The 266,884-nt window shown below is 40.7% G+C and overlaps 1 protein-coding gene across 8 annotated transcripts; it reads left to right on the top strand.

Moving 5' to 3' along the window:
* Positions 1–37,908: 37,908 nt before the first annotated feature.
* fbrsl1 (fibrosin-like 1) lies at positions 37,909–266,301 on the top strand. 8 transcript variants are annotated; one of them, XM_049763970.2, is made up of 20 exons: positions 37,909–39,073; positions 89,650–89,868; positions 120,751–120,852; positions 125,744–125,779; positions 167,904–167,933; positions 182,167–182,196; positions 235,380–235,428; positions 249,871–250,285; positions 250,878–251,134; positions 254,022–254,251; positions 257,099–257,152; positions 257,248–257,343; positions 258,496–258,567; positions 259,046–259,075; positions 259,376–259,447; positions 259,813–259,945; positions 261,240–261,323; positions 261,949–262,032; positions 262,752–262,998; positions 263,867–266,301. In XM_049763970.2, the coding sequence occupies exons 1-20, from the start codon at positions 38,786–38,788 to the stop codon at positions 265,161–265,163; spliced, it is 3,825 nt and encodes a 1,274-aa protein (XP_049619927.1). In that variant the 5' UTR covers positions 37,909–38,785; the 3' UTR covers positions 265,164–266,301. The 8 variants fall into 8 exon arrangements, with proteins under 8 accessions (XP_049619927.1, XP_049619926.1, XP_049619925.1 ...); XM_049763969.2 differs by having other exon boundaries at positions 254,022–254,272; positions 261,240–261,317; XM_049763968.2 differs by having other exon boundaries at positions 254,022–254,272.
* Positions 266,302–266,884: the final 583 nt, after the last annotated feature.

The raw sequence follows: 266,884 nt of genomic DNA, 5'->3' as shown, positions 1-266,884 counted from the left end.
AACATTTTTACGCTTTAAAATTGGCATTGGTCTAGAGTCACCTCGTTTGAGAGATCACATAACATTCCAACTTTCACATAATTGTACCATCCAACAATGTCAAACACAACTAACACGAGCAACACCTTGCCCTAAGGGCCCCTGAAATAGACCTGCAGCTGTATTTTTAGACAGCTATTAATACACTCAGCTAATTCATTTCATCTCTCTGGGCACCTCACATGGCCTCTCAATAATGGATGAGGCGAAAGTCATTTGATGCTCTGTGCTCTGTGAGGATGCTGACTTAAGCGACAGTGTCAGGGCACTCAACAGATTGCACAAAGCTTACAGATGGCAGAGACAAGACTGGATGGGTAAAGGCAATCACAGTTTTGAAATGTAATATAACCTGAGTAGGACTTATTTGAAGATCTGTGTAGAAAAGCAATGGGGCTGCACTAATGCCAGGAAATTCCCAGCTCATAGCACATGTTGGACTTTGTATTTACGTGATCCCTGTACAGCCTGTTATATTTTTAGGATATCTTCAGATTGCTATGACATCCATCCACCATCTATATTGCTCATCCAGGTCATGGTCAAAGCAAGGGGGCGTGAGTCTATTCCGACTGATTTACAGCAGAGTGGGTCCGCACTTGGACTTGTCACCATTCAATCAAACAGCATTTATGGTTAGAGCACCGGGTGAAACTTGATCCCATTCTACTACGCCAGATCCATTGTTTGGTCACACTTACTTAACTTACGTTACTTAATTGCTTACTTACATACAGAATTACAGAGTGAAATGAGGGATGATGGATGAGAAGATAGCAAGAAATTCCCTGCTTTGTTTCCAACTTGAACCATTCCAAACACCAAATTTGAGGACCTTTCTGTTCAGAGTTTGCATATTCTGTCAATTTCTCTATTGGTTCAATCCTAGTGCTAGAGTTTCCCCTACAAAAACATGTTTGTTTTCTGGTCAATTCCACTGAACAAGAGGTTGAAACAAGCTCTGGATTTGGTCTATGCTTCCCACTCCTCACTCTTAACAATAGTCAATGTATACTTATACCGTATTTTCCGGACTATAAGGGGCACCGGACTTTAAGGCGCACCTTCAATGAATGGCCCATTTTAAAACTGCCCTTATATAAGGCGCACCAGACTATAAGGCGCACCATTAATGCATCATGTCGGATTTTTAATCCAAATCAAATCATTCTCCATTTTATCTTTATTTCAACTTCAGACACAACAAATTACTTTATAATCACAAAATAATGATCCATAGTCTTTTTGATTCATGATTCATGGTCTTCAGTGGGCCACTTATGATTGATTTCATGACACAATGCTTCGGGCCAGTTTAAATTTAGGAATTTGGTCCATATATAACGCGCACCGGACTATAAGGCGCACTGTCAGCTTTTGAGAAAATTTTAGGGTACTTGAAAAGGACATTTAACTGTTGTATACATGGTACAGACATATATAATAAAGTCAAGAATACGTACAAACCTATTTGGATGTTATCTTATATTCCTTTTGATTCATATTTGTGCCTCTCTAAACAGAGCAGATTTGTTTTCTCAGACTTCAAACTAGATCAGATGAGTTTGTTTGCCTTACAAACATCTTCTTCTTCATGTAGGGATACAAAGTCTAAAGCAAAGAGAAATGCTAACTACAAAACAAAGTCTATACTTCCATGAGAATGAATCAGTCCAAGGAACACTGTTACATTCATCACCAAGAAGAAATCCCTGCGAACTGCTTCTCAGACGGGGCTCTCCTGGTCTGCTATCAACGTGTTCATTACTCTTCTGGGCAACAAGGAGAGCATGTGGGTGAATTGGGTTTAGCTCCTGACCTTTTGGGTTTGATTAATGGCCATAGCACTCGGTAGCTCCAGCACAGGTCCGGGAAGCTTCTGTGTATTGAGAGGAAGAAGTGACAGGCGAAGGAACAATACACAAAACAATGCACCCTCATTTTGGTTATTCATCTTAAAGTGAAAAGGCCGGATTTTTTCAAGAACTGATCTGAAGGATTGGGTCCATCTGCAGATTTCTTCAATCACCCATAAGTCTTTGGCATAGTTTTTATATTCCCATCTCATCTTGCAATCTACATTATGACAAGCTGGTTGACTATGATTATTTCTAAGTTTATGCCATCTCTGACAAATTGAACAGTGTGAGAGCGACAAGGATGATTTTTGAATGTCAGTGTCGCTCGGTGTTTATGATTTGCTTGTAGTTTTTATTCTAAGGGTGTTCAGGGACACAAACACTTGAGAGCCTGACTAGCGTAAAACTGATTAGCAGCGGTTCAAATTCCAAATCGAATCCAGCTGACATAAAAGAAGAAGGCGGCAGGCCTCCTTAAGTAACCTCGCTTGGCTTAAAATTGTCACACAGTAGGAATCGGAGACCGAAAGCAAGATAATTATGTTTGCTTCCCCTGTCTCACTATTATGACAAATTAAGAACGCCTGGAAGCCACTTTTTTTTTTTTAAAAAAAAGAGTCCACAGTTTTTTATCTGTTAGCAGACTGACAAATTGATTACTATTGATCTTAACCACAGCTTTGCTGCTGGCTGTCTTGACTATAAATAACTATTATACACATACTTAACATGTGTTTGTTTATTTTTTTTCAATGAAATCCACCCAGGTCCTTAATTAAACTCATAGCAACGTGCTTAACAACGAAAATGCATATGTTCTACAATCTCCGTCTCCTATTTCCCATGTCTTAGGCATCTGAAAAATACATCCAGACTGAAGCCTAGCATCCTCCAAGCAGACAAGGAGAACCTTATCCATGCTTTGTCACCAGTAGACTTTATTGTATACTTTATTATTGCTATGGCCTTCTGACTGGACCCCCTATAAAAAGCTGCAAATCACAGAATGCCGCAGCTCAGGTTCTGACAAGAACAAGGGGAGGAGAACATTATTTCAGTCTTTAAGGGTTTACACTTGCTCCCTGTCAGTTGTTGAATCGATTTTAAGATTCTGCGACATGTCTTTAAATCACTCAATTGTTCTGAATACATTAGGGAAATGCTAATTGAATATACATAAACCCCATAGGGTCTTCTAACAGGTCAATTAGTGGAGCCCAGGTTTCAAGGCAAACATGGACAAGTGGCATTTAGCTGTTATCCTGCACGCAAATACAATACAACACAATACATCTTGATTTATATAGTGCTTTTACAATGTCTTTTGCCGTAACAAAAGTGCTTTACAAAAATATAAAATAACAATACAACAATACAGCAGAAAATTGCACGTAAAATCGTGGCACTAATACAAATATAACTGTGCTTCCATGTGCCTGGTTGTTTGAAGCAGTTATACATGAAAGACGAGCAATTCAAAGTCCCATTTGACAAGTGGATCAAAGATGTCTGCTCCAGCTAAGTTTGAAAAGTAAACGATTAGCCGTAGCGTCCGTTGATGAATAGAGAGAGTAAGAGAGCATGGTTCGGGTCTCCTGTCTCACATATTCAATTTCAAGTGCCCATTCAAAGTCGAGGCAGAACTCTGCGCTCCACGCCATTCCTTTATCTATCTAAACCTATTTTATACAAACATGCAGAAAATATAAATTTAAACGTGTTGCACTTCAAAAAAAACACCTGTTATATTTTATTAAAATTGGTATGTGATAAAGACTACAGTGTTAAACCTACAGTGGATTTTAACGTAAAGTGCAATTTACAACATTGTGGCTTTCTCATTTATCTTGAACTAAAGTAAGTGTCAGGGTTGTGCGTTATTGTTGTTCAGATAATGTCACATTGAAAAGCAGATTAATAGCTTTGCCTTCTAATGATATAAAAATGCTTCAGGCAGAGATTCCTTTTTAGTTGAACAATACCATGAAGGTGCTCGACGGAAAACATCATGACTATCACTGCTCGCTCTCTGCAGGTGCAGCTAATGATTATGTTCACGAGACAAGTTTGGGAAAAAGAGTGGAGGGTAATTTAGGACCAGACATTCCTCTGGTTGTCATGGTAACAGCAGCAACAGCAGCAGGCCATTTCAGGACACTGCAAAACATCCCGGTGACTCAATATAAAATCCACAACAAATTTATTTAGGTACATAACAGACAAAGTGAAGCAGAGTGTAACTGCGCTGAGTAAATAATCTGGTTTGGTTTGACCATTTTATGCAATTCATGCACTTTCCCTTTCAGTAATGGGTTTAGAGCCGTGTATCAACCATTTTCCTTCCTCCTTCCTCTCATTAGTTAGTGCATTCAATTGTAATGATCAGTCATTTAGTCATCACAACACATCATTTCATAGTGCCACAATTCCATTGCGATTTCTTTTTCTTCCGTTACATATTTCTGGTGTCTGTTCAAGGCAAATTGAAATTTCTGGCTACCGTCAATATTGACACAATTGTTTTTGTGCTTGGACTGTTGATGTGTTTATTTCAAGTTATTATGCCACAGGCCGCCTCATTTCCTCAAATGACAGTACTTCAACTGCAATTTTGTGGCATTACAGGTCTCCAGACTAACTTTTTTTTTTCCAGGAGCACAGTGGCCCCTAATTTAAAATTTTAGGGGTGCAAGCAGGATATTTAGGAATGTACATCAAAATCCATTTAGTGTTTTCATATCATATATATTGTATTACTGATAACTACTTTGACAATTAATGCAGAAGCTACAAGCTTATACACGCTAAAACAGCTAAATTGGACAATATGATATTTTGGCCATGAAGACGGTGACCATCTCACAGGTCACATCATGTACCAGCAAAGTGGACACATAAGAATGAGTGGGTTTTTCTTTTAATTATGTGTGCATATAGTATTTTTGTGTCTAAGTCTTTAATGATGTCCATGTATATCATTCACTCACCATAAGACTAATTATCAATGCTGTTATGATGTTTCTTTTTGACAGTAATTTGAATTTACACTGTTCATCTGTAATTTGTTAATATCATAGAAATTTGGATCAGTACAAATACAGTTTTTTGAAATAATACCCTTACCGTAGCAGCTCTTGCGCAATGCATCTGGTGCTTCTTTCAACTCCACTGAGGCACAGAAAGAGATAGAGTGAAATGCTGCTGACACAGCTGGAGTAGAGAATACATGCTGGGTTCCTGTCAATGTTATCATTTTATGATGGACATCCGCATTGCCTGCTCACACAGTGACATTCTCTCAGGTATAAGTTGTTTTTAAAAAAGTATTTACAAGATATACCAGCTTGTACTGTAGAAATGGGGGTATGAATCAATTGACATATTTTAGTAATTTAACAGGTTAATAAATCATACCTATTTTTTTTCCGAGGTTGAAGTGGGCTAAAAATAACTACATAGCTATGATATTACTATTGTTTTACCCCTCCCTCTGAGATTAATTGAACTGCTATTTGGAAATATTTCCCTTTCAAAAAAATGCCAGAAGTTTAGAAATATGAGGGAATTAGAAAGGACTGTGGACATTTTAAGCTGTTTTAAGATAGTACCATGTTTTCACATGACGAAATATTTAGCATTTTGTCACACTCCATTGAAATACTTTAATAAAAATCAATTCTTTGATTGCATGGATTCATGCTGCCATCTCATATCTTAACTTTTCAATATACAACACTCTTATAAATTCCCTAAGGCAGGTTTCAAAATGAGGAGAAACGTCAGATTTTTGTAATTTTAAGATGCACCTTTTGGCTATCAGCATAACATTGCCTACCACAAAAGTCACACTATACATACAGTACTTAAAATGCATCTGAAAAATATGTTGTGGAGTTGGGGGACAATGTTTATCCTGAATGCCTGGGAGTACCACATAAATATTAATGACCAAAAGACTTGGATGTGGTGACTCATTTCTAATGAAAACTGTCCTGGATAAAAAACCTCACACAATTATTTAGGGCTATACAAATAAACTTGACTTGACTTGACTTGACTTGACTTGACTTGACTTGACTTGACTTGACTTGACTTGACATTTTCCTCTTAATGCCTCATAAGTCCTGCAATTGGGTGGTGACTAGATCAGGGTGTACCTCACCTAACACGCTGCTAAGACTGCTGGGATAGGCTCAAGCATCCCCGTGACCCTCGTGCGCACAAGCAGTTTGGAAGATGAATGAATGAATCCTTGTATTTTAATTGCGTGTGGTGAATTCTGCAGCCAATACTGTTCACCTTTGTCTGCCAAGGGAACAGCATGTGTTCCAAGGCTGTCATCAGGATTCTCATCCCCTCGATTACACTCTGCAGCAGCAGCGTTCCTAAATCTTCAACAGACTCATTCCACTCTGCTGCCATAAAGAACATTCCAGGTCACTTTGTTCTCCACACTCTACATTTATTTTACTTGGTGCCGGGTTAATGTATTTCGTTATATTTGCTGTAACAAAATAATCGAAGCAAGGACATTTAGGCTGGCTACTCATGAGCACTGTTGAATTGCTGTTGAGTAACAGATTAAAAATTCAAAACAGCTCAGGGGTGTAACATCATTAAACTCCCCCAATCCCACACCCCAATGTGAAATTGTTCTTTGCTTGTAGCATAATTTGTATGCATTCCATACAAATACATTATAGTCTTGAGGGTGCAGAATAGAATAGAATAGAATAGAATAGAATAGAATAGAATAGAATAGAATAGAATAGAATAGAATAGATCAAGATGCAACACAAGGAAACAGAACAAAACAGAACAGTTATGGACATGACTGTCCACATTAGAGCAAGCCTGGTTACAGGTGGTTAGCAAGCTTGTAAGGATGAAGTAGTACTTCACAGAAGAAGTACTTCACATCCAAAAATCCCCTGCAGGCTTTCACATTGATATATTACATAACAGGGGCCATCAGCAGAAATGACGTGCCAAAAATATAGGCAATTATTATATTTTTTCATCTTTTTTTTTTACCAGATTGAGTAATGTGACCTATGATTCTTTTATCTGTAACACCAGGTTGTGTTCAGAGATTTCTGTAACAAAATATGGAAAATCAGTCACAGTTGGCAGTTTTGTGTTTGTGTTAACTATTGTTAGTATTCTAAGAGGATTGCGATTGTAACGGAAGTAATTCAAATACAATGCCATATATTAGTTCTCTCTTTTACTGATCTGCAGCAGTGATCTACACTACATCACCACCAATGCAACGGAGCAAGTACTATGTATGTTTGCACACAAACACACTTCTCATCTGACAAGGGTCTGCATCTCTATTTTGCGATACTAAGCTCTATGAAGCACTACACATACTGTGTCAAGTTTAATACAAAACCCAAAATGGCCATGTTTTTGTTTCCCTGCGGCCCTCTTTAATGTTAACGTCCCTGTGAATTATTTATCTGTGTATGCTCTTCGCCTCTCAAGTTCTCTGAGGGAATAAATCACAAGAGCGAGGTACACAGAAAGGAATAGACAGGGGAGATTTATCATGGAGAGTATTGTTTACCATGGTGACCTCCAGGCCTTGCTATATCCACATATCTGTGCCATGCATTCAGACAACCATTTTTCCTCACTGAACTTGGGGAGAAACACACACTTGCACATGTACACACATAGTATATGATTAAAATCAATATATTTAGTTGAGTGTGGCTATTATTTCTGTATTCATCGTCCTATTGAGTACAGAAGAAATATTGAAGACCTCAATTGATTTATTATACTTATATTGTGGCAGAAGTGAGGAACACATCTTTATTCCATGTCTGACTGCCAACCAGTGATAGAAGTCAAGTCTTCAAAGCAACAAAGACAAAATGATGTAACAAGAGACAAACATATCACCACACCCCTAACTGCAGGGTTGCTGGGTGAGTGGCCTGGTCCTTAGGTAGGTAGGTAGGTAGGTAGGTAGGTAGGTAGGTAGGTAGGTAGGTAGGTAGGTAGGTAGGTAGGTAGGTAGGTAGGTAGGTAGGTAGGTAGGTAGGTCGGTCGGTCGGTCGGTCGGTCGGTCGGTCGGTCGGTCGGCAGTATTCATGAACAATAAATACATACATAAACAGTAACGCGACAAAAAAATAGAGAGGAAAATAGATCTGCAGTAGATGCAATAGATACCTGTGATTAAATAAATAAACAAAAGCAGAAGAAAGTGTCAGTATATAAATAAGCAAGATTAAATAAATAAACATTAAACAGCAGACGAAAGTGTGTATAAATAAACAAGATTAAATAAATAAACAAACAGTAGATGAAACTGTCGATGTATAAATAAACAAGATCACGACCATGATCACGCACCCCTAACCCCTGCGATGAGTTAAAAAGTCTCACGGCACGGCCTTAGCCTTTCCGTGTTGCAAGATGGTTTCAACAGCCTGTCATTGAAGCCACTCCTCCGCCCGGTGACGGTGCTGTACAGTGGGTGGACGGGGCTGTCCATGATGGACAGCGGCCTGGCCAACACCCGCTGATCTACCACAGACATCAGATCTGGCAGTTCTGCACCCACAACAGAACTCGCCTTCCTCACCAGTTTGTCCAGGCAGGAGGCATCCCTCTTCTTGATGCTGCCCCCTAACACACCACCACTTTAAACTGTAGCATTAGTTTCAAAATCTGTACCCTCAGTTTACAAATCGGAATCCACAGTTATGTAAATTTACTAATCTGTACCCTTAATTAACTAATTTGTGCCAAACTAAGTCTGAAACCAAATGCACGATTCAATCACAGGGGTGACAAAGTCCAGAATTGTTCAATGAATAAAGTTCCACATCAAATCACTTGAAAGAGGAAAAAACTGTGACACCACTAAGATCTTTATACAACTATCTAGCTGCCTTTCTATCAATTACACAATACACACACAGTATGACCCTTTACATTTCAACAATTATACAAAGTTATATCTTGGGAAGAGAGCCTAGACTAGATGAGAAAAATTAGTATGCAGAACTTCTTTGTTTAACTGAAGAATTCAAATGTAAGGAGCACACACTTGTAAATGTCGGGATATTGTCAAAGACTAGATTTTTTTTTGTCTAGCAAATCATGCTACGTCCCCATGAGCTCTGTAAATTGGCTTCCCTCTATCTGCTGACATTGTGGCACATTTGTACCAGTCATGTTGAACAAGTGTAAGAGTAGAGTTGAGAGTGCAGGAGAATAAAAAGTTGAGAATGAGTGAGTGTTGGACTGAACTCAGGGGGAAAAACACATTTACACAAAGTATCATTCTGAGTTCTTGCAAAAAGAAAACTAGCACGTAATTTTTGCCTCTCAAAACACACTTTGGTGCTTAACATGCTTTTTACTGTAACCTCTGCCTGAATGCTTTGTGATTCAGGTTTTCTTCCTGGTATTTTTTTCTATCAAACATTCTACCAGACATATTTTTTATTGATCTTGTATATTGCGTCTATTGCGTACATGCTGATATGTATGACTTCCGGAAGGGTCACACCCAACACCTGCCGCTGACCATCGACGGTGCAGTGTTGGAGAGGGTGAGCAGCACCAGATTCCTGGGGGTGCACATCAGTGAGGACCTCTCTTGGTCCGCCAACACCGCGTCACTGGCGAAGAAAGCTCAGCGCCGCCTGTACTTCCTGCGGAAACTCAGGCGAGCAAGTGCTCCTCCGGCCGTCAGGACCACATTCTACCATGGCACCATTGAGAGCGCTCCCGCACCGCCAGACTCACCAACAGCTTCCTTCTCCAGGCTGTTAGGATCCTGAACTCTCTTCCCCCTTCTGCGTAGCGTCCTGTACTTATTTATTGTGTTATTTGTTTATTTATTATTTATTCATCACTCTTATTTATTCATTGTTTGTGCCTTCTTGTTTTATTTTCTTGTGTTGTTTACTTGTATGTACATTGTGAACTATGTCTTGTCACCGTGGGATAGTGGGAACGTAATTTCGATCTCTTTGTGTGTCTTGGCATGTGAAGAAATTGACAATAAAGCAGACTTTGACTTTATTGATTTATTGCCCAGCCCTAGATTATTTACTTTGTACAAAAATTTTTTAAAGCCTTGACATTACTGATTAGATGTCTCATCTCCAGGCAGGCACTTCACATTCTGGGAACTAACTATTACATTAGAAGGGGCCTTTTAGGCACTACACATTATTTAATGACAGATCTAGAGCAGGACTCTGTGGGGCGGTGAAACTTCCAGGTCTGACGTTCTGATGTTACAGATCTGCCAGGCAGGCTTTGCCAGCAGAGTGGAAGAGAATAGCTGCTCATCATCACATGTACTGGCCTCTTTTCCACTCCAGCTCAGACCAGCCAATCCCAAAAGTCTGATTGGCCTACTTTAACAATTACCTTCCTGTGGTAGCCACTCTATTGGAGTGTGCACAGTTCAGCTGCCATAGAGCTTCACAAAAGTGGGGTGCAGATATAGGCCACTGATTTCTAACAACAGGATTTTCTAAATATAAGAGACCACACATGATTAAGGGGGAAAAAAAGCATGTATTTACTACACTTGTAGTTTATAGTGTACTTGATATGACCGACAGCATATCACACATATTTCACTGACAACGGTGAGGCTCTAACCTTCCACCAAACCAAATAGGCATGTAGGCACAGGGAGAACCTGCAAACTGCACAAATGAAGGCTGGGGCCATTGTTCTGCGTGCAATTAAATATATATATATATATATGTATATTTGTGTGCGTGGGAGGGGGGTGCGTGTGTGTGGGGGCGTGCATGTGTGTGTTTCCTAAAATTTCCAGATAATTAAAGGGATTATGAACTATGTATTTGACCTTTAAACAACACAAACATTGCCGATGTGTGTGTGTATACGTCTCTTCGTAGTCCCAACCCGATTCAAGATGGTTTGCAGCACAATAAAAAAATGTTGGTAAATAATACGGTATTTATAGTAACAAGTACAGTATGTTACTGGAAGTATAAATAAATCAATGTTGTTAATATCATAGCATCATATGGTCAATAGTCGTGTTACAGAAAATGTATACAAGTACAAATTCTTCAACAATGAAATCTGACATTCATGATCATTCATTTTACTGCTGACTGAAGATACTTATAAAATCTGAGCGGTTCTAAATCATAGGGGGAACTTTTCGCTTCAAGTTTTCTACTATTTATTCTTAGTGTGACTCGGAGGCTCAGAAATTCTAGTCATAAAATATTACTGATCTTACATATTCACACAGGAGCAGCTAAGCTAATAAAAATACTCCTACGGCAATCAAAATTAACTTCTTCCAGGGTTTGGTGGGAGTTAAGTCTCCTGCTTCTTTCCTTCACTGTATTGTTTTTTTCTCTTTTTGTCTCCTTGTCTATTGATTCGACTGAAGGAGCAAATACTGCTGGCTCGTTTTATTAGTTTGGTTGAAGACAAATGTAGCAGTATTCTTGGCGCAGAGAAGGCTTCCTCTTCACCTTCTGATTCACTTTCTTTTTTTTATGTTGAATACCGTCCCTGTTCAGCTTATTGCTATTGATGCGAAAAAGCTTCTCTCTCTGCTGTGCAATGGAGACAAGTTTGAATACACATAAAAAAGTAAACGTACTTCTATATATTTAAGGGATAAGTTTTACAAAAGGATTTGTTTTATTGGCATTTCTTCTCAGTTACTTTTAAAGCAAATATTAGACTGATACTCAAAATGACCAGTTTGACCTTTTTTATATGATGTGTGCATACTGACTACAAGAGGTTCAGGCCCCAATGATGATTCTTTTCTTCTTCTATTCTTTTATTTATTTGGGTTTTTGTTTTTTGCTGTACTGACATTAAATAGAAATCAAGTTTTGCACCTTTCCTCCCTCTCTAAATTATAGGAAAAAAATGAAAGCAATTTTTCTCATCATTAGTATTGTAAATAAAGGGCTTTCAAACTCTACAAATTTAATTGCACTTGCCCTGGAGAGATTTTTTCTCATATCAAGTCAATTACGGTACTCCCAGTAAAATGTTCCACGATTCGTTTTGCAAGAGACAGGCACGCAAATTTACAATCCTGGAAGCAGCCTGAAGTAAATTAAGATAAATACACAAAAGAGAAATTAACTGAGAAACTCACAGTTGAGACATTCAATTCAGTGCTGAAATATTCTGGAGGATGGCTGCTTTCCGTAAGGAATTTGGTGGATGTGGCATTTTTGGGGAATTTGGCAGACATTGAATAACAGACATTATAATCCTGCTAATGCACTAACCCACTATCATGGAAGAAAGCAAGCCACGCCATAAAGGCTGATTACGTACAGTAGTTTACCCACCTTCTGCTGACATTTTAATCAATGTGATATTCATTGCTATCCTTAATTCAGTGTCCCTTGTCATCAGGGTGTTCTTAACAAGAAGAATCGTCAGCCGCAAGAAGCTTTATCCTCAGTTTAATTGAGTATATAGTCAGTTGCTGTAGTTTGAAGCGAACTACACTTTCTCTGAATAAAGTTTTGATGAGCTGTGATCAATGTTGAGTGTTGCATGTAGTGCTCATTAATTCAATCTTCATTTCCCAGAGCGTTGACTAAGATAAGATGGGGAAAAAAATTATATTGATCCTTCTCTGGTATTAGGCCTGAAAGCACACTGAGTGCACTCATATGACCAGAAAGCAAAACAAAAGCACACAATAATGACCCTTCTTAAATGTTCCTTGAAAGCATAATAAAACATTTTTTTTTTTATTTGCAGACTTGGCTTGCTCTAAATACTCTAAATGTGGCATGAAATGCATTTCATACTTATGATCATTTAGATCTTCATTCATTCTCAATAGCGGTGTTCCAAATAGCCTGCAAATGACAAGACAGAACTAAATGGAAAAGGCAGAAAATGCATCATGTTAGACATACAGTAACTTAGATCTATTTTATCTTATGTTCAGTTATACAAAAGAGGACACTTGGAGATGTGAGGAATCGACTATAATATAATACTATAATATATTGACTATAAATTGTAGTAATAGTAGTAATGTTATCACTACAAAAATTAACTATGCTTATAATATCCTGGCCAGTACTGGCTCTATTTGGAGCTGTAAACACAATCACAAAAGGAATGATGTGCACATAAAGATTAAGAGACAGCAAGCATCAGCCCACTTACCATTTTAAGAGGATATGTTACTGGGTGTATTGAGGCACATCAAAGCATGATTCAGCTTTGAATGAAGTGATATAGAAAATGGATGGATATTCTCAGCAATGGGATGTGACAGCATAGATATAGACGGTTGCTGACATGCCTTCCATCATGGATTATCAGTGAGTAAGGCTGTGCGGAGTTTGTTTTTTTGGAAGTGACTCTGGAAGTGAGCCAAGGTAAAATAACTTCATCAGCCCACACACACACCTCTCCTTTCCTGAATGTAGAGCTTCAGAAATGTGAAGCAGTTATATCCTGAGAGCTCAGGCTTCATACAGGCATTTTTCTTTGTAGGGTGTGAAAGTGACAGCCAGAGCCACTTAAAAAGATGGCTCACGTATTGTGTCTTGGATACAAATAGCCTTTAATCTGACAAGATATCTGAAACAGAACCAATGACATAACAAGCCTGCACAAACATATGTAACCTTTGTATTTTCACTTGTCATTGTCTAAAAAAAAAAACATGCAGACTTTCAATATAGATGACAATTACAATACAACTTGCGCAGAACAACGAAATATAGAATTTTACAGCACTTCATAGACATTTTGATCTTTCAAGAGCATCAATATTAGAGCTTGTCTTCTTCTTTACCACCTTATTCTTCTTTCTTCATGTTGTTTTTCTTCTGTATGCAAGCTGCGAGGAGCATTTATCTCTATTTTGTAACACAAATGTGTGTATTACTAACCGACCCAGGTAAGCCATTTAGAACCAAAAAAGAAAAAACAAACATAGTTATAACAGAAACACAGCAATTGGTCTGCTGATTAGATTATTACGTTTTCAATATATGAATATGTTTTCAAATAATTGAATGTCTGGCTATTTAAAATGTTTTGGGCAAAGTATGGCATAGTTTGACTGTCTCAAACTCCACACTTGATTCAAATGATTAGGATCATGACCAAGCTTTTGAATAATGAAGGTGACAAGGGTACAGTATAGTCTTTTTGTAATTTTTTTAATAATTGTCTGGAGATAACTTATCATTTTTGTGACTGCTGGAACTTTGATACTTTCAGATCCAGTAAATGACAACAATTTGTTCTAAACAGTTAATGGGGTACTCAATTTGAGCAACTCTGAAACCCTGGAGAGACCTCAGTAACAGGAATAATTCACATCTACAGCAAATTCAAAGTCTTGTAATATTCTTATAATAATCGTATAAATAATATTGCAATCTCTTTGAGGATGGACGAGGAAGAAAGAGTTCCTACAAAGCAGAAACAAGCACATTCCACAAAACATTCAGACTCTTCCTGTGTTAACATTTCAACCCAAAATGTGCTGCCAAAGATTAATAAAGCATCAGTATGGGAAACGTTTTTTTTATTTTATTATTCCATGGCTGTCAAGACTTGCTTATACAAAAGGAATGAAATCACTTTATTGGGCAGTCCCCCCCAAAAATAGCTTTTTTGGTCATAGCAGTGTTCTGAATAACCTTTAATGTCCAGTGGTGCCCATTACGTCGATCACGATTGACCAGTCGCTCACCAAGGGAGCGCGGGTCGATGTCATGGGATTAACTCAATGGGGCTCAGTTTTATGGTATTGATGTAACTGTCCATCAACCCCACTGAATGAGTTTTTCAAAAAAACTAAACATCACCTAGCATCCATTGTAAATGTTCACTTGATTGATTTACAGGGCAGTCAGTCAAATACCTGTTGTATGCATCGCCATGGCATCTGGGTCTACACTGAAATTGTAATACTGCAAAATAATCCTAATTTTTAATCAATATAACTGTAATCTGATTGCATGCTTTTTATTGTAACTGTAAAATAATCATTAAATGTTTTGTAGCATGAATACAGAATACTAGTACATGTATTGCGTTACTCCCCAAGCCTGCAAGCCGCCATTGTGTTTAGATTGTAAAGTCGTCTTTGGTGCCTGCACATAAACCTCTGTGTTTTTATGAAAACAATAACATTGAGTTCAGTGAGAGCAGCCTCTCACTGAAGAAAATTCAATCAAGCAGACATTAATAAATATGCTAATGTTGTTTTGCTTTTCATTCTTTGCAATGAAAAACATATTTTAAAGCAACTAAGTCAAAAACGTCACTACTAACAATTTACACGGCACACTAATTAGACAGCCTCCGAAACAGAAGTTAAAATGCATTTTTAATCAAATAGGCAGTCTGACATATTATAGTAACTTTCAACCTTGAAACCTTGTCGTTTCTTAGAGTAACAATCAAATATGGGGAACCTTTAAAGTCTACCTTCGGAGAATCCACATTGAAGTCTTGGTGGAGAAAGGGAGCAATGTTGTAGGTGTCGTAAATCTGATAAATATCTGGTGTTCCCATTTTTTGTGTCCAGTCAAAATACTCCCCCTGGTTACCGTTTAATGCACGGCGACATGTTGGGAACAGATGATATGTTGTTTCGCTTGCTATTTAGTGATATACCAGATCTCTTGCCTATAGATGGAACTTTTTTTATAGGGCAGTTTATTAAGTTCACCTTGAAAAAAAGTAACCCCCTTATTCTGTAATTCTTACGGATCTGAGTCAGTCTTGCATTTTTGCAGCTGATGGAAGGTTTGTCTGTAATTGAAAAGCTGCCGTACAAATGGGGGTAAAAAAAAGGCCACTGCCTGCCACAAGGGTCAGCGCCGCCGTCGCCTGCTTCCTCATTCCACATGAGATATCCCCGGCCAGTGGACAATACATTCTTCTAGCGTATCTGAATTATTCTCGCAATTTTGCAGCGTCAATATTGACGCAAGGTCCGTTAATCTGTCACTGATGTGCTCTCTCAGTCACTCTGTCAGTATCAGACAAACGGGTGTGCCGCATAAATATTCAGCCCCACATGAGTAATAAGCAAGCTCGTCGCCGCTGCCACAACTTCTGTTTGCTTCCTCATTCATGGGCAATCTGTTGAATCTTCATGGCTGGAATTAGTCCATACTTTTTTTTTCCCACTACACTGCAGTCAAGGTCCAGAAGAGTACCCAAATATCCCAAATCAAACATGAGCATGAAATCCACTCCACTAAAAAGAAAATACGTACAAGGATATCTGCTGTGGTCATATCTTGGAATAAAAGATGTGCTAAGTTCCTTCCAGTCATTTTAAGCTGTTGAAGAGCTCAGATATCGTATCATGACTCATCATTATCACTTTTATCACCGCGGTCCCCCGCGAGGGACTCACAGAGAATTGCCCAGGCTGCCTTCCCTTCTCTTTTAGTATTGAAGAAAAGAGAAGGCTGCCATTCTCAAAGGCTGCAAGTGGAAATCGAAATACGTACCTACAGTAGGTACGGGCAATGATATTCAAAATAATTTTGATGTTTGATGTAGACGGATGGCTGGACGGACGGATTACACAATACATATATATGTACATATTGTGTCCTTTTATTGGAGGGGATTGCCTCTTGCCTCTGCTGCTGCTGCTGCTGCTGCTGCTGGTAAAAAAGAGGCACATATAGCAAGAAACTCATAAGGTAAAAGTGTATCGTGTCAGCATTTTATCCCAGCCGAGGAGTTGGAGGTTCAAAGGTCAAACCCATTGCGTTTGGAGACAATCACTACATTGTAGTGACAGGGCTATCTAAAGCAACATTCTCTGGATCAGCCATCAGCCAACACTCTTAGATGGCTAATGGAGCTGCCACAGCCAATGGGAATACAAACTGATGGATTTATTGAGCATCCCGTTTATAGCACTGCCAGCAATACAGATTTAGAAATGCAGTCGAAGGGTGTTTTCACTGTGCGCCTCTTTGCATTTTGGAATATATCACCAAATGTTCTGTTGGTGTAATGGATATTTTTATGTTACATTTTATTACCTTTGGAAATGAGAAGCTAAAAACGACAAAGATGGCTATTTTGAGTGTACATAATGTACAAGAATCTAAATAGCTTTATTAGAGCTTTTAATGTGTTGATTGGGTTACACAATTTAGTTTATTTTTGCACTAAACAAATCCTGGTCATCCATAGGTATAGTGTCATCAAATTTTGCCATTCGTTAAATTTTCTCATGCGTATATCAGTAACAATACCAGCAACATTTTCTTTTCTTATTTCTCTCTGCTGCATGGTTATGCAATCCTGTAGACCAGGGACAGGATTAGAGGCCTAATTCCTCTTCACAAATGAAAGATTGCTCTTGATCATTGTGCGAGGAAGTTGCCAATTTTACATAGCCTACCACCATTATTGGGGATCCATCATCTTTCTAATTGGTGGGCTTATCATTAACAGTGTTTATGCCAAACATTTAATATACACAAGACAGACACAAGTGGTGATTGTAGATTTGAATATGATGTTTGATTAAAGCATTAGACAGTAAGAACATGAATACATTACAGATGATCATCCAGCAAATCCCATATTGTAGAAAGACACTTTACAGACTAGAGTGAAATTTCACTTCAGGTTTAAACAAAAGTGAACCTCTGCAGCACTCTACAAATAACATTTGGCGCATTCAACTTGATGTAACGCGTGGGGAAAAATTGCACAATGTGAATTCCATTACAGCAGTAGTCCCTGATGCATCAATAGCCTTTCTCTCTGATTGAAGTGTCTGTGTCGTTCTTTGCTGAATAGGATGTCCTTTGAAAGTGCCTGCAATGCCATGATCGTGCGTGATCGAGGGACACCTCGGGGCTGTCACAGCAGTTTCACTCCAGATGGGCAGAGGGAAACATGTAAAGATTTCTCTTTGAGGTTAATTTAATACCACTATTTTGTATAATTGTGTTCATACACTTGTTATACACACACACACACACGCACGCGCACACAATTGCTGGTACCTCTGTTACAAAAGACCAGAACACCAGATATCATGAATAAATAAATGAAACTGGCCTTGTCTGCTCAAAAGTGATGGCGCCCTACACTTACCTCATTGGTGGCTATAAATGCCAAATATGCTTTGTAACTGGGAGAGTTGGCTGTGTATTTTGTGCGTGCTTGTCACTGCAAATTGCTGCTAGAGTAGCAAACAACATAACCAAGCTTCCTCTGCTCTGTGTTTACACAGAGCAGAAGTGAAAGCTCCACTTTTGTCTCATCAGTCTGAAGCACATTTTCCCACAGGCTTGTCAATATACATTTTGGCAAATTCCACTACCACTGGTTGCAACTTATTTTCGTGACCTTTGAGGGTTTTTGTTTCTTTAACAGAAGGGTACCAACTATTTCATCCACATGTAAATGGGGTGGCCCATTGCAAATAGTCCCATCCATCTAGTATCAAGGGATTTTGTGCTGAATCATTTACTGGCGCAGCAGAGACTGAAGAAAGAAATCACTAAACTAGAAAAAAAACTGTTGAGATTTTCTTTAATCTAAATGTGTGCCTAAACTACCCTGTGAGCTTCATGAAATAAGGTCAAAATATCGTCGAGTCAGTGTTTGCCGATTGTTTACAAAGATTCAACATTCAGTCTTCATATGTCACCTGTCTGTTGTCCCTCACGTGTCTGTCCTGTTAACTTGATTCCTCCTTGTCAGTGTCAGCAAAGCAAAACCTGTTCTAGATCTCAATCAATCATCCTTGTCCTCTGCAGCTTCAGTCTTCCAGAATCGTCTGACAGCACTGAGCATAATTTTTTTTTAATGTTAGTTTGATGAGCATAAAATATAATCTGTTAATTCATGATGTTTCTTTACTAAACATTGAAATGATTGATTGAAAAATATTTAACATATTTATTATTTTAGACCCACGGCGGCTCGGTGGCGCACTGGGTAGCACGTCCGCCTCACAGTTAGGCGGGTGCGGGTTCGATTCCACCTCCGGCCCTCCCTGTGTGGAGTTTGCATGTTCTCCCCGGGCCCGCGTGGGTTTTCTCCGGGTACTCCGGTTTCCTCCCACATTCCAAAAACATGCTTGGTAGGCCGATTGAAGACTCCAAATTGTCCCTAGGTGTGAGTGTGAGTGCGATTGGTTGTCTGTCTCTGTGTGCCCTGCGATTGGCTGGCAACCAGTTCAGGGTGTCCCCCGCCTACTGCCCGATGACGGCTGGGATAGGCTCCAGCACGCCCGCGACCCCCGTGGGGACTAAGCGGTTCAGAAAATGGATGGATGGATGGATGGATTATTTTAGACCCAATTCATAGATCATGACCTCACTATAGTTAACTAACAATTTAAGAATGCACATGACACATTGTAAATAGAGGTTACTGGTGTTTAAATCATTTGTGTTCTATGGATTTGGTCAGTGATTAAAATTAAGATAGTGGTTTATCATTTGTGGTTTCATTTCTAGGAATTTTTTGAAGACCTATAGCTTTGGCATATACATTTAAGCTATGATGTTTTATGCCAGTTGTTCATTTCCCCATGTTCACTGTACAGTAAATAATTCAGTGCAACATTTATTTTAATCTTGAGAAAACACTGAGGGCAAGCTCTAAATTACAATTACTCTATTGAGAGGACTTAGGGGAGACACAAAATAACAAGAAAACAATATTCTCAAAACAGTTTTATTTGAAATCAAAACAGTGCTTGATTATATTACGGTACACTATAAAAAAAATTATATGAGTGTTCCGGAAAGATGCAGGAGAAAAACTAAAAGCATTTTTTTTATAACCAAATTCACTCTTTGTCCAAGTCGCTTTGAGCATTAAATGGTGACTTGACCCTATTGAGGTGTTTTATATGGAGGCTTTAAGTTTAATTAAATGCTGATGTATGGTGCCATATTGCCATTCATGATTTAGAATACTTTTTTAAATGAAAATGAGCAAGTGTATCTTGTTGTACAGATCAAGGTGACCATCCCACCTTCTACTATAAAGTGCAATGAGTGAGTAGAGCTATAGTTTATGTTTTATGCGTTTTGCTAACAGGGAATTGTACTATAGCCTTCCTTCAGGTGGAGCGGCTGTTATAGTTTTAGTGTGATGGCATTTCTACAAATAATCTTGCAATATTCCAACGATGATAAAAATAATGCCATTTCCAACACACGAGGCAAACATTTATTTTGTGTTTGTGTATAACCTGTTTTTAGCTTTACCTTACTTCTGAGTGTATTGATAAGACTTTAAAATGTGAATTTGGGGTCTGCCCGAATGCCCAAATATTTGTGTTCTGTTAGCGAGGTGATAGGTACATTTTTTTTTTTAATAATCCTTGCGCTTGAGAATACCATGGATTTGGTCTTATCTTCATCAACAACCAATTTCTGGTCAGCAGTGATTTTTACAGTGTGCCAATGGCTTGCTCAAGGATGTAATGACAGAGTTTGTGTTTGTGCAGAACTACTTCTTCTGAGCAGAGACGAGTGTGGCAGCCCGTTATGGAGAATGTGATATTACTGAATTTGTCAGGTTTTTTCGGAAATCCACTGATAGTTGTTGAAGTTTGATTTATGTTTGTTTTTATGAAGTGGCACGACTGAAGAAGTACAACATAACGATGTGTTTTACTCTCACCAGTTGATTTTTAACAGAAGATGACATCAGTAAAGAGTAAACAGGACAGGTGATGCAGTGATTGACAGTGATTAAAAAAAAAAAAATGGACCAGAATATACCACAACTGGTTTCCAATTGCAACCAATGTGTATTGAGAATCATCAAAAAGGCATAAAAAAATCTCTGAGGGATTTTTTATTTTAAAATGATTGTAATTTAGGCCTGCCTCAATTACAAAGAACCAAAAGATGTTTTTTTTTTTCTAATTTATATTTACCGCCATAAAAGATGTGGTGTTTTGTAAGAGAGCTAGGTTTTCATTTGATGTGATAATTTGTAATGTGGTAATTAGCCCTGGCCACCTAGTGTGCATTGCACGCCACTAAAGAATCTAGATTTCATGTTCATTCTGTGTGATTGCGCGCGCTGTTGGTGGACGCGATTTACTAAAATTACAATTTACACGCCCATTAATGGGTGCTCTAATGGATTTTATTCACTTCCTTTCCCCCCTTAAAGCGCTATAGAAATAAAGTTGGGTTAATTTGAGTTCACATATACAGTACGCCCACATTATGTTTCCCTTGTCAAACACTGTCAGTTTTCCCTCCAGGACCTTTGTTACACGCCTCTGTTTTCCTGTTCAGCCCCGAACATGCCATCCTGTCTGGCCGCTTAAGCCACTGTGACAGATCAACACTGCAGGATTTGTACCTCTTATTTAACCAGACTGCTGTTGGGGCTCAACTTTCTCACCGGGTTCTGATCTATATCACTAACTTGAAGAGTTGACACATTTTCCTTATCATTTTGATCAATAGTGTCATTAGGTTCTTATTGTTTGACCATATTTTTCTGATGAAACAGAAGGTAAATTGTTTGAGCATGCAGTGGGCTTTCCAGGAGTTGAAGTCTCTTGAAAATATGCATTCATTCATTAATAGTACAGATTTGCTCAGCTATCTTAGTTTCAGCATTAGTTTACAACAGTCTGTATTAAGCCAAGGCACCCATTTTCTATTTGAATATTTTCATGGCACATTGCCAACCAAAAATGGTGCGAAAGTAATAAATAAATGATTTCAATTTACTCACAAATTGATATTTTTCTGTGAAATAAAGAAATATTTGTACTTGATTAATATAGGTTACATTTTTTGACAAGTGGACTCCGATAATTAACACCTTTTGATGATCTCTACAGTAGCATGTTGATCAAGTTGATTGATTCTTATGTTGATTGATTCTTAAGTAGCCAGATCCATGTGAGAGCTGTTTGCAAATTGTACATATTTACTGCTTGTTTCAGTATTACATATATATTCCTGTGGCGTGTTGCCTCATTGTTCACCACATTTTGCTTTTGAATTATTGTTCACCATCATTTCTTTATACTTGCATGAGACACACTTGCATATGGATTGGCTGAATGAGATGTACTGTAATGCACTGTAAATAAACATAATGGTCCTACTCTCACTCGCGCTCTCAAATCAAGTACCAATGGACACATTATCCCCGCTGGTGGCTCTGTAATTAATTACCTTTAGCACCATACAAATTTCATTATAAACTCCTCTTAGAGCACTAGCGTAGAGGATCAATAGAATGGCAGAGGCCACAGAAAAAGTCTCATTTAGCTCTCTGTAAATTAAGCATGCAGAAAAGCTGACCCTGGGTGAAAATGTGAGTCATGGAGAGCAATAAAAAGTGATTCTGCCAATAACAACCCCATTTCAATGGGTCATTACTCTCCCATTGTTATCGTGTTGCTAATCTTAATATGAGATATGGGTACAATCATCGGCTTATGTTTTGTGTAATTGGTCTCATACAAGCTCTAGTTTATTGCCTATGCAGGTTTCCGTTCTGCTTTCAGTCCCAGGAGTCCGCGGCTATATTTATGTGATAAAGTCACAGCCCTGAAACCACCCTTATGAAAAAGCAAAGAAAGACAGCAGGAAAAGAGAGAGTGACCGGTGTCAGTTGTTACTGTTGGCCACTTCAATATAGATGTGCCTTTTGCACTGATGGCCGTTGTTGCCATTCTTATGAGCAAAAACAAATGTTCTGCTGGTAAAGCTTGGAGGTGAATGTCCACAGCAGACAATGTAAACGTTACATAATTTATTTGATGCCTGACAACACCATTGAATGAAGGAGACAAGCATTGTGGCATTCCTGATTTATCTTCTGTTTTCACCTAGAGTTGGAAATCATTGACCAATCGCCACCAAATTTTATATACACAACTCTACTTAAGTCCACTTCAAAGAAAATATTTAGTATATTATTGACTGTCACTTTAGTGTTTGTCTTGGCCATTTAAAGATTGCATGTATTAATGGGGAATGGCATGGCGGACGACTGGTTAGCACGTCTGCCTCACAGCGTGGAGGTTGCGAGTTTGATCCCGACTACGTTTTTTCTATTTGCATTTTCGCCCCGTGGCCTGCATGGTCCTCCGGGTACTCCGGTTTCCTCCCACATCATAAAGCATGCATGGTAGGCCGATTGAGCACTCCAGATTGCCCTGAGGTGTGTGTGAATAGTTGTTCGTCTCCGCGTGCCCTGCAATTAGCAGGCAACCGATCCAGGGTGTCCCCTGCCTACTGCACAAAGTCAGCTAGGATAGGCTCCAGCACGCCGCCGACCCTCTTGAGGATAAGCGGTTCAGATAATAGATGGATAAAATGCAAACAAAAACAGGTATCTTTTTCATTTACACCAGTCGCAGTCGAATTGGTATCAGTAGTAGACTGCGATCGATCGGTTGGGCACCACTGGCCATTGGCAGTAATAGATAAGATTTGTCAACCTCCTGTGACACAAAAGCACAAGCGACCCGGTTCACTGTCTTCAATTTGCTTGAAAACGAATAGACGAGAACAAAACGAGCGGGTTCACTTCCTCATTTGTGGTTGAACTGAAAGCCAATCTTACTTTCTGCCTGCAGGGCTGCCAGTAATTATAATGACAAACCCATTCACCTTCTGCCATGTAGTGTAAAACAGAAAGGGCTTATAGTGGAATGAAATTCTCAATGAATGAAGCATGGATACAATTTGAGTGAGGTGAGGTTGTGAAAGGAGCAAACCAAGAGATTAATTTACCTGGTCGTATCGACAGACAACAGACAGAAGCAGAGGCTGATAGTGACTGAAATATCAAAGCTAGTAGTTTGCTGGGTAGGCTGGGAAGCGGCTCCAGCTGCTGTTTGATCCATCACACTAAAAGCTTTGCAAGAAACCTCTGGGTCCTAGGCAGAAGTGAAGTGAGGTGGAGAATTCATCCAGTTTCTCTCCCTCACTCTGTCACTTTATCTCTTCCTCTGCTTTTCAGCGTGTACAAATTGTGAGAACTGCTTTAAGCACAGCTGGAAACTAAGCATATCTGAGACAGCACTCGCAAGTATATTCCTAACAGAACGCCATGTTCTCTAACACTGTTTTGGCTTGCGTTTATAAAAGTTTGAAACCAGCAGAATGCCTAAGAGAGCAGATAGACTCATCTTTTTCTGGTATAGAACTTTCGTACACGGAGGTGAAGTGGATCCCAAAAGACAGGCTATCAGTGAGCGGAGCGCGCACCAGAACCACCAAAGGAAGACATCAACAAACCTGCTCTCTATTTGCACTTTTTTTTTAATATATATATATATCCGAGTGGCCAGAAATCAAGTATTTCAAGGGATCTGACTCATAATGGATGTTTGTGCTTAAAGGTTCATTTTACTATAGTGGCAAGTCTAGAGGGATAAGTGGACATACATTTTGTTGACTTTTCTATGCTTTAAATTAGTCAAATGTAATGAAATATACTATTAACACCCAGAAGCTCCGTGGTACAGGAAGAGTAGAAAACCCTCACTCAAGTGCTTTATAGTTCAAGAGTAAAGACTGAACATGCATACACACACATATGCAACACAGACACACTATAAGCATAATCACTTGAGTCAAGGAAGTCCCGTGAAAGGTTTTGGACATAAAAAAGCTCCCCAGAGAGCCTTAGCTCTGAAAAGCTCGTCAGGCTGCAGCGGAAAGTAATTCTATTTCTGTTTCTATCCTTGTCATTTCCTCCCACAAGGGACATCGATGAGATTAACTACAGATCAGATGAGAAGCAGCAAACTCACTGAACATAAACAGAGACATATTGTAGAAGCGTGTCTGTCAACAACTCGGCTTCACACTTTAATCACGCTTTATTTACTTGCACTGTGTGGACAATATGTGCATCTTTCTGCCTAAATTATTGGGCCATATTTGTCTGGGTGTCTCTTAGTGGTGGGGTTTTATTTATTGGACATACCAATGCATGTATATCAAAAACTGTATCTCAAGAACAGAAAATATAGCAATTGCTGATTAAAATGATGATACACACATTAGCTTGACACATTAGCTTGCAAATGACAATCAGCAAAATAAAACTGTATTCATCTTACGTAGTGTTTGTTTTGGTCTCTTTGGTAAACCCCAATCACATGAAAGAAAACCAGTGAGCCTTGTGCGCTCATTGCTCTCAAGCTCATTACCTTCTCAATTCAGATAATTTCCCTCACGGATGCCAGAGCCACAATGCCGAGCTGCTGTTTTCATCCTTATCTAGACCATTTTGTTGGAAGTAATGAGGCAAGCACCAAAAACATAGAAATCGTGCTGGATAATTTAAGTATTGAGGAACACAGTGCTATAGTAGTGCAACACAATGAAAGATTCCGCCTCCAGGCAAATGAACTTGTAGTACATTAATAGGTTTCACTTAAGAAATTTCATAATCAAGTCAATCCGTTCCCCTCTCCCTCCCTCCCTCCTTCTTGAGCCTATCCCAGCAGTCTTAGAGCAATAGGGGGGTACACCCAGAACTGGTTGCCTAATCACAGAGCACACATAGATAAACCGGTTACAATCACACATATTGGCAATTTGGACAAGTCAATCAGCCTATCATGCATGTTTTTGGAACGTGGACGTAAATAGCTCATTATAGCAAGTAAAGCGAGCAACTCAGTCAAAATACAGCAGTCAGGTGATTGACAGGTCACGTCACCTTGAATGGTACGGGATTGCTGGAAATACTACAAGAAAGAAAAAAAACATCTTCCAAGTGAGTGACACATATCCAGTGCCAGCTAACGTTGTGAAACCGTACACTAAAGTTAGCCTAAGGATAGCAAGCTTTAGACAATGTTGGGAAATTGTTGAATTTTAGTGTATAATTTACACAATTTGTAAAGTGTGCAAATTGTTCTCTTCATAATATTATTGCTTGGTGCTGTAAACGGTGAATATCCCTGCTGTGCCGTCACAAGTCTTCTTCTTCATCAATATAAATATTTTGGATTAATTAGTTGACTCATCAGGAAAAATGAAACAATTAAGGAGCATTGAAAAAGTGGCATTGAAAACATAATGTTTCTTTATTTGCCTGGAGTAGATAGCTTACAGTGTGTGAAAAGCCGAGTCTCTTTACATGCAAATCCAGCCGTGCCTATGAGTGTGTTTTATCTCTGGGCTGCTGTTTGCTCATCAAAAGCCTTGTGAAAGCCAGGGGAGCTTTCTAAGAAGCTCAGCATAATGGTCCTTCTCATTGCCTCTCGCTCTATTACAATACACACTCATGTTTATAGCATTTTAACTTTCAATCTGCGCATTGTTGATTCTCTACTCGTTTGTTATTCTCAAAGCCTCTCTCATTTGTTTGCCCAGACTCAATGAGATCATGTGTACTATAGCAATGGACAAAGGGAAAGAGCAGAGTGAGGTGCATTGTAGCAAGTGTTTTTTCTTTGCAAAGCAACTGTGACACACATTCTGTTGAAAACTTTCAACATGCCTGACAGTAAGAATTAATGACTTGAAAAGGTGGCATGGTAGCTGAGTTTTTAGTGCAGCTACCTTCACTTTTCAGGTTGGAGATCTGGGCTCCTTCCAATGTAGTTTACATATTCTCCATGTGCTAGCATGGGTCTTCTCCAGATGCTCTGGCCTGATCCCAAACTCCAAAAAATGCTTTTTGGGTAAATTGAAGACGTAATTAGTTCAATTAAATCCACCCTGAGCCCTCACATTATCGCGGTAAAGGGGTTTGTGTGTCCCAGTGATTTGCTCGGGGCTTTAGTGTCTGGCAGGGCAACCCAAGGCAAGCAGCTTCTTGGTGAGGGACCATACAAAGACCTCTTATAAATAAAAACTGTGTACTGCGTTTTCCCTTGCCTGGATGCAGGCCACTGGGGTTTCCATCTGGAGTCACCTCGATGGGGGGTGGTGGCTGGTGCCCAGGTCTGCACTAGTGTACCTCCTACCAGGGGTGTCAAACTCATTTTAGTTGCACGCCGCATCTTAGTAATAGTTTTCGTTGGAAGGAAATTATGACCGTCAATCCAAAGAAATGTATGAATGCCTCATATTATATACAGTATAAGCTACAAAACAAACTGACAAATAACTCATTTTCAAATCAGACGAGTAAAAACTGTTCAAATATTTTAAAAAGATGATTTTTAAAAGTGAAGACAATTTTCAATTTTAATAATGACATGAATTTGATAGACAATTTGTCTTCGCCGGCCACATAAATTGATCTGGCCCCCGGGCCTTGAGTTTGACACCAGTGTCCTAAACCATCTTCACTCTTTAGCGGTGGAAGTCTATCCTCACAACATTCAAAATGTCATGTGGGAGAAACGGTAGTTTGTTTTATACAGCCTTAAACTCAGTTTTAAATTACCAGAAACACACAGTCATTAAAACTCCAGCAGGGGATGGCACTGGAAGAATTTATTTCAAAAGATGTGGATTTTTTTTCCCTCAATATCCTGTCAGCTCTTCATTGATCGGTTCCTTCGCTGTCTGTTTGCTCAGGTTTACTCTCCATGGGGTCGCTCACGGTTCTCACATTCTGCTCAAGGGCTCACACATTTTTTTTGATTCTCTTGAGGTTTTCAACAGATGAAACATGAACACAATGCATTTTGATAGCACATTTGTGGCCGTGTCAGATTCAACCAAAGCTCCCATGCCTGCGCCCAGATTTATATCACAGAGCACACCTAACTGGAGGAAATATATCATTATTATTATCTTCAAAAGCGCCAAATTATATCGCTGATATATTATCAATTAATAATTATTTAATAATGACTTCACAATCTTTACAATAAATTACATGTATGAGAGCACCAGATTAGAAAAATGAATGGAACCTCAAGATATTTCCTAGGCAATGACAGTGACGGACGAAGAAGGATCTTAAGAATGAAAAGAGCCGAGTGGTGAACACAATTCTAAGAAACAACTTCTTTATTAACGTGACATTTAACATGACATTCAGCCACATCAATTTCTGCGCTCAAGTTATTTCGCTAAAATAGCAGGTCACACTGCTAATTTCACTCTGAATGATGCCTGCAATAAAAAGCCCGCAGCTTCTTCGATGGCTTCTAATAAATTCAACTCTAGCATCCTCACAGCTCAGGAGCTGATCGTTCTGTTTGATTAAACTTTCCACCCAAGCGGTTCGAAATATCTAAAGGCACTTAGATTTACAACCTATGTCTTCAATTATTGACACCTTGCTACTTTGCAGTTGCCAGTTTCCTTACTCGCTTTTTCTTGCTTCCTGACTTCTTTGAATTGATCACTGTCAACTGATTTAGTCCTCAGTGGCAACAGACATCTTCACATTACTCAAGTTAAGTCAATCTTATTTATGGAGCGCTAGTTCACAACAGAAGTTATCTGAAGGCACTTTATATATTGAGCAGGCCAAGAACCACACAGATATACAACACCAGGAATGGGCAACTTAAACAATGGAGGGTTGGGTGGGGGACAAACTTTGTCTGCCAGCACTACTACTACACTTCCTAATCAGATATATGACAGAAATGCCATTTTTAATTAGCACAAAATATGTACACATCTGTTTTATTGAATCACTGTACAGAAGGGTGTTTTAATATATATTAATTTTCAAAATCATAATATATGAAAGATGGACTGCTCAACAATAACAAAAAACATACTTTTATTATCGTCTCACTCGAAGATGGCACAACACATCTGAACAGCAAACCCAAAGTTGTTGGAAGAACTCATTTTCCATGTTTTTACAAATGTCAAGTCACTGAGAAATTGACGTGAAAATGAGATGAGCCAGGACAAGTCAAGCCACCCCTGACTGTAAGCTTTATTATTAAGCAAAGTTATAAGTTTATTTTGAATAGAGTGTCTCTACCCTCCAGACTGAATCAGAAAGATGGTTCCCTAGAGAAGAGCGTGATAGCTGAACGCTTTACCTCTCATTCTTGACAAAACAAAAATGCATGGAGAATTAATTGTAAGCTCTTTGAGTGTGGCATTCTACTAGGTTGATAAGGCACCATGAGCTCTTGAAGGTACAATGGTGCTTGTGTATGTAGTGCTTTTTATGTAAATTCAAAATTTTATATGAGGTCAGTGCAGAGACACTACAATAGGAGTAATATCATCCCTCCTCTTGATTCAGTTTAGAACTCTTGCAGTAGCGTTTTGGATCAGCTGGACGGTCTTAACAGACTCAGTAGTTAGACAAGTTATTAGCAAAGAGTTGCAATAAATCAGCACAGCAGGGTCACAAATGTATGAAAATAGTTTTTGAGCATCAGCCAGTAAGAGGAAATATACGTATATATACGGATGTATATATATTTTTTAACAATTGCTGTATGCGGAGCCAAGATTCCTTACGGAGCTCCAGGGGATTATTACAAAGCATTCTAGACTAATTATATCATTAGAGATTTTGCCTCTGACTTGCTGTGAGTCAAGGACTGTGATTTCAAGTTGAGCTTGGTTTAGTTCTAAGATATATTCGCAGTCGTCCAGTTTCTGGTTTCTTTGAAACAGACCTGGAACTTGGGTAGCTGAGAGTGTTAATTTTGTTTCATTGTTGATGTCTGTGAAAAATCAAAAGGTAACATAGTACCGTATTTTCCGGACTATAAGGCGCACCTAAAAACCTACAATTTTCTCAAAAACCGACAGTGCGCCTTATATATGGACCAAATTCCTAAATTTAAACTGGCCCGAAGCATTGTGTCATGAAATCAATCATAAGTGACCCGCTGAAGACTATGAATCAAAGAGACTATGGATCATTATTTTGTGATTATAAAGTAATTTGTTGCGTCTGAAGTTGAAATAAAAAAGATAAAATGGAGAATGATTTGATTTGGATTGAAAATCTGACATGATGCATTAATGGTGCGCCTTATAGTCTGGTGCGCCTTATATAAGGACAAAGTTTTAAAATGGGCTATTCATTGAAGGTGCGCCTTAAAGTCCGGAAAATACGGTACTTTCTAATACGTAATACGTCCTCAAGGAAGCATTTTTAGTCTGAATAGTAGTGGTTCATATATGAATCCCTGCGTAATGCAATGGGTGACATCTACACACACAAATTCTTTATTACCATCTATCCATCCATTTTCCGTACCGCTTAGTCCCCACGGGGGTCGCGGGCGTGCTGGAGCCTATCCCAGCCGTCATCGGGCAGTAGGCCGGGAACACCCTGAACCGGTTGCCAGCCAATCACAGGGCACACAGAGACAAACAACCATTCGCACTCGCACCTAGGGACAATTTGGAGTGCTCAATCGGCCTACCAAGCATGTTTTTGGGATGTGGGAGGAAACCGGAGTGCCCGGAGAAAACCCACGCCCGGGGAGAACATGCAAACTCCACACAGGGAGGGCTGGAGGTGGAATCGAACCCGCACCCTCCTAACTGTGAGGCGGACGTGCTACCCAGTGCGCCACCGAGCCGCCTTCTTTATTACCAATAGATACAATTTAATGGCAAGCACGTGTAATGATCTTTGTTTTTGTTGACTTTGTTTTGATTGGATTTAATTTTGATTCATGTGTCATATCATGTCAACTGACAACAGTTCTTCTCGGTCCAGCTTCTTGTGTCGACTAATCGGCTTCCATTATTCATGTTTCGTTCAGGTGTGCCTTGTTTTAAGCGGTGTTTAGAAATCCAAGATGCCGACTTGCATTTTCAGAGGATTTGTACGAAAAGACGTGGGTCCCAAAGTGACAACAGTTGAGAATCACCGATTTAGCAGCACGCGCACAAAAAACATAACAATGACTGTAATTCAAACCATCCATTATCTGAACCTCTTATCCTCACGGGGGTTGCGGGTGTGCTGGAGCCTCCTCCAGCAGTCATTGGGCGGTAGGCTGGGTACACCCTAAACTGCTGACTGAAAGTCTTTAAATAAATTATTTATTTTGTAGAAAGTCATTTAACTGTTTGCTAACTATTTTTTACACTCTTGGACACAAAAGGAAGGTTGGATATTGGTCTGTAATTACCCATCACATGCATTTTTTTTAAGAAGTGGTTTGAGTGTACAGAAGATAAATGACTGTAGTATATTGCCTAATAAATGACTATTAATCATGTTGAGTTCAACAGTACCAACTGGCAGAGCATCTTTGAGTGAGAATGCATTCGCTCTGTTACACACAAAATATATGATCAGCTCATCGTCAGTCAGCCCATCTGTAAATGACTGCCAGCATTCAACATTTGACAAACTGCTGTTGGTTTTGAACCAAAGATCTGTAGCACAGACAAAAAAAAGTCAACATAACACTGGACAGGCTGTATTGACAGTAAGAACACAAGATAGAAAAAGGAAAAAAAGCCTGATAAAAGGAGAAAGCAGAAGAGAACAAGAGAGGTATGGAGGATATGTAAGGTCGGCTCTGTGGAGTGAGCAGGTTAATTTTTCATGCTGTGGTTTGCAGTGTCCAGACCAGACCAGGCCAAATGTATGGCTTGCTGCAGTTTCTCGAGAGAGCACTTGTTGTTTGAGGCCCCCCGGGCAGGTTTCTTGTTGGGTCTCTCCATAAATTGCTACCATACAAGTGAATTACTCCATGATGTGTCAAGGAGACAGCCAACAGCCCTATAGGCATTAAGCCACACACTTATTTTCTTTCCCCCTCATAGTAATTCTTCAATGACAGCTAGTTCAACAAACTGAGATATCCAAGTCCAACAGTATGCTGAGCTAAACTGGAGTGTTTTTTTTTTTTTTGGTGCTTAAATTTAACACAGCACTGAGATGTGTGTATTCAGAATAATGAAGCCAATCTCAAATGCTCAAAGTAACACTCTTAAAGCATTGGAGCAGTGAGGCTAATTCTACTACTACAGATGAAAGAAAAAAAATTGCAGTACTTGCAGTTTATTTATTATCTGACACTGAAAAATATTTCATTTTGAAAAGTGACCGGATTCTCTCCCTTACATCCGTCTATAACTTACTCTTGACATATGGGGTGGCTCAGTGGCCATCTCCAAGGTTGTGGGTTCAATCCTCAACCCTGATGACCCTGTCCAAGTGTCCTTGAGCAAGACACTCAACCCTAATTTACTCACAGTGGGCCTGCAGCCTCCCCTTGGTGTATGAATGTCTGTGTGAATGGATGAATGTGAGTGAAGCGCTTTGGGCATCGTACGGTGTAGATAAAGCACTACCGTATTTTCCGGACTATAAGAAACTACTTAAACTACTATAAGGCATACCTTCAATGAATGGCCCATTTTAAAACTTTGTCCTTATATAAGGCGCACCATTAATGCAACCTGTCAGATTTTTAATCCAAATCAAATCATTCTCCATTGTATTTTTTTTATTTCAACTTCAGATGCAACAAATTACCTTATAATCACAAAATAATGATCCATAGTCTTTTTGATTCATGATTCATAGTCTTCAGCGGGCCACTTATGATTGATTTCAAACCACACAATGCTTCGGGCCAGTTTAAATTTAGGAATTTGGTCCATATATAAGGCGCACCGGACTATAAGGCGCACTGTCGGCTTTTGAGAAAATTTTAGATTTTTAGGTGGGGCTTATAGTCCGGAAAATACAGTACATAGTAAGTGCAGTCCATTTACCATTAACCATATGTCATTTGTCATAGGGAAAACAATGTGAACATTAGAAACAGAATCCAACTCTCAGCCACTCATTTGCTCATGATTTACTTTTAAACGGTTGCCTATGATCAGTATTTGTGCAATGACTTCTCATCTTAGTTTAGCAATTTGGAAGTGGAATTTTTCACCCATAGACAGTTTTCTGGTTTTCATGATGGTTACACCTCTAACTGTATCCTGTGGATGCAAAGGTCAAAAGTCCTAAACTGAGTGTAGACATTCAGCACTGTGTATGGTTGGAACAATCAATAAGATATAGGACCAACCAGAACAACAAAAGACACCCACCCGTCTGTCTCGGTGCTTTTGCTCAAACGGTACTTCCAAGTTGTCTTATCAGATGCAGTATCAAAAAAATGAAATGCTGATTCATCTATTGATACTCAATCTGCAGTATAAATAAATAAATAAATAAATAAATAAATAAATAAAGTATAAATAAAGTATAAATAAATAAATAAATAAATAAATAAATAAATAAATAAATAAATAAATACATAAATACATAAATACATAAATAAATAAATACATAAATAAAGGGATTTTCTTTACTCAGAGTTGGGAAATGTGTTTCGGTTGCAGAAACCCATAGATTTATTTTAATGTCACTTAAGCACTCGTTTCTTGAAAAATCTTTTCAAACATTGCACATGGCAAGTTGGCTGACCATCCACTATTCCAGTGTTTCCTCACCTTTATTGAGCCAAGGCACCCATTTTATAGTGGTAAAATCTTACAGCACACCATCAAACATGTCATAAAAGTACTTAAACTTGAAATCCAACTGCAAAGGACAGTCAGGACTGCCGAGATGATAATTGGAATCCCCGACCCACCTACTCTCGAAGACTTGCACTCTGTAAGAACTAAGACAACGGCTATCAAAATTCTATTGGACATCTTGGTCACTACATTTTCCAGCTTCTTCCCTCAGATAGGTGCCATCGAACCTGCAAACTAAAAACAGCAGACATTCCAAAAGCTTCTTCCCTTTTCCCATTAACTTCTTAAATAACAGACTTAGAATTCTTTTGTGAATTTCCCAATTTTTGCCCATTATGCACATCTCTGGTGTGATATTATTCGTATGACCACACCACTGGACAATTATCTGCATTATTTGCACAATTGTATTAGCATTACCGTTCAACTGGTCCCCTTATATTGTTCGCTGACTCTATTTATATAAAAGTATATTTTTCATTTAGTGGTCTGTTTGCTGTTCAACTACCAGAAATAGATTTCTTGCGTGTTTAATATAATTGGCCAATAAAGACGATTCTGATTCAGGTAAAAAAAATCAATTCACTCACTAAGTGACTTTGTGTGAAATCTGGGATTTTTTTGAGGCTGCTACATATATTTGCAGAAAGACACGTGTTGTTGTCTGAATGACATAAGCATAAGCTTGTTTTTTTTTTTTTTTTAACCAGACCTAAATACGTGGTTCAACAGTGAAAATGTGTTGGTATGTAATCTGGTGTGGAACATTTGACTTTAACGCAGCATTGCAGAGTTCATGTACGGTGATATTTTTCTAAACTGCAATTTTTTATAGTCTTGCGGAAGATTTTTGGTTGACGAACCTTATCATTTATTTCCCGTAGCCATGCTGTAGTTGGCAGACGATACTTAAGCTCAGTTGACCAAAATCCACAATTTTACACAATACTTGAAATGAAACATGGATTTTTGGCCTCGATCTGTTACATTCCGGGTGTGGACAAATTGCTGTATATGTTATCCAACTAGATGATTTATGTCAACATTAACTTGCTTTGGCTTATTTGTAATTTCTTGACGAATTGTGTGCAGTGTGTAAAAGCCTGGCTTCTAGTATATTTTGGTGTGTACTTGAAACAATTTTCTCATCTGCTTCAGATTCCCGCCCCTCAATCCAGAATCAACACGTTATGCAGTATTTTTCTAACCAATTTGGCATGCTAACTGTATTAACTGCATTAAATACTGTGATTATGGGAACATATTGAACCCATACCATAGAGGAAGAAGCAACGAAAAGCTGTTCTTGTACACGAATATCATACAGCACGAGCATGACAGGCTTCCTCTTCTCAGTTTGCAGCACAGCTGAGACTAAGCTTTTGAAAGAGACTAGTGTTTGAATGGCTGCAATGTGGGGAGCTCTGAGTCTCTAGCTATGGATTAAGCTCAAAGCAAATAGTAGCATTGAAGAAAACTGAGGTAATCTCCTCTCTTCCATGGCTTGCTCTCCATACCTGTTCCCCTGTTGTTGTTTTTTTTTAATCTCCTTACTGAATTAGTTTTTACAAAGCTGTTCAGAGAAGGGTTTGAGTTGCAGAGGTTATCTTAACATGAGAATGATCTCGTGTCTGTTTCTCTTAAAGTCCATTTGCCAAAAGACATGACCAAAAGTCATGTAGCGATTGTCCTTTAAAAGTAACATCATGGAAGATTACAGCGTGTTTTTGATAAATATGGCAGGTTTTGAACAGAAGCTAGCAGACATGAACATCAAAGTACGGACAAGTAGCATTTGGAGATGTGCACTCTGCGACCTGACTCAGCGGTGTATCAGAACCTCTTCATCATACTCACTCACTAACTGTCAAATCCAGTTTAATCACCTACAGTGCTCGAGATGATTTACCCCACAGCGCTCTGTATTAGCATAAAAGTACTTTCGTTTTGCATCTTGATGCGTTTCGTTCCTGTTTCACGGAAGATTCAAGGCATAAAAGAAAGTTCCCTCCCAGGAATCAGCATACTAACTGCCTATATATTGCTTCTCTCCTTGTAGTACTGTGATGATCAAATAATAATTAAATTCACTGAAAACAATCTATTTCCTGTTGCTTGCAACTCTTTTAATGAGATGATTAACAGTAAAAGCGTTTGATGTGAACGCTTCATGATTCACAAGCCACACAACTAATGATGACTCAGAAGCAGAGGTGGGAAGAGTAGCAACACATTCAACTCGAGAGGACTGTTATTTCAGAATAATCGGACTCAAGCAAAAGTATTCCTCTTGAGTAAGATTAAATAAGTATTCTGTAAAAAAAAAAACAACTCAAGTACTAACAGGTAAGTATCTGCAGGCGTTTATTTTTATCAGACTGAAAAATACAAATATAATATTCATGTGTAAATTCACCCAATGTCTAACAATGACTAAACAAATGAAATCTTGAATGAAAAGGAACAATGGCATTTGTTATATTTCCATTCATCATCAAAGAAGGGGAACTTCTGTGGGATTCTTTTAAGTCAGTGTACTTCTTCAGATTGTCGGGTTGGATAATCTGTTGACAGAAAAAATATCAAGGAGGCTACAGGGGAATTTATTCATTGAAATAAATTCAGCACCACATCAAGATTGTGAAAAATTCTGTAGCATAGATACTTGAGTGCCTCAAGTTATACATGGAGCTTTTGTAAAATGACATTTCCCCTTTTAAAACAACACAGATGACAGTTCATTGTGAAACTGTTACTTTTTGTGCACTTAAATGTAAACAGGAACCTTATTTCAAGCCAGAAGTATTTTTCCTGAAAATAAGTCAGATGCTGGTGCAGGAGTCTCCAACGTGGTTCCCCCAAGGACCACATGAGTAGCTTGTTTAAAAAAAAAAAAGCTACCAGTGATTTCTCAAGAGTGTAGTAAAAGTGATCGTTTGAAAATATAAACAAGGACATTTATAGAAACAAAGTGGTATTAAAATGTTATTTCCTGATCAAGCATATCCTAATACAGTCCCTGACAAAAGGTCTGTCGCTAGAAACAAAAGCCTATATCCTGACTTTGCATCCATTACCTTTAGAAATGACTCATGAAAGCTGAAACTTTCCCAAATGAGGTGTAATGTATGAAAATAAATTTGTTTCACTGCAGAAATATTGATCATTTAATGAAAACAGAAGGGTCAGATTTCGGCAAGACAAAGGTTGTGTGGCCTTGTCAAACAATGCACCCGTAGTTTACAGCCTCACCTGTGCTCACTAATTGATCGGTTAATTAGTGGGTGTGTATAAAAAACAAATTATAACTGTGTCAGTTTGAATACTTTTTTGTCTATTTGTGTCCTGTGATTGGATGGCAACCACTTAATTAATTAATTAGGGGTGTTCAGTTCTTTCACCCAAAATCAAATGGGATAAGCTCAAGTGTCAGTTTGAATGTTTTTTTTTTGTCTTTTTGTGCCCTGTGATTGGATGGCAACCACCTAATTAAATTAGGGGTGTACACTTCTTTCAACCAAAATTAAATGGGATATGCTCTAGCACACCTGCAACCCTAGTGAGGACGGACAGATGGACGGATGGATGGACAGATGGATGGACGGATGGTCACACTAACTGTCACGCTTCCCACATTTACCGCTTCATGCTCCCGGATGAGGTAAACAGAACTAGGGACGAATAAGAGCATGAAGTGATTCTGTACAGGAAATGCACTCAAACTCATTTGAACGAGTCGATTGCACCAGACTCAAGCCCCATTTTCCGCTCCCCTTCAAAAATGTTTATATTATTACATAAAATGGAACAGAACTAAATAAATCAGTCATTGATACATCAAACTTGCTTTAGCCCAACATTTGTGCACTACACTATATTTTTTAAAATGTTCCCATCACTTAAATTTTGATACACGTTATACAGATCAGCAAAATGTTTGATGGTATTAATTTACAATATGCCCGATGACTGCTGGGATAGGCTCCAGGACGCCTGTGACCCCCGTGGGGACAAGCGGTGTAGATAATGAATGGATGGATCTCAAAGGTAACTAAACTGTTGCATTAGTGACTTAACACTGCAGAACTCTGTCCTGACACTGCCCCCTTCCCCCAACAGGTAAATAAATCTTATTCACATGGGAGGACAGAGTATCATGTTGACTTTTTTACTTCCAGAAAACCAGACAATAAAATGCCACTTTTTGTTTTCGGGTGGGGAACCAGCTCCGAGGATAGGATAATAGCTAACCATTTAAAAATGAGCTTGAAAGGTTTGTGCGTGTGCGTGCAGGCGTGCCACCACATCTGACAGTTTAAAATAATGACATGTGTTAACTCGGGGGCGAGAGTTCTCGATTATGTTGTTTTTAATGACGTTGTATTCAACATCAGCAACCTTCTGGTAAACTGCAATCCATAAAAGTGCTGGAATTGTGGCTGGTTTCTGTTAAGATTGACTGTCTCTTCATTTTGGATGAAAGGATGCGATGGGAGGCGAGAGAGAGAGAGATCGAGAGAGAGAGAGGGAGAGCGAGCGAGCGAGAGAGAGAAAGCGAAAGAGAGAGAGAAAGAGAGAGAGCGAGCGAGCGAGAGAGAGATTTTAATCACTCCTGTCGCTTTAAGGACTCTTATCAAACGCTTATTATGCGAATAGAGAGCAACGTGAGCCACTGAGCAACCAAGGGAAGGACTGGAGTGGATTTGTGGGGGAAGCCAACATTATCCGAGCTGGAATGGACCGCTACTCTGCCGTATGGAGTTTGATTTCACACTGGACCGCTGTCTGATTCGGACGCTTCGGATCGGTTCGGCTATATTGCGCACAAGTATCACGCAACACTTGAAGTACAGCGAGGAATAATATCTTCCAACTCAACACGCGGGGATTATTGAAGGACCACATCAGACCTCGGTTGACCACCAGGGGTTCGGTCTCGACCGGATAGTACCCCGAGCTCTTTTTGACATTGGATCATGGATCGGGGAGGTGGGGAAACAACAACGGCCAGAGACATGATTTCTCTGCACTGTTTGCGCCCTGCAGCGAGGTTCGGCGTTGGCGCTCTGTCAATGTTCCGATGCAACAAAAGTTACAAAGCGAGTCTAATTCGTGGATTTTGAACTGGATCTGCCATTTTGCACCTGCTTTAGCAGATAGCGCCTCGACACGGTGCAGATTCGTGACCAAAAGCGTGTGGCTTTTGCCTTCCCCTCCTCACGCTTATGTTTATACTTGCGCGTTTGCTTGTCGTAATGGAGATCGCCGAGGTTTTTTACCCAAGGTCATTGAGCGTCCAAGGCTTGAGTTACACACACGATCATTTATAGTCGTTGCAGCGTAGCCAAGGATCGTTCACTGTGTTTTGTTTGTGATTCCACGGCGCAGACAGACAGCGTCTCCCGTGGAGTTCTGTTTGCATTGGTTTTGACACTCCAAGACCCCCCCACCCCACCCCGCCCCCCTTTCCTCCGCCCCCCTTTCCCTCCTCATAACATGGATGGGAAATTGAAGAAGGGTCGGAGATGCCGACCCAAGAAGGAAACGGTGAGAAGGTTGCGAGAAACGGGGAGCAAAGACCCCTGCAGCCCCGATCTCAACTCCACGTACTCTGACAGGGAGGAACACAGTCCAAATAGGGACGCTAAAAGGGCGTCGCACCCCGCAGCGGCCGCCAGATCACCGCGCACTCCCCGGCGGAAGAGACGGGAGTCCAGCTCACAGGAAGAAGATATCATTGATGGATTTGCTATCGCCAGTTTCATCAGTCTGGACAGTCTGGAGGTAAGCAGGATGCACATTATTACCTCCGGTCTGCTCACACAAAAGTACATTTCTCCTTTGGGGGTACAGTGGCTCTCCACTGAGGTATATTACCTTGCTAGACCACGGAAGGCCAAACTTTTTCCACAGAGAGCCTTAGGAAAATGCAAAGAAAAGGATAGTCACTTCATCTTATGTTGTGTAACATTCTAAAATCATTCTAAAATCAACCCATTATAGCCCACTTGCTATCAGTGACAATGCAAAGGTAATCATTTGGGTCATACCTAAAGTTAATGTGCAAAAGTTGTGTGGAGTAGCATGGTGACCAATGTTCCTCACAATTCTGAGGTTGGGTGTTCGAATTCAGGCTCTTGAAGTTTTCAAGTTTTTCTTGTGCTTGGGAGAGTTTTATTTAGCTTCTGTGTGTGTGTGTGTGTCTGTACACACAGACATACACACACACACACACACCACACACTTTATTGTGAGACTACACAGCTGTCCAACAAAAATGGGCAAATGGTCCCTGGGCTGGACTTTGGACACCCCTGATCTAGAGAGATTCCACTTAAAATTTATTGGAGTATATTGGATAAAATTGTCTTTCCCCCTATCCATCCTTATGTCACAGTTGTCTCTGGTTTTGTTCAAAGTACAATATTCTCAAAAAGTCATTTATGGTGTATTTTTATCAACAGACATGTTTTGATTTACGATGACGATGTGCTTACCATTCATTAGTTTTTAAATATGTCTTTTATATAAAGTGACTTTCAGTGCACCCTGCAGTTCAGTTTTTATGTATCAGTGTGAATGGTAGTTGAGTTTGGCTGCCACTGCACCAGTGAATTTTACAAGTTTGCTGCCTTCTGAATGAGACGTTTTGTACTGGCAGCGCACATGCCATTAAAGAAAACAAACAAGTGGTGTCGCTTCTCAAATGGCTTGGATAGTATTGTATCCACATTCACTCAGAGCTGGAAATGCATTCCTGACATTTTGCTTGGTGATGAACACCCTTTTGCAACAGTTAGTTGTGACAGGTTGATTGGCAGGTTACTGATATCTGCTTCTGCCATTACTTCTTCGTCTTTCTAAATGTTAGCAAAATGCTTTCAGGATTGAAAGACATTCTCCTGTGACATTCTCTTATTATCTCATTAAGTGGCAAATGAAAAATAAATCTTTAGTCCCAGTGGGATATCAGTCTTCCCGACAAGGCTGAAGTGTGCCTGTTTTGATTTTCCATGGCATTAAAGGTTGCCTCATTTGAGCTGAGAGTTTTTTTGGGGGGGATCTTTAATAAAGACAGCATGTCCTTAGAGATCTATATTTTAAGATGATGACCTAATTTACAAGCCCAATGATGATACCACAAGGCACCTAATTCCAGCAACTGCCACCCATGAAGGCTCAGCAAAAGAATTAATCAGTCATGTCTCTTTACTCCCACTTAGTTTGATATGGTTAATCGCAGGGTTGCTGCAGAATAAGCTCAGGAGTGCACCACCAGAAAAAAAAAACAGATCAGTAGAATTTACCTGATGATGATCATCAGCTGGTTATCTGTTAACAAGTTTAACCTGCTCAGGTCACGGGTAATTGAATTGTTTTTGCATTTAACTGAACCATTCCACTATGCTTGGAGTGGCATAAAGGAAGTGAGGTGAAAGTGCTTGAATTCTAACCACCAACAACTACTGAGGCACTTTTGAAGTCCTGGAAGAAAGCATCTACTCTAGATCAAATATATTACACCTCATTAAATTTGAGCGTGAGATTACCATTAAGCAGGATGAGCTTACTATTTAGTGTCACGCATGTCATAGCCGTGCTTACATTGTGACATGTTTATGAAGATGTGTGAAGATTCCCTCGTGTGCCATATCTGTGATTATTTCTGCCCTCTTCAGCTTCTCACAGCTGCTGTGTACTTTGAGGATGTCAGAGCAGCTAAGTGCTTTTTACTGGCTTCTCCTCTGCTCCATGCGATTGATTTCTAGGATTCTCTAGCATGGTGCAGTTTTATATTCACATTTGCCATTCTAGTTCAGCTTGTCTTAAATCAAACTGTGTATTATTTTGGCTGTACCATTATTATTATTGCAAGATTCCTGGGAAATAACGTTGGGATAATTTATTCTCACTGAACTGCCTAATGCATATTGAATGAGAACAGAAATCAGTGCACTCTCCAAACAAGCTTTCATTTCAAGGCTAAGTAAATGAAGCAAGATATGGCTGACTACTTGTGGGTAATTGTTCTGATTTTCATACGAACAGCTCTGGTTTATTAAACGATGTAAGTGGACTCGGAGCTGTAATTTTTGCTTTTCCCGGATTTCCTCTGAAATAACTTATTATAATATCTATGCTTTAATAAACAGCAATCATTATTTGTTTACAGCTATAAACATCAGTATTGTTAGCGTATGCACTTTAAATGTGTTGATCATTAAATGTATGTTGAGCTCACCTTCAAAGTAGATGCCTAAAATGAGTGCGTGACCTACGCCACCGGTGCTAATTGCTCATCAGGCTGCCACTTGCAGCATTTTAGCATGGAGCAGTGCTGACCTATTGCATCATGCGCCAAAAAGCTTGCACCTCGCCGGTAGTAAGAGTGTGTGGTTCCTTTTGACCCAGTCAATGTGATTGACGGCCAGCATGATTGTGTTAGTGTAAGACTTCTGTCCCATTAGTATTCTGGAGCATTTATTGAGGCATGGCATAAATATTTCCTTTAATTTTCTTTTTAAAGCACCTCAGTTTAACCTGTTTCATGTTCTTCTTAAGGCCATCATCACCTCATTGTTCTGTTTTAGCCTGGGACCCGGGCACAGTTGTTACCGAACGTTCAGTAATGTAATTTCTTATTGCACTCTTTGGTGTTTAAAAACTGATAGTTTCCAGCTCCCGAGATACTGGCTTAGACTCGAGCATGGCCTGCCTTGATCCTGTATCCCAATTCATTACATCTGAAAGCCATTTTCCGTCATGCCTACAAAGCCATTTTCCGCTATGCCTACATATGATATTAAGGCCATGTTTATATTTTTGTGAATTTCCCGTCTCTGAACCTGGAAAAAATGATGACACAAAAACAACTGTCATGATTTGACATTGAATTGAATTGAAGAATCAGCTCCCTTTGAGACTGTGATGTTTCAATCTGTGTTGCCTCTAAACAAACTCAAATAATTGTGCCATTACCTTTGCTGAGGAAGTTTTCCAAATGCTGAGCAGTTAATTCCCATGGATAGATGAATTTCACCTGAAAGCAGTGTTCTGAAACAATTACTCTAAGCTTCTGCTGCTTTGCTGTTGATATTGAACAAGTGAGTAGATGATAAATAATGTCACAGCATTAAAGATTTTTGATTTGCTCTGTTTGCTCTCTGAGTAATGTTGGAGTCACTAATCCCTTCTCGTTAATCCCAAATCCCGCTGTCCATCTGCTTTCAACATAAATTTATAGTGTAGATTATCTTGTGGTGTTTTTTTTTTTTGTTCTGCAGAATAAATTGTTAAACCAAATCTAATGAGGTTTTAGGTTTATTTAATTGCATTTGAGTAGTGGTGTCAAGGTAAGACTTCTGAGAGTGAGGCAGACCATTTTATTATAGTGTCATTTCTTTTTTTGCTTGAAAACCTGCCCTTTTATAAAGCTTTCTTTTTATTACTTCCGATAAGAGTAGTTAAGTGTGATTGCTCTTTTTTCCTTAAGGTTCTGTTTTACACAGATCATCTATTGTTGGCCACAATGCAGCTCTATAGAGTATCATGGGTAAATTAAGTTTTCTGCCCACAGGGATCTTGACAGTAATGGTTAGGAAAGCTGAGAATTGCTGCTTCACTTTCTGCAGCCATAGTTTCCCATCTGGTCCTCGAATTTAAGCTAGCAGCATTGCAGTTATAATTGTTTGTCTTTGAATGTAATTAGAACTGCCACTATTCAATATTTTATTCCAGACATTACTGGTAGTCATGATATGGTGGACATAATGAATTTGACCACAGGTATATTGGACTCATTCAAAGCACTGTGACAAATGCTGGGTGGGGGAATAGGCATGCCATGTAAAAAAGTCCCAGAATAAATAGAAACGAAATGAGGTACATTCAATTTAATAATTTATGAAACAATCTGTTTTTATTTATACTCTTCATATAACATAATTTTCAGTAGTACATGACATTCATTTAATTGGTGGCAAAAATCTCATAAGCCCACAGCAGCATTAAAATTCCTTATATTTTATATTATTTATATTATAAAAATCTATTGTATTTAAAAGCCTATTGCATTGAGTGACGAACACTTGCGAGTGTTTGCAAATGTTGCATTCTCGTCTGGGTTTGTTCAAGGTCGCAAACGCTAGGCAAACAGTTGCCAGACGTTCCCAGACAATACAATACATCATTACTCTTTGTAATTTTCTCAAGACTGCATCGCACATCATTTGTGCTTGTGTTATCTGACCTACGTTTAGTAACAGAGGAGGTTGGACTGCTTGCTGAATAAATAAATCAAGTCAATGAGTTTACCAACTTGATGTAATGCGTGCTTCCTTAGGCTTGAATGGATAAATAGGATGTTTTTTTGTTTTTTTATGAATGCCATGATCTTCCATGCGCTACAGTGCAGATAAATGGTGTACTGTACTTACACTCCAAGCTACGTGAGTCACTGTTGATGTTCATGATCAGGCAGCACATTAGTGCCACCGGTCTTGTTTGATGTTGTCACTTTTCCCATTGGTGATAACGCTGATAAACAACTGGGCTTTAATTAAATGGGTAAGACCCCCCCCCCCCCACCCCCCCTTCCCCTACAGATGCTCTTTTTCACTGGGTCAGAAAGTAGAAAGTGCTAGTGGGATGTCCCCCAGCTGTCCGACAATCTTGCTGATAAATGCGCCATCATATACGCAGGATTTTTTTGTGTAACAGCGCTTAGCCATTAAACAGTGGCCTAAATACACACCACAAAGATTCCAGTGCACTACAGATGCTCAACAGGAGTTAAATCACATGCATGACCACTTGTACTACATCTGTGTGCAGTTCAGAGGTAGTGTAATTGCATTCGTTTATATTAATTATTTCCAAAACTGTGATCAGTCATTACAGTATGTAAGAGTACCCTCAAACTCATTTGGTTATGTCTGGGCAAAAGAAAAAACCTAAAGTCCCCCCTTTTTAATGTGTTTAATTAATCAATATTTTTAGTTCAATAAATACAGAGCCTGGAGTGTCTCTGAAAGTTAACCAGTAAATACATGTTGAAGTATTTCATAAAAACAACTTTCAAAACATTTAAAATCAATCATAAGGTGAAAGCACATTAAATGGGCAACATGAAAAGATGATATTGCCCAGATGCTGATAACATCATAATATGTTAATTTGTGTGTGTGTGTGTGTGTGTGTGTGTGTGTGTGTGTGTGTGTGTGTGTGTGTGCGTGTGTGTGTGTGTGTGTGTGTATTTTCAATTTCATACATTCATTTCATACACAAAGCAACTCAGTGTGCTTCACACAAGAAAGGGAAACATGTCCAACCATTTCCAAACCCAACAGTTAATGACATCCAGAAGCAAATAATTAACACATAAACAGACTAAACAGATAAACACATGAACAGAAAACCATTAAAACATTTAGAGGTAAATTAAAAAAAACTGCTTGGTCATATGGAAATCTAATCACACAATAGAACCCACATTTTGTTTTTATCTATTTAATGTTTTTCTTGATACAATATGGATTTATTTATTAATGATATCTATTTGTAGGTAGTTCTCACATTTTTTTTTCCAAGTAGTGGCGTTTGTTTAGGAGGCAGTGGAACAAATATATTCGATTTAAGAGTTCTATTTTAAGCCATTCTATTTGTCTATTTTGAGGTTTATTTACATGGGACGACAAGCCCTCCAAATAAGAATCTGTTTTCAACCAGCTTAGCATATGAGGAATTTCTAAAGAGTACAAAATCGACAACATAACAGACACATATTAAGTGGTACATAAAAGCATGTGGGCAGCTTGTTGCAAGCATGTATATTTATATCCATTTCCTTCTTGTCCTCCCGGGTTGCCTTACATCTTCCTGCTTGTGTTTTCATTGCGGTGAATGGCAGGATGTAATTACGCTGTGATTAAGATGCTCTCTCCGAGCCCAGCTTTGGCGCTGCGCTGTTTGAGGGTTGCCTGGTAATTGTTCACTGCTGATTTGCCCCTCTTGTTTTGCTCTTTATGACTCTTAAACTGCTTGATAAATCTTATTAAAGAATTTTGACAATAGACATTTCATCTGCTCATTTGTAGAACTGTAGATTAATTGCATGTTTTTTTTATTTATTTTACTTTATTTGTCGCTTAGCTGTTGTAATTTACAGCTTTATGATGTACTGACTTAATATTCGTCAAAGTATTTATGATGACCGAGCACATAAGTGAGTGGAGAATTTGTAGTAGAAAATAATTCTTCATGTGAAAGGCCACTCTGTATGTTGTTCATGAAGGAATGACTGGTTTCCTATTCAGCAAAGGCTTTCATTGACATAGCAAGAGAGATGTTTAACCATCACCATTATTTAAGTTCCTTTTTGACATTTAGCGTACTTTCAAGCGTGGGCGTTGCAGACCTGTCGTTTGGATTAATTGTGGCGTGTGCTTTTGAAGTGGGTGTTAAATTTGAGAGTTTTGAAAACTAGCCACTTTTATCAATGAAGAATGTTTTTCCACTTTTCCAACACAAGAGGAGCAACAATATATTTTCCTTTCTGTCTGTCATAATAGATCCAAAATATCATCATAGTATCAAAAGATGCGTTATGCATCAGATTTACTGTACTTCTAAAGCAGGGGTGTCAAACTTTTTTTTTTCGCTGGCCGCATTGTAGTCATAGCTTCTTTCGGAAGGCTGTTATGACTGTCAACCCAAATAAATGTATGAGCACCTCATATTATATACAGTAAAAGCTACAAAACAAACAAACAAACAAACAAACAAACAAACAAACAAACAAACAAACAAACAAATAGCTCGTTTTCAAATCAGACGAGTAAAAACTGGTCAGATAAAAAAAAAAAAGGATATTAAAAGTGAAGACAACTTGCAATTCTAGTAATGACACAAATTTGATGCACAATTTGTCTTCGCATAAAATGATTTGGCGGGCTGTATCTGGCCCCCCGGGCCTTGAGTTTGACACCTGTGTTCTAAAGGGTAGAATAATAAAACTAGACACACAGTGTGAAAAGCAAAATCTAGCCCACGTTTTTTTTTTTTCCTGCAATTTGGTAACAAGCTGTAAATGAGCCTCTATTAGATATAATCACTTGTTTTAACAATTATTCCAATGTTATTAGCATGACTCACACAGTCAGGACTCTTGTCTGGTTAGTCATGGTTTAGTTGAGCATCTTCCTTGTTAAAACAATTAGTGTTAACAGTTGTCGCCTTTTGCTTCTACCACTTGCCACCAACACTGGGTTGTTTTTTTCAAACACAATTCCCCGTCTCCTATTGTATCTACCTCACTCCTTGTCACATTTTTACGAGTTGTTTTGTTAAGTGTTCGTTGAAGCTGAATGTGCATTTGGACCCGGAAGCTGCGAACAAATTGCCTACATAGGGATCAATAAAGCTGTCTGAATCTGAATCTTTATCTCTTCATAGCGATGCCAGTTTGTCAGTCAGTAGCTAATTACAGCTCATAGTTAATTGATGTTGTGATTACATTTAAAGAGATGTCTGTCACTCTTTCTGAGTGTATGTGCCATCATAGCCAAGTAAGGATTATTGCTTCAGTGTTTTGCGTGACAGCTTTGGCAGCTGTATAATACACTGTGGCCAAGATAATAGAGCACAGAGGGTAGTTATGCAATGCAGATTTTCTTCCTTTGCCATTGCCACTTCCATTTGCTGTCTCAATGACATTTGCTTGACAACTCAAGGAGAAGCTGCCACATTCACTTTTCTTGCTGAATTGAAGTCCTTTGTCACCATTCCTAGCTTTACTCATCAAAACTAAATGGATGTTGGGAAAGGGGACTTTAAGGCAATATAAGATCAATTCCATTTGTCTGACATCCTGCTATCTGCCTTACAACCACTATAACCTCATAATTCGAGATTTTTTGGATTGGAAGTTTTAATTTTTTCAAACTAGTTTAGATTTGGTGGCGCTGTATTCAGTCCATTGCAATACCTAAAGGATAAATATATACAGTTTTCAGTACCCTTTTAAAAATGTCAAATGTGTTGGGTTCAGTTCTTTTATTTAAATTATTTAAAGAAGGTTCAAAATGTGTTTTTGTTTGATAAAGTGTATTCTAATTAATAGCTATCCTTATATTTGTTTTAATTTATACAAATAAAAAGTACTCAAATTTCTTTATCTGTCAATTATTACTCCACTGCCTATTATTGAAACTTTAGCAGTTGGGTAACGCTTTATTGATTTTAGACCAGTTATTTTATTAAGACAATGTCAAAAGGAATTTCAGGGTCATGCAATAAAGAATTATTCACATCTCAATTCACATTGACATCATACAGAAACAGAAGACAGATGGACTGACAATAGAGGTGTCAGATGTTTCATTTTACCTTTCCCAATGTGCTTGTAAGTTGGAGGCAAATTCTGTTGTTGCAACTTAATGATTTGACACCTCTGTGTAACCGCTAAAGGCGTATTTTCCAATATCTTCTTATTACACCGCACCCAGAGGGGTAGTACAGTTGTGGGAAGAGGAGCACCTTGTTATTAAGTGCTTACAGAATAAACAATGCTTCAGGCCATGGTACATGAAGCAAACATCCACTAAACTGACAAGTCTATATTATTTTTAATCATTATAAAAATAGTGGCAATACACATTTGTAGCAGCTTAATTATTGTTTAAAGTGTTTTAAAATGATATTCAGTATTGCATGTTTCTGAAATGCTGCAGGGAACTCCAGCTTTAGGTGTTATGTTTTTGACAGGCTTGAGCGCTTGCCAGCTCTAATAGTGAATCATGAATCATTCAATCATCTTTAAAAGTCAATGTTGCATCTGTGTGCTCACCAGGAGTGTGTGCTAGAAATACAATGGACTATACAGTATATAGTGATGCGACATATATGTCAGATACCCTTTGCAAGAAAATCTGCAAAAACATGACAAGCTCTGTCATCCATGGTTAAATCTACCATGTAAAATCATGCATTCTTTGGGAATGTCAATCCTTTTACTCACTGCATTGCTTATCCTCTCCAGTCAGCAATGACTGTTTTTAATCTGCTGGTTGCTCATGCATATATCAAAGAGAGTAAACTACATCTGCTTCCCTCCTGCAAACAGGCCACAGCTTATTTCAGAGCGGCCACTTTGTCAGTGTGTCTGAAATGAGGGCACACATCCCGGCACCAGCAGTATTTAAACCAAGCTGTGGAATGAGATCAAAATTACACACACACACACACGCACGCACGCACGCACGCACACACACAATGCCGGTCGCTGAGTCAATAAAGAAAACAGCCAGTGAATGAGAGAACAAACAGTATTCTGTGCCAAGATACTGTTATCAATCCCAATTCCAAGGCCTACTATATAATCCCTGCATTACCGACATGCACTGTAGGTATGACTTGTGTTGCAGGTCTTCATTTGACAAGATCACAGGTTACGGAATTGAGTGAGTTAATACTGCAGGCACTGTCGGTATTTGTATGACTTGTGTTGCAGGTCTTCATTAATGTTACAAGATCACAGTTTATGGAATTGAGTGAGTTAATAACAAGGAAAGCCCTCAAATAAGATTGCTTTAAAGAGATTTGATTCTATGACTTGGTGGAAATGTAGTCTTTACTCTTCTTTTCTGGCTTTAGGTGTTGGAATGTAATAAAGAAAGAAATTGATTCTTTGTTGAGCATTTATTGTTTATTTTAAGAACAACCTACTTATAGTCGTGGCGGGACTCTGCAACGTTAACATAATTTGCAAAATGAATATTTCACTGCCATTTGCCATAAACCTTAATAAAAGCACTAATATTTTGTACATTGTTGTGTTGAACTGCTCAATGTGGCATCAGAATAGTGAAGGCTTGCTAACACCGGGCCTGGAGCCAAAGGAAGATTCAATAGAGGTTCAGGTGGAGGACATTCATTGGATGTCTAATTGTCCCTTAGTATTTACATTTGGACATTCAAAATCCCGTAATAGCTACTTTGTTTTCAAGCCCCACAGTAGCAGCATCATATGAGACATAATTGTCTGAAACATCCATTACTAGACAATCAGCTCAATAAATACTTTGTAGAAAGATAAACAGCTGAGCTGCCAGTGTCTCTTGCTTAGGTCAGTCAAGAGAAAATATTTTCCATCATTTTTACGCCGCTTAACCCTTCTCCTTGCCCAGTTCTGATAAAGCTACTATATTTTTACATCTATTAGCTTCGCTGAGCGAATGGCCTGGTGATTAATGTACCGTATTTTCTGCACTATAAGGCGCACCTAAAAACCTTGGATTTTCTCAAAAGCCGAAAGTGCGCCTTATAATCAGGTGCACCTTATATATGGACCAATATTGAGCCACTACAGCAGGCGTGTCCAAAGTCCGGCCCGCGGGCCAGATGTATATATCTTATATATGGACAAAGTTTTAAAATGGGCCATTCATTGAAGGTGCTCCTTATAATCCGGTGCGCTTTATACGTATATGGACAAAGTTTTAATATGGGCCATTCATCGAAGGTGCGCCTTATGATCCGGTGCGCCTTATACTGCGGAAAATACGGTAATAGACTCTCAACCCATGGGATTTCAGATGCATTTGGTCTGTTCATTAATAACTTTCATCTTTTCTTATTTTATTCAAAGGTAAGGTGTTTGTTGTGTTCCGAGAAATTAGGGTATAATTAAGAGATTTCACTTGGAGAGGAAATTGATAAACTCTTCCGTTTTTTTACAAGAGGATCCAAAAAAAAAGTAAAATTTATTTGATAAAGGTGGTTTTTTGTCATCTCTGTTACTGAAGATGCTAGTGATGTCCACTCAAAACCTTCAAATCACACAATCCAGAATCACTGCAGTGCACTCACAATTCCCATGGCATGACTTCAAATCACATGGCATTTGAACTTTGGGGCACACTATTTAATAAAATGCAAAATTATACAGTGCAACTTTGGGGGGTTTTGAACTTAAAATACCACTGTAATATTTCTCAGGTCTCTTTTGTCTAGTACCACATTATGAGTCGAGCACATCTTTTGAGCACATAGACAGCAACTGGAATACCATTTTAGTTATGGTGAATCAAAGAGGATAGTATCCCAGCTTGCTTGTTAATTGCTTCCTGGCAGCAGAGGAAAGCTTGTGCTCCGTACATAAATCCTCCTGTTTTCATTCATTTGCTTCAGGAGTTGATAAAACAATTCCCCTCCTGGAACTCCCCCCTTCTCCCGGCTCATCATAGACTCTGCTAAGTTGTGTGTGTGTGAGTGTGTGTGAGTGTGTGTGTGTGTGTGTTGTGAACTGGCGTTGCAATTTGCACAATAATGCAATGGTGTAAAACGGCTCCACATGCTGGCAGGCTACACTGAATCAGTGACCATGTTTTTATGTTTGCGTGTGATTTGTGCAATGTCCCTCATGGGTCAAGCACATTAGCCTACGCATCACTTCACATTTCTTTCAAATGTAAAGTAAACAAATATCAACTACATTAATCGTTCTGTGTAATAAGAATGTCAAAAATGTGCGGCATTTAATGATATAGTTTTTCTTTTAACAAAACTACTTGAAAAATGATATTTGATAATTATTAAATGCAATTGTGTCTCTTGACATCTATTCAGTTAAAAGCACAAGCACTTTCACAATAGAAGAAAAACTGTCAAGTGAAAAAAGCTTGAACATAACCATGACTCAGCCGTGTATTGTAACTGTCAGTTTCCTTTCTTGTGTTGACTGATGAAATGAAATGTTTTATGACCGTTAGAACAAGCTTTTTTAGTAGCTGACAGTCATTATATAGCCTTTGGCATTGCCTTTATTGGCTCTATCGTCCATAAATGTAACTCAGGGTCATATACCTCTGAAAGCTTTCCTAAGCCACTATATCTGTCAGAAGGTTGGTTAAAACGTGTTATAGTTTAGGTCTACCAAATATGTCAATCACAATCAACCACTTGACCGCAAAAGTGGTTTTGGTAGATTGCACAGAAATGAAACAAATTTGACCAACCATTCTGACTATTGCCTTTACTACCTGATTGATGTAGTGCAGGGCTCCAGACTAAGATTTATTTACTAGGTGCACACCAGCCCCTCATTTTTTAGGAGGAAGCAAATGTAGTGGTCCTCATGATGAAATGACAATGACACTGATACTGATAAATACTACAATGTTTTTAACATTTTTAACCTCGACTCGGGATGTCGTGAGTCGGTGGGGAGAATACTTCGAAGACCTCCTCAATTCCACCTACACGCCTTCCATTGTGGAAGCAGGGCCTGGGGACTCCGAGGCGGACTCTCCAATCTCTGGGGTCGAAGTCACTGAGGTAGTTAAAAAACTCCTCGGTGGCAAGGCCCCGGGGGTGGATGAGATCCGCCCGGAGTTCTTAAGGGCTCTGGATGTTGTGGGGCTGTCATGGTTGACACGCCTCTACAACATTGTGTGGACATCGGGGACAGTACCTCTGGATTGGCAGACTGGGGTGGTGGTTCCCCTCTTTAAGAAGGGGGACCGGAGGGTGTGTTCCAATTACAGGGGAATCACACTCCTCAGCCTCCCTGGTAAGGTCTATTCAGGGGTGCTGGAGAGGAGGGTCCGTCGGGAGGTCGAACCTCGGATTCAGGAGGAGCAGTGTGGCTTTCGTCCTGGCCGTGGAACAGTGGACCAGCTCTACACCCTCAGCAGGATCCTCGAGGGTGCATGGGAATTCGCCCAACCAGTCCACATGTGTTTTGTGGATTTGGAGAAGGCGTTCGAGCGTGTCCCTCGGGAGGTTCTGTGGAGGGTGCTTCGGGAGTACGGGGTGCCGAGCCAACTGATAAGGGCGGTTCGGTCCCTGTATCACCGATGTCAGAGTTTGGTCCGCATTTCCGGCAGTAAGTCGGATTCGTTCCCAGTGAGGGTTGGACTCCGCCAAGGCTGCCCTTTGTCACCGATTCTGTTCATAATTTTTATGGACAGAATTTCTAGGCGCAGCCGAGGCGAGGGGGTTCGGTTTGGGGACCTCAGCATCGCGTCTCTGCTTTTTGCAGACGATGTGGTGCTGTTGGCTTCTTCAGGCCGTGATCTCCAGCTCTCATTGGAGCGGTTCGCAGCCGAGTGTGAAGCGGTCGGGATGAGGGTCAGCACCTCCAAATCCGAGTCCATGGTCCTCGATCGGAAAAGGGTGGAATGCCCTCTCCGGATCGGGGATGAGATCCTGCCCCAAGTGGAGGAGTTTAAGTATCTTGGGGTCTTGTTCACGAGTGAGGGGAGGATGGAGCGCGAGATCGACAGGCAGATCGGTGCAGCGTCGGCAGTAATGCGGACTATGTACCGGTCCGTCGTGGTAAAGAGAGAGCTGAGACAAAAGGCAAAGCTCTCGATTTACCGGTCGATTTACGCTCCTACCCTCACCTATGGTCACGAGCTATGGGTCGTGACCGAAAGATCGAGATCCCGGATAAAAGCGGCCGAAATGAGTTTTCTCCGCAGGATGTCCGGGTTCTCCCTTAGAGATAGGGTGAGAAGCTCGGTCATCCGGGAGCGACTCGGAGTAGAGTCGCTACTCCTCCACGTTGAGAGGAGCCAGATGAGGTGGCTCAGCCTCCTGGACGCCTCCCTGGGGAGGTGTTCCAGGCATGTCCCACCGGTAGGAGACCCCGGGGATGACCCAGGACGCGCTGGAGAGACTATGTCTCTCAGCTGGCCTGGGAACGCCTTGGGATCCCCCGGGATGAGCTAGATGAAGTGGCTGGGGAGAGAGAAGTCTAGGAGTCCCTCCTGAAGCTGCTGCCCTCGCGACCCGACCCCGGATAAGCGGAAGAAGATGGATGGATGGATGGATGGATGGATGGATGGATGGATGGATGGATGGATGGATGGATGGATGTTTTTAACGATTCAACACCATGTAAACCCCAAGTATAAATTATACAGCTTAAATGCTAAAAATATAAAGTCAACGATTTGGCCGACAAATATCAGCAAATTGTATAGCAATTTGAATACAGTTTGTTCACATGACTTGGGTGCAGGCAATGAGGGTTCACCCTATCAATCTGTCTGTCCATCCCCCCACCCCGCCCGCCTGTCTTACAAAATTAATAAAGTATTTACTTTGTCAGTTTTATCTAGCACATTTAAACACCAGCAGTTGCGACTAGAATAATTCAATGTAATATAACAGCAAGATGTCTGTGCTGCTCAATATCAAAATCTTTGTCACCTACATAACATGTCTGGATGTTTTGCCTGAATGCTATGAATAATATTTTAGCTCACAACAAAATTGAGCGCTAAACAACATCCTCATGTTTCATTCATTTATGTATATTGTGCATACCGTATACAGGCAATTATAGTTGGAAATGTATTTCCACAAGTACTTTACCTTTGGAACAATGACAATATGAAAACAAAGTATGTTCATTAGCGACTATATGAAATAAAATGTACACCTAAATCTCGATTTTACACGGACTTAGGGGTCCAGAATTTGGGAATCCTGTGAACCCTGAAAGCGTGTTGTATAGAAAGTTGTCTTTTAGAATGGCATGTTTTTAGGCATCCGAAGGGGTCCTTTGTTACGTTAATTTAGGTCAAGCATGTTGGGCAGCCAAAGGTCTGTTTGGTGTCTGTCACCGTGATTTCTCCATGCACATCAAAGTCTCTTAACATTTTATTAAAAGAGAAGTAATACGCAGATGACAATATCAGGTGGATGGAGTAAGTCATGTTGTGAATTGGATGGAAGAGAAAATTAAGCAGCCACTTATTCTACTACTGTCTACTTTGACCTGTGAGTGACTTTGTGGATGAGGTGCTTGCGTGAATTTCCCCCTTTCCGAATCAAAAGCAATCCTAGCGATTACGCCTTTAAATTGCTCACGGAAATTCATCAAATCACCAGCGCTAAGGCTTACGCGCTAGTCATTTAGCTTCATACAGTCCTCATATCATCCACTTAAAGTACTACTTTTTTGGGATCGATGACCAAACCAAATTAGACAGAAAGCCGCGTGGAATCGAAGTGTGTATAATCGAGGTTCAGTTGTATTTTGCCTGAAATGCTTTGGTAATAGCATTATTCATATTGTAATGTTATTTTATTGAATCGCCCTGGAAGTAAGCTTGTATGGGCAGACTGTTCTGCGGTTGAAATGCTGGTTTTTCTGCTGCTTGTGTTGTGGTGGGTCTGAGAGGCAGCCTGTCAAAGTCAATCAGCCCATGACTGTTGGCTAAAAGCAGACATCCTGACTGCATTGCAGTTCTTTTTCATGCATGCACGCACGCACGCACGCACGCACGCACGCACGCACGCACGCACGCACGCACGCACGCAATCCTGCACACACGCACACACACGCACACACGCGCACACACACACACGATAACATGCAGATGCTCATATACTACATGCACAAAGTCATGAAAAAAAGAGCTGCGTGAACAGATTAACACTCTCCTGGCTAGTCATTAGCATATGGTTGATTACATTGACTGAACCTGCAAAGATACAATGATAGTCCTTAAGCTGTTTGACAGTGTAGAAAACCATTCAAATACACCGCACCATTAAGCAAAACTCATTGTAACTAATGGGAGGATTTGACCAGAAGTCTCTTACCGGAAGTTCTTCCCACATTCATTACAGGGTTGGGAAACACTGCTGTAAGACATAAAAAGGTGTACTCACAAACCTAATATGCTAGGAGAAAAAAAATAAAGACTTGGAAAAAAATGATTGTATAGTATGTTTTTAAGGGTGCATAAAGCCATCACTGGTGAAAATTTGTATCAGTGAAGTTAAACAAACTTTTGAGTGCGTCTTATGGTGTGGAAAATACGATAAATATACTATATATACATAAATACAGTGGAACCCTGGAAGTCAACTGCCTCAGAACTCTACATATTCGGTTTTTAACGCAAAATGTCAGGAAATCTTTGTCCTGGTTCTCGGACAAAGATTTGGAAACCTACCAGACTCACGTGGCTATTGTAAACAAAATAGAGTTTGTTCCACCTGTCTCTTAGTTGGCGTTGTTGTTTGGTGGGTTGAAGACCCCTGTAAGGCTGCACTGTACTAGAGAAAAGACATGGGTCCCAAGCAAGATGCAGAAAAAAAGCACAAGAGGAAAATGTCGAGAACGATAGAGCTGAAAAAGGCGATCATAGACAAGTATGAAAGAGGCGTTTGTGGGATGAACTTGGCAAGTGCTGAGATTGACCATAAATTCATTTTTGAGGAATAAAAACCGCTAGTGTTGCTAAGGGGGTTATGAGGGGTTACCAACCAGGTCCCAGTGGAAGAAACAAAGAAAGGAAAGCACAGACAAAATTCAGCCACCAGATTTTTCTTATTGGAGGAGAACCCCCCCCTTCGTGTTTATAGATTCAGCGCCAAATCAAAGTAGATCAAGAAATGTAATTCAAGACATGTAGATGTCAGATTTACTGTTTTACTGATGTGCTTCTTATTTATTATATACGTACGTATATAATGCGCATTTTCGCTCCGCAGTTGTGTAATAAAAAAGTGACCATTAGGGTAAAAACTTGGTGGCTGAGAACGGAGCATTTCATTTTCAGTTATTTCTAATGGAGAAAATTGCACAAATTAGCATTGACATTCGATGTTCTACTGTCTAGAAAATGATGTGGTGGACAGATCTGGCGTTTGACACCTCTGATATCTTTTCTGACTGTAAATGCAAGTATATGTACAAACTTTCAAATACCTCACAAGAAATAGTAACATGAATGTCATTGCTGCTCATAAGTTGAACAATGATGCAAATTAATTTAGACTGGAAGCTTAATTCAATAATATGATGATAAATTATGCAGTGAGATCAGAACAGTGCCAATTATGACCACAATTAATCACGCATGCACCGTGAATTGGTAAAGCAGCGCACTTAATTGTTGAATTTACACTGTGGTTCAGTTGACACAATTCCGATTTTATGCTCCCAAGTTGCAGAACGGGTCAGATAGGTCTCATGGCACCGTGTCAAAAAAGAACCAACCAACCACACGTATATAGCATTTCTGTAATGCAGGTACACTTTGATTGAATTCCAGCCTCTTTCAAATCTGTAACAAATCTGATATGCATTGGATATCTTGTTAGACATCTGGAGTGTAAACAGACATATTGAATGTACATCATCAATGTGAGCCCAACGTCATCCAAATATGCTGATGCTGCATTGAATTGTAATAAATCGCTAGAATAACACAGACATGGACTATTAATTATGATGTCATTGTGGTACATCAGAAGTGCACACACCATTAAATACAGTAAACAATCACTGAGTGTGGGCAGTAGGGTAATGCCACATTAGGGAGTCCATCATCTTCATATGTAATGAACATTGTGCCGTTGCATGATGAGCAGTAAGAGTGGCTAGTTCTCCTGTTTGTACATGCATTTTGCGTGAAATGGAAACGAGTGACTTTAACCTGAGGCAGAATGTGCATGTGAATCTGCATGTAGTGCACGCACTCCATCAGGTCACCCTCTGCTCCAGAGGAAAAGAAAAACATCCCCCAGTGTCCTTCCAAAACATCTTGTTGTGTTGCCGTTAGTCAGCTACTAATTAGAATGCAAGTCAGGGAACACTAGCATCAGGGGAGATAACTCCTCTATCTAAATATCACCACAAGAAGTGGGGTGAGCAAGTTTATGCAGATCTACTGACAGTAATTATGAAAGTGAAATTAAGTGGCATATGAATAATGTTATTAATTACATTATCCATTACCAAACTTTGGCCAATTCTAGACAATTATTCTTTCGAATCTGGGGTTCATGTCAGTTAGCATGATTTATACATGTTCCCCTTTGTCAAAAGATTGGACTTTTTTCATCTGCTTAAATATCTCATACTAATAACAAGATTCTGGTAAAACACTGATTAGTTGGTTATCGTAACTTCTTTTTGCCGAATGTCAGAATCAACATCGGCCTCAAAAAATCCAAACCAGTCGGGCACTAGTACTTTAATAAATAGCCACTTGGTGATAGTTCACCTGTTATCAATTTTGTCCATTGTGATTGGGAAATTTTTACCAAGCCTCTGTGTCCAAAGTTGGGCCTGGGGGCCAATTGCGGCCCATGTTCAAATTTCCATTGACCTGCAGCCTCTGGTATAAAATCCATAGGGTAGCTTGTCATCTTTTGTTGACCACAGTTTAAAATACACATGTATAAAAAAGCTATTCTAATTTTTATCGGAAGGTGGCAGTAAACCTGTGTCTGTGCTTTCGCATACTTTCGGAAATACGTGCTAAAAATGCACTGCCTCTCCGAATATGCTACTCAGTCAGGTGAGGCGTGAGAGTGATTTTCTGAACGCACCCTTCAGTGTATGTATGTCCTTGTGTGGCCTTTTTCAGCCTAGTTTGAAAATGGAGACTGTAGCAAAGGAAAGGGAAGTTGACACATGGATGCTTTCAAGACAAGTGGAAATTGGCACGTTTTTTTTTTTTTTTTACTGAAAGAAGAAACAACTGTCTGCTGCCCAATTTGCTGAGAGATTGTGATTGTTTTCAAGGAATTTAATATTAAGAAGCACGCCCAGATAAACCTACGACAAGGTGGAGTGACCACTTATCTATTCAACATAATTACAACATGTTGTCAAACAGTATGCCAACAATTGGCTGTCATATTATATAGTCACATTGTGAAGCACAGGGAATTAAATGAAAATAAAAGTCCATTAGACGAAATGCATTTTTAATGATCCTTGCGGTGAAACTGGGTCATCACTGCTGCAGGAAAGAGGATAATGTTGTAGACAGGAACAAGACGAGTATTTATTTAACATGAAGGTAAATGCACAGTTTGAAGAGTAAACTGCATCATTCTCCAAAGAATGCAAATGTCAGGGGAGGTCTAGTAAAAACTAAATAAATAAATAAAACAAAAGAGACCGGTAATAGAAGTGTAACTGGTCTTATATTGCTTTGTGCTACCGTGATTGCTTTTCTCAGATATGTGAAAGATAGAGTGCAGTGCTGATAGTGCAGAACAGCTTGCAGTAAATCCTTATCATCCCTGAAGGGACATTTGCTTTATAGCAACCAAGCTGTACACACAGCTGAAATAAGTAACGGGTACAAAGTTGCACAAAATGAGCTCATTTTTTGTATTTGTGCGTATGTCTTCATTAGTTAGACCATGAGTAAATTTGTCATTTGAACTTGTTAATGCTAGAATCAACTTAATTGCACTCTCTCTCTCTCTCTCTCTCTCTCTCTCTCTCTCTCTCTCTCTCTCTCTCTCTCTCTCTCTCTCTCTCTCTCTCTCTCTCTCTCTCTCTCTCTCTCTCTCTCTCTCTCTCTCTCTCTCTCTCTCTCTCTCTCTCTCTCTCTCTCTCTCTCTCTCTCTCTCTCTCTCTCTCTCTCTCTCTCTCTCTCTCTCTCTCTCTCTCTCTCTCTCTCTCTAACCATGCACACACTTCATAAACGCACTTCTGCCACGCTTTTGGTTGAAAATGTATAATTGTGAGAAGTAGAGTTTATTGACATGTTTCTGTATGTGTTGTGTGAAAGTGGATATATTTGTTAACACTTCAGTAGAGGTGTCAAAATTGAAACTGCTGAATAGACAAGTCAATTATGAAATTAATCGCCTCGTGTTTTAATAATAACCGTGTAACCGTTTAAAGCGTTTGTTTAAAGATTTTGCGCTCTGAAAAGTAATAACTCCCAGATTTCTCTTGTCCTTCATGAAAGCAGACTGATTTATCCATTGCGTTTAATCAAAACAAAACATTTGCAAACATCCGTTTTTACTTTGGAAAACAATGACCATCAATGAGACAGCATTTTCATTTACTCACAAAGAGTGCTATATTCATGTGTTCCCTACTTTTTGGAACTTGTTTGTATATTAGCGGCTATGAAAGACATATAGTGTGATAAACTATATTTTACATCTAAACAGATAAAGCTGTAATATTTACAGTACAATTTATTATGAAGAAAACCTAAAACTAAGGGAGTAGTCAGCTTCATTTTGCACTTTTGTTAATTTATTACAAACTAATCCAAGATCAGGGTGAGTTTATTGTGTTTTATTAATTTATATTCCAAAGTGACTCCCCTGCTTTTTGTTAGAAAATTATCTGTCAGCGGTTTAATGGAAATTTTATGTCTCGAATCTTCGAGTGGTATCTGTTACTTGGTATCGATAGGTATTGGGCCGTATTCAAATTCAAGAATTGAGTAATCATACTGGTATTTGTCTGAAAAAAAGTGCTATAGAACATCCCACACGCACGCACGCACGCAAGCACGCACGCACGCACGCACGCACGCACGCACGCACGCACGCACGCACGCACGCACTCACTCACTCACTCACTCACTCACTCACTCACTCACTCACTCACTCACTCACTCACTCACTCACTCACTCACTCACTCACTCACTCACTCACTCACTCACTCACTCACTCACTCACTCACTCACTCACACGCTCCCTCCCTCCCTCCTTTTCTCTTGGTACCATCTTGTATTCTATCCTTGAGTGTCCTTGTCAGTGTCAGAGTCAGCTGGTGCTATGGAGAAATGAAGCAAGGTCAACAGTTTATCTACCCTCTTTATAAATAATGTGACTGACTCACAAGCTGACACAATCGTGGTTGGAGGGGTAAAAGTACTAGAATAGCGTATTTTGCTGAAACTCAATCTTAGCTTTATTTTGTTTAATTCAGTCTTGTATGATGTAGTATGTAGTTCCAATCCATTATTTTGCAATTTTTTAAAGCTATTTAATGTAATTATACTTCCCTACGTCTGAACCTCCCACCTATGTCAATGTGCCAATTGGGATCTTGTGTTTGAGACTTTCATACAATATTGCATTGCATTGCATGGAGACCTATATTCAAATTAACAAGGAGATATATAGAAAGATGCACATTGCTACAGAAACAGGACATGAACAATAATCTTGTAGAAATTGTGGAAGGCAAGACTTGCTTGAATGAACAGGCATAGCTCATATATTTTTACTGGCCACAAGCTTTGCAGTTCATCCACTACTACATGTAAAATTATAAATATAGTCACCTTCTGTTGTAAAACACAATATATGAGCACCGTACTATGTACTTTACTTTATGGCTTGAATGTAAACAGCTGTCTCGCAACCACTCCCTGAATCACAAGCGGATTTCTTGTGTGTATGGTCTTCAGCTGCAGCTGCATGTGTCCATCGCTGACTTCCTCTCTGAGAGATAATCGTCATTGGCTGGCTTTAGCGAAAGCGGTTCGGATGGATGGATGGATTGATGGATGGATGGATGGATGGGTGGATGGATGGATGGATGGGTGGATGGATGGATGGATGGATGGATGGATGGATGGATGGATGGATGGATGGATGGATGGATGGATGGATGGATGGATGACTTTAGCTGTCCATCAATACCAAACCTAAAAGGGCATAAGTTGGTTGGGCTGAGCTTTACATGTAACACAAGCATAGAAAGTTCACGTGACTAATATCCCAATTTTGAGTATTAAGTTCAATTCTCAATTTTTAACATGATAACAATATATTGCCCAACCCTACTACAGGTTACATACTATATGTTCCTTTTTGAGTTTTGCAGAGCACTGCTTGGTGCTATGGAGAGAAAGCCCAGGATACGTCAACTGTGATACTGAGCAGCTCGTGTGAGTGGTGCGGTGTGAGGTTGGGGGCAGGTGATTTCCTGTGGAGGCCAGTCAGCTCGGGGTGAACACTATAGTGTTGTGTTACAACGCAATGCAGCACTGCACTTTTATCCGCAGCAGTGATTCTGTCAGGAAATCACATGCAAGTGTAATTACTAATGGTGTGTATGATGTAGGTAGTAATTAGTCACAGTACATGCACATATATACTGGAAACAGAATTGTCCCAAGATTTTCTTTATTCTTCCTGTTTCTAAACAAGCTATAAAACATTTTTCTCAAACAATAATAGAAATACAGACTTTTATTTTTTTTTTTTAATTTTTTTTTTTTTTTACACTGTAAAAACATGTGCTTCCTCTTGGAAAATGACCATCTGCACTCCATTATCCCCTCACAGGCAAGGTAAGTTTGGGTAAACGTTAACATTTTTCAAACAGTTGCTGACTTTTAAAAAAATACATATATACAATAATTTTGTACTGTATTGGATGGTTTTAGGCCACAAAAAAAAATTCGAGCGGACATTAGGGTCTAACAGACAACCCGGACACCCATTAAGTTTGTGAAATCCCTGTGCCACTGTAGTTCTCCCAAAATTCTCTGATACTGTGAAGGATGATGGTTACTTGTCTTACTTCCGCCCAAATGTGCTTACAATGCGTACTCACACCCCCACAAATACAGTACAAGTCAAAACAGGCATCAAACACAAGTGTCACCTTTGTCTCTATGTCTCATCATCTGCAGATTTTAGTCACCACATGTATTTATTTATTTTTTTAAACTAAAATTACCTGCTTTGTGCTCCCCAAAAGTGCTCCCTCAGACAGATTCTACATGCTGTCTAGTTTGTGTATTCACTTGAGACTGAGTAGCATGCTTTTTTTAGTCCTTGGCTCCATTTCCTGCTACATTTGAAGTTATGCACTTGAGATGATGTTTGCTTGCAGATTTATCCAAACCAGTGGCTTTTGAGGTGCTTTTCAGTGGCTAGCATTAACTGTGTCATGTATTCACAGCAGGTTTGGTGTAACACATCCCTCAATTTGTCATTGTGAGTTTGCAGCAGCTCAGTCAAAGCTGCTGGATGCAATTTGTCTCATCTAATGCACATGACGAAGAAACATATTCAAAAGCTTGATGAATCAAGCTTGCTTGATTTTGTGTGTTGGTAATGCACAAACAAGTATTTGAATAAGACCATCTACTTTGAACTCTTTGTGGAATGGTGAATTATGTGCCACTACAATTTTTGCAACATTAGCTCAGCAATATTACAAAACTATGCTGTGGTAGCTGAAACAAGTCGTGGAAGCAGAACACGAAACTCATGATTCTATTGATTGGGTAGAAAATGGTTGTGTGCTCGGGTTAAATCCATAATTGGCAAACCCAAATTAGTCATCTTACCATTCTGAGAGTTAGGACTTTTTTTATTACTCACTGACAATCAATAGGGTGTATTGAATTACAATTTGTAACTACGTACACATTTAATGGTTGCAATAAATCAGTGTAAATAATATTTTTTGTTGTTGTCAAATACATTATGCATGAATAAGATTCATCTTTAAATCAGAGCGGACCACCCTGGTAGAGAAACAGGTCAGTCAAAGCCAAGTTGTGATCTGTGAATGGTTTCAGGGAGCCCTGCTGCTCGGTTGCTTGCCCTGCAGCCCAACATCTGCTCAGCACAGGAAGCATTTGGAGAATAATTAAGAGGACCAGCTTCAAACTCATTGTCAGACTCCTATTGCGAAGCAGGAACATGCTGCTCAACAACTGCAATTATTAATAGAGCGCATGAATATCAATTTCAAATGTGAACAAGTTGATGGTTAATCATCTTGTTCAACACTGAAAGGCGTCTGATTGTTTTCTTTTTAATTGGGTTTCATTTGTGAAGAAAGTATTATTAGTTCAATGTCAGTGGGTTGTGCCTCACACTGAGAAACTGAGTCATCCAAGCTTTTTCCGCTAACATTTGTGGTCAAAGGAAGAATAAAACTTTTATTTTGAGGATATTGTCACTTCCTCTAACACCTAAAAGCTGAAACCATTCATTGGCTTTATGAATTTCCTGTAGAAATTCACTGAAGTAAGATGGTGGTTTTTCACTCTGTATTGGTCTTGGCCTAACTGCAGAAATGTGTGAAGGTTGTGCTAAGATTGTCCAATTGCTGCAGTGCTTATGTTTGAATAAAGTCCGGCCAGCAAGCATCGCTTCAGCTTTCCTCCTTTGTGGGACACCAATGACGGAATAGAGGGCCAGCTGTTCTCTTCCTGCCAAGTCATGTGCAAGTCACAAAGCTGCAGCAGCACTTGAAAGAGAGAGCAATAATCAATTTTATAGTTTCCCTCTGAAAGCGTTGTTTTGTTTTCTCGGCCTGAAAATTTAGGACCGAGGGGCCAGCAGTTGTGTTTGCTGTTTAAATGGAATACACTGCGCTTTATTGTCCTAAACCCCATGCTGTCTAGTATAAAAGTCAATGGCGGGATTTCTGTATTATGCCAACTCTTTTTAAGAGCCCCAAATTTGGAGTCACATTATGTTTGCTGCTGTTTTGGCAAGTCAATGAAGTTTTATTTAACAGCTGTTATTCAAGGGTAAGACGCCATCCTGAATTTGAATTTTCCACACTATAATTGATCCAGCAGGGTACTAAACAGAATCTAGATCTAGTATTTTCTGTAGGTGATAGCTGCAAGTGTTTATGGCTTCCACAATTGCCTTTTGTTGGAGAACACGGGTTGATTTGTTCTCAAACTTCAAAGTCTTTTGTTCAAGCCAGGAAGCTCAAAGGACTGCTCCATTTGTGAGCAAGACTAGCTGTAACACTGCTCGTCTACTTTACAGGGAAATGGTCTGCCTGCTCCATACCAAAAATAAGCCTTTGCTTATTTAACCTCCTACATATCCGCCTCTAGTAATTTGTCATTTAGAGAATTGTTTTGGCGTGATGCATACTGTCTTTTCCTGCGGTGATTGTGCAACCAATCTCTACTTGACAAAATTAATGAACCCTAAAATTACTCCTCTCCCTTGTAGTCTTTAAATACATGCCTATTATATTAACATTGTTTTACTAAGAAACAAATGCATCTACCATGCAAAAATGAATGCTTCTTTCCAGGGCTACAATCACAACACAGTCATCGACAAATTGAGAGCTATTAAACATATTTACCATGGCAAAACCTTGTGTGCACGATGTGCTCAGTGACCTTTGACCAATTGCCTTCATTTAATTACTGTGATCACTCATGCATTGTCTAGGGTATGATGACACAGTGTTCCCTAGGGAGCTGGTTCTGGATCATGTAGGTCACTGTCTCAATGATGCTCGTCCTCAACCTTTCCACTCTGCCAGTCATACTCAATTGGTGGCCCTGGGATGCATCTGGTGGCCCACCAGATGCTTATTTGTAGGCCCTGGTCAGACCTTTCAAGTCCTAAGGGAGATTTTATATGGCACCCTCTTCCATGGACAATTGACTTTATGTATGCTTATGAAAGAAGTTGAATATTTAACATTGGAAAGATGTAACGCCATTTCAAATATTACATGGATGATTTTATGTGTTTTTTTTGTTATTGTCAAACAAATCATGCAAGCGACTTGCCTACTGCAATTGGGAAAACTGAAAGGAGCTGTAAGAAAAATTACTTTAGCAACATCATACAAAGGCTTGCTTTTCAATTTCCAATTTTTGAAAGACTAGTGTAGGATTGCTTGTCCCCATTCACTAGAGACAGCAACGCTGCCTCGTCACAGATAGAGGAGGGATGACTTTTCATCGGGGTGCGAGTGGAAATCTTGAAATGGCATGACAATTGTGCCAAAAATAAATGCACATGGCTGCCGATCAACAACTACACGTTCGACAATTCACCTGCAGAATTGAATATTTGGAAATGATAGATGTACACTTAACAATCAAAACACATGAAAATCAGGCTATTTGTGGATCTGAAAAAACATGAAAAATATTTGGGGATTTGAAAATCATGGGAAAATTGCAAATGTATCTGCGTGAATAATTTTGACACAAATCTCATCTTAGTTTACAGCTAACGTTAGTAAACCGTAAACCAATGCAAAACCAGGGAAGCCTTCAACAGTGGAGCATAAAATATTATATATAGACCTGGTTGTTGAAATATTGTGTATTCCTCTCCATTGCTTTTTGTCAATAGTTTAAAATGGAAAGGAAAAAAAGGACGTTATGTCCTAGTTCTGCACAGTAAAGATGAATAACAATGAGGCATACATTGAGACAGAGCCAAAAAGATGAAGAAATAAAAGTTGAGAGCACCACAGAGAGACAGCCAGAGGACTTGGAAGACACTGTTTTTTGTCGTTGCATTTTTTTTTAATTTTTTTTTTAGACAGGACACAGAATAGAAAAGAGAAACGGAGATTCTGAGCGTGAAGAGGATGAGTGTGAGATACAAGGAGTGTGTGAGAGAGACGGAAAACACACAGGTATGTGCTGGATAGCATAATATTTCATTCATACAAATGCCAACAGCGTGCATTTCTAAACACTTGCAGATATCACCTAGAGAAAATTTCTTCTAAATCATTGCAAGAAGAAATTCCTTGAATGTGTCAATATTACTTTCATTTTTTTTTATACTCTTTTAAAATCACCCCACTGGCTGTGGCAAAGCTGTGGAGGGTGGGAGTGTAGCTCACACAAGACACGTAAAATCCATGTGGAAGGCGGCCTCCAAGTGTCCACCTCACAGATCTCTGATGAATTGCACCAACCACAAAAATACAGTCCATAAACTTTTGGCAGACAGGTGTGTGCAGCTCTTCTTCAAAGCTCCTTTAACTTCAATAAATATATTAAGTCAGTCCATCATGTCTTCAAGCAATGGATAATCGCTCATTTGCAACATGCTTCGGTCGCTCTACATTTTTACACTAAGCTTGTGTGTGCAATTGACTCTACTCACTATTCTACGTTCAGAGGGAACCTAATCTCTGGACAAGCATCCAAGACAGCCAAAAGGCAATACTACATTCATGCCAGACCGCAGGACACAAGTTGGATTAGCTTTAAAAATTGAGAATGGAATGGTCATGGTTTAGGAAGCTCTGCAGACTACTCTACATACTTTGCTCTCCTACGATAGCTATCAGGGTTCATGATTTATGTGTCGTCTACACTACAATTTGAATTGCTATCTCACATTTATTTTAAAATCTGCATACAACAACTCAGAGTTTCCCCCAAGAGTGTTTTTTGTAAATTATTCACCATGTTTGTGTAGAACATACACAGCTTTCAGGCATCCACCATCTTTATTAATGAGGCGTCAGAGCTGTATATTGGACTGACAAATGTTGGCTGAAAAAAGGTTGTTGTGGGGAGTCAACACATGGAGAGATTGTTTTTGAGAATTTTCCCAATATTTTATTCAGTACAACAATTTTAAAGTTTTTATTTACATATTAGCTACTGCCTTTTTTTTTTCCTGCATTGCAGGCTATTGTTTTCTTAATTGCATCATACAAGTGCGGATGGAGAAAGATCCTGCAACTGTTGGAAGCTCAAAAAGGTCAACAAGAGACAACAAATGCCATCACTGTTGTTGCACAGCAAAACCTCAGTTTTGACAGCGGTTGGAAATTAATATAATTTCTTTGTGTTTAGCTCTCAGACATACAAAAGCCAACAATACTTTCAAATTTTCTCGAAGGTGAGTAATACATGACCCTCTCACACAGTCGTAAGAAATACACTAACATTGTGTTACGATAAAATCTTGTTTTCAGTTTCGTTTCAGATGATAACAATCAGGACTGACAGTTTACTGCCACCATACAGCTATGCAAGTGCTAAAATAGGTGGTTCAACAAGTTTGAGGGGTAATTTTATTGTTAAAAATGGGGGTAAAATCTGTGCCACTCATTTATTTGATACCTTAGGAAACTTATGAAAACCTCTCTTAGGCGCAAGGGCATCACTGTAAAAAAATGTAAAAACAAACACCTTTTAATCATGTTATAGTGTAAAAGTTAGACGCAATCGACTTGACGCTCTGCTTCATATCGGTTTGATGTGTAGTCAGAGATGGTTTCCTCACTGTTCACTATATCTTTAAAAACACCACATTAAATTTCATCCTTGACTGCCTACATCTGGAGGGCTTTCATCTCCTTTAGCAAAGATGCATTAGCTGGGCTGTTATGAGCTTGAGCGTGAATAGGATATGATTTTGGAATGGCTTGTGGAAATGAAGGCGGCGGATGTGGATTAGATGGTTGGGTTCAACTCAGTTTATTATAATAAATCTATCACGTGAGAAATGTATAATTTGATGTACTGATGATATAATTTAAACCAGATCTGGATGATATGGGTGTATTTTTTTTATGTCAAGTCACACAAGTACGTGAGGTTGCTGCTTATATTCTTTTTCCTAATGTGCACTTTTTAGCCATATACGTAACTATTCCATTTCCGGTTAAGAATCTCTTCAGCAGACTTTTTAGTTTTGTAGCACACATCTCTCTCACAGTTGGTGCCTTTTCCTTTGGATCACAGCTACATGCTTCTGTACTCCAGTGAATGATTTTGGAAGTGACTAATAATACACCCATCATTTCCTCTGTTCTGATTGTTGGCTCTTGGTTTTGAGCTGTAGTCTTCCGAGCTGCAAGCCATCAAAATGCCTAAATGAGAGGAATGAGCATGGAACCAAATGACATTTGGAAGCGCAACATGACGCGTGTTTGTTTATGCATCGTGGCTTGCTGCTATGACAGAAGCTTCACTCTGCACAGATTAGGACCAGATTGAATTAGCTGTGGGCGGAATGGAGAGAAGCTTTCAGCAGTTTGTTAGACACAAGGGTACATGTGGTAAGTGTTAGACATTTGAACGGCGAATGATAAAGAACCACGTACATTGTGTTAAAGAGGCTTCAGTATGTTCTGCAAAGCGCATTTTTCCATCATCACCCCGTTGTCCTGTCTACAACAAAAACAGGAAATGCTAGACAATGTCTGGTATTTGGATACTGACTCCTTTTTGTCTCTATAGTATAAAAGCAACAAGAGCTGCAGTGATTATTGATTATTAAATAGAGTTATCTTTTTCAAATTTACTGCTCTGTATCTTTTATTACTGCTTCCAAATAGTTCAAAGGTTGACAGGGAACATGTAGCAGCTGGAATTGATTTCTCCTGCATTATCCATGTTCTCTCCTCCAGTATGTTCTCATGCTTGGGAGTTACAGTCTTTCTGGCACTGAACCACTCTGGCTCCCTCCTGTAATAAATATTGCAGTCTCTTGCCAGCTTAAGCAAGACCTAGTCATGATATTGCATGACTTTTAGCACAAGAAGACCTTCCGCCTTCTGACTCATTGGTGGTGTAGTAAAGTGACAAAGGTGTAACTGCTATGTGCAATAGAAGATTCCTTTGACAGAAGAACCTTGTTTGGGGAGAAATAACTTTTGGTAACCATTGTACCTTCCTGACTGAGGTCTCTTTTTAGAAAGGGAAGTAAACCTTGTTGAAACATTAAGATAAACGATGTGCATTGTACACAAACAGCTCAAGTTCCTGCAAGATTTATGGTACGATCAAAAGAATGCTCCTGGTCCATCACTCCATCTTAATCATGTCATCCAAGTTGGTCAGTCTTGTTTTGATATTCCTTAGTGTGCCTCAGAGAATGTAGTATGCCCGATGTGCACAGTACACCACACAGCTATTTGTTTTTAGTATGTATATCTCTAAAAGGTGGTACAGTCTAAAGTGTAAGAAAAGAAGAACTGCGGGGATGGGTCTGAAAATAAATATATCCTACAATCCTTGACACATAATCCATAGTTGATGGTACAATATGTTAGCATAACACAACAGGACATCGAATGTGACATTCCATCCAACGCACATGGTAGCCTATACGTCCGACTGTCGGCATCACACTCAAGTCACAATCAGGCAAATAAAACAATGAATATAACATGGCAATAATGAGCCAGATTAGGTAGTCCTAAGTACTGTCCTAAGGCATTAACTCCAAGAGAGTATTTATTCGTGAGGGTTTTATTTGCGATGAGATTGTATGAACAACAAATGAGGTTAATGCACAGATATATGCGTATCAGCGACACTGCTCGGGGTAGGGTTAAGGGTTAGAAATAAGCATTTATGGTGCACTGCTGTAGAAGCATGGCAACATTCCATCCATCCATCCATTTTCTGAACCGCTTAGTCCCCACGGGGGTCGCGGGCGTGCTGGAGCCTATCCCAGCCGTCATCGGGCAGTAGGCGGGGGACACCCTGAACTGGTTGCCAGCCAATCGCAGGGCACACAGAGACAGACAACCAATCGCACTCACACTCACACCTAGGGACAATTTGGAGTCTTCAATCGGCCTACCAAGCATGTTTTTGGAATGTGGGAAGAAACCGGAGTGCCCGGAGAAAACCCACGCGGGCCCGGGGAGAACATGCAAACTCCACACAGGGAGGGCCGGAGGTGGAATCGAACCCGCACCCTCCTAACTGTGAGGCGGACGTGCTACCCAGTGCGCCACCGAGCCGCTGGCAACATTCCACATTTCACTATATAATAATGTGTGCACAAAAATAATGTACATGACACGAAAATGACCAAATTCTTTGAATGGATATGCTTCCTTGATAGTTGTTTCACTGAATTTATATCTTCAATTAATCAAATAATGTTTAACTTTATCTTTAGTCGATTGAATTATTTTTCTCATTTTAAATAGGTTAAGAAATACTCATTGTTATGTGTAGTCTATAATTAATGTTGCTGTAAAATGCATAATCTCAATAGGCTTGTGTGATCTCAGTAAAATTGTGCTTTTATTGCTTATGAAGAACAGTTCTCGTCTCAATCCCTTTGCGCTACAATTTCTGTTTTCAGCTAACGCAGTCTTGAGTAGTTACTTAAGCCCCATTGTGCTATGCTTTTGTTCATTTAAAGTATATCGACTGTCCGGTGTATTTATTGTATGCTGTCAGGGTGAAGCACTGATTAGGTCACTACAAAGAATCACCTCTATCTTAAAAGAGAAAACGATTAACAGGCGTCTGCTGTGCAAGCTTGTCACCCCAATGTAAAATATTTTTCCCATCAGTCCACATATGGCCCCCACTACTGCAATTAAGTTCCTGATATAAAGTGTGCTGTTAGCTGTTGAAACATATAAGCAGTTGGCTGAATGAGAAGAGCAACAGACTGCGTTATTGGATACACAGCTGGAAGCGCTGAGAGTCTCTCATTTGTAGTGCAATGATGGGAACATAAACAACATTGTAATCTCTCCAACTGCAGTGATGTAATCAGCGGTAAAAACAAGGATTAAGCCTACATTGCTGATGCAATATGGCTAGTTTCAATGATAGCACTTTGTTGTCAAGATCCCTTGCAGTAGCCTACGTAAATGCGGGATGTCATCATCTGTGTCACGAGGGGTGTCCAAAGTTTTCCAGCAAGGGCTGCAGGCTGAAAAATCAAAGGCTTCTGCTTAGACTGTCTTCATGATTAGTTTATTAAGCATGATAATTCTAATAAAACTGTGTCGATTTCAGCCACAACATCTAATAATGTAATAATGTGTCATTCAAAAGCTAAAAGGGGTATCAATTTAATGTTGGGTTTATTATTGAGGTTAAAACGTAGGGGCGACTTTAGTGTCACCACCAAAAACCAAACGTTTTTGGGAGTGACTATAAATCTTCATTTTAGTAATGCGGTGTGCCCAGAGTTCTTTGGTAAACAAAACAACAACAAAAACATTGAAATAAAATATTTGCAATGGTGTTGCATCTGTGGGTACTTGTAACCCTTGGGACTGGTGTGTTTGAAACAGCACTGAAGATTAGAATTAGACCTCCATTCTGAGTTGAAGCCTTAACATAAAATTTTCTTCTTCTTCCTCGTTTGACACAGGCAATTTTTTTAGCCACAAATCCCTATCTAATATTTCAAAGTCTCCGAGCACATTGTCAATAATGCATCACTTATTTTGAAATTCTCACGTCTGTCATGCTCGAAAAAAAAATCCCGGTAATTCCACATACCAATGACAAAACCTAAAGGAGACACATCAACTGCGCAACAGCCCTTCCGGCTCTAGTGGTTGAAACGTGGTAATGCGCCCTTATCTTAAATGGGTTAAAGCAGTGGTTCCCAAAGTGGGCGGTACCGCCCCCCTGGGGGCGGTGGAAAGATCTAGGGGGGGCGGTGAGGACGAAGGGGGCGGTAGGGGGGCGGTGAGGATGAAGGGGGCGGTAGGGGGCGGCAGTCCGAAGTCAGAAGTTGAAGGGGCGGGGGGGCTAGGAATTCATTGGGGAGCCAAGGGGGCGCTAGTCTGAAAAAGTTTGGGAACCACTGGGTTAAAGTATCCTATTTACACTGATCGATTATTGTGAGGATGTTGATCGGAGAGGTTGGCTGCATGACCAATTTGTGAATTGGTTGTGCAAGGGTCCATTTAGCAGTGTGGACAAATCGCCAAGCCCTTCGTTAATATTACTATTATGCCCAATGGTGGCCCCTGAAGCAGTTCTTGTTGAGTGAAAAGGCCCCCAACCTTAATGTGCTTGTATATTTCTGATGGTGGATTGCAAAGGTTGGGAAGATCACAGAAAAGATAAGTGCTACTTACCAGTCATTCCAACAAGATAATTAAATTCACCCAGAGACATACTCTATAAATAATCTCTTTCTGTTTCTTCACGGCTGGTTTAAGCGCCGGTGCTGAGCTTTAACAAGGCCGCTTTTGTCCTAGATAAAGCTTTCAGACAGTAACCATCAGTGCGATGTAAGATCGCTGCCTGCCTGAGCATAGAACGCTGCCGCAGGGGCATTTTATCAGTCCACCAGCAATCACACATACCCACAGAGATAGATGGGCTTCTCAGTGCTCTCTGTGGGATGTCCCTCACCCGAGATAGATGCTGTCTCTCTTCTGACTGGCAGCTTGGCAGAAAAATAAAAGGAACAATAAGCAAAACAAAACGGCTACTGACAGACACTTGCCTGCAATATATTGTCATCTTGAAACCTGCCCCTCAAAATTGCAAAGATTGATACAATCAAGGAAAAGGCTCAAAGAATACTGGCATGCACACAACGCACACATAAACATTTACACGATTCTGCACATGTGCACACGTGTAATATTTATTTTTCTAAGACAATGGCCGTTTGAACAAAGTCAGGGTGATAGATTAACACAATATCATGTTGCCTTTAACCAGCCTGTGGAAGAAATGTGTTTTAAAGACTTATTTCTTCCATTCTAGCTCGTGACAGTGGTCCTTATAGACATGACATTTGTAAACCGATACATATAATGGAGTTTGGGAATTGGTCCATTGAGTTGTCATTTTCATTAGGGTTCAGGATAAAACTGATGTAATGAAGTGTGGTTTTTGAAATGCACTCTTAACTTTAATGTTGTTACACATAACAATCATCCACATCTGTCAAAACATTACGTATTATTACTGGGCGCGTGTATCAAATGGGAAGTCCTGACTTAAACTGTGACGCCGTACAGCACAGGTATCAAACTCAAGGCCCGGGGGCCAGATACGGCCCGCCACATCATTTTATGTGGCCCGCGAAGACAAATTGTGCATCAAATTCGTGTGTCATTACTAGAATTGCAAATTGTCTTCACTTTTAATAATATATATATATATATATATATATATATATATATATATATATATATATATATATATATATATATATATATATATATATTTTAAATATTTGACCAGTTTTTACTCGTGTGATTTGAAAACGAGTTATTTGCCAGTTTGTTTTGTAGCTTTTACTGTATATAATATGAGGTGCTCATACATTTATTTGGGTTGACAGTCATAATGGCCCTCCGAAAGAAGCTATGACTACAATGCGGCCCACGAAAAAAATGAGTTTGACACCCCTGCCTTACAGTAATGACGCCTTACAGTAATTTCATCATTTCGTTTGAATGTTAAAAATACATGACATTTTACTGGTTCATAAGTTCAGGATGCTACATATTTGTCCCATTTAAGGCTTGATGATTCTGGCACATTAAACAAGCAATTCTGTTGAGACTTGATGTTTTGAAAGAGGGTAGAAAATACCAAACATCTTAACCATTCATGGGAAGTGAATGCTCCAACACACCCACACCGTTTCCACAAATTCACATGAAGGTATCTGGGCTCATATTAAACTGTAACTTTCTTTTACACCACCACTTGGTGAATTTCCGTTACCCTCAGAAATGTGCAAAATGCAAATCACAAACTGGTTACATGGAAACAGAAATTTGAGAAATATCGAAAAAAGCTTTTTACGCTCGGGTGAGGTAATTTTTTTAGACGTGTAAAGATAGAAAAAGTGTAATGGAAGAACATGTTTTTGTTTGTTGTTATCATAGTTTGCAGTGGTATGGAACTGCAGATCATGTTGAGTTGTTTCAGTAATTTTATTTATTTGCTATTTTACTGCTGCATTGGAGGAGTAGCATATTAGCAACCCCTCTCACCACTGCTTTGCTATTCTAGAAATTGCATCTACAGGACTTTAGGATGCTGCCATCATTAGAAATGTTTCATCATTTTACCACAATTCATTTGAACTGTTGATTGTGATTGGCAGATGAATCAAGGTTTTATTTCTTCAATGTTAGTTTTTAGTTTGTGTCTATCCATCTATAAGGCAATAGCTCTCTCACAAACTCAGTGAGTCTTGTTGGCATCTGACTGGATTTATTGTGTGTTTTGTTGGGCCATTACTCAGGCCACGGCAATCACAGACACACCAGATTCCAGTGATTCGGGTTTTTTTTAAGGAAAAGACAAAAAGCTATGATGTATATATCACTTACCCAGCAGAAATAAGATAACATTTAAAGAGAATGAGTCTGGAGACTAGAGGACTGTTTGCTTAAAGGACAGTCAAGATGTTGCGGTGTTATGATTTGAGGTAAATGCCACACTAATGTCAACTCTATCTGAACTTATAAACTGAGTCAGCTCGTAAAAGAGCAGACATTATTATAGGGCTCTCAAAGCGGACAAGACTATCTGTTTTGATTGTCATTTGTTAACACCATTAAGCATAGACATAAAGTACAGGTACCCAGTAATGAAATCATACTGGCCAAGAGAGTAGGTACACCCACACAATCTCATGACACTCGGTATAATAACAGGACAATGAATTATGCCTAAATGAAGCTAAACACATGCACGCAACACGCACAAACACTGGTTAAAAATGACATAATGACCTGTGGCACAGAAAAGGATGAGGAAAAGCCATCTCAAATAGCCATCTACACAAGGAGCAAATCACAGACCGTAGCCACAGGACACGGGCGCAAAGCCCCTCATGACCACTGAGGCAGAACCATGTCCACGGCCCATTACAGCTCCCAATCCAGAGCGCACCCTCTGAGGAAACATTCAAAGCTAATTCAATAATATGCCAAAAAAGCATTTAGAAAAAAAAGCAAAGAAAGCAGATGGTTTAAAACATACATAATAGACTTAAAAGTATAAAATGAGCAAACAACTAAATTCAAAAGATAAGTCTTGACACTGACTCTGGAGCGAGGCCATGCAGGTTTTTTTTTTTTTTTTTTCCCTCCACGGTAGCTAATGTGAACCCAACCAGGACACAATCAGAATGTGGCAGGTCGAGAGGCAAGGTACTGCCATCTGTGATCTGAGCCTTGGGTACTTAGTAGTCCCCACTGCCTGACATCAGATACCATGATAGAGTGTGAGAAATTTGACAACGCCACACTATGTTTTGGCAAACGGAAGCATTAAGAATGTGTCGACAGAAGTCAACAAAGATCTACGTACCTACCTACAGTGCCTAAAATAAAGTTGTTTGTTCCTGCTCTTTCTTTCTCCTTGTGTGGCAAAACCCACCCAGGCTGTGCTCAAAATATTGCTATGGAAAGTGTAATGTGGAAAAAGGAGTCTTTCCAATGTTGCTCAGTCGGATTTATTTCCAGCTGTACTTCATTGATTTGTGGCTTGACTCTCCAGGAGCCAGTCTTTTGACTGTCAGTTATATAGATATTAATAATGTAAGAAGCAGATTGCCATGAATGGAATTGACTTCTCTCACTTCGATCTGGGCTTTGGTTTGGAAGGTGTGCTTAAATTGCTCTGGTGGAAAACAAAATGGGAAAACAGAGAGATACTACTTGGCTGAAAATTGGGACAGAATTGTCTGCTCCAGGTTTATATAGTGTTTGAAAGGGAGTGGACCTTTTAACGTCCACATACTGATTTTTTATTAAGGACTCCAGGGGACGCCTGGTCGCGTCAGAATGGATGAGGTTCAGTGCAGTCCCCAGGAGAGCCAGTCAAGATGTGTGCTTCACCTCATTTTATGCTCATTGAATGTGATTGTTTGTGTGTTTTTATCGTGGCTTTAAAAAACACAATATATTGAGTCAAGAGACACAAAACCAATTGAGCTGTGACCTGGGCTTGTTTTAGCTGGCTATGACACATGGCAGCTCAACACTCGCTGTGCATACATTAACACTCGCTCCAACTATGACTCAGTGTGCTGATTTAGTGCTCTGTACAATATTTTGGAGCGTGTCCGTGGAAATGTGTGTGCCATGTTCCAGAAGAATATTTGTTGGATCTGAAGTCATTAGTGTTTGATCTCAAATTCTTCCACACCAAAGTCATCCAGCCTTTCCTTTATGGATCTTGGACTGGAACTCAATCATGATGGAACAGAAAATGACCTTCTCCAAAGTTGGAAGCAATGAGTTGTCCAATATAGCGCTTTATAAAAAAAAAAAATCATTCCATCCATCCTTCCAGATTTTTTTTCTTAGTTAAATTGTTGTTTTCTGTTTACCGTATTTTCCGCGCTATAAGGCGCACCGGATTACAAGGCGTACCTTCAATGAATGGCCCATTTTAAAACTTTGTCCATATATAAAGCACACCAGATTATAAGGCGCATAGAATAAATAACTCAACGTTGCTCAAACCTTAATGTAGTCACAATATAGTAACACTCGAAATAGTGAAAACAATAACAATATATCAATAACTCAACATTGCTCAAATGTTAATATCACACAACACACAAAATAAACACGTAAAGCTTACTTTAATAAATTAGTTCTTGTCCACAAATCCATATTGGTCCATATATAAGGCGCACTGTCGGTTTTTGAGAAATTTGGAGGGTTTTAGGTGCGCCTTATAGTGTGGAAAATATGGTACTTGCCTTCTTATGATTTTTGTTACTGTACATTCGAGATGTGTTCTCTTTTTCTAACCTTCTATGAGTCATCAAAATATTTATTTTTCCTGTGTCGATTGACTCAAATATTCTTTTGTGTGTGCTCCCCTTGGAGCTGCGGGGAAGACTCAGCTGTCAATTTCAGATTACAGCATCCCGTTGTTGAGGAGAGAAGGCATTGTGTTTATCTGCAGTGACAGCTGGCTGCAGGCAGCAGGGGAAATAGATCTGTCACTGCGCCTAGTTTGTCCGTGATCTGGCATCCGATCACACCGGCTATAGTTGGGCTGACTCCTGCAAACCTCGACACTGCCATGCTTCTCTTGTCCCCATACCTCTCTTTCTTTTCCTCTTTGGATGTCAGCAGGATTTCTTGAAACATTAGATGTAGCTTGTATTGACTGAAGTAGTATTTGTCTGTCCAAACAATGATCCCTTTGCTATCTCAAATCGTATCATTTCCAAATACTGTATGAGTGCAATGTGGACAACATTGTTTGGACATTTGTACTCAATAGCTACAGCTATGTTTGGCTGTGACTAAGGCTTTATACATTGGAGCTGATGCTGAAACATTATTTGCCACTTCCATCAAAGCCTTTTGTGTTAGATTTGGTATAAAAATCAAGCGAGCTAGTGTTCAACAGCCCCAGCCTGTCTACCCCAAAAAAACATCACTATTGTACTGAATGCCTGTTGTTACTTCTCCACATATGAAAGACTTGGCAATCATGCAATGGGAAAAATTATTATGCAATTAATTGGTTAATTATTTTTCATTGACTGGCCTTACTGGCCCACTGTCTGTAAATATTATTTTCCGCTTTGCTGTGAATTGGGATTAGTGCCTCTGTGTCACAGTTAAAAATATAGTTTGTAACTCAACCAGAACAAAAGCTAAATCAAGTACATACATTTTATCCAGTTAAGCAGGTGGTCTAAATCTCCAGTATGCCTCGAGCATAAAATGTAGGTCCAAGGAGTGTTGATTAGCTGCTATTATTATTCTCACCCTGAAATGATTGGACTTAACAGAATTTTATTTTATGCGCTGCTTTTTTTATTGTAATGCTCCATTGGTGAAAACTATTATTTATAAAATGTTCAACTTGAGATTTTTCCAGACGTTTTTAGAATATAGGCCACCTTTATACAACTCAAGTCCGAGAGTGTTTATTCATTGTTTTTTTCATGTCAGATGTTTGAATTTCTGCATACATGTTAAAGCAATCCCCGTTTATTGTAATTATTGCGACACCAACGACTAAATGACACTGTCACTTGCAGATGCACATCAGCTTTTAAGTGTATTTGTAATATTCCACACTATATTTGGGTTGAAAATATGAGGGACTAATGTGTCTACACTGATTACAGTAAATGCACACTTGACTGATGTTATCAACCTCATTACTTTGAGAGGCACGCAAAAAAAAAAAAAAAAAAAACAGCCCTGAGTTCCGCTGTTGAACAAGGATGACAATAAAAATTGAAAAAAAAATCCTTATTTATTTCCTTTTGACAACTTAGAGGATTCTTTGTGAAGATGTTTTTTTTTCAATCCAGGATGTTTGATGTAGCTCTCGCATAAAAAATAATTATGGTTTTGTTAGGGACAATTTGCAATTTTCAGACAGTCCTCCTCACGACCTCGCAGTTAAGGCTTCACAGGGACTGCACATTGCTGTCTGTGCTTGTTTTCTGCCTGTTCAGCAAGATGAATCACAGTTAGCCCCCCTGCTCTTAATTTTCTCAGATAGGGGGGCTCTTGTAATGAATTGCTGTCCCTGCAACAACCATGCTGCCCTCTTGTTCAGGGCTTCATCAGGCAGCCACATGGAGATTTGACACACGGTTCATTTTTTTTTACTTCTTGCGGTCCATTTTTCGGTGCTTTGTCATGATACAAGTTAATTTAGCTCAGCCCTGTGCATGTACCACAGTAAAACACACACGGTCCTCTGGGGGTCTTGCAAGGTCCACAACAGAGGAAATTCCTCTATTTGTAAACTCCAAGGTTTGTTTGCTTTTAGCTGTTTCACTAAGCACTAGCCGTCTATTCGCACTCTTACTGCAGCGTTTGATGTGTGTCTCTACTTGTGCAGCGTTGTGTTGACATTTGACCAGAGTGCCTCTGTAATCAGTTTTTCTCCTCTTGCTGCCTGTGAGCAGGAGCTGTATAAACATGTCTTTCCTCCACGGGAGGGAAATGGATCACTCCTCATTACGGGGAAGGCTAGGAGACGGGAGGCGCGCAGCTGGGTGATTCTGAGAGGAAGCAGGCGTATATGTAGCATGTGAAACATATCAAGATGCGGCAACATTTTGTGCAGAAAATTGCTGTCAGCAAAAATGCACCTCATATTCACTACTTGAAATCCTTATTTCAGATTGGTAATAGCAACCAGAAGTGCTACAGTACATTAAAGGCTGTAATCTGCTATCAGACACATTATTCAGACCTACTTGGTTTCTGAGACAGAGATACTGGTGCATTGAAGGAACTTGAACCTGAAATGCCTGAACACCTATTTGGTTTTTACATGCTTTGTCTCTACTGTCGATGCTACAAGATTGCACCTAACCTGGCTAATTGGAAAGTAGTAATTGGTGTCAAGGAAGTGTACGGAAAGACTAAATCCTTGTGTATGTCAGATAGTTTGGCCTAGGTTGTTAGTCAAAGTTAAAGAGAGTCTTTCCCATAAGTCCATGGACATACATTTTTGATTTATTAATAAATAAAAATGTATCAGCCATTTAATTATATGGTTTTGTTGCAATATGAATAATATCTGCGGAGCCTTGGGGGAGGGAGGGGGGGGGTTCTGATTTTGAGAAAGTTTCTCGCCCGAATGAGAAATGTATTTCATATTTCATTTTTTTCGTCTCATGCCACTTTAAGGGCTTCGTAGAAATCAGCTGAGGAGAGCAGCTAGATGGAATATGAACATGTTATCAATGTAGTATATATAAGAACTTTAAACTTGCCACTTTCCCCACAGGCTATATTTTGTCGTAAATGCAGTTACTGGAACATATCCATCAATCCAAATGATTTAACTAGAGTGCATCTATTTAATGAGTTACTCAAATCACAAATTAAGAAAACTTCATTAATCATTCAGTATATACAAATGTGATGTGTGGGCTTGCTGTCCTGGAGGTGTTTTAAATGTTCATTAAGTCATTCACTTTGTATATGTAAATGAGGAGAATATGCAGCTTTGTAAAAGTGCCTTGCCAGCTGTTCATTTAATATAGATGAGAATGAAAATGTGGCATTATGCAATGTAAATAGGTGGCTACTTAACGTAAATGATCCTTTGCTTGCAGTGAATTATACATTAACAACATTAAGGAAGCAACTTGTTAGATTTACATAGTCAATTTATTTTCTGTAACATTGCTAATTCCTTGTGACAATTTCACCAATTAATTGTCCTGGTACTGCACGCCATACAAACATTTGTGATTTACTAGTATAGGTTCAATATTTTACAAAGATCCAAAAAGGGCAGCCCGGTGGAGCACTAGTTAGCACGTCCGCCTCACAGTTCGGAGAGTTTGATTCCACCTCCGGCCCTGCCTGTGTGGAGTTTGCATGTTCTTCCCGTGCCTGCGTGGGTTTTCTCCGGGCACTCACACTTTTCTCCCACATCCCCAAAACATGCACGGTATGCTGATTGAGCACTCCAAATTGCCCGTATGTGTGAGCGCAAGTGCGGATGTTTCTTTTTTTATCTCTGTGTGCCCTGCGATGGGCTGGTAACCAGTTCAGGGTGTCCCCCGCCTACTGCCCAATGACTGCTGGGATAGGCTCCCGCACACCCGCGACCCCTGTGGGAACAAGCGGTACAGAAGATGGATGGATGGATGGATGGATGGATGGATGGATGGATGGATGGATGGATGGATGGATGGATGGATGGATGGATGGATGGATGGATGGATGGATGGGCAAAGATCCAAAAATGCTAAATTGATTACCGTATTTTCCGCACTGTAAGGCACACCTAAAAACCTCCAATTTGCTCAAAAGCCGACAGTGCGCCTTATAATCAGGTGCGCCTTATACATGGACCAATATTGAGCCACTACAGCAGGTGTGTTCAAACTCCGGCCCGCGGGCCAAATGTATATATCTTATGTATGGACAAAGTTTTAAAATGGGCCATTCATTGAAGGTGCGCCTTATAATCCGGTGTGCCTTATATATGGACAAAGTTTTAAAATGGGCCATTCAATGAAGGTGCGCCTTATAATCCGGTGTGGCTTATAGTGCGGAAAATACGGTAACTAACTGTAACAAACTGCACGTGCGGCCTGCTCAAGATCCAGTTTGTGACAGAATCAGGCTCTTAGTCTCTGCCTATCCCTCTAGAATGAGTTGTCAGGTGGTTGCATTGCCAGCCTTGACTGCAGACATCTCTTTCCTCTTGACACCCTTTGAATGTTTCTCTCTCTCCCGCCTGATGAAATGGCTCCATTTTGAGGCCTTTGGCAATACCTTTCTCTTTTTTCCCCCCACTCTCTCATCCCATCCGCTACTGTACCTGTTAAACACAGGATTAGAGTGCACTCGGCAGGGCACAATTATACTGCAAGCAGTGTTACATGCAGAGCCAAACACTCTGTTCACTTGTATGTCACTACCTGGCGGTAATTGTATTGCTGTTGGCCTCTGGTTGATGAGTTGCCAGGGTAATTGTTTTACTGTTTGACCTGTTGTTTTCCAAAAAGCACTCTGGTCAAGGAGCATAACCAGCCAGATGATATTTGCGATGATGTCTACTATAATCTTCTTCCTGTTTGTGTTTTGTAAATACTGGATGAATATGATCAACTCTCATTTTGCGGGTAACGCGTAATAAAAGTCACATGACTGCTGTTAGAAAAGTAACGCATTCTATTAATATATTACATTTAGGCTGTCACAATTTAATATAACAAGATTCTCAACATTGTGTCTGTAACATTATTATAGTTGAGTAATGTGAGAGTTTTGGGACCACAATAAATATGTACGCACCAATTGTGGAATGCAGTCGAACAGATGTTTTACAAGATGTTCCGTCTATGATATAAACCACCCTCTACATGATTTCTTGCCTCTCAGAGAAACTCTCACGGGAATTTGGAAATGCGTTGGAAAATTTTGTTCCGTCAATTGCGGTATGAGAAATGTTGCTCGTTCTCCCTTTCTATTTATCTCAACCCAGTTAGTAGTGGCAGATGGCCACTCTGCACTGAAGTGTGGGTCGGCTTGAAGTTTTTTTTTTCGAGATTTTCACCTATTGTTTTCTCATGTGTGATTTGACTTGATCTGTTGATAAAGGCAGCAAGGGATTCTAGAGAGGTTGTACTGAGCCTAAGAATAGTTCCGTAGTTATTTGATGCAACATTACATACTGTAAATAAAAGTGAATTCAATTGAACTGAAATTGAATTTGATAAAAAAGCATGCAGACCACTGCAATTACCGTGATGTATGCTGTCTGTGCTGAGGCGTTTTTATAGACTCAAATCAAGGAGAGTAGTTAGAGCCGCAATGTTTTTCTTTCTTCTCCTCCCCTGTGTTCTCTTTCCATTAAAGATCTCAGAGAGCCATAATCGCGAATGCCGACAGGCCTGCTTCCACTGTCTCCCCATGTTGGTCATTGTTTTTATGTTTCTTGTACAAATTGATCCTGTTAAGTACGTCTTACCTGGAAATGTTTAAATTCACATTTCTTCCCTGTTTTCTGACTCTGATTTTCTTATGACTAATTGTACATGAGTGTACTAGCTGGTGGAATGATTAATTTTTAAAGTTCATACCTGGATTACTCAGAGAGGGGCTTTTTCTCTTTAAATTCGGTCAAAGATGTATACTGAAAGAACATGACACAAATACTGCAAGTGATTCTTTTATATTTCTAGTTACAACCATTAGTCCTATAAATCCTGTGATGAATGACATACGTATAAAAGAATGCTGTGACATTTATAGTTTTTAGGGATTAAAAGACCAAACAGATGTAACTGAGACAATTACAAAACTAAATATGTTTGTAGGGTGTATGGTAGTATTTTCTACTTAGGAGTAAAGATTTCACAATATATTTGGAGAGGCCTCAAGTAACTATGTTTGACCTGTTTTCCTTAGACAGGATCATACACAGATTTGTGAAGAAGAGAAGGTATTTTCTTTAGATGGACACAGGACCATTTCCAAATAATTTTGCCTCTTCTTTGACTGTGGCTGAAATTCTTCAGTTGTCTGAGTCGATTTAGACCTTCCTCAGCTAAAAATCAAACACTTCTGTTACCCTTTGTAAATATTAAGAAAGGATCTTATTTTTTCATTTGGTGTTTCAGTGAACAGAAATTACAATGTCTGTCAAACTGACAGAAAATTAAATAATGCAAGGAAAAATAAAAATCTAAATTGCACTCTTCATATGTGCAATTTCCGTCTCTGCTGTCTCATTTTCCTGACAAAATTCAGTCAGTTTGGAAATATGTGGAACTGATTGTTTTTATTGAAATGTATGTTAGTCACCATCAGTAGGGATAAGAGTTGCCAAGGCAACACTTCCTCTCCCTGGAGAGTGTGTGCGTGTGAAGAAAGCCGTTCGAAATGACACCCGACTGTATTTTGGGCTGCGGTGTGTGGGCCCAGTAGCAAGCAGGGGGCCTCTTGTGACAGTGGGTGGCAGGTTCACAGGACATATTGGTCACAATGTCTTTCTACTCACCGCAATCTGTCTCCATGGAGGGCCTTGTTTAAACTGTGGACAAAAATGATTTTTTTGTAGAGGAATGGAGGGAATAAATCAGATCAGTGAGTTTATTATGAAGTGGTGTCGAGGGTGTGCGACTCAGACTTCAAACAAATTCTAAAACCTATGGTTAGCTTATACTATATGTAATAACTAGTCATTTTCATCTCTAGTTAATAGTATATGTAGTATGTTTGCTATGGCTATGCCAAGGTCTGGCAAGAAGCAACACGTTATGATTCAATGTTGCAAGCGCATTGAGTTGACGTTAGCCTAGTCAATATTGTGTTATCTCATATGTTATTGTTTAGGACCAGCTCAGTGGGCTAGTGGTAGAGTGTCCCCCCTGAGACTGGAAGGTTGTGGGTTCAAACCCCGGCCGGGTCATACCAAAGACTATAAAAATGGGACCCATTGCCTCCCTGCTTGGCACTCAGCATTAAGGGTTGGAATTGGGGGGTTAGATCACCAAATGATGCCCGAGCACGGCACTGCTGCTGCTCACTGCTCCCCTTTCCCCCAGGGGGTGGATCAAAATCACACAGGGATGGGTTAAATGCAGGGGACAAATTTCACCACACCCAGATGTGTGTGACGGTCATTGGGACTTTTGCTTTAACTTTATTGTTATTTGAAGTTGGAGTATTTGTGTCATATGCAATATGTGTAATTCACGCTAATTATTTTGTGGTCAAGTACTACTGATCACTTTTAACAGAGGCTTAGGGGAAATCGCTACTGTGGTTGTAACGTCACTTCACGAGCAAGTGGAGCGTTTACGGGCTCGTACATTACAGTACTCCGAAGTACTTCTCTGACTACAGCAACACTCAACAATAAAATGCGAAACAGTTCATGACACCACAATAAGTTATCTGTTTCTACAGCCAGTTATATAAATAATCAAATTAGTCAAACACAGTTTAATCATCTTGCTTCTTTCGTCACTCCTGCATAATGCATTGCAAGTAACTATATTATTGATTAAATAAGCATCCACTCACAGACACCCTTACTTGTAAAGTCAAATGAACAGGAACATATACGGCATTGATTAACAAAAGTTAAAAAGGATGTACTTCATTTAATCTTCTTGCAGGCCCATTATTCAACATTGATCACTGACGAAATGTCTGCCTTCTCTTGTTCACAGGCTGATAAGCCTTTTGACACACAATGTGTTTTTTTTTTTTCTCTCTCTCGCTGGTGTAAGCCACTGATTATGTGCTTTGAGTGAGACAGGGAGGAGGGGTAATGAGTGTCTTAATCAAAGGGTTGTTTGATGCACCTGACAGCAGCATCCGCTGGTAAAAGTCTGCTTTGGTGTCTACGTGCTTGTGTGCTTGGCTGGGACGGCATGATAAAAATCAATCCTGTCTAAAAACATGACAAGTCCCTGAGCTGCTGTAATGTGTACACAATCAGTCTGACAAGCGAGCAATAAATCCATGTACTTACTCTTCAGACATCTAAAAAGTGTCAGTGGTGATGGAAGACTAAAGTCAGTTGCATTTTCTCTGCTATTAAATTCCCTAAAACTCTGATGTGCTGAAGTGTATCCCTTGAGACACTGTTGCTGTTTGCCATTGTGTTGTGTCACAGTGGGGATTTCTTATAATGAAAACTCTCATATGACTAGAAACAACATGCGCCTTGTATCGTAATTGAGTTACACAAGTAGGCTTTGCTGTTCTGTTGCTACTGGTAACACATTTCTTACTCTGTTGTCATATATCCCCTTTCAGTGCTTTATTTTCAGTGCTGCAATATTGCAGAGCGAATGCTATCATTTTGTTGAGTATTTGAAAAAGTTCACTCTTTAAATTTTTGCATGTAGAGGAGAAAAGTGTCTGTTTCTGAGTTGCCTCCTTTTTGTGATGCTGAATATAAATGAAGAATATAAAAACTTTAAAGGAATGTCCATGATGTGCCTCTCGTGCATGACTGAGATGGCTCGCCTCCGATTGTGAAAATGCATCTTACACAAATATAAATCATTTCATTGCAGTTTAAAAACGAGATCAGAGAAGTATAAGTTGCAAAACATATAGCCTATAGCTCATACAGCCTAAATACACTGAAAATTGATTTGACTAATTCCAGCAACACCGTTCACCGAACCCTAAATGGTGAAGTTTATTGATACCCCAGTTTTTAACAATTCATCCCCAGGCCCAATTTTTGCTCTTAGTCTTAGATTCTGATAATTATCACACACATTATACAATGCCATATGGTACCAGTCATAAGTATGTACCCTATTTTCTGGACTATACGTCACTTTTTTTTTTTCATAGTTTGGCCAGGGGTGCGACTTATACTCAGGAGCAACTTATGCGCGGAATTATTAACACATTATTATATCATTACACATGTTATATTCACACAAAACCGCAAGAGGGCGCTCTAGGCCTGTAGAACAATTGGAACTGCAACTGACGATGAGTCTGACATAAGCGACATAAAAGAGGAAGAGCCGCATTGTCTACATCCGGTGTTAGCGGAGTTGTTTAAAAGTGACACAGAGGATAAAGATTTCATTGGATTTAGTGATTTGGAGTGACACGGATGGTTTGGTCAACTTGTTAGCATGTTATTTATGCTATAGTTATTTGAGTAAGTCTTAATATGTTAACATGCCAGGCACGTTCTCAGCTCATTGTTTATGTGTCAGGTAATGTTAGCATACCGTACAATTATTCAGCCTGTTGTTGCCTCTATTTTATTTTTATTTTAAATTGCCTTTCAAGTCAACATCTGTTCTCGGTGTTGGATTTTATCAAATACATTTCCCCCAAAAATGTGACATACTCCACTGCAACTTATACATGATTTTTTTTTCTTTATTATGCATTTTATGGCTGGTGCGACTTGTACTCCGGAGCAACTTATAGTCTGGAAAATACGGTAGCCACCATGTGAACTTGACCGTGAGAAAGAACCACAGAGCAATACTGTATAAAGTTCTTTCCTAACCATTCAGTAACATCTTGTTTAATCTGTGATTTGCAGGAGTCCCCTCTTGCTCTAAGTGCAAGTCCAAATTTTGCTGTGCTGTTTATCAGGCGCCATCATGGTAATGCAAAGCCAAACTCACGCTGGACAATAGAAGGGTGGTGGTGGGGGTAAGCAGTGGTTACCCTGACCAAAAATTACTGCTCTAAACAGGGCTGTTTGAAATGATGATTATGATGTAATCCTTGATTCAGACACATGTTACAAGACATGTGGCAACTGTTTCAGTGTGAGGAAAATTGGCATAACACATCTCCTTTAATGTGAGAGAGATGTGCTGATTGCAGCATGTGACTTGAATAATGGCTTACGTCAGAAAATGTGCTACATGCTAAAAGCGCATTGCTTTCTACAGGCACTATTATGTGCCATTAGGGAGCGTAACCCAAATTTACACTCACTATTTATTCAACTTAATTTGAATTGTGCAAAAATTGATGTAAAACACATTTCTCCCAAAAGGGGAATTTATATTCACTTTGTTTTCCTTACACTAGGCTCATTTTTTAGATTCTTCTGGCTGATGCTTTTTTCATGCCTCGTGAACAATCCTTGCAAATAACTTCAGTGCTGTTGACATTCCTCTTTGCAGAAAGCTCTAAGCTTATTTTTTCTGAGCTGGTTCTGCACTGTGGACATGAAGTCGCCAGCAATGGTAAAGCCACAAATAGTCTTACATCCTTTTGTTGCCTTTATGGAATCTTTGCAGATTTTTTGGTGTTTTTTTTGTCTTTCTTCAGCCAGAGTGATCTCCTGTACTGTTGCCAGAGCAACATAATTAGGTTAAAGTAGTTGAGAGGTCTTTTGTACCCTCTCCTTATCTACTTTTTCTTGTCCCCCTCATCTGTTTGTTAACCCAATCTGCCATCGCCTGAATTGAGATCGACTAAGGGAGACTCACAATTGTTCATGAATCTGCCAAATTGTTTTGAGTAACAGTATTGACTTTACATTTTATTTTAATTTAATCCCACTTGCACCATGAAGCAGAAGTGGACACTTGTGGTGGACCACATTTACTAAATACTGTGTTGAGAGTAACGTTGTCTCTTCTGTTGTGCATGCTATAGGGATGCAATTAGTTCACACCCTGACTTTGATGAAAATGAGGCACACCACACAAATTGGTTAGGATAAAACTACTTCCTTCCATCCATTTTACAAAGTTTCAAACGGCCGATTCTACCAGCGCAAAGTCCAGCAAAGTACCAAAATAAAGAAAATGCCACTCGTGCCCGCATTTACACTACCATATTTTCTGCACTATAAGGCGCACCTAAAAACCTCCAAATTTCTCAAAAGCCGACAGTGCGCCTTGTAATCAGGTGTGCCTTATATATATGGACCAATATTGAGCCACTACAGCAGGCGTGTCCAAAGTCCGGCCCGCTGGCCAAATGTATATATCTTATATATGGACAAAGTTTTAAAATGGGCCATTCGTTGAAGGTGCGCCTTATAATCTGGTGCGCTTTGTATATGGACAAAGTTTTAAAATGGGCCATTCATTGAAGGTGCGCCTTATAGTCCGGTGTGCCTTATAGTGCAGAAAATACGGTACTTTGCGCTAGTCTTGCGCCTGGGAAGCAAAATAGGGCCCTGAAAAGTCTACTCTGGCCTTGTAAGTTTGTGCCGTTTGTATGTTCTTTTTTTTATGTTGTGTTGTTTTTTATGTTATGTACGCGTGTGTGTGTGTGTGTGTGTGCGTGTGTGTGTGCGTGCGTGCATGCGTGTGTGCGTGTGTTTTGTCAATTTTTCTGACATTTTCCTGCAGTCATAAAATATATATGCACTATGTTAGGTTTGTTGACAACTCTAAATTGCCCACTGGTGTGGATCTGAGTGTGAATGGTTGTCTATCTCTATGTGTCAGTCCTGTGATTGACTGCCAATCAGTCCATGGCGTACCTTGCCAGCTCGAAGAGACTGCAGCTTCCCTGTCACCCTGAACAAGTTCAGTGGTACTGACAATGAATAGATGATGCTGCTGGAGTGTACCTCCTCCTGCTCATATAATAATAATTCTCTTTGACCATAATCTAGCACCCTGTCTTCCATATAAAGTGCTATTTTGTTCTGCCTGAACACATCAGATAGGAACTGACTCATTGTACATTATTGCTTCTCTATGGTCTTATGCGGGCATTAGAAGTGCACTGGAATGTGGTGTGTGGGGTGAGTGGTACACATGAATAATTCAGAATATGCATGTAATAATGTTGCTTATTTATATAGATGATGTAAAACTGGAATGATTAGCGTATGATCACTTATAATTAATATAGGTCTGTAATGCATGACACCCTTTCCTTAGAAACACAATAATTGCTTGTGGTAAAGCTTTGTTACTTTGCTCTCAGCCTTTCTGAATGAATAATGTAGGTCATTACACGATGAGCTTAAGTCTGAGGGTCACAAGTGGTTTCCATTTTGCTCTCGACTCAATTCTCTGTAAGAGCCAAATTACATTAATGGCAACCAGAGTGATTTTTGAATTGCTGCTCTGATATTCGGGAGAGATGTTATCCATATGCATAAGATCATCAGTGACCACATGTTTAAATATTTGTGTAGAACTAAATTCCTGGTAGAGGATCCACCTATGGGGTAAAAAAATGTTCATTCCTATTTGGAATTGTATACATTTAAAAAATATACAGTATGTATTGTTGTAGTCATATTTGTAGTTACCCTAATTGACAAAATAAGAGTGGCAAACTCTCAGTATGATACATTGCACTTTTACTCCACGGAAAACAACAATGACAGCTTGACACATCATAGCCTGCTAGATGAAGATAATTAGACCAATCACGACTAACAATATTTCAGGGGGTGAGTTTGAGGGGAAAACTATCATGTAAGACACCCGACTGTTACAAATAGTGTTTGAATTCCAATAAACAAACGGCATTTCTAAGCAGGCCATGACTGATGCGTGAAAGGAATGATTAGTTAAGGGAACTGGCTTGGTCACAGTCAGTGTAAGTGTAGCGCGAGTGTATTTTTGTAGTGTGTAAGAAGCAGACTTTCAGTTCATATCATAAGCTCATTATATCACAGCCATAAAGTGATTATGGCTCCAGTAAAGCATTGTTCTGCTGTTGACAGGATTAACCATGACTTTAGAGAGATACTGATTATGGTAGCTTTCTGCTCAAGTGTTTTCTTGCTTTGTTGAAGCAAATACTAAGTCGGACTGTTTGCAGCTTGCCGTTTTACTGTTGTTAACTTTCTTACTGCTGTTATCATTGTCTTTATTCCTCTTCGGATCGTATAAGGTTCCTGCAATGTACAGTAGTTATTCCGGTTCATTGAATTCACATTGAATTTATGTAATGGCTGAATAAACTTAATTTGATGAACTCATCACACACGATTGTGAGCGACACATTACAAATGCACACTTGAATGAAATATTTACTTTGATATACCGAGATAACAATTATAGTCATTGGAACATGTGGTCTCTGCCCAGTTTGAATTATCCGAATCATTCTCTAGCTGAATGATTTTTTGAAAAGGTCATGTCCTCACACGGCATTGTTATTGTATCAAGGTTACTAATGTGCTTTCCGTCTTTTTTTCCCCAGAAGAAAACGGGCCTTCTGAAAACACAAGAGAAGGAGCGGTGGAAGGAGAAAAGGGTCGTGAAACGGCCCAAGGAAGATGAGGAGGTGGAAGAGGAAGAAGAGAATGTTCAGCCCATTGTCGATCCACTGGAGAATAGATTTTTTCATCATGCACAGCGAGAGCAGGAGAGGATGAACGAGAGGCTGCTCAAAAAAACATATTCCAAGAAGAACAAAATGGTCAGTGTCCTCTTCTTCAGATTTTTACGTGGGCATTTGCAAAAACTTGGCGGTTCTGCACTACATACGTTACAACAGGGAAGGTATTTTTCATGTGAACTAGTCACCGTATGGTCCCCAAATCTTGTCCCAAAACCAGATTGTTTCAGACTAAGTTAATGCTACTACTAATAAGTCTCTTTAGATAACGTCCTACCCCACGACACGGCTTTGTCCCTTTGAGGCCAGCCTTTCCCAAATTTATAGGGAGACTTTTAATTTGGTCACATGTTAGGATAACATGCTTTAGGCTATTTTACTATCAAGTAAACATGAAATTTCTTGGCGGGGCTTGGCAAGGTGATCACCAGTGAATGTTATTCTTTGCATCATTGTGTTCATGCGTTCGTATTGCTGTGATGTCGCTGATATGCAAGGAAGTCACCTATTGGAGCCCAAACCAGACATGAGATGAGATAAATATTGTCAGACTTGGAGTGTGGATGGGTTTGGTTTTGCATCACATGATGCAGTTGATTGACGTCAATATGTATTCGTTTTGCAAGAGAACCTACAAGGAGGAGCAGAACACACACCTAGATGCACATTTTCAGTCACCCAAAGTTAACTGAATAGCTTATGTGCTGTTCTGCTCATGTACCAACTGCAAGTTTTTTTTTTTATTTATTTAACCTTTATTTACCCAGTCAATCAGTATATTCCCACATGCCATCACATTTTATTTTTATCCATCCATCCATCCATCCATCCATCCATCCATCCATCCATCCATCCATCCATCCATCCATCCATCCATCCATCCATCCATCCATCCATCCATCCATCCATCCATCCATCCATCCATCCATCCATCCATCCATCATCATCATCATCATCATCATCATCATCCATCCATCCATCCATCCATCCATCCATCCATCCATCCATCCATCCATCCATCCATCCATCCATCCATCCATCCATCCATCCATCCATCCATCCACCCACCCACCCACCCACCCATCCACCCATCCACCCATCCACCCATCCACCCATCCACCCATCCACCCATCCATCCATCCATCCATCCATCCATCCATCCATCCATCCATCCCCTTTTTCTTCACTGGCATGATCCGATTAAGCGACCACAAAGTCAATCACCAAACTGGCTCCAAAGTTGGGGTCACCAGTGACCTATATCCGGGCGAGGGAAAACAGTTTGTCTGGTTTCATACTTAGGACCTTTTCAGAATGGAATAAAGCCCCAGACATTATTTTTTTTTCTTTAAATCTTACATTATTTACTAATTGAAAGTTTAATTTGTTTTCATAATTGTAATTTCAAGACAGTTGGTATAGGCTCCAGCACGCCCACGGCCCTTGCGTAGGTAAAATGGAATTCATAATCTGCATCGCAATGCATCTAAGAATGGATTGTTTCTCCCACCACTATTGACTGCTGAAGTGTGTTTATGCAGAAAGGCCCTGTCACTGTTCCCGTGAGAGATAGCTTGTCACTGTTAACAACTTGTTTAAATGGACGGATGTTTTCAAGTTCCTGTCTGAGACCATTATCCACCAACGTTCTATTGAGGAGGAGGGGAATTAGAGCAGAAAAAGCCAACAAAGTAAAACAACTAATAATGTAGACTCTGAGCCTCTTCCTCAGATAAAAATATCTCGTACAGTCCCAGGGGAAGTTAACATGACTGCAAATTGGTTTGGCTGCAATATTTAGTTTGTCCTAAGTCAAAGGTGTCAAACTCAAGGCCCGGTGGGCAAATACGGCCACATCATTTTATGTGGCCCGCGAAGACAAATTGTGCATCGACTTCATGTGTCAATACTAAATTAAAAATTTAGTTATTGCTAGCAATTTTTAATTCTATTTGTTTTTTTAAATATTTTAACAGTTTTTACTACTCTGATTTTAAAGCTAATTATTCATCAGTTTGTTGTGTACTGTATACAATATAAGGCTTTGACAATCATAATGGCCCTCCGAAGAAAACTATGATAGGGCCCGCGACAAAAATTAATTTGACACCCCTGTACTAAATAGACATATCAAGCTGACAGAATTGTGGCTCTCGGAAAGATCAAATAGACTGCAATGACTAAATCACATCTATCTGTACAGTGCATTTTAAATCATAGAAAACATTCTTGTCAGGACATCCAGCTCTTGCCATAGATGAGATGTGCACATAGACTGGGTTGTGTCATAATTCATATTTAATATGGAGAGAGGAATCATTATCTGTATTATTACTCTCAATCTCATGATAATTGTGTGAATGAGCTCAACTCGTTATTCACAGGCCTTGAAGATGCACAATTGTCATCTTTTTGACTATAAACACCAGCACACTAGATTTCTTCTGAAAGGAAACAGATGTGCTTTAATTTCATCTTTAATTTTGGGGGGATTTGTGCTACATCCAAGTCAGGTATTGCTGTAGGTATTGTCACAGTCAGTCTAACTCAGGCCGGCGAGCTGCATCATGCACCCTGCATGCTAACATCCAATCACAGTCATTTGTAATAGGCATTTTTAGGGATAATACCTTTTGAATGCATGCCTTGTAAATAGATGTGACCAAAGCTTAATTTGGATTCCAGCACTGAATTGATGTAATAGTAATGCTTTATGTTTGCTGTAAAAAGATGCTTGCAGGATACTCAGCGTCATGCCTTTGACCTTCAACACGCTTCATTCGAGCTATGAATAACACATAACGCTGACCCGCATAAGCACACACACACGCACGCACACACACACACACACCACTGTTGTCCATTAGTGCTACGCTACACACACGCTGCCCCACGTTAACAATGTTACATTTGAAAACCCTCCAGACACCATACTCTATTATTCCAACCCTCCCTCGGGCAAACCTCTCACTACAAGTTCAGCCTGTGGACAAAAAGGGGTGGCTTGAGAGCTATGATGAATGCAAGAGCACTAGTGGCCATTGGCAGTTGGGGAGTGTGATCAGGATGACTGATACTGCGAGGCGTGCTGTTGCTTGGCATGGCGCCTGAGTGGGTGCAGCTCAGCTCAGGATACTCAGAGACAATTTGTAGCCACATTCATCTGCCTGTAGCCCATTTCACTTGTTGATCAAGTCAATCTGCACCATGAGTCATTTTCACTAAACTAAGCCTTGATAACTGTATTTTATATCCATAGCTGTACAGTAAAGATATTGCTGTCAGATAACCAGTAGATACTATAATTCCTGTACTGTTTAATAAAACAGCAGGAGAGATGCTTTCTTCATAATGTTTTGTTATTGATTTTCTGAGAAATAAGCTTGCTCACTGAGTGTGCTTTTGTACTGAATATTCAATATATTTTTGCAAAAATAAAATAGTAACCTGTTTTAATTAATCTATAATTCATGTAACAATGTTTATTTATTAGTATGTATGTGCAGTACCAGTATTTGCTCTTGAGAAAATGTCTCAGAGAAATTACACTGATCAGTACCACACCAAGTTATTACCAACTGCAAACTTGGAATCTTCTCTGAACAAAGAGTATTGTAATTCTTTTGTAGCATCGTGTTTTCTGTAAATTTGCCAACATTTTAGTATGCCACCTGTAAACATTAGATTTAATGATTACCCTGGATTACTATATTATTGTGGTTTTACAATCGTACCGAGTTTCTCAAGGCTCGGAATAAGCGCTATCGCATCACTGTTTACGACGTGATTTGTGTATATTGGCCCTGTGATGTTTTTACATTATTTGGCCTGTTGTAGCTCAGAGCCTTTAATTCCACATGCGTATGAGACTGAAAGTCATGAATTATTTTTCATTCAATCCCTCCAGGTCAAATGGCCTGCGGCTCTCATAAAGGAATTAAAACAATATCTTGCGATGCACCTACTATTAGATCACCTGCAAATTTCACCTCCTTGATTTAATTACGGGCTTGAAAAGCCTGTAAGTGGTAACCTCATAAAGGAGGCCTGCACTTTTGTAGCACAAGGATTGAACTGCAATTTAACTAAGAGCGTTATTAGAAGACACAATAATAGGGAGAGCATGTCAGTAGTTGGGGCGGAGGCTGTGCTGGAGAGAAAGCGTGACTCAAATTTCACCTGCATGAGTCAGTTAATTTGTTGAATATATGATTTAGATTTTTTTTTTTACCGCAATCAAATGCCAGTTGTAAGAGTACAGTCCGAACTGTCAAGCTGCCCTTTTGCACAACTATGACAAATTTTCTTTTTTTCCTTTCTGGGAGAAGTGGCAATTTAAACTCCTCGAAAATTCTCTAATATCACAGGGGGTTTTACCATGGTTATTAATTGTACAATCTTTGGAGGCTCCCTGCAGTTTCTGGAAGTCTTACTTTTTTCTGACTATATATTACCTAGACATTTTTGAAAATTGTATGCTTCCAAATGTATGGCAACTGCATCAATCTTATATCCAATATCATCAATATAATCCAATATGAATCCTTTAGGTTAAACTAGAAAATAGACCACTTGCCATCATACTCTCATGCAATATGAGTGACTTTCTTCACAGAACAGAGAAAGCTGTTACATCTGTAAAGAGAGACCAACTTGTCCTGTTTTAAGTTCAACATTTTTTTCTTCTGGAAATTTAATGTGACAAGAAATTGCGACTCAAATAACATTCATACGCCAGAAATAGTGTCTATGAATTTTATTACAGTATTGTCCTTCAGGCTCATAGACACAAGACTGTGGGAGATGGGAAGAAAGACAAAGATACATCAATTAAGCAGGACAAAAAAACTGTTGAAGTCAGACAATATCTGTGCCTGCTGTGCTTCTTCGGGTGAATACTGCATGGAACAGAGAGCAGTGATTAATGAAAAGACATGCAAGGCACTTGATCCACACACACGCACACATCTACAGTGTCACAGACAACTAGCCATAATCATTGAGATATTTCAGCGCTAGCTCAGAGCAAAAGCTCAAGGGATGAATAAGCTCGGGAACATTAAATTAGCAGAGATCCATGGTCATGCTCGATAGCGAGCACACCATGCTGGCATTAGATTGAGAAACAGAATTCTCCAGGATACGTGACGAACAGATTGCCAATATTATTTTTATCGTGATTTCAATCCTATACTTACATCAGATGCATATTTTTCTGTGGCTATGAGACTTTGCCCGCAGTGGGGAGGTGTTAGCCATAATATATGTAGTATGTGTGGAGACATTATTTCTTTGTGCTTGGCTGGCAGGTCCTTGTGATTACTTTCTTTATTTACCTAATTTATTAAAAGTGAAACCACCCGGGCTACATCATATCCTAGTTTTGTATCAGGTGCAAAATATGTAACTATAGCAACAGATACGTATACTGCCCCCGGTAGACATTTAATAAGAGAAGACAGCGGGGAGAGACTCTTCATTAAAATCAAGCCTCATGATTTACATGATCATTGTGGTGCAGCACAGAATAATGTGCGTTGTGTAATGTTAAGTATCAGAGGTGCCTACAAAGGCTCTCTCAAGAGCTGGTTATCACAGTTCAGGCTGCAGTACAAATGAGCTCATGTTTTATTCTCTGGAGTTTTTATCAAAAACATCCATGCACAAAGTCCACTACAGATCATTAAAATGGTTGCCAAATGTTGTGATTTGCACTGAGGGAAATGACAGCATCAATTTCATAGAGAATGTCTTAAAGCAGAAAAACATGCAAATATAGCCGTTTTCAAAAGCAGCGTGTCGGTTGCCTGCAAAAAGCACACCAGGCGGTAGCAAGTAAGCCGATGTTTGAAGTCAATCAGGTCAACCGAGTAGGAGAAGGAAGCCAAAGTATGACCCCCTGTTGGTGTGAAAAATGGGCCAAAATTACTCAAATACTCATAACTCACTTGCTAACTTACAGTTTTCATCGGACCGGGACAGGGCTCCGATAAACCAATCTAAGGGGGCGCTACAGACTTTTTTTTTTGCATTCGTGTATGGCCACTTTAAAATATTCATTTGTTTTGTACAAAATTTGGTGAGGTTGCTTTCACGTTTAGTTCCTCCAAAATGAGAGTCTTTACGGAGAAGACTATTAATATTAATTTTTACAAAAACAATAGGCCTGAATGTTATTTAAACGTCAAAAACGTTTTGACCTGGAATATCAAACTCCAAGGAAAGCAGGAAATTATTCTACTGCCCATAGATGTTAATGATTATTTGCAAACGTGGTAAATCCCCACCATGTGAGGGTTATTGCTACGGTGGGCTCAAGACTAGGACGGGTTTCCCCGTTTGGCCAAATTATGCAAACATTACACAACAGTGGGTGGGTATTAACCCAGCCCTTGTTATATACTAGCTATTCTCTATCAATTTTGTTTATAAGATGTTTATTCTCAGTGACTATATTGCCAAGCATTCTTTCATTCTCTAATGTGTGAAAAGAAAAATCAATGACATCACCAGAGATGAGTCGATATCGACCTGGCTTTCATCGCAGCAATGTCGATTTGAAAAAATCTGCCATGTAACTCCCAATACATACTTGATTTTCTTTTCTGTCTTTTCTTTTTTTTTTTTTAAATGGAAAAACATTGACAGACCAGCCATTCAAAACTTGATACTAGGCAATTTTGATAGATGTCACAGTGTCACAGCTGTTGTTTGCAGATGTGCTGTTTCACACTTTGTTTTGCTCTCCACCATCATTTGGGAAACCCGATTTTCTCCTTGTTAGATCTGCATCAATTTGTTTAAGGTAATTAGCGCTTCAATTATCAGCTTTTAATTGCCGCTTGGTTTGACAAATGTGTTTTTGCACGAGTGTGGCTGTTCAACATCTTTGCACATTGCTTACTCACACTCACTGTGTGTTTGTTTATTTAAACATTCACTTTCTCTGTGCCAGTGCCTTTCTTGCTGTGATGAAATTATCACATGTAAGGCAGCATCTAACCATGTAAGTGTCATCTTTGCCACTTCAGCCTATTTGACTCTCACATTAATTGGATCTGCTGTGGCTCCTGCCCTTGTTTTAGTAACCCTGTGTCTAGAGGGGCATTGCAACCAGCAAAACTGGACATTAACTCAGACGGATTAAATGGGATTAGATGTGTCACAGAGACAGATGTGATCCTTTGCAGCTACTGTTCTTTGTTAAAACAGATTTGCCATGGTACAATACTGACCCCTGCTGCTTGTAAACCGCACATCTCACATGCAATGTGTTGCTGAGTTATAATGCTTAGCCTTTTACCAAGTTGCCCAATATCGTCCATTGGGGGTCGCTGTTCCCACTCGGAAAAACATGGAGGAGAAAATATCAGACACGATTCCACCCCACCTCTGCCATCTTTGCATTCGGGCTGAAGTCTGCCTGGCTGGATTTGCAATATTGAGCCCCGGAGGGGTGGGTCTTTTGCAGGTTCCATCAACGTGTTTCCTGCAGTGTCTTGTAATGGAGGCTTAATGTGACCATGGCCAGCATATTGCCATGAAAAGATCAGCTTCGGAGATAATGAAATCCCACCAGAACATGGAACTCTTGTGTGGGTGTTGTTGTTATTTCCACCGTTTACTTGCCAATTTAAATATCAAGCAGTGTTGCTACACAAGGTCAAATATATGAATGTGCATGTATTAAGGACACTAATTAATAAAATGAAGAGGATATGAGATTATATAGGATTTACTTAAAACAATTTAAACAGTCAGGTTCAGATGACTCACATGCTTTTGCTGTGCACCCTCACATAGCGTCACTTTTATTCTTTGTGAAGTGGTGGCTTGTTTTTGATACCTTGCACCACTTTTTAAAGGCAATTCACACAGTAGCAATTGTAGCAAGGTCTATAATTGTGTTTTCATGTAGTATAGATCCTTCCATTAGGCCCCTGGGTCTGCAGGCAGTTATACGATGACAGCTGACAAGGGGGTGTGGCTCCTTTGAGGGAGAAGTGGCTTGTATATGCGGTGGGGGGACCACACGCACAAAAGCCACAATTACTTCCTGGAAGGTCCCCAGAGCTCAGTTGGAGTGTGTATGTAAAATGATGTGGGAGAGGCCATTTGTAAAACAAAGAGAGAGGAGGTGTATGTGTGAAAGGGGGATAAGAATGATTGCTTTTGCACAATAGCGCATGTATAGCCTGAGGCGGGGGTCGGGGTGTGGGGCCTGGTTGACGTGCCAGACGTGGTTTTGACATACCCCCTGGCAATCCCTAAAGTGCAGGACCAGATGGAGGTGTGGTTCTTGTGGTTGACCCCTTCGAGGGAAGCGGGTTAGAGTTTGTCCTCTGAGCCATGAAGGCAGGCGATTCCCCATGGTCTTGACCTCTCAACACATATGGGTCTGAAACTCTCAGTGGGTTCCAGATAAACTCACACGGTTAATATGTTGTTATTAGCTTGTGTGCGTGTGTTTGTGTATACTTCTTCTATATGCACTTATACACACTATATATATATATATATATATATATATATATATATATATATATATATATATATATATATATATATATATATAGCAGGGGGTGTCAAACTAATTTCTTTTGCGGGACGCATTATAGTCATAGCTTCTTTCGGAGGGCCATTATGACTGTCAACTCATTTATTTGAGACACGAATTTGATGCACAATTTGTCTTCGCGGGCCACATAAAATGATGTGGCGGGCCGTATCTGGGCCCCCGGGCCTTGAGTTTGACACCTGTGCACTAAAGAATTCCTATGGCTACATTCAAGGTTGACAATGTATGTACACTCTTAGGCAACATTCAAACCAACTCAAATCCTATTTAATGGGACCTGTATCTGATTTTTTAAAGACAGTCTGAACGACTCAATTCCGTTTCTTTTTTCAAATTCGATTTGGGCTTGGCTCATTTCTCGCAAATACTGTATTTCCACCTCTTCCTGAATCGCTCCTCTGTGGATATGAGATAATAAAAAGACATTCCTGCTCGTTAGCCCACATTTATTTCCACAAGTACTACACTGAGTGTAACGTTGTCTTTTTCTTGTGCTCATACGGGTCACTTTTCGGACGCATATGTTCACACACCAGATGGACTGAGGGCGTATCTAAATATAGAATGTTTATGCTTATACACCAAAAATTCAGAGTTCATTAAAAAAAAAAAAAGAGCATTAAGAAATGAAGTGTGAATATAGCCTGGATAGTACAAGAAAAATATCCTCTGTGATGTAAACACTCTTACCACAAAACTGTGTCAGTTACAATCATACACATAAGACAGCACAGGCACATTGTTCATATTTCCTTTCCACTCACTCTCAGATGCAGTGAGCCTTGCAGAGGAGCATACACTTGGTTGCACTGTTCATCTATGTGTCTGTGCCCTTCAGACCTGACAGCGGGGCATTAAATATTAGTGACGTTTTACAGTGGGGTTTCTAACATGGTTATTCCAGTCAGTGGGCTTGTCTTCCCAGTGTCTGCACCCATGTGGGGCTTTGGTTTCACAGCAGTGGAGCCAATGTAGCTTCAGGGGGTCTGCTTGCAGCCATGTAGTTAACACACAAACATGTACAATGTTAAAACGGAAGCATGAGTGGGCACAGAAACACATACAAGGATCTGGTGCACTGGTGTAACGCGGATGCATTTTGGTACATTCTTAATTCGAGGCACAATACTGGCACGAAGTCGAGCACAAATCCCCTTGCGCTTTCAGTCTCAGCTGTTCTCATGTAACTTGGTATAATCAAGTGACATAGAATATTACGTGAATCCCAAACAATAAATTTGGTCATTTAATAGTTTCCAAAACAAAAGTAAATTTGGCGATAGAGAACCGATCTTAATTATTGCTGCCTACCTGTGGTCAAAAACATAAGACTTCCCCCAACTGCGGTCCCTTCTGAAGGTTTCTTATGTTTCCCCAGATATTTTTTTTTTTAGTTTTTCCTTACCCTCCTGGGCGTTAAGATTATGGGATGTCGTAAAAATTGTCAACCATGGGCCTGTGAAGCCCTTTGAGACTTTTCTGCGTTTAAGGGTTATATAAATACATTTGACTTGACTTGACTTAGCTCCCCCACCCTTCCACCTTGTTTCCTGGTCACGTGTTTGTCATTAGTGTGTTTATTTACTTCCCTTTTTAACTATGTCTGGGCATTGTAGGTGTAAATTCTCTGTGTGGTGAGTCTCCAATCCCCCACTCTCACTCTGTCTTGCCTGTTCCCCTGTGCTCGGGTCCACCTGCCTTCATTCTGGCACAACCAAGCCTCATAAAAAAAATAAAAATTAAAAAATAAAAAATAAAATACATCATGTTTTTGTGATTAATGAAACGGAAGCCTGCAACCAGCAATTGAGTGTTACACTTTTAATTTTTATGATGTTCAGTTATGTGATTTATCTTTCACCATTTTCAAACGTTTTAGGGTTATTTGATATTTGGCTTCATATAAAGACCCTGTAAAACAAAAATAAAGATATTTTATAAATTGGCCCCTTGAAGAAGTATGGTGTTCAGAAGAAGTCTTAATTGTTTAACAACTAAATTTTCTCGCTATATCTATGAGTGGTGCCACATAGGGCACTCACCTCAGACACACACGCCAAACATTGTCACAAGGCCGGCACATTTTGCTCAGATTTTATGAGATACACGTGACAAGCGGCGGGTCTCACAACAGGAAGCGGTATCAGTTTCTATTTATGGCAGCCCAAACTGTTAGCAAGGTTGGAAAACTTCTTGCACAAAAAGTGTTTCTGAACACAAGATATTACAATCGATCAAATTACTATTTGGATATTCACTTCATTTTTTGAGTGCAATTGCCGGCAAATCAAGGGACAGTAAAACACATGAAAAAAATGACTTTGAAGGACAGTTTTGTGTTGTGTTTAATATTTGAGTGTGTTATTCACAAGGAATTGAGGCAGTGCTTCGACACGGTCATTTGGCAAAACCTTTTTATAGGAAGTGTCAATTAGTCGCTTATTTTCCACGATTCATGGCAGTGCTTGACTTCTACTCACCATGAAGAGAGATTTCTGTCATCCGGTTTTAAAAGTGGTTTGGCGAAAATAATGATAGAGAAGAGCAGAAGAAATTCCATAAAAGATAGAGGTCATTGTTCTAGCCACTCTTTTATACATTTGGTGGGTTTGTCACATATGCCTCCTGGTGTTTCAGATGGGTTTTTTTTTTTTTTTTGCTTTTTCATCGACAAACGACCTCCCCAGTGCCACCCCAGCCACTCCTGACAGAATTGATCAGGCGTAATTGGAGGGAGTCAGAGCTCAGGCAAGTGGCAGTAAATAAATTTGCCTAGTGTTAATTGCAGATTTTACTATGTCAGTGTGTGGCAGTCTAAGGAGTAGCAAAACACTTAGCCACTGGCTGACAATAGAAGATTAATTGGATGCCTCCAATGAGCATAATTAGACTGATTGTTCAGAGAGATAAAAGAAAGGTTTTATGTGTGCTGTAGCAGTCTCAGCGCTTACGTTCATCTTCCTCCCTTACAGTGAACGTCCCTGAGAGGCAGCTTCTCTTGTATACTGTACAGTTATTCCTCTCTAACTGTAAGAGTGTTGCAACCACTGCACACAGGCAGATTTACCGTTATTGAGCCCTCTTGATAAGATCCCTTCACAGGAGAACGGTCCAATCTTGTGTTCTAGGTACAGTACAGCTTATGATACATGGGCATAGTGAAGAGTCCGGAGTTTCCGGCCTGACCTGGAAACTACCTACTGGTTTGTGCAAGATTTCTTATTCATTGTCCAGTCTGTTCCAGTCTGAGGCCATTCATTTACCAAGCAGAAAATATTTGGAAGCCTCACTTGATTGTCTGGCTTTGCCAGAACCATCATCAGCAGCAGAAGTGTTGGAGCTACTTCGCCATTTCACAAACTCTCTGGTGCTGGGATACACACAGATCTGACAGAAATATCTTGGACAGTATCCAACCAGAGAAGAGGCCTTCACACATGACTTCAAAAGAGGAAGGGAGAGCAAAACTAGTAGAGGATTCATGAGTGCTAGTTACTCACAAATAAGTGTGGTAGCTGATACAATACATATAACATTTGAAGAGAAAATAATATAACACCACATAAAGAGATCTGATAATGTCATCTAATTTTAGATTGTAAGCTTTCCATTGAAATATAAACCAACATTTTGATACGGTAGAATTTCCTTGGAAAAGAGGTGTCAGGGGTGCTATTCATTCGAAGGTTTTAAAGTGCTCACTTGCTTACTTTAAAGTCTGCTGATGGGTGAGTGAATTCTGTAGAATCATGTGGGTCACAAATAAATCATTTATAAGCCCAGAGAACCTGAGTGGCATCCCCATGATTGCCAAAGATAAGGGTTCTATGATTTAAAACAATACAAATATTGCATGTATAGTTACAATTATAAAATATATTCATTTTTCCATCCGACCAGCTAGCTGTCTAGCTAGCCTAATCATTTGCCTGGATTTCCATTTTTAAAAAATCCAGTCATCTATTTTATGAACCATTTTATCTTTTTGAGGGTTGTGGGCATGCTGCAACCTGGACCAGCAGCTTTTGGGCTGTAGGCGGGGGACACCCTGAACAGGTTGCCAGCCAATGGCAGGGAACACCTAGACAAACAACCATTCACACTCTAAATCACACCTACAGAAAATTTGGAATGGTCAATAGGCCTACCATGTATGCTTTTGGAACGTAGTAGGAAATGGGAGTACCCGCAGGAAAACCACGCAAGCACGGGGAGAGTATGCAAACTCCACACAGGAAGGCCAGAACCTCTGAACTTTGAGGCGGACGTGCCCCACCGTGCCGCCCTATTTTAAAAAACGTCTTTAAACGTTCAATAAGTGGATCAACATAATCCGAGCAATATCCATTTATTGGCCTCTTTGTTCAAGTGAACAATGTGCTTGTCTTTACTTAAAAACATCGTCTGACATCTACAAAGAAGCTTTTGGTCGTTGGTTGTTACCATGGACACCTGTCATGTTTCTGCCGCTATCAGAGTGTGAAAATAATGTTGGGTTTCTGACCTGAACAAAGAGACTTAAAAAGTCACCAACCTTTCCTGCTTGATAAGTAGACAGCCTGGGGGAGGTTGGCTGACCTGAGCAGGGCTGCTGAGTGCTGTGGGTGCCGAGGGTTGAAGACCTTGACTCCTGCACCTGTGACGTGATGGAGGGATTTGGCCTTGCAGCAAAAAGAGACAGAGGCCTTTGCTCAAAGCCAAAAGTACCTTAGGGAGACATTTTGATGCATGATGGATGGAATGAAATACAATAAAATGGGATCAACCAGAGCAGCAGTTATTGGTGAAGAGGAGGTGGTTGCTGCAGCCCTTTGGCAATACTCCACTAAAGGCTGCTTTCTGTCTTACGCATTTCACCATAACGTATTCCCTCTGGTGCCTTGAGAGAAAACTGCCTGTTTTAAGACGTTCCGAAATATAAGCTCATCGGCATATCTGTTTTACTCAGTCGAGCATAAAATGGGAAAGTGTATCTCCTTCGAAGAGCATACTGGCCTTGGATAAAAGTCGGAAATATTAGAATGGCATTCATGGCTTTAGCGTTTTATCGTTGTTGTTTTTATGTTTTAGCTCATTTATTTAGTATTGTCTTTTGGTCATTGGCTTTGACTATATCTCTGTAACATAGCACCCGTATAATCTGTGATAAAAACAAAAAAGTTTATTTTTGTTGACATTTACCTATACTTAGCTCCAGAAGTTTTTGAACAATGAGTGACTTTGTCTTTATAAACATAAAACAGGATTGATTTGGGTGGAGGTGGAGGGATGAGGGTAGGAGTATCAATTTAACATGACAGGCATTTTATAAACAGTAACTTCATTTCCAGGTGCTCAATAATAACTGACATAATTGTAATGAAAAAAAACAAAAAAACAATTTATGAATTTATTTTTCTGAGACGTTTCGCTGGGGTTTCACTTGAGCAACGCTCATTTTCTACTTGATTTTGGCCCTTGCTGCCTCCACATTTGACTTTTACTTTCTGAGACTGTTTACCTTTAAAGGTGACAAGATTTGCTGTGTTCGTGGTTAATTCCACATAATGTGCAAGCATTTAAGGAATTTTATTTTTATACCCATTTTTACACCTATTTTCACTGAACAAGACACAAAATACAATACACAATGTCCGGGTTATCCAGTAAAGACACGTGAGAACAAAAAATAGAACAACAAAATAAGATGAAATTAAAAAAAATAATTTTTAAAAAAGCAAAATGCTTATTTATGCTTTGAATGTGTGCAGAGACATTGAGGCTACAGAACATTTTTTGAGTTAGCAGACAGCTTCCGAAAAGAATATTTTCCTCAGATTCGTAGTCTTGCTCCGTAGCCTCCTGCCTGAGGGGAGAGGATGGAAGTGTGTGGGGTCGGTTGGGTCCCTGATGATATCCATTTTCCGCATTTACGGGTAAAGAGGTCTTTGATTGTGGTAAGGTTGTACTCTTTTGAGCAGCTTTTACTTTGTAAAGCCCTTCTTTCTTCAGCCGAGCAGTTCCTCTGCCACACCTTGCTGGTGCTGAGGATACTGTTCTGAGGTCCACCACCATCTTCTCGGTCTTCTTGACGTTTAAGCAGGATTATCTTCATACCATTCCACCAGATGCTCTACCCCTTCTCTGACTCGAACTCATCGTTCTTCGTGATGAGTCCCACGACCACTGTGTCACCTGCACACTGCACGTTCAGGAATTTCAGTATTGTGAACAAGAAAGGGTGCGGCACACAGTCCTTGGGCAAGCCAATGTTGAGGGTTGTGGATCCTGGCAGTCTGTGGTACATTGGTCAGGACGACCACAACCCAGTTCCATAGTGATGGACGCAGTTGTGTGGAAGACAGAGGAGAAATCAAGGAAGAACAGGTGGCCATAGGGGTTCCTGGTTTTTGTTGGACTACTGACAATATGGTATTACCAGGAGAGTGTTTCTTCATATAGGCGTACTGGTGAAGGTCCATAGCGATGTCAATGGATCACAAAATCTTAGATTTGACTACATCTTAGTTTGTACCAAGAGTTTTGTATTCATGAGGTTAGTGGTAGGGAAAAAAACAACTCTAACACATACCTGAAAGACGTCAGCTCATGGTTTTGTCTCAAATGTTGTTTTATTTTGTCCAGCGGGCATCCCCCTTCTGGTCCCACTTGGCTTATGACCACTAGGGTTGGCCGAGAAGTCACGGCCACTGATTAACTCTGCTATTTATGGCTCAAGCTCGTCTAACTGCAGCTCCAGAGATGGGAAATATTGCTCACTTAGCAGGATTACTGGGTGCTGTAATGCCCCAAAGGCCTGCTTTATGGCAAGCCATAAATGTTCCCAGGGAGAGGCAGCGAGAGTCGGATTGATTAGTGCGGCGGAGAAAAGTCGATCCGTTACCCACGCCCTACGAGGGAGCAATGTGATGGATGCATCTGGGAGGTGGAGTGAGGCACTGAAAGCTAGGGGAGGGCACTTTGCTCAGCACCGTGCCACTTCTGGATACCCCCACAGTGACACAAGATTGAATGCCATCATTGGTTGCACGGCCCGCAGGAGCTTGTCAGGCAGTCACGTAGCTATAGCCCTGCTACGCAGTGACCCTTCACTTTTCCGCTGGCAGAAAAGATGTGGAGACGACCTTGCTACGTGGTTCCATTTAGGAAAGTCCCCCTTGATTTTTTGCATCCTGGATATGGTGTCATTTGAAAGCTAGAATCCAGTGGCAGTAGAGGTGATATAATGTTCATCCTATTTTTTGATCGAAACTATTGGACTGATTGTCCGGTTCAGTCCTTCTTTAATCACCTGGACTCAGTGATTCTCCAATCCAGACTTTGGATTTACCGCGATTAAGATGTGAAAGAAGGAGACTTTACCGAAGAGCTGTGGTTTATTGACAACAAAGGCATTTGTTTTGGCTCTCTGGACATCATAAAATATGGACTTGTGAATGTAATAAAAATGTGTGAAAAGTCTAAAGCACCCTTTACATTTGGAAAGGCCTTTCAGCATGTTTTTATCCTTTATCAAATAAATCAAAGTAATTCAATCAGAACGACATGTTAATGATAACAGTTGTCTATCATGCTTTAGAATGTAGTTTATTGAAATCATTGACACACATTAACACACTTAACTGATTAAGAACGTTGTAATGCTTTGCTACTGACCAAAACATTGTTCAATTCAAGTATAAAAGCATTTTAAATTTAGCAGAGAAATTCAAGATTAAATGTTTTCATTTGTCATATGCACAATAAAAAAAATGCAAAACAAATTTTCTTTTTTAGTGTAGTTCTGCATTTAGTCTCCCTTCGCTCATAAAAGATTACAAATGATTTTTAGAAAGAGCTATTTTAAGCTAAATAATGACGGAAAGGAGTGGGCAAGGCAATGTACTTAATTATTTTAGTGACTTTTGTAAATGATTTTTAAAACGAGCTACTTTAAGCTAAATAATGAACTTTCTGAGCAGTCTGGAGGGAATTCCAAATGTTCTCAGTTTCCCTACAAAGTATAGTCCCCCATGAGCCTACCCGATGATGAGATGTGTGATGTGTGATGTGGATAGCAAGGAGTTTAAATTTGAAGGTTTTCACCCTCTCCACCTGATGACAAGCGGTGCAAAGTTCTCTTTCTTGCACCTTGGGTCAATAGTAATCTCTTTAGTCTTTACAAAATTTAAAATGAGATTATCTTCATCGCTCCATGACACCAGCTGAGCCACCTCATATATGTAGGCTGTTTCTTCTCCACTGGTGACCAGTCCAATGACTGTCATGTCATCAGCAAACTGGATGTTATTGGTGTCATCCTGGGCGTAGTAGAGATTGTACAGGATAAGGCTCAGCACAAAGACTTCGAGGCTCACCGTCTTTTGTGGAGTTCATTTGGAGACGAAATGTTAGTCTTCATGTAAACAGCATCTCGGCAATCCTGCTGAGCTGATGCTGAGCTGCAGTCAAACAGCAGTTGAACAGACATCTCTCCATTTATTTTCTTTCTGTGATGTCTGTATGGACGACTGTGTTACCAACATGGGGCGGTTCTCATGATGAGCAAACTGGGTGGGGTCTAGTGACCGCATTCTTTATTTGTGTCATATTTTCTTTTTCAAAGCACTCCAGCTGTACAGAGGTGAGTACGATGGGGAGGTTGTTTTTCTTGGGGAGGAGCACTATGGTGGTGATTTTGAAATAGTTGGGCCCAGATGATTAAACGTGGAACAAATTAAACCTTAAAAACTTAAAAATAATCGTGTTGAAATGTGGTGGAGGTGCTGGTGCAGTGTTAAAATCAGTTATGTTTGGTATTTTGTTTAGTCATGCAGTTTTGTTCGGTCTGCAAGTGCTGAAGACTGACTCAATGTAATGTGGACAAACGATACAGAAAATTAATAAATGGATGAAGCCTGTAACTATTTCATGCCTAGCTTTCAGAAAGTGGAATTGAAGATTGGATCAAAGTTGCTGATGTATCCAGATGCTGTACTAAAAGTAGTAGTTTGGACCTAAGTGTTAAAGGATTTCCTGTCCCTGTTTATTTGCTCATTTGTGTAAAAACGAAAAAAAAGAAGAAGCACATAAGTGTTAAATGATTTCCTGTGCCCATTTATTTTCTCATTTGTGTAAAAACGAAAGAAGAAAGGGAGAAACAGATTTACGGTTTAACAGCATCGATAAATTAATTTTAGTGGCGAACATCAACCAGCTCAGTTAACACAGCTTCCGTAAGACCTGAGGGCCAGAAGCAATAAATACTACAAAAATAACAGCATGAAAGCTAAGTGGCAGGACATAATATACCAGCTCTTTCCCGGATGTAGTGATTTCTTTTAACATGACGCCTGCTAGACCTCTCACCTTATCCGTCTGGCTCCCTGCTGTTGTCCAGATCCGACTACAGTGGTCCCCTTTGAATAGCTTAAATGTTTTAAAGCTGTGTTAGCTGCACATGTTGGGTTAGAAATCTTCAGTTTAAAGAATATGGTTGAAATCCATATGAAAGTTAAAACACTACATAACATCAAAGTGGGCTATTTATACACATATTTGCACTTACAAACCCAGCTGTGCACATCCATCCATCCATCCATTTTCTGAACCGCTTAGTCCCCACGGGGGTCGCGGGCGTGCTGGAGCCTATCCCAGCCGTCATCGGGCAGTAGGCGGGGGACACCCTGAACTGGTTGCCAGCCAATCGCAGGGCACACAGAGACAGACAACCAATCGCACTCACACTCACACCTAGGGACAATTTGGAGTCTTCAATCGGCCTACCAAGCATGTTTTTGGAATGTGGGAGGAAACCGGAGTGCCCGGAGAAAACCCACGCGGGCCCGGGGAGAACATGCAAACTCCACACAGGGAGGGCCGGAGGTGGAATCGAACCCGCACCCTCCTAACTGTGAGGCGGACGTGCTACCCAGTGCGCCACCGAGCCGCCCCAGCTGTGCACAGTACATCATATTCAACAAATGTATGATTTCCATATTGTGCATCACATTTTGGTTTGATTTGTAGGAACAGAGAGCAAGGACCTGAAACTTGAACATGCGTGCATTTATTTGCGTCTTTATGAATTTATGCAAAATCCATGTGGCCTGCCACTTTTTTGGATTATGATCAAAACCATATCAGCAGGTGTTTTTTTTTTTTTTTTTTAACTCAAGCCAAAAGTGGCCATTCCATTGCCATGCTGGCTCTTAGGTCTCTCTTATCAATTCTCTCAGCATTAGAGACAAATACATATTCAGCCACACATATTTGTCATCATTTTCCAGCTACTAATTCCATAAGGTGTGACCCTTCTTTTGTCTGTAACTGACAATCCAACATGTTTTCATTTCATACTAAGTCCTGTTTCTTGTTTAACATGGTAAATCATAGGCCTGCCACCCAGCTAAAGCTGATTGCAAAGCTTATCTGATACATGCAGACAAGTATGGCAGTAATGCAAATAGGGCTGGAGTCAAGATAATAGAGCCCATCCACCATCAAAAAGCCTAGCAGGGGATAAGAGATAGCATATGATCATAGCATTTAATACGACAGCCCATTATAGCGAGCTTATTGCTGTTTCTGTCCTATGTGGCTAAATCAAAACATTACACACATTAAAAATGTGGCACAAACTATCTCAGGTTTTAGGGATTTAAATTGAAATCATTCAATAGTTTAAGGACATTTTAAATGTCTGCTTTTGGAAAAAACAAAATGTTATATTTATTGGTTCAAAAAGTCCAATAAAATTGGATGTGTTTGCACAAAAGGCAGTTTGTAATTCACTTTGGCAGTGGGTAAAAAAACTTGAATGATTGGAAAGAATAACAGCCATCCTCAGTCCCACAGTTGATGTAACACAACCCACTACTTCAATCTAGGAACATTTGGAGGACCATTGTATGTATGGACCACAGGAATGCTTGTTTAAATTTGGCTCTGAGGTAAGTCAAAGGACCTGCTCAGCTGGTGTGTTTTTTTTTTAGTTTGGATTTGTAGAGCTAGACTAAGCATAGACTTTGCTTTCAACATAGTTACAGTAGAACCTCTGACATACACCATTATTCGTTCCAGAAAACTGGTCCAAGTCTGATTCCATTTTTTCCATTAAGAAATAATTAAAAACGGATTAATTTAATTTGTTTCGGGAACACTTTGGGACGCGAAGACGCCGTCAGCTAGCCTCGACCCAGCTCGGAAAGCTGTTCAGAGTTCGGTGTTTCGTTTGGTTTGGAGGGTTCAAAAGCTTCCAATTTTTGGTTCGAAGCACGGCTTAAAAAAAAAAACAATCACGGTTTCAAAACTGGTGAAACTTTCCATCTGTGCTATGATTTTATTTTTGAGTTGTCAATGCAAGCTGATACGAGCCCTGATTCAACCTGTGCAGATGGTCATGACGTGAATAACTGAGCAAAAACAAAAAAAAGTCTTAGCAACCACATTGTTACTTTTTTTTACATTATGTCAGCAAGTTCCAAATTATTTGGGCAATTATGCTATTAGTATAAAAAATTGCCTTCACGAATATTAAGTAAATTATAGCACAGCAATGAGGATTTCAAGGTGTATGATCTGAGCTTGGCATTATTGTTGACACAGCACAGTCCAAGTAAATGTCAAGCAGAATCAGACTTCCTCGTCTGCTGCTCCCTCGCTCGCTCCACTGGTTCATTCCTCCGTTGCTTTGTTATTGATTTAGGGCCAAATGTGGTTTCTGTAGATAGAGCCTAGCTTGGCAGGTGTAGAGAGCTGTGATTTGAATAAAAGACAACCCCAGTTCAAACAGCAAGGGAAAAGCCCTGGAGCAGATCAATCAGAATGCTGCATCCAAAACACAAATGCCCAAACATATTTCAGTACAAAGATTTACACGCTTGCTCCAATGGTGTAACGTCAGCATAATAGATTGCATTTTAAAAAGCATTTACAGTGTGTTCCACAGTTGTCTTTGTTCTACTTTTACCTCTACCTATATTCTGTATAAACGTCAACATCAAAAAGTATTGTCAAAGAATACTATGTTTTGGGAAAACAACCAAAGACTACTTGTACATTTTTACAACAAGCTCTGCTATTTTATCCATTGGTGCACTTGAAATTATAAATACATTCACGTCATGTTGTAAAACACAATGTATATTTTCCATAACTGACATATGGATGGGCGGCACAGTGGCACACTGGTTAGCACATCCGCGGGTTCGATATTACCTCCGGCCCTCCCTGTTTGCATGTTCTCCCCGTGCCTGCATGCCTAGTGTGCAGTACAGAGCTCAAATGAGAGAATAAGTGAGTGGTCACACAAAGTAAATGTAAAAAAAAGTATCTAGCCTTCTTTTGTGTGCATGTAACACTAGATGTTTTGGTTATTGTTGTTGTCTCACGGTCAGAGCTTTCTCCTCAATCCTTCAGGGCTCTCTCTCCAGCTTCAGCTCCAGGCTCAAGCATTGACGGCTTGCTGTTGAGATTCAGCAGACAGGCACCTCCTCTAGGGAGCTGACATCATTAGAGCAGAGAGCAGCTCCCAGCTCCTCATCAGTGTCAGTAGGGGCAAGAAATAGAAAAGCGTAGAGAAAGTAAGAGTGGACAGTGTTTTAAAGCAGTCAAGGTCAAGAATGTGCCACAATTACCCCAGCAGAGCCATACCTTTGGAGCACATCTTGCTCCAGAATTCCCAACCTGCCAAAGTTGCTAAGGCCTCCCCTTAAAACAATTAACAATATCCCCCTGCCATTCCCAATATGAAGCATGCACAAATATTTCAGGGGGTAGTCTGTCACAATTCTGTACATAATAAAGAAAAAAAAACTCAATCAAAAACACCATTCTGCATTTCCTTAACTAATATATATTTTTGGATAAAGTACGTAAAGGTTTGCGTGACTTTGGTTGAACCACATTAGCTTCTATCAGACAATGCATAAAAAAACAATCTTGCTTTCCCTGTTCTTTGTGTTATAGGATAACACATGTATTTTCCGTCTGTATGATATGCTACAAGATTTCAGGTGCTGCTCTTCTTCTATTTAGTATACTGTACATTCTGTTCTCTGCATATTAGGAGACCAAGGTGACACGTGTTTTCTTGGGCAGTGGTTGTGAATGTGTCAGCATGTGTTCATACTAAACGTTTACTGCTTCAAGGAAGAGTCAGTTTGCCAAAAAAGACTTGTGGTGACTGATTGCCATCTTTCCTTTAACCCCTCATGTCGGTCCTTGTGTGGGCAGCAACATTTAAGGTGCTAAAAGTGGGTGGTCCTGTAAAAGGTTGTCCAAATCCATGAAGTGAGCCCCATGCATTTCTCAAAAAAACGCAGTGAACACTTCAAATTTCTCAAAACTTCATGCTTCTGTTATAAGACCGCACAGTAGTGCTTTGTACATTCCAACAGACAACATCTTTCAGTAAGAAAGTCATTCCAAAAAGAGTTGAACACACCACAAGGTTCAAATACCACACGTCAATGTTTTCAGGCCTCACGTTGATGCAAACGCAGCCATGTCATTAAACATAGCAAATCTGCATTTTTGAGGCAAGCAGGAAGCTGTCGTGTCAACGGCAGATCCCGTTTGCTTTTCATCTTTTTTTTTCTAACTAGGCCTGATTTCCATATAAAACTTTAGGTTCATCTCATCGAATCGGCTTCCTTCCACTTTTGCTTCTCAATCCTCTCCTCCAACCTGTCACCGCCGGTCCAAGGAAGAGTGATGGAAGTGACAGCCGAGAGGCAAATGATCCCCTTATGAGAGAGACTTCCAGTTAAATGTTCTCTTCTCCTCCCCAGAATCATTTCTCTGTTAATCTTTACCAACTCTCATCCAAAGCATACTAGAGAAAGAAGCTGATAACTTTTCAAAATTATGCCTCCCCCTTTCTTCAAGGAGACAAAAGTTCCTGTAAGGGGAAAAGTAACGATGGAAAGATGCATTTTTTTTGTAAATATTCAGTATTCTGCATCTACGTAATATGCGACGCATATATGACTGATAGTATAGTACTTTTAAGTGTGACCTTTCCTGTAATTATTCCTGAATGTTTTTCAAATGAATATCTATTGAAATATTCCATTAAATAAATGTAGCATACGCTCACAAATGCATGCACGCATTTCTCCCTCTTCTTCCACATTCCTTATTTCCTCCAACACATCACTTCTTCCAAAATCCATTGGCAGTACGTGCTGTGCAGGCATACGATAACTTCTGAAATATTTTCCAAGGGCAGTACAAGCGCTCAGACATCAGACAGCAGGCGCGTCAAGCCAAAGCTGATTCATTACACGTGTTGCATCTGCCTCCTGTTAAAAAGCCCAAAGCACTCTGGCTGTCTCTCCCGGTCTCCCTCTGTCACTTTCTGATTGCTTACCATCTTCTGAGTCTGAGCCCAGACCATCATCATTCCTTAAAAAAATAAAATAAAATAAAAATCCCTCCATCTGTCCTCTCTCCTTGACATGCATAATGCCTTCATTAAGTCTTATAAATTAGGCCCTTGAATGAAGCGTTACGGTTTGAAATTGGACCATCTCTCAGGTTCATGCTGTATTATGGAATCCAAGATGTAGAGTATTTGAAACATTTTGATGTACTGTCCACTAGATAATTGTATTCATTCTCATTTGATCACCTGGAAAACAAATCATTCAAATGTGTATAATCTAGTAAAAATGTTTCAGTAAAGATTTTTTGTATTTCTATCCCGAAATGGCTTACCTTAACTAGAATCCCACAGTACATTTCAGCCAAAACCTGGTGGAATAAAACAAATTTAAACTTATGGTGTTGCTGTTACTGTTCAAAACAAAAGTTGGCAGCCATGATGGATGCTCATCTTGCTTCTGCTTCTTCTTCTTTGATATCTCCATCGTCTTTGGTGCCAGGCGATATTTTCTTCTTATAGCCTTCATTGGCGCCATGTTTTGGGATTCGTGAAAATAACGGCAAGAGACGGATGTTCGGAATTATTTGAATAACCCCAGTACTGCGACCTAGATTTCATGCTTGTAAATGCATTTAGTAAGTCACTTATGCAGTGACATGGATGTTTTATTATTTCTTCTTCAAAACAAACAGAGGTTTGTAGAGCCGGAAATATTTGGTTTAAAACAGATGTACCTTTAAAGAGCCATGTCCTGTGTCGATTGAAGAGCACCCTATAAAGTTAGATTAGAAGTTTCAGAGTTCTTCATCCTGCACTTGCTCATTTCCTTCACACCACAATCTCATCTTCAGTGTTTAATGGTGTTTGGGTGAATTATTGCAAGTTTCTAGGTGTGTATGTGTGAGGTTGTGTTCGTGGCCTTGTTAGAAGGGACTTTCTTGCAATGAGTGTGTCATTCTCGATAATTATTTCAGATTTCATTTGAGGATATTAAAAATGTCATAAAAATGTGTGAAGGTGACAAAGTTGTCAGGTGAAAGTGCAGTAGCAGTCACGAGTGTGAATGTTTCATTCCCAAAAATCACTGGCTGGTAAAAAGACCACATCCAAGTGTTAAAATCCTTAATGATGTGAGATACTGAATGTCGCTGGTTGTGAAATGTGGTGAAACAGACTTCATGAGTGTCGTGCTATTTTTCCAAGCGCTGTTGAGTTGCTGGTCCGAACATAAGGAGCAACTCAGTATGTAATCCAATATCAATATGTCTCTACAAAGTTCCTGTTGTCTACAGTATTTGATATGGTATTAATCAGAATTGGTTTTATGAGCTACACATTCAAGATAAAAATGATTACTTCCTAAGACTTTTAATATCATTGAATGCAGTTTGCTATGTGTGTGCGGGGTTACAAGATGATTTTCAACATGATCAGATTCAGAACTTACATTTGACTGTACTTTGCATTTTATTTACAAAACCAATTTGAACATGTTCTGATGAACATGTTAAATCCGTCCAGGTTCCGATTGTGGTTGTACAGTGCCTTGTGATCTTATCAAATTTTTCTCCCAACTATCTCGAGACAAATAGATACACATCTTGATAGAACTATTTCAAACCTTTATGATCAAATTTAATGGCTTAGGGAATAATAAATGTCTCATTCGGATCAAGCTTTGAGAGTCAATACAATCATTATTGCGCAATGTAGGATGTCAGTATGTGTCGAAGCAGATGATCTGTACCACAGACAGACGCTCATGTCTGTCATGTAAGTGTTTGATGCCATCCTTTTTTTCTTTCTGTTTGAGTGATATGGTGTTGAGAGTCATAAATGAGTATCATAAACCGGTGTGTCAGTGTGTGGTTTGGGCACTTTGTCATGTAGAAACATCACAAATGTTTTATCAGTAATTTCATTAGAAATTGCTGTTATTGAAGAAACAACCTGCTTAGCTAATTTCAAATGCATTTTTTATGGAAATGTTTTTCTACTTTAAAGAGACTCAAAGTATTAAAAGCATCAATCTACTGATGATGCATCATCAGAAGCGCCTTACTTAGATACTTTGACAGGTGTGCGGGAGAGCTGGGATTTGAACCTTCAACATTTGGTGCGCGAGCACCACCAGCAAACAAAACGGGCCTTTTTAACATTAATTTATATCCCCCCAGTATAAGACAACTTATCATAGCATTGGCCCAGCGCATAACTTGAAAAAAAAAAAAAATATATAATTTGATACATGTATTAAAAAGGTTCAATAAAGTACTTCATTTGACTATACATAATTACACAGTATTTATTTTCACATTTCTGCAGTTAGTCATACCACATTTGTTTTTTTGCATTTAGATTGTCCACTTATCTCTGAAATTTCAGTAACAAATGACAAATGTTTAACAACTGTTTTGTTCAAATGTATTTCAATTAGCCCATCCAACATAACCACCTGAGAATATTTTAAAGATTTTAAATAATGTTGCCATCCTTATATCAAACTTTGATGAAAACACAATTTTGAGATCAGTGTCGAACATTTCAAAACATTTATCTGTTTTGAAAACCAGCATTAACACATGTGAACAACATACAAGGTTATAGATCTGTTGTATTAATTGTAACAAAAAAAGAGCAACACAGATACAAAGCTTTAAAAATAAAAAACACTTAGCATTCTGACTGTGCAGTCCGGTGTATTATGTGTCTCACATGTCTGCTGCTTCCTCACGCATTTGATAAACATGCATGTTAGGTGAGGTTAATTTGCGTGCGCGTGTGTGTGCATGTGTTGAATTCTTAACACCATTTTTCTCACCCCTTACAACAGACATATGGCGGGGTTGATAGAGCGACCCACGGTCCGCAGGGAATGCTCCTTTGCTGCAGTTCGTCTGTTCTAAATGGCATCCCAGGGGACTTTAGGCTCTCATGGGGTCATTGCTGGCTGAGAATCAGACGGGGAAGGTGGTTCCATTTTATAGGTTGACTGCGTTGTTCTAGTAATAGTCACCAGCCGACCCAGTCAGACTTTCAAAGTGCATGATTTGACCGGCCTAATCCACCACCTCTTCTGTTGTGAACCTCACTTGTACTCACTTTACTGTTGTCGCATTTGGGTGTTGTTGCCTGATTGCAACTTACTACAATCTCTCATGTCTCATATTTGTGAATCATCTTACAAATGCATTGTTGCTCTGGGTTCACAAAGGAAGAGCGTTGGAGAAGCATTTTAGGCATTGTATAATATGTGTATCATTTTTTTACGTGGACATTTATTATAAGGCGAGCTCTATGAATAATGCATGGTTAAAGGGCGTAATGGATGCACTGGGACTCGTCAAAATAAAAGCAAAAATCCATTTGCTCTCCCTGTAGTAAATCCACTAGCTTGTCCTTGGGCTAATTTCCAACTTGGGACTTGTGGGGGGAGTGAGTGCACGCCTTGATAGCGATTTCAAGCGATGGAGGTGTTAGTGGTGCTGTAAAGTGAAAAGGGGAGGGAGGGGGAAAGTGAAATGAGACATGGATGCGGAACAAAGCCAGGGATACCGCCTTCTCTTGATGCCTCCCCTTCTTCATCTCACTCTCTTTCTCTCTCCTTCCCACACTCCCGTCTGTCTCTCGCCATAACTCCTTCCCCCTGCCTCTGAGCAGCTGCCACTTCTGAGCCTGAAGAAAATGAAGGCAGATGAATCAATTTGGCCTGTGGCCCTAAAGTGCACTTGTCTGCACCCCGGCCCAGGCGGGAGGGGTGTGTGTGGGGGGGATAATGAGCCAATAGATTGGGCCCGGCATCAAGGTGCCTCAGCCAGCCGCACCACTGGGACCCTTCGCACACACAAATCTGATGCCTCCCTGAGTAGTGGTAGCCGGCTGTCACTGGGTTAATGGGGGTGAGGGTCCATTGCGCAGGACACTTTTCAGAACAAATTAGAGGAAGTATCCATATCTGTTCTTCTTAGCCCATCCCCCTATCCGAACTTGTCCCTTGAATCTACAGCACCTTTGCGTTCAAACACCTGACGAGAGCATGCTAGAGTTGATCATGTGGGTGGGGAGAAAGCCCAAGATGAAAGGTAATGAAGACTGACACCGACACAAGGGTGAAGCACAACCTCCCTTACAACTGCTGACAAGTGATGGCTGACAAGGGAGAGACGAGAGAGTAAGAGGAGATGGAACTGGTAGGAAAAGCCCGGTTGGGGTAACGACTTCTTTCATCCCAGGGGAGGCAGATTCTGGAAGACTGTGTAGTTTTCAAGTGTCCCGTTAAACCTCCTGCAAGGTGAATGAGGTTGTATAAGAAAAGGGGTGGGACAACAAAGCACCCCCCGGCAGCCTTGAGCCTACTTGTAAGGCTTCAGAGTGATTTGCACTGCCAAGACACAGTGAAAGGGAACGAAACGTTTTCCAAGCCTAACGTGAAGTGACGTGGACCTCCAGTGCCTCTGTCATTGCCTTGACAAGACCTTTGTAATCAGGGGGGAATGGTGACTTCACCCAGGGTTAAAGTATAAATGAGCAGACAAAGTCAGCACCACTCAACTTGGGGGTGTGGTGGGGGATTAAGATGCTGGAGGGTCCTTTGAAGATAATTAAAGCGCACAGAGCAGCAGCCTCCAGAGAAAGATTGGAGGCATGTTCAATACCGAGACTAATGGTACTAATTTCTTGTACATTATTCATGTAAAACACAGGTTCTCACTTAGCTAGGTATGTGTGTTTGTGTGTGTGTGCGTGCGTGCGTGTGTGTGTGCATGCGTGCATGTATGCGGAATCTACACGCCAAATACATAAACTAATTATCTTGGTATCAACACATATTGTAAATGTACCTAAATCAAGATTAAAAAGCCCAACACTCTTGGGCAAACAGGGTTTCATTTAGAAACACTGCACTACTTATACAACACATATTGGGTATCGACAAATAAATGTGTTTTTAACCCTAACCCCTAATTTCATTGAAGCTGGGACATTGCGTATTGAACAGCACCAACAGTGTAATCACAAATGCACTAGACTCTAGGAAACGGTATACCAACAATCAGGTTTACTCTTATAACCTGACAGCTATGCCAAACAGCAAGGTTTTAGGAACAAAATGGATCATTGGCTTTTAAGTATTGTCTTGAGTCTCAAGGAAAGGCCCTTGCCTTTGACTATAACAATATCACCATTGCAACAAATCCCCTTCCCCTGTGAGCTCTTTTTTTTACATGAATGATTTCAGTAAAGCGCATACCAACATACCACAGTAATCCATTTGGGATGTTACAGGGCATATTAAATACCTCACGAAACAGGGAATTTGTCCAAGACTTAATCACAGGCAGACGGAGGTGCCAATCCTTTGTCAGAACTGGTGAATTTCTGTAACAATCAATTGCCCTCCTGTGTTCCGTTGAGCAATTGCTCAGGGAATGGTCCATGCAGTCTGCATGATTAACTTTGATGGCTAATTAGATGCTTTGCTCTGATCAATAGTCAGGTTGATTGCTGACTGACTGTTGTTGCTACTAGCCAAAGCGAAAATGGAAAATCTTTTTGCACCTTTTGGAAATTGCCAGCAGCACTGATGTTGGGTCGGCAAGATAATCCACTGCTCTACGTAATGCTGTTGTGACTTTGTCACTCTGGGCTCTATTTTTTGTGACTAGTTCAAATCTAGTGCCTCACGTGGCCTGAATCACAGAGGAAGATCTGTGTTTGTGATTTTACAAATGTGCAGAAGGCAACATATTTAGAAAAGGGTGGTTTTCGCTGTTGGTGGTGTGATCACAGGTGACTTTATATGCTGCCAATCAAAGCATGAAGACATCTCTGTGAAGAAAAGACTGCAGTGATCTGTGTGTGATCGGTGACGAGACAACGCAAGTAGGGGTTATCGCTATCGTTGTGGTTGAGTGACAAACAAGAGAGAGATTGATCCGTATAACAAGCAGGTTGTTACTAACCAATTAAAGAGTACTCTTAAGATCTCTTAAGATATTTGCTAATGTCAAAAGTGTTGGTGTTTAAAGAGGGTTTTGTGTGCCTTTTCCAGAGTGCGTCAATGAGAGTGGCAATTAATGTGTAGCATTCATTTGGTACTGATGGATGGCGCTAATTTTTGCATTAGCTGGCACTAAATTGGCCCAGCACATAATAATATTTGTGCATATTTATTATTCCTAAAAATGTATAGCGTCTTTTTTTTTCTCCAATTGTTATTCTCATCTCTTAAATATAGAGGTGTAGTCACATCAGAGTGACAGCTACAATTGCTTTCAGCACAAGCAGACATGGCCAGTGTGTTGTGGGTGTTAAACATGACACTCTGATCCCAGGCGCCGGTGTTATGCCTCTTTTACACCTCTCATGCTATGTCAGAAGCTGGAAAACCCCTCATCCTCGATGAGTCCCGTGTACAAAGGACAAAGAGGTGGGAAAATCCTGGCATAGGTCTGCAAGATGCTAGTCTTGCCTCTGATTTGCTTTTTCTCTGCCTTTCACATTTCAAACCCATCATGTCATTCCTGACCTCGAAGCACTCTTCACGCCCTATGGCCAATCGCCATGCTTGCCCAGCAGCAGTAATGTAATTAAAAGGGAATCACATCTACTTGGCATGTGAGCTTGTGGGCACAAGGGTAGATAAACACTCTCTCTCAGCTGCTTTCCCCACCTGCCAGGTGGCAGCGTTCAGGACCTGTCAGATTAGCTGATGACCCTTTTAATTCTATCCCAGCCGGGGGCCATAATTGATATTTACTGGGAAAGGTTAATTGTAGCAGTGATCTGCTTAAATTACAGTGGAGATCAGGAGACCAAGGCCAGTCGGAGAGCATGTCACCAAGGGAGGTGCTCCATGTAAATAGCTAGTTGAATCAAATACACCCCGCAGCCATTGCCACTTTAACTCCAAGGTGGCAATGTAGCACGAGACACTGTGATTGGCTGGTGCTGTAGTGGCCCAGACACTTATGTGCTTAGCTTGCCAACCTTCCATCTGGTTGGAAATTTGGATTCATGCCAGCTGTGGGTCTAAATGGTCTGTAATAAAACAAGCCATCCACAATAGTATTTGGGTTACCATCATATGGATGGCTAAACACTGCTATTTCCATTTGTCCACAAAAGTTAGAGAGTGAGATTTTAAACCAGGCATTTTTGCCATAGTATCAACTTAGGTGGGATTTGACTCACACAGCACTGGCAAAATTACTGGTTGCCTTTCATTAGAGAAAGAATATCCACAGTGGTCACCGAAATAACCGATGTTACTAGGATACAGTGTTCCTTCGATTATCACAAGGGTTAAGTTCCAAAACATGCCCACAATAAGTGAAGTCCACGATGTAGAGGTTGATTGTATAATAATAAGAAGAAGAAGAAAAAGAAGAAGAAAAATAATTTTTAATTTTATTTTATACCCGGGGGGGTTTACGCCTCTATTATGACATTACAATCCCCCTCCTACCTCCAAACTGTTTCCCTTCCTTTTAAGTACTTGTTACACTTAATAAATTTAACTCATAAAATGCTAAATGAAGAATAAATGACGAGCTGCAGGCTGTGAGAGGAGCATACTCTGGCCCCAGGCAGCGGACGAGTACGACGGAGCGTGGGCTTACTACTGTTAAGGTTTTTTAAATTACGAGCCCCCTCCCACCTTCAAACGGTTCTCTTCCCATCGACTACGTTTACATGCAGTCAATATGCAGTCTCTAACTTCAAATGCAGCATTAAAACTAAAGCATTCTGAAAGGAAGTGTGTAATGTCAAAAGGTTTGGTCGCCACAGGTCATTATTGCTCCAATAGGATCCTAGAAATAAGTACAGTACACAAAAAAAACATACTGGGAAAAAACATGGAGGACTACACCATTCCAACAAGTTTGTGTTGTTTTAACGATAACCCATAAATAGACATTAGATGTCATTGCATTGTTGCCCACTGTATACTGTGCTTCATTGTCGGGAGGAAAGACATTTTAATTAAATTGTTGTTTTCCCTTGTGTCCTCCAGATCAAACCAATATTGCTCTGTCCAGTCAAATTTTGTAAGGATGAAACAGTGCCAGACTTCAGCCTACCTCAAAGGAGCAGCACCAAGGAGCAGCTGAATGAGGTGAGACACTTCCAAGGCCTTTCTGTTGTTTTTCTCATTTTCCAGAGGGAAACAATAGTCATTTTATAGGAATAGGCCCAAGGAAGCAAACAAAGCAAACCAATGGTGAAATAAGACAACAGATTCTCTAGTGTTTTATTTTCAACTTTCTCATGTTTTATTTTCAACTTTTATCTCCTAAAATAGGGAAATCACAATTTAACTGGATGACCACAAAAGTTATTAAGCTTGTCACACAGCATCTGGTTCATCTAGCATTATTTCAACCATGGCACAGTTAAATATATTGTAGACATGACCTAACAGGGTTTGTGTGGCCTGACCTTGGCATGGAATGAGTTAAAGAAACTGTTCCAATTATCACTGTGACAGAATTCATATGCCAGCTCATTTAGAGGATGAGTAGGTGGCAAAGGAAAATTGAGGCCATGCACTGGTTCAGCGTCAGGCTTGAAATAATGCAATTTAGGTACTGGGAAAGTAATGAGAATTTATGCAAAATTCAGAGCAGCGTTTTAAATGAATGTAGAAATATGCATCCCAACAAATGCCAGTCAAAAAGCACCCCAGTAGCCCCAAACTAAACTCAATCAGAGTGTTCATTTATCTTTCAAAAGCAGGAAGCGAGAAAGCAAATTCAGGCTTCCTTCTCCAGCGCTGGTGAATTGATGGAAGGAAAAAAGGTTTAATGAACTTGTTAAATACACTGTTTTAAGCTATTCAGTGTTCCAATTGAAAATCCAGCCCTATTAAAATCCCTAATCTGTCACTTCCTCGTAGTCATTGTTTCTACGTCTTGCAACGTCTGTCTCGAGACTGACTCTCTCTCTCTCTCTCTCTCTCTCTCTCTCTCTCTCTCTCTCTCTCTCTCTCTCTCTCTCTCTCTCTCTCTCTCTCTCTCTCTCTCTCTCTCGCTCTTTTGTTTGGTATAAAAGGATGTCTCTTAATGAAAAACTCAGAAGGAAGAGCAGAGCTTGTCAGATAAAAACACGACATTGGTTGACAGCTCTGACAGGGATCTATGACAAGCTCTGAGAAGGAGGGGCAAGAATGAGTGACGGCAGAAGCAACGATGGTGGGGGCAGTGAAGGAGGGGAAGACTGGAAATTGCACGCTGCAGTTGGTGACACCGTTAGATGTGGAATATCTCTCTAATACGCTGCCAAATAGATGGCGCACAGACGCCGGTGTTGTCACCATGCCATCCACATCTATCCATGTCCAACCATCTGGCTCTCTTGGTATTTCTCATGTCTGTCCCTCCATGTCGAAGCTGGAGATTGTATTCCATTCAGCCAAGGTCATGAATGACAAACCTTGCGTCTTTCCTTAATTTTTTTCAGCCATCTAAAATCACTGGTACTGAACCAAGAACACAAATTTGTATAACACATGCTCAATCAGATCAAAGTCTCAGCAGCTTTAAGAGCTTCTAGCGAATAACGCCACGTCGACGACAACTGAAATGGCTTTCTCTTGTCACGTCGCCAAAAAAAAAAAAAAAAAGAGAGACAAATGTGACGTGAATGTTGTCGCCTGTCTGCGTTTAAAAACAGTCATGCATCAATTTGGGAGCAAATGGTGAGAAATGCCAGGGATGCTGTTTGTTCATCGCCATGGTTGGCTCTTTATCTGTTTATTTTGACAAGGTAATTGTGCTTGCGGTAGAGTGCGGTGCCCCAGCACTAAGCCACATATGGATTAGGGAAATATGGGGGGTTGGGAGGTTATTATGATGAGGGGTATGCTGCTGTTATGGTCTTAAAAAACTCATGTTTCCAAATACACCCATCCACCTGACTTGAATAATTTCCACCGATGACATCACTTTCCTAGTTATTTCACTGGCACCTATGATGGCTCCACCGTTAAAATTCTCTGTAACAATAGGAACAATAATATAGGATGGGAAAATGTTAACACCACCCACTCTTCTCTCCACTGTTTTATTCTTTATGCATTCTGTTTTTGTTTTACTCTTGGTGGAGGAGGGTGCATGGAAATGTGGAGAGGATTAGGGGGCGGATTTAGCAACATTTCTCTTCTCCCGAGCTCTTAGTTAACCCTTCCATGGCGCCAGCATCCACCCTGTTTCTATCAACGGACATCGATGAATTCTCTCTCTCTCTCTCTCACGCACACACACAGACACACCCCGTCACCCTCCCCCAAATTCTCACTCTCTGGGGCGGGTTCTTAAATCCTTTTGAAGTCCTAAGCACTGCAGAAATCCATTGAGAGCCATGTATAATGGCTTTTAAGAGAGAGTGTTTAGCTATATGCCGACCCTATGGCTTATGAACCGCTGGCATTTTAATGGATCCCCCTGCTCCCACCCCTTTTTTCTCCCTTCCCCAGTACTAAATCCAATGGATTGTCCCTCATTATCATTTAAATAAGCCTCTCTTTTTACCCAGGATGCGCCATGTTGAATGAAGTCTACATAGTTCAGCTAATTCCAAATGGCCTTGGCCCCCCATCACCTAAGGCTTATGTCCTAAACACACATGTACGTATATGCAGGCTTACTTACACAGATGTACACGGCCTGTTTAAACTTGGCATATGAACACAGACACACCACAGATCTAATTTTTGCCAGAAAATGCTTCTGTTTTTGTGCACATAATCCACCCCGGGTCTCGTTCGTCATCCCTTCCTCTTCTCCCCCTTCCCGGTTTGATAGTGAAGGGATCAGAGAGTTTGAGATGGACATGGAATAGCCTTTTGAATCCCGCAGAGCCTGCTTTCCGGTTCACGGCGGGACTTCTCCCTAATCATCACCACAGGAGCTGTCCTGGAAATCAGGGGCGCACACAGGCGTTGATGAGTGCTGAAGGCTAGAACAGGTGTGGAAGAATGGATGAGGGGCACCAGGAAAGGAAACAGTCCTGGTGAAGGTATGGGGGAGGTTGTTTGGATTGAAAGTAGACCCATGGATAAAATTGCTCGAGCAGAAAAGTTCCCTCCAGAGGCCAGGGGGACAAATTGCCTATCTAGACAGAAGAATAAAAGCGGAGAAAAGTGGAAGTAGAGGGAGGGATTCCAAGATTGCTGCTCCTGCTGGGTAAAGGCGGACTGTGCAAGAGAACAGAACAATATCCAGGCTTTTCGGTATACATGCTATTCTTGCTTGGCATTTAGATAGCAAATCGCAGGATGGGGCTTAATGTATCCTTGCAATGTTTAGCTCTGATTATAGTTATTACTATATATTTTCTACTTCTTTGTTCCCCTTCTTGTTGGGTGTTTGTGGGGAGAGCCCTCCAATGAATGTTCAATTAAAGTAAAAATGCCTTTGGAACACAAATCTTCAACTATTATTGTGTTTTATTTAGGTTTGCCTTGTGGAATATATTTCTTTGTCACTGCTGATGGCATAGTAATGCTAGGGGAAGATACAACATTGTTCTCCCAAATACTTGTTAAAATTCAATATTTGCCTCTGGGTTAGACTGTGATATGACCCGACCACAAAAATCTGATGTCCACTGGATTACCCCCCCCCTCCAAAAAAAATCTATTGACAATGACGTTATCAAATACATTTTGGTTCCCTCACCCCCCCTTGGTGAATTTATTTAATCCTGATACCAGCCAAGCTTTGAATTTTTTTTTCCCCAGCATTCCCTTCCACAGAAATTATTTACTGTAAATACACGCTTGTAAAAATTTCCTTAAACTTAATCCTTATTGTCTTTTTGTCTTTTTAAATATTTAACATTTTAAATAATTTAACATCGTATAATGGAACCTCAACCTGCATGATGTGACAGGCGCATATTTGTCTTTTCCCATGTAGAGTTGTACACACAGTAGGCAAGGGGACCTCAGCAAAATATTTGTGGCTTGGAATTTTTTACTTTACCTCTGGTCACCGTGCGTTGGTAATGGTCAGCACGGTCGACTCTCAGTTTGCCTTCCGCCTCACTGCTTCAATGTCATACAGAAAACAATGTGAAAATGACTCACACTCATGTCTATTCTATTTTTGAAATGTCCTTGAAAAGTGATCGCCAGAGGGGTCAGAAAAGTCCCAAAATATAGTGGTGGCAACTGTGGCTCTGCTTTCATTAACAACCACATCTTTGTTCGCAGCCATGTTGTTAGTGTAAGCAGTGAACAAAAAGAATTGAAAAAAAAATAATACAATGAGATAAAAGAACCCTGATACAATTATCCATCCATCTATCCATTTTCCGTATCGCTTGTCCCCAAGGGGGTCACAGACGTGCTGGGATCGGGCAGTTGGGCGGGACACCCTGAGCCGGTCGCTAGCACACAGAGACAAACAATCATTCACACTCACACAGACGAGCAATTTGAAGTGCTCAATCAGCCTACCATGCATGTTTTTGGAATGTGGGAGGAAACCAGAGTACGCGGAGCAAACCCACGTAGGCACGTGAAGAACGAGGCCGGAATCGAACCCGCAACCTCTGAACTGTGGGGCGGACGTGCTTAACCAATGCTACTCTGTGCCGCCCTGGTCAATTGCCTAATTATACTACAGGGTTTGAATTATTTTACCGCCCTGGTCAGTTGCCTAATTATACTACAGGGTTTGAATTATTTTCCTATTTTGTTCCTGCATGGTAACACATATACAAGTCCAAACAATTTTGTCTTGCTAATTTAAATAAATATTTAAAGTTTCACTCATTTCGCCTGCAAAACATACCAACATCTATGAGCTGAATATTACTCATAGCTTAGCGCCATTGTGAAGGCCAGAACTTAGGGTAGCAGTCTGTTGCCGTGGCATACATGGCGGGCTGGGTAAAAGGTTAACGTGAATATTGATATTAAAGCGGCACTGCTTCATCATGTCTGTGTCAGGGAGTGAAATGCTCCTTAAAGGTCATTCTTGTTCTCTTCTCTCTCCCTACAGAGTTCCACTCACTCGCTGTCAGGCCGCGACTACTCGGTAAGTGACATTTTCATGCTTCATAGCTTTATGGCGGAATTACAATCTTCAACGACCCGCTTTATGGCCCCAGCGCTCCACATTTTAATTATATTAAATAGTGTAATGGAGAAATCATGATATTAGAAACATTAATTTTGTCTGACTGATTATATCGTAGCAAGGTGTCCTGCAATACCTTGGCAAAAAGAGTGTGGTTTCATTAGCATCTCTCTTGGCTCCTTCCACGTTTTAATTTTGCATTCAGTTTATTTTTAGTTTGAATTCACAATCCCCTTGCATATAGGACAACATTGTAACATCAATGTGAAACTAGTGTGCAGAGATTGAGGTTAGTTATGTTTTTCATCAAGAAAAAAAACAGCCACTAAACCTTCAGCTAATTCTTTCACAGGAGTCACACTAACAATTTGTTAGCAGGCTATTTTTATCCCGTTGAAACATCAGTTGTGTCGCCCCTTTGAGTTTTGGGACCGCACATTTGTGCTCTCATTTCGGTGATGTGTGTTGTCTCCTGGTAACACAGACAGCAGTCGTCCTTTCTGTCCTTTGCGTAAAAATGAGCTCATAAGAGGAATATTCTTTAAAGCGTGCTACTTTTAGCTGATGAGTGACATATGGCGATTCATTTTGCAAACTGAAAGCAGCCATCCAAACAAACAAAACAACTACAATGGTTGACATGGTTTGTCATTGTTAATCGGCCTCAAAGGACTTCTATTAAAGCCCCTAACAAAATGTAACTTCAAAAGACATTGATCTCCATGCATTTTTTTGAAATGTTGTTTTAATAGAGCATGTCACATTTCCCCGGCGGTTCACAGATGAAAACAACTATGTCCTTCCAAAAAAGCACGTGGAGGCCTTTGGCTCAAGCTGTCAGTTTGAGTCGGCATAGAGCGAGGCTTTCTCTTCATTTGATAGGAGGAGGGGGGTCGGATATGGATGTGGCGAAGGCTCGGTGGGTGGTGATTTGAAGGCGGCATTGTGCAAGCAAAAGATAGACCGGTAAGGAGGGCAGGAAGTCTCATGTTGTCTGTCTCCACTTTCTGGCTTTCCGACATTGCTATCTGCAGTGTTTGTAGCCTCCGGGCATCTCCTGGGTACTGAGCTCTGACTCTCAATCTGCTCAGCTGCCGAGCCCACTTGATTTCTGCCGGCATCTTATCTGTAAGTGCTTCGGGCCTTACAGAATGATGGTTTCAAAAAGGGGGGGCAGAGGTTGTGGGGTCGGGGTGCTCCAGGGAGATTCCAGGCAAGGCTGAGTGGGTATGGGAGGAGGAGAAGGTCTTGGAGAAGGCCAGCGGCTGGACTGAATGTTATGACTGGAGGAAAATGGAGAGAGAGGCTATGCATGTGGGTGGAGGGCTATGTTTGAGATGGAAGGGTAGTGTAGGAAGGTCAGCCCAGCTAGTACAGTTGGGGGGAGGCAACCATTGCGACAGAAAAGACGGTTGAACGCTGCCGCCTTTTGGCGTTTACTGCTCTGACTTTCTACAAGCTTGTTGTTTGGCAAGTTTTTAAATAGTTAACTACCAGTGAAAAATTGGGTATCATAATGTTTATGCTGTAATAATAATAATAACGACAACCATAATAGTAATACTACTACTAATATAATAATAATAATAATAATAATAATAATAATAATAATAATAATAATAATAATAATAATAATAATAATAATAATGCATCAGATTTATATAGCAGTCTTGTGGACACTCAAATATGCTTTACAATGGATACATTATTCATGCGCTCACACATTCACACTCTGGTGGTGGTAAATTGCGTAAATTCCCTGGGTCAGGCCGACAGAGGCATGACTGCCAGTGTTCACCTCGACCCCTCCGACCACCACCAAACAGGAATATACCATTGTGAGTGGCACTATAGCCAACGTGTGCGAAGTGTCTTACCCAAAGATACAGTGACCCATGATTCGGACAGAGCAGGGATTCAAACAGATGACCCTCCGGTTACTAAACGACCCGCTCTACAGCCTGAGCCAGGACCTCCACTCATTTTTTAATATTTTCTCAGGCTCCTTGCCAAGTTCAAAGCTTCCTTGAACAAAATATATTTAAATTGATTAAAATCAAGGATTGCAAACAACCCAAGTACAAGCACGAAATCCAATACCAATGACGTTGGGAAGTTTGTCTAATGTAAGTAAAAGGGAAGGTTTTGCAAATATTTCCAATCTATATTCAATTGAATACACTACAAAGAATTTAATGCTTAAACTAATGGACATTGTTGTTTACTTTATTAATTTATATAGCAGATGTTTACTCATTTTATTTTGTTGTGCATCTAACTGACAGCTAATCAAGCTCCCATGTGCTATTGACTCGTTTATCTGCTCGTTGATATGAAGCACCAGTGGCCAAACCCAAACTGCGGCATGTCTTTTTTTTCTTTACCTGGATTTAACATTTCTTAAGAAGCACAGGAGACACTTAAATGGCATCGTATAATTAATCATGGAAAGCGTGGGACTCGATTAAATGGTATTGTGTTGATATTATACATTGATATTCTGGCTGTTTATTGGTAACAACTGTTTGTGAAGCTGATGCATTTTAAAAGTAGAAAGAGCTCTTAATTACATACTTGTGTTGTAATGTCATGTCGAAATGGTCGCGACGGCTATTTGTACCAACTCAAAATACATTCACACACAAGCAACAGCACAAATCTCAGTCAAATTGTTGATTTTATCCCACCAATATGTCTGCAATATTGCAAGCAATAAAATCCGGTGATTGATCGTAAAAGAAAGAAAGTAATGACTCTGAGTCAGAGTTTGACCATGTAATTTGGTCCACACTTTCTGAGAATCACCCATTTGTATTGAATACACATGCTTGTATAATTTAATGCCTAGCAGATTGCACGCAACAATCAGTGCTTCTTTACCCCAAACAAGTTGTGGAGCAAGTTGTGAGAAAGACCTAGATACAGAATTAAGCTGCACATACTTGTATAATTTAATGCCTAGCAGATTGCATGCAACAATTAGTGCTTCTTTCCTCCAAACAAGTTGTGGAGCAAGTTGTGAGAAAGACCTAGGTACAGAATTGAGATCATACATGTTGCCGAGTCATCCTTATCCTGACCTTTCATCCCTGTCTCAGGTTTGATTGCTAATAGCGGGTCTGTTAAGTCTAGCAGCGATATGTCACAGTGGGACTGACCTGCTATCGCGCACCGTGTGAAGGGCTGGATATGGAATTGTTTATCAGGGCGACTCTATCCTGTCTGCTTTGTGCAGGCTTCATTACAGTGTCTGCCATTTTGGGGAGACAATATATGTGCCTTGTTTCCTGCGCTGCTACGTGCTTGTTGTTTCAGAGCGGATGGGTCTGGACTCAAGCGATTTATCACTCTCTCAGGGGATTTTTGATAAAGAACCCAGCACCCTCCTCTGTGTCTGCGAGATAGGAGTTACAAGAAGCAGGGAAATTGTCAGAAAATCTCACTCCAACGATCTGCCCATTCTGTCACTGCCGCTGGGCTGGATATATACTACAGAGGAGGAAACAGTTAAGCTCAGTGAAAAAACAACAACACCCCCCCCGTTTCCTTTCGGATTCATTGAGTTAGTTTCCCCACCTCCTTTCTTTTTACCTCCCAAGGCCAAACTATGGTTTATGTTTTCATGCACAATGAAAGCGTCAATCTTTGTCTATGCAATATAATCTCACTTGAATGTTTTTGCAAGCTTTATCTTTTGCAGACATGGATTTAAACCTCAGCTATGCAGTTTAGTTGAGTAAAGCTTACCCGCAGCTTCACTTCCACTGCTTGGGGTGTCATAATCACATTTAATGCTCAATGAGTCCAACAGTTTTGGAGGTGTGTATGTGTGTGTCTGTGCCTTTTTTTTTAAACAGATTTGTCGAAGTTGAAATTCACTTTGCTGTTTCAGGGATGATGTATTTTACAAATTATGCTGTAAATCAAATTTGGCTGTTATTAGCTGGTATTCAATTCATATTCACTGGATTAGTTGTTAAAGCCAGTAAGCGATAGATGAAAGAAAGGCTTCAAGGAACTGACTTGCTGTATGGGAACTTTCTTAAACATTCTCTCTCGCTCTCTTTTTTTCTGTCTATAAATGCCTGTCTCTGTCACTAATTCCTTGTCAGTGAGAGAGGCGTGCAGGTGTCTCCACCATACCGGCTCTTCACATGGTGAAAATTAGTGCAGGGAACCAAGAGCCCAGCAGGAGTGGGTCGTGGCCCTGACATCGTGCTGCTCTTGGGGTTGGGCACTGCCTGTCAGTGGCCTCTCTATCAGGGCTGTCTGCCATGAAAACCTATTTGTTTATCCCTGTGTGTGGTCCGGCTCCGGATTCTGGGCCCCGCTGCTCTCTACACATCACAAACCTGGGCTGTTGCCGTTAGCAACAGATAAAAATTGCTGTTAACCGCAACAGGGCCCACAACACATCAATCAGTGGGTCTGCAGATAAAGGCTTTGGGCTTCTGGGGCCCTGGCTGAATGGCTTGGCTGAAAATCCTTTTCCAGTGGCTGAGCACACACAGCTCTCTGGTAGTGGCGCTCTGCAGACATTCAGAGGTGTGGAGACAAGTGCGATTTTAAGTTATGCTGCTTGGGTTTTGACTTAATGGAGATGCATTAGAAAGGCACAAATGCAAAGGGCACTGGGACAGGTCATTTAAATAAAATGTGACATTTTGAATTTGTGTTGAGTCGGCCTCTGGAAAATACCCCAAGTTGCTCAAAATGAACTCTTAATGCCTTCGCCAATTGGCGTTTCTCTTAAGGCTGCTCATGAGTTGGTACATTCAGTTCTACATGACCTCTTTGTTAGCACTGATTTGAGATCAACAAAATGAAAATGAATAACAGCCATTCTTCCAAAGGAACTATTGACATTGTGCAAAAATATATATTTTTGCTAAAGGTGCCTTTGGTATTTCATTTTCTAATCCGGTTTTATTATGAAGTAAATGTATGGTGGTTGGACCTTGTTAATGGAAAAGAACAATACTAATCTTTCATTCTATTAAATCCAGTTAATGTATTTCAGCATATACCCATGTTGAAGTTCATCCAAATGAAACACGGGCTCTCATGGGTGAAAGCATTAGTTCTACCCCCTAAGCTAGTCCTTGAATATCATCACTCTCAGTTTGTCCTGGATGCACTGTCCCCTAGCTCACATTTGGCCCACTTATCCCCAACCTCCCGAAAAAACATAATGTTGTAGGCCAACAATGCTCGAAGGATTGGTTTTGTTTAGGCTTTCTGCCCATTAAGTTTCACTGACACTGTAGACAAATAAAGTGGTAATTCCACTTTATCATATGTTACATATACCACAATCAAGCAGCAATTACATGCTTCTTCCATTTGTAAGTGGTCCCAATGCCGATGCGGATGTTTTAATGAGGGTTGTAATGAACGCTCAGGGTGTTTGGCAAGTCTCCGAGATTGCGGAGGCTTTTATGGCTCCCCATTATACGTACAATTTGCATCAGCAAATTACAATGCTCCATATCATTATCCTGCACCAAGGTTTGAACATAAATTAGAGCTCCAATTACAAACATCTATCTGGGAAAGGGGCAGGCTACCATAGCAGCCCACCAGAGATAAGTTGAAGGTGGAGAAAGTCTCCTGCGGATTGCGAATAACCGTTCCATAGAGGTGGGATTGTCTCATATAGTGCACTGATGGGAACTTGGGGCTTACAAAAGGAAAATACTCTTTTGAGGAAAAAGAACATCTGTTTGTTCTGTTTTGTCTGTCCTACAATACACACACACACACACGCACACACACGCACACACACACACACACACACTAGAAAACGGTCTACCAGAAAAACATACTATTACTGTGCTTCAAGGTACTCTAATTTCCCTCATGGTGCAAAATATTAAACCCCATCTTATGTTTTAAAGTACAGGATTGTACCTTTCGGGATAAAATGGCTTTTCGTTGGGTTTCATTCAACCACATCAAAGCAATGGAAAGTGTGACAATTTTGGAACGAAGGATCTATTTATGATCCAAGGATACAAGTTCATCTTTGAAACTCAGTGGAAAAAATGAAGGCGAGCACATTTTAAGTGACCGAAGATCCTTCACGCAAAATGTATGGGCTTAATGAAATGATATGTTAGGAGTGCCTTGCTAGCAAAAGAGCAGCTTTTGTTTACCACCAGCTATTTGCCCAATGCGATGGAAGATTCCAGTGGCGGATTGTAAGGGGAGACTTCTTGTGGCATTGATGCCGGGAAAAGCAGCGTTGTAAACCCCTATTGATGATGCAAAGGATTTTATAGATTGCTATTGGTCATCTGATAAAGGCTAGTTCAATTTAAGATGCAGTCTGTGTAAAAATAGAGTAATATGTACCTACAGCACATATTTTGAAATATATCATCAAGTCAAATATATAGTAATTAATGGCTGATAAGAAAATAGTACAGATAGCAAAGCAGCATACAAAACTGTCAAGACCCCGTTGCAGTTATTCCTGCTATGAAACTTTTCACAACATTCACGAGTTAAAACAACATTACTCTCAAACAAATTCCAGTCCTCGGAGGACGCATTCCTGCATGTATTCAAAGTTTCCCTCGTTAATCACACCCAATTCAAATGATCAGTTCATCCCCACATTCTGCAGGAGCCTGATAATGATCCTGATGAATTGAATCAGGCGTGTTTATCGAGCGAAACTTCGAAAACATGTAGGAATAGGGCCCCCCGAGGACTGGAGTTTGACACCCTCTAACTCCTGTAGCATTGTTACCTTTCCTGGAATCTGCACAAACAAATTGTACTAAGTAGGTCATGTTCTGGCACTTGTCTTCTAATCACTCACAGAAAGAACATCATTTCCCTTCACCGGAGCCCCGAGCTTTGCTCCTGGGATTTCAGTGAACAACACATACTTATTTGATTTTTTTTTGTCTTGTATATCCTTTTGCTTTTATTTCTCTCAATATATTCCGCTTCTTCCCTTGCCAAGTTTGGATCTGACTATACAAAAGTAATATTTCAGTGTCTCAAAAGGCAACACACACAGCCCGCATCCCCTCTGGTGCAAGTGTCTGACAGGAGCAGCAGGTAAGCTATAAGATTACAGGAGAAGCAGGAGCAATTATACCCCCAGATGATGCCGGTGTGTTTTATAAAGAGAGTAACTGTTAATGACAGTGTTTTGGTTCTTCCCGAGTCGGGTACACGGCGGAAGAAGGCCTACTGTTTTTCTCATCATGTAGCTTTTTGTTACATGGTTGTGCGTGAGGTTTTGTTTTTGATGCAAGGCGTTAGAACAGCTACTGTGATTGTATCTTTTCAGTAAACCAAGACACTAATTACCACAGCCATATATTTTGCATGTAATCTCTCCATTGTATAAAAATGGTCCATCAGTATTCATTCTATGATAATTCTTAAAGGGGTGATTAATCCAAAGACCAACCTGCAGTTCATATTTTTTTTACCAGCCCATTATATGTTCAACAAATCACATTTAATATGGTTCATGTCAAGCCTGCATTCTACTTAATACATTTGACATTGGGTAGAGCCCACTTAAAAAGCAGGACAAGACCAAAGGAAGAAGAATAGCAGATGAAGTCACTGTGAACCTGAAATGTACTACATGAGTACATAAAATGCGGTGCGGGGGTGGGAGGTATGACTGTTTAATATGCATTGCCATTATTTTTGTAAATAAAAAGCAGCCACAAATCATGAGTCTCGTATCCCAAAACCTCTTTCAAGTGATCGATCCTGTATTTTTAAACAATCCCATCCAGTTTTGAGAACAACATGCATAAGATTAATGTGAGCTCGAGAAAATTTTATTCTTAGCTTGCGCAGCGGGCAAGTAAAATTTCATTTACTAGTAGTGACCAGCTGAATGTTTTCAATGTATAAGAGCAAACCAGCCCTTTTGTCTTCAGTGCTCCACCATCCGCAGTTTACGTGGTGTAAACTGCCACTGTGCCCTCAGTATGTGGTTGGCCTTGGCCCTCATCACACCGGGGCACATGGGAGATTAACTGGGCCGGTTTACTCGCTCAGCAGGTTCCCTGACTCCCTTGCACTCATCCTAACCCAATCTGCCAGCTAGCCTCCTGCTCCACCGAGCCATGGCAGCAGGGCACCACAGGCCTGGGCCGCCTTCATTACGCCTGCCAGATGGGCTGAGAATTAGATTTGAACTCCCACCATGGGAGGAGGGTGAGGTGAGAGATTGAAGAGGGAGGAGAGGAGGGCATTGGTAGGTCTGAAGAAACTTGGATGGATTAGAAAGTAATGTTTTTAATTTTGCTTTGTTTTCATTTATGTTGCAAGTTATTCCACATTAATGCAACACCCCTGAGATCTGGCAGCATTAAAAGCCTGTCATTGAATAATCAACACTAACTACAAGCAAATGCTTGGGAGAAATGAAATTAGCGAGCGCAGCAATTTGGCACCGTGATTATCGTCTCCTTGGAGGCACTTCCTGATGATTTAAGAATGCTAACATTTAAGCAAGTCAGATCTGATTACTCCTCAAGGTTAAATCGAGCTGTGTCGGAGGCAAAGCTTGATTAGGAATGTCTGTGTCTCCCTTCATCCCCCTCTCTTCATGCCCGTGTTTCTCATTTTTTTTCAACAGCTCTCTGCAGACAGAAAAAGAGCTCAGGGATAAAATCTGTTAGATCCTGATGGCATTTTTTGCCAGCTCTTAATTAGATAAGCGATACTTGCTTTCCGAGGTGTAATTTCTCCTCCACTAAGTACCATGCCCATAATTGATACGAACTGCGCTTTACTAACTACCTCAGTCAGACGCAAACGTGTGTACGTATACCACACGTACTTACATATATACTTTTGAATCTACCAAAAAGTGCATATTACATTCCATTCGGAATGAGAGAAAGGATTGGAAACACAAACAAGGATCATGTGCAAATGAAAATGATGCAATGCTTGTCACACATTTTCTCTCACTCATTTTCCCTCAGGGTTTGTCCAAGGTCGCAAAGTTGGCAAAATACTCGCCAGACGTTCACCAACAGTTTTGGTGAGATCTAGGTTGGAGAAGTGATTGGTGATGAGAATGATGATGAGTAGGCGCAGCGTGGAGGATGCAGAAGCATTTTGTTGTGCCACATGTGCAAAATCCTTCTTCGAATGGTACTGCACACGGCAAAGTTGAGGAACAGAAGTGTTCTCCTTCTACATCTACATACCCAATACTCCATAAATAAAAACACTTTTCACAACAGCGATAAACTGTATTTAAAGTAAGACAGGAGCAACAAATCGACTTTGGGGAATAGGTCTATTAGTTTTTCCAAGCTGTTTTCTCATGCAGGGGTGGGAGGAAATCATTGCAAGTCAAATGTAATCATCCTGCCGTTGGGTTATACACTGTCTGGAATAATAATATTAGCTTGGCTGTATATCAGGCTAGCAATTTGAATTTCTGCGGTACACGTAAGGAGGCTGATGCTAATCACAACCAATCACTGATGTTATCTGACTTGCTTTTCCTTGTTTATAACTGTTTTTTTGGGGGGAGTGCATCTTGAAATTTGCCAGAATGAATTCATTAGCTGTTGTGCTTTATGTAGTCAACAAGGGTGTCTGAAATGTGGCATTCTAATTTCTCCAATTTACAAGCTCTTGTCACAGTGTAATATCTTCTCTGTATTATGTACTTACAGGGTTAAACATTTTAACCAGACTTTTTGACATGAAGCATACATGCTTAAGTGCGATTAGAAGAGATTAAGGTTTGCCTCTGAGAGGACCCTGTGACAATTTTGAAATGGATTGAGAGCAACTTTTCTTTTCCTAATCCCACGCCAAGTGTTCATGCCCACTTTTGTTAAATTATTTACATTCAAGTTTTGGCATCAATTACAGAGTTGGTGACCCAAAGGTTAGGGTTAGACTTCAGAGGCCTTGAAGTGTTGAAAATGACATACACATTTTTATTGGAACGTGTTCAATGATGTGTTTTGATAGTAGCATTCAATAAACTACATCCAGTAAAGCTTTCAATTGAGTTTAGAGACACTGACGTGTGAATGCAGCGGTCACTTATTTTATTCTTCAGAGTAGACAAGATTCAGAAGGTATCCCCAACCAAGTCAAGCCATTTTGTGATCATGTATCCTATTTCCATATCATCTACCTATCATGTAAATAGGCTGTAGGCATCGAGTGTTGTCCTTGGTGATGTGATTCAAAGATAGATTCATTTGTGGATAATGATAAAAGATGGGCTTGAACAGGGCTACTTATTTGACAATGATTAAAGTGCTACTGTGATAGATGGTGAAGAAGACCACCTCCCATTCTTCTTCCATACTTTAACCATTGATTCCTGTTCTGATTCCTCCGTATTTATTTTGCCCGTCTCAGCTCAAAGTCTTACCTCAGTTAAAAAGGGAGCAATGAAACAGAAATAAAATTCCTCGCTCACCCAAAACAGAAACCTGTGTTCCTTTGAAATCACACATCTGTTCCCACAACTCATAGTCACAAAGCCAACCCCCTCTGTCTCCCACTGGCCATGAGGTAATGTGAATTATTCATGCCAGCAGCACCATGGTGTGCTTCATCATGTTAAAGTGCCCATGATAGCACTGATGTTGCCACTGATGCCCTCACACTGCCGCGCTCTGCTAATGCATTAGGAAGCGAGAGATAAAGGAGATGCACGGACACTGAAGACAGGAAATTATGACTACACGTTAGCGTTTTAGTGCATTTAGTATTAGATTATACTATTGTTTTTATATATCTCTATTTTTTAATCTATGTGAGTGTTCCTTCTCTAGGTTGAGTAAAGGCCAGTAATAAACTATGAAAAGTAATGTGCTGTGTTAAAGAAAATCAAAAATTGCATTTAAGAATTTCAAAAATTAAGTTTGCATGACTTGCTTATTTACTCATAATAATCTCCAACAGAGAGAGAATAATGATTTTTATTTTGCACATTGCACACAGAGAGAGAGAGAGAGAGAGCATGTCTCAGTAGGATTTAGGGATTACTTTGTTTTAGTGTGCATTCATCCTGGGAGGTCTAATGTTGTGTCCTATTCATCAGATGCCTAGAATTCAAAAAGCCCAATTGAGCCCAAGTGTCAAGAGGCCATGATTACAATGGTAAAAGTAGTTGCAAGAAGAATAAACTTTCACACTATAGTGGCCATATTATAGTTTCACTGGGAAACTCCTTTTTCTGTCCTCCGGATGTACATTATCGGGTCTGACTTATTTGTAGGCCAGCAAAGTCTCCCAGCTTCCCTGTACTTGCGCCCAATCCATCGTTCCAAACAGACCCTCTCAGAAAACATTAGCTGGCTGCTGCAAATCTTAAAACAAGCCAACGAAGTCCTGCTGTACCCCAAAACAAGATGAAAAAGATCCACAAAAGTCTTTTGTGCTGTCATTCAGTGTAGTGTCAACCCCTGAGATTCACTTTGAAACCACACATTTCCCTGGAAAAGAGCTGAGCGAGATGAGCGAATTGATTGTGTGGTTCCCATGATTTAGCCTTCGACTGACAGAGGAGGCCGGATAAGATCTCACCTTATTGAAAAAACAGAGAGCGGGACAAAAAAGTATTAGCTTCATAATGACTCTCAGGTTTGCCTTGATTTCAGTTTGGCTGGCAGCAAACAATCCACTCTGCAAAAGTGGGCCAACAAAGTTATGTGTGGCTTGATTGTCTGATGACAAATTTGAGATGAATAAGGTTGAGTTTAATGCATGCAACACGATACTCTTATTTTGTAATGACCCATCTTTGTTTTACATAATCACACTTTATTTAGTTGCATGGTGGTAGATAAGAACATGCTCCCCCATGAACTGGTGGATGAGCCAGGCACCACGTAGGCAGACTGTTTGGCCTGGAAATAGCAAGTGTCTGGCTCCTGGGAGCTTGTATTCTTTTACCCAAGAGATGCTATCAAAGTGGACAAGCCGTTGTTGTTTGCAGACAGGGGAAGAGAGGAAGGAAGATGGTAGATGGCATCATCCTGTTTGTTCTTTTTCTGACTTAGTTGTGCCTTGTTTGTTTCTCAATGGTGTTTATATTATTCAATGTGAGGGATTCATTTTACCTCAAAAACAATTTGAAACTCATGAGATTGTTACATGAAAAAAATAAAGACGAGATTATTCTCAAGAAAATATGGGTAATTTGTCATAGACTATTCATCATAATGTAAAAAGAAGACATGTGATTGTGAGGAAACAGTCTGAACATTTCACAATTATCATGCCCAAAACAAAACAATATTGTCACAACATTAAACATGAACAAAAAAGTCAACAATACACACACTGAACACACTGCAACAAATCAGCAGCCATATCTATTTTTTTATATTAGAACAGTGTTTAGACTAGTGGGGGCAAACACAACAAATTATTGTGAAGACTTCCCCCTTAACCGTTGAAGTATCATCCATTTGTCAAAACTATATAAACCACGTCATTTGAAATATTCACAGAGCAAGCTGCTGCGGGTGTGACCATGTTGATTGACAACCTGGATGCTTTGAATCCCTTTTGGGCCTAAGTGCTGCATATAGCTCGGAAATCTTCACATTCTCCAATCAAGATAATTGGGATTTTTGTTAAGCCTGTCAAACATCAGGAAATTGACACACCATGAATGGCTGTCCCCAACTCCCCCTTTTCTCCACCCATTAAAGATGCTTGTTAGCTGACCTGCCACAGGTTCTCACGGCTGTGACGGCTCAACAGCAATCTATTACACTGACTAGGAGCCCAAACATCTCATAATTGGCAGCAAATATTGGTTTTGCTGATAAATTCTTTAAGAAAAAAAAAAGAAAGTGCCACATTAATGAGGAAAATACACCAGCAGGCATGTTGGCAAGATGTGGGTGGCTGTCCTATGGGAGAGGAATCTCTGGGATATATAAATAGTTACAGCATCACCCAACAGGGGTCCTACCACCCTCTTCACAATCTATCCTCCATCTACAGTGCCTCGCAGCTGGCTCGATACGTAGATGACGGCAAGACAGTTACGCTTAGTACCATCTCCACAGCCCCACTCTACAAGAAAGCCTTAAGGGTAATGTTAGATATTTTCATAAGTTACAAAGATGTAATTAGACAAATTAGCTTAGCAGACACCAAGGGTTGTGTCTTTAATGGCTGTGTGTTGCCAAATTTATAATTAGCAAGCAGACACTGCTTTAAACTCCCATATTGCACCTGAGGCCTTGCATCCATAACCTGACAGCCCGGTAATGAAGGCTTGTATATCCCACAGGCTCCGCTTGTCTCTTGCCAGCCGGGTTTGTTGTTGTGATTCATGCTGGGCTGCTGTGAAGACATATTGTTTTGCCCAAGTATCCTTTCTTCCCATTTTTTCAGGCAGTCCTTTCAGCATAGTGATAGTCAGTTTTTGTTTTTTTTTTCCCTGAGAGGCAAAGGTTTTCATTTTGGTCATTCACCTTAATGGCTCAATTCATCAGGGCGATGGCGCATCTATCCGGGTCTCTGGTTGTCGGTAACACCTTGGGAGATGACAAACCCTTCCGACATTGTAAGCTCAACTTTTAATGACTTGACGATAGTTATTTTCACCTAACACTTATTAACAGGTAGGATGAAATCCCATTTATATCGTCCGAGATCCTCTCTACTTCCATTAAAGATTAAATGCATGCTTTTTCATTTTGGTATTTGATTAAATCTGTTTTTTGGTGGACTCCCATGTACAAGTATCTTCAAATCTACTTGAAGAATGTCATATTCTTTGTTACATATATCTTCTGAGTGTTTCTTAGAAATACCTGCACAGATCTCCTGATATTACAACAATGTTCACCCTACATACAGTATGCAGCAAAATGTGCTTGTTTTTTTTTCCATTTCATTTTTATTTTCCATTTATTTTCTGACAACGTTAAGCATTTGGACTTGTTTGTTCATATTAAATCACATTCATCTGGGTTCTCCAAGTGCATATTATAGTCAATGGAAAGAGAAAACCTCACAATTGGTCTTTTTAGTCAAGGTGTGTAGGTACAGTTCTAATGCCAGATGTGGTTCGCCACTGTGCTGCTTGGCCAAGATGCAAGAAGACGACAATGACAAAATATTTATAACACTTTTTCTTTGTTTTTACATTCTGAGTATGAGAGAAGTACTTAGATTTGACTGCTTGCTAATCCCAAATCCAGATATGTGCTACAACAGTAAGGAACTTTGCACCAATATAGACTTGGCCGGCATCCACTTGGCAAGGGATGCTATCTAGAGGAGCTACAGAGAGGGATGAGAAATCACAATAAAGTGAAGTCGAGTGAAGTGAATGAGAGTGGATTTAATGAGACAAATTTGTGGTGAATGACGTCTTGCATGCTGTGATCACAAATTACAATTTCAATGTGCCGGGCATTGACATGTGTGGTCCTCGCGCCCTCATACTGACAGTTGAATAACGAGTTGATAGATTGGTTTTAACGTGTTTAATAAAGTAGAACATCAAAATAGCCCCTGCATTCTTAGATTTGCCTGTGAGTGGCTCTTAGACAAAAATGTTCCCCTACTCCAAAATGAAATAAGTCTTAAGCAAGCTACCCCTCTATCAAGTTACATTAAAACTCGCTGTGTAGGTTTTGCACAACGCTGCAAGCAAATTACTCCACCAACCATTTGTAAATATCAACCCAATATCAACCCAATTCTTTCAGGTAGGATTGATAATTAACACCACTCCCCTATTAAAATTTTAAGTCGTGGACCATGTAGCCTAACGGAAGAAAAAAAAATCTCATACAACGCCCTTTGTTGTACTGTTCAGTTGTACTTAAAAGGAGGTCAAAGACAAAAACTTACTTGGTCATATTATGTACTAGACGGCCCCACTAGTCTAAGCACAACATTCTGATTCATATTGAATTTGCGGAATATGAGTTAAGCAGTTTTTATCCATCTCAGGTGACTGCCATTTTGCCACTTGCTGTCGACTGTCACAAGAGCTCAGGTACGGGTGGGCGATATGACTAAAAAAAGAAGAACGTGATACTTTTTCAAAAACTTTTCAATAATTTGACAATATTCTCCAAAACATACTGTCAATTTGCACTTGGTACACAGAACAATTATGACTAGACAGTGAACAACAGCTCTTTGTATATATTTTGAATTGCTTCATATATCTGCAAAATGTTGCACAATGTTTTTCTTTAATTCATGCTTAATTCAAATTTCACAAACAATCTTAACCAGAATAAAATTGTTACTATAAAAAAGTATTTAAAAAATCTCACACTCTCTCAACTGTGACTTTTGGGCCATCCATCCTTTATGATGCCTGGAGATGCTTTTAATGGAATTCTGTGGCACTTCTCTTGCAGAATTGCCATACACACATTCATGCAATTGGCCTCTCAACTCTGGTTTTGCCTTTGGCATAGGACTTGCTGGATCATTTGATTCCAGCTAATAACCAGAGTTAGCCCTAAGAAAGACATAAAAGAGTTTTGTTCTTTGTGAACCTCCTGCTGTTCAACTGAAGTGACAACTCGAGGCTCTCAGTTTGAGGGCTAATTGTCATCACGGAGCTGATGTAAAGGGCATAATACATTTATTCGGCCACCGACAGTTTCATAAAAATGAGAGAATGAATCATTTTCAACTCAACTTCAGCTTTCAAAATGAGTTTTATGCCCAAATTTGCGCCAGTTCACTGTCAAGCAGAACCATACCATTAAACGTACCACTCAACCTCTATATCTAAGCACATTAGTAATATTGTATGATTATGATGATGATGATGCTTTGTAGTCCTACACAGTAAATTTCATAGAGAGCATATTACTACTCAAAATACACCCACAAGAAATGAAAACATAGAACGCACAGCTCTAAAATCAGCAGAAAGACTGACGCTAATGCTATGAAAAGAAGTGCATCATAGACACGCAATAATATGAAAGTGAAATACAGGTCATTATTTTTGTGCCATCTCAAGCTTACCGCTTTACTGTGTCCGTCGTTTTCCATAGATTGAAGGAACTGAACCATCAACAAAAGTGGATTTTCCATGATACATCTCAGATGTCACATTGTCGGTGTGTTTACTGAGCAATGAGAACTAGACCAGGAAAGTGTTTTAATACCAAAACAAATTTCAAGGAACAGTATCAAAGGCAGCACTGAGATCAAGTAGTAACACTAATGATAATGTTTGTGGGTTTCGTAGTAAAAGAGCTTCATCCACTTTGGTGAGGGCGGTTGCGGTAGAGTGATTGAATCAAGACAAACTGATTCAGTCGTATAGTATGAATTTATAGAGATGATGGAATAATTAATCGATTGTGCTGTGATTTTTCTTTTCAAGAATCTTGGACATAAAGGGAAGACATAGCTCTTGTCTATAATTGCCGAGACTCCCAGGGTGGAGGTTGGGTCTTTTAAGTATAAGGGTCTAATCATAGTTGTCTAAAATTTGCAGGGAGAGTACCAGAGGAGAGGTAGGAGAGTGGGAGGATGTGAAAGAATGTTGAGTGCTTCAGGATTTAGACTTATTTACCAATGTAAAGCGTTGAAAATGTTTTTCTTTCTGATTGCATTGTCAAAGACAGGGCTCAACAAACATGGTGTGGCTCAACAGACATCGTTATTTTAGTTTCCTGAAAAGTGATGGTTTTGGATTCATAAGGTTTCCGCTTGACTGTTGCGTCTGCAAAACAATTTTGATTAGTCCTTGCAGTTTTCTCATCCTTTTGCCTTTTGTTCATGTTCAGTGACAGAATGACTCCTTTCATTTTCTCTGCAGAGGATGATGATATGAATGGTTATGGAAATCTATGACATGATGATGCTTATATTTTGCTGTTTCTGTTGCTTTGTTGTTGTGTGTCGGGATATTATATTATACTTCTGAAGAAATGTATTTCACTTTTTTTAGGTGTGCAATATTGTTTGCAATGTTGCATATCTTTACCAACATTTAGTTATAGCAGTTTCTGGAAAAAGTGTCATATTTTGGCTCTTTCCTCCCCTGCAGAAAATGCAATAACTCTCATTTGCAGGAGACGTGGTGTGTAATGTGTATGACACTGTGTGTTTCCATCTTTTGTCATTTTTAATACCGCAGTCTTATCGGAAGAAATGACAAGCTCAAATGAGCTGGCGCGGCAATTACCGCAGTGTGAATAAAATGTGTGTGTGCCAGTCAGGTAGGGGCTGGGTGCTGATGGGAATATGTTCACTATATTTTCGTATCTTGTATTCTTCCAGAGATCACGCCGGCACACTCCTCAGGCAGGAACTGTAAGCATAATACATATCTTCATTTGGGATTCATTCAAGGGTCCTGGAATTATTTCCAACATATGCAGACTTTAGTTTTATATTATGTGTTGTTTTGTATTCATCAAAGTAAAGAAGTTTTTTTTTTCTTTTTGTACAACTGTTTTACTGGACCTCACTATATTCAGTATATTGAGTATATTAAAAATGTTGAGTCAATCATATTTGTAGCAGTATTGAACATACCTAGATAAATAAATAATAAAAGATGATTAGCTCAATAATAACATCTCTGTCCTCTAAAAAGGGAGTGAGGGACACATCAGCAAGAAAAGCCTGCAGAAGTCACAACAATCAGTGGATGTGGATGTGTCAAACATGGAAGTATCAAACAGTACCCACTACCTCCCCGACTGCATGTGTATGTGCGTTTAAAAGGGCCGAATGCGCACAGTGTGAGTCCGTGGGCGGCTGTCACCTCTAAACAGCAAAGTTTCCACATGACAAGTCTAGGCGATGACAGTTCGGCTACTGCCAGTGGGCAGGTTAGAGACTGTAGCCGCCTCCTCGCCTCTCTCCTTCCTTCCCCCGAACTGCTCCAACCTCCCACACTGTCTGTTGTGACCACTTGTGACAACACTCGCAGGTTGTTGCTGTTTTTCCTCTCTGCTTGTTTATTATCTCTCAACATGTTCTGGTGTCAAAGCACAGTAGACTGAAATTATTAGTAGATTAGCGATTGCCAAGCTTGTTCAAGGAGAACGGGATTGTTTTTTGTATTTGATATTAGCTCCGATCGACATTTCAGGGTCATGTTGGTGGAGAATACTAATACTATGATGTTATGGTTTAAAAAGGTTTCAAATAGCCATCATCTGTGTCTCACAAATCACCTACTGTTTCCTGTTAGTATGAGTTTCTTTTTTATAAACATCAAGCCCAAAACTTTTAGTGTTGCTAGAGTTGATCAGTTAGACATTTGAAATAGAAATAAACAATGGTGTGATTTTGTTTGATTGCTCTGGGGCTGAAGGATTGTTTTGTTATAGTAGCAGAATGTGGATCTGAGCATTCAAGCTATTCGTTTCTCTGAATCAACAATATAGGATTTCCCTACTTGAAACTGCATATGCAAGTAATTTTTACGCTTGCCTTAGAATGCGACGCTAAGGCCATCCAATCACAAAACTCATTTCATGCTTGCTGCGGCACATCAGCTGAAGCCAGCCAATGACAGATATCCGAGGGCGGGCGCAACGACTGAGACACGCATGGTGAATTGAAACGGAAGTCAAGCAGCGTGCAGAAAACATGTTGATGGATTTACTGTATAAAAAAAAAACATCCATTATTATTTTGAGCTATTTTGGATGGAAAAATACCGAACCAGAGTGACATGTTGTGCAAAAATTGTGACCGAGCAAGCCAGCACAATGTTATGTTACTGTACTCCACTGGAAACAAACACAAGACAACAATGTTCGCAGGGCATTGAGGAACAGTGTAAATTGCAAGAAGGGGTCCTGTCTAAAGTCAGAAATTGTTCATGACATACCGTATTTTCCGCACCAGAAGGCGCTTCGGGTGAAAAGGTGCACACTCAATTCCGGAGCTTTTCTGTACTTAATCCAAAAATAGGATGCACCGCATTATAAGGCGCATGCATGCCATGACTTACGGTAAAAAAAAAAAAAAAAACATCACTGGAGCAAGGCAGTCAGTTCCGTTGTACTTTATTCTACTATTTAATCTAGTACTGTAACATAGTCACATTGTTAATCGATATTAATTGGCAAATCCATTATAATCCTCATCTTCTGTATCCAAATGAAACAGTTGGGCAAGTTCGCCGTTAAACATGCCAAGTTCCCTCACGTCATTGTCTTGGTCCCATTGCTCATCTGCAATGATTCTGGCTTTCCAGAAACCTCTAATTTTGCCTTGTAATCATGTCTCTGTCTATGCCTTTTGAGAGGGTTCTAATGCTGTTTGCTTTGCACAAACAATCGTATTTATCAATGGCGGCGGAGGTACGTACTCTACGTATTATGTACAGTCCTCTGATTGGTTAAAACGTAATGTCCTCTGATTGGTTCATCGGGTTTACAAAATTACGTCTCGTATTACTTACAGTCCTCTGATTGTTTTTTTCCCCGATCTACATAAAGTGTAATGTCCTTTGATTGGTTCATCGGGTCTTCATATTACGCCTGTATATTACGGAAGCCACACAAAACAACTTTACAGATTCTGGAATTCGGTCCACACAAAAGGCGCACCATCGTTTTTTGAGAAAATTAAAGGCTTTTAAGTGCACCTTACGGTGCGGAAAATACGGTAATGTTCGCCTCAATCCCCCATGCATTTCACGTTGCTGCGTAAAAACTGAGGTCTGGGGACAGGTTAACGTACTGATCACATTGACATCTTGACAAATTATTGTGTTTCCATATCAAAATAGTCTCTAGTTTGTATTATTGACAGCAGAAATTACAACATTGCTGAAAGGCTGAATAATGAACACTTTGCAAAGCAGTACACGCAGTTTGAGTAACGTTTAGCTAAATGGCGATATTTCTTCCTACATCATTGCATGAACAAGTTAATCTATGCAGTGTTTTCTGTTTCAGATTTGCATGTTATGTTTTCAAACAGAAATATTATTACCTGTGACAATCACACATTTGAGCATGCATCATGCATGATTTTCCGCTAGACAAATTAGCATACATTACCATTTTCCGACTTGGCATTGCATTAAATGCTTGTCAAACACAACGCTTTATGATTACTACTTCTGGGTTATTTGTGAAACTGAAGTAATGTCTCGAGAGAATTTTGGATAGAAAATACCATTAGCTACTGACAAAATTATACAGAATATGAATTACAATAAAATATTCATTTGCCATTGTGGATGACCAAATAGAGTAATAAAATTAAATCAGTATTCAAGTCTGCATACTTGATATCGATGAAATTGGGTTTGAAACTATGAGATGTATTAAAATTATCATACAAATAAAGTGCTACAAAATATACAAATGTGGTTTTGTTTTTCAAATCTTCTCTAAATTAGTCTATTCTTTCTGTCAATTATTAAGTAAAGGCAAAACTTTGAACACTTGAATTATAAATTTATTTTAACTCCATTGAAAAACAAACATTTGACTGATGGCAGTCGATGATTGTTTAGTTGATTCTTAATTAGAAGGGGGAACACAACCTCGAAAGCAAATGACCTGTCATTTAAATATTGGAAGACTGTGATGTATTACAAGTGCTTGTATGGAAACTGATTTGAAATCTTAACAAAGCTGGTAAAAAAAATGGGTGGCTGGGTGGTGACAGATGTACTTGGAGACCTGGTTCTGACCTCAGTGACACAGTAGGTGAGTTGACTCAACTGATGGAGGAAGTAAATGCCACACAATGTGACATTAAGCGATGTCCAGCACTTTAACTCCCAATGTAGAGATGTGCTGAATGGGGAAGTAATGTGTGTAACTTTTTTCTTGTTTTCGCATGCGTTCTGCATCCGAGCTGGACAACTCATTGTACATTACATCGTGTTGTGTTACAAGATGAGGCTCAATAAAGCTCTTAAACACATGTCCATCTGTGAATATAAAGTTATACAATGTTAGCGTCAATAAACTGTGAGGTTATAATGCAAAGTAGAATACCATGTCAAAGGGCATTGATATGTTTTTGTACCTCCATAAATAAATACCTTGTGTAATTTTTTGTGCAGTTTCACTATACATAACAAATTCATTGGCTTTCTCATGTTTGTTCTGTAGTAAGTGGAAATTTTGAAAAAAAAATCACTACTGTGATTTCGACTGACCATGAGCTACACAAAGCCTTGTTAAAGTGGATCAAACTAAAAAGGCGATTTTCTTATTTCTTTTAATTGGAAAAAAAGATACCCTGTGCTATCCTGCACACGCTACTCAATTGCGCTGCAAATTTTGAAGGAATGGAAAATAATGTTGTTGCTCCAGACAAGTGTCCTCGCCCTGACTTTTACAATGATAGGAAGGTTAAGTTAGCACTGTATTAGATTTATACTGCCTTTCAAGCATCCTTCATTTCCACTTACTGGGTATAGCAATCCCCAGCCAGTCTATAAAATCCCACAGCTTACTTTTCTTTAATTAAATGCCACTCGTAATGCTCCCGATGCACCCTGTATATCTGCAGCCATAGCCGATGTCTTTACCAGCACAGAGCTACCTTTAATACAGTGCCGTCAAGCTGAGCTGCTCCGGGGGACAGTCCAACCAGGCATTCATCTTAACAAGGTCACACCGTTTGATTTTTAATATAACGGTCAGTGCGGAGGCCCTGCGTCCTCCTTTGAAATATTAGCACTCATTACTGATGTGGAGGCTGGCCCGCCTTGCTTCTCCATCAGCAATTCTCGGGTATGTGCCGACTAATGTCCGCGCTTAGACCTGCTCCCACTCACTGCCAGAGGCGGTTCAAAAGTCTGCTTTATAGGCCCGCTTTATGGCATTCATTATGCTCACTTAACAGGCACTGTAATTCTTTCCTGTGGGTCGGAGAAATGAGGCGATTAACTATTAGGTCCAAATGTGGGTTGCCTGAGAGTTTGGTCTTTTGTTTTGGATATAAAAGACAATGTCCCTGCCTTTTAACCCTCCAAAGTATTTGCATGCCTATTTTGAAACCATGTAGCCAGGTTTCAGGCAAAGATGGTGTCTCTGTATTTTATTTATAAGATCCTGTTTCCAGTGCTACTGAAAAGTGCCCTAACGTGGCTTTTTCAGAATATGGGCCATCTTGCTTTGTTTTGCTTCATGTTGCAAGCCAAAAGTTGAGTTATGACAGAGATATCTGGCCGCTCAAGTAAAGCAACAGTCTTCACTGCACTTTCAGTCCTTTATTTAATGTGACAAACAGACAAATACAAAATGAGAACGCTGGCAAAAAGTAAAGCACGCTAAAATTCACCTCCAGACACTCAGACTAACTCAGTTTACTCATTAAACCCTTGTCCAAACATACTGTCATTATAAAAAGTCCATGCATTCTATTTTATCCTATTTTATTTTGCATTCATTCATTCATTTCCTGATTCTGTTCACGGTCATAGGTGAGCTGTGAACACCACATTCTTACAGCGGCAACATGTAAATTTTTGTTGACAATAAATTCTCTACCTTGTACAAGTTTGTTAATTTTAAAAATGGGAACGAAATTATGTTGTAAATATTCCCGGAAGACTCCTAGGCAGACTTCTTTGAGCAGAATTAACCTGACAAATTACATTAGCACCTTAACATTGCGTGAGTTATCCTGTATAGATTATATTCCCTTTGTTGCTCGATTGTGTGTCACTTTGTGTAATTCCTCTAAAAGGCCTCCACTGGTTTTAAGATCAGCAAATGCTTAGGATTACAGGGTAGTTTTTTTTTTCTCTCCGAAATAACAGCTGCTGTCATCTGAAACGTTGGTTGTAAATCAGAGGCCCATGACCTTATAAAGGTGCTTGACCTTTCAGATGAAGAGACCGAATGGGCCACGCACCATTAAACTGTGCGGATTTGGATTTCAAACTGTATGTGGTCATAACTGTGCATTGAACATGGCTTTAATAATTTCATTGACATGAAGGACTGCAAGTAGGTAGTACATTACTCTAGTTAATAGCTATGTAAAGTTAGACCCTCCTCAGGAATTAAGTTTGTGCAAATTAGGAAATGTTTGTAAATAAAGTTTCCTTAAACAAAGCAAATTAGTAAGTAAACAGCTAAACAAGTAAATGGGAGAAAAGTCACTTGTGATGATCTTAGTCTGCAAATTACCCACATTCCCCGAAGTTACTTGGGTCGGAGCATGGCAAGAAGTGTTAAACCAGGCCATCATCAGCTGTTGGCAGTTGTCACTGCTTTTTAAGAGGCCCACTTCAGGTCCCTTTTGTGGCTCCAGATGTTTTGTGCGGCTATTTATTTAGCTTGTAAAAAGCAACAGGCATAATGATGATGAGGAGGGGGAGCTGCTGTGACATTGGAGCTGGGTCTTACAAAAGATATGCCATATGCTTAATGTGATTTAGAGGCTGGTTCGGGGTTAGGGACTTTGAGAGGGAGGTTACCAAATTGAAATGCTAATCTTAACATTTTGAAATTCATTACGGTTGACACAGCCCAATGAAAAAGCAACAACAAAATGAAATGACATTGTTGAAGAGGGGCATGAGGGATGATGGTGAGCGCTCATCTCTCTCGAATTCCTTTTTTTATGAAAGGAGTCCAGAAGAATGAGTCTGACCTTCTGACTCTGTTGATTATAGTGCAAGGTTTCCTTTCTATAATTTCTTCTTTTAACATCGCAGTGAAGCCAGACATCACCACAACTACAATGAGTTTGCTTTGCTTTACTGCACTAATTCATCGAAATGTGAAAAATAGTTTTTACATGACAATAAGATCTTGTAGAAATATCTAATATTGTCTGTACAACCTAGATAGAGCATCATTATTTGAGTTCAACTCTGTGAAGATATGACCAATAAACATTACATATCGTTCCTCCATTAACCTTTTAAATAAACAAGAGCCAGGCCTTGTGCATGATGCACGAGCTGAGTTTGGCGGAACAAAAAAGAAAAAAAGCCTCTGGTAATTTGGTTCACAGGAGACTTGTAATAAGTAACAGGAGCTGCTGAATTTTGCAAGGTATTTTGTGACCTTTATTGGTCCAGTTGTGCTCAAATGGAACACAGCTGTACCATGCAGCTTCATTTGAAACTATAAATCCAAATGTCATTTACAATAGGGACATTGGAGCACTTGAAGAGCATTCAATCTAATCCCTGCTTGACAGGTGGTTGAATAATTAAAGAACCATTTGACATCAATGTAAATTGTATTCAAACAATATTTTTGTAATCCAAGTCCAGCAAATAACACGATATACGTACAAATCATTCAATTCTGTGATTTGGCCAAACCATATGCGTTTTCATGAGGGAAATACGGATTTTTTTATGGCTGTGTTTGACACAAACAATCTAGGGATCAACGGCAGATGGTTGTAGTTAGAGGGTTTTAGGCTCAAGGGATCCCAGCGCCTCAGAATCAATCGCTCACTCACACACAGATACCACATTATGAAGGCTCCGAACCTGGATTAGAGCCTAATCCCATTGTCAATTTTCCAGCTATAGCCTCAAATCTGTCTTGGAGAAACATGGAAAGATAAAACTGATAGTCTTGCTTAGTCATAGTCTTGTCCTTTGGGTCCAAGAGGTTTAGCCTGTGTGAGCCCAAACTGTGCTACTTCTTGCATAATGGAACTAAACTCTGAGCATGTCTCACTATTGTGAAATATTAAAGATGATAATCATGTCATAGATATAGAGTAACATTTTGTATCTTCTCTCTGATGTGGTGCACATTGGACTTCAACATGTGTGTTACCTTACAATATTTAGCTTTTTGGTGATTTCAAGCTTTCTGTACCTTGTCCCTTTAGCCTGGTGGCCTCACTTTAGATAGGGACCCTGCTTGGGTCTTTTATCACCGCTGTAATTTAGACTCGCTTAATTGTCATTCAACAAACACAGTCAGTGCACAATATCAATGAATGTAATGGTTAGAATGAGATTTAAAAAAAAAAATGAAGATAAAACTAAATAAAAACAAGTTATTCTTGATTGTACTGCACTATAAACAGTTTATGCAACATTACAACACAAATTATTAACGTGTAGGTCAATGGCAATCTCGTGGAGGAGTGGGGAATAGAAAGTGGTGGCTGTTACAGTACTTATCATGTACTGGTGTTGAGCATATTTTTGGCCAAGGGGAAGTAACTGAATCTGAACGTCCTGCTGCGGAGACTGCAGAACCTCCTGCCACAGTTTAGTATGGAAAGTCCATGGTGGGGGGAATGTCGGATTGGTCCAAGATGTGTTGGTCTCTGGTCATGCTGGGATGGAAGGGAACAGGGCCCTGATGATTTTCTCCATTCTACTTAATACTGTCAACTGAGATTTACAGTCCAAGGCCTATTAGGTCCCAAACCAGACAAGGCAAAGGTAATTTAAGTTTTTAACTTTGCCATCACAGACATAAAAACTTTTGGAGGAATTTATTTGAAAATTAAGATCCTGGTCATTTCTCAGGGGCAAAATAAGACCCTGGTGTTTGCGTAATTCTTTCATGAGACTAACTTGTTAAATGATGTAACATTAAAGTCCCTGTAAAATGGAAATAAAAATGCCATGTAAATTTAGAACGCCACAGAGAAAAGTGTGGTTAAAAACCACACTATATTTTAATGGTTTAAAAAAAAAAATCACGAGTAATATATAATGAGGCTTCAAAATCAAGCCCGTCCCTCCACTCTAACATCTATTATTATTATTAATAATAATAATAGGGTGGTGCGCTGGTTAACACGTCCACCTCACAGTTAGGAGGATTTCGTTCTTCGTTCTTTCTCAAATTTGTAGTCTGCAAGTAGCCGATTCTGAGAGGAGGGATTGAGCCCTACATTGTTCTCCTGTGCTATTCTGTTGACCCCCCCCCCCCCCCCCCCCAATACATGCTGTGGTTGTTTCCAGGCTTGCACAAAACCATGAAGAGGCATGCATAGTTAAATAGGCAACAATTTTCTGTGCATTATTTATGAACATTTCAAGGACATTCTATTCATGACTTTCTCATGTTTCTACCTACCATTACTGTCTCTGCCCTAGGCTCGAGCCTCAGTGCTCCAAGATTGCTACTATTATTAAACCCAGGGTGCCATCTGATGGAGTTATCAAAGTAAATGTGTAAGCTATTTGATAGCATTTGAAATATCCTCTTGTGATAAAGCTCACCAGGGAGTAATATGAGAGCTCCTTGTCATGCAAATAGTTGCTTTTCTGATATCACACAAAGTCAAACCATCTGCATTTATCGTTGCGATAATAACCCTAATAAACCCTTTGTGTCAATAAACCCATAGACCTCTTGATATATGGTCGATGTCAATGTTTGACTTGTTGAGAAGAGGAGGAAACAATATCCGTCATGCCAAGGACTTCACTGCTGTTTGCTTATTTTCATTGTGTCAGGGTTATGCCATACTATACACAATATAATTAAGATGTTTTGTACACAATAGAACAACACATGTATTTTGATTTTAATAATAATAATAATAATAATAATAATAATAATAATACATTTTATTTATAAGGCGCCTTTCAAGGCACTCAAGGTCACCGAATTTTACATGATTGCAAGTAACATGTACTTCTTACAAACATTCAAGCCATGCAACATGTATTGAAGCGACAGCGCCGACTGTTTGATTTGACGTTTTAAATAGCCATAACGTTTTGCATTATTAAAATGTTTCTATTAAAATGTTTCTTACAGACATTGCCATTCCTTCATTTGGTTTATTATTCATTTAGTGAATTATCATTCAGAAGAGGAAGGTTTTCTCACCAGCCACTGAATGAGTACAAGATTAAAAGCCAATGAGAAACATCTGTGTCTCTCGACTGTGCCTCAAATCTGCATCTCATTCTTACGGCTGGCATCTAAATACCGCCGTACAATGTAGGGAGGGGAAAAGTCAAACATCAAGGCTGGTGACTAGTGGGAGCGGTTGCCATGGAAACGCACACCTCACAAGTGTTTATGGGTTGCATCCTATCACATGCTATCAGGAATTACCATAAATCTTCTGGCGGTGCAGGCGGTGGTTAAGGTGCACCTCAGTAGTGAATGACAATGTGTTGGTCTTCAAATATCTGCAGACACAGAAATTGCCTTCAAATTTTGCTTGTGACAATAGAAAACAACAAAATGGCTCTAATGTGTTTTCCTTTCATGCATGCTCACAAATACTGAAAAGTGGCTGAGGCGGGCTGTCTCCTGCTACTGTGTATTTATGTCACTGTTGAGACGAATGGTCATAAACCCAAACTTAGTGGGAAACAATACACACGAATGTGCTACGTTTATACCGGATAATTTTTAACCGGCTGTCATCACTCATTGCATTTAGCCATCATGCAGCTGTGTGCACGTCAAGGAATTATCTCCGTGCACGTCAAGGAATTATCTCCGAGCACGGCGGTACATCTCGGCAATCTTCACAAATGGCATCCTCTCCCAATCTCCCATCCTCTTCACCTCGGGCATGATGCGATGTCGCTGGGAGCATTATCTGATGTGTTTGAGCAACACCCGCTGGCATGACCCTTATGGCCAGTGCAGATATCGTGTGACCTTTCTGCATGACTCCTAGATATTAGTGCACACACAGTTCCTTATTACCAAGGGAACGTTTCACAGAGTATTAGGCTTAATAAATGACTTTTGCCTCAATCACTCTTCTCTCTTTGACAGCCTTCTCCCCGTTCTCTCCTTCCTTGCTCCCCTCATTCTCTTTGCTCCTGAGCCCATAACCCAACCTCCCCAGCGGCTCGGCCTCCATAATCGCATCAGTTCACGGCCCTCTTATTCTAGCAGAATTGCTTAATTGGTATGTGTTCTACATAACTGTTGGAGTATTAGACTCACAAATGAAGGTTAGAACCTCACTCCTTGTAATCGACTGAAAGAAATTGATTTGTGCTCAGCTGCCCTTCCGGGACGAGACTTTATGGTTCTCTGAAGAAATGAGGCTTTTATAATTGTGTTCTCTCCCCACCCAGCCAGCCCTCGAAAGCCCCCACCCGCCCCATCTCTCCTTTTCTCTCTATTTTGTTGACATTCATCAAAAGGCAAGACACGAGGAACTTGAAGGTTATGTCTGGTCTTTCATGCTACAGTGCACCGACACGCTTAGTGTTAAATGCACGGAAACTGAACAGTGAATATGTATCCACGCCCTACAACACCCCAATGGAAATCTAATATAGGACACACTAGGACTGCAGGAATCAATCGAAATCTAATTGCACAATGGTATGGATGAGATATGCTCTGACATATATCAATAAGTAGTCTTATGAGTGATCTCCTTGGACTACGTGATTTTGCCGTCAATTGGTGTCCGATTAACAAGGGGCCTGCTACAGATTTGTGCTTTGCAACTGAGCTATTTGGCATTTTGTTCTCATTACCCTGCCTCTTGCGGCCCAAAGACAGCAGACGAGTGACGCCAGTGATGGAGCGGTAGAGGATGGATGGACGGACAGACAGACGGATGGACGGATGAATGGATGGATGGGTGGATGGATGGATGGATGGATGGATAGATGGATGGATGGATGGGTTACTGTCAGCTTTTTTGTTATTTGTGCACTTTAGGAAAGCTTTTTAACCTTCTGAACATGTAGTTGGGAAAACACCCGTAGAACATCCTAGTTGATCAAATTTTAATTCTGCACAATTTCAAAGTGAGCTTTGATGTCCTATAAGAGCAGCACAGCTCAAAGCCAACCTTCTAATCAACCTGGTGATTTAACTGTGCATCTTCTGCATTAGTATTCAAGAGCTCAATTTTGCTTGGATCCAGGCTAGGATTATCCAAGCTCTTAACGTCTTAGCTAAGCTGGTTAACACCTGTTTTTATTGACAAGAACACCATCCTAAGGGCTTCATCTTCTTTGGCGTTAAGATCCTCTTTTGCTCACGCCAGTAGGCTTTTGCGCTCAACGCAAATGACTGGTTTTCCCATCACAAACGGGTAAGAGGTCAACAACCTTGATGTGGAGATTCAGGTGCTAGTCAATACCTTTGCAATAATTATAAACATGGCAGACTATTTCTCATACAGTCGATCTTAAAGTGTGAGGCAAGTGTTTTCACGTCCACTAAAAGCATGGTAGAAGTAAGATTATTTTTAAGATACATTATACTGCTGTCTTGATTGTATTTCAAGAATCTTAAAATATTATATATAGTATAATATTAAATAAAGGCGGCTCGGTGGCGCACTGGGTAGCACGTCCGCCTCACAGTTAGGAGGGTGCGGGTTCGATTCCACCTCCGGCCCTCCCTGTGCGGAGTTTGCATGTTCTCCCCGAGCCCGCGTGGGTTTTCTCCGGGCACTCCGGTTTCCTCCCACATCCTAAAAACATGCTTGGTAGGCCGATTGATCACTCCAAATTGTCCCTAGGTGTGAGTGCGAGTGCGAATGGTTGTTTGTCTCTGTGTGCCCTGCGATTGGCTGGCAACCGGTTCAGGGTGTCCCCCGCCTACTGCCCGATGACGGCTGGGATAGGCTCCAGCACGCCCGTGACCCCCGTGGGGACTAAGCGGTTCAGAAAATGGATGGATAATATTAAATATGAATATATTAGATGTGTCATTGGCATGTCATATCGACCAGCTATGTGAGCAGAAATTGGAATAACAATATTCTTGTATATTGTGGACATGATATCCCCACTGTAGCCAACATTTGATGTGACACTAAAATATCGGGGTTGAATGTTTTTTATTTTGTTTTTATTTTGGCACCAAGTGGATACACAGGTTGATTTTGCCTATCCATTGAAGAGCAATTAAAGACGGTCATCAAAGACGGTCATCAACATCATGAAAATAATAGTAATTATTAACAATGGTGTACATATACTTTTTAACCTAACTATACAAAACATAATTGATTGACCTAACCCAAAACCATGAGCACATAACTATTCCACCCCTACTAAAATAATACAAATATTATGCCCATTGCCTATTCTGGTCAGACTGAGTGTACTCTAGGTCCAGTTAGTATTATATTAACTTAGATTTGTTTTCTGTCTTTGTTTTTTATTTATTTTTCCGATACAATAAAACTCATAGATATCTTCCTTATTCAGTCCATCATAGGCTCACACACCTTTGTATTCAATTGAACCCAAACACGGTTAACTGTTTCTTTCTGTCACAATGTGACACAACATACGAATCATAATGAAAGGTCTCCAAGGTCTTGATGCCAGCATAGTCGAGATGAATCGAAGGCAACATCATAACAACTCTCACACTTTATGACAAATATAGAGTCTGCTGTGTTTCATTTAATTATGTTCAGATGGTCGTTTAATTGAGTTGCATCCATAAGAAGATTACAAGACAGCAGGAGGTGAGGGATCAATTATACTCTACTGTCTACACTGTGTATACATGCAGTTACACAAGTGACAATATACCGTGCCAAACTACCCCCCTTCCAAATTAACAAGGGTTTCCATAGTATACGGTTTGTGAGTGCGATAAAGAGCACTCACACTACTTGTGAAACGATCCAACTCAAATGGGTCAAGCGTGCTTGAGCATGTTACAGACGCATGAAGCTATCCAAGAAATGTGTTTTTCCAACTTTAAATTAGGGGTGGGCAAGCTGAATTTCTATACCAAGGTATCTCTGCCAATACCAACCTCATTTCTAGGAATAAGTACTTGCTACCTTTTTGTGACCATTTTCCAATCAGGAAACAGAAATTAATGGAATAAAATAATAGAATAAAATAATACTGCTACCTTTTTGTGACCATTTTCCAATCAGGAAACAGAAATTCATGTAATAAAATAATATCATATAGTAAAAGGATAGAAAATTGTATCGTCATGCGATTTTAAGGAATTCTGCTATTTTGGGATATGTAGGTTTTTAAAATAATCTGTCATTGTTTTTTGAGGGGAAATTATATGTATCGAAAGTATTACTGGTATCGGTGCTTGGTATCGATATCAATGACTACTCAAGATTTGAGTAAACGTACTGGAGGAGAAATAGTGCCAAATAAACTAAGACTGCATGTAACCTCTGTCTCACTGTGGTGTGTGTTGTTGGCCCGCTGGGCTTCCCCTGTTCAAAATGTGCGACAATCGTAACCCCGTAGGCAACTCTGGCCTTGGAGAAACATCACCCTCCGTCCCCTGACTACGGTTACGCAGGAAGCAGGAATGGATGGACTTTGTATGTACGTACACTACACCATCTTTATCAAATTGAGTTTCTCATCTGTTGGACTATGGCTTTTTCATATTTTTCCACAACTGACGATGGACGGACAGAGGGATCGGTGACGGGAAGCTTTTCAAATGATAAATGGGTGATTGTTATAAAAAAGGACGGACGGACAAGAATGGAAGTGCCCACCACTGATAAAGCACACATTTAGGTCATCATGTTAAAACGTGATGTTTTGGCATCTGTATTCAGTTACGAAATTAAGCAATTTGAGTGATCTCTCGCCATTCGTGCTTCACTTTTTGCAAAGGTGCTACTTTGTGGGTTTATAAATAACGGGAGAACGGCGTTTAAGCGCGCAAAATGCAACAGCCAGCCTGTCACAAACAAGTCAGGACAACCATGTGCATTGTTTAGGAAATGCAAAATGCGGCAGCTGGCCACGCGCACCAACCGGTGCAGAAGGAGTCGGTTGGGACACGTGACAATATCACGTGTTTGCTCTGTTATTTACTGTAAAGGTACAATACAAGGAAAAAACAGTGTGGGACATAGTTATTAAGGCAATGGGAAAGATTTATGTACCCTAAAAGTATTGGGAAGGATTTAAAAAGCTTTAATATTGTGTACTGGACCACAATGCAATAGAAGATTTATGCCCAACCGTGAGTCACTTTGGCTTCGCTATGCATGATGTCCCCTGGTTTAGGATAGTGTAGAAATTCTCAAGGTGGACACTGCGTTGCTTTGGGAGGTAAATATTTCTAATTACCGTCATTTTCGGACTATAAGTTGCGGTTTTTTTCATAGTTTGGGTGGGGGGGCGACTTATACTCAGGAGCAACTTATATGTGAATTTTTTCGCAAATTTTCAAAATTCAAAAATCCGTGATGTAGTGAAACCGCGATAAACGAACCGCGATGTAGCAAGGGATTACTGTCATTTGACCTGCAAGTGACGTCAACAGCGCGGCGGTTGTTTACATAAGGACAAAGGATTCTATCACGGGATGACAAAGATGACGAAGGGCCCCACGTTTGAAGGATTTAATGATTTGGAGTGACACAAGGTTTGAAAAACTTATTTATGTTATAGTTATTTGATATATTTTATTTCGTGTAGCAACTTGAATATGTTTTTATCGTTACAGTTCAGTAGTTGTTGGCTCGTTGAACTCTTGTTTTGTTAAATAAAGAGCCGTTTACCAAACCCGCGTGTTTCCTGGTACTTTGTTAACGCTACAATATAGTTGTATACTAGACCTGTGCGGCGTTGTTGACATAAAGGACGAGGAATTTGATCGATGGATTTAATGATTAGGAGTGACACAGATGGTTTGATAATATTGTTGTTATATGATAGTTATTTGAAATATACTTTATATATCGTTATATGGGTCTGTGGAATAATTAGAAATGCAACTTACGAGTCCGACGTCAGCGGTGCATATGTGGCGCATACGCGGCATTGTTTACATAAAAGACGATCGATGGATTTAATGAATTGGAGTGACACAGATGGTTTGATAAACGTGTTATTTATGTAATACTTATTTGAATAACTCTGAATGTTACTCAGGCCCGTTCTCAGCTCCTCGTTTGTGTATATGTCACGTTAGCATACCGTATCGTTTAGCCTGTTGTTGCTGGTTCATGTCTGTTCTTGGTGTTGGATTTTGCCAAATAAATTTGCCCCAAAAGTGCGACTTATACTCCGGTGCGACTTATATATGTTTTTTTTCACTGTATTGTGCATTTTATGGCTGGTGCGACTTATACTCCGGTGCGACTTATAGTCCGAAAATTACGGTAACTTAGTATAATACACCCATGCCATCCTTCGGCCAAAAAGAAACACTATGTATCTGAAATTTCAACACAGTGATATTTGAATTTCTAAATAATGTATATACCGTTTCTACTCGTGGATTTACGTGTTTTGCGGGTGGTTCTAGAACGCATCCCCTGTGAAAAACAAGGGATCACTGTACTTCTACTTACTTTTATGTGACTGATGGAGCCTAGTGTAGGTATTTGTGTTTCTTCTTTTGAAATATTTTTCTTTTTACAGTATTAGTAGTTAACATAGCTCCCAGCTAAAGGTTTCCTACCTTATTCAAATTTGAAAGCCAAACGTGTTAAAAAGTGATCACTCATTATGTTAAAATTTGAATGGCAAATGCATCATAGATGCTAATGTGTTTTTTTAAAATTGATTTTGGGAGGATTCCAATTTTATTACATTTACCTTTGACCATCAATAACTACAAGAGTCACAAAATATCTGTATAAGGTGGAAAGAAAAGAGAGAAACAAGTGTCTGCCTTCATTAGGACAAAAGGCGGGCGAGCAGGAGTGCTTCTGACAAGCCCGTAACGCCTCATTGTCCCTGATCTCAAGTTTCATAAATTTCCATAGCGCTCATTAAAAGAAGAGTTGTCGCCGTCACCAGGCGCTAACTCGTTATCTCCTCAACACTTTAAAATGCTGTAATTAATCCAACATTTCTCCTCTCCGGCCGCTAATTGCCACACATTGCACTTGATCATGAGTTGGGCTTTTGTATTTGAATTTATGCAAATTAAGTATGTTTTTGTCCTTTGGCCTTGAAAACAGATGAAAGAGTAGACTGGAGCTTAAAATGATTGAGAAACATTTTGTTGATGCTAACTAAACAGTACACAAAGATATACAGTGAATAAGTTATTTAAATACTGTAGACATATTGTTTCATATTCTGATCGGATTGACGATAGGTTAAATCAAATTTGACCAATAATACATCCCTTCATTCTTTTTGCCATTCTGATATGGAACACAGCTTACTTATGTCTAATCAAAGTCAAGATGTACAGTACACATAGTCCTTGACTTTGGCAAAACAAAAATTCATTGGTTGGTGTTCGTGCAGAATTTGGCATGCACAAAGTACGTTTCGAAACTGCACAATCTCTTCTTGAAGATGATTGTTCATTTGTGTGACTAAATACGTTGATCCTTTAATTATTATGCAGAATCAAGGAAACATTTGTAATTGTCCACCAAAGAGTGTTCTCAAATGCTTTTGTTTTTTTTCTTTGTTTTCTAAACAGAAGGATCAGCTACAAAATCATGTGATTAGTAGTTGGAGTCAACTATTGTTTTCTGCTTCTATAAAGAAAAGCCAAAAAGCCAAGTACAAAAGCCAATAAGCAGTCTGCAACTTTGCGTCACTGAATAAGTTGATGATGAGGGCCTTATTTTCATTCCTGGCGCAAGTCTAGCATGGAGCGCAGTCTGACTGTGCGCATGGGTGGAGTTCTCCTTTGGTATTCTGCCAGACTTTACACAGGTACAATTGGGCGGAATGGGGCGTTTGCATTGTCGTAGGATGAAATTAGCCTTTTCCCAGCCAATTGTGTCAGCATCCCTCATTTACATTGAAATCAAGGTGGATGCAGTGCAGTGAACTCACGTTAGCCGTGCTTGACCTCACGGAGACTTGCTGGAGCCTCTGCGTGACATTGGCAGTAAATTTTAAGATATCCCCTTGGGGATAATGTAGTCGGCCGTCCATGTGACGTGGACAATTGGACACCGTGATCTGCACCTGCATGACTTTACGTCCGTGTGTGACCGGCAACCCCCGCCCCCAAATAGTGACCGTTGTGCTCTAAAAATATTTTTAAAATGATAATAATGATAATTTGCTCAATGATTTAAATGATTCAAAGGTTTTGTCCCACACTAGTGTCATATTTACTGTATGAAATCCACTGACATCCACCACTGCCAAATTTATCTGCCTGTGCCAAAATTGCATTACACCACTACGCTACACAAACGACCCCTTCTAGCTCATCTTAAATATAGTCTTTTTTTTGTTACCATGATTGTGAGATATGTCCAGGCGTGTAGAAGTAACGCCCAGTGACCCGAAGTGTCTACCAAATTCACAAGCACACCAAACTAGATTATTACGTTGAACAAAAATGACAGGCCCGTTTTTGGGACGAGTGCGGACTCGCTTCTGTTACTAAATCGTCGTGTATGAGGCAACACCTTCAGCCAGAAAGCCCAGAGAGGCACAATATGGCCGCAAACACCTGGACAAGACTTGCGCTACCACAGAAATGAGGGTACCACCATTTTTACGCTGATCACACAGGCACCAATCTATGAATGTAGATGAATGTAATGGTAACGAGATGGATATATATCAGGACAATGTGACATACCCATGAGGGAATTCCAAAATAGCATATAGTTTCTATGCTGGTTGAACTGCAAGTCTGTCTGTTTCATTCTCAAGGGATTAAAGGGAACGCCGGGGTGAGTTTTCTAACACAAGGCCCCAGGAGTATTATGAAAGGCACATTTTTGTGTTTTTAGTTGTTCCGGTTTATGTTCAGGTCAAAGGATACATCTTGCAGGAGTCTGGGGATTTAGGTGTGTATATTTATAATATAAGATACATGTGAAGAATACAAATTGATGTCAGTAACGTTTCCACTTGGCCATTTGCCAGCAAGGCTTCAATACTCACAAGTGGTGGTCAGGGCCGTTTTTGTGAAAATGCTAAGAGGCCAGCATAGCTACACAATATGGACCACTCTCGAGAGGTCGGTCAGCAATAAGTGGTGTAAGCCCAACATTTGATTGGTTCAAAACGATTGGACTTTCTGTGCAAGATCATGAACAAAACCATGAGGGGGGTGTTTTTGTATCTGCTGTCACACTGTAGACTGGGTTGCATTAACCACATTACTTTTTAATAATTACCAGGATCTTTTTTTTTTCGGTACTTCATTTTTTCGCTACTAAAACTGGTGCTTTGATATAACGGACAATCGATTTTAACTGATAACCCTTGTCCCCATTAGGCTGTCAAATTGTAGTTGCATTCTTCTCGTAAAACCATTTAATGTCATTATTCTTGAAATTAGTAAAAAAACAGTTCATACACGAATAGTTATCCCCAGTTATTCACAAGGAATACAAACCAGGCCAGCCAGGAATAGTGGAAGTCAGTGTATAATTGATGGACATTGAAACATTTTTTTTTTTCTAACAGACCCACAAAATTCTTCAGAAAATTTTTATAAACCTGAAACAGAAAAAGAAATAGAGAAAATTAATCTGGGTGATTTCTTACATGTTTATTTTGATTATTTTATATCAAGATTGAGAACAATTCTGTTGCGCTCCAATGCTACCATGCCAAATAGTTATCTCAGTTATTATTGAAGTTTAAAAAATAACAAAGAATGAATTTTGTTGTCTGTGCAATTTCAGATGTTGTCGTTGACCAAATTTGAATTTAATCAGGAACATCAAGGTACTGAAGTACTGAAGGTTCTCATGGCTTACTAATTTGTTTAAGTAAAAAAAAAAAAAAAACAGGACAGATAGCTAACGTTGAAGCTATGATGACTGCATTCAGGATAAAAAATGTCCATTGTCAGCCCTGCTCTTGTCATACTCTTGTCGTACTCTCTTGGATTATTTACCAGATGCATCAAATTGCAAGAGGTGGGGGCTTAAATAACCATGATGTGTGTTGTCCCGTTGTGTAAGGCTTGTTATCAGGAAAAAGAAAAACTTTATCAGAATGTTTATCAGAAAAAAAACTTGTTCCAAACACTGGACTTAGACGTCTTTTATGAGTTTCTTATCCCCAGGCTTAAAATGGCAATCATGTCAGCTGATGTGTAGAAGAAAGACAAATACATGTATTCATCATCAAGCAATAAATTATGTGCTTGATTCATTTCCATGCCTGTACTGCCTCAGATTTTATCTGTATCATTACCAAGACTATCTGCTGTCTTCACACTCAAATTCGATTGGACATACTAGATATGCAAAAAAACAAATAAAATCTCTGACTGTGACACATTTCATAAATGAAAAAGATACTGGCGCATCATTTAAAACGTCTTTTTGCAAACTCCATGAATAACGAGCAATTTATTCTTCACTGGGGTATTTGTGAAGATAGTCGGCATAAATGAGGGAAAGTGTCATCTGTTTTTTATTAGTTTGTTAAAGATTGATCTAATTTTAATTTTGGCTAATGCGAGGAACACTATCATCCATTGACCAAGGGTGTCTTATGACTGACTTGACGTACTTTGCTCAACAGTCTTGTGCTTTTAGTCGGCTGATTTGGTTCAGACAGTAAGTCAGATGAAGGGACAGGTTAACCAATTTTTAAAGCCCCTGATTCTTCTGGAAGGCTAGCTATTGGAGTCATCAAGAGTAAGTAATATGTCGCTTTTGATTATGTCGTGTTTTACTGTCGTTATTCAAACAATGAGGGTTGGATTGCAGTTTTTTCTTGAATTCACTTTTCCACAGTGATGCAGTTTTGTAACGTGACATAAATTTGGAACAAAACAGCTGTACTAGAAATGTGTTTGTAACCTTTTTAGCCCTTTAATTCACCACTTATTTTTGAATGTGTGCCTGTCTGTCTAAACCGCCGACCTCTAACGAGGTGACGCATGCAAAGATCTGGTTTTCCGCCAGTTTCACTGCAAGGTTATCGCAAAATGAGCTGAGCCGTGTGGGCTCATCGCTACCTAATGTAGCAAGGATGAGGCAGCATGATTTAGCTCACATAAGACTGATGGCAGTTGTCTCAGCTGCACATTAACTCATGCCAAAATCTGACATCAGAGGTCACAACCATGACTTGGAAATACAAGCATCGTCTTCTCTTTCTTCAGCATAAGAAATGCAAATACAAAAATAGAAGGAGGGTGTCAATGATGTTTACGAAAAAATTAGCTGATCTGAATTAGGTCTGTTTTGCCGCGAGAGGCAACTCATTACGAATGACTGCTACTACAATTTGGCCTTGTTCGGTGTTCATTGTGATTCATTGACTTAACTCATTGTAATTGAGTGGTTTCGAGGTCACAGTTCTAATTCCCAGGCATTATTGTCCTGCAACTGACCAACAAACTATTTCATTATAAATTACATCTGAGAAAGGAGTTGAGGTCAGAGGTCAAAGCAGCACAGACAGGCTTTTTCAGGCAGTTTGGAAAATAACTTTCTCAGGGATTACACTTCTGTCAGTGATTCTAAAGATATAGATTTTAAAGCCTGTGTCTGGGTATACTCTGACAGTTTTATAGATTGAGTTGTGTGGATCTAGATGAGGTTTTTTTTTTTTTTTTATTTACTAATCATTGATTATTTTTCCAATCATGTAAAACAAATGTTTGAAACCCTACCCGCGTCTACGTAGTAAATTTGCTGAAGACTGAAGGTCAGCATGTTTTTAAATTATCTTCTCCTTGACTTATTTTCCCTTTATTGTATTTGTTATTTTCCCCCACTTCTGACCTCTGTTTACCCAACATCCCCCTCTGTAAAGGTGAGCCCTTCATTCTTCGTCTGTGTTTAAGCTGCAGACAGGATTAAAATGGGTCAAGACTGCACTTGCACAGTCACCCATGTGCTCTTCTTCCAGGCCGCTGATCGACGCAGCTCGTTTAGGCTACCTTCGCTTCTATTCCCTTTGTCTCCAAGCGCTTCACCGCCACCCCCCCCCCCCCCCCCCCCCCCGCGTCCTCATTTTGCCTGACTTAATTGAGTTCTCATATTTTGTGAGAAAGTGAACAGGAGGGTTGTGAAAAGAAACAAGTGCGTGAAAAGAATAATAGAGATTGGTGGCAGAAGCTATGGAGGTGTAGCTGTCTCGGGAGTTGGCAGTTACCATTTTCTTTTTGGACGGTGGTCTCTGTGACATGACTAAATGTATACACTCATACTCAAAACTGTCATCATTTTGTTCTTCAGGAAGGATTTATAGGTCTATTGCTTGCTTGGTCGCCAAGTTGTCAACACTGAATTCATTTTATAACTGCCTTTGGTACTTTGCATGTAGCTGAGCAAAAGAACCATTAGATACACCTCTAGACACTTCAATTCTACGCCAAGGTTTATATACTAGATGAATATATGAGCCTGCCAAATATTTCACTTGCCAAAGTTTTTTTTTTTTTTTTAATTGCGCACACTCTCCTGCTGCTGCTGCTGCTGCTGCTGCCACGACTAAAATAAGATGATGACAGACTAAATTTGTGCGTACATTTTCATCAAGGCTAAGCTTGAATGTCAACATTTTCGCAAAAAGTGTGCTTTTGATGCACACTTTCAATGTGCAGGGGTAGAACCACCAAAGCTCCACTGACTTGCTTGGGGATGTAGATGATGTTGTTTCAATGGAAACAACCAGAGAGCACTGTATTTTGCCTCTGTGAAATGCAAAGGTAGAAGGGGCAACAAGGATCCACTCTTTGAGACTTTAACCGTGGCCTGAACCCTTTCAATTATGAACCATTACAACTTCTTCCTGTGCAATATTCATGCCGCGGCAGATCCCTCCTTCAGACGTCTTAGGTTGCTGTAAGTTGAGATAAACACTTGCTGAGGTGTTACAGCTAGACACCTACCTCTATTCATCAATGTCACTGCCTTAGCACTCAATAATTCAAAGCTGGGCGGTAATGAGCTCCCCACAGGCCGTGTCCCAGAGGAGTGCCTCCCACCCCCCTATGTCTCAGCTGTAATGTAGTTATATCTTGTGTCAGCTTTCAATTCAATTACATTTCTTTGTGATGGCTCTGTAATTGTGTCTGATTAAATTTTTTTGGTAGGCCCACCAAATGTGAGTTTTTCTTACTAAGAAAAGTGAAAAAACTTTTATATCCAACTCGGATGGAGGCTGATTGGATCTTGATCCATGCAGTTGTAATAAGGACAACACCCATAGAAGGATGGAATGTGTTTTCTTTTGTTTTCCCCAAATGGCTTTTTTTTTATTGCTTACAATCAAAAGATGTTTCAATTCGAGGCAAGGCAACTTTCTTTGTATAGCGAGCACATTCAAATGCAAGGCTAACCTACTGTGTATGACAAAGGTGGGGTGGTTAAAAACAAGAAACATGACAAAACATCAAATTTTGAATTGCGGTGACACACGGGGAGAAGAATTGCAATTGAAATTTGAATTTAAATGTTTCTTTTGCAGGAAGTAGAAAAAAACTCTACCCAAAAGAAATTCAACAAATATGACACATCTTAAGCTATGTACAACATAGTAGACTTACTTAATAACTTAAGTGTTTATTTGGGAAAGCGATAATTAGATCAGGGATTTCCAACTTGTGGAGCCAAGGCACTTATTTTGCACAGGAAAAAAAAACATACCAGCTTGGCCCTACTGGATTCGTAGTGCATCTGGGTATAATGTCTGGAAATGTTAAGAAAACCTGTTACAGATTGCCAGTTGCCGAGGTCAGGGAACTATTGTATGTCACCTCATTCATGGTAAAATCAAATTTGCTCACTGAATATTATGATAGATGGGTGGGCAAAAGAAACCCGACAGCGGTTTCTTGTGTGTACAGCCCATCACCAGACAGATGATGGATGGAGGGATGAAGAGATGGCTGGATGCACGGATGAATAGAAAGACAGACGGGATAACACAAAGGGATGTGGAGTGGAATTGTGATGTATGAGGACAACGTTGAGGTTAGGTGCATCTGCGACTGAATAGTTATGCTTTTTGCTTGCACTAAGTGTACCAGACAGTTCATCTTTAATCAGCTATCCGACTAAGTCTAGCAAGCTTGGCTTCTGCACCTCATTTTATCATTTTTCTGGTTCTATTCCTTTATTGTTGGCATTCTTGCCCTTTTCTCTTTTCTTCATTTTTTTACAAGGACTTTGCCACCCCCCAGCCCCTCCCCTCCCCTCCCCTTGTCTCACACTGTCTTTTGTGTTAACAGCTTTCCATTTTTGTGCAGTTGCTGAGCCACTGGGTGCACATCTACAATCTTGCCTTTCATTTCATGCTTCTGGAAATGGATGTTTTACTGCCTTCATTAAAGCGTGCAGCAGTCAGCACCGTGTTTTCCCTCTGAAGTTTAGCTCCATGAACCTCGCCATTAGAGGACATTATGGCCCCAGATTTCAGGACACAGAGGAACACTGTATAATTTGATTAGTGTTATTAATCAAATGGAATTCCGCTTACCATCTCCCTCTCGGCTCAGGTCCTCAGCCCCTCTCTCTTTCCAATTGCTCTTTTCCCTACCCTCTTTTCTCTTCCACGCAAACACCTCTGTCATTCAGGAAGCAACCCACACACATTCAAAGTGACAAATACCTTGGTCCTTCCCTTTTAAAAACAATGATTTACCACTTGTTTTTCCCTTCCCTTTTTCGAGCCCCACCCGTCTCTAAGCCATGCACCTCGCGCTCCTAGCCGGGGACATAAATCAATTGAGATGAAAGTTCCATAATTGTGCTTGCTGGGAGGGATTTGAGCAAAATTGCGCTATGAATTTTTTAAAGGGTTTTTTTACTAGCTCCCCATCGGGACTTGGGCGGCGAAGGAAGGTGAGGCCACAAGGATTTATGGGCCTAGATTCTTCATTACTGAAGTAATTTTCCTGCAAATGATAGTGTGTGGGACTGATGCTCCATTTGAGACCATCTAATCCTTAGCTCTGTCTGTGATTCCTAGTAATTGATTGTTCACATTATATTCAAGGGTCAGTACACACTTCTATTTCATTACAGTGGCTAGTTTTATTGGGGCTGTGATGACAGTACACCATTTTAGTCAAATACTATGTACTGTACATTTCATCAGCAAATATTTTTTCGTTATTTCATTACAATTATTGTTTTAATTGCGAGTCTTGGGCTAGAATTTTTGAAGTGAATAACAATGGGAGTTTACATTTGAGAGTGGATCTTACTTGAAAACATAATGATTGTATTTATTTTTCTTGTTATGGTCACACATTTGTAGATGTGTGTGCACATGCTTATTTAGATGGGCTTGGTCAAGCTATCATCTTTACCTTCCGTTCCATCCAAAATGGCTGATATTCTGTTTCCATGTCTTTAGGTGCCGCCAGCAGCAGTGACCCTCCTCAAGGTTAGTGCGTCGACAATGCCAAGTTTCATTTTGAATCTTGCCTAGCCTCAACTCAATTTTACAGCTCAGTAGTTTGAGAAGCAGTGTGGGTAAATCTCCTGCAAGGAGGAGAAAGATAGTGAGCCAGGAGGTGAGTGTGAGAAAACTGTGGGCCCTGTCACCAGTTAAAGTAGATCTCATCCCTGGCACATGAACAACCCAGGACAATTAGTCACTTTGCACCATCTCAAGCTTGGGACTCACTTAAATGCAAGGAAAATGTAGTGGACCCACAGGCTTTGCTAAGTGCTGCAGTTACAGTACCTTAGGGGGAGAATGATGCACAATTCAACTGGAATAATTGCTGGATGCCTTTAGAGCAAGTCAAAGACACAAAGAGAATAATTTGAATAGAAGGTACATAGTATATAGACTAGTCACCCTCATCATAACACTGAAACATGTTGCTAACCATTTCAGGGTTAATCAGTGACCCCTAGAAAAGTTTTAATGAAATACGTTTGAACCTTTCAATTTGGGATGTTTGATACCTTTTTGTTTCAGACCCATTACCAGTAATTGCACTCAATCGTTGAGTAGTCACCAATACCAAGTAGTGATACCACTAGCACTTTTGATACAAAAATGTTTCCCCCAAAAAACATTGACATAATTTTAAAGAAAGACATATGTATCTCAGTGCAGCAAATGTTCTTAAAATTGCAATAAATTAACGGCAATTTCATATTTTCTGATAATTCATAGTTCTTAATTGGAAAACAGCCACAAGAGAGCAGCTGTTATGAGTACGCATCCTTTTGTCATTTTGCTGTTTTGTTCGTATACATCTGAATGCCCAACTTCCAGGTTTCTTTTTTTGTGTAGTGTTTGCATATTCTCCCCATAACGCGTAATTGACGCTGACACTTGTGGTGTCCGTACGGAATCCGTACAGTGTCTGGATATTGGCACCAAACCCGTATTTTTTCTTAGATGCATAGGGGTGGAGGAGCTCGGAGAGGTTACCTGAGGTGAGGCCATTTAATGATTTGAAAACAAATAGAAGTATTTTAAAATGAACTTTAAAATTTATTGGGAGCCAGTTTAGTTAGGCCAGAATTGGGTTGTTTGTGCTCCCTCTTACGAGCTCCAGTTAGGAGGCAAGCGGCAGCATTTTAGATTTTGATCGGAGACGCTTGAGGGAGGACAGGATGACTCCAAGATAAAGTGAGGTCACCTAGCCAAGATGTTTTTTTTCTCTCACGGGGTCTGTAAGGAGGCCACAACACATCCGTTCCACAGTCAATGTGAATTAGTTGTAACATTGTGGGTTTTTCTTTTCTCGCTTCTTAGTTTCCTCCCCAACAAAATATTTGTTGTCAAGTTTCTTAGAACGCAATTTAGATTTTTTTTTCTAAGGAACACTGCAAATTTTGTTTTTTTTAATCACATCTAATTTCCCTGTGGAAATTAAAGTGCCTTCACCTCCATCCTAAAGATGTTTGATGGGGTTGAGGTCAAGGCTCACAAGTTTTCTCTCAACCAACTTGCTCAAAACCTTTCCCATAAAGTTGGATTTTTTAAAATGTGTTACTTAGATGAATAATTTAGATGAAATAAGATGAATTAACTGAAAACATTTTCCAATAAATTAACAGTCCAATCCAAACCTACTGAACAGTAATTCTCACCCTCAAAACCAAACATATGCAGTATTCTTGCCTAGAAAATGCTGTCATGTAATCATCAATTCATCATGGTTTGTTGTCAAAGGTTTATGCCAAAGTTTCAACCAGCACATGCTCGAGAACTAAGATTAAACATGACTGAGGTGAGTGGTGCGCAGAAGATCAGGAAGTAGAATGAGGGAAAAGTTTGTCCTAGGCGCTCTAAAGAGACTCAGTGTGACCAATGGAGGTGAAGTGGATGAATGAGGCCATTCACCGGGTATAATGAAAGAGCTCCTGCTGGGCTCCAAATGAGGGTGGACCCATCTGCACCACATAGGCGTGCACAAACCAGTGACCTTGAAAATTACCCAGGAAGCACTTTGGGATAGTCACCCCAGCAACAAACTGGGGTTTGCATGGTAACCAGGCCCTTCAGTCAGTGCTTGGCACTTTCTTAAACAGGGCACAGCTTTTATTGCATTGAATAAACTCTGTGAAATCCAGCTGGAAGGACACCCCAAGTTGTTTTTCCATTGGCAGGGAGACTACCAGTTATCCCAAGTGGATGTTTTTTTGTTACGCTTCTCAAAACATACCTACCAGTATTTGCTGCCTGTTAACAGGCAAGATTTACACACAGTGATGTGGTCTTACGTAAGACATTGTGATTTGGACGCGAGTTAACTCCAGGCACTGTTTTGATAACTTGTGACTTGACAAAAACTGAAACACTTGAGACTAAAATCGGACTTTGGGAATTAAAGACTGCAGTCTTGACTTGAGACATGATGACTTGAATGTCTTGATTGTTGTTCATTTTATGTTTGTGTTGAAAAATATAGTATATACTACATATGAGATTGATTAGAGAAGATGTGCATGCTGGGAATGATTTGAGCATTTGCCTGTCAATCTGGGAACGAAAATGATAATTACAGGACTAGCCTGTCAATCACTCAAACCCTATGCAAAGAAATGGATGGATGGATGGATGGATGGATGGATGGATGGATGGATGGATGGATGGATGGATGGATGGATGGATGGATGGATGGATGGATGGATGGATGGATGGATGGATGGATGGATGGATGGATGGATGGATGGATGGATGGATGGATGGATGGATGGATGGATGGATGGATGGATGGATGGATGGATGGATGGATGGACGGACTACCTCAAGTCCTCTATCTAATTATTAAGAGGCCTAATCTAGCGATTGTCCATTTTGAGAGAAGTAGTTTCAAAGCAATTGATATAGTAATTTTCTATTTGATTCTGTAGGTCACGTGCAATGATTTTTCAATTTTGTCCGAGTTTAGCTGGACAAAATGGTTTTCTGCATCCCAAGACTGATCTGTTTGATACACTAACAGAGTGATTCCTCAGGCCCATGTTCATCTGCCATCAAGTGCGCCTAGATCTGAGTGTCATCTGCATAAATGTGGTAAGACACTTTGCAGAGTTTTAGCTGACCTAATTAAAGCTTGTGCAGATTTAACATGTCACCTGGCTCACAGCTGTCTTAGTGCTGTGGTGTGGCCTAAAGCCTAATTAGACAGTGGACTGTCAGTAAGAGATGTTGTCATACAACAATTCTAGGACTCTGGGTTTGATATGGGCCAGTAATTTATAAGTACGCTGCTATCCCACTGAGCGGCAAACAATTTTGAGGTTTCGAAGGCAGTAAATGTGTTCTCGTCAGGGTTCGTTGAAATTCACAAATATTCACCAAAAATGTTCAATATTTCCTTCAATCACAAACACCTTGAACTTCAATGACTTGAGACTTACTTGAGTTTCGCAAATGTATCACTCCCATTTGTGTTAATTAGGCCCAAAGCTATACAAACAAGTTCAGGAGGCGGTGAAAAAGATCCATTGTCTGAGTTACCAGATGAGAGAAATCCCTCACTCTTGGGGGACTGAATATTCATTTTACAAGCATTCTCAAGCATCAGGTCCATTGCATTCTGTGTGTGGTATTTGGCCTAATATATTCAGTCTCAATGAGCACGAAACATGCAGGTCATTGAAGTTCTATTCCCATTGCCAGTTCCCCTCACGGAACTTTTGACAGCATGAAATGACAATCCGCCCCTGCATGCATCTCCCACGTCAAAGAGTAATGAGATTGTGCTGCTGGAAATATTACTACAAAGCATCAGGCCCACACTCGCTTCTGACTGCACCTTCAAACAGTGCTGCCTGCCAGCTTGCCTGCCTGCTGGAAAGAAAAGGGGGAAAAAAACAATAAAAATCAGAAGCAGAGAAATGGCAAGGGAAACTCCCTATGCGGATACAAACGTACACACCAAGGCCTTTTATCCTGAGAGTGATTAGAAATCTGAAATCATTTTAAAACCTTGCTTTGAGTGTTTTCCTCAAACGAAAGAGTTGCTCACTGTTTCTCGCCGCTAACCGCCAGTGATCTGGTCTCTAATTGTGGTGTCGTTGACAAGTCTAGTGTGGCTGGGAGCTTTTTAAACTGAGCTTTTTGCTAAGTTTCTTGTCAGATCCCTCACCAAAGCAACGGTGGGGGGAAAACTTACTGATTCCAAATCCTATATTCCTACAGATTGCTTTATGCATAAATGTACGCCTAATGTCGACACTAATGGGCCATGCGCTAGCCTAATATGGCCACATAAAGTCTTCAAACAATGTGGAGAACTAAGTCTTTAGAAATCGGAACCATGTGACACCTTGAAAATGTGTTACAGATAAAAGGCATAAAAAAACAATAGTTTGGCAATTGTTTAAATGTGAATTTGGTGTTATCAAAGGAAGGCTTTGGGCATTTTTACATTCCTTGCTGTTCAAGGGCTAAATTGTTGAGCCTCTGAGGAAAGGAAAGAAAAGCAGCTTGATGAACCTGCAGTGGTAAAAAGAAGAAACAGTAAGGATTAGTCAAGACAGCAATGCAGTGAAAGCATAGCTCATAAAAATCACTATCATAACAACATTAATTGATGCTGCTGAGTGCCATATGTGGCGCCATATGGAAAGGCTGCCCCCAAAGGCCCGCTTATAATAGACAGCCCGCACTGGTGCACACAACTTGGCACATTTACAAACAAGGAACATCCCAATAATATGAGCCACACAGACTGAGCAAAAGGAGGGAGAGAATGGTGGAGCAAAGATGGGTGTGTGTGGGTGGGGGGTGGGGGGCTTGTTACCATGTTAAAAATGTTCTTTAGTTGGCAGCTTCACCTTGATCACGAACCTGCTCTTCCCAAATTTCCTACCAAATGGCATGCTTATTTGTTACTGTAAACCAGTGCACACCTTTTCCTTGGAAAAAATCTCAGGGCACACCGCCAACAAAAATCTGTTTGGTGTTACACCAGCTTCTATATTAAAATTAGTTATATTACAACAAAAGACATTGTGAACGTGCTGTATAAATAAAGTCCTATTCCTATATATGTACATAAATGGAGAGTGAAATAATTGAATAGAAATAAAAGAATATACTATATTTTTTAAATTGTATTTTTTTTTTAACAAAAGTGACAGTGTTTTAAAAGGAGTTTCGACAGTGTAACGAATAAACAATTGAAAGTGATTGTGATTGAAATCCAAAAGAATCAACATGACTGTTTTAGACTAGCTCTATAAATATTGCGACAATAAGAACAGTCACGCTAAAAGACGCTCTGCTGTTTTGGCAGCAGCTGAGTGATGATCACATTCAAGGTGTCACGACTTGACTGTGTAGTTTATATTATATTATATACGGCACAGTGGTTGGGAAACCTTGCTGTGGACATTCGCGCTCATCCCATGTTTATTCCTAAAATTATTTTTACACTAATAAAAAGCGCCCCTTAAGAGGTGATCAGCTATCCAACCACAGTAATAAGTTGTGGTTGTCTGTCATAGTAGTGGTCCAGTCGAACTTGCATTACACCATTAAAAATGTTGGGTTAAATATTGGACCCATCCAGGAAGTTGGGTCTAAAAACAACCACATTTTTTTTTCTGTTTTCCAATGGTGTATATTGTGTAAATTATGTAATACTAGAAATAAATTAACATCACTTATTTCCCTTAACATGACCTTTACAATTTTCATACAGGCACTTTTTCCCCCATTTTCATTCATTTTCAATGATTTTGAGAAATTATTAGGTGTTCGGTGTGGATCCTGCATGCCTCAACATTAGTGAACTTGGCTGCAGACAGCAAAGCAAAACATTTTGATTTGATTTTAATTTTTTTAATTAGTTTGAGCCAGAAAAATCTGTACCTAAACTGCTTTCTGTCCCTGCATGTATTGAATACGTTTTGTGCAAGAGGGCTTCAAACTGTTTTGCCATGTCCAGAAACAAAAAGAGAACCTTGAGGAAAGAGTTGTCAACCATCCTGTTGAGTTTCATCGAATGTGAGGTGAAACTAGAATAGCATTCAGCTGTTTCCTCGCTGCCACAAAGGAAGGCAGATGAAGAGGAACCCCAAGAAAAGGGATGCACACTAAGGGAAGAAGACGGAAAAAGCTTTCCACTTTGTGATGTGCACTGATGTAGCTCCAGCTCCAGGTCAAACGCTGCCAGTGTTTTGTGTTCATCTTCATCTCATCTCCCCAGTGCTCCTCTAAATTATTCACAGCCTGAAGATGTGCATTGTGGCTGCCTCTCTCCTCTTTCGCTTTACAGAGCTCTCTGTCTTCCTCGCTCTGCTTCATATCATTTCCAGTTTGTGTCATGTGGAGGCTTGTTCCAGAGGCAACAAACTCCTCACACAGTGTGTTAATCTTCCCCTCATCTACCAACCACCATTCACTTTTCAACACTGCCTTCATCCCTCAAACTCCTCCTCTCACTCTTTGTCTGGTCTCACATGCATCTTCAAGTTTCCTGTTTAATTCGAGACAGTAACTTTTTTTCTTAGAAAGTAGCAGTTCTTCTTCCACAAGATTTCCATGAACATTTCCACCTTTATACTCACTCATAAAATATAAATAGTTTTTGATTTCCAGTGGGGCTGGCCAAACATGTGCCTGATTTTTTGAAAGACCTTTCAGAGATGCTGCGAGGGACTTATTGACAATATCGTGCTTGGGCCTGCTTGCAATTAATGAGATATCTACCATATTAAGATGTCCTTTTTTATTTTGTTCTGATAATTACTAAATATTATATTGACCTTTTTTGATATGTTCTTATTGTATAGCTTGTTAGAGGATCCACATTTAGCTTTGTGGCAAAATTCATGGCATCACTTGAGAGTTTTTAAAACTAATCATTTATTTATCCCGATGTTCAAATAGTTTAGAATGCTCAATTTTGTTTTTATTTTATCATATCCATCCATCCATTGTTCATACAACACACTGTGCGGGTTCACGGGAAGCTGTTGCCTAGCCCAGCTGACTTAATAATACATATATCAACAAACATTCACGAAAGTGATTCCATGTTAACTCAGATCAAGTCTTGCTTGAAAATGAGTACAGAGCAATCTTTGGAGAGAAGTGAACAGGAAGGCAAGATGAGTCCGTTGCCATTGCCACAGGTTATTCATTTGTAATTCCCCACCATCCCCACGATGGTGTTTGATCATTGCCGAGTGCAGGCAGGAGGTACAACGGAGGGGGTGCTGGTAAGTGGACTTTTCTGCTGGTTTCCTCAAACCAACTCCCCAAACTACCTACATACCCTCACAATTGCTGTCGCCCAGTATGAGGCCCCCTCTGGCCTGATGACAAGCCTAGCGTGAAATGCTTGGCTGCCCCCTTAAATTAGCGGTAGAGCCCCCCCGGCGACACATGCTTCTCATGACCAGCGCGCAGTGGGCCACCGCCAGATTCTTTTCATTACAACTGCAGCCTGCCAACTGCCTGACTCCCCTTCTGCCTCCCAACACCTCCCTCTCCTCTTGCTTTCCACCCATGTGCTGGCCTAGCTCAGCACACAGCATCTGTAGTGCTCATCATTTTACAAGCAAAAAGAGGAGTAATGAAGAAGCATACATTTTTGTGGATCAAAACGTTTAATGGGGAGGCTTGGTTTTGTACACTTTTTACAGTGTTTGTATGTGCATGTATTGATAGTTATCTATCATATCATGTTCATGTACCATTTGATTCACTTTAAGACAATGTGCTCTTTCTCTGTGTTTTCATTCACAATAAGCATACACAAAAAACTTTAACCACTATATTGGGGTGGTGGCACAGTAACAAAAGGGTGGAACTCGAATCAGAATTTGCTTGTGACAAAAGAAATTATGTAAAAAAGCTTACCGAGTACATATGGTGCAATATATACCGTAAATGAGTGCACCTCCTTTGAAAACGAAGCTTTGTTAAAATCTTTCTAATCTAGAAAACCAATTTTGTAAAAAAAAAAAAAAAAGTCCCCTGTGGTTGAATTCTTGTAAACTGCAGTTCATATTTATTTATTTTTTTTTTTTTTATTTATTTAAAAAAAATGCACCCTGTAGTTTCATTGACTGTAGTGCATTGACGTCTGTTTGTCCGAATCTCCATCCATTGTCCAAACTGCTTATCCTCACGAGGGTCGTGGGTGCGCTGGAGCCTAATTTGTGGAAATATTTGACCAAAATTGGTTTACAACAAATCTGTTGGGATGCACTTCTTTTTGCTGGCCACTGTAGTGTGGTTTATGGTTTAAAAACTGTACCTTTTCTTTACAGAATCCATTGGAAGATTATACTTTTGTTTTGGTGTGACGCTACACTACTTATAGATCTTAAAACAACTATCACACTACCTGTACTCACCCTGTGGTGGAAACCGAACCATGTCAGGGTAGGGATTAACTGAAGTGTACTGCTTGGTGAAAATGTGATTTTAATTGTGAGTTCACTTCTCTGTCTACATTGAGAAAGAGAGAGCCAGTTGAAGTAGCACAGAGTGAGAAAGAGAGCAATGAGGGTAGCAGTACAGAGCGATGCCCGGAGGCTCAATATGTTTCTTGCTGGGCTACATCTGAGCTGTAGACGGCAGCTTGGGCCGCAGGGTACCCTCCTCTCACTCCATCAAACTGTCAGGCATCCAGCGAAGCTGTGCAGGGACACTCTCTCAGCTGCCCCCAGGGCCAGTTCAAGTCAACATCCCATTTCCTTGCCTCCTCGCCTAATTTCTCCTATGCCCGACTTAAATTTCCAATGCCCGGTGTCTGGCTACAGCACTAGGCCTGGGGCCATGTCAAAACAGTGGGAGCTGCTAAAGCTAGCACATGTGCAACTGTGAGAGCGTTCACATCTGAAGGGGACAACGCTGCAGCCAGATACAAATACATACAAAACACATAAATCACCATTGTCTTTTTCTTACTTGCATTCTTTTCCCTCTATCCTCAGCTTTATTCATTGTACGCTTCAGAATTCCCATGCCTTCAGAGATGCTTGCCATTTTCCCGTCTCTGAGCGAAAAAGATTTTCCCAGCTCCCTCATACATCTGCTATTACAGTCTGTTTTTTCTTTTGTTAAACTCCTCTAAGGATCACACCTGCAGCCCAGCCGATGTTCCCACTCCACCGCAGTGAGTGCTCAGGGATTTTATCTTGGAAATGAAAAGACAGTGTTTTACTTAAGTGGAGTAAGCGAAAGTAAGTAAGACGTTCACGTTTAGCTCGGCCACTATTCTTGTCAATCCATGCATACACTCTCCTGGCTCCTGACCACATATTTTGCACGGAAGTCAAGCAGATTGCTGCCAGATCTCAGAGCTGTTTACAGGGACTCTGGGTAATGTTAATGTTTGTTTGGCGTCAGGTCAGGACTATATCTATCCCCAATTGACTTGATTTATATGGCCTCCATTGATACTTGCCTTAAGTTTGTCAGCTTCAAACCAGAGGCCAATGTGTGTCTGGGTAATACAAAAAGCATTTTTCTTTGTGTTGAAGCCATTGCTCTGTTTGCAGAGCCAGTCTAAGGTCCCCTGATCAAATATGGTCACGTGCAAGCCAGATCTGGAATCAAACCTTGCGCCTCTGAACTGTGAGGCAAATGTGCCAACTAGTGCTCCATTTTTCCTCCTTACCGGCATCAATATTTTCTAAATCTAGGAGCTGCTATACTCACCCCACTTTAATCATTGCTTTCTATGCAGTTTACCATTGAGGTCAAAGGTCAGATGGCTGAGACAGATGTGATACTGTTTGCAAGTCCCATTGCTTACTTCTGCTTTCACAACTAATGGAGTCAAGTGCAACCACTTGTTTTTGAATTCTGTTTTACTTTGAGCACCTACTTTGTGACCTGTGGACGATTATAGTTGCTTTGATCGTTTTAAGATGTTTGTCTCCGACTCACACGGTTGCATTACTGTTATTGCTGTTAATATAATATATTCCCTTCAAACATTCTCTCTCACATGGATCCAACTTTTCAGTCTGATTTTTTGGACTTTACAGAGACATCTCTCAGTGGCCACAGCCAAGTTTTCTGCATTTCTGTGTCCACAGGTGGGAAATTGCTGTAGCAAATTGTTGCTCTCTCATAAACAGACCCTTCCTCCAAATAGACTATTATCTCAGTCCGCAGTCACTCAGGGAGGTCTGGGCTTGTTAGGATGCTCTCCCTTACAAACAGAAATACTGTTATTTATCGACCTGGACATATGGCTTCTAATTGTTGACATTTGCCCTTATTTACTAAGATCTCAAATAGTGGGCGGTTAATTGCACGTTTGCCCTAGAACAGGGGTGTCAAACTCTGCCCCGTGAGCCAAATTTAGTGTGTAATTATGTTTGGGCCGCAAAGACAAATTTTCATCGACTTAGTGTGAATACTACAATTGCAAATTGTCTTCACTTTTAAAAAATAGAGATGTTGCTATTTTTTTTTATTACCATTCATCTTTTTGAAAATGTGAACAGTTTGTACGAGTCTCTGATTTCAAAACGAGTTAGTCATCAGTTCGTGGTGTAGCCTACACTGTATATATATAATGATACGTTCATACATTTATTTGGGTTGAAAGTCATAATGGCCCTCCGAAGGAAACTATGACTACGATGCAGCTCGCGACAAAAATGAGTTTGATATGCCTGCTCTAGAATATTGAACTCGCTGTTGATGTGCATGTTGCATGCGCATTATGTAGTAAGTTTGTAATCTTTGAGTAAAATCTTTGACATATTGCAAACTGTTGCCAACAATTGTAAAAGTGACGGAGACTGCCATACTTAAACAAAGCTTATGTGCTTTAGCAGTGCTGATGTTTTTTCTAACCCTGGAACAATTGAAACAGCATTGCAACATCTGTCTTGTGGGAGTTGTCGCCTCCCATTCTTAATATGTCGTGATAATTTTTTGTTGCGTTTGTTTTTAGGTTTGTTTTGGGGTGTCCCCTCCCATTTTGTGGATTGCACATTGGCACCAGTTATTACGCTGATTTGCATTTTTTTTTTTACCTCGCGTGAACGATAGTGGTGTTTTACCATATTCTCAAGACCCAATGATCAGTAAGACATTTGCTGTCAGTTCTAACTTTTTCGGTTATGCATATTTTCCTTTTTGTTTCTTGTTGCTTCATATTTCGTTTGTGATTTGTAGCATTCACTCTCTGGCCTGAATAATTTTATGGGATTTGTTTGTTTGATAGTTTGTGTGCTGGTTTGTTGGTTGCTTGGTCGGTCGGTCGGTCGGTGGGTCGGTTGGTGGGTCGGTCGGTCGGTTGGTTGGTGAGTGAGTGGTCTGAATGCAAGGCAGTTGGAAATGAGGAAATAGTAAATGAGGAAATAGTTTGCATTTCATGAAGACATTGTTAAAACACTTGTATTTGTGGATTTAACACAAAATGTTGAGAACGACAGGTGTTACGCTGTTACGATTTCTTCATAAAACAAATAATACACTACTGAATTCACTAGTTATATTCTCTTTATTTGTCTTTATGATAGACCTAACAGTGACACTTCTGGCGTGGTCTGAGTTCATGTCACAGGTCTTGCAATCAGTATTCAGGCTGACAAATTTTGCTGCCACTATTCAGAAATTGTTGTTCTTCCTGAGTTCTCTCTTTCTCTGTCCCTGTGGCACAACTGATGCCTGACTTTCCTCAGACTGTGACAAGTGGAACTGTGCGATTAATTTGAACTGGTCGCTTTAATGTGTTCTGGGATGTGCAACGCTTAGTCTTCACTCTACGCGTCTGTCAGAACCTGGCAGAAAAACTGTCCAGAGATTGGAATCAGGGCCTGCCCAGGTCAAGACATGATTATAATCAGATTTATTGGTGTAATAAATCTCCTGTCTGCAAAGTGTTCAAAGTTGTGCAAAGAGGGTTTTATGAGACATCCACTGAATCTGGTCCCAATATATACAGGATGTGCAATTTGTATGTATTTATATATCTGTACACTGTGACATTGCACAATCAACGAGCCACCTACAATAAAGTGCTCATTTGAACAATGTCCGCCCTGCCCATGACATTGCTCATGGATATGTTTATGAATGTCTTTGTTAAACTGTGCTTCCCATCTGTCACTCAAGCAGGGGACAATCAAATGTGTTTGGGGCTTATTATGTTATTCTCAGCAATGGCAAATAGTTCTACATGGCAATTGCGCAAAGCGATGGGAAAACACCACTTCCACACAATCATCCCTTCATCTCTACAGCACCCTCCTTGCCTATTCTTATCAGTGTTGTGTTTCCCGGATCAGTTTTTTAGCTTTCACCTAGTGAATACCGTACATACCTCACTAAAGGTTCAACTTGTCTTCAGTAGTGGAGGTTAGCTTAGACAAGGTGGGCAATGGAAGATGCATCATCTCATATACATTATGTCCTTGGGACTCGGAAAGAAATTTGGTCAAGAAAAATTTTTTGAATGTGTTACTTAAGAGAGTTATGAATAAACACCAGAGAATAATTGTAGATTTAAAAAATTGGGATTTAAAATTTTGATTCTCTTCCTTAAAATGTGTAGACAAATCTGGCAATTAATTTGCCCACAAACTAGTCTGAATGGAGAATCAATCGAAGAGACCTGAGGCAATTATGCTCTTGGATGCTCAATTGTGTTTGGTAAAGACCTTTTGACAAAACACCAGTATAAATATTTTTGGGTTTTTTTTTTTGCACAGAAACTTTTCAATTAGAGTAGAAACCTGTTGTAAGAACTCGTACACCAAAATAAGAATGAGCTTGGACCAGGATTTTATTTTCAATAGCATAACAGTGACTGACATTCTCTGGAAACTAAAAACACCATTCACCAAAACGCGTAAACAGTCTGTCAGTATGTAATTCTAGCATGCGGTTTTATCCCATGTTGTAAATTACCTGTGCAGTATTATTTTTTTCATATATATATATATATATATATATATATATATATATACGTATATACACTTAATTCCAGTAAACCAAGCGCCATTCCTTTTCTTTGCAAAATTGAATGCCTCACAAGGCACAGAGGCTCTCTGCTTCACCACTCCACTTTTGAGAGATCTTGGCCACTGAGCCCTTGCACTGATTACTCTTGTTACTTAATTATACATTTGGACCCACCACATTGGCCACAAAAGGCTGCTATGCTTCCACTGACCCAGCTCCCTCCTTCAGATCCTAACTCATGAAGGGAATGAAACAATATAAAGAGGGTCCACTTAAATCTTTTGCCAAAGGGACTAAATTGACAGATTGAAGGTGTTTTTTCACGGGGGCCCAGCCCCCCTTCCATTTGTGCAAATTGTGCTGATTCTCATGTAGCCTGTGAGTGTGACAGGCCTGCAGCTCACTGCACAAGTTACTTGTACAAAGCTGTTTGAAAGCGACAGAGAGTTAAAAGGCAATCAAAGATCCATCAGTGACAAATATGATGAATGGAAATAAGGAAGTGGTTTAATTTGATCAAACTTGAGAATTTTAATGTGTTTCTCTTCTAAATGGAAGGCCTCATTTCAGTTTATACTTTATTTCAGATTCACTCTAAAATATCCTTTTTTTTTTCAAAATATAATATTTTTCATTTCTGTACTGAAGACTTCAGGTACACCAGCCAGACTACCTCTTTCAATTACAAACTAAATAGAAGACAAATTGTCCTTTGACCATGCCAGACAAGGCAGATTTTTGAAAGCAGTTCCTTTAGCGTTTTTCAGACGTGAATACAACTTAAAGGCCGGTGTTTGTCGCAAGGTGGATTGGTAAATACCACATTTAATAGGCTCTAAGGACACTGACAGTCAAGGCTCTGTGTCCTTGGGATACTATTGTCCAATTTAAAAGCGCAGTTAAAAGGCTAAATGAGAAAACCCCACTGAATGTGAAGTCATTGAACGGGCTCTTTATAAAAGAACTGTGTTGAATGATTCACTTTTTTTTTTTATCTTTTATATGTATACAGTACAACATTGAATATGTTACAAAAACATCAGAATCGCTCTGTACGGCTGTGTTGCTTTTGAAACTTGAAAACCTCTCAGAGACTACAAGACTTTTCTATCTCGGTTCAACCTGTCTTTTGTTCTGAAAGCTGTCAGCGAATGAGAGGTTGTACACAAAAATAACATCCGCATTGATTATGAGCTGCATGGGGAGCCTAATGAATAATTCCTTATATATCCTGTCTGTTTCTTTTGTCTTATAGTGTGATGGTGAGAGTGACATTGACAGCAAGGTAAGGCTGCTTTCCTTGTGTTTATGCAACTGACAAAAAGTCATCTGGAAGTGAAGAGAGGAAGGAATTCATAGTTTTGATGAAAAAAAGATGAGAAGGAATAGGCATTCTGTCAGTCGTACCACTGCTGATAAATTTACAAGACTCTGATGTGAAAAATGCAGGGCTGTTTTTGGGATTAGCATTTCTGTGTAGAACAATATGGAATTTGTTGCTTTTTAGGTCACACGTCCCTAAATAACTTATGAAGAATAGTTTGTATTTCTTAAATTAATATGTTAGCCTCATTCCTAATTAAATTAGTCTTTTTGATCTTCTGATATTATTCTAAGAACATGTTGTGTACACGTGGTGAACACGTCGTGCCAGGTGGGCAAGTGAAAGCACTAAAATGGTTTGGATCCTATTTGACTGGCAGGACTATTTTTTGTTAACCTTGATTGGCTAAATCCCCACTGTGATATGGTGTTCCGCAAGGTTCAATGTGTGGGCCTTTCTGTTTTTAATTGGATTTGCTGGCCCTGGGTTCTATTGTAGGAAGGTGTGGTATGTACGTATATCTTTTCAGTGCTATGCAGGTGACAGTCAGAGCCACGTCCTGCTAAGCAAAAGGAACATTTTGTCCTTAAGGCCACCTTTGTCCTGTTTGGAGGAAATCAAAGCCTGGGTGACACTAAACTTGTTGAACTTCAACAAAAAGAAAACAGAAGTTATGGTGTTGAGTTTCAGCCACACCGTGTTGACTTGGGCCCCCGGCGTCTTATCGAAGGCCAACAGTCTCAAATTTGCATTTGAAATTGGACTGGCAAATTGTTGCTGTTGTCAAATTAATGTTAATTCTTTCAATCTCGGGCAACAGCATTTAGAACCAGTAATCCATGCCTTCATTACATCTTGGCTGGATTACTGTAATGTTTTTTTTATTTTGGAGTCAGCCAGTTCTTGCACAAGCATCTCCAATTGGTCAAAAATGCTACTGCTTGCCCCCAATCCGGAGCACGTAGGAAATTAAAGAGTTGATTTTATGACACTATTCTTTGTCTTTGCCTCTCTGAGTGCCTCATACCTCTACATACCTGCAGTGCCTCAGGTCAGCAGACCAGACGCTACTGAAGAACTGAAGAATTTGATTTTATCCATTTAAGTTTTATTTTATATACAACACTTTGTATTTTGTATACACTTAGTTTTTAAGTATAATTTTAAGTATAAGTATGTATGTATAAGAGTGCTGACTATCACCAAGGCATAAACCTTTATCACCAATGGTAGCATCACTGAGCAAACATAAGATGTTCGATTTCAAAAGTGTGCTGCAATATTTAGATGAAACATTGTTTCTATTCTTTAGCCTTTCCTACTCAATGCAAATTCGGGCCCCAAGATTTAGCATTTCGTTAAAATGTTTAATGTCATCAACAATGTGTCTTCTCTCCAAAATTGGTCATAAACTTTATAACAACCAAAAATAATACCTGCACATAAGGAAAGGGAACAAGTTGCTCTACTAAACACTGTTGACATTTAGACACAAACATTCACACATACAAATGACTCCTAATAAAATCACATCAAACAAAAACAGCATCTGATTTGTTTATCCCCCACTGCAGTAATCCTTATCTTCAAATACCTGGGAAAACTTGGGTATGCTATGTAAATATCCAATCAAATGTTCGTTGTCACATTATCAACTCTTTGACATTTGAAATCTGTAGTCAGTCAGTCAAGCGTTGATGTATTTGTTTAGCACAGACTCGGTAATGGTTGGTTGGTGGCAGCCACCTGTTTACAAGATGCAATGCCTTTAGGGAACCTCACTACATTTTAATTCCTTTACCATTTAGCAATTACTCCTGGGTAAATGAATGAGATAGCATGCCTAATCTCCTGCAAGCTTCGCTCCCAGTTCTGTAGCACTGTCTACAGAGTTCCCTATAAATAATAAATTGATTGCTGGCCCAATTTACATTATGTGTAGTTCGGCGTGTCAATATTCTTTTATCTCTTTATTGAAGCAAGAAAAGAGCAAGGCCGCGAGCTAGTTCATGCAACAGTCACGACACAAGCCTGTCAGTCATCATGCACCTCCTTGGCATCACGGTAGGGGTTGAACAAGAAAAGTAATGCAAGGAGGTTCTGAATGTTTTATTGTATTTTGTTTTGTTTTTACCCTAATGCCACTTCTATTTATCATTAGAAATACCATGCACAAGACTCCAAATAGTGGGAACTACATCAAGTGTCAAAATTACTCAATCAATTAAGAGCCATAATTTCAATTAAATAATCCGTTAAAATTCCTCTGATTTCATCCTCTCAAAAGTTAATATTCTCTGACTTTATTTTTTATTCCTTCATGAAAGCACACTTATACAGTCTTCTGCGTTTTTTTTAAAACAAGATCTTATTAAACATCTGCTTTTACTTTAGAAAACAATGATCATTTTTTCCCCCTGTTTTCTGACTTGTTACGGACCAAACCAGTAAATGAATCATAATAAAATTATTGAAAAAATTATAGTCAGTTTAATCTGTAGCATATATCAAACTTGTAGCCCCTCACATAAATCAATGTCCAAGAAGCTCTCAGTTTCAAAAATGGTGAGTACAACAACCCTCCCTCTTGTGTAATATTTCTGAGTTGTTGTTCAGTTGATTTTGTTTCCTCATGAAACAATGCAAAATAAACAACTATCATAAGCATAATTGGGTACATGATACTTTGCACATTTTAATGTGAAATATTGTTTCATCCAATTATCTGGGTAATTGATGGAAAAATCAATATAATTATCAACTTTTGAAACACGGGTGACAGCTAGCTGGCCACAGGGTTGGCTGTATAATAGACAAACCATTTATTTTTCTTTAAACTGTGGTTTTTCAGTTTTTATTTTCCATTATTCTTGTTGTACCTGCACGATTTAAAAAAAAAAGCAGTGTTAATGATGTGACATCGATAAGCGGTATCATCAAGAATGTTTATACCGATACCGTCCCTTGTCACAATCCTATTTTTCACTCCAACAAACAGTGCCCTGTCGGTGAAAGTGTTCACCACTTTCTAAGATTGTGATCTTTTACTAAGATCCCAATTGGTGGGTGCTAAATTGCCTGCTCGCTTGCTGTAACAGATTGTGCTGTTGGCAACAGGTGTAAAAGTGGTGAAGACTGCTGACTGCTTTAGGTTGCAACAATGGAACATTTGGAAGTGCGCCGTAAGCACAAAACGAAATTTGAAGCAATGGAATCGGAAGAGTTAGGGAAGATGAACAAGCATTTTACTGAGATATATAAATCATTCTGATATTTCTTGGGAAGGCAATAACCAAATCAAAGCCATGTTTTCTTACTCATCCCGATAACCCATTCCGCGTAACTGTTTGTTTCAGACTTGGGACAGCACAACTGATCTCAAAGATGCCAGAAATTTGGGGAGCACTGCAAATTCGCATTGTAGAAGAGCCCATATGTCACATATTTTTTTGTGTGTGGCCTGAGTGGAAAAGGCCTATACCCTCCATTGCCTCTCATTTAGCTAAATTTGACTTTTGGGCCCCATTCTGTTTAGTAAACAGACTGGGAAGCAGTTCAATATTTGGCCACCTCTGCCGCCAAGCATTCAGATGCTGGATTGTCTAACTTTGTCGCATTTATTAATCAGTTCATTATTATCTTTTTTGTCTGCACTCATCTGATTTACCTGTAATGAGCATGTCATAGAAGGCAAAACAATACTTAGTACTGAGTAAAATCAATTAAATTCCAAATATGCTTGTGCAGGAAAAACAAATCCGGTTGCTGTCTGAACTTTTGCAAGGGCATTCCGGATCAGCTTGAGAATCTTTTGAGATTTCTTTGAATAGCAAAATCTCAAAAAGATTGATCAAGCCAAGATATAATCGACACATTTTTCTAAATGACATTTTTATATAGGCTTAAAGGAAGTATCCTTCATGGCTCAACTAGCTCTGAAAAGGTTATGATCTAGGGCAAATCATAAAACTTTCTCTTTTTGGGGGGGTGGTGGGATATATTACTGTTAAAAATCTAGGTTTCACAAAAGTTGTAATGTCTTTAAAACTATATAGACTACTGACTTTTAGCAAGCCTCATCGGGTGTCATCAGCTTGTTGAAAAAGATCTATGTTGTTTATAACTTGTGTTTTAGAAAATGATGAACAGATTCAATATTTCTCTCTGTTTAACTCCAAGAAACGGGCTATTTTTCCATTCGGTGGTGAATGAAATATAGATGTGAAAGTGAGGGGAAACTAATAAAACCCTTGCCAAAGACAAGATACGGTAAATTTCTTTGTTCTGATTCAGTTTTGACTGAGGTCAAAATCAGTAGCACGTTCACTTGTGCTTGCATATATTTTAATGCATTCTAGTTGGGATTGGGAATAAGATAAATAGACAAGTTTAATAAATGCTGTAAAATTAGAACAGTGATTTATTGTAGGCTTTAATAGCCAGAATGCTATTGTCAGAGTAACTCATGAAATAATTTCTTGTGAGAGTTATGTGATTACATGGATCAATAGCGCTGTGACTTGTTGGTGCAGTGATAAGAATTAATGTGACTTTTAGGTTTTATTAAAGAATATTAATACGGCAGTCTAGGGTTTATGTGTGAAAGAAATTGAAACAACATCTGGGTAAAGGTTAAACCAGTAGTGGCCTTTTCATTTCTTCAAAACCAGATATTACTACAGTACAATAACAGCAATGAAAACCATGACCCATTCACTGAAAATTGCTGTGAAATGTAGGGCATGGGTGACATTACTGAGACCAGCTATCATTTCACATGGAAAAAAAGTGAAGAGTGAAACAATGGATTCCACTCAATGGATGATAAAGCCTCTCATTTGTAATTTGGAGTGCCCAAGCTAAACCAGTTGAGATCATTTTCTGAAGCTGTCCACCTTTAGACTTTACCTCACTGCCATGCACACTCCAAAGACGCCTATTTTTGACACACTCGACCAGTGTTTGGCCTCACTGCTAGTCTGCCTTACAGTCTACATTACATGACTTATAGAGAGAGCTCTTTGCTCACTGGCCTCTTTGTCTAAGAAAGAAATGTAGTCTCTGAATATTCATTTAAAGGCCACAGCGGATTTAGGCTGAGATCAATTTCATGCCAAAGGGGATGTAATGTTTCTTCAAGGAAATTTTAACTCTAATGACAACAGGGACTTCTATATTTAGCCACAATTGCACATGCCATTTTGTGAAGGAAAATAAAACCCTCCTGTATTAGGGAGCCCGCCTGAGCCAAGTCATGTCGGGAAAAGCCATGCAGTGCCAGCGCTTAACACACACAGTCTTGCATATCCAGCCAGGAGAAATGTGTAAGTCATTACTGTCCATCCATGTTTATTGAATAAAACTCCACTTAAATGTTATGTTTATGCACGGTCAGAAACACTCAAATCTTACATCAATGCACACAAAACCATTTGTGTTTTTTTTCCTACTTGGTACAGAACATCTGCAGCCAATATTGAGTCAATTTTGGTTGGATTACTCATGTGGAAAAATGTATACAGTGTTGTTATTCAATACGCCACTTAAAATCAGAACATGGTGTCATGTTACTTTAAGACACTGTAGGCACACCACACGAGTTTTGTCTTGAGTTGCTTGTTTAACCGTACTCACACTGCTTCACTGGATGCGTGTTGCTTAAACGTTTTATTGCGGACGAATCGAGACTGCATGATTGAAAGTGGAATAATTTGAGTTGTGTTTGTTTGATTTTTGAATTTACAGTGATTATTTTTATTGAGAGCCTATATAGACAACAAAATTCACAATAGATTCATAGAAGTTTGTATTATATCAAATTTAAAAATAGAGACACGTTTTGTGTTACCACGACCAGCAGTGTTGCCACAGTTACCTTGACAAGTAACTTTGTTTCATTACCATCCATCCATCCATCCATCCATCTTCTTCCGCTTATCCGGGGTCGGGTCGCGGGGGCAACAGCTTCAGGAGGGACTCCCAGACTTCCCTCTCCCCAGCCACTTCATCCAGCTCATCCCGGGGGATCCCAAGGCGTTCCCAGGCCAGCTGAGAGACATAGTCTCTCCAGCGCGTCCTGGGTCGTCCCCAGGGTCTCCTACCGGTGGGACATGCCCGGAACACCTCCCCAGGGAGGCGTCCAGGAGGCATCCTGATAAGATGCCTGAGCCACCTCATCTGGCTCCTCTCAACGTGGAGGAGTAGCGACTCTACTCCGAGTCTCTCCCGGATGACCGAGCTTCTCACCCTATCTCTAAGGGAGAGCCCGGACATCCTGCGGAGAAAACTCATTTCGGCCGCTTGTATCCGAGATCTCGTTCTTTCGGTCACGACCCATAGCTCGTGACCATAGGTGAGGGTAGGAGCGTAAATCGACCGGTAAATTGAGAGCTTTGCCTTTTGGCTCAGCTCTCTCTTCACCACAACGGACCGGTACAGGGTCCGCATTACTGCCGACGCTGCACCGATCCGCCTGTCGATCTCACGCTCCATCCTCCCCTCACTCGTGAACAAGACTCCAAGATACTTGAACTCCTCCACTTGGGGCAGGATCTCATCCCCGATCCGGAGAGGGCATTCCACCCTTTTCCGATCGAGGACCATGGACTCGGATTTGGAGGTGCTGACCCTCATCCCGACCGCTTCACACTCGGCTGCGAACCGTTCCAGCGAGAGCTGGAGATCACGGCCTGAAGAAGCCAACAGCACCACGTCATCTGCAAAAAGCAGAGACGCGATGCTGAGGTCCCCAAACCGGACCCCCTCAACGCCTCGGCTGCGCCTAGAAATTCTGTCCATAAAAATTATGAACAGAATCGGTGACAAAGGGCAGCCTTGGCGGAGTCCAACCCTCACTGGGAACGAATCCGACTTACTGCCGGAAATGCGGACCAGACTCTGGCATCGGTGATACAGGGACCGAACCGCCCTTATCAGTTGGCTCGGCACCCCGTACTCCCGAAGCACCCTCCACAGAACCTCCCGAGGGACACGGTCGAACGCCTTCTCCAAGTCCACAAAACACATGTGGACTGGTTGGGCAAACTCCCATGCACCCTCGAGGATCCTGCCGAGGGTGTAGAGCTGGTCCACTGTTCCACGGCCAGGACGAAAGCCACACTGCTCCTCCTGAATCCGAGGTTCGACCTCCCGACGGACCCTCCTCTCCAACACCCCTGAATAGACCTTACCAGGGAGGCTGAGGAGTGTGATTCCCCTGTAATTGGAACACACCCTCCGGTCCCCCTTCTTAAAGAGGGGAACCACCACCCCAGTCTGCCAATCCAGAGGCACTGTCCCCGATGTCCACGCAACGTTGTAGAGGCGTGTCAGCCATGACAGCCCCACAACATCCAGAGCCTTTAAGAACTCTGGGCGGATCTCATCCACCCCCGGGGCCTTGCCACCGAGGAGTTTTTTAACTACCTCAGTGACTTCGACCCCAGAGATTGGAGAATCCGCCTCAGAGTCTCTAGGCCCTGCTTCCTCAATGGAAGGCGTGTAGGTGGAATTGAGGAGGTCTTCGAAGTATTCTCCCCACCGACTCACGACGTCCCGAGTCGAGGTCAGCAGCACGCCATCCCCACTGTAAACAGTGTTGACGTTGCACTGCTTCCCCCTCCTGAGACGCCGGATGGTGGACCAGAATTTCCTCGAAGCCGTCCGAAAGTCATTCTCCATGGCCTCACCGAACTCCTCCCACGCCCGGGTTTTTGCCTCAGCAACCGCCGAAGCCGCGTTCCGCTTGGCCATCCGGTACCCGTCAGCTGCCTCCGGAGTCCCGCAGGCCAAAACGGCCCGATAGGACTCCTTCTTCAGCTTGACGGCATCCCTTACCGCCGGTGTCCACCAGCGGGTTCGGGGGTTGCCGCCACGACAGGCACCAACGACCTTACGGCCACAGCTCCGGTCGGCCGCCTCAACAATGGAGGCGCGGACCATGGTCCACTCAGACTCAATGTCCCCCGCCTCCCCCGGGACGTGGGAAAAGCTCTGCCGGAGGTGGGAGTTGAAGCTCTTCCTGACAGGAGATTCTGCCAGACGTTCCCAGCAGACCCTCACAGAGCGTTTGGGTCTGCCAGGTCGGACCGGCATCTTCCCCCACCATCGGAGCCAACCCACCACCAGGTGGTGATCAGTTGACAGCTCCGCCCCTCTCTTCACCCGAGTGTCCAAAACATGCGGCCGCAAATCCGATGACACGACTACAAAGTCGATCATCGAACTGCGGCCTAGGGTGTCCTGGTGCCAAGTGCACACATGGACACCCTTATGTTTGAACATGGTGTTCATTATTGAAAATCCGTGTCGAGCACAGAAGTCCAACAATAGAACACCGCTCGGGTTCAGATCAGGGGGGCCGTTCCTCCCAATCACGCCCTTCCAGGTCTCACTGTCATTGCCCACGTGAGCATTGAAGTCACCCAGTAGAACGATAGAGTCCCCAGAAGGAGCGCTCTCCAGCACTTCCTCCAGGGACCCCAAGAAGGGTGGGTACTCTGAGCTGCTGTTTGGTGCATAGACACAAACAACAGTCAGGACCCGTCCCCCCACCCGAAGGCGGAGGGAGGCTACCCTCTCGTTCACCGGGGTGAACCCCAATGTGCAGGCGCCCAGCCGGGGGGCAATAAGTATACCCACACCTGCTCGACGCCTCTCACCGTGGGCAACTCCAGAGTGGAAGAGAGTCCAGCCCCTCTCGAGAGGGCTTGTACCGGAACCCAAACTGTGTGTGGAGGCTAGTCCGACTATATCTAGTCGGAATCTTTCTGCCTCGCACACCAGCTCGGGCTCCTTTCCAGCCAGAGAGGTGACATTCCATGTCCCAAGAGCCAGCTTCTGCAGCCGGGGATCAGACCGCCAAGGTCCCCGCCTTTGGCTGCCGCCCAGCTCACATTGCACCCGACCCCTTCGGCCCCTCCCACAGGTGGTGAGCCCATGGGAAGGGGGACCCACGTTTCCATTTCGGGCTATGCCCGGCCGGGCCCCATGGGCGAAGGCCCGGCCACCAGACGCTCGCCTTCGAGCCCCGCCTCCAGGCCTGGCTCCAGAGGGAGGCCCCGGTGACCCGCGTCCGGGCGAGGGAAAACTAAGTCCATTTATATTACTCATCATAAGGGGCTTGTGAGCCGTGCTTTGTCTGGCCCCTCACCTAGGACCCGTTTGCCATGGGTGACCCTACCAGGGGCATGAAGCCCCCGACAACATGGCTCCTAGGATCATAGGGGCACGCAAACCCCTCCACCACGATAAGGTGACGACTCGCGGAGGGGTTGTTTCATTAACGATTACTTAATTTGAAAAGTAACGTACTTTACTGGTTATGTGATTTTACTTAAGTTAGATTACAAGTTACTGCTTTAGTTGCCCTCAGCAGCTCGTGACAAGTCTGCTTGCCATACAAATGGCAACTGTTGTTTTCCATTTTATTGGAAGTACATGTTTAACAATAATGTTTTTCTCAGTACCATTTTTGTTTTCTAGGTAATATATGACAAATATGACATCACTGATAATTAATAAGTGTATTGTGGTTTAAGCCCTTGTTACTTTGAGTCTCGAATCAGAATTTTGCATCTCAAAACAAAAGTGAGTAAACACTGTGCATCCTGATAAAGTCAGTAAAAGTGTCAATTAAACTTCAACTTCATCACCAAGTCAAGGAAGGAAGCTCACTTTTCAGTTAATCTTCAGATCTGTGGACACGATGCTAAATACAATGTCGATCATGAGGTTCCAATTTGTCCAAAAGCTGAAAGGCTTGCTTCAACATACATTTTCTAATATAGGCTGTTCAGGGAAAATGTCCAACTTTATCTGTGGTCAGGCGTTGCCCAAATCTGGATTGTGTGTACCATGTCTGCTGCTACACCATAATATCTTTGCAGACCATTTATATTATGATTATGCATAAGCATCGGAAAGAAGCCACACTTAGGACTTGTTCATTGAGCTTTGCTCATATACTGTTTTTGCTGACATCTTGTATAATCTACATGCTTTATAATGCTAACCTTCAGGCGAGTTCCACAGACAGGCTGTGGGTGCCACATCAGTCTGCTTGTCTCTGTATTGCTTCATGAAATACATTGCTAGTGACAAGCCATCTTTGCTGATGTCACTTGGCTGTGTCTGCTCCATGACCCTACAGAAGCTACAAGTCTTTCACTGGCATCATGCCTCCCCCTCTCAACTTGCTTTGGGGCCAAGTTTCACTGTTGAGCATGCCCTTTGACTCAGAGCCACAAATACGGCCACACATCACACCACAGACTGTGCAATATTCCTGCCATCTTGATTTCAGAAACAAATTTCCTCTCTGTTCACTTCCTAGATACACTCTAAATGCACAGCAGATGTACAATATATACAACATATATGCTTATTGGGAATAATATCAGAGCAACACCTGATGCAAATCTTCATTCATGCTCAAAGGTATAGTTGACTGGTAACCAAACTCCTTTTGACCTTGCTGTTCCGAATTAATGAAGTCCCCGGGTCCAAATATTATCTTAAGCAGACTAAATCACCCTTGGGGGGGTGGGGTTAATCTTTCATACTGTAATTTGTCTTACTTGGTTTTTTATCGTTAAGTTAACCAATGTGAAAGAAGGAATACGAAGAAATAGACCAAAGGCTGAGTGTGCCTCAAAGTCCACATCAAGAAGAGAAAAAAAATGACATCTCCATATTAAGGCCTGTGTTGCTGGTGTCAGTTCTAATTTCTCAGAGCCTGTGGGGAGCTGAATGCAACCAGGCAGCTCGGGTCTCATCTCGTTCCTCCTCCATTTTGAATCAGGGCCGGCAAATCCCAAGCTGCGGGCAAAGGAATATTACTGGCAAATTGGTTTTAGATTAAAGGAGGTGGTGAGGCTTTCTGCTTTCTCAGCTCTTTCCCAGGTGAACTTAATCTAATTTCATTAAAGAGATGAGGACGGATGATCACTTGTGTCGAAACATTAAGAAGGTCCATTTTTCCCATCCATATAAAAACTGTCAGAGGTTGACAGCGGCCTGGTGAGTATCCTGTTTGTTGTACAAGAGAGAATGATCTGCATGCCTACGCATAAATATCGGAGTTAGGAACATTCCGACAAACTGACTGCTGCGTAGACCAAAATTTTGTTCGGAATTCAATACTACCACATTAAATTGGATACAAGATCTTCTTTGTGCTTTAGCTGTTTGTAATGTTTATTTGTGTCTTGTGTCACTCCAAATCCCTAAATCCAATGAAATCTTCATCCTCTGTGTCACTTTTAAACAACTCCGCTAACTCCGGAAGTAGAAGATGCGGTGTTTCCTCTTCTACGTCGCTTAAATCAGACTCATCGTCCGACGCTGTTCCAATTATTCCAGCCTTTCTGAATCCTGACACACAGTCCTAGAGTGCCCTCTTGCGGTCTAGTGTGAAAATAACGTGAAATGATATAATAATGTGTTAATAATTTCGTACATAAGTCGCTCCTGAGTATAAGTCACACCCCTGGCCAAAACATGAAAAAGCTGCGACTTATAGTCCGGAAAATACGATACATCTTTTAAATCTGCATCAAAACTATGTTTAAAAACACATGCATCTCTGCTTAAAATTTGCAGTCAACTAGTGTTAACTCTCCAGCGAAAATGTTGTTTGTTGGGATGCCTTCAATGTTGGACTGTGGTAAACAGCAAACAGCTTTCCAAACTGTCAGCTGATGTTCACATGTGCGGATTCAATTAACACCAAATCGCGTCGAGCTGCATATCCGTTTACTTCAGAGATGAGTGCCAGACCTAAAATCGTGCAAGGCCGAGCATCCCTTGGACTCTGGAGGGCATATTATGCGGTTGAACTTTTATGAAAAGTGGAAATCCGAGAAAGTGAGATAGCATGCTCAGAGGCAGCTGCCTTCAATTAAGCCCAAATCCTCGATCGATACGCTCTCTTATGCGCATAACCATGCTGCTTTGATCTCAACCAACTTGAAAAAAAGTACATGGCTCAGAAGATTAGTAAAATAATGTCTCCTTAAGTAGGAACAAGTTACTGGGGAGCAGAGGTGGGAGTAAGTCATATATGTGCCACTCTTAAGCAAGCCCAAGTCGTAACCTTCAAGTTTCAAACACCAAGGTACTGTAGGAAAAAAGAGTCGAGTCTCCTCCGGATTTCAGGCAAGTCAAGTCAGGTCTTCACTTATTTTAAGCAAGTTGGAATTGAAGTCATACAATTTCGCTCAGTCACATGTACGGGAGTGACAAAATATACTTTTTCAGTGATCATAAGAGAAATGTTCATATTCCTAAAAATTAAAGATAAGTGCATTTACATCTTTAAAAATTAAAATCAAAATAGCATTAAATAAACATGTACTTAAAGGATTGCATGCTGTTATTATTATTATTATTTTTAGAAAATGCTTGAACGAGTGTTTACAGCTAACAATGTCTCGAACACTGTTACCCAGAAACTTGATTTTTTTTTTCTTTGAAGAGCGATTTTTCTAATGAATGACTTCATTTAAGGGGCAGTTTTATAATATTTTAGGAACATTTTTTGCAGGTTACTCCCAGGGTCCTGAAGCAAGAGTTTAATTGAACAATACAAACAATATCACAGTATAACAGGAGTTTAATTGGGGGGCTGCAGCTATCAAATATTTAAATATTTGAGTGTCCTACTAAAAATCAGCTGTTTTTTCTTGTCCAGAAACATTTAACGGTTGGCTAGATTGTCTCGAGGTGGTAACACTCCCATAGTCCCTTGCACTCATCTCTAGCACTGCCAAATCTATCAATGTGATGCCGTAGTGTACATGCCACCGAGGTCAATATACCTTCAACGACACAATGCGAATAATCACCGGATCTCTTCGCCACACTTCCACTGACCCCCTAACAGTACTAGTCGGAATAGGCCTCGTTGATCACATCTGCATCATTAAGGGGGACATCTGTGTAACCAAAGCAGATATGCTTGTCAGCCTGGGCTTCTGCAACTCTTCTCTATGAGGACTGAAGTGGCAGTCAGAGCAGCACGACTAACACAGGCAGCATCGACAGCCATTAAATTAATTTGACTTCATTAGTGCAGACCTGCTAAGCTTGGGATGCCCACAGCGATGCCAGGAGGAATGAAATAGGGATGCAGGGTTTTGAGTGACATCAGGCGCTGTGCTGTGAGGAGAGCAAACACATGGCACTGACGGACTGAATATGGCCCCAGTTGTTATGCTGGGACATGTGCCAAAGGAAGGGAACATGCGTCACTGGCTTTAGGGGAGCTCAGTCAACACGCAGTCGGCGCTTTAATGCCATGCACGCTATGACACATCAGTGAGAAGGCCTGAGGTCAACGGACAGACTATAAATCATGTGATAACACAGTGAATGTGGCAAAGCGATATGACACAGAGACACTGCCATCACCTTTGTATCTGCTGCCAGAAGCCCTTATGTTATTAAGTTACAAGGACCGAATTTGTCTCGTAAAGCAGTTGCGTGGCTGTGCAATATTTGATCAGAACTATTACTTATCATTCAATTTTGTAGATGCTCTTGATAGTTGTAGGATTTAAATTCTACATCTTTGAATTGGTGAGTCACTGATGGTGTAGCATGGTAAGTACGCCAAACCTGGGTGCAGACAGTGTGGCTTCAGTTTCCATTCAGTGACGGTGTGAATGTGAGAGTGAATGTTCATCTCCATGAGCTCTATGGTCATCGATCGCACAGTGTAACATTTGGTGTTTCTACCATTGGCCACAATGCAAAGTGATATTCTATTTTAGGTAAGCCATTTGGGACTTGAAAAAACAACAACCCATAGTTAGAACATAATGGCAGCAAACTATTAACACATTTTCAATATATTAATACATTTTCAACTGGTTGAATGTCAGGCTTTTTAACATTTTGGGCAATATATGGTGTAGATAAAGCTCTATGTATCGTATTTTCCGCACTATAAGGCGCACCTAAAAAACTCCAATTTTCTCAAAAGCCGACAATGCACCTTATAATCAGGTGCGCCTTATATATGGACCAATATTGAGCCACGACAGCAGGCGTGTCCAAAGTCCGGCCCGCGGGCCAAATGTATATATCTTATATATGGTCAAAATTTTAAAATGGGCCATTCATTGAGGGTGCGCCTTATAATCCGGTGCGCCTTATAGTGCGGAAAATACAGTAATTCTTCTGCAATTACTATTTGGGAACATTTGTATTCATTCTTTGGAAATACATCAAGGGTGCTGTGCGCACTTTAATTATAAAATCTGCACCACAATAAACTTAGTGATCCAGCTGCAATCACATGCCAAAATGATCCAACCGTATTCAAAACTAACAGATAAGGACCTTGATTTGCTTCAATATAGTGCTGTTTATTGAGAGGAAACTGAATAGACAATAAAAAAAAAAAAAACTGGGTCAGTCTGGCTTGGCCTTTTTGCTTCTTTCTTACAGTTTAGTTATTATTATTCACCATTTATTTTTCTGTCTGCTATCAAAATCAAAATAACTAATAATTTTCATGCTTGGCAACACTGCTAACCCCCAACCTCCTTGTGCACATAGTAAGTTTTCTAACTTTGGAGTTGACCTGAGTTTTGAGGCAAGAGGTGCATAAGTGTACAAATAAATAAAATAATAAATAAATGAATATTGTGAGTATTCAGTCCGGGTAAGACTGGAAGGTAGCCTGAGGGTGGTAAGTGTTGTGCCTGACAGCAGCGAGCACTTTGATCAGAGGGCCCCCGTCTGAAGATCGTTTCCACATCTGCACAGGGGGAACGAGCTGTAAACTGCCAAGAAGCATTTTAATGACAGTTGGATTATAAAATGAAAGCGGGCTCCAGATGGCAGGCAAGGCAGCGGCTGTGGTTCTGGGGGAGGCTGTTTAAACTTTTTTTTTTTTTTTTTTTTTTTAATTGCTCAAATACAGGGTGAAAAATTGCACAGGGCTTATTAGGCATCCCACTGTGATGTTGCTCTACTCGCCAAGCTGTTCACTATGGCCACCTTCCAAGCATGCCTCTATAAATTTTTATCTGCACCTTTAAATCTTAAAGATTCATGTCTGTTAAGTTCACCCAGGCTTCATCAAAACTCCACATCAGGGTTGTCCTTAGAATGCTTTCTGCTCTATTGTTTTTTTATGCTTTTTAAGACCAGCTGGATGAAAATGGTACCCATACAACTCAAATCAAAACTTAGTCTTCAAATTACATTTATTAATTTTTAGTTTTGCTCTCCAAGTCACACGAGGCTGGCCTAATTAATAAAAAACACTGGTTGTTTTCCATTTGGGTGAAAGACAATGTGGCTCTTGACACTTCGTAACTTGCTCCAGTAATGACCAGAGAGGAGACCCAGTTATACAGTACTTAGTGTGAACTCACTACCAAGTTGAAGTTTTAATTTATTCAATAGGCCCCACAAGAAAATGTCTGTAAATACTATGCTAATGAGTTCTCTTTTAGGATATTATCTATGGGCTTTATAAATGAATTTTACCACAATACAAGAACTACATAAACTTTATAGTGATTGTACTATTTTATGAAAATGAAAGGAATTAAACAATTAATTAGCTTCATGGGCACATGGCAGGACTGGCCCCCTCTGTTTGGACAGCTGGGTAGGTGTTTGGGCTCCCTAAACTCCTTCCCCGTGGCAGCCCTTGCGGGGCCCGTCTCCTCTCTTGTGCTCCCCCCACGCCACTTGTCCTCTTTTCCAGCTGTCATTGGTTACTGGTTTGCCAGTTGCCTCTGGGGTGCTGGTCGGGCCCCATTGGCAGGTGGGTGCTTGTTTGTCTCGTGGGGGGATTGGATTTGATTTTGGCCGTTGCCCCGGGCGGTGGCTGCAATGGTTGTAAATTGAGGGTGTGGCTGATTGGTCCCCTTATCTAAAAAAAAAAAACCCATGTACGAAGCACTGCCAATACCTCTCACATCCTCCATAAAAAATTCAGATTGAGAATGTTTACTTCCATGCAACATGAAGAATCACTCATACTCTTGCTGAACACCACAACACACGCAATTGACTTTGTTTACAAGCATCTCCAGTTCATAAATTTTGTTAAGTTCAACATTTTTCATTTGTGAATTATGGCTTGATCAGCATCGTGATCATTCCCAGCGGCAAGCCATTTTTTATACCAATTTGCATATATTTATAGGGGCGTGGAGAGGGAGGAATCTGAAACTTCATCTATTCTGCATTTGAGATTTATGAAAGAAATGTTCTTGGATTCATGCGTATGCACAAATTCATGCATCTGGATTTGTGTGTGTGTGTGTGCTTGCGTGCACTAACAGACTTTATGAACCTTGAGTTTCTCTCTATCTCCGCCCCCTTTTAGAGCTACATACTCCATTTCTTCATTCATTCAGTCAGCAGACTGGCATAGCATAGTTTTGCCCTCGGTCATTTAAAAAAAAATCCTGAGTCAGTATATGAGAAGTCCATTAGGCATAGGTAAAGACAAACACACCCTTTTGATAATGATCCCATGGATGAAGGTGCAGCATTACTGCACAGAGAATTGAATATTTGTCGGGAGATGGCCGCAGCCAGTTAATATTAACCATACAATGTAAAGCGTGATAAAAATGAGGTACCCCCATCAAATTATGCCAATTCATCTTAAGCTGTTCCTAAGTGCGTTTCTCCCCCGCGGAATTACATCTAAATGAAATAAGTTAATACGCTTCCATTCAAGCAGTTTTCACGTTATATTATTGCGGTTCCAAAGGACTACATTTAAACTTACGCATTGTCCCAAGCATCAGTGTTCTCCTATGCTGCCAATAAATCACATTTTATTTATATAGCACTTTTCATATATAAAAAATACAACTCAAAGTGCTGTGCCATTCAAAACGTCCCAAATACAACCTAAAAAAAGGACCCTTCTCCCTCTCCTTAGCAGCTGTGTTGCACTTTTTTTCAAACTATGTTCCTCCCACATTCCAAAAACATGCTTGGTAGGCCGATTGATCACTCCAAATTGTCCCTAGGTGTGAGTGTGAGTGCGATTGTTTGTCTGTCTCTGTGTGCCCTGCGATTGGCTGGCAACCAGTTCAGGGTGTCCCCCGCCTACTGCCCGATGACGGCTGGGATAGGCTCCAGCACGCCCGCGACCCCCGTGGGGACTAAGCGGTTCAGAAAATGGATGGATGGATGGATGGATGGATGGATGGATGGATGGATGGATGGATGGATGGATGGATGGATGGATGGATGGATGGATGGATGGATGGATGGATGGATGGATGGATGGATGGATGGATGGATGGATGGATGGATGGATGGATGGATGGATGGATGGATGGATGGATGAACGCATTATTATTTCCAGTTCTAGTGGGGTGAAAAACGCAGCCCTCCTGTCCCCCTGTTGCCATGGCGGTCGCCAATTCAGGGCTTCATTGAAGCTGCCTTTTCATAAACTGATTCAAATCAGCTCTTCTGAAACCGGAAACTCAAAGTTTTCTATCTCAGAGGAGATCAAATCACAGTTTAGGATTCAACTCAGAGTTTGTTGAACCTGCTTTATAAAACAGACCCCAGGACCCTGGATACCGTTTTTATTTGGGGATTTTTTTTCTGTTAATTACAACCTGAGTTCCTGCCTTGCTTCTCTTGTCTTGTCTCCTCATTTGACCTCGCAAACCCTGCACCATGACACGTGTAGGGAAAATTAAATAGGTTATTCATCACTGGAGGTATTCTCCCTAACCTTGTATGAAAGTACACGTGACAGATGCTGATTTTCACAAGAACCATTGATGTCCAGGAGGAGTTAATCAAATGTATGTCCTCTCGAAACACAGACATATTCAAAGACATAAATAGTCTTGTTAAATTATATGGACGTCTGTTGTTATGGATGGAGCTGTGTCTTGCCAGGACTCCTTCAATAACGCGGCGCCAACCACTGCCTCGTTCTGCATTGTATTATGCAAGTGAGTGAGTAGGGCTATTCATTTGGGGATTTTTGAAACCGTTAAGTGATTTTGTGGGAAAAAAAATGCAAGAGCCCTTTGCACTGATAAAAAAAAAAGTAAATTTGTTTAATTCACACTTTGTTGATGAAGAGTGGATCTTACACACATGTATTTTAGCATGAACAATATTACGATACTAGCATTAGTTCATTGAAGGAACAGACATGTTTTGGTTTTATTTAAAATACCATTTTTGTTAGTGTCAATTCCTATGTGGCCCCCTGGTTGTGCTGGCAAAAAAAGTGTGCCCCCCTCCATCTTTAAGGTTACCCATCCCTAGCCTACAGAATTTAGGCATCTGTTCTGTCCTACTTGCTACATTCATGTTGTGTCTCTACCTGACTGGGTGCGGCAATGCATTTTGTTTGAATGTGTAATGTTATAGTAATTATATACTTGTATTGTTCTGCTTTTTATTCATTATTGTTCTCTGCATGTTCTGTATGACTGCATCTCAGATAAATATCACAATACAAACAACCACAGAGAGAATATTTCAAACGCCCCTGTTGCACAGACAAATTACCACCAAAAATAACATTCTGCATGACCAAGCAGCTGAACAGGACGGCTTTAAATAATAATAATAGTAATAATAATGATGATTATGATAATAAGGCATGGTGCCGCACTTGTTAGCACCTCCACCTCATAGTTTAGAGGGTGCAGGTTCGATTCCACCTCCGGCCCTCCCTGTGTGGAGTTTGCATGTTCTTCCCCTGCCTGTGTGGGTTTTCTCCAGGTCCTCCGGTTTCCTCCCACATCCCAAAAACATGCTTGGTAGGCCGATTGGACACTCCAGATTGCCTGTAGGTGTGAGTGCAAGTGCGAATGGTTGTTCGTCTCTGTGTGCCCTGCAATTGGCTGGCAACCAGTTCAGGGTGTCGCTCGCCTACTGTCATTTTACCTTTGGCTAGATTGATCATCTGCCAGCTAATACACACATTCAATTTGCTTTAAATGTGACTAGTTGCAATCTCAAAGCCAAGGGTACATCATCTCAATAATATGGATCAGTGAAAGCCATTAAAATGCACGTTACACATTTGCAGATTGTGCTCTTCCCAGCTGGGAAGTGTTGTTAGGCCTGCTCTCACTGCTAATTTAAAATCAATTTAAACTCATAGGGTGTTGCCTTAAACACATTGTGATGGCCTAACCCAAAGCGAACAGTGTTATTTTCTTTCTTCAGAAAATAGGCAAGGCCAATTTAGTTTCCATAACTATCACTTCCAAGCTGAGCCGCCGCAGCCCAATTCCACCTTCACGCCTTCCTGCGGCATCAAACGCAATTACTGTCGACGTCACATCAAATTACAAGTGTTGGTTTGTTTGTTTGGCTCATTATGTGACGTGAAAACTGCCATCTCCCACCTAAGAAACATCCCCTCCCATTTACTCTCCTCATACTACACTCAGAGGCAGACGGCAGCCTAATGGACTCGTTTGTAATTGCGATTGAGAAAATTTAGAGTTGTTGGACGTGCTGTAATTTGACTGACAGGTTACCGCTTTGCTCGGGACCTTGACTACTCCACAACACATTTCTCCCTCCAACAATCCCTCCCACCTTCTTCCTCTCTGCCATAATTTGATTCCTTTCTTCTCTCCATGGAGAATAGTCAAAAAGAAAGGTGACGGGAGACATGCTTTTGGCACATTGTGCCACTCAAAGCTACTGCTGCTGTCATTTCTTTTCTTTTGCACAACCCCCCTCCCCTACCCCCCCTCCCCCTCCCACTCTCTGCCTTCACATGGATCCCATAGGATAGAATACGGAAAGTATCTCAGAGCATTCAGATGTGTTTGAAGTGCAGGACAGATGGAGGGGGGGCTCTAGGGACTGTAAAAAATGAATCAAGACAAGTAATAGGAGAGATGTTTTGAATCCTCTCTCCCATAAGTTATTTATCAGTGGCCCTTAGTGGTGAAGGAAGACTTCAGAGTGCTGCCTTAATGTAGCATCTGATGACTGGTAGGGGGCTGTTCCAGGAAACACTGCTGTAAAACAGGAGGGGAACATTAGCAGGAAAGTCTCATAGGGCCCAAGCAAGGGAAAGGATCAACACGCAGGGTGTCTCTTTCCCAGCATGCAACGCAGGATACAAAAGTGTACAACAAAATGTCCCCGAGACCCTCCCCCCCTCCAGCCGCAATGTTACACAATGAGCAAGACATACTACAATTCCCAGGGCGAAAGACACATTTGTGTAGACGCTGCTCTTCAAATAGGTCTTATGATAAATAACACAAAGCAGAAACAAACTAAAAAGGGTACCATTCTCATTTAGCAGTTAATTAGAGAAAACATGAAAAGTGGTTTTAATGTATTTAAAAGCTAATTACTTTAGGCAAGGTCACTTGTTTCTTTGTGTTTCTCGGGTAGTAAAATTATACCCAAAAAAAAACAGGAGGACATGTTTTGAAGTTGGAAATGAAGACACCAAGCTTGTACAATAATAAGCAAAGGTTTGCAAAATGGGACCTCTTTACTGCATCAAGTAGAAATCATCATTACTTTACTATTGTGATGTTAATAAATATTGGAGCCGAGCATTGACTTTGAGTTACTAGACAGGCGACATCATGAACTGCAGTAATGGCTCGAGTCGACCAGGGACATGTCTGATCACAGGAGACTAATGGCTTCTGAACCGATCACCGGGGCTAATAAAGACTAGCTAATGACACGGCCGCTTCGTTTGTGTTAATTGCTCTCCCTGGACCTTCGTTGTGGTCCATCTCTCCTGAGCACCTGATACAATCGCGAACCTTGATTTCAACCTTAAAAAGGTGCTGGTGCCTTGCATACATTATGTATGCATGTTATTTCTTGATTGTGATTCAGGCCTGCAGTTACTTATATTTTAAAACTCCCAAATTTCCTCTCTTCCTTGCTAAAATCCAATGTTCTTATTTTATATTCATCCTCTCAAGCCTATAATTTATTCTCTGTCTCCCAAAATTGTTTTGCTCTAAGACAAGCCTCATATGTACATGCATGTCATGTCATTTCAAGAAGTCATCCCTTACTGTTGTCTTATTTTCATGTGCATGTAAAGCCAATGGTGGCATTTTTTTCTAATAGTTAAGAATGAGTGACGACTTACAGTCCAGTCCAATACCGTGTCAATGTTCTGTTTGACTGCGCATAACTATGCTCAGTTACAATGCAAGATATATCACACTATATCACTATTAAATAAATAAAAAAAATAATAAGTTCATTTAGAAAACGGTAGAGCCCCAGTCGTTGTTGATGCTAATGGAAAGTTACGATGTCTCTTTTTCAAATCGCCTTATATTCCATATGAGGCATTTTTGCATGTATATGTGTAACATAATGCCTATATTTATTTTCCATGCTTCAAGCTTGAAGGTACATTTTGAGGCAGTGGCCATTTTGAAGCACCGAGGCATGATGTGGCATTACAATGGCAGCAATTTGCATATCATTTCATGTTGGAGATATTAGATTAATGGCTTGTGACTGCTGTGATGAATACTAATTTAGCCTTAAATCATAGCTCTGTGCAGACATCAACAGCTTGGCCAACAGGCAGCAGAGCAGCCAGACATTTTATAAGGTCAGCTCACTTCTCGCTCCTCCTGTTTGTCATTTGTTCTGACGATCATGGTGCTTGCTATAAATGCTTGTATCCCTGGGACTGTTGGTTTCATTGTGAAGAGTATATATGGACCCACCCATAGACTATTTGCCCTATCACACAATAAAATTTGTGGCAGGTCAGCAGATCTTTCTCGCCAACGAGCACATACCTTTGGTATATTGCTATTTTTATTGGTTTGTCAGAAGGAGGAGAAAAACTAGATCGGCTCACGTGTTTTTTGAAATACAACAGCACTGTTTAGATTTAGATTTGGTGTCACCCCAGTGCAGTTAAGCTTGCTATCTATGCGTTTGTATCACTGCATTAGGTCTGAGATTATTATTGCATGAATTTCTAAACGCTATGCAAAACAACTTAATTTATTGCATTGAGCATGTGTGTCCGTGTCTGTGTGTGTGCTATAATAATTCTCCTGAGAATCGATGGCTAGCCAGGAGTATGGAGGGAGGAGGTGGGAGGTTGTCCAGAGGGAGCTGTTTGATTGATGTGTTTTGGGGGTAGTAGAGGAAAATAGAGGAGGGAGGGTCGAGGATGAGGAGGGGACAAGAGCTTGATGGGACACCGCGGCGGGAGAGGAGGCAGGGCACTTAAGTGGGGGAGGAGGGGGAAGGGGGCTTTAACAAGCCCTAGATTGTTAGTGACAGGCAGATACTTCAACACTTAAAGGAGAAGGTTTGATTTAATCACAGAGCTGTCATTTGTTATTTGTCTAGCTTGCTCCACCGGGGCCATGGCTGATCAACTGCCTAGTCCCAAGAGAGCCCTTTTTCCTCTGTAATGTCTAAATCCCCTGCACAAATTACAAACCAGCACCACCTCCCATCATCAAACCTCCATTCCCCTCCCTGTTGCAATGCTGCCAGGAGAAGATGGGGACGCAAGCGAAGCACTGAGAATTTTTCTGTTTTACAATGAGAGGGAGAGGAATGCCATAATCGGAGGTCAGTAATAGGACTGTAAAGTTGCTGAGCTCCACATGATTAAAAAAATAGCCCTTCACAAATTCATTGCTAATGTTTGCTGTGGCTATTCGGGTGTATCTTCCTACAAAGGGAAGATAATGCAAGGGATGGAGGCACACTTGGTGACGGTGGGGGGTGGGCAATGCACCTTAATGTACTTCTGTAATCATGCAAGTAAAGCTTCCATATTAATAGTGAACCTAACAGAACAATGAATATCACATTCAGTGAAAATAAATCAATTGAACATAGCCATAAGAGAGATAAGAAAGGATGTCACTAGTTTACCTTGCGTCTTATTAAAGAATATTTCCTCATTTCTGAAGCTGACATGCCTTTTTGGGGGGTTTCTATGCCCAATATCTCTTGGGAGCTCAAGTGAGAGGAAAGAAGTCATCAGACGGACAGAATGTGAATTGATGAGAGTAGTGGCTTGATTGTTAGAAGGAGATGGGAAGCAGGTTCAGAAGGGTCAACCGCCAGGTAAAAGCATTGCCTTTTAATTAGGAGGAAAGGATATGATTCTTTTATAAAGGCCGGGGGCCTTGGCACCGTTGGGGACGATAGCAGTCACTGGCGCTCATTAACCCACCTTCTCACGACATGAGTCCAACGGAGAGGGCATATTATAAAAAGCTTAGCCCAGCTACAAATGACGCGAGGCTGCTTTGCTTTCTGGTGTTGATACTCAGGATAACGCAATACACCCCCTTACCCACTTTTCTCTGTCATGTATTGTACTTCAAGGTTGGTTTTCTCAGATCTGGGGTGTCCTATGATTGTCGTGAATTGGGAAATTCTGTAAAGCAGCAGCTGAACTGTTTTTTTTTTTTTATATATGTCCCATATTAGAGTATTGTCTCGCTGGCCAATAGGTGACCCACAAAGATCCTTCTTATGTGTTTTAATGAAACCTGATCTTTTGAGTGAGAACGGAAAAGGCAGAATAAGAGGGACAAACTTGCAAGACAGTAGCCAAAAGCCATTATGGAGATTTTCTTTTCCTTCATACACTCTGCCCTTGATTAGGGGCCTTTAAATGGCCATCGATTGTCCTGCAGACTAGTCTCCAATCAAAGCCAGATCCTCTACGAGTGAGTAAGAAGGAAACATGGAGGCATTGACAGCATGTGGCTGTGTAGTGCACAGCAAGAGGTTGATTCGCCATAAGATGGACAGCTAGGGAATAGTATAAAAATGGAAAGGATGTCTTGGGGATGGGTAAAGGCTGTGGCACAAACAATCATGCTCACAGGTATACCGTAAATTAATTTATACATTTGTCTTGCTCCAAGACAAATAGACTATAGCAGGCCATGCTTTCAAACAGGATGCATCGACACAATCACCAAGCCCAATCCCTTTCCACACATCAGCATATCTTCATATCAAGCACTCACACTGTATTTAATACACCTCTTGCGCCTAATCAAAACTTCCATACTCTTGAGATTGCCCTCAGTCTTCAAGAGATGAACACACTGCAAGCAATTTATGATGCCTTGGATCAAGGCTCCATACTTGGAGGAGATTTTTTTTTCCTTACGCCTTCCCTTTTTCTTTTTGGGGTACTGCCAAAAGAACATTCTGATATGTAATCTCTGGCGGGATTAATGGCAGACAGACACATGTGCTCACCACACATTTGTTCTCGACTCTTGACCTAAGATTGACTGGAGATGTGGTCAGATAGAACAGATGTTTCTTCTTAAGGAGCAAAGATGAAACTCTTTGTGTAACAAATGCTCTTTGGATTTATTTGAGACTGATCAGTTCAGGCTGGTTGGGGCCAAAATAACGGAATTGGCATAAACTACATGCACACATGCTTATAGCTGATTAATGGTTTTTACCTGTCTTCGTGCTTGAGGTTCTTTTTTGTAGTTTCAGGTCAAGCTGACAAATTGTTCTTGTTGAAGTATTGCTGTTTGACATCTCATATCGCTGCCTTAGGACTATAAAATCCAATAAAATAACTTTAAAGAGGATTCAGCCTGAAGTAGACTTATAGTGGGACCTTAGAACTCAAACACAATTCCTTCTGGGAGATTGTTGGATCATAAATTATCTCTCTTTTTCAGATTGTCAAACTAATGTTCCCCATGACAAATAGAAATCAGAAACATATTTCATTCATTCTCCAAACATGCGAGAGCTTATCCCAGCTGTCTTTGGGCGAGAGGCAGGGTACAATTTGCGCAAAAGAAAAGCGTTTTACTACATAATCCCAAAAACATGTGAGAACCTTACCTTTGCTTTATAATTTATTTTGATTTTTTTTAAGTTGTTTCACCATCATTGCAGTACTATTTTGGCCTTTGTTCTCCATTGTGTTGCCAGTAAAGTGCCATTTAAGAGCAGATACAGAATTAGTTAATGTTAGCATGAGACTGAATAATCTACCATTATTATGTTGACCTTAACGGGCAAGTCTCACTGAGCAGTCTATTAGGATAGATATTCAAAGCTTTTGATGTCGGATTTCAAGCGGAAACAGAGTAGCGGCTCCCTACACTAACCCCCCCCATCCCCCCCACCACCACGAAAACAGCGAGGGGGGTGAAGAGGAGCAATGGCGTCCCAGCAGAGTGATGGCATCACTTCTCAAAGCACACTTGTTCCAGAGAAGTAAACTGAAATCATCATTGATGTTATTTATTTTCAAATGTTCTCCGCTTGACAGGCAACATCTTGTTCGGCACATGTCCCACGGGAGGCTGTGGTGCTCAGCAAAACTTGGCTCCATCACATGTAGACAGGCGCTCGGTGTTGACACCAAAGCAGTGCCACTCGTGAGAGACTTGCTTTGGAATTTGTCACAATCCTGCATCACATTAAAAAAAAAAAAATACATAAATGCACTCAGCTCCCTGTTTACACTCACAGATTTGGTGCAAAGCTTGTCTCTTACCTTGATATTTGCCACCTCACTAGAATAAAGGATTTGTGGTCCTTCAGAAAAGAAATATTTGATATTTCGAAGTTTAAAAAATTCTGCCAGTAACACAGGCTTCCTCTCATAGCCTGTCTGATTTTGATGTGCAGAATAAAATTCACCCACATGACCGAAGCTTATATCTTAGTCTACATGTCACCGTTTGCGCTGGAGAAGATTGTGAAGGTTGAACCTTGCCAATGTTGCGTTCTAATCTATCACGATAGTGATTCCAATGGCACAATTCTATCTACCACCCGCCTCAGCCCCACCAGCATCACCCATCTTAGGCACAGTGCTTGCACATTTGTGTGTCTTTGGGTGCCTGGTCCATCAATTCATCTGTACGGGGCCTCATTATCAGTTGCTGTCTGTGTGCAGAGGAGGCAGTGTAGATGAATAAGTGAGCAGGTAAACCATCCATGAGCTAACACGTGAGCCCAGATCCCCAGGCACAGCCCTGCTAAAGTAGTCCATTTGTCAAAAATGCCTCCACCATGGCTCACCAGGGAGTACAGCACTGACTGCGGTCCCAGCAGGAATGACTCCCAGCCACATTCACTCACTGGGCTTGCCGCCCAAGGTGCTCCCTCGCAGCCCAAGCTTGCACTCATTGGATTGGCTCATTAATAAAACAGCCCCGACCCCAGAGCAGGGGACATGCTCCAACGCTCTGGACATCGCTCTCCTCGGCTAATGGGTCAGCCGGGAGAGGCCTTTGTCTGCACCCGACTTCCTCACATCCTTCAACATGTCAGACAAGACAATGCCAGAATGGATGGAATGTATTGACTATGTTAAGCCCAGATCATGTTGTATGTGAGCCTGGGCTGGAGCTCAGTATTCACTGTAGAGCTCCGTGTGTCTTCACCTTGGACAAGTGCCTAAGCTTTGCACCATCAATTCCTCTTGGCTTCCCTTGGCCTTAGCCCCTCAATTGTGTTTCTTCTCCTGAAGATTATAGACTGTCTAACATGTGTCACTGCCAAAAGCCTTGCCACAAATTCTGTAATTGTTCACACATTTTAGCACCTCGGTTATATTTTGTTTGGCAGAGTGATTTTGGTTATTTTGTTTTTCCCCCCTCCAATTTTCCAGTTTCACATCATGCACTTGGATTGAATCATGTAAGATTCACGGCCAGGGTCCTGTGGGATAAACATGAGTTTCGTATCTGTTGTTCTCCAACATAAATCTAGTCTTAGAGGTGGAGAGGGGGAAGCGAGGCATACGGTTCCCTCTGGAGTGTTATGGACCTCCTCACTAAATAAATTCTGAATCGAAAATACATATGGACTTGTAAACCGCCCGTATAAAGGGATGTTTGTTCTTTTGTAGGAACATATCGGATTTACTGTCTTCACAATCTGTCTCCTGGATTCCACCCTCAACAGATAAAAACAGGCAAGACACTTGGGAGAAATTCAGTTAATGTACATAAGGTTTGACCACTGGTATGTTTATCTTGTCTGTCAAGTCAAGCGTAGTGCAAGGAGCTCTGTTTTGTCATCCACCGCTGAACCGTCGCATGCAGTGTTGGTCGACCTTTTCTAGAACTCAGTAGCAACGTTTCCCTCAATGAAATCTCCGCGGGACCAAAGCCTGGGGCTGTTGAGAGAGCAATTTTGTTACCACTATTATCAAGGATATCTACTTCCCGTTAGGCAGGGAGAGGGAGACAGAGAAAATTGGTGTCACTAGTGTCAGACACAACATGGGATGAGAGATGGTTTTCCCCGAATCATTATCTTAGGAAACAGCCAAAAGATTTATGAAGCTCCCCTGGTGATTTAGAACAGGTCTAGTCACTTCCATATGTGACCCTAAGACTGAATGGTTGACAGGGGGCTTCCAGGCCGATTAGCGTTGCAGGCATTAGCCGAGAGGCTCGCCTTGGTGGCAGCTCGGGGCCAGGGGAGCACAGCCTCTTGAGCTCGATTGGTAAAGATCACAGATGGAGAGGCTCAATGAGGACAACCAGTTGGTGGGTCGCCACAGCTTGAGAGACCCCATTCCTTGACAGTGGATTTACTGTTTCCAGAGCCCCTCTGAAGGAGAAATTACTGTGAAAGTGAGGGATCCAGTAGTGTTTGTTAATGTTTCTCGTTTCTTTAGTCAACCTTAACTCCCATTCTGTGTCTCGAAGTTACTGTAGACTTCTAATCAATTCCCGATACCTTTGCAACCATGGTCCAACCAAATCTCGCCATGGAACCATTTGACTTACTTTTAATTACAATTAAAAATATCCTTGCCTACACTTTTACTGATTAGTCCGTTAATGTTTACAGTGGAATGCAATTGCTACTTGTTCTATATTGAGCCAAATATGTTCTTCTTGTTTTACAGCAAATCATGTTTGTCTGTATTTCCCCTCTTTTTCTGTTCCACTTAAGTGTAATGCAATGCAGCATGCACTAAATTCAGCCATTTCTGCATTATTTAATTTAGATAATTTCCAATGTAGAAAGGTCTAATGGGGAGAGCGCATTGTGCCATTTTGTCTTTGAGGAGGGGGAAACAAGTGATAAACTCAATTGGATTACAATCATCTCACAGTTGAACACACAGGGCATATTGTCTTATTCTAAGTTTATGACTGTTTGCGTCACAATCTTTTTAGTCCATCAAATAAAGCTAAGATGTGACTCTATGTTCAGTGTACAGGGCCTAGAGAAATTCGACGACAGACGACATTATCAATCTATAAGTAATGCTTAAGACAGTCAGCTTCTGTCTCTGGGATATACTGTTATGATTAGCATTGAGGATACACAAATCTTTCCTGGCTCTGGAAACGGAGGGCCGGGGCAGACCACTTTGGGTAATGGGAGGAGTGATGTTGATATCCCATGAGAGGACAGGGTCAGAAGTCATGGCAGGCTTGTGGCCAGATGAATGTGATGAGAATAAGCTTTTCCGGGCATCATGGTTGAGCTGCCTGAGCTAAAGTACCTAATCCGTATGACGTGCACAAAGACTCTAAAGATAAGCAGACGTCACCGTCAAAATTAATTCAAATTCATGAAAATTTAAGAGTCTACAAAAAAAAGTGGCGTTTTAGAAGAATATGCTGAGTGAACATTTTCTTTTCAGGTTCTTTGTAGGTTAAGATATTCAGGGTGAGGAGAACCGTAACCCCTTGTGTTGAAGCCATTAGTTGAGGGGGCAAGGGTCTTCTGGCTAAGAATATTGGATTTAAGGAAGCGACACACTGTTATGGGCTAAAATGAAAACCATGTGACTGGTGTTAATGTCGTAACTAATTTTAGGTGACTCTTTCCAGACTTTGTTTAATAACTAGGCTGGAAGTTAAACTTGATCTCCCTTGCGGTTGTTTCCTGAAGTAATTTACAAGAAACAAAATACAAATATATAAATATATAATACTAGAAGTTGTTCACTGTAGTTTGTGCGTTTCACATACACATTTTTTTTCTTTTGAACATCTCGTGCTTAAAAGCTCCGCCACATCGTGGTTCACCACATGCATCGTTTTAAAAGTAGAATTAATTGGATTATTTCGTTAAATTTACTGTTTATGCAGTATATGCTTGGTGCCCAAATACACAGAAATATTATGGGGATAATAAATACTGGCAATTGCACGTTGACATGTAAATATTGTCTTTGCCATTTTGGTCTCTGAATATATAAAATTTTGTATTTGAAGCATTTAGCTTGAATGAAGATTTCTTCAGGAATATACCAAACGTGGGTGCTCATAAAGTGACGGAATGAAAAGAGTGATTCACAAAATTCCGCTTATAGGTTGACTACAGTGAATAACTTCATTGGGCGGTTTTTGACGTTCATTGGGTATTTAATGACCATGAAATTCCAGCCTACCAACTATGCCGTATATTCATTTTATCTTTGACACTTGGTTTTGCAGGCTTCTTACTTCAACTGACTGCATTTACAGTTATAGACGTGTAGGTTGTTTTCCTACAGTTTTCCTAATAGACCATGTGACTGCAGTACCAGGCTGGCGTCTTTCCCTTAATTACATAAAAAAATCTAACTGGTGAAAATTGTATTTGGAGATGATAATATTGCATTCTTAATTCAGTTTCAACTAATTTGTTTTTGGATTTGTATTTTTCAACGAATGCCAAGTGATGGCTTGATTCCACTCCTGACTTGATACTATTAGATTACCTAATTTCTATTTGTGCTGTGTGTCACATTTAGCAACTGGAGCCCAACTTTGGACCTCAAAAGCATAATTACCCACGTTCCTCGCGACAGTCTTTGGAAATTTAAAGTTTAAAACCCTTGCTTAATCCATTACTTACATTCCTTATTACTTATCTTAATTTATTTAGTTTCAAAATGGGCGAACGTCAAACCAGGTCCAGAGACAACTGCAGCATTTCAGCGAGAAAGAAATGCCATATGCACAAACAACAAAGAGCACAATATCTCTGTTCCAAATCCCTTAGGAGACTAACATAAATCAATAAAATTGCATAGGGCATGGTTAATCTATCCACCACCATCCCATGTGTATTTTAACCGTGAGACAGCAGCCTTTTTGTTTTCCTAGTACTCCTGAATGGATTCTGTGAAAAGCCACCACTGGTGCATGCAGTTAATTAAGCTATAGTTTTTAGAGCCATAATTGATTGAATCATAAAGTCATAATGAAAATCCCAGCAGCTGTGTCTGGCTGAATTGGAACCAGTGGCATCCTCTGCTGCTGAATAGATATGTTAATAAGGTACCGGTGCAATCAGATGTCGTTGTTTTTGTCATTTTTTTCAAGCCTGGTTGGTTCTTTTTCCCCTCCCAACATTTTCTCTCAAGAGGTCTTATTATACTCTTCCCTAGCACGGGAGAGAGTTAGCGTACAATGCAGTGGGGAACCAAGAGACCCTCCCCCGGTTACGATAAATCTATCAAAGCATCTGCCTCTTGCATTCTTATATATCCTTTGATGACTGGGGCTAACCTTGTACACTTCAGGAACGCAGGTGCATTTCCATGCCTGACTTTAGTCTGACGCACTCCTGTGAACTCTTGTATCCACATTCAGACCCTCACAGCAGCTTATAAATTGCTGTTTTCATGCCATAAGTACAACTAGGAAATACTCGTCGATTGCATGTAGCATGTATGCTTCCAACCGTTGCGCTTCCTTTCAGCACTATACCCTCCCAAGTTGACCCCTTTTTCAGCAGCGTTGTCATACTGTGGGGTAATGATGAGATATGGAGTTATAATGTCAGTTGTTAAACCTCAGGCCGTGCAACAAATGCACTTTGGAGACCCGGCATGTGTCTCTTAGTGGATTAAGTCTTTGTGGTGATAACCCCGAGCTCACTCTACTAGAAACACCGTCTTTTCTCTTGGCAGGAAATATTAAGACCATGGTTCAACCTTTGCTACTGAAGTGCATTTGTTTTCTCTTGATTATACTTTTCTCTGTCATGCAAGAAGAATCGAGGGGTTACCTAGGAGTTGTTGTTATCTTGATTTTTAGGACTCGTTAGATGTTAGCAGTTGCTCTTATTTACAGCTATCTCTTGGTTAGCATTGTTCATTTTCTGATGGCTTACTACAGGTTCCGACATTAACCGATTTTACCATGTGCCCAGTTTATCTTTATTTTCATCAGAAATTTCCGTTTCCTAATGGGCTTTTTTATGAACTTAAACACCCTGACAGTTACAGCGATTTCTTCCAAAGAGCCTCAGATTATAGAGTTATTATTCTCAGAGAGCAAGTCATAGAATGTTAATAAACCGGTGCCAGTCTGTACTGAATTATCAATGTGCATGAAAAATTCATCTCCAAACGTCTTTCACACTCTCTGAGTACCAGCACAATTCACTTTTATCTTGTTAAAGGAATGGGAATTTTATTACAGGGGGAAAATGTCACTTGTTTTTCATTTTATGTTTCACATCTTAAGCAGGGAGAGAGATGCGAGATGGCTCAGAATATTGCTTGGAGTTTTCTCTTATTTATCGCAATGCTTTGTTTGACCTGCATATCTCCAGAACTTTGGTGCAAGTGACAAGTCCATCCCTGATGGAAGCAACCTTACAATGGAGGCATATCAGCTTGTTATTACAGGCACGCTGTTAAGTGCCCATAAATTACTTTAAGATCCACCTTTTTACATTCCAATTTACATCTTTTTATTTCTCTGTGTAAATTATTCCCCTATGGATACACATCAGATAAAATGCCAAGCAAGAATGTGGCATCTGTATGTATGTTTGCTCCACAAGAGCACCAAACTGTAGTTTTTGCTTCTGTCAATCTTCTAAACATGAAATAAAATCCATAGGTCCATAAACAATTGTGTATCAAATGCAGGATCTCGTTTGCACATTTTCTCTCGTCTTTGCTGCGAGCAAGATAAAGAATGTCAAGGTGACACATCCATGCTTTTGGTGGAAGAATAAAGACAACAATGTCCTTGCTGATTCTATCAGTGGAAGCCATTCTTTAGCTTGTTCACTGAATGTAAGGGATGGGTGAGGGGAAGGCAGGTGGGGATGAGGGGTCTGAGAATAAAAGCCAGAGAAAGCATAACATCCCTCCTACAAATGCCGGTCAATTTATACACTGTTATCAGCTCCCGACTGCTTTTCGTTCCTCATCGATCAGCGGCGTTGGGCGATGCAAATGTTTGCAGCTAGCCCAGGGTAGCCCTAGCATCAATGGAGAGTAATTATCTTCGGCAACAACCAATATTGGATTGGTGAGCCTCTGGATAAAGTAGCCAGGAGAGCCTTCAAACAGTCACTCACCTCTGCAAGCTTGAAGGCTGATGGATGGATCATCTGGGACGCGTTGCTAGAGGCGCTCCTGAGGCAAACTAGCATGTTAGCAGCTCTCATCTCCCTCTGCCCCAGCAGTGCAGCCCTTTGAATCGCTGAGAAAATTCATTTTTAATGTGCCTGGCGGAGGGTGCTTTTTGTTCTACATAGCCTCGATCAATCAGGACGACTTTTCATGTCGAACAGGAACCTTCAGAAACATTTGTTGGGAGAGCTTTGATGAGCACTACTTCCACAAAGGTTCTGAACGACCTGCCTGGGTACCTTTTATATGCAATGTGTTTGGAAATATGCCTGCAGAATAAAGAAAGCCTACTTATTCACCCAGCCACTGCAATGTTTTCAGAAAGTATCGAAAATTTCGCTTTCATCTTTTGAGTCTGCCACAGTGTCTGAAATCCTCGGTCTTTGTTCGCAGTGGCACTACTTGTATTCTGAAGTACGCCAGCGCGTCAATGGATGGCCTTCAAATACAGTATTGTCCATAATGAAGAATGGTATTCATTGAAAAGGTGCTCATTCTCACTTCATTGGACGAGGCTACTTGAACCCCTGTGATGAATAAATCATAGATTCTGGAAGGCCCTCTCCAGATAGAATTTACAACATACAGCTGGAGAAATGGAATAAAACATGACTGTTCGGTTCCCGTAGTGACATCTATGTTGTGCCTCTCCACCCTCATTACTTAGAATAGTCAGGGTTCAAAGGGGAAATAGCTGGGGTTAAAATGAAAGGTTTTGAGCACTTAAATGCCCCCGTTGGATGGAGTGATAAAATATGTATATTGCCTGTTCTTAAAAAATATATATAGTGTACACAAAACTGGTCAGATTTGAACTTTTGTAAGATTTGTGAAGTGTTACTTTTTCTTTGAGCCATTGTAAGGTCTCCAAGGCAATTTTTACTCCCATTCATTCATTCATTCATTCGTTTTACAAACCGCTTATCCTCACAAGGTTTGCAGGCATTTTATGGACAATTTGATAGCTGTAAGTAGTAACAACTACACACTGCAAAGAATATCGATATAATTTAACATTTCCTATCATCATTCATTCGGGTTGAGATACTTCTGTCTCCATTTGCTACTGTTCAGGCTTCTATTTTCGGACACTGCTGAGGAAGGAGGTGTACTATGGCAGATGCTATTTCCACAAGGCTCATATTTGGATCAGGCCTCAAGATCAAGTCAGTAAGCACAGTCTTATGTGAGATTAAGTGTTCTCCTGAATGAGAACGGTAGCATCAGTGTCAATACTGAATGGACGTGAAGCGGAAAGCTGGGACACAAAATACACTCAAGCCCTATCCCCAGCTGGGTATACAGGTACAGGATGAGCTTTCACCATAGAAGTTACTCATAATACCGTTAAGCAAGATAGAAATAGTAGCCTATTTGGCCTTCAGCCAAGCTTTTATAACAGTCACTGGCCACCTGATTGACTAATGAAGTTTATAATTTTTATTTTTCCGGCGTAGCGCATACAAAGCAGCTACCGATCCTGCAATCAAACCCACGCGAGAACTGTGGGGAGGAGCCATATTTTGTCTTCGTTCTCAACTTGACTTTAGACTTGCTATAAAACATTTTCCATGCCATCAGCTGTCAAATAACTTAACTATACGTGTGTATATATATAAATCGTATTGGTGACCCCAAACCTTTGAATGGTAGTAGTACAGTCAAATTAAGCTCCCTGCGCACTGAGGTCCACATAAATTTTGGAAAGTACATCTGGACTTTAAAAATATTTTCTAAATTTCAGCGACGGCTCTGTCACAATAATGCGATCAGCGCGGTGCAGTTGCGCGGTCGGCGACGCGCTACGTTTGCGCGTTCGGCGGTGCGCTGCAGTTGCGCGATCGGACAAAATGAAGCTCCCTGTGCACTTAGGTCCACTTAAATTTTGGAAAGTACATCAGGAGTTTAAAAATATTTTCTAAATTTCAGCGACGGCTCTGTCACAATAATGCGACCAGCGCGGTGCAGTTGCGCTGTCGGCGACGCGCTACGGTTGAGCGTTTGGCGGTGCGCTGCAGTTGCACGGACAAAAATGCGCAAATGAAAAAATGCTTAAAAAGGGCGATTTTTTAGCTTGGAACGATTCATTTTTGTCCCATTATTTGTAATAGGAAAACATGTTACGGAATTCGAACGATTCACTTCTCGAACAGCCTTCTGGAACGGATTGTGGTCGAAAACCGAGGCTCCACTGTATATTGATCGCAAAAATATATAACAAACAATTGTAAATTGTATTTAGCTTTGATCAGGTGTCTTTCTTTTCTATAAAGCCATGATTTTAGCCAAGCCAAACACAATAGAGAAAACAAATGTCAATTGTTAGATGAGCTGGGCATACAGTGTTTATACAATACCATAGATCCCATCGATCTATCAATCAGTTTTCTAAACTCAAGAGGGTCGTGGGCATGCTGGAGCCTATCCCAGCTGTCATAAGGCTGCAGGCGGAGTACACCCTTAACTGGTTTCCAGCCAATTGCAGGGCATACATGGACAAACTCATCCACACTCACAAATCACACCTATGGACAATTTGTAGAGGTCAATCGGCCCATCATGCATATTTTTGGAATGTGGGAAGAAACCCACGCAGGATGGGAAGAGGTACAGGAGCCTGCGCTCCCGCACCACCAGACTCGCCAACAGCTTCTTTCTCCAGGCTGTTAGGGCCCTGAACTCGCTACCCCCTTCTGCGTAGCGTGCGGCACTGTTGCGCTACTTTCGGGAATGTCTGCTGTACGCGCACTTGCTCCTTTTTTTTTTTTCTGCTCCTCCTATTTATTTATTTATTTATTGTTGTGTTATTTATTCATTATTTATTCAGCACGCTTTTGTTATACTTGTTTACTGTTTGTCTGTTGTGCGCCATGTCTTGTCACCGTGGGATAGGGGGGAACGAAATTTCGGTTTCTTTGTGTGTCTTTGGCATGTGGAGAAATTGACAATAAAGCTGACTTTGACTTTGACATGCAAACTACAAAGTACATATGCTGCACACATAGTATATAATAAAACTCATGTTATTTAATTGTAAACAAGACTAAATAATAGTGAAAATAATTCAGTCTAGCAACCTGTTACAAGATTGAATACCTAGATTTGTAGAAATTAAAAAACCTCCATATTTGTGATCAGATCAAGTGCTCAGGCATTGGTTGCTCTGGTCTTGTCATGCAACAGCTGCTTCTCTCTCTCTCTCTCTCTCTCTCTCTCTCTCTCTCTCTCTCTCTCTCTCTCTCTCTCTCTCTCTCTCTCTCTCTCGCTCTCTCTCTCTCGCTCTCTCTCTCGCTCGCTCGAGCCTGCGCACGGTCACGCGCAAACAGCGTCAGTTCTGACGCTCAGCGGTCCGTAGTCAGTCTCACCGTCGTTGAGCTGAAGTCAGTGGGCGAGCGCAGTCTGCAAATTTGTCGGGACTTCATGTGCGTTCCATGGCGGCTGGACCTTCTGGATACCGGTCCAATGACACTCGCTATGACCATGATGGCATTTATTTGGCTATTGGATGTACACTGCGTCATAATGTCTGATTGAGACCGACTTGGGGAGTCTATTTGCGGACTATCTGTCATCGGCGTATTTGCCTATCCCGACTGGATAGTCCTACACAGAAGATCAAGAGGCAGGACCAGATCCACGGTGTTTTGTCAGACCATAGTCTAGCAGAACTTTCGTCAAGGAAAAAAGAAAAAAGGGAATTGTGATTTTTCTATTGTCAACGATCTCTTTCAGTTTTTGAGAGACGGACGAAAGCGCTGCCATCACTTTATTCATGTGATAGTTTTCTGCATCGTCCGACCTTCGATCAGTCATCCTATTTTGGTCCAAATTGGATTAATCTACGCATTTTGTTTGCGTGAATCTCTTCATGTCTGCGCGTTCGTGTTCCCTGCAGTCTGGGTTTGGATATCCCTCACTACCACTCTCAGCGCACTAGACTCGGTAAGGTTTTCTATTATTTGTTAACAAACCGTCCGACGTCGTACATATCTTAAATAGACTGCCGAGGTATTTTTCCCCTCCCATAAATTAATCTTGATAATTTGTACATTGTGGTTTTTACGCCGTCTCCGTTGGTGGCGGGCGCACATTTTAGTCAACGCTGCTTTTCAAGGCGAACAAAAATATTTGCAGATAGGATATACTCGCTAAAATTACTTACGGGATCTTCACTGTCCTGTTTTTTAAAATAAATGATTTTCTTGTTGCGTTCCTGTTTTTTAAATAAATAATTTTAATTCACCCTCAGCACTCTTGGCCGTACATCAAGAACATGTCAATAAGTTGCAACTTACCGTTTGCGTAAAATGAATAAAAAGAAAATAAAAAAACGCTTTGTGCGTTTTTGTTTATCCTCGGTTTTTACCATCACTTTAACAGTTTCATTACTTATTGTGTTATATTTTAAACCATCATCAGACTTCGTCATATAATGCAGATTATAATGATGCGTTATACAACTAAAATGCAAACCATAGACACTGGTTTATTTGTGAATCACAAATTCATAGGTTTACTTTTTAAATGCTCATATTTGCCTTCAATCATGCAGGTTTTTGTATATTATATTATATTATATTATATTATCTTTTTATCTACCCATATAAGCATGTAGAATTTTAATAGTAAAAGAGCATGGTTTTGGTCCACTGACAAAATTGCTTGTTTTTGAGCCATCCTCCCAAAAAACACACCAGATATTTTACACACAAAAAAAGGAATTGAAATATTTTAATACATGCATTTCATTGAACACCCACCATTTGTGTTATAGTTTTTTGTGTGTGTGTGTGTGTGTGACTGGCGCCATTACTTTAAAAAATGTATTTGCTACGTGAATTTTTTTTTTGTTAAAAACATTTCTATTGCACTCTGTTCAACTTTGATTTCATTTTGTAATTCGGAATTATCCTTTCCAGATGTCATTTACCATGCATAAAGAATGACTTCTAGAGTTTCACTAGCTAGTTATGTTGTAGATGTCAATTTCGATCATGCAGACCTGCGTAAAAGAGGAAGTGTCACCAATGTGGTCAATAACAAAAGTCACCACATATGTAATGTTCTCACTCGATTAATACTTCTTATTACCTGTTAGCTCTTAGGCATTACGAGGAAATGACATTGTTACACTAAAATATTCATTAACCTGATACTCATAGCACCTACATATTAAAAGATTTATATATTTCTCTGCCTTCTAGCACCTATCTGTAATCTTTCACAGATGGGACTCTGGAATTAGTTTGCAAAAACCTCTCTTATTCCCGTCTTCAAAAACCTATTTATCTGTAGGGAAAAGCTGATAAGAAACAGGCCTGCTTGGCAAATGTGATAAGAGGGTGAAAAATCCTCCAGCTATTTGTAAGGGAAGAGTTGGGGCAGATCACAGCTGGGGAAGACATGACAAACCCAGCATCATGAGACTAATACCTTGTGCCACCTCAAGTCTGGTTACCAGATAGAGGAAAAAATGGAGATTTATTTTGTGCGTGACTGCAAGCCAGGAATAAACAAGAAAGGTTAAAAAACACTGCACTTCTGAGCCACAAGGAGTCATGATAAAATACATTAAAACAAAATGTATTTAGTTAAAAATGTCGTTCAAACTTTGCATCGGTTGTGACAGCCCAAATATATTGTAAATCCCAATTGGACCTGTTTAAAATGTGGAGCTTATCCAAATTGGCTTAAACGCTGAGACTTAAGCTGCCCTGTGAGAGAGGCTTCAAGAATTATGAAAGGGGGGTTGTGCTTGTGAACTGAAAAACAACACTCCTAACATTCTGCAGGTCTTTTGGGGCCAGGAGTAGGCTACTGGAACATCTTCACATTGTTTCTCACACTAGATTGGCTTCTTCACAATTTGATTTTGATCGAACCACTCATAATGCGCTTTACATTCATCTTTTAAGTTGTTGGTTCGAGCAGATTGTTCCTAAAACTAGAACAAACCATTAACTCTATAAGTTTGTTATTTATACTTTTTTCACACAATCATCTGACAGGGAGGCCAGTCGTTTTGTCATTCAGAAAGACTTTAATGGGCCACGAGAGACGTGGATTCTTCAGAGGACATGTCATTACTATATAACAGATGACACCAAGCAAGTGATGTGATACTTCAAGGACACTCCCTGAGCTCCACCATTTTGTAGTCCACAGCGGGAGATGGAGAATTTATGCTCGTCCCTGTGGCACTTGGATCTACATCTCAGGCCTGACAAGGGACTTGCCATAAAACACTCCCCCTACACCCAAAAGGAGCGGAGGAAGCATTTGGCAGGCTTTCTTTTAACGCACACTGCAGAGACGTCTCTGTTTTTAACATTTAAGGTTATAAATAACGCAAAGAGATGCTCAAGGCAAGCAGCTGTAAAGGAAAATGGAGGTGTTGGCGAAACAAAATACTTTTGTTCCCCCCACCCTCACTTTTTATATTACACTTCCCTCCAACCTGACTGTTATTAACTGCGCCGGACAGCATTTAATGGTCCATATGGAAGTGACCAGCAATATTTTCTGCGGCATTTGGCAGCCCCCAAACTGTCAGACAATGGGACATACTGTGACAATGAAACACAGTTCTTTCGTCTGTCATCTCTACTCGTGCATCGGTATTTCCTAAACATGTGCATCGTCCCCATAGGCTCGTGTTTTTTCTTAATTTTCCCTCAGCTGAAAATGTTAACCATCCAAGGTCTTTTGAATACCTCCAGGTGCTACTGATGTCATAGGTCAGCCGCTCACTCAGTCGGTGGGTAATGTGTGTTTCATGCTCTTGGCTGAGTGTGATGAGCTCTCTGCATTGGCTGCTTTGAGGCACAGAGGAAGTGGAGCAAGTCGCACCGCCAGGCAACTTTACAATCCTTTTCCTGTGCTGCTGTTGTTGTCGTTGTTGTTGCTGTCCCCGTAACAAAGTCCCTCTTTTCTTCAAACAAGCTGATAAATCTGGTACTTGCTTGAAAACAGCGAGGCCTTTTATCCTGCCAGCGCTTCTGCTGTTCACCATTAACGGCAGTCGGCCCTTTGCGGAATAATAGAAGACAACTCGAGGTCCTTTGATTCTCAGGTACCGAGCTGCTCCTTGCTCATTGGGCCCGGTCTCAAGGACACGTGTCGACAAATTTGGCCTCTTTTGAAGCTGCTTGCAGAGGTCAACCTGTAAACCCGGCAGCTGTCCGGCTCCTTGCCTTTGTCTTGTTGCTGTCTCCCCTTCCGATTTCCAAACGGTGCTTCCCCAGGAGCGGTCCATGTCTTTTGTTACCTTTATGAGGCGTAATTAAATGTGCACGGCATGGCACAGTGTTTGAGTAGGAACCCCAGACGTGCCATTAGCCAGATGTGTCTGCTCAGACCTTAATGATAGAGGAACAGAGGCGGAGGAGACAAGCCCGGGAGTCCTTCATCACGCCATCCCGAGGTGTCATGTGGGCCTAATTGCCCCATCGTTTTGTGCACCGTACAAGGCCCGGTGACACCAAGCTTCATGCATTCATTATATAATCTCCCAGAGCTACTTCAGGCCGTGTTGTTCATGTGTAAGCGGAGGTGGGTGGTGCACAGCAGCGAGGCTTTTAGCCATCAAGTATGATTCATGAGGGGAGTTCTTAACATCTTTGTTTTCAGCATTGCATGCAAGAAGTGGGGTGATGTACTGCGTAATGGAGTGCATTAACAGTTTACAGTGTCTCACTGGAGAGGCTTCATTGCCGTTTACGTTGTACTGTTAGAGGGATAAAAGGCACTCTTCTCTGGAGCTGCTGCAAATCATTAAGCAAAGTTACACATCATGGTTTGTTTTCAATTTAGCTTGAATCGCTTTTGGATAGAATCACATCCAGCAGTAGTGGAAAAGCGATGTACTACAAGCCAGAGAACGAAGAAGCCACTTTTCCAGAAACCGACCTGCCTTGTCTGTCACTGCTTGAAGGCTTTGAAAGACCTAAAGGATCACACTGACAAACGCTGACGGATCGTCGCACGTTCAGCGTTTCTTTTCAGCCTTGCCTGGGATCTTACTATTGAGAGGTCTCATATTTCCTTCTAAGCTCTTTCACCCGCGGCACATTAAAGCCTTCCATCCTACCCTACCTCCTTCATCGGCTTTTAATCTGGCTCTCGTGTTATTTTCTCCCTTAGTAAGCAGATTTGAGTCTGGGGCTTTAATTAGATGCATCTTTTCCAGGATGCGGATGTGTGTGATGGTCCGTGTGCTGCCTGGGGAGCGTTAGGTGGAAATGGGCCTACATACCAAACATACGGCGCTCTCGCTGGAAAGCAGTCCCCTTCGTTAGTGAGGAACTCAAGAGCCGCTGCTCACATTTGGGTAATTAACACCGCCACAGATTGTCGAACAGCTGTGCAATTTAGCACTGTGGCAACAGCGGCGAGTCAAAAGAGACTCTGCGAGTGGTGCACGACTGACTATGCGGGTGATTCATAGAGAACCTCCTCGCTCAGGCCTTATTCATTTCTCTCCAGTGGCCTAACATAGCCTCAATTACTTTGCAGAATAGTAGGACAAAATCATTGATGGTATCCAACACAAATAAATGAATGCTGTGTGTGCAATACAGCAGCTGAAATATACATGACGAAATGTAGTTTATGAATACCTTAGAAATAGAATATCATGACCATGCTTGAATATAAAGCACAACTTGGAATTACATGAACAGTATGTTGGTCTATTCTTGCAACATTTACAGTAATTTGGGAGGAGCTGACCAAGCCGTACGAAGCCACTGCCAGTAATTCAAGTAGGCAGCATTTGACTTGCCAAATTAAATGTGGGAAGTAAATTAAGCATTCAGTTGTTTTTGCTTCTTTATGATTATGCTGAATGCGTTCCATGGCATTTATTTGGCCATTTTTATCCTTGCGGATTTGGCTATATCTATCAGAGACATATTCATGTGGATGTGTCTATGTCACATTATTAGGTTTGAGAAAAAAGAAGCTTATGGGCCAGTGTCACTCCTTGGGTCTTGGAGTATTGAGCCTTGTTTGCCTCTCTCTCTGGCCCACCAAGTGTCAGTGACAGTGACATGCCCAGAGGTGTCTGCAGGCCATGTCTTGCTCCATCAATGTAAAGAGCCCAGGGAACTTGTTAAATTTCTGCTAACCTAGGATGTGCTGACTGTGACAAGACATTATTTTTTTTTGCCCCTCAAATCACATTCGAGAGCTTGGCTGCCATCATCAACCATAATTCATTGACTGTACAGGGAAATTAGGATGATGTGATGGTAACAATGTGAAAAATGTCCATGTGCTGTAATGCCAAGTAAAGTCAAATGAATAGGTAGGTAGTAAAGCTCTGCAACGTATACCAGAGAATTAGACCAAGGCTCTACAGGGCTGTCAGTAAGGAGAGATAGCATATGCCTTACTCTATGGGTGGGGGCTGGACGCTTCTGGAGGCACAGGGTATATAATTGGGCTGCTCTCACTCTTGACTATGACACAAATCAGACACCTCCCCATTTCACACAGCCATGTTGCTGAAAAACATCATTCAGAAGATGCATTAGTTTTAGCCTCTCAAGCCCCAAGCAGCAATGACCCTAAACAACACTTGTCATTTGTGCTTACATGGGCATTTTCATGAAATGAGTTTTCTGCTTCTTCCCTCGGCTTTCCTTCATTCCCACAAAAGCTTTCTTTTTAGTCTGAATACAGGAAGTCTAATAATACAGGAAAACGTCAACCAGTTTGCAACTACTGCTTTACAAAGTCAGTGCGATACTACCATAATACACAGGTTAAACCAAGTATCTGTGATTATCAAAACACCTCAGTCGTGAAAATTTTTTAGGAGTTGTAATTCTATGTCATCCTTTTTACAAGAGATATGCGAGCGGACCATATAGAACGCAGACGAACCGAACTGAAATTGTCGAACTTAACGGTTTTGACGCTTCTCAAAAATCATTCCGCCCTTAATATGTATGAGACTAGCTGGATTGTACTAAGTCTGCTGCCTGACACTGGCGTCCCACCAGGCTTCTGTCATCACGGCTGACAGCATGGCCAGAGATCTGAATACTTGGTCATTTTAGGTCTGGAGCAAAGCATACTGTTTCCAGTTAATGCAAATGGGTGGCTTGGGGTGAATGCCACACAGGTTCACAATATCAATAGGGCAATCCATACTGGAATCCACCCAAGCGTGTGTATAAAACACTTACAGCTAAAGTCCTAAATGGAGCTGGAAAAACATCTTGCAGATATAGTTGCTCATTAACTGTTATGGAAACTCTTTGAGTAAGGTATAAGTAGAGTTAACCCCGTTCACCGTCCTACTCTACAATTACAATAGTATGTTTGTTCATGAGATGTATTCTCACATACAAGGTGTGGCAACAGAAAATTCATTTTCCAATGGAAAATGAGTCTACATGGTCCTTTTGGCTGGAACGGTCACTCTTATCATGTGGAACTACCGTATGTTTTCAAAGACTTCCTTCATCCTTCCATATTCTTTTTTAACACTGGCAGATATAAAATGCAAACACACTGCTTCTCTCTTTTCTGAATGAGTCACATGCTCAACAGACTTGAGGCCCTGGGGCCTAAAACAACTACTAATCCAAGGATTCTCTTAAATATGAGAAAAGACTTCTTGAGCACACAAGCTGCTGCCTTGACTTCAAATGTTTGCACAACTCTTATTCAAATATAGACAGGAACTATCTGAGCTATGCTGACTATACCTCAATGTGCAGACATTAGAATTAAGTTGGAACCCTGCCATAGAATCGCTATACAAAAACAAACTTGATTTTTCACATTAGAGATAATTAAAACCATTTTCCTGCCTGGCTTAAACACACTTTGCGAGAGCATGTGGAACAATGCAAACAGACTACGCAGCTTGTAATTGTCATTTTTGAGGGTGCTTTATTAACAGAGGACTGGTTTGTTTTGCTGAACACTGGCAATTAAGAGTTTAACTATGCTTTTCCCTCGCTCTATTAAAATCTCATGCAATGCATTATGTATACACACTTCGGTAACTTCACTGGAACAGGCAAACCAGAAAAGGAAACAACTCTCCTCGGTACTGTATGTGGCTTGACATCCTTTTTGTTCACTTAGTGTGCTCATATGCAGATACTGCAAACAATAACAAAGTGGTAAGATATTCATTCTTGCCAACACAGACAAGCCCTCAAAAAGCGTATAATTGCTCCAGGGAATATCCTTTGCTTGTTGTTGTTTTTTCTTTCACTTGCATAATTCAATGAGTTGTGTGTAAGACAAAGTTGCATTCACTTACTTCATTATAATTTAATCTCAATATAATAAGCAATTGATGCTCTGCATACTTTTGGCAAGGACGGCAACATCCCCTTGTTGTCCTTGTCATGTTGCAATGTTACTTGTCCTTCCCTCCCAAGTGTTTAGAAATTCTTGTACTGGTACAACATGGTTGTGATGACACAATCGGTGGGTTTACGCTGTATTGATAAAGTAAAGGTACCTCCAAGTAAGCGTACAACATATTCATTCATCTTCCAAACCGCATAACCTCACGAGGGACGCGGGCGTGCTGGAGCCTATACCAGCAGTCTTTGGGTGGTAAGCGAGATACACCCTGAACTGGTCACCAGCCAATGGCAGTGTACAACATTTTATTTTTACATGCAAATTCAATAAAAGTAGGTCACTGTTTAATCGTGTCTGATAGAAACATTATCCACAAGTTTGAATGTCTGTTCATATCACTATACCAGAGTCCATCAAGAATGTCTTTGCACTTGCACATTTAAAATATAAAGTAAATATTTTTTTGTAATTGAAACCCATTACAGTATTGTAATTGTTACAGTATTGTTGTAGTCTGGGTGTTGCTGAGAATTAAGCATAAAGTCCAAAGCCACAAACGTACATTACGTTTGTTGGGTTAGTGGGAAACAAGTTTTTGCTGGATTCATCTGAAGAAGAAAGTTCTCAGCACACTCCACTCAGTTAGTTCTAGATGCAAAATGATGACTGTGCTCTGCCAATTTCATCATCGGCTTCTAAATGTAAAGGAATTCCAGTCAATGTAAAAAATGTTAACCTGAAAATAGACCCTTGGATAGTCAACTGAGCAGTGAAGGTATTTCTAGTAGAGACTGGCTCTGCAATGGAAGTTCAGTTCAACCCTGCAGGGAGCAGCTTGGATTACACTCACCCGAAACCTGAAGCCTGATGTATACATCAAAAGTAAATTCCACTTAACGTGCCACATCCCTTTCCAACATGACCCCGAGGCTTTGGAGGTTTCACTCTCCTTTATATAGTACATATTAATTTGTTTGTTTGTGCTAGCCTGATGCATCATGTGCCTTTGGGGGGGACATTTGGCTTTGGATGCCAGTCTTATCCTGCCCCATTTCCAGTTTTCCACTCCCCCACTTGCACTCCCTGCCCTCCCTTCATTCCCCCACAGGACAAGTGGCTGTATTGATCCTCCTGCTTGGCGGAGGTTCATGCTCGCAACTGACATATGAGCAGGAGAATTCCTAAATCCCCAAAGATTCATTCCAGCTGCTCTTGTGGTTAAAGAGAGACGATGGCTCTAAACCAGCATCAACAGTTTCACACTGCACTAGCTAACTGTAACCTCACTCGTGAGCCAAGTTGAGAGATCAGATGTGTGTGTGCACAGTGTTGGGAGAGCCGTGTCTCGGACATTAAATCAATGTTGTGCTGCCTGGTATCATTTTTATAGTATTTATGTTCTAGAGGAGGTGAGTCATATCGCTCAAATTGCCGGCATGGTACAGGAAGGATCTGTTTCCACCTAACTATTTTCCTCTCATTCGAGATGTCCGTGCCTAGCCGAGAAAACTCTATTTGTGGTACATGGCACAATTCTATGCAACGCTGGCTTTGCCTTTCTTTTTGCGCTGTTGTACTGTAGGCAATTTGACTGTGTGTGGGCTGAGGTAAGGGAAAGGGTCACCGCTTTTTATCCCTGCATTATTTAACATCCCGCTGAGTTTGTTTTGTTTGCCCTGATGGCAAATTCATCCAAGTCAAAAGTGCAGAGTGATCTTAAAAAAAGAGAGGAAGAAAAGGAAAATGTAACTTACATCGCCCAAGGTGGTCGATGACTCACCTCGACATTGTTCACATGGAGTGGGAGAAAAAGAGTTGAGAGTTTCTATTGAGCGCTGCTTAAAGACACCTTTCTCTTAACAAGCTGCAGTGAGAGGTGGTTTGCCTACCAAGCTTGCCTGCAGCTCTCCGCAGGGTGATTATGTCACAGTGGGCGAGTCAGAATGATGTGTATCTCTCTGTTAAAAGGCAGCTCTACTGTGGCTATGGCTCCGACTGGAAATATTATCTCCTCCGTAATCCTCTCCGGAGCAACAACACTGGCTCCACTGTGAGTGCACCAAAGAAAGCTGGCTTTGTAAATCATTTTCCCCGTATTGCTATCCTGCTTCTCAGACAATAACCACCCAAAAAGGTTTGTCTGTCAACCACATTGACACTGAGGGTAAAGGTTTTACAACAAGTGGATGATTTGGATATTAGGACAGTGTGACCTGTGCAATCCGAGCTCCCTGCAGCTGCCCCAATTGAGCCGTGATTTGGTCGTGTAGCTGTTTTACCAGCCAGTCAGGACCAGTGATGCGCTATCTGCTATCTCAGCTGCTGAGAAACCTGGACTGGCAAGCTAGTCAAGCTATCGCTTTTTTTTTTTCTCAGTTCCAGTGCCTGAGAATGATGCCAGACGGCTCCTTGATTCCCTAGGGAGATATCTTGTGGTTCTTATCATTGCTTGCACATATTTACGGTATTAGAAAGAAAAGACACACACATTCCACAGAGAACTCTGGTATGCCAAGAGGCGCAATACCGATAAAAATATGTAAGTTGTGGTCTTTGATAAACTTTATATAATGTATATTTTTTCCATTTCCGGGAAGGACTTCAATTGGCTGAAGCTGCCTGATGGTTACGTCAACATGGCACTTGTTTTGGTGCGTTATAGAGTGTATACATTTTCATGTAATACTAAGATTATTTTTAATTCTTTTGTTTCCACAGAGAGTTCTCCACTCGACATATATAAGAAAAATAAAAAGGATTTTATGGTTCGGCTTTGGCTCTAGTGTTGGATTAATTGACATAAATGGATCAATAAAGGTGATTCTGATTCTGATCAGGAGTCACGATAGTTGAGATGACTTTTTATGCAATTTAGTCTGTGCTCCATCGCATTGTGACTAAATGAGAGCCCTTAGCAGCTGTTTTGGCTTTAACATTAACATATTAACACTTCACAGGACAGTGGGAGCTTGCTGGCCTTAAAATCTTGCAAACGTTAGTTGTTAGTAACTGAGGGTGGGGTTCAGATTGTGTTAGTCAGTCAACCCGATGACTCAATTAAGAGTGTTGGAGATATAATGACAATGTCAATCCAGTATATAAATTTAAAAAAAAATCTTCATTATGTTCATGAGATATTACAAATTGTTGTTGTCCTACTTAAGATTTTTTTTTTTGCAATGAACGTACAAATAAGTAGTAAAAATACTGGCCAGCGTAAAACTGAAATGTCAATAATGTAAGATGTACGACCTACACTAGGGCTGTGCGGATGGATCCAAATATCCATAGAATCGAATCGATACTAATGTGAGAATCGGTATCGCATTGAACTAAACAGCAAGTTACATTCATTTGTATCATTTCAGTTATTTTCAAATAATTATATTTACAGGGTGTACTTTCAATGTTAAGAGTCATTTTATGCTTTGTTTGAGCTTTTCCATCTACCAGGTGTTTATTATTGTGGCAAAACATAAAATATACTGACTGAGTGAGAATAGCTTGAAGTTAAAATGCAAGTAAACTACCTGCAAGCAGAGTGCACAATTTCTCTTGTGTTATCTCTGATGGGCAGTGCAGAAATAAAACCAAAACAATGCTAAATAAGGTTGCACTGATTAGCTTATTTAACGAATGGAGTCAAAACAAGCTAGGAGGTGGTGTCTGGACAAAAGGAATTTTAAGAGAGTGGGGGACTAAGAATATGGTAGGGGTTTTTTGAGTTTTTCCTTGCCCTTTTGGGAGCTTAAGCTCAGGGGATGCTTTGAGAATAATTGTCAATTTTTGTCTACGAGAAGCCCTTTGAGACTGCTTGTGATTTAGGGCTATACAAATAAACTTGACTTGACTTGACTTGACTTGACTTGACTTGACTTGACTTGACTTGACTTGACCTGACCTGACTTGACTTGACTTGACTTGACTTGAATATGCAGATTACTACTATGTTCTACATTGCAATTTAAAACAACATTGAAGATATTATGGCACGCATGGTTTAGAACTCAAGGAAGAAGAGAAAGTTTAATTTACGCAAAGGATGATATTTAAAGGTGCCCGAATTCACTTGGTGTCTATCGATACGAAAATCTCAGTTATCACACAGCTCCAATAGTACTATGTAGCAGGAAAAACAAAAAGTCCGCTTTTCATGTTAATACAGTCAAACCTCTCAGCGTGTCTAAGGTACAGTGACAATAAAAAACTTTTTATTGATTATTTCTTTGTAACTTTTTTCTCTGATGTAATTTGTTTTATAGCTCTCTGTAATTATCAGCAGTATTTATTAAGGAGTTATCATTGTTTTTTTGGTTGTGGAACGAATTAAAAGAATTTCAGTTTATGCATATGGGAATATTTGATCCAACATAAGAATATTTCAGCATATGAAGTAGGTCCCGGAACAAATTAAATTAGTATGTAGAGGTTTGACTGTATTTGTGTCTCCTAATTTCACGTTTTTCAGTACTGTACAGCATACAATAAAAATCATATATTTATCTGCCCAACAGCATCACGCTTGCATGTGTGTGCATGCAGATACGCTTGCATATAATTTCCCCTGGTCGGGATCCTCTTCAGTGTAATAGATTTTGTCCTATTTCTTTCATTTCTTATCTGGTTAGTGCTGGCTGTGGGCCTTCTGCAGTTTTGATTTGTGACCCTCTCTGTCCAGCGCAGCGAGATGAAACAGGCCTTTGTGTTCCCCTGATAGACTGCTAATTTGTATACAAAACAGACAGGCGACCTTGATAAGCGCTAGCAACTACTGCAAGGCCCGGGGAGAGAGGAAGGTGAGCAAGAGGATGTGTAGTATTTTACAAAAAAAAAAAACTCAAGCCCCTGCCCCCTGACTACCAGCTTCTTTCACACCATTCATTTTACTCAGTCTGTTGCTAAGGCAAAAGCGAAGACTATTTGTCTGCTCTGCTGTTCTGCACACACTATAATAGGTGGCTGTAAAAATGCCACCTTTAGCTAAGCGTAAAGATGTTTATGTGTGCAGAGGGAAACCAGTGTATTGTCCATGATCACTATGGAATTCATTATCATCTTAATGATGCTACACTTGAGGCGAGTATCTATTGGCTGACAGTTGCGTAGGAGATTCTTGTCTTTTTGCTCTTTATGTTGTACATCCTATCCTACTTGCTGGGGGGTTGCCATCTTGCTAGCCCACCTCTGCTCTGGCACACAGGCAACCGTGATGAGATTGTTGATGCCGGGTTGAAATTGCATGTAAGGCCGATGCTTGCTGCCCTTCCCTGGGAATGTAAAGACCTGCTGAAATGTATAATAAACAACCGCTTGGTAGGTCATTGAGTTTTCTGGAACAGTGGAGAGGACAAATGCAAGCGAGATAATTAATTTGGTGTCTTCCATTGCTGGCCTGGAGCTGTGGGCTAATGGGGTGTTTATTGCAAAAAAAAAAAAATTGTGAATGTCTGGGGTTAAAGATGACAGTCGTAGAGGGTGCTCTGAGTGGGTGCTGATAAGTGTTTACTGAAACACTGATATACACCCACAAGAACACAGAAAATAAGGCCTCGCCTACTTTTACTGATAGTATGTGATTTTACTATCAGTCGCTAGAACTAACAGATAGAACAGACAGACGTATATACTTGTAATCAAACTCGGCATTCCAGACAGACACTGCAAAATTGGGAGAACAACTGTTGTCTACTGCCCGGGCCGTGTGGATTTTGGGTACATCTCAAGCCGAACGAGGAAGCAGGTGCTGCGGTAGCAGCGTTGTCGAGTTTACTCGGCGGCTTCCTTGGCATACAGTGGACTTTTTCTCTCATATGGCGGCTTATTAAAGTCACCGAGTGGGGAAAAAAAAAAGATTTCCACCCTTAGGCAAGCAATCCACTCAATATCAGGTGGTGAGGGAAAGTGATGCCCCTGTCAACATCATGACGTCACCCGTTCCAACATGGCTCTGTGCGTTAAACAGTAGAGAGGGAGGTTATTTTGGCAAATACAAGACTAGACACTAAAATGGGGACTCCAGATATTGACCAAACTATTGCTCCCTTTCCCCGACAAGACCTCAATGTGGGACCTCCACGGGTACACGTTAATTAGTGAACATGACTTACTTTATTGAAGTCAGTGATACTGTACATGTGTCAAATGAGTGTAAACTATGGTCACTGTCACATTAACACGACTAAACGTTTCTTTGTTTTCCTATGCCAGCTGTGGCTATAACTCTGCCAAAAATTGTGTCTGGAGTAGAGAGGGAGGGCAAAAGGTGTACATGCTTGGTTTTATTTAGTCTACTTTTATCCAAACTCTGACTGGCTTCCTTTTGGAGGTAATAATCACAGCTCCAATACATGCTGTGCTTGCAAGATAGATGGAAATCCTCAGTATCATGTAATATAAAGCAAGTTTCGGTGGAGAGATAAATGAGTCTCTCAGCAGTTTTTAGGAAATGGGGTTAATTGAATCTGGGTAATTGCTGACCTTCCTGTCTTAGAGAAATCACGGGCTTAACTGATCAATGCCTTTCATAAATTCATGCCTTGAAGGTCATTCAAGTGATTATACCGCCTTCCCTCAATGTCTGCCTCGCCTGGCTCAGTCAGCTCTCTGTGCAATAATGCTGAATGAAAGTGGTTTAATACTTCCAAAAAACAATTAGGCATGTGTCAGATTGTCGAAATTGATTAGCTTGCAATGTTTTTCAATACACGTTATCCAGTCCCCGCCTCAGCCCCTCCATTATTCGTACCACCACTTGCTTCTTGTCAGCAGATGGCTAGTAAAACTTAACCTCTGCTAACTGCTATTATCAAGACATTTATGCTGTCAATAAGTCAGAGGTATTCTGGGAAGTTGGGGGATTTTTAGAAACAAGCGGCAATGTAATTTGGCAATCACTAAATCTTGGAATTATAGTTCAGCTTGTGGCACTTAGACGAGTTAGCGCACTTATGCTTGCTTTTCTGGCCCAGTTCCCGTGCTGCTGCCCCCCCAACTTTTTTTCCTTTCACGCCTGCTGAGGAAACAGGAGGCTTTCACAGCTGCTGAGAGCTGGGCCTCGGCTGGGCCCTATGACCTCCTTCTTGCTTTTTTGCTCCCCTCCCTCAGCTTCATCCCTCTCCAGCAGTCTCTTTCCTCAGGGAGCTCTTGTGTGGCTCAGAGGAAGCTGAATCATAAAGCACAGCTAATGAATAGAACGGGGAAGGAAAGCTGAAGCCTGCTGACGGCCCTCGAGAGAGGAGGCCAGACCCCTGAAGCCCCAGGCCTAAATAGCAGACGGCCTACAAAAAGGTCAGGCTTCCCGCAGCCAACTCCAAAGACTTTTGGCTCGCAGGCAATGTGGCTTAAATATTCCCCATTAGTGTTTTTAAATGGGTAAATTACCTTTCCTACCCAAAAAAAAAAAAAAGCTGAACTATTTATGTCTCCTTTTCCTAATACCAAAATCTGCCATCTACCCCAACCCTCTGTTTTTAATGGCAACAAAGCGAGTGAGAAGAATTTGTTATCCATTAACCCTGTTCACCGCAACCGCAAGCTGCTTCAATTATCAGCTTGGAGAAAAAGTCAACTTGACACGCAGAGATCTCCAAAAACAGCAGCAGGCCAAATGAAGGCTGTGTTTTGACATGCCTTTTTAAACACGCTTTTGTAAGCCGACCTTGTAATTGTGAATTATAGTACAACTGACTCATGTAGTCTTGGCGGGTTCAAAGCAAAGTAATAAAGTCAAAGTGGTGGTTGATGATGTTGTTTAGAATCTATTTACAATTAAAAACAAGTAACTGCAAACTCATGCACTGTACGGTTAACTTTGTCACAGTTACTTGTCATGTCTGTAGTGCTCTCAAGATAGCCACTGCAGTCAAAACACTTATTTTAACTCTTGTCAATTCTGGCATTCCCCTACCCTCACGGACTTACCATGTCTCTTGGCCAGCCCCTTTGTCCATTTGACAACCTTCATTCCAATCTGAGCCCATATTTTTCCTGCTAGGATCCTCCGGGTCCATGATTCAGGGTTGAAGTTGCGACTTTAGTGCTGATCCTCAGTACTGGTATGTTTAACATCATCCAAAGTTAACAAAGAGCTTGTGTTGTAACCTGGCACCCTGGTTCTGGAAGAATGAAAGCAGGCAATGCGTAACAATTTTTTTCCCCCTCTGTAGTCTCTGACCGTACTGAGAAACAGGTTTGAATGTCAAATTTTAGACACGCGCCCTCAAATCATGAAAATTGTAAATGTCATTGTCGCCATCGTAATTTATTTTTGTTTCCCTTTTCTTCCTGTTGAAAATATTTAAACTTGGCTTTGTGATATGACTAAGTAAGGCAGTAATTTAACTGAAAACTGCATTGTCGCCCTCTGTTAACATTTCCTGTTAGATGGAGCAAAACAAAGCGTTGCTTTCACACAGCTTTATTTTGAGTACTGTGGTGGTTAGCACTGAGACAAAACACATACAGAGACAAGCACTGTGGAGAAAAGCAACACAAGTGACAGTGTAGGAGAAATTGGGAATTGTTGAAGAGGACACCCTCAAAACATTTGTGAAAAACTAACAGGGATGCCAAGGACAGCCATCTGTGTTTACAAAATTGTTTGCCTCCCCTCTCTGTGTCTGTCCCTCTAGTACTCTGATTCATTGTTCATTTGTTACATATGTTCCCTTTGTGCTAGTATGTAAAATACAAGCACAGCAGTTGAGGACACTTGCAACCGATGAGTGGAACATATGCTACCTTTTACATATGCAGCCATTTGAAAGGAGTGTTTGTGTAAAGAGAGTCAATGAATATGATCACAAAATCAGCTGGGATATTTTTTTTTATTTACTATTTTTTAAATTGGCATGGAAGATGTGTGTGTGAATTAGGTATAATCAATTTATTTGATGCACAGGACCGTTTATGAAACATTGTAGTTCAATGTCAACTTGAAGGGAATATTGTCTTCACATTTTGAATATTAAGTCATAGTCAGACGATTTTGCTTTTTTTTTGACACCATGCATTTGACTGACTGCAACATGAAGATATGCTAACAGATTGTGTGATAGTCTGGGATGTTGTGATTGATATTGGATTGCATGATCAGTTGCATAAAATTTAATTACTGGATATATCCAGTCATGTGCAGAAAGAAAGATTTTTGAGCAGCTTCCTGCATTTCAACCATGATGATGCAGCATAGCTGCCTATCTGACTATAGCATTACTTTTTTTTTCCAGGTGGCTCAACAGTGCCACCTAATGTTACCTCACCAAAAGCAAGTCAGGGACCATCAGGTACACAGGGAGTGTTCTTTGGAAAATTCTGACCACTTAAACCATATTTGTGCCTGAATAAGACTCAGGATTAGGGTTTTGGTGAATAAACTAATTATCTAAGTGAGGGTTGACTGAAGTTTGCCACTGATTCATCTGAGTGAACTAATCTGCTAAAGCACTGCCTCTTCTTTTTGCAGGTGTCTGACGTAGGATCAGAGAAGCTCTTTTCTCCCACCACACCCAAAGGTAGGAGCCCACTTCTTTGTCTGTTTCCCCTCCTGGGTTTACGTCACTGTCGAAATCATGTAAATCCTTCTCCCCTATGAAATCCCACAGCTAACATTCAGATTTAAATAGGAGCATAAACAGAGCTGAGCAAATGCAAATGCCTTCGTTTTTTTGCCAGGGTGAGGAGTGGTGTTTCCTTGCTGACACTGCCAGAGGCTTAGCCCTCTTACATATTGGTTCATTAGAGGGGATTTAGAGCCTCTCTGCCACATGCTCCCTCAAATGGGAACTTCCCCTCAGGCAATACAAGCTCTCCGACAGCAGGCCTGAGCCATAATGGATGCCAAAGGAAACGAGAGCTCTTTCAGACGCTCAGGCTGTGTGTATTTGCCAGTACGTGCTTTGCCACTGCAATGCACGAAATACAAACTTCAATCGTAGATACCAAGTTTGAGTGAGGTGTTGAATTGTTAAATTGTTAAAGGCTGAGGATGTCTGATCAAAATGTTTGGACTTTCGATCTGATTTTAGTAAGGCGTGTTTTTTCCAACACTGGTCCCTATTTTTTTTCTTTTTCTTTTCCTTCAACCTTAAGGAATCATATATGGATTAAAATGATTCCTTGTGTTTTGTTACACTTAAGCAAACCTACATTGTGAGGCAAGGTCATAATAAACCAAACAAAAATAATATATTGTAATCTTTTGCATCTTAAGCCTGAGCAAGACTCTATTTAAACTGTACACTGATAAAAGTGCTGGAACACACTCGCAGCTCTTGTTGTACAGCTTCGTTTGCGCCATCCTTGTAATGTAATGTTGAGGAGAATGTTCATACCTTAGCTCCAAAAAGCCCATTAACAATGAAAGTCATTGTTTTCCATGGTTGGTTGATCGTCTAAAGCAATGAAATGGCTCCACGAGAAACCGATTGTTTACAGCATTTGCGTGTCACTGTTTGTTTTCATTAACAGCAGGCCAGTAAAACTCCTTATCAGAAGGTAAAACATACTGTAATTTCAATTTAGATGATTGATGGCAACTTTTTTCTTTCTGACTCAAGCTTTCACAATGAAAATATAAATGAGAGATGCATTTACTTGAGCGTGTATTTTCTGCTGTGAACTACATGCACACACAAATGCAAAACCATTCTCCATCACATACACTTTCAGTGTCAACCTGAAACATATGAAATCCTGAATCCTTGTGTGCACAAAAGGTTGGATAAGGACACTGACATTATTCGCTTGCGATTGTGACTCCGATCATGTATGTATATGTGAATGTATGTAGATAGATAGATAGATAGATAGATAGATAGATAGATAGATAGATAGATAGATAGATAGATAGATAGACAGACAGACAGACAGACAGACAGACAGACAGACAGACAGACAGACAGACAGACAGACAGACAGACAGACAGACAGACAGACAGACAGACAGACAGACAGATAGACAGACAGACAGACAGATAGATAGATAGATAGATAGATACTCATAACCATGGCATACAGTAAATGCATATTTAATGATGTGATGTTTATCTAACAGTTTCCAAGGTAAGGTGACCTGCTTTGCTTTGCTTGCTTCTCTGAATTGTGTGAACTTTATTTTTATTCCCAGCAATGCGTGCAAACAAGTGGGATCAACCTGTACTGTTCCGAAGTCCATATTCTGTTTGACTAATGAGACAGACCAACATTGTAAAACCCCGTATTTACGTTCAAGGATGCTGGTTTGGGGCCGGACATCATAGCCTCAGTCTCTCATGTTATTGACTTTTTATCATTTCAGCTGTTAGTCTTTTGACAACTTGCTGTAGTGAAAAACTAATAGAGGAAGAAAACCATTCTCTTGGGGTGTTGTTACCCAAAGGCTTACACATTATCTTCTAGATTTTGTCTCTTCATTATGCGGAAGCAGAAGCCAAGTAAAATTAATTGGTGTTTTGGTTACCTTCCTTTTCTTAACTGACGGTCAAATATGGATATCAGGAGTATGCCATACTTAAAGTATGTAATGGAACAAGGGGCTTTTGTTATTGTATTGTATTTCAGTTGACTGTTTTCACTTGCTCAAAGGTGAATGAGAAGCGAAACGTACTTGAGAGTAAGTACAAGGCTCCATACATACATACATACATACATACATACATACATACATACAATACATACATACGTACGTACATACATACATACATACATACAGTATGCACTTCACTTCAAGGCCTAACATTTCACAAGGGTGTGCCTTTGGAAGTGATAGGAAGTTATCACCTACCTTACAGTGGCCAAAAATTTGAAAGGAACACTTGGAATTTTTTCTGACCGTGTTGAATGTTGTCGGTGGTGGAACATAAATGAGAAGCAGCAGCTTCGCGGGCCCCACGAAATGCTTTGCTAACAATGAGGCTAAGTGCCGTTTTTTGTGGGACTCATGGAATCTTGTGATGTTTTTTAAACCATGTCTTTATCACCAGCAGATGTCCTGAGAAACATTGGGGGATAGTCTCAGTGATAATGTTAATGCTCGCATGGCTCCGATATTGCACATGCTACACATGGTCACGACAACAGTAAAACCGAGGGCATCTTGGGATAGTGGTGGAGAAAAATTGGTAGAAAACTTATCTCTGAAGTGGATTTGTGGCCTTGTAATCCTGATTAATTTTGACCCGTTGTGCTCATTTTAAACAGAGCATTACAGTAAGCGTGAACACAGCAAGCTCTGGGGTGAAACCGGGAGCTTAGCGGCTTTGGGAGGCTTAACTGCAGATGGCATTTTAAGCCGGACTTAATAAATTGTTTCCATTAAACTTACCGGCCCACACATACTGGATTAGAAGAATGGGACAAAGGAGAGAGAGGTGAGGGAGATGCACACAAATGCCATCATGCACATCTGACTCAGCTGACATCTTCCAGAGGGCACATGAGAGTTGAAAGCTGAGTAACTGCTGTGTATGAGGACTCATTTCAGATTTCATGCCTGTCAGTGTGACAGATGTCCATTTGTTTAACGGACATACCTCGGTTCAAAAAATTGTGCAAGGCATTCTTTTCTGCCTGACGTAGCCTCTTATTTACAGGAAGAATTCAAGACTTTGTCTCGTAGACCAAAGACTATGGACAGAAAATAACAATTTTAGAGAGGCGAGTAGTGTACTTTTAAGAGCAGTTTTAAAAAATGCGAACTAGTTGGTTCTGAAAACTGGCAAAGTTTTTGTTTTTTTCTGGATTTACAACGAAGAAAAAAAAAGGCATATCCATGGTCTCTGTGTCGAATCGACTGCCTATCTGCGGGTATATGGCCTTTGTTCGAACATAAACGTTTGCTACATGTTAATAAACGTGTTATGGTCTCCCCCACTCATCTGATTCCTCCTTTCTTTGCAGCTCAAGCTTTCAGGAAAATGAAATGCCATTTTCACCGTTTGGATTGTGAATGCTAGAGAACAGAGTAGGGATAGTAAAAAGGGAGCAGCAAGGTCAGGTGCAGGGGGATTGAGAGCAACTCAGGCATATTGAAGTAGATGAGAGAGCATGTTTGTATTCGTAGGAGCAGCTCTCCCCTGGCCAGGTCAGTGTAATGTTTCACTAACCTCAGTGGTCATGATTCACCTTTTGCAGCCTCTCATCTATTAAAGACTGAATGGAAGATGACCTCTTGACCAACTAATCCATTTTTATATTGCCTCATCCAGTTAGAATAGAGCAAAGGTAGATAGAAAGTGTGGGCTGATGGGCAAGATTACTTCAGAGCAGACATGTTGGGCAAACAAACTCCCCAAAGTGTTTTAACATAGACAAACTGATGCATTCCGAAAACTGACAATAATTTATCAGGAAGAGGTCATTGGTAATATTTGCTCCATTGGCCATTTTTAAATGGCTGTCCATCTCCTTTTGCCACTGGCGCTGTAGTGCAGGCTTCGGTGTTTCATCTTCCAGCATGAACTGGTAGAGGAGGTGAGGTGTCCAAAGTTAAATTCAGTTGAAGGCAAGTGCTTAAAGCTAATCTATGGGCTCACTCTCCACTATGGATTCCTCACCACAGTGGCTTTAGACTCTAGGTCAACCCACAATATCTTAGGGATTTCCGAGTGTCATTCAAAAACCTTCAAATCAAATCCTCCTAGAAAAGACTGGAATAGTTCTTCTTCCTATTGTCAGAACTGAACAAAAATATCCGACTTACATTTTTCTCTACCGTCAGGCTGCCTCCAGCAGGTACACGGCAATACTCTTCTTTCTGAACCTCCCGATGCACTCATCCAATCAGTCACAAATACCTTCAGGGTCACTAAGGAAAAAAACGATCACAGTCTTGCAACAATCCACCAGCAGGTTGGCGACAGTACATTATTCAAATGCATTCTCCTTATTCATTCATTCATTCATTCATTCATTCATTCATTCATTTATTTATTTATTTATTCATTCATTCATTCATTCATTCATTCATTCATTACTATATCCTATTCTTATATACTGTACTAGAGACGTTGCAGTTGTGTGCATGAGTTTATTAACTTAACCCCTGCTCAGTGTACTGGGTCATAATGGATTGAGTCACGACGTCAGTCAGGTCAATCTATTTCAGTGGCTGTTAGGTATTACATGTCAGAATACTTGACACCCGTCAGTTACTCCTATCAGTCTTTGTCCTCCATCTAAACCTGTACACTGTGATCAGCTGTTGTGACAGAGAGGGGTGACAAAAAGGGAAAATGATTAGGCCTCTGTGTGGCGGTGTATTTATCGATTGTTATATAGATCCACATTTAGCTGTGGAGAAAGCGTAATTACACAATAACGAGCCATGAACATATTTAGGCGAACTTGTAGCGATTGTGACCTGTGTGAAGGAACTAATCTAGCTACATTGCTGTACATACAGAACAACAGTGCCTTGAGATTAATGATGGACTAATTCATTAATCGACAACTAATCGATTATCAAATTTATCAATGAGTTTTGAAATTGAGAAGTCGTTACCAGTAATTGTTTTAACATAACATTGTGCAAATCTTTAGAATTGCTGTGTCCCAGAAGGAAACCATCTCACACAACTCTAGTCCTGCTTTATGCTCGTGCATAAAAAAAACAAAAAAAATGAGCTGAACAACAGCATTGTTTCTTGAAAAACTCATAGATGGGCTCATTCCTGTCAAGGGGTCACTGTATCTGATTTTCAATTAACAGGTGATCAGTCCAGGTTGTTTAATGAAACTTGGGAGTGAAACTGATTAACTTGTGTGAAGCAACAATGAATTGTTGCAACAAAAAAAACAATATATATATATTTTTTGTATTTGTATTACATTTCCCCGCTGCTTAAATCCATCCATTCAGAGACATTAGGCTTGTTCATGGAGTTGATGCTACACTGCTATGAAAGAAAGGACTTCATGTAAACACGCAAGTGCCACCTGCTAAAATGAATAGAACACTGCTTCTTTTGGAGGATTGTATGCAAAGATAGAGGAGAATTGAGAAAGGATAGCTGCAGAGAGCACGAGCTCTCTGCACATCATCTGTCACATCTTAATCCTCTTTCTCCTTCTACTTCTCAGTTGAAGCTCAGCCAACTACAGCAGAGAAAGCATTCATTGTTTACTTGGAAGAATACATGACCAGTATCTGTCTTATCACTGCTGTCAGGCCTTACATGTAAAGTGTTGCCTGTGATCGCTTTAATGTTTTGTCTTGATTATACAACTCCACTCCATAAGATGGGGTTTTCCCTACACATTACTTTCAAGTTGTATTTTCTGCTGTGCACGTTTTAAAATCATTTGTGTTAAGTGGTGCAGATGAAGCCTCAACACCCATTTATGTAGACAGATGGTGGGAAATTGTGGCCAAACACAGTGCTTGGATGATGTTCAATAATTGGCAAAGGGACTAGTGTCAGCCAAGACATACTTGCGATGATATGAAAATGTTAATCTGCTCTTCTCAAACTCCAAATTAGAAAAACATTGGCTTGAACAGAAAGGGTATACATTTCTTTAGATTTTATGACGAAACCCATACGTTAGAAGTCAGTGACAAAGAGGCATCAGGAAAGGAGTGGAACCCAGCGAGCAGATCCCTAATCAAACAGACATTCCACCAGCCTGTCCATAACATACTTTCCAAGTATCTCCAGATGGGTGGTTGTTGTTCACTGTTTGTTTAGTATTCCCTAGCGCCTAGCATTACACCTTTCCGGTTTGTAACATTAACATTCACGTTTCTGTCAGTAGACTATCAGAGCCACTCAGTCTGAAAGCAATACCACAGGCTTGGACTTAAATTGTCTGTGTGTGTGTTGGGGGGGGGTAAGGGAAGGTTTACTGCAGAGCCCAGCCAAAGGCCTGAACTTAAACCATGGAGAAAATAGTCAGCCCCCATGCTACACAGAGAAAGAGCTTATGTTTCGTCCATATTTCACTTGGCAAATGCATAATTAATCATCCTTGTGTTTGTTAAGTAGGTTAGGTGGTAATTCGTTCAGACACAGGGGCCTCCATTTTGGCCAGTTCAGGGAAGGCTTTAAAAAAGCATGCACCGTGTGGTCTCCTACAATAATCAAACAGTCATCTGTTTTAGTGTTGTTTTTGGCTACCGTTATATTCCCCGCTCTGGGCCTTGGTGGAGGGGCCCCTTATGGCTTCGGACTATCTGTAATACCCCAGTCAACAGAGCATAGGGTCCAACCTCCATGGGGGTCGGATTTTTGCTGCAAGAGTGTGATTACAAGGCTGTTTGCTTTGGGAAGCAAAGAGGAATCATGGAAATCAGAAGCAGAGGGTTTGATCTAAAATGGCTCTCACTCTCTCATCTTCCTCTCGTCCTCCCTCTTTCTTACTTTGTGCATGTGGCTTTGTCTATTAATCTATTATTCAGTCAAGATGACTCTCTTCGAGGGAACAATTTGGGGAACAATCTCTAAATGCAGTGAATGTGTACATTGGATATTGAAAGCCAGGGCCTCTCATCCAACATCAGTGACCTCTGACCATACAAATGTTCTTCTGGCCAAGTAGACACTTGAAATCATGTGCATCAACTTCCCAGAGGAGAGAAAGTAATTGTTTCTGCAAAGGATGGCCGATGCCATATTTTCTTTCATTCCTCTTAGGTTGTATTGCCAGGTGTACCATAAAGTTAAACCATGAAAACCATAATATCCTGGACTTTCCAAAAACATTTAAGGTATCACATCTCCCATGGATGGATGTTGACCCCTCAGCAACTGCCAAAGAGTCATAGGTTCCTTACCGCATCATTTGCTGGCAGGTTGGCCTATTGCTGACCTAATCCCAGTAGCAGGTGCCACTGGAGTCTCAGAAGTGCAGTGTTGTTTTTCAGACAGAATGGGCCACCTGGGTCTTGATAGTTTATGGTACTTAAAACACACTCTCAAGTGTGACACTCCCATCACGTACCTTCACAATAATCTAAGAGCTGGCAGCAAAACAGAGAATGGAGGCTTTGACAAGAGTTTACAAGGTTTGATGTGGTGTGGCATCTCCGCTTCGACACAGTTTCATGAAGTGAGTCACACGCTCTAGGGTTTCATTTGAAACCCTCTAATGCTTTCAGTGTTGTTTTGTCTTCTGCTGTCTGAAATATGTCAAGCGAATTTGTTTTGTCTTGTTTTTTTATTTTTGTTTTGACATCGCTTTGCCTAGTTTGACATTTGTCAGAAACGCTATGTGTTCGTGTGTGTGAGTGTTTTTTTTTTTTCTTCTGGCGACATGTTTCATCTTGCACAGAAATGGGTTCTTCTGTTTTACTTTGCACCCTGCCCTCTTTGACCATACTCACACATATGTTCACACGTTTCTTCATACTGGCATGCCACCACACAAATCAATTCTTCACAGCATCGCACTTGGAACATCACGGTGAAATATGGTGCCCTTGAAATCAATCGACTGATCTGACTTGGTTTTCAGAGTAGTACGTTTGGGTCTCGTTTCTGTTCACTTACCTGACACCACCCTCTGCCCCACCATTTCGCTGGATTAATTCATGTCCCTGTAGCTCTTTCTCCTTTATAGTGTTTCTGTCATTCTCTCTTTTGCCAATCAAGATAGAGAATGGGGGGCTTACAAATTTCTACAACCCTGACGCATCATGCAGCAAGCCTTAAAATAAGCACTTTCGCATCTTAATTTGTGAGTCCAAATTCATATTTTGCACCCCACTCAAACATTAAAATCCAAAACTGCAAATGGTCGTTTATGTGGGATAACGCAGAGCTGTCAAAAGATGCGAAAATATCTTAACACTAACTTGTGAAACCCGTTTGTTCCGAAATATCTATCCATCCATCCATCCATTTTCTGAACCGCTTAGTCCCCACGGGGGTCACGGGCGTGCTGGAGCCTATCCCAGCTGTCAACAGGCAGTAGGCGGGGGACACCCTGAACCGGTTGCCAGCCAATCGCAGGGCACACAGAGACAAACCATCCGCACACGCACTCACACCCAGGGATAATTCGGAGTGCTCAATCGGCCTACCAAGCATGTTTTTGGGATGTGGGAGGAAACCGGAGTGCCCGGAGAAAACCCACGCGGGCTCGGACCCGGGGAGAACATGTAAACTCCACACAGGGAGGGCCGGAGGTGGAATCGAACCCGCACCCTCCTAACTGCGAGGCGGACGTGCTACCCAGTGTTCCACCGAGCCGCCTGTTCCGAAATATATATTAATTTTATTTTATTTTTTAAATCATCAGAGTGGCCGCTTTAGATCTTCCTCTGCTTTCTCTCTGATCAGTTCCTCGGTCAATTCCTCATAACGGAGTAAGAGAGTCCCGCTGGTTGTGAGCCTGTTTTTGCACCGAATTGAAATATACTGTGACATACGTACTTATGTCCATGGTCAATGTATTGTGCAATAGACATCAGTCATAACAAGTACTAGCTGCCTTCTTCAATTAGTTAATACCCAAAATAAAAATAAAAAACACACTATTGAAAAGGATGGTAACGTCTACATTCCTCGCTTTCAAAAGTCATCAAAAAACAAGAGTAGCTCAGGCACAGCTTGTGATACTCAACACTAAGTCCGTAACGGTGTTTATCCTGCTCCACTCTTCCTTTTGGCACTAAATTGCAATGCCTGCTTATGTCAAAACAATGAGCGAGATATAGTGAATGGTTTGGAGCTGTCAGCTCCCAATTGTTGCGTTGCTTTCAGACTATGGAGTGAAAATGGAGACGTGGGAGGAGGAAAAGAAAAACACGCAGGCTCTTTCAGCCCACTGTCATGCCACTTAGGATTTGTTGATGGATTTTCAGCCAACCATTTCCCTTCCATTGATAAGTAATCAGTATGGCACTGAAAGATAATATTATATCCACTAAGTGGCATGTGGGCTTTATACATGTTCATACACGAAGGAAGACTGAAAAGCAACATTTGTTTACATAGCTGAGCACTCATCCTCTCCACCTTTGCTTGGACTTGTAGGTAAAGGCTCCCTTTTTTGTAGCTTTTACATATCATTCTTTCTTCTTCCTGTCCTTTTCCTACTGCGTTCTTTGCGGATTGTGAGCCAGCTGGTGGGCTAATAGTGGATGCTTTCCTGTGGAGGACCAAAGTGATCCTGCTAAGGCGTTATGAAAGCTTAAGTAAAGCTGACACGTTGCTGAAGAACTACAGCCCACACGGTGCTCCGCAATAGCCTGTGGAGAGATTCTGAAAAGGTCTTTAAATGAATAGGAGACACAGGGAGCCTGCCACTGTCCTCCCACCGGTGTCCCATGACACAGGAGGCTCTAGTTAAGTCCTTTATTAGAAGCGGCATGCGCTGTCTCCAGTCACCTTCATAATTGTAGGACCATGTCCATTGTCATAATCAATTGAGACAGCTGTCACCGCGGCGTTCAAGTCCACTGGGCACCCGTGTCATGCTAATTAATGAAATGATAAGCTAGTGTTTTTAGCATTTAACAAATAACTCCTGAAAAGTCCCCTTCTTTTCAAAACAAATGTATCCCCAAGGTTCAGCAGGCATCAATCTCCCTGGCCTCTGGCGATCAACCCACAGAGGCCTCTAGGTAAGAGGGATCACTGGGGTCAGTGACAGTCAATAGGGTCAAATTCCTAGCTGACAGGGTGGGCCATGCTGAACAACCATCCAACCGTGCTTTTCTGTTCAAAGTTGGAGGATGTACCCCTATTATTTAGGCGAGCCTAGTGCCACTGACCTCAGACGACCTGACTATGTTCATAGGAAGCTGAAACTGATGCCGATGTCCCTGGAACACATGAACATTGCTGGAAACTGTCCTTCAGGGGGAGGGGGAGACAGCGATTAAGGGTTGAGCGGGCAAGTGAAGGGAGTGTGAAGGTTTATTGCTTGTCTGCAACACTTCATAGCAAGGGTTAATGAAGGTTTAACTTTGCTTTTAAACCCACTGGACTGTGTATGATATAAAATGATTTGGACAGTTAACATCTCCGCCCCTCTTCTTCTCTCTCTCTCTCTCTCTCTCTCTCTCTCTCTCTCTCTCTCTCTCTCTCTCTCTCTCTCTCTCTCTCTCTCTCTCTCTCTCTCTCTCTCTCTCTTTCTCTCTCTCTCACACTCTCTTTCTGTCTCTCTCTCAAGCTAAGTGTATTCCCCGCCCCCTCCCACAAATGCACTATGAGAGGTGGATGGCATCTGTGTTGTGCACCATATGGTCACAGTTAGAACTGGGATCTGATATGAGCCTGAAAAGTGGATTCAGCCCAGCTTGTGCTGCCAGCTCTCTAAAATGAACATTGGATTCTTAATGTATGCCTGGGCTTTGACTGTAAACGTGTTACAGCTTAACACCCGTCTCCATTCTGCTGCCAACTGACAAAAGGAGTGTATCCTTTTGTCAGTTGCTGTGGAAAGACAGCGGAATAATTTAAATGTCCCAGCTGTCCCTTGTCTTGAGCTATCTTGGCCAGATTCCTCCTTGTCCATTGTCCCATTAATGTAATTTGCAAACATTGTCTTGGTGCAACTTGTTATCAGCTTGGGGACACTTTAGGAAGATTAAATTGTGTGAAGGAAATCAGGCCATTGCACAGTTCTCTATTGATATCAATATTGGCATTATGGCCAATCAATGTTGCTCATTCCCTCTGTTCGTGTAATGTTAAATCCTATGGCTGAACACACATCTTTCATATGACTGTCTTTTAGTGTTTAGTGCTGACTGGGAAGTTCCGTGCCTTCTTCTACTCTAGGAACTGAGCTCTGTGCAGTTCATGTCAAGCGAGGAGCATAAACCAAGTCATCAAGCGCTTCTCCATCAAGGAGCATTAAAATATTCTGCCAACCAGAGCAGGCAGGGTAGGGATCAAGGCAGTGTGAGTTCTCACATACTATTCAGCAACGTCTTTAAGCCGATATCCCAGTTGATTTAAATATCTGTCCGCTCATGGCCTCATCTCATCAGTGCTGCCATGAATGGAGTCAACCACCTGTTTGCCTACTAAATGAGAACGGCCCGGTGGCCTTAAGCCTCTTTTGACTCTCGGTGTTCTCACCCTCTCTTTTCAAAAGGAATAATTTCCATATGGCCGTTTCTAATCGAGGGGGGGGAAAAGCTATTTGCATATAGGTTGTGTTTCCCTGTCTTTTGTATGAGACAACGTGGTGTCAACCGTGGACAAGTGATTTATGGAATACACTTATTTGCATGCTCAGCTTGGTTTGTAAAAGTTTTCATTCAGAGGTACATAATTATTCTCCTGCAGCTTTATTCGTAAGGTCGTTGGGTCCATTTTGTAGGTAGTAAGGTGTGTGTTAGAAATAAATTGAAAATTGCTTCAAAAGGAATGCTTTTCAAAGGCAACCATTTTGGTATTCAAAGCCAGGTGAGTGTTCGTGTGCAGTACTGCCCTTCGGGGCTTTGACCTTTTGTTCTTGAAATGGAATGTGGCAGCACACCTTTAAATTGATCTATTCTTGATGATAGCTACAGGCTTATCAAAGTCTAACTGAAGGCGCAGGACTTTCTCAATCGTTCGAGATAGAAAATTTGCTTAGGCAAAGACAACATTGTCCTGTATTTGTGCAAGCTCGTGCATCTGTACCGCAGGGATAAGAGGGGGTCACAAGTGAAGGGTGTGGAAGGCTGGAACAGCTGTGAAGCAACACGGGGCTCACGTCTCCCGCTGGACACATTAGTCATTTCTAGGGAAGCTCAATGGCCTGTTGTCCGTCTGCTCCTTTCATTTGTCCCCCTAATCTTCCCACCCGTGCAACCCCCTATGCTATACTCTTCCAAAAAAAGGCACGTGCACATAGGGCAAAGGCCCAATTCCCAAGTGCACAGCCCTGGCAAAACTATGAAAAGATCAATACTAGCATGAGAAGTCATCTGGTGGGCAGGCTTGCAACATTCCCCAAGGGACTTTTCGTTGTCCCCTCAGTGCGCTAGCCCAGCTCACTGGAGGGCTTTAGGTGACTGTGGCAGGAGGGCATTCTGTTTTACCCACTCCTACCAGCTGCTAGCTGCTTAGGTTTACAGAGAATTCATTCGGCATTTGTATCGCACAACTGTCGGCTGCAATACGTTTGCTGTTTTATCAGTACATGACCTCAAGGAAGGTGCTTGTCCAGAGAAACAGAGAAATGGAACAATGCCAAATTTACTACTTTGCCAAAAGCCTATGAGTGCTATTTGACAGTTGGTTTAGCTGTGAGTTATTAGAAAATGTAGCCGTTAATTTGTTCCAGATTACTCCTGAAATGATAACATGTCAGGGATAATTTTATCCATATTTGAAATGATGATTGATATTAGCAGTAATAATTTAGTTTACGGTGCCTATAAGCGCATGAGCATTGTTGAGCAATGTTACAACCGTAGCCCCATTTTTGTCTGTACTCAATTTTGTCCCCGCCTGTTTGTGGGTGTCTTGACTTGCAGAATGATTTTAATGAGGGTTATATTGGTCAAAGTGCCTCCTTGCCTCTATTAGACCGCATTAGAATCATCGTTACGATATTGCATTGCTCATTGTGGCTTCACATTAGTATTAGAGCTCTTTCTTTCTGGTGAGACTTGCTTTTCTAATACTCGCCTTGCATTGTGTATGGAAAATCACATTGCCATGGCAACATCTCCCAATAAAGACATTTTGACCAAGAATATTTGCTTTTTTTGCCACTTATGTGCCATATTATGTCTTTTTTTAGCTTACTTTTATTCCACACTCCATATCCTATATAACATGTGGGTCGATGTAAGCCTGGATCTCGGAATTTCTATTGAGATGGTCACAATTTAGGTAGTCTTAGTTCTGCATTATTTGAATATTTGAATAGTAAGGGGCAAGGGAGAGGGTGGAACGATTTCATAAAAAAAATCAAAGTACTGAACTGCTTTTGTAATTATCTATTTAGCATCGTTATACTCACTGAGAGTACTTGTGCAGTATTTTAATCGAGTCCCTTACTGAGAAAAGAACTGCAGCATTTCTGAGGATAAGCAAGGCGAAAAGTCGTATTCTCTATCCGTGTCTGGTTCTCGTGATGTTTTGCTGTGTTTGTCAAGGAAAAAAGTTTGTTCATATGCGTAAAAGAAATTTCAATTAGAATTTTGATGTTACCGTCTCAAACTTGCTTTCTGTTTTTGGTTAATCAGATTGCCACATGTTTCATTATGATTCAAGGGCTTAGTAATGATGAGAAAGTGAAAGGTGTATAGACATGGCATGTTTCTCATGCTGGAATTGTAGATAATTCTAGTGTTCAATTGTAGCAATTTAAGAAAGATAATTTGTTGGAGTGCAAATTATAAAGGCTCGCTGAAGAGCCAGTAGTGAAGAGTGAAAACACGCTGGAGCAGTTCTAGGGCAGTTCTCATAGTGCTCTAATGCCATTTCCAAAATCTTCTGAAAGATCATATCCGGGTACACAAAGAAACGTGGACAGTGAGGCCACAGTGTCTCTTTGCAGTACAATCGAAACATAATAATTTCATGCCTGATTGTGTGCTCAGCAAAGCTACGAATAGGGGCCGACATTTAACTTTAATTAGCTGTGATTTATTCATGTTGACTGGATAGCAAGGAGAAATTGGATCATCTGATTATAGTCAAGCATGAAAATGACCTGATTAAACACTTAACAGAACCAAAGAGGAGGGAGTCATGAGGAATCTGGAAAAGGAGACATGAGGGCATCAGCAAAATTACTAAGTTTTGCTCATCGTTGGTGTGGTTCTCTGCATCCACATTGTAACAAAAAAGTCCTTCCTTATAAAAATCGAGGGACATTTTAGGGGAGGCCGTTTGTTCTCCAGCAACAATCAGAGTTAGTTCTCATTGTACATTGTTGACCTCTGACTTGGCAAATCTCTCCAAACAATCATCAGCTGCATTCCTTTTGCATAATCAGTCGAGTATGTGTCTACATTCATTTCATACATTTTATTCTCACAGTGGTTTTGTGTCTCTTCTCAGGTGTGCCAGCGAATGAGAGTCTTGAGTCTAAGAGTTGTAGCTCAACCAAAGCGTCTGGTCTTCAGCGCAATCGGGAACAGAACAATATTGAGGTGCCATTTGCACCCCCGCTGCCCAGCCCTACCCCGGCGTCAGCGCCAACGGGCTCTCCGGCCCCCGCTGCAGCTGCGGCGCCCCCGGAACCTCCTCGATCTCGCCTCCTGACCCCGTCTCCTCTCGGCGTCAAGAGGGAGCCGCAAGGTCCACCCCCTGTCCCTTCCCCTTGCCTGCTGAGGGCACCACCCCAGTTCTACCCTCCTCACCTACACTCACAGCAGGAGCCCTGCATCCATCCACCCCCACATCCCCACCACGCCCGGCCAATCCTAAGCCATCAAGTGCACCACCCGCTGCAGTACAACCTCCACGACATCAGGTAGGTGTTAATGAGGTGCAAATTGGTTACAGAGCTGTGTCAAAGACAAGAAGCTCTTATTGTCCATTTATCACCTGACCAAATTATTACACAATAACTGCATCATATATTTAGTGGAGCTCTTCACCCTCAGTATGAAACAACCCTTAAGTCTTTAAAAAGCGTCATGAGCTTATTCCATTATACTTCATGTGCATTACAGCCTCAATTTCTCTCTTTGTCCTCGTAAATGCTACATGCAATGCAGTAAAATCATAACATTTTCCAAAGTCGTGTTTTGTAGCGGCGAGATACTGTAAAATCACATTCACCACACGATATTGACTTTTCACATCAAAATTGATTTTCAGCCACCCGTGTAAGATTTACTGTTTTTCATTTAACCGTTTCCTCCTTTAAAATGTCAGCGCAGTCTTCCCTCACCTCTGAAAGAGGCTTTATTGCATGATCTTTCTTGTCAACTCACTATTATCATTTGATTGAAAATGTTATCGATTTCCACAGAAGTGCATCATGCCACTAATTTGAATGTAAAGTCATTTAATCAAACATTTGAACTTGAATCTTTGTATTCTGTCACCTTTATCTTCAGCCACCAGAGCAGTCCTGTTCTGCCTAAACACCACCTCACTCCATCTCAACATCACCCACTCAGTGGGCTGCCCTCCTCGGCCCCCACCTTGCCTCTGTCCATAGCCAACCTCTCTACCTCGCACTATTCCTCCCTACGGAGCCCGGCACATCGCCATTCGGCCATGTTTGCAACCCCAGCCACACTGCCTCCACCACCAACCTTACCTACCAACAGTTTAGTGGTGCCCGGGCACCCTGCGGGTACCCCCTACCCAGGTAATATTGCAAACGCCTCACAACAGATAAAAACACTGTTTACTTTGGGGGGTTAGTTAGTATATTTAAACATAATCCCACTACATTGAATACTGACAGCAGTGCCCTGTTACGTTATGCCTTTTACCTTTTTGGGCTTTGAGGCCATGCAAATATTTCTAAAATAAAATCTGACAATGCATGTCTAGATTTTGATTGAAATTTTTCAGCAATCTTCATCAAATTGTAAAAAGAAGAAAAAAGTACATTTAGCAACAACAAAAACTACTGGTTCCAGTACAGGTACTTTAATTCATGCCTGAATGTCGCACTTGTAAGCCAGTTACCACCATCCAGTTTGTGGATTACTTGTAAATGTATTTAGGTTAAACACATACCTCCTAAAACCTTCAGCATTTAGACTAATTCCTATTTCAAGTTTAAGGTAGGAGAGTAGTTCTCATCAAATGTTACTTCTTCCCTCCTTTGGAGCTTTATTCTTTTACGTGTAACAACCACAGCCTTTCTTTGTCAGGCCTAAGCATAAACACAAGTTCTATAAATACCAGTAAAATTGAACAATGTCAATTTCATGAGTGTAAATTGTAAATCAGCACATTATGTCTGTATTCTATTCTATTATCCATGACTTGGAATAGTTGGAGGTAAGTTGCAAGTAAGTACCAAAAAAATCCAAATCAATTCTAACTCATAAAAAAGACAAAAAATATATATATAAACAAAAAAGTAATGTGAAATGGATTTAGAGCCTCGGGCTCAAAATTCTTCATTTTACCATGACATTTGACTTATATGATTTCAATTTTGGAGAAATAATTTATGGCTCTTTTTTGCTCCAGCACGTAAACATGTTCATAAAGTATGAGTGGATGTAGTGAGAGAAGCCTTACCACAAACTCATCAAACATATTCAAGATGAACTAGAACATCTGAAAATGCCGTTGTAGATAATAAATGGAAGCATTGGCCCACAGACGTACTCTGACATCATCTCAAGTCTTCTCAGAAGTGTGAAAGCTGTAACAGTTGGTGTGATGATAAATATCAGGAAAAAGTAAAACAAAACAAATACAGTAATCCCTCACTACATCGCGGTTCATTTATCGCAGTTTCAGTACATCACAGATTTTTTTTCCAAATTAAAAAATTAAAAATGAAATTTTAAATTGAGGAATTATGGTACAAAATTGCCTACACGCAAGCAGAAGGCAGGGAGTGCCCACACAATTGCACTAAGTACACTTGTACCTTTAAAAAAAAAAAAAAAATGTTACAATAATAAGAGTTCTAAAAACATATTTACAGTATTGCACCTTGTTGTAAAAAAATGTTATAATAATATAATAGTTCTAAAAACATATTTACAGTATGTACACTTGTACCTTGTTATAAAAAAGTTGTTATAATAAAAGAGTTCTAAAAACATATTTACAGTATGTATACTTTAGCTACACTTGTACCTTTTTAAAAAAAAAATGTTACAATAATAAGAGTTCTAAAAACATATTTACAGTATCGCACCTTGTTGTAAAAAAAATGTTACAATAATATAATAGTTTTAAAAACATATTTACAGTATGTACACTTGTACCTTGTTATAAAAAAGTTGTTATAATAAAAGAGTTCTAAAAACATATTTACAGTATGTATACTTTAGCTACATCTACAGATGTTACACACACATACACACACACACACGTATCATATTTATATTATTTAAACATTATTTTCTGTATGTCATTTCTACTACATATCAATATAGTATTTACATGTTTGAAACTATTATTTAATGTTCTAATGATAACATATGCACATATATGGTTTAACATACACTTATTGATACACAAAAAATGTGTATGTTAAAAAAAGGATGACACTACTACGGATTTTCACATATCACGGGTGGTCTTGGAACCAATTATTCGCGATAAACGAGGGATTACTGTACTACTGCTGTGTATCACACAGTGGTTATGAAGAAATTCAGTAAATTATTTGGTTATTCTCATTCATAAATGTACTACTTTGAATACTATGATTTATATAGCTGCTGTGCTGATAACCAAGTGATAAGTAGGAAAGTAGTCTACCACTTTACACAGATGGAAAAGTACATAAAAAGTATAGCTGTACCAATTTAATTTTGTGGACAGCTCTAATACCCATTGAGTTGTTAAAAATATGCTGTGGATCACATCATTCAAAATCACACACTGTGTTATATGCAAAGGGCATTTTATATGGGTGGTAATGGCACATATCCAGGGTGCAAAATTGTCACTGAAACTGGACAATCATCCAAGCTGGAGAAAAGCAGCGCTTAAAATACACATGTTGAAAATGCTGCGCTCTATCAGCAACCTAATGCAACCACAATATTTAATCTCGCTAGTGATTGGTGGTTGTAATTCTTTCCTTAAATGCTTTGAAAACATTACCAAAAACAAGGACAGAGACGGTCGTCTCCAGCGACGATGCTTGTCGGTGAATTCTGCCTCACCGTGCATTCCATTCAACGGCAAGTGTGTGTGTTTTCTGCTGGGATGACTCTTGGTTCTCTCCTGTCTTTAGATACCAGCCTGTTGATATCATTCAACCAACCTATCATGTATTGCCAGCCTCATTCGGGGATTCTGATTGGCACATTGTCACAGGCAACTCTGTTACCACCACCAATGAGTCCCCACGTAGAAAATCCTCACAGCATGAGCTGGAGAAACAGAGAATGCCAGGTGACTATTTTCTTTCTCTTCTACCCTTGTTGTGAAGACTGACTGGGCGCCCGTGCCTTTTTTTTTTTTCTTGTGTTCCCACCTTTCCCCCTCTCCCTACCCCCCTTTTCTGTCCTTTTTTTTTGGGGGGTTTTCCTCGCTCTCCTTTCTTGCAGAGCATGATCTACTGCGGCAGGAGCTGAACAACCGATTCCTGGTTCAGAGTTCAGAGCGAGGCCGGGGGCCACCCGCCTCGCCGCTGGCCCCCGTGTCGCTCCTGAGGGCAGAGTTTCACCAACATCAGCACATGCACCAGCACCAACACACCCACCAGCACACCTTCACGCCCTTCCCCACCAGTCTGCCCCCGGCCGCCATCCTCACCCCGCCCACCGCACCTCCCATGGTGCGTAACCAAGCCAGAAATGTGAGGATAAGTAAAGAACAAAAATAATTAGTAAATCAAATTTGAAAGTTACTTCCCTTGCCACCAGTCCCAATCCCCTTCTTAATCAGCTCCCGCTATTTATTCACCCCATAATTGACCCATTACGTCCCGTTGCTGTAGGAATCACTCCCTTCAACAAAATAATCACCTAAAATGATCAGTTTAGATTTGTGATCAAATCCACACTGCTTCCCCCTTATTTGATTCACACACGCAACCATGCACAAGAATACATTGGACGTCAAATGTGTGTATACAAATTTATGTTACGCTTGCTTTTGTACATTTCCATCACATCATTTACCATATATTGCGTTTCAAAGAGACTGTGTTGGGTCTGCTAAACAGGACCCCAAGTTTGATATGAAATGTCAGTCCAATAATATACATTATAGTAAGGTAAACTTTGTGTTGACATGTTTTGAAAATGTGGAAGCTCTCATTGGCATGTTCAAAGTACTAACAAATTATCAGATAAGTGTACACAGAGGCACAATCCAGACGTCGCAGTTTGTAGAATGCCGCCACAGTTTAGATGCTATTTTGATCCTGTGGTTGGGTTGCTGCTGTTGCTGCTGCTAACAGACTGCCATTAAGTTTAGCATGGCAGTTTATAGGCGAGGGTTAATCTGTATTTCCCAGACTAGTACTGAGGAAAAGAGTTTATCACTATTCATTCATCATTCCTCACATGCAGCAATTGAGGCGGGAATCACAATTTTCCTCTCATGGCACAAGTGTAATAGATGTCATCCGTCATCTCCCGACCTCTGATTAAGAGCATGCTGGTCCCATTAGTAGCTCACTTTAAAATTCCCTCAATCCTGTAGCTTAAATATCAAAGCTCCGGCATGGTCTCAGATCATTACTGAGTGATTTTCAGTTCAATTATTTGCCATTTGGTATGTTGGTTATCTTTGACATGTCAGGAAATCCATATAGTACACAGTCTCTGCTTTCATGATGAAGAGACTTGCTCACAGTCCAACATCTTGAGTTGTTTTCTTTTTTCTGTGTTTCATCTTAATGTGTTTTCCTCATCCCTCCATGTTCGTAACAATGATTCTTCTTTTTGGATGCATGCCGAGAGCCGCGGGATTAATGATGTAGTTGTTGTTGCTGTGTTGTCAGGTGGTTTAACACAGTTTCTCTCTCCTATCTTCTCCACACTCCTCCTGTTGGCTCTTGTATAATTTCAGCTGTTACACTCCTTGGCTAATGGCAGTAATTAATGAAATTACACAGCATCAATATTTGTTTATTGTTCGGTGGCCTCAAGCAGGTGGCTTACCAAATGGCAGCATTGACCCGCACAACCCCCCCCCCCCAACCCCCCACCCCCAGCAACGTATGTGAGCAAGAAATATCGATGAAAGATAAGCTGTTTAGAATAAAATCGACAAGCACCGTAAATTCCAGGGGTGAATTTCCCCCCTTTTCCCTTTACAAGGCCATAAAGCGACACTTCTAGCGTTAAGAATTAAGCAGGCCTGCACTTCAGTAATGCAGAGGAGGCATTTAATGAGCTCGAAAGCTGGCTCGAGGTTTCTTCTCAGTTGGCTGTCTGTCTTTGATTTGGGCTCATTAGGACCCATGAACGAACACTGCCGCCGCTGCTGCTATTTTTGTGCAGATGTGAATGTCCCTGCCACACCAGAGGGCCTCCAAGTCCAAAGCTGTGTCCTCACAAGGAGTTTAGCTAACAGCTCAACCACCCGCCTCGCAGCACACATTGCAATATATGTCCCGACTCCCCACTAAGTTTTACGTAAAGTAAAATATGTCAGTGCCCGCCAAGAGAGTTTATAAACTCACTCGCCAAAAGCACCTGCAAATGGTTTGTGTATTTGTGGAGGGGAATAAGTTACTGTCACTTGTAATTAGTGTGTTTAAAATTTTCGAGCCTGTATTGGCACGAGAACAGATGTACAATGCCGTTATTCATGTGTGGGACAACGTTTTCGCGATCTCCTCCCCGTCTCAGCTTCATGATGAGTTCCTCGTGCGTCGAAGGCATGATGAAAACAACAACACAGTTGTTGAACGGCAAATTACTGATGTGGCTATTCCCCTAGACAAGAGTTCCCCTGCTAAAAAGCTTTCACCACATCAGTTTAGCGTTTATACATTGTTTTTTTCAGTGTATCAGTTACATGCTGATCTGTCTTGAATCAGCTCGTAACCATTGCTAACGCTGTCTGTTCCACTCACGTCAAATCCTAAAAGACAAACTGGTCACACAGTAGACTCCTGATTGTCTTTCTTTTCTTTTTTTCTGTTATTCACAAAGATTGGATTTTTCCCCTGCTTAAATCACCGCTTTCAAAGTCTAGGTTGCTGACAAACAACTTTGTTTTCATGCTGCCTTTTCAATTATAGCTGCGGGGCCTCTTAAAAATCCTTAGTAAAACCTATTAGTTTCACATAAATTCTCCAGTGGTTTGGTATATAATGATATAATTCCCATGATGAACATGCCCAACTCCACCCAACCACAGCCACCCTCGCCTTGTGTGCTCAGTTGGATAATTTGCTCTTGTCCTGTTAATAATAATTTTACTGCCTTATCTGACAATTCAATCTAAATAACCCCATGACTGGTGAAAGCCAGCTGCTTCACTTTAGGGCTTAATAGTCTGAATCAAATCCTGCTCTTTGCTGTTTTGCAGATGGTGATCATATGTCTTGTTTTTTTCCCTAAATATCACAAGATGTAATGATGAAAGTGTTATACAGTATGTTGGACTGAGTTAAATTGATCACGTCTAATCCAATTTTGTGTTTTCTGTTGTTTTTCTCTTTCAGTTTGACAAATATACTCCAAAACTGGATAATCCGTTCATCAGACATCATTCAAATGTAAGTCATTGTAATTTTGAATCACTTATCAATATTTGACCTATTTGTTGTGTCGTCCGAGGATCAATTTGTTTTCTCCCTCCCTTCCCCCTCAGTTCTTCCCTTCCTACCCCCCTACCATGCCAGGTATGCCCCCGCTGCTCCCTCACTCAGGACCCTTCAGCTCACTGCAAGGAGCCTTCCAACCTAAGGTCAGTCCTTTAGTCAAATCGCATCCATGAGCTGAAAAAAAAAACAAGAATTTCCACACAAAATCACCTGTTTTGTAATTATACATTACAATGCACTCACCAGCCATTGTGCAGTCAAAAAAAGTTGTGTATTCAAATATACAAAGTACAGTATTATTTTCTGCTATTTCAGGTCTACATAGTCTGGCTGGGCATTAATTTAAAAAAAAAAAAAAAAAACTGACAATCAACAGACTATACGTCAAAGACAACACCATGTACCACCAAAATAAATTTAGTGGAAGAAAATGATGAAATGATCTCATTTCACATGAATTTTATAATATTCTATATGGCAGTTATTCAACAAATCGGTGTCATTTATTAGTTATAGTCAATGCAAAATGTGTTGTCTGAGCATGCGGCAGCCAGAGCTGAGCATTGACCTGAGCCATGACAGGCAACAGCTGAGAGCATAAGATAACATCTGTCTGTCTCGGCGAGACAAGCCTCCAAAGGCTGCAGGGGAGGTAAAAATGGGAGGGATAAGAAGATGTGGGAGGAGGGTGTGGTTGTGTCTGGCAGATGCCCAAAGGCTCTGACCCAGTGTAAGCACCAATCAAAGCTGGCCTAAATCCCCTGGCCTTATTCCCGGTGGGTTCTGTCATGAAGAGGCCCTTTTGTTAAAGGCCCCTCCAGATGGGTCACGGAACACTCTTATATGTGGAAATCCTCTGAGAAGCATTCTGCGTGAGGAGCTCGGGGTTGAGATACGTGTGTGTGTGTTTGGATGTGTGCGTGCTGGAGAAAACCGATGACTTAGGTCAACCTGCAGGAATTTCCCCATCTGTGATTTAAGGCTGGATTAATACGGCTGATCCAGGCACTCTGATGACACGAAAAGAAGATCAGAGAGATCCGAGATGTGTTAGCCTTGCGCGGGTCAACAGCTCCAGCTTCATTGCACTTGTACTTACCATCATCAGCTTTGACACAGCAGTAGCTAAAGATTAGAGAGTTGAAAATGATAAATGGAATTGTCTTCCATTCGTTTGGAAATAGAATGCATTTGTGCACTTACATACTGCACCTTTGACTGTTGTTGCTTACCCTTCACTAGTACGCTTTCCCGGTCACCTTTTTCTGCAAATGTGTGATCTCTCTCGTTCTCAGGCATCCAATCCCATCGATGTTGCAGCACGTCCCGGAGCAGTACCTCACGCACTCCTTCAGAAAGATCCACGGGTAAGCATCCATGAGGGACGAGTAGTTGGCAAAGCTGCTGCATAGTTATGAAGTTTTGGGTTCAAATTTGCACTCTAGCCTTACAGAGTGGCGTTTGAATATTCTCCTTGTGCTTGTGTGTGTTTTCTCCTGGTTCTCTGGCTCCTTCCCACAAACGGTCAACAAATACGGTCAACTAAGGTTAATTCAAGGCTCTAAATTTTGTGAATGTGAGCTTCAATGGTTGTTTGTGTAAATGGACACTATTATTGCCTGGCAACTAGTTCAGTGAGGATACGCCATATAGAGATGGATGGACGGACGGATACAATGGAAATGTTGAATGTGTGTTTAAGAAATGTCTTTGTATTTAGGGTTAAGGCTACTTCTAACCCAATCGGACATTTATCCATATGAAACTAACATTAATGTTCAACAGCACCACTTATTTCTTCTTTATAAAGCTTAGATGACAAGTATTGTCTGCTTCTCCACACAGATAACGGACCCATTCAGGACCAATGTTCGAGTAAGTTACAACTTTCTGTTCTTTCCGTTATAATGTTTCATGTCTCTGGCCAGGCCACAAAGTCAAACATTCCACAATAGTGGTTGACCAAGAAAATACAAGCTGCTGCATTTAAGGATAGCATTGAGGTCGCTCTGGGTTATAGTCGTCGGGGTTAGATTGTGTTAGTAATTGCTTTGTTGAAAGCCACAATGACTTCCCACTTTGTAGTTTGGCCAGAAATTCTCAATATCGACATCCAATTTTAACTTTGCCTATAAAGGCCAGCTGGCTAACATTGGTTTCTCTTTAAATATGTAGAAACCTGGCAAGTGGTGTGCGGTGCATGTCCAGATCGCGTGGCAGATCTACCACCACCAGCAGAAAATGAAGGTGCGTGAGATGGAAACAGTTTTTGCTGTCACAAAAACTAGACGTGTAAATGAAACAAATCACACACAAAAAAGGTCATACAGTTAAGTCTCGATGTTAAAATCTGGAATTATGTTATTGAATATTGAAACCAAATGCAGGTGCTTTTATGCTCTGAAGAGAAATCATCAGTAACCATCACAATATTGAATAACTAACAAATTAGGGACGTCACTGAAATATGTGGGCTCATTAAGACCCCTGCACTGCTGGTGACGTGTTAAAACCTTTGTTGTAAGATGATGCTTCATCATTGGAGATCTAGTTATTTGTTGCCTAGCAACCACATTTTCTCCTCTCTCTGTTTGTGCCTTGCTCTAATCTAGCAAATGCAGCTGGACCCCCACAAACTAGACATGAATGGGAAGCTGGATCTGTTCAGCCGACCCCCAGTCCCAGGTGTCTTCCCAGGATTCCCATATCCTCACGACCTGGCCCGACCCCTCTTCTCCTCTACAGGTCAGTGGGGTCCGTCAGCAGCAAAATACATGGAGGAATAATATCAAGAGACATCATTTGAATCATAGTGACTGACATCCATGAATAGCTTTGTTGCTTCTGGTAGTTGTACAGACAGAGCCTGTAGATATGTCCAAACTATTTTTTGTTTTGCAATCGCAAAATAAAGTTTGCGATGTGAAGGGATGGATTTGGAAGTGTTTGTGAAAGAAACGAGCAAACATATTACCAAGTGACAGAAAATAAATTAATCCGTCAGACAGTTTTTGGGAAGCCTGCAGTCACATAAAAGCTATGTTTTCTTTGACAGAACTGGTCCAGTTTCATAGCAATTCAATCATCTTCTGCTCCAGGTACAGCGAGCAGTTCTATCTCGCCGTCACTTGAAACCTTTACAAGCCTGTGTCTCAAACATGTTTTATCGATGCAAAAGCAGGAAACCTGTAGAAACAGAAATGTAGAGTTGAAAGGAGCTTTGGAATATTTGATATGACATGACTCTGAAGGACTTGGATCATTCAGAAACTTGAAAATTGCATTACTGAATAGATATCTCATAGTCATTGTTCTTGTTTTTCTTTTATTTTGTTTGTTCCTTTCTTCCTTTCTTTTTTATTACAAACATTAACATGTTACAACAAAAAAGCAAGAACAACATCCTTACAATCAAAAATTTAAAATAAAACAAAACACAACCACTGCAAACAAAAAAAGACAGACAAAAGACCACATACTCAAAAAATCTATGCAATAATTAACAAAAGAAATTTACAAAATGAACAAAAAAATGTAGTCTGTAAGTGGCACGATGAAGTTCAATAAGAATTTAAGTCCTGGGTGTCCATATTTGTCCTTATCCAAAACATGTATGCGTAACAACCTGTCTGTCTGACAATAGGATATTGCAAACAAAACTGCACGGTGGTGAGAAGCAATGAGTTCCTAGTAGGTGCATGAATGATCATTAATTTTTATTATTGGCAGAAAAGGTGAGTGTCAATATGGAATTTTGCTTCGGGGCGTGGGGGCGTGGGCCGGCTCTGTGTCCAACATCAGATTTCATTTAGGTAATTGTGTTTTGTCCTGCACCGAGGGGGATACTATCTGTTAATTATTCCACTGGAATGAGAGATATACCATTTCATGGATTTGCTATACAGTCATTGATTAAAGCAAAAATCCACTTTGAAAACTTGAACTTTAATTTGTGCACCACTACCCAAACCTGAGGTAATTATCGAGCCATCGAGTGTCTGATTGGAAACTAATAATCCCCATGTCACTTCTCTGCTAGGCTCAGGCCACCCAGCTCCCTCTCCATATGGTCCTGCTCCCCACCCCAGTGGTTTCCTGCCTCCTAGCCATTTGGCAGGTAAGTGTAAGTAACTCCATGTTATAATTGTCTTCTTTTCCATCACTCTCACATGGTGCATCCTACCTGAAATCATATCCTGTATTGACCAAGTAACCTAGAGTCAACCCTTATTTGGGTCTTTGGATTATTGAAAAGGAAAACAACTGGAGGTGACAAAAGGGCCCTTTGTTACCCATATGTTCCTTGTATGTTTGTTGATAAATAGTATCAACTATCCCCATCTAAGCGTTAATAATTCCCCAATTCCAAAATGCTTTTTGGAGGGAAACTTGATCTGATGGTAAAAGTGTGCCTGTATCAAATCTTGTTCTGATTTGGTCCAGGAAAATGAACACAGCCTTCAATACATGTTCCCTCAGCCTTTCTACAGGCACTCTCTGCTCATTCCCAAGACCTCTTTTGCATAAAGTGGTGTTGTTGTCCTAATCCAAGAGTGACAAGCCACTCCAGTTAGGAGTGCTGGCCACTGCAGTATCCAGAGGCCTTGAGCTAGGGTGTCAGCGCTAAACAAAACAGCTCGCTTGTAAGAAAAAAGCCGAGTGGAACGGGTCGGTGTGGTGGTGATCACGGTTCGCCAGTGCCCCACCCTACCCCCCGTTTTTGCTAATCCCTGTTTGGCATTTTGCAGATCCTTTCAGTCGCTCCAGTTCCTTTGGCGGCCTCGGCAACCTTTCAAGCAGTGCCTTCGGAGGATTAGGCAACCCCTCGCTTGGTAAGCGCTGGCCCCCTCTGCTCCTCCAACGCTTCCCTCTTAAATCTGGCCCCTGTGGCCAGTAACATAACAGAGTAGGGAAAGCATTAGACCACAGGGAGAGTCAGCAGGGAGAGGAGAAAATTCAAGACACTTAGCGCTAGTTTCCGTGTCAAAGCAGCCCTGGCCAGGGGAGGCTCAACGGGGCTGTGCAACACACCGCAGCAGACCTTCTTGCTGCCATTTCATCTACCAACTGTCCCCCCAACAGCCGGGGTTTAATCTCGAGAAGCCACTGCCAACGGATTCTCCCAGGTCCTCTGTTGGTGGCGATTCAAATATTAATTATTTGACAAGCCCCTTCTGTACCATCGTCGAGTTTTGGCTGTCTTTCCCTTCATCATTCCATTTTTTAACTGCCAAATTAGTCGTTCTGTTGAGAAAATGGATGTGACTGGAATAGACATGCTTTGGAATGCTCAAGTCTCTCCCTGAATGTTCACAGCCCTCAGCTACAGGGGGGCAAATGAATCATCAGAAAGCACACCATTTAATCCAACGGAAAGTTGTTGTTGTCATTATTATTTGTATCCTGGGGGAATGCCATTAACCTGAGTGAGCATGAAGAGAAAATGGAAAAGAAAACTTTTGATGCTGAGTTGTTTCTATTTTGCAAGTCCCCCAGAGTGTGCGAAATGAACTCACAGCAGGTCAAATGTCTGTCTCCGCCTTCCTTCCAGGGTCCAACAGTATGTTTGGCCCCAAGGAGGGACCCGGAGGACTGCCCCCTTTTAGTAGCCCACAGCATGACACCTGGAACAGGCTGCGACGCACGCCGCCATCTTTCCCTACCCCGCCGCAGTGGCCTAAAACTGCCGATGCCGAGAGGAGCAGCTCTGCCAACAGCCATGAGCGAGAACGAGAGAGGGAGAGAGAAAGAGAGAAGAGAGACTCATCTATCGGAAAAGAAGAAAAGGATAAAGACCGGTGAGCTTTTTTTGTTCTTTGATTACTAGTAGACAGGCATTCACTCATGTGCAATTATTTACAGTATAAGCAATAAGCAAGGTCCAAAAATAAACAGTTTAAAATATCATACAATATCATACAAATCCATAGATAAGCCGTACTGGACAGTAAGGCGCAGGGTTCAAAACGGCTTATAGTCCGAAAAATACGGTATAAATGATTCCACCTGGGTGGGGGGTTTTTTCTTCAACTTTTTACACCCACTTTTTAGTGCATACTTTGTCCTCAATAATGGTAAAAAAAAAAAAAAACTTTTTCCTACTCCTTTTTAGACTGGATAGTACATAGCCAGCGTAGGAGCTTTATCCACCCACCCATTTTCTAATAGCGTTTACCCTTATTTGGGTTATGGTTGCGCTTGTGCTTATTCAAGCTGCATGCCAGTTGCAGGGCACACATAGCCAAACAACCATTCACATCCGCATCCACACTTAAGGATAAATCCTTTAATTAACCTATGTTGTAATTAAACCATGTTTTGAGATTTGTGGAGTAGCCAGTGAAACCCCACGTATGCATGCACACACAACGTGTACTGTAAACTCCACGCAGGAAGGCCATGTCTGACCAATCTCTTCAGGAAGTGTGGTTTTAGTGTAATATTGTTAGTAGATTCACTCAAAAGATTTGCAACACAACTTATGGTTTGCCAATAGGCTTGCCGAAGCAGACTCCAGAAGCAGTGATATATTCCTAAACCCTACAGACCGACTTGAGTAGGCACCAGGCTGCTTAAAGCAAATAAATCTCTCAAATTAAAATCTCTTCAGTTAGAGACAGAAAGCATGGCAGCCCGAACTGAAACCTGATTTTCTTACTATCACAGAGATTCGGTGGAACGCAACCGCCACTCCAACCGGTCATCCCCAGCCTCTGCACCAGTCAGCTACCAGATCAGCAACTTGATACGCTCCACCAGCCAGAATAGTGATCCAGTTCGGCATCACAGTGGCAGCGTGGATCGGGTGCGTGAAACAGAGAAAGAGCTACTAGAGCGCCATAGAGACTCCTCCGCCCTAGTTGACATTAAGATAAAGGAGAGCCACTCTCCTGGTAAGGAGATGCTTGAGAGAAGATCTTCAGAAGACTCCATCAAGCCAGTTCAGCGTTCTCCTTCTCCGTACTCCAAGGCAGTGACCAATGAGCAGAGCATGAAAATGGCGGGTGGGCCTATACTCAAAGACAGTGAGAGGAAAGAGCCTCCAAGCGGGGAACAGTTCCACAAGGTAAAAAATGATGACATGAAGATCAAGGAGGAGAGGAAAGAGGAGCAAGAAGTTATGGTGGTGAGTTCTGAGCCAGCTAACCAGCCACCTGCACAAGTGCAGCCAGCTCTTATTAGCCAGCCTGGAAATCCACACCACCACCACCCTCCGCTGTCTCAGCATCCTCATCTTCCCTCCCCACGTGGCAGTGACATTCCAGGAGCGGGTTTGCATGCTGTCCCCATGGCACACTCACTACCCCTTTCCATGAGTGCCATGCCCCAAATGGGCAGCCTAAATGTTCTGGACCGGGCACGCATGGCTCCCTTCATGGGAGTCAGCCCGCTGGCAGGAAGAGAACGTCTCCCCCACCCTGCATTTCCTTGGGACCCTCTTCGAGAGGCCTACCGCAGCCTGGACCTGCAGAGGCGCATGGACTTCCAACTCAGGGCCGAACAAGGGCATCGCTTCCCCAGCATGTACGAACAGGAGCGTGCCTACCGTGAGCGAGAAGCTCACGACTACTCTCACCACGAGCACCTTTTGGAAGTACGCAGGGAGCACGAGAGGATGAGGCAGCAGGCAGAGGAGCGAGAGCGCCTCCACCTGCGGGAAGAGCTGGACCGAGCGCGGCTCCATCAGCTGCACCAATCGCCCATGGAAGGCCACCTACCGCACATGCCTTCGTTTATGCCCCACCTTGGTGGAATGCCCTACCCCAGACTCAGCCCCTCCACTGGGCACAACGGCCTTCTGAACAGAACCCCCCCTACTGCTGCTCTCAGCGCCCCCCCGCCACTTGTGCCAGCTGGCAGTGCCAGGCCAGCCTCCCCTAGGAGGACTACACCCCTCACGACCACCCAGGACCCACGGGACTATTCCCCATCTCGCAACCCCAAAGAGGTCGAGGCACGGTAGCTTCTTGGACGGAAAAATGCACTCACAAACTCCACTTTCCCAATCAGAAATTGTCCTTTGAACAAAACGCACTCCTCTTCCACACAGAAGAGCAGACTTCCCCAAGGGAAAGGGTATGTATGTACAGTATCTGATTGAGCACATGCCATGACTCTTTCTTGTTGACTGAGGGTTTGAGTCAAGAGAACACAAATACACGTACTATGTTTATAGCCACTTTAAATATTTGATAATTATTAATATATTAATCAAATGACTTTTTTCAGCTGTAAGTGGAAAAATAGGCTCCGAAGTGGTTTGTATATTTGCTATCCTTGCTCCATGTATAGATATAATTTCTATTAATTTGATGTAATTTGTGTGTTTGTCACACAATATTTATCCCCATTGATTGTGTGTTATATCCATTATGACTGAAAAGACTAGATTTGGATTACCCTTGGGCAATTTAACCTCATGGTACCAGGATATCCTCAAAATCGCAATGTCCAGTGTTATATAACCAATTTGTTTTGCCTCTGAGATATGCAGACAAATATATATAATAAGGTCTTTGTTCAGTCTCTGTACAGAAAGCTGATGTATATAACCTGTTAATATCCCTTTGCTGCAAAATGACGGTGTAAATTTACTAGGCTTTTTAACCATTTCTTTAGAAAAGAAAAAAAAACAAAAAAAAACCACAATTGAGTCTAATTTGTGGAATTCATCCTGCTTGAATATCAAGACAACAGACAAGCCATGCCAATGGATTTTAAGTGACGGTAGGTGCCGGAAGGGACCCTAGGAGGATCATCTGCTATCTATGCAAAGCAGCAATGGCACACTAACTAGAGCTCCTGGAGGCAGCGTACTGTACTGGTGACACCGAGAGGCTTGGGTAAACTATACCAATGATAGAACAATGGTATTATTTAAAGACTTCCATGTCATAAACTGGGCCCGAGCCAGACAGAAAAGAAGGACACTTTAAAGTGAGCAACAAAAAAGACTTTCTCTGTCAAACTTGTGGTTATGTGCAGTTGTTTTTCTTAGATTCTTGTATACAAAAGCAGTAGAGTTTTAGGCGTGCAAAGTAAAAAAAAAAATGAACATTCATGGTTTAAAATGTATGGAATAAAGTTTGGACCTAATGTCACATGTTTTCTGCCTGTCCTTTTATTACATACTGTGAGCTTCACCTATGCAACGTTAATGTGATTTTTGTAGTTTTTACCATTAATTGGTGGCTTTTAGGATATCAGTATTTGCTCATCAGTTTGTTACTTTGCAATGATACCGTATTTTTACCGAGAGGCCTCACCATCCGATCATCTGACCACTATTTGTCAAACATTTGATGCGGAGCTGTTCAGTGGGATCGATGAGCTAGTGCCCTTGCAATCTGGTAGGGAAAAATAGGTCATTGATTTTGTATGAAAGCAGGTTTTGAGTGTTTGTGTTTCAGGTAACCAGTATTGACTGGCAGCCCAGCAGCATATTGACCCACAGTCTGGGCTCATTAAAAGGAACAATGCCTTCGAGGCAGGCTATTGGTGGGTGAGAGGCTCTCTCCTAATGCGCAACCTCTCATCTGCCTTTCTAATGAGGCCCCAAGATGCAGTGGAGTGGCTGCGATGGGAGCCCCGAGGTGCCCTGTCTTTTTATCGACAAAACCTTGGCTACACTCGCCTCCTGTCCGGGGACGGCCAATTCATCCCGATAATGCCCTCGCTACTCAT

Source organism: Syngnathus scovelli, chromosome 3 (assembly GCF_024217435.2).
Source record: "Syngnathus scovelli strain Florida chromosome 3, RoL_Ssco_1.2, whole genome shotgun sequence".
Classification (NCBI taxonomy): domain Eukaryota; kingdom Metazoa; phylum Chordata; class Actinopteri; order Syngnathiformes; family Syngnathidae; genus Syngnathus; species Syngnathus scovelli.
This window is presented reverse-complemented; position numbering and strand designations above follow the sequence as displayed.

Bases quoted from the DNA above. Each gene is read 5' to 3' on its own strand.
- fbrsl1 (XM_049763968.2), top strand. From the start codon at position 38,786: ATGGATGGGAAATTGAAGAAGGGTCGGAGATGCCGACCCAAGAAGGAA. The intron at 254,273-257,098 runs GTGAGGATAAGT...TTTCTCTTTCAG, and splicing joins TGCGTAACCAAGCCAGAAAT to TTTGACAAATATACTCCAAA. The intron at 257,344-258,495 runs GTCAGTCCTTTA...TCTCGTTCTCAG, and splicing joins AAGGAGCCTTCCAACCTAAG to GCATCCAATCCCATCGATGT.